The 240,046-nt window shown below is 47.3% G+C and overlaps 10 protein-coding genes and 1 pseudogene across 51 annotated transcripts; 6 read left to right on the forward strand and 5 right to left on the reverse strand.

The window, feature by feature from the left end:
* Positions 1-7,261: 7,261 nt before the first annotated feature.
* LHFPL4 (LHFPL tetraspan subfamily member 4) lies at positions 7,262-28,893 on the reverse strand (the record flags this gene model as incomplete). The annotated part of the gene is made up of 3 exons (XM_081106038.1): positions 7,262-10,742; positions 14,007-14,243; positions 28,488-28,893. The coding sequence occupies 3 exons, from the start codon at positions 28,891-28,893 to the stop codon at positions 10,642-10,644; spliced, it is 744 nt and encodes a 247-aa protein (XP_080962164.1). The 3' UTR covers positions 7,262-10,641.
* Positions 28,894-49,380: 20,487 nt separating this feature from the next.
* MTMR14 (myotubularin related protein 14) lies at positions 49,381-101,736 on the forward strand. 13 transcript variants are annotated; one of them, XM_081105687.1, is made up of 20 exons: positions 49,387-49,688; positions 50,524-50,672; positions 54,629-54,737; positions 60,156-60,231; positions 60,513-60,573; positions 62,459-62,581; positions 63,618-63,691; positions 68,428-68,498; positions 71,638-71,712; positions 76,456-76,522; positions 78,525-78,610; positions 78,874-78,950; positions 79,203-79,239; positions 82,243-82,313; positions 83,026-83,084; positions 83,259-83,397; positions 84,102-84,281; positions 88,416-88,448; positions 97,594-97,749; positions 101,137-101,736. In XM_081105687.1, exons 1-20 carry the CDS (start codon positions 49,527-49,529, stop codon positions 101,318-101,320), a joined length of 1,989 nt encoding a protein of 662 aa, XP_080961813.1. In that variant the 5' UTR covers positions 49,387-49,526; the 3' UTR covers positions 101,321-101,736. The 13 variants fall into 13 exon arrangements, with proteins under 13 accessions (XP_080961816.1, XP_080961817.1, XP_080961813.1 ...); XM_081105692.1 differs by lacking the exon at positions 88,416-88,448; XM_081105693.1 differs by lacking the exon at positions 88,416-88,448 and having other exon boundaries at positions 62,462-62,581.
* On the reverse strand, positions 69,358-70,566 carry LOC308529547 (DNA repair protein XRCC3-like; annotated as a pseudogene). The gene has a single exon. The product of its transcript is annotated as a DNA repair protein XRCC3-like (transcript).
* A 2,139-nt stretch (positions 101,737-103,875) lies between the features above and the next one.
* Positions 103,876-125,931, forward strand: CPNE9 (copine family member 9). Of its 12 annotated transcripts, none has more exons than XM_081105764.1 (20): positions 103,876-104,085; positions 104,588-104,628; positions 104,747-104,793; positions 104,899-105,002; positions 105,472-105,722; positions 106,093-106,169; positions 111,079-111,142; positions 111,258-111,361; positions 111,598-111,702; positions 113,103-113,144; positions 113,411-113,541; positions 113,653-113,706; positions 114,113-114,174; positions 114,931-114,977; positions 115,875-116,056; positions 116,333-116,460; positions 122,521-122,623; positions 123,267-123,324; positions 123,710-123,783; positions 125,521-125,931. In XM_081105764.1, the coding sequence occupies exons 10-20, from the start codon at positions 113,117-113,119 to the stop codon at positions 125,698-125,700; spliced, it is 1,047 nt and encodes a 348-aa protein (XP_080961890.1). In that variant the 5' UTR covers positions 103,876-104,085; positions 104,588-104,628; positions 104,747-104,793; positions 104,899-105,002; positions 105,472-105,722; positions 106,093-106,169; positions 111,079-111,142; positions 111,258-111,361; positions 111,598-111,702; positions 113,103-113,116; the 3' UTR covers positions 125,701-125,931. The 12 variants fall into 12 exon arrangements, with proteins under 12 accessions (XP_080961890.1, XP_080961898.1, XP_080961893.1 ...); XM_081105767.1 differs by having other exon boundaries at positions 103,881-104,085; positions 111,598-111,726; positions 113,466-113,541; XM_081105769.1 differs by having other exon boundaries at positions 103,881-104,085; positions 113,466-113,541.
* A 5,873-nt stretch (positions 125,932-131,804) lies between these two features.
* On the forward strand, positions 131,805-145,588 carry BRPF1 (bromodomain and PHD finger containing 1; the record flags this gene model as incomplete). Of its 10 annotated transcripts, none has more annotated exons than XM_081105706.1 (13): positions 131,805-132,403; positions 135,910-136,869; positions 137,557-137,719; positions 138,555-138,686; positions 139,078-139,224; positions 140,000-140,309; positions 141,059-141,379; positions 141,704-141,988; positions 142,486-142,633; positions 143,208-143,344; positions 143,447-143,565; positions 143,903-144,057; positions 144,719-145,588. In XM_081105706.1, 13 exons carry the CDS (start codon positions 131,805-131,807, stop codon positions 144,900-144,902), a joined length of 3,660 nt encoding a protein of 1,219 aa, XP_080961832.1. In that variant the 3' UTR covers positions 144,903-145,588. The 10 variants fall into 10 exon arrangements, with proteins under 10 accessions (XP_080961832.1, XP_080961834.1, XP_080961831.1 ...); XM_081105708.1 differs by having other exon boundaries at positions 139,078-139,206; XM_081105705.1 differs by having other exon boundaries at positions 141,056-141,379; positions 144,719-145,570.
* Positions 145,589-147,666: 2,078 nt separating this feature from the next.
* Positions 147,667-152,665, forward strand: OGG1 (8-oxoguanine DNA glycosylase; the record flags this gene model as incomplete). Of its 4 annotated transcripts, none has more annotated exons than XM_081105712.1 (7): positions 147,667-147,820; positions 148,162-148,409; positions 148,958-149,137; positions 150,977-151,158; positions 151,952-152,102; positions 152,240-152,289; positions 152,552-152,665. In XM_081105712.1, 7 exons carry the CDS (start codon positions 147,714-147,716, stop codon positions 152,633-152,635), a joined length of 1,002 nt encoding a protein of 333 aa, XP_080961838.1. The 4 variants fall into 4 exon arrangements, with proteins under 4 accessions (XP_080961838.1, XP_080961837.1, XP_080961839.1 ...); XM_081105713.1 differs by having other exon boundaries at positions 147,714-147,820; positions 148,162-148,450; positions 148,903-149,137; XM_081105711.1 differs by lacking the exon at positions 152,552-152,665 and having other exon boundaries at positions 152,240-152,388.
* Positions 151,284-164,713, reverse strand: CAMK1 (calcium/calmodulin dependent protein kinase I). The gene is made up of 12 exons (XM_081105710.1): positions 164,410-164,713; positions 161,822-161,936; positions 159,996-160,127; positions 157,819-157,893; positions 157,571-157,709; positions 156,637-156,763; positions 156,470-156,545; positions 155,686-155,798; positions 154,802-154,880; positions 154,618-154,705; positions 153,206-153,323; positions 151,284-153,099 (listed from the first exon to the last, which is right to left on the reverse strand). The coding sequence occupies exons 2-12, from the start codon at positions 161,902-161,904 to the stop codon at positions 153,017-153,019; spliced, it is 1,113 nt and encodes a 370-aa protein (XP_080961836.1). The 5' UTR covers positions 161,905-161,936; positions 164,410-164,713; the 3' UTR covers positions 151,284-153,016.
* Positions 164,714-177,532: 12,819 nt separating this feature from the next.
* Positions 177,533-188,166, reverse strand: TADA3 (transcriptional adaptor 3). Of its 4 annotated transcripts, none has more exons than XM_081105717.1 (9): positions 187,839-188,166; positions 186,734-186,966; positions 185,564-185,814; positions 185,341-185,446; positions 184,069-184,210; positions 183,874-183,977; positions 182,148-182,257; positions 180,229-180,414; positions 177,533-178,117 (listed from the first exon to the last, which is right to left on the reverse strand). In XM_081105717.1, the coding sequence occupies exons 2-9, from the start codon at positions 186,938-186,940 to the stop codon at positions 177,925-177,927; spliced, it is 1,299 nt and encodes a 432-aa protein (XP_080961843.1). In that variant the 5' UTR covers positions 186,941-186,966; positions 187,839-188,166; the 3' UTR covers positions 177,533-177,924. The 4 variants fall into 4 exon arrangements, with proteins under 4 accessions (XP_080961843.1, XP_080961841.1, XP_080961842.1 ...); XM_081105715.1 differs by having other exon boundaries at positions 187,661-188,133; XM_081105716.1 differs by having other exon boundaries at positions 187,242-188,126.
* Positions 188,167-188,211: 45 nt separating this feature from the next.
* Positions 188,212-199,551, forward strand: ARPC4 (actin related protein 2/3 complex subunit 4). The gene is made up of 6 exons (XM_081105720.1): positions 188,212-188,558; positions 191,082-191,200; positions 193,196-193,307; positions 194,650-194,745; positions 195,656-195,826; positions 198,665-199,551. Exons 1-6 carry the CDS (start codon positions 188,256-188,258, stop codon positions 198,668-198,670), a joined length of 807 nt encoding a protein of 268 aa, XP_080961846.1. The 5' UTR covers positions 188,212-188,255; the 3' UTR covers positions 198,671-199,551.
* A 2,826-nt stretch (positions 199,552-202,377) lies between these two features.
* Positions 202,378-225,630, forward strand: TTLL3 (tubulin tyrosine ligase like 3). Its single transcript, XM_081105719.1, is given in 15 exon segments — positions 202,378-202,807; positions 203,012-203,103; positions 205,033-205,201; positions 205,347-205,441; positions 206,497-206,625; positions 207,351-207,465; positions 208,391-208,489; positions 209,739-209,934; positions 213,452-213,600; positions 217,331-217,574; positions 218,352-218,787; positions 223,844-223,988; positions 224,923-225,149; positions 225,338-225,370; positions 225,372-225,630. Coding segments are annotated over 15 exon segments (2,637 nt in total). The 5' UTR covers positions 202,378-202,428; the 3' UTR covers positions 225,501-225,630.
* Positions 225,631-226,205: 575 nt separating this feature from the next.
* Positions 226,206-233,650, reverse strand: RPUSD3 (RNA pseudouridine synthase D3; the record flags this gene model as incomplete). 3 transcript variants are annotated; one of them, XM_081105722.1, is made up of 9 exons in its annotated part: positions 226,206-226,701; positions 227,509-227,648; positions 230,320-230,443; positions 230,661-230,745; positions 230,825-230,932; positions 231,636-231,735; positions 231,867-231,911; positions 233,084-233,223; positions 233,526-233,650. In XM_081105722.1, the coding sequence occupies 9 exons, from the start codon at positions 233,648-233,650 to the stop codon at positions 226,510-226,512; spliced, it is 1,059 nt and encodes a 352-aa protein (XP_080961848.1). In that variant the 3' UTR covers positions 226,206-226,509. The 3 variants fall into 3 exon arrangements, with proteins under 3 accessions (XP_080961848.1, XP_080961847.1, XP_080961849.1); XM_081105721.1 differs by having other exon boundaries at positions 226,298-226,701; positions 230,661-230,928; positions 233,526-233,627; XM_081105723.1 differs by lacking the exon at positions 233,526-233,650 and having other exon boundaries at positions 226,298-226,701; positions 230,825-230,928; positions 233,084-233,327.
* Between the last annotated feature and the right edge of the window lie 6,396 nt (positions 233,651-240,046).

Below are 240,046 nucleotides of genomic sequence, written 5' to 3' on the forward strand. Positions count from 1 at the left end.
ACAAATGGAATTTGAGAATTATAACATTTACATTAGCACCCAAAAGAAGTAAACAAATCTAACAAAATATGTACAAGAACTCTATGGGGGAAAACTACAAAACTGATGAAAGAAGAACTAAATAAACGGATATTCCATGGTCATGGATAGGAAGACTCATTGTTAGGATATCAGTCCAATGCAGTACTAAAAGAGAAGAGCAAAGTCAGGACTAACACTGTCTGACTTCAATAATTAATATAAAGCTACAGTAATCAAGACAATGTAGTATTGAAATAAGAACAGAAAGAGATCGATGGAACAGGATACAATGCCCAGAAATTGACTCATACAAACAGAGCTGATATTTCACAAGCGGAGGCAATACAGACATCCTTCACAAAATTTAACTCAAAATAGATCATAGACCTAAATGTAAAAAAACGAAACTATCAAACACCCAGAAAACAAGAAAATCTAAAAAAAACCTTGAGTTTGACAATGACTTTTTGGTTGCAACACTAAAGCCATCATCCATGAAAGATAATTGATAAGCTAGACTTGGTTAAAATTAACTTCTGCAAAAGACACTATCAAGAAAATGAGAAGATAAACCACAGACTAGAAGAAAATATTTGCAAAGATATATCTGATAAAGAACTCTTAAAACCCAACAATGAAACAATCTAAAGCAATCTACAGATTCAATGCAATCCTATCAAGATTTGTCATTTTCTTTACAGAAATAGAACAAAAGCTATATTATAGAGCTATAGTAATCAAAACAGTATGGCATTGGCTTAAAAACAGACACATAGATCAGTACAACAGAATAGAGAGCCCAGAAATAAACCCATGCGTACGTGGTCAATTAATTGGGGGAGGGAGGGAATGCTTCACGAATTTGTGTGTCATCCTTGCGCAGGGACCATGCTAATCTCTATCGTTCCAATCTTCTTATATAATAAAAGGCTAATGTGCCAATCAACTGGTGGAATAACCAGTCACTATGACACGCACTAGCCACCAAGGGACAGATGTTCAATGCAGGAGCTGCCCCCTGGTGGTCATTGTGCTCCCACAGGGGGAGCACTGCTCAGCCAGAAGCCCTGAGCCGGCTCATGACTGACAAGCGCAGTGGCAGTGGTGGGAGCCTCTCCCACCTCCATGGCTGCACTAAGGATGTCCAACTAATGGCTTAGGCCCGCTCCCCGGTTGGAGCGGGCCTAAGCCATCAGTCGCACATACCCCAAGGGCTCCCAGACTACCAGAGGGTGCAGGCTGGGCTGAGGGCCCATCACCTCTCCCTCCCCCACAAGTTCACAAATTTCGTGCCCTGGGCCTCTAGTTTTAATATATGTGCTGCCAAAGCAAAAACTTTGGTCAATTAATTTTTGACAAAAGTGCTAAGAGTATACAATGGTGGCTGGAAAAACTGGACTGCCACATGCAGAATAAGGCTGGGCCACTTATCTAACACCATATACAAAAATTAACTCAAAATGGATTAAGGACTGAAACCATAAAACTCCTAGAAGAAAACCTAGGTGGTAAGCTCTGTGACACCAGTCTTGGTGCTGATTTTGTGAATTTTTCATCAAAGGCAAAGGAAACAAAAGCAAAAATAAACAAGTGAGACTACATCAAACTAAAAAGCTGCACAGCAAATGAAACTCAACAAAATGAAAAGGCAACCTATGGAGTGGGAGAAAATGCTTGCAAATCATATATCTGATGATAAAGGGTTAATATCCAAAATATATAAAAACTCATACTACTCAGCAAAAAATTTTTCAATTTAAAATTGATAGAGGCTGAAGCCGGTTTGGCTCAGTGGATAGAAGGGTCCCGGGTTCGATCCCGGTCAGGGGCACATACCTGGGTTGCGGCTCAATCCCCAGTAGGGGGCGTGCAGGAGGCAGATGATCAACTGATGTTTCTATCACTCGCTCCCTTCCTCTCTGAAATCAATAAAAATAAAAATATTTTCTTAAAAAAATGACATTTTAGTTAATGATGGTCCACATATACAATGGTGGTTTCATAAGATTCTAATGAAGCTGAAAATTTTGTATTGCCTAGTGACATGGTGGCTGTCCTAACACTGTAAAGTAATGCAGTACTCATGCATCTGTGCTGGTGCAGGTGTTAACAAACCCACTGCACTGTCAATAGTGTAAAAGTATAGCACACACTATCCTATGTACAGTACATACTTGTTAATAATAATAAATGACTGTGGTACTGGCTTATGTATTTATTGTATGTTTATTGTTATTTTAGAGTGTACTCTTTCTACTTACAAAAATGAAGTTTGCCATAAAACATCATGCTGTGCTATACCACCAGCAGCCTCATACATCTAGTGTTCATTGCATCTTTTTATTGGATTTTCTGTTGTGCTTGATTTACTCTTGTGTCGTTTTGTGCAGTGACATGCTGTATAGGCTTGTAGCCTAGGAGCAATAGGCTACACCATATAGCCAGCGTGTGCTGTAGGCTATACCATCTAGGTTTGTGTAAGTGCACTCTGTGATGTTCGCACAATGACAAAACTGCTTAACTGCTGTCATGAAGTGGTGCGTGACTATAGATGACATTCTAGAAAATGCAAAACTATTGGGGCAGTAAAAGATTGCTTGCCAGGAGATGGAGAAAGGAAATGAATGGGCAGAGCACGGATTTTTCAGATAGTGAAACTGTTTTTGAATGATGCTGTAATGATACATGTCATTATACATTTGTCCAAATTGTGGATTTGGGGTGAAAATATGTGTCAATATAGGTTCATCAACTGTAGCAAATGTACCACTTCCATGGGGGAATTTTTTTTTAATCCTCACCCAAGGACATATTTCCATTGATTTTTAGATTAGAGTGTGGAAGGGAGATGGAGAGACAGAGAGAAACACATCAATTGGTTGCCTCCTGCATGCTCCCAGCCAGGGCCCAGGCCAGAGAGGAGCCTGCAACCAAGGTACATGCCCTTGACCGGAATCAAACCCGGGACCCTTTGGTCTGCAGGCCAACGCTCTATCCATTGAGCCAAACCGGCTAGGGGAATATTCATGGGGGTATATTAATAATATGGAAGACTGCACCTTTGAGGCAGGGAGACTATGGGAAATCTCTGTACTTTCTGCTCAATTTTGCTGTGAACCTAAAACTGCTCTATAAAAAAAAGTGACAAATATAGAAGACAGGCAAAAATAAAACAACGCAGCATGTGGATAAAAGATAAAAAAGCAAGGGAACAAATACCAAGAATTACAATTAAAGGAAATTCGAACTTAGGCTGTTACACAACTGCTGGGATTCGCTCCCGCTTACCGCTCCTCAGGGGGCCTCTAAGCCCCGCACATGTCCCTCCCCCATTCTGTGTCTCGCCCCCCCTTCCCCCCCACCCCCCCACCCCACCCCCCGCTGCACCCCGTGCCGTCTGCCCCTTGCTGCTCTGGACCAAATGAGTGGGTGCCATCTGCACAGCGATTCCCAGATCGCAGCGGATTCCCAATTGAATGACTCATAGTGAACACAAAGATCGGGTACTCTGGCACCAAGAGCACAAGAAGGATGAGGAGGAGGACTGAGAAGTCCAAGCAAAGCAACAGTGAACATAAAGATTCTGAAGAGGAACACAAAGAGAAGGGGGGAAAGCAAGCACAAAGGGAAGTTCTGAAAAACATCAAAACAGATAAAAATGAAAGGAGGAAAAGGTTAGAGCCTCCGGGGATACAAAAGTAAAGAAGGAAAATGGCTGCCCAGCCGGTGTGGTTCAGTGTTTGAGCGTCAACCTATGAACCAGGAGGTCCCGGTTCAATTCCCAGTCCGGGCATATGCCTGGGTTGCAGGGTTGATCCCCAGTGTGAGGGGTGCAGGAGGCAGCCCATCAATGATTCTCTCTCCCTCTCCCTTCTCTCTGAAATCAATAAAAGTATATTAAGAAAAATGGCTTCTCGAGGCCACTACAAATTAAAGATGAGCCTGAAGGTGACGGCTGCTTTGCACCTAAAGAGGATCTGAAGCCATTGAGGAGACCTCCACATGAGGAGGATGCTGATTATAAACCCAAGAAAAGTAAAACAGAATATCAAGAAAGAAGAAACAAAAACTAGAGGAAGAAGAGGATAGGGAATTGAAAAAAAAAACACACCCAAGAATAAAGTTAAAAAAGTTCCTGAGCCAGATAGCAAGAAAAAGAAGCTGAAGAGGAGAAGCAGCTGAAGTGGAAATGGTGGGAAGAAGAGCACTACCCAAGGGCACCAAGTGGAAATCCCTAGAGCATAAAGGTCCTCTATTTGCTCCACCAGACGAGCCTCTTCCAGAGAGAGTCCAGTTGTACTGCGATGGTCAAGTCATGAAGCTGAGCTCCAAAGCAGAAAAAGTCATTACGTTCTTTGCAGAAATGCTTGACCATGAATATACTACTAAAGAAATATTTAGGAAAATTTCTTAAAAGACTGGAGAAAGGAAATGACTAATGAGAAGAATGGTATTACTAGCCTAAGCAAATGTGACTTTTTACCCAGATGAGCCAGTATTTCGAAGCCCAGTCAGAAGCTTGGCAACAGATGAGCCAGGAAGGGAAACTGAAAACCGAAGAGGAGAATGAAATTACTGAAAGAATATGGCTTCTGTATTATGGTTAAACTCAGAGGATTGCTAACTTCAAGACAGAACCGCCTGGGCTTTTCCGTAGCCGTGGCAACCATCCCAAGTTGGGCATGCTGAAGAGGCAGATCATGCCCAAGGACATAATCATCACCTGCAGCAAAGATGCCCAGATTCCTTCTCCTTCTCACACTCTTCTGAATATGCTCTGCAACAGTGGCCTCCTTGTTCCCAAATCCAGTGGGCACTATTTTCAGACCCGAATTTTGACCTCTCTGCTCCACCTGATCAGTTGAGCTTCCCCTTTCCATAACAATACATTCTCACAGTTTTCTTGGCTCTTTCATTGTCATCTCCTTCTAATGGTGCCTTTTCCCCCTCCCCGCAAAATGTTATATCTGTGTCCCCATTGTCGTCTCCTTTTAGACATCCATTCCTCTGACCTTTATAGGCTGGTGTTTTCCAGCGTCCCATGGCCCCATGGCTTTTCACACTACCTCTGTGCTTTACATTCTAATCATTGCCTGAATGCTCATGTTGCTGGTCCAGATCTTTCTTTTGAGCTCTCACAGCCATATGTCAGCTAACTACTGGAAAACTGCACCAGGTTGCCCCACGTGTTTCTCACACTTAGCATGTCTCATTTTGCTCTCCTGCTGTACTGTTAACTGCCCTTCTGATGCCACTCTCTACTCCTTACCCTCACAATCAGTTACCAAGTGTCCTCAAGTCTCCTTCCTAAATATTGAATTCCTACCTCTCAGGGACACTGCCACCACCTTGCTTCAGGCCAGACTTCTGATTTCCCTTCCATTAAAATGTCTCCCTCTAATTCAGCCCCCCTAACACTGCAACCAGAGTGGTTTTTCTGAAATGCTAATCTAATTGTGTTCCTTTGCGGCTTAAAATCTTTCCATGGTTCCCCATTGCTCTCAGATCTGCAGCTTCATCATCATATGGCCTTTGTCTCCCCAGACTAATCGACTAATCCAGCGGTTCTCAACCTGTGGGTCGCGACCCCTTTGGGGGTCGAACGACCCTTTCACAGGGGTCACCTAAGACCATCGGAAAACACATATATAATTACATATTGTTTTTGTGATTAATCACTATACTTCAATTATGTTCAATTTGTAACAATGAAAATACATCCTGCATATCAGATATTTACATTACGATTCATACCAGTAGCAACATTACAGTTATGAAGTAGCAACGAAAATAATTTTATGGTTGGGGGTCACAACATGAGGAACTATATTTAAAGGTCCAGAAGGCTGAGAACCACTGGACTAATCTCTGGCCCTCCCTGCCTCAAACTTTACAGTCCAGCATTTAGTGCTCTGCACAGACCATTCTGTTTCTTACCTCGATCTCTTTCCTCAATATGCTTTCTTTCTTTTTCTTTTTCTTAAAGTAGCTATCATCAAGATAAAGAAGGATGGGCGGGGGGAAAGAAAAACAAAAAAATAGCTGTCATAGTTTTTATTTATTTTTAAGCCTTGCCTGAGGATATTTTTTCCTATTGATTTTTAGAGAGACTGGAAGGGAGGGAGGAGGGGGAGCGTTGGAGAGAGAGAGAAACATCAATGTGAGACACATCGATTGGTTGCCTCCCCCATGTGCTCCAATCATGGCTGGGAATCGAACCTGCAGCCAAGGTATGTGCCCTTGACCTCCTTGACTAGGAATCGAACCTGCAACCCCTTCAGTCCCTGGGCTGACGCTCTAACCACTATGTAAGACTGGGCAGGGCCTGCCTTCTTTCTTGAGTGGCTTTCCTGACCCATGCCTGCCTAAGCCCTATTTATCCTACAGTAAACCTCTCCCTAGCTCTACCCAGCCCTCCAAAAGCCAGTAAGGTGTCCCCACCCAGGGCACCCACAATTCCCTGCACCTCGCAAATTTTACATTTTTACCTGTCACTTCCCCAACCAGCTGGCCATTAAGTCAGGGTCTCTGTTTTTGTTCCTTCAGTGCTTAGTCTATACTGAGTGCCCACAGTTCCCAAGTGCAAAAATGGTAAGGTAGCTGCCATATGGGGCATGTTACAATGTGGCAGACACTACAGAGCAATCCACATGCATTCCCTCGTTGTTCCTTACAGCTTCCCCAAGATCACTGTTGTCACCCACATTGTTCAGTGGGAGTTAGAGAGGTGAAGGGGCTTGTCCCGGTCCACACAGGCAGAAAAGGGTGGAGTCTTGTTTGCTCCAAGTCCGAAGTCAAGTCTGTGCAACCAGGCATGTGCAGACTGCCAGTGCCCACTCCATCTGTTCTCTCCTTTCTCTGGGTAACAGAACCTCAATTTTATTTGGGGTGGCAATGGGCCCAGTTAATAGGCCACATTTCAGCTAGTGTGCTCTGTGACTCAGTCCTGTGAGATTTCCAGAAGTCTTCAAAGGAACTGCGGATCAAGGAGGCCAAGCAGCCATGTTGGGCCATGGAAGTGGCTCTGAGGAAGACGGAGCCTGGGTTTCTGATCACACCGCGGGCCACACTGGTCATGGTCTGGCTACCTCCGACTTCCTGTGATGGGAACAGAAACTATCCTGCTAAGCCACAACAGTAGAGCTCTGTTACTATGCAGCCAAACCCGACGCAGAGTGAGGCTGAATCCCACCCCTCTTGATCCCCTGGGGGCCGGTGCAGAGAAAGAGAAGCCAGCATGGGTGATGTAAAGTGTTTCTTTATTTGAACATCATTCCACCTGTACTGAAGCTCAAATCCAGCAGCAGCAGAAGGGGTCTGGACCGAAATAAGTGTTACCAAGTGGGACAATGAACAGTGAGGACACATTCAGACAAAACTTACTAATGGGGTGTAGACAACACCAAGCTATCCTAACATCACACAGCACAGGCCCTCTGAGGTCTGCTGGTCAGAGCTCCGGGAAGGACTGTGGCTCCCTTGTTCCTTTCTCAGGAAACTGCAATCCCACCCAAAGGCTAGCCCTGAGCCTGGCAGGGGCCTGTGGAAGTTTCTTATACTGGGAACATCCCAGCTTCTCCCAAGAGAGGGTCTCCCTTTCTCAGTCCACACTGGAAGCTGGAGAAGGGGCACTCCCCTGGGTCTAGGCAGGAATCTCAAACGAAGTCCAAGGAATTTCCCCACAGCCTTGTCTATAAGTTCCCAATGTCTTGGCTGCTCCAGGCGTGACAAGGATCTCGATTCTACCCATGCTCCTCACGCCCTCAGGAAATCAATGTTTTCCTCCATGGGTACTGGTCCCCAAAGAGGAGTTTTCACATCTCAGGGACCCAGAAGGATTTCATCAACCAGCGCTCTGAACCACGTCCAGGTTGTGGCCACGTTGGCCTGTCCTGAAAGAAGTCCCCAGCTCAGGGCAGAGAAAGCTGGGGAGTGCCAGACCCTCTGACCCAGTCACCTCAGAGACCTGCTCAAAGCTCAGCTTTCAGGGACCAAGAGTGTGAGAGACAGCTCTGCTTCCACCTCCTCCCAAAGGCTAAACCCCAGGGAGGCCATTCCACAGGCGTCCCCTGGCCATGATGGCTTCCCTGGGACCCTGGCTAAAGCACCTGTTACCCGTTCTGCTCCCACCTCTGCTGAAGCTTCGGGGACAGAGCTGTGGTTTGGTCCCCACTCTGACCTCTTTTTCTTCCAGTGTTATTTTGGTGTTCCTTCAACCCACCCAACACTGCTTTCCTAACCCCAAATTCCTCGGCCAGGGCAGCAGCTGGCTGAGCGGATGGTGACATGGAAACACTGTCAGACGGTCCCAAAGGGAACAAACCTCCCTCTTCTCTACCACTCACCCGCTCCAGTGGCGCTAACCTGCTCAGAAATCAGCTGGACTGTCCCCCTGATGTGAGGGCTGGCCACCTGGGCCCGTCCTTGGTCTCTGAGCGGGTGGGTTCTAACTTCTCCACAAGGCACACGGGTTGGTGGTCCCCGGGCAGTGCACACACAGAAGCAGCTGCTCCCTCTTCCTCAGCATCCTGTGGCCTTCATCCTCCTCCTCTCCTTTCCCTTCCATTGCTCCCTGCATCACAGTCTGGTCTCCCACCACTGTCTTGCCAACACCTCCTTCCCTATCTCTAATCCTCTTTCCAGTCCCCTACCCTCGCTCTCCCAGGTTCTCTGTCCCTCTGGGTCCCCCTTCTGTTCACTCCTCTCTCTCCATTTCTGGACCTCTCTGCACCCCTCTCTCCCTTGCTCTGTCTCTGCCTCTCCTTCTCCCTCCTGTCTCATTCTTTCTCCTACTCCTGTCTTCTCCCCATTCCTTGCTCGGGGCCCTCTCTCTGCAGCCTTCCAACACTGGGCTTTGGTTTGGATCTGCCCCCCACTCCCTCCCTCCCACAAGGCTTCCCTCCCCCGTCCCTTCCACCTGGGACCCTGGTGCCCAGCCCCACCTGCAGGCAGCCGCTGAGGAAGGTGCCAGTGGGGGCTGCAGTGCAGGGCTTGGTAGGAGCAGGAGAGAGGGGGCACAGTGCTGGGCAGAGCACTGGGGGAAGGTGTTTGCCCAGGGGGAGGTTCAGGACTTGGGGAGCTCCAGGTGTCAGGAATCCTACCAGGATCCAGCATCCGATCCCGGTTGGGTCCAGATGGGGGATTGGGACAGAGGATTCCTAGAGTCTGTCTTGGAAACCCTCCCTCTCAGGTCCAACTCCAGTGGAAATGAACACAGGTTGGCAAATACATGGCACTAACTGCTTTTCTCCCCTCCTTTGGCTGAGCCAACATAACAGAATGGTGGGTCGCAGGCTCCTCTCCAGTGGGCCCTGCAGCCAGAAGCAGGCACACTGGAAGGAGCCCACATGCCGCCTGGACGCGGGCCTGAAAGGGGCTGCCTCGCCCCCAGCCAGGTGACTCTCCCGCCAGGTCCATGCGGCCGTGAGGGAAGTCCAGAAACACCTGAAATCTCCCTCAGTTGCTTCTTGCCAAGCAGGAGGGAGATGCCCCCCATGGTGGGAGGAGAGGGGGAGAGAGGACTCCTCGTCTGCCCCCCCCCCACATACTTACACACACACACACACACACACACACACACACACACACACGCCTCGGCTCCAAGCACTGCCCATCAGGTGGCAGACCCTGGGCATATCGCAAGGCGAGAGGTGGGCAAAGAGGAGACGAGGTGGGGACAGGGTTACAAGGCCCGGGGATGGGGACAGGGGGTACCCTGTTCAGAGGTGACCTGCAAGTTCAAGTTATGCAGAAAAGTATCAAAGAGGCAAGACAGTGTCTGCCCTTAGCAAATGCCAGGGTCAGGCAGCACAAGAAGGGGCAGAGGGGCGGTACCTCCCCTGATGCCCCACGGTTAGGCCCCTCCCCAACCTCCAACCCTAACAACAGGGCCAAAGGGTCTGTGCTGTACAAAACAAGCTGGGGTCGAGGGTCCAGTCAGCAGCACGACGTCCCAGCAGAGAGGCCAGGCCAGCCCCAGGCAGAGCCACCCCTGGCCCTTGCTGCCTGGAGTCCTGGTGTCTCCAGTTCCCTCTGGGGCTGTGTGTCCTTTCTCAGACTCAGGGCTGGACAGGGCGCCAGTAGACAGGGAGGCCCTGTGTTCTCCCTCGGTGCAGCTCAGACTCCTTCAGGAGAGCTGGGAGCAGGCTGGTGGTGCCTGGAGCTCTGCAAAGATGTGATGGAACCATCATCCGCCAAAAAAAAGGAAGGAGCTCGGTTGCCCTGGGGCAGTGTCTTGAATAAGTTTCTGCAAGAGGCAGGGACCAGAGGAGGCAAAGATGCGACCAGGCAGTAGCTCCCAGACCAAGAGAGCCTGGGGCACTGGAATCCCAGGGCCTCCTTCCCCGGGAGACTACGGGCCCCCAGCCAGGTGGGAGCGGAGAGGAGACCCCAAGGGATGTCCGGCTCCCTTAGGTCAGTTGAGGGAGGGGCAGAATCAGGCCCCCCCCCCAGGCTGCGCCCAGCCTCCACCTCTCTTCAAAGTCTGGAGCTGGCAGGCGGGTAACAGATGAGAAGTCAGTCTGAGATTGGGGTCTTCCCTCAGAGCTTGAATGGAGGATGAGAGGGCAAGAGATGGGACACACTGAGGACAGGTCAATTCCTGGGCTGTGATCCTGGCCTTCAGGGTCCCTGTGAGTGAGCAACGGGGCAGGGGAGGACTCCCCAGCTGGAGACATCACCCCCTGGTCGCAACACGGAGCTTACTGTAGAGCTCACAAAATCTAAGAGAGAGAGAGAGAATTGGAGAAAGTCAGAGACCACCAGGGCATTGGGGATCCCCTTGGCCCATCCTCAGGGCAAAACTGGGCAGAGTGGTGCGGTGGGGGCCCAGGCTCTGAAATCCCACCGGGGCCTCGGACTAGCTGGATGGCCCTGAGCAGGCCAGTGGACCTCAATGAGTCCCAACTTCCTCATCTGCAAGACGGCAGAACAGCCTCCTTCACAAGGTGCTTCTGAGGGTCAGAAAGACATAAAGAGCCCCAGCCAAGGACTGCGCAGTGTTTGGCACATACTAAATGCTAGAAATTATAGCAATTTATTTTATTTTTTACTTCTGTCCCGAAAGTCTTTGGCTTAGAACTGAACTGTGAGGCTCAGTCATCTTGAGCTCTTCATGAGGATGGAGCTCTCTGGACGCTGATGTCACTTTTAACACTGAGCTATTAAGGTACCTGGGGATGGAGGAGAGGGCGCTGAGTCGGCCCACCTCACACCAGAAAGGACAGATGGCTGTCTTAGCCACGCACTTCTAGAAGCTGCCACCAGAGGGCAGGCCCTGACTTCATACCAAGGACACAGAAACCACAGGATATCAGGGTATCCAGGGGCAGGAGGCTCAGAGCTTAGGTTAGCAACTAGCAGCCCAGGGAGGGCTGAAAAGGGGGCAGGCAGTGGGGCAGAGCTTGGTCTTTGGACTTGGATCTGGGTTCAAATTCTGGCTCCACCACTTAGGTGGCTTTGAGCAAGTGACTGGACCTCTCATTTGTAAAACGGTGGTCATGATGCCCCCCTGACGGGGAGTGGGGCGGAGTGGCAGCTTTTACAGAGCGTTCACCACGTGCTCCGTTGCAGGCACAATCTTTCTTTCTTCCTCACAGGACAACCCGTATTACCATAAGTATATGTATGTTTAAACTATACAGTGGTACTTTCCACCACACTCGTTTTGTGGAATGCAGAAAGCTGAGGCTCATGGAGGTGAAGTCACTTCTTAGCTCAGCCTGCTTCCAATATAGATGATCTGCTTCCACAGCCTAAGGGTTCCACCACAAGGCCAAACTACCTCCCGCCAAATGAGATAGTCTTCACCACCATTAGCCCTATTTTATAGATGAGAAATTCCAAGAGATGAATATAATTAATGGAAAGTGCTAAACATAGGCCCAGCTCAGGCTAATAGCTCACGGAAGGGTGTGACTATGAAAATGACTACTATTTCTCACAGCAGAGAACGCACACCCAGACAGACGGGGGTCTGTCCCTCGAAGCACTGCAGTGTCTCCCCTTGCTCTGGGGGCAGGGCAGGCCCTTAGGTCAGAAGACCGGCCCTCCAGTGGAGAACAATCTGGCACTGTCATTTCAATGGTAAGTGTGCAATTTAACTTCTGGAAAGACACCAAGAAGACACTTGTGTATAAGAAGACACAGACAAAAATGTTCATTGTAGCATTGCCAGGAATAGTAAAAACCTGGAAGTCTCCCTAAGAGCCCCTAAAAGGAGAATGGTAAGAAAGTACAGTTCCTTTATTTCATATGATGATAAGCACTGGATAAACAGGGCAAGTTGATTCCCCATGAAATGAGAGACAGATCTTTACAACATGCTCCAGAGTGGAGCACAAAAATTGAGCTGAGGCGGGGGTTTGTTTAGGATGATACCTGTGCTATGTCATATTAGCACTTAACACTACTCTCTGTTTTGTAAAGGGACAGGTCAGGTTTGAAGACACACAGATAAGCATTGACAACAGTGACAACCCCTAAGGTTCTGGCCTTAGGTGTAAGTTGTTTCTTTGTTGTATTTTAGTGTTACCTGATATACATATCCTATATAATAAAACCCTGATCTGCAAATCGACCAAACGGTGGCATGACTGGTGGAATGACCAGTCGCTATGATGCTTACTGACCACCAGGAGGCAGACGCTCAGTGAAGGAGCTGCCCCATGGTGGTCAGTGCGCTCCCACAGGGGGAGCACTGCTCAGCCAGAAGCTGGGCTCACAGCTGGCGAGTGCAGTGGCAGTGGCAGTGACAGGAGCCTCTCCTGCCTCTCTGGCAGTGCTAAGGAGCAGCGAGCTCAGTGGTAAGGAACAGCGAGCAGGTGAGCGGTAAGGGGAGAAGGGTCCCGGACTGCAAGAGGGATCCTGGACTGCGAGAGGGATGTCTGACTGTGAGAGGGATGTCTGACTGACTGCCGGCAGTCGGGCATCTCCTGAGGGGTCCCAGACTACGAGAGGGTGCAGGCCAGGCTAGGGACACCCCCCTGCATGAATTTCATGCACCAGGCCTCTAATTGCAATATACTAGGTATAAAGCACTGTTCAAGAACTGTAACTCTACCAATAATGTGTATACACCTCCCTGTCCACATCTGCTCCTGGCTTCCCTCATCTGTTCTACCATTTATATTTCTCATTTCCTTGTTGTTTTTTTTAAAAAAAACACACACATACACCCATATCACCATAAATATTCTTATTTTAGCAACACTTAAGCCCCCTGCTCTAAAGTGGGGTTCTGCAGAAAGAACACCCAGCTTGCACACCTTCCTCTTGCTCATGGCGGTGTTTCTCCCTGGGGAAGGACAGGCAGCCCCGAAGCTCTGGGTGTGAATCACTGCTCACTGTGCCTGAGGACGCAGGGGAGGCAGCAAAGCCTGCTGCCCTGTGTTTGTGAGCAGAGGGATACTGGGAAAACCACTGAGCCTTTCAAAACCACTGAGCCGCTCCCACGTGAACCCAATTTTGTTGCTCTGTCTTCCTAGAACAGTGGCTCTCAACCTTGGCTGTGTTTAAACTATACATTGCTTAGTGGTGCTTGGTGTTTGAGCTCACTATAAATTTCACTGTGTCCTCTTCTGGAACTTTATTCTCCACCATCACCCCACCACCCCCCCTCAGTGGTATGTTTCCAGCGGGAACCCATTCTGTTACTATAAACTGAGGTTCATTCATTTTCAGTTATGAACTATTCCGTGGTGTGACTATATCACCATTTGTCTATCCAGCCTCCTGTCCATAGCCGTGTAGGTTGCTTTTAGTTGTCTGCTATTTTGAAACTGCTGCCAAGAGCATTCTTGCCCGTTTCTCACGGGTTTATCCCCACTGGCGGGTTTTGCTGGGTCCCAGGGGCGCAGCTGTTCGGATCTGAGACATAAAGCCACAGTTTTCAAGGTGATCGTACTGCCTGGCCCATGCCCAGTTTCGCATCGCTGTTAACCTTGACGCCGCCCCGCCCGCCCCTGCCCTCCGACGCGTGCACTCGCCTTTGTTGTCGGGCTTGAGCTCCTCCAGAAGCAAGTCTGTTTGCCGGTTGCCCAGCACGAAGGCGAGGAAGGAGAGGATGAGGGCGTTGAGGATGCCGATGATGGCCAGGATGTACGCCCAGCGCACCGAACAGTCCCCCAGGGAGTACTTGCCGGTCTTGGCCCCGCACATGTCCCGGATCGTCTCGGCGTCCCAGCCGTCGGGGAAGATCATGCAGCCCAGCACGAGGCACAGAGCTGAGGGGCGCGAGGCCCAGCCCCGCGGTCGGGAAGGAAGGCAGAAGGGGATGGTTACTCCTCAGAGCCCCAGCACCCCCGGGAGCCCTCCTCACTCTGCTCATCAACCCAAGAGCCTGCTAACCGGTTCCCGTGGGTTCCAGAAACTGCTGGGCCTGGAATGACCGACTGCCCAGGAGAGCAGACGCTTTCCGGAGCCTGTAATGTCCCCTCCTGCCCCCATCACACCAACTCCTTCCTGGAAATATGAGAAAAGAACCAACCACGGCCGCCTCCCTTAGCAGCTTGGCCACGCTTACCCTCTCCCATCCTCGTCACCACTGATTTATTTCGGTTGTTCATTCACATTTTACTGAGTGATATTTTCCTTTCCGTCACGATATGGAAGTACGTCCTCATTCACAGTTGAGCACTGTGCTCAGAGAACAGGCTGGGGTGAGAGCGATGGGGTTTGAGCTCAGTTCTTTCGCTTACTCAGGCCATGACTTTGGGGGTGCCTGCTGTTTGTCTGTGTGGTGGGAATCAGGGTGAATACTTACCTCCCAAGGTGGTTGTGAGGATTAAGTGAAGTCATGCTTGAAAGACACTTAGTACAGTGCCAGGCATTCACCCACTCAGGTAGTATCTATTGAAGGCCTACCTACTCTGTGCCAGGCACTGGACTAGGCAAGGGGCAGGGTACTTGGACTCTAGCCTCATGAGGCTTGCACTTTAGGTGGGGGATGAGGGGAGAGAGATCCATTAGATCAGGGGTCCTCAAACTCCGGCCCGCGGGCCACATGCAAATACAAATATTGTATTTGTTCCCGTTTTGTTTTTTTACTTCAAAATAAGATATGTGCAGTGTGCATAGGAATTTGTTCATAGTTTTTTTTTTTAACTATAGTCCGGCCCTCCGACGGTCTGAGGGACAGTGAACTGGCCTCCTGCTTAAAAAGTTTGAGGACCCCTGCATTAGAGAAAAGCCTTAAAGGGCTCAAATCCTGGCTCAGCTATTTCCTAGATGTGTGATCTCGAGCCAGTTCTGTCACCTTTGAGCTTCAGTTTTCTCATCTGTAAAATGGGGATAATGATGGCAATCAAGTAATCGTAAAGATTACAACAAGCAGTAAATGTGAAGTGCTTGACACAGTAAGTCCGGCATAAATGTTAGCTGTTATTATTAAAACTAATCATGATAATAATAATCATGCAAATAAGGAGGGGGCTTGGTTTCAGATGAGGGGAGAGGGGCAAGGCAAAGGGAAAAAAAAGCATTTGGCCCAGCCGGTGTGGCTCAGTGGTTGAGCATTGACCTATAAACCAGGAGGTCACAGTTAGATTCCCAGTCAGGGCACGTGCCCTGGTTGCAGGCTCAATCCCCAGTGAGGAGCATGCAAGAGGCAGCTGATCACTGATTCTCTCTCATCATTGATGTTTCTATCACTCTCTCCTCCCCTTCCTCTCTAAAAAAAAAAAAAAAGCAAAAAAAATTATATATATAAACATGAGTCAAAATGGGTCCCTGCTGATTCCTTGCTGGGCACCTGCTCCCTCTGAGTTTAGTGACCCACTTGGGTCAATCTCTTGGGCTCTTCCTAGTATTTATCCTAGTGAGTGGGACTCAAGTGTGAGCCAATCAGCACATTGTATTTCTCTGATAACTAATTGGCTCAGAGAGGGGCAAGTGCAGTTTGATGTTGCCATCTTCGTGTCTGATGGTACCGCCAGCGACAGGGTTACTGTGTATGAAACCCAAAGGTTCCGTGCTGGCCAACTGAGTGCTTAACCTGGGTTTTATTTTTATTTTATTTTTTTAAAATATATTTGTAATGATTTCAGAGAGGAAGGGAGAGGGAGAGATAGAAGCATCAATGATGAGAGAGAATCATTGATTGGCTGCATCCTGCATGCCCCCTACTGGGGATGGAGCCCACAACCCAGGCATGTGCCCTTGACGGGAATGGAACCCGGGACCCTTCAGTCTGCAGGCCGACGCTCTATCCACTGAGCCAAACCAACCAGGGCCTTAACCTGGGTTTTAGATGACAGCAATGACAAAGTGGAGGTGGGGGTCAGTTCTACCCTCTGTCCACGAGGCCCATCTAGTTCCCAGGATAGGGAGGGGCCCTAAGCTTTGACACCTTCCTCCTGAGACCCCAGACTCCTGCCTGACAGCGAAGTGGGGGCCCTCCTCCCTCCCCCCCCTTCTCGTTTGGCCTCCTCTGGCCTCCCCTCCCCTCCCTGTTGATAGTGTCCCCCTGCCCCTAGGTTGTTTCCCATGCTGAAGCAGGGCTCCAGCACAGCACTGTGACCACACATCCAGCAGGCTTCCTCCCCTCTGCAATGCTCCCCTCCTCCGACAGGGGGCTCAGCTCCAATGGAACACCGGGCCACCTAAGTGCTGGGAAGAGTTCCTGCCAAGGGGATGGCAAATGCAAAGTGCCCTGCGACAGAAATGAGCTGGGCGAGTTAAGGAATTCAACAAATTTGAAGACACCCATTAGACCAGCGGTTCTCAACCTGTGGGTCGCGACCCCTTTGGGGGTTGAACGACCCTTTCACAGGGGTCGCCTAAGACCATCGGAAAACACATATATAATTACATATTGTTTTTGTGATTGATCACTATGTTTTAATTATGTTCAATTTGTAACAATGAAAATATATCCTGCATATCAGATACATTACAATTCATAACAGTAGCAAAATTAGAGTTATGAAGTAGCAACGAAAATAATTTTATGGTTGGGGGTCACCACAACATGAGGAACTGTATTAAAGGGTCGCGGCATTAGGAAGGTTGAGAACCACTGCATTAGACACTCAAATGGAGAGGAAAGCTGTGGGGAGGGGGGGGGATCAGTGCTGGAGATGTAACCAGTGGCGCTGTAGGCGTGCAAATCCCTGGGATTGAACACAACGGAAACTCGAAGAGGAGTCTCAGAACTGAGCCCAGGGGTGCTCCAGTATTTACTGGGCGGCAACAGAGGAGGAGCCTATGGAGAAAGCTTGATGCATTGGTCTCCCCAGATGTCCCTGACACTTTGCAAAACCCTCTAGGTCCCTGTCAGAGAGGGGAGGAGAATCGAACTTCAGGGTGGAGAGATGAGAGAAAAGGAGCGGACTCAACGCAGCCCTTAGCCTGGTGCCTCCCACCCATCCACCCCCCCCACACACACTTACACACACACTCACACACACACACTCACACATACACACACACATACTCATATATGCACATACACACACATTCACACACACACACACTCACACATACACACACATATACTCATGCACACACATTCACACACACACATTCACACACTCACACATACACACACATACACACTCATACACACATTCACACACACATTCACACACACATACACACTCATACACACACACACTCACACACACACTCACACATATTCATACACGCACATACACACACATTCACACACACTCACACATACACACACACACTCACACATACACACTCATACACACACATACACATTCACACACACATTCACACACTCACACATACACACATACTCATACACACACACATTCACGCACACACATACACACACACATTCACACACTCACACATACTCATACACACATACACACACATTCACACACACTCACTCACACACACACATACACACACATTCACACACACACACACACACCCCAACCCCCAGCAAGAGGCAGGAATGAGGAAAGAGCCTGGGGAGAGGACAAACCCAGCCAGCCCCTCCTCCTTCTCTCCAGCCCGCCCCTCCTGGGGTTCCGTGTTTCCTCTCCCACCGGGAGCATTCCTCGTCTCCATGGAAACCGCTCAGCAGCCAAAGCTCCCGGCCTGCGACCGAGAACCTGCAATCCAGCGTTCAGCCCTCAAAGAGGTTTTCTCCCAGTGGCTCTGCGTCCCCCTGGCTCTCTGCTCACCATTGACCGTCTCTCTCTGTCTGTCTCTCTAATCGCATGTCCATTCCTTTCTCTCTCCACCCTTTGCGTCTTCCCTTACAGCCTCTCCACATCCCCCTCTTGGGCTAGTCTTTATGGTGCTCAAGGCTCAGTCTCCACTCGACCTTTGACCCTGGCTCTTCCCTCTTCGGTTTAGATCTCTCGGCATTTAACATTCACTCACCACTCCTCCTCCTCTCTTCCTTTTCTGGCTTCTCTTCCTTCCCTGTGTCTATACCTCTTGGCCCTTTCCTTTCTCTGGCTCTCCCCTTGCACATTCCACATACACATTCTGAGTGCCAGGCACTGTGCACCCTGGCAGGCATGGTTTCTGACCTCGGAAGCGGAGCTGTGTGGGGAGGAATGAAATCAAGTCCACACACACGGCTTGGAAGGAAACAGACTAGGAACTGAGACCCTGAGTAACAGGGTGCTCAGAGGGGCTGGCAGTGGAGTCTCTCCCCATCTCTCTTTCTCTGCTTCCTTGGCTCTGCAGGGTTTTAGGTGGTGGCTATGTGGCCCCAAAGGCTGCTCTGGGAATGAGAAACAATAGAAATCCAGCAAACGGAGGAAAGCAAACCAGATGGGCTGCTCTGGACCTCTGGGAAGAGAGGAAAAGACCATGAGGACAGCCTACACCAGGAAAAGAGGCTCAACCATCAGGAGGTGGAATGACTACGGGCAAGGCAGCCTTCAGCATCCCCATTTGCTGGATGAGGAAAGTGAGGCTGAGGGCTTTGGAGTCCGAGTTCAAGTCTCTTGAAAATAATCAGCTGGCTGAAGAGCTGGCTGCTTCAAGCAAGATACAGGCACCAGTGCAGGGCGCAGCATTCCTGATGCTTGGCCTGATCATCCTTCCTGGCGGGGACCATCCTGTGCATTGTGGGATATTTCACATCATCCCTGGCTTCTACCTGCCACACGTCAGTGCCATCACCACTCCCAGTCATAATAAAAATGTCTCTAGCCCAGCTGGTGTGGCTCAGTGGCTGAGCGTAGACCTATGAACCAAGAGGTGACAGTTCAATTCTCGGTCAAGGCACATGGAAAGGTCACGGGTTTAATTCTTGGTCAGGGCACATACCCAGGTAGTGGGTTCGATACCCAGTAATGGTGTGTACGGGAGGCAACTGATCAATGTTCCTCTCTCACATTGATGTTTCTCTCTCTCTTTCTGCCTCTCCCTTCTTCTCTCTGTAAGATCAATATAAACATATTCTAAATATATAGGATTAAATAATAATAATAATAATAATAATAATAATAATAATAATAAAAATGACAGAAGACTTCCCTAACCTGGTAAAAGAAATAGACATACAAGTCCAAGAAGCACAGAGTCCCAAACAAGATGAACTGATGAACTCAAAGAATGCCACACCAAGACACATCATAATAAAATGCAAAAGGTTAGAGACAAAGAGAGTAAAAACAGCAAGAGAAAAGCAGTAACTTCCAAAGACTGTCAACTGATTTCTCAACAGATATGTTGCACGCCAGATGGGATTGGCAAGAAATATTCAAAGTGATGAAAAGCAAGATTACTCTATCCTGAAAAGCTATCATTTAGAATTTAAGGACAGATAAAGAGCTTCCCTGACAAGAAAAAGTTAAAGGAGTTCATCACCACCAAAACAATATTATATGAAATGTTAGAGGGTTTTATTGAAGAAGAAGAAAAGAAGATAAAAAAATATGAACAATAAAATGGTAATAAATACATATCGATCAACAATTGAGTCTACAAACAAAATGACCAACAACAGAAACAGACTCATTCAAAGAACTTTTTGTTGATTGCCAGATGGGGGGCAGAGATGGGGGGATTAAGAAGTACAAATTGGTTGTTATAGAATAGTCATGGGGATGTGAATTACAGCATAGGGAATATAGTCAATAATATTCTGATAACTAGGCTGGGTGCAGGATTTATTGGGATGATCACATATTAAGTTATATAATGTCTAGTCACCAGGGTGTACAAAAATATTTTTTAAAAAGCCTTCTATACCCCCAAATATCCAGGTTTCAGTGACTTAATGTTCTACTTATAGAGAATAATTTCTTAGTCCAGCACTGGATTTTCCTTGTAGTTCTATTTTATTTTGTACAGTAAATACGTACAATTATAGTGGAAAATTTAAAAACACAGAAAAGCATCAAGAAGAAAAAAATCATTTGTAATTTCCCACTGAAAGTTAAATAATAATAATATTTGTGTATATAATCTTCCTATATAATATAACTTGTAAAGTAAAATGTTCCCATTTTACTTTAAAAATGAAAAAAAAGATGTACAACATCACTAATCATTAGGGAAATGTAAATCAAAACTACAATGAGATACCACTTCACACCCAGTATGATGGCTATAATAAAAACCTCAGCTAATAGCAAGGCTATGAGGAAACAGGAACCCTCATGCACGGCTGGTGGTAATGCACAATGGTGTGGTCACTTTGGAAAACAATGTGGCAGTTTTTCAAAATGATAACTAGCCCTAGCCTGTTACACTCAGCGGATAGATCATTGGCCCGAGGACTGAAGGGTCCCAGGTTTGATTCCAGTCAAGGGCGTGTACCTCGGTTGCAGGCTTGATCCCTGGCTCTGGTCAAGACAGTATGGGAGGCAACCAATCGATGTGTCTCTCTCACATCGATGTTTCTCTCTCTCTCTGATTCTCCCACTCCCTTCCACTCTCTTTAAAAATCAATGGGAAAATATCCTCAAGTGAGGATTAATAGCAACAACAAAAAATGTTAACTATAAGGTTGCCATTGAGCCACCCATTACACTCCTAGGTACATACCCAAGAGAAATGAAAACATGTGTCCATACAAAAACTTGTACACAAATGTTCATAGCATTATTCATAATAGCCAAAAGGTGGAAGCAACCCAGCTGATGACTTAGTAAACAAAATGTGATATATTTACAAAATGGAATATTAGTCACAAAAAGGAATAAAGTATGGATACATGCTACAACATGAGGAACCTCAAAAGCATTATACAAAGTGAAAGATGCCAGTCACAAAGACCACATATTATATGATTCCATTTATACTGGTATGAACTGTCCTGAATAGGCTAATATACAGAGACAGAAAGTAGATTAGTTGTTGCTTAGAGGCCGAGCAACCTAATGGAGAAATTGTTTAGGGAGCGATAGCTAAAGGACATGAGGCTTCTTCTTGAATTTATGAAAATATCCTAAAATTGATTGTGGTGATGGTTGCACAACTCTGTGAATATGCTAAAAAACAAAATAAAACACCCCACCCCACTGAATTATACCGTTATATGGGTGAATTGTATGGCATATGAGTTCTACCTCAATAAAGCTATTATCAAAGAAAGGGAGTGGACAGTTTAGTCTCTCTCTCTCTCTCTCTCTCTCTCTCTCTCTCTCTCTCTCTCTCTCTCTCTCCCTGTCTCTGTCTCTCCACTCATTCTGAAGTCTCCTGCCAACAAATGAGTGTGGCTAGATCCCTCCAGCTTCAGTCAACCTTCAGAAGACTGCAGCCCCCACTGAGGTCTTGGTTGCAACTTCATAAGAGACCTTGAGCCAGAATACTCACCTACATTGCTCCCAAATTCCTGTGACTCACAGAAACAGAAATTATAAATGCTTGTTGCTTTAAGCCCTTAAGTTCTGGGGTAATTTGTTAAACAACAATAGATAACTGATTTATGTTTCAAATTATTGTTTGCATTTGCTTGTATATTTATGGGATTTCTTGGAAAGGATTCTCAAGAACTGGTAACAATGATTACCTCTGGGAAGATCATTGAGGGATGAGGGCAAGGAGACTTACACCTGATTGTATACCTTTTTGCCTTTTGGATTTTGTATCATGTGCATTTATTAATTTTTCCAAAAAGTAAATAAATGTCTGGAAAATTTTTAAACAAAAAAAGTGAACAACTATCTGCTGCTTACAGATAAAGCCTAAACGTTTTACGGTGGCACAGAAAGCCTCCACACTCCGTCTCCCAGTTTCACCTCTCCTTGCCCTAATTGCTTGTAGTCCCCAAAACACAACAGGCTATTTCCTACATCCATGCCTTTGATCATGCTGTCTCTTCTGCCTGGTTGCCTTTCTCCTTCCCTCCCATCCTTTAAGACTCAGCACAAATGCTGTCACTTTTTGAAAGGCTTTCTTGGTTGTCCATAACTGTGTCAGAAGTCCCCTCTGTGCCCCCAGAATAGCCTATGCGTGATTCCAATCATTTCATGTGCCATACATAGGTGATGGTCTGTTTTCTTCTCTGCCTCTTTCATTAGACTGTGAGCTCTCTGGGAGTGAGGACCCTTAGTCAATATTCCCAGAGCTGAGCACAGTGCCAGACACACAGAGGAGGCTGGCAGTAAAGGAAGGATGTGAGGGGAGGGGAAGAGAGAGGGAAGGGAGGTGGGAGGAAGGAAAGAAGGGAGGGAGGGAGAGTTAAGGGAGGAAGAAAGAAAATGAGAGAGGGAGAGAGGAAGGGAGGAAAGAAATCCCCCAATGCGCTCAGCAGTGTTATACACATCAACGAAGACTTAACTGGATGAGTAAAATCCTAAACCAAACCTAAAACAACCAGCAAAAAATGGGGAGGAATGTGAATGCATATTCCTAGCTGTAGTGACAGAAGCTCCTGTCATGGCTGTTCCTGGCCCAGAGGCCCCCGCTGATTATGAACACACATCTGGAAGGCTGGACGATCTCACCTCGATCTCACCTCGGAATCACCAACCAGCCCCTGCTGCCACCTCCACCGTCAGTCTCCTCAACTCCCACTCCATCTCACACACTCTGTTCTCTGCTGTGACTCCTACTATGTGGCACATAGTAGGCATTCAATATTAAAGGAGTTGTGGTCAGAATCATCCCCCTTCTGTGGATAGAGGGTCTCACTTTGTGACCATGAAATTGTCTCTTTTCTCTGGGACTCAAGTTTGGTTTTTTTTATCTGTGAAGTGAAGGAGTTGGACAAGCTGACTGGTAAGACCCTTTCCAGCTGGTAGTTGATGACTTCTCAAGGCCTCTGACCATCAGTTCAAACTCTTCCACCGGAGCAGTAGGACCCCTCACCAACTGCTTTTCACTCGGACTATGTCACAGAAATAGCAATGGCCATGTATTGAGTGTTTATTGTACACCAGGAACCATACCCTGCATTTTACACCCATCATTGCATTTCTTTCTTTCTACCACCTTTGAGGTAGGTACAATAATAATCTCCATTTTACAGATAAGGACACAGATTCAGAGAGGAAAACCTACTTATCCAAGCCCACACAACTGGGAAGTGGCAGACGGGAATTTTAAGTCCTCTGTTTTTCAACCACTATCCCACACTGCCCCCTCAGACCCTCAACCAGGCTTCCAACCTGAGTGTCTACTCCAGCCAGCAACCTCTCCTTGGCTAACCTCACCCCACCCACAGGCAGGCACAGAGTACACAGAGCTCACAGCTGTAACTTGTAACCTTCGTATTCCCTTCCTGGGCTCCGGTTCTAGATCCTTTAGGACTTGTGTTAAGTCTCACCTCCGCCCTTCACTAGATGTGTGGCCTTTGGGCAAGCCATTTTAACAGGTGAAAATTAAATGACATAATGAATGTGAAAATGTCTAGCACAGAAGCTGGCACATTGTGTGTTCTAGGTAAATAGGGAAGACCAGGCCAAGAGGAGTATAGATGTCCCAAGAAGCCCTGAAAAGCTGACCCCTAACTCCACAGAGAGCCACCTGGGTCTTCCAGCCTCTCTACTTTGCATTCAACCCTTCTGGCAAATACATCCTGCCTCTATCCCCACCATTCATGATCCTTTATAAATCCTTGGGCTTTAGAGTCAGAAAAACTGAGTTATAATCCTGGCTCCACCACTTACCACTTGTGTGACCTTGGACAAGTGACTTCTTCCTCTTTGAGGCTCAGTGTTCTTATCTATAAAATATCAATAATTGCCCAGCTGGTGTGCTCAGTGGTTGAGCGTCGATCTGTGAACCGGGAGATCGTGGTTCGATTCCCAGTCAGGGCACATCCCTGGGTTGCAGGCTCAGTCCCCAGTAGGGGGCGTGCAGGAGGCAGCTGATTGATGATTCTCTCTCATCATTGATGCTTCTGTCTCTCTCCCTCTCCCTTCCTCTCTGAGATCAATAAAAAGATATCTTAAAAAATATACCAATAGCCGAAACCGGTTTGGCTCAGTGGATAGAGCGTTGGCCTGCGGACTGAAGGGTCCCAGGTTCGATTCCGGTCAAGGGCATGTACCTGGGTTGCGGGCATATCCCCAGTAGGAGATGTGCAGGAGGCAGCTGATCGATGTTTCTCTCTCATCGATGTTTCTAACTCTCTATCTCTCTCCCTTCCTCTCTGTAAGAAATCAATAAAATATATTTAAAAAAAAAATATACCAATAATGGCACCTATTCCATAGGATTGCTGTGAGGATTAGAAAATAGTATGCGTGTAAACGTTTAGCAAATGCTCAAGCATTTAGTAAAGGCTCAGAAAATATTAACAATTTTTCCTGAATAATAATAACAGTCATAGCTGCCTACTGATTAGAGTCCAAACTCCTTAATTCAGTATTGAGAGCCTTGCACCTTGTAGCCCTATTGCTCCTTCCTGGCCTCTCCTCCCTCCTGCTATTCCCCTATGTGGATGTCACGCTCAGTTCAGACGTGGCTTTCTTACCTCTGTGCCTCTGTCCATGATCTTCCTCTCCATTAAGAATGCTCTCCCAAACCTCACACCTGTCCACACCCTGTCCTGCTCGAGTCTCACCTTTCGAGTAAGCCCATAGCCTCCTCTATTGTCCTGAGTTTCCACTCTGTCTGCACTTGTCTTACCTAGAGTATCCCTCTTCCAGTGGTCACATGTGACTTCTCTTTGCAGGAACTGACCTTCCTCTACTACCAGCCCACGTGTTCTAGGGATTCATTAAGAGGTGGACACCTGACCAAAACTGAGCCAATAAGAATCAGCTCTGGAACTTTCGCTGGAACCATTGAGTAACAGGTGTTCTTTTTTAATAGGCATTGCTAAGCTATAGCAATGCAGTTTCAGAGCTGTTAGTAGCTGTATTTATCACCTTTAAGAGAGAAGCAGACTTGCCCTGGCTTGTTTGGCTCCGTGGATAGAGCGTCGGCCTGTGGACTGAAGGATCCCAGGTTCAATTCTGGTCAAGGGCACATACCTGCGTTGTGGGCTCAGTCCCCACTGGGGGGTGTGCAGGAGGCAGCCAATCAATGATTCTCTCTCATCATTGATGTTTCTATCTCTCTCCCTCTCCATTTCTCCCTGAAATCAATAAAAATATATATTTTTAAAAAATTTTTAAAGAGAAGCAGGCTTAAAAATAAGCCAATACAGAGGAACAAAGAAATGGAAAGAGACATATTATAATGGCATTATTTGATCATCTAGATCCATCCATGCTTGAAACCAGATACTCTTGACTTTTAAGTTACATGAATCAAAAACACTACCCTCTTTATTACTTAAAATTTTTAAAAATTATTTTATTTTTAGAGAGGAAGGAAGGGAGAGAAAGAAACATCTGTGCAAGAGATTGAACCTGCAACCTAGGCATGTGCCCTGACCAAGAATCGAACTTTCAACCTTCTGGTGCACAGGATGATGCTACAAACAACTGAGCCACACTGGTCAGGGATACTCTATATTATTTTTATTTATTTAAGCCAGTTTGAGTTGGGTTTCTGTCACTTGCTAGTGAAAGACCGCTGACCAATATAGTGATCTAACTAGATGATAACTTGAGAGCAGGAACTGCATTTTATAGCCTTATAAAATGCTCTCAAATCCTTGGGGACAGGGATGATCTTAGTGTCACAGCACATAGCATAAGGATGACCACAAAGCGGGTAAGGAATAAACTCAGAAATCTCTAACCAAAATGGAATCAACTGCTCAACTCTAATAACAGCCCTCAGGGGTGGGACAGTAGCACAAGAGAAAGAGCACTGGGCTAGGAGTCAAGACTAATTTACTCACTTACTGGCTGTGTGACTTTGGGTAAAACCATAATTTCCCTAGGCTCAGTCTCTTCTCTCTAAAATGGGGGCAGGAGGCCTGGCCAGCGTGGCTCAATGGTTGAGAGTAGATCTATGAACCAGGAAGTCACAGTTCGATTCCCGATCAAAGCACATGCCCAGGTTACGGGCTCGATCCCCAGTGTGGGGCATGCAGCAGGCAGCAGATCAATTATTCTCTCTCATCACTGGTGTCTCTCTCACTCTCTCCCTTCCTTTCTGAAATCAATAAAAATATGTTTAAAAATTAAAAAAAAATGGGGGGCAGGGGAAGGTGGTATTTGAAGGAGCTGATCTCTAAGATCCCTGAAACTCTATAATTACATAGAGGTTGTGGAACTGTTCACCCAGTCCCCAAGATTAAACCCACTTGGATTACAGAGAATTAAGAGGCCAAGAGGTCAGCAACCCATCTGCAAACTCCAAATTAAGGTTGAGGAATTGGGGGTTCCAACTGAGCATATATTCTTTCCTACTTGCCTTTGGAAGAAGAATAGAATTTAAATACATAAAATCATGTTCTGGGTACCACTGAGATATATGGAGAGATATGTCCCATATCCTAACAATTCCCCTTTCTTACCTGCTTAAAAAAAATCTAAGTTGAATGGATTGAAAAAGCCCAGAGGATATCCACATCTGAATAAGCACTAACTTGTTCAAAGTAGTTCTTTTGGGAGTTTGGGCAATTCTTCCAGTGGCCCAGTACCTCTTGCCTGCATCTGTAGAAGTCCCCTTGGAAAGCAAACCAGCCTCAAGATTTTGCCCTCACTCCTTGGCTTTCATCCCAAGTGACAACTGTCAATTTGATCACCCATCCTATTGTCCACACTTGTCCCTGAGTGACTTCCAGCCATTTCCAAAAATCATATTCCTCCTTTAAAAGATGGGAGTTTCCCCTCTCAATGTTGACCTTCAAGAGAATACATCCCATGCACCCAAGATAATTCCCTACAACGTTTTCAGCAGTGGAAAAATCGACAAGTGAGAAAGCACTTCCTCCAGGGGACTCTTTCGAAGGGGCCAACACTTGTTGAATGCTAGCCCTGGCTGGGTAGCTCAGTTGGTTAGAGTGTCATCCTGATATGCCAAGGTTGCAGGTTTGATCTTCAGTCAGGGCACACATAAGAAGCAACCAATGAATGCATAAAAATAAGTGAAAGAACAAATTGATGTTTCTCTCTCAAATCAATCAATAATAATTTAAAAAAAAACACTTGTTAAATGCTCTGAGGTGCTTATTTTGAAAAACTATCTCTGTTGCATGATCATCATATTTTCCCTTCTCCCTCTCACCCTGGAGGGCTCCAGATTTTTTCCTAGCCTTCATCAGCCCTCCTCCCCCATCTTCTGGCCCCACTTTTCCTAGCCCAACTCTCTTCCCTGCCTGCAATTAGGCAAATGCCCAAGTTGCTGAATCTTCAAAATCTGTCTTCGATCGAAAGGCGGGCAGGCGTGGGGGACTCTAATGGATCCTGAAAAACGGTCTCAGCAATTTTTATTCCCAAAGGCCCTTCTCCGATTCTTAGGGTAAGATGTCTGTCTTAGCCAAACATTTCAGAGGGTCCTAGGAATTCATTCCCATTTGGGCACAGCACCAGAACCCTCCTCCCTGCATTGAGTGAGAGTGGGGAATGGAGATCAGTCCTCCAGAAACCCATGTTGCCAGGTGCTGCCAACCACCCACACTTCAAACACTGAATAGACACTATGGGCAGCCTCCTCCTATATCTTAGCACAGCACTTTAAAGTTTACAAGATACTCATTTGTCCTTGGAATCCTCTCCACTGTCTTACAGATGAGAAAACTGAACCCCAGAGAATTAAAGTGAAAGATCCAAGTTTATGATGTCAGGAAGTTAAAGGTCAAAGTCAGATCTCTTGAGTCACCATCTCAAGTTTTTTTCAATACAACAAACATCATTCACACCTAGAGTCACTCCTCATTCTGGTCATTATTTCCCCTAAAACAGCCAACAGAGTGTCTCAGGGGCCCTCAGAGACTCTACCATAACTCTAACCCACCCATAAACGCAGTCCGCCCATATCCAACCCCACAGCCCCAAAGACCCATTTCTAAGGCGTCTCTCTCATAGAATTCTCCCCTCACGGCTGAGGGACAACCGAAGGTGTGTTTTTAGACGGAGGAGCAGAATCTGTCTCTGATTCCACCAAGAAAGGGTGCTAGAAGGAGGGAGCCGCTTCCCCCAGCTCCTGCTCTAGGGGTCCCGCCCCCGCCCCTCCCCTACCTGCCAAGAGCTGCATCCAGGCACAGATCTTGTAGACCGTGGCGGTGTTGCAGAAGAAGAACAGCGAAAAGCAGGTAATGCAGCCGAGGATCAGCACCATGGAGAGCAGCACGAAGAAGGCGGCCGCCTTGAAGGCGCCGGACGGGATGGTGCTGAAGTCAGTGAACGAGCCGCGGCAGGTGAGCTCGCGGCCCGTCAGCCCGCTGCCCACACAGTAGTGGAAGAGGCCGAAGTAGCCGGGTTTGGGGGTGCTCACGCTGTCGCCCACCCAGTAGGGCTGGATGAAGACCACCACGTTGATGATGGCGAAGCAGATGGTGAAGATGGCCCACAGCACGCCGATGGCCCGCGAATTCCGCATGTAGTGCTCGTGATAGAGCTTGGAGGCCTCCTGCGAGGGCAGCATGGTGCCCGGGGGCGGGGCCGGCGGCGGCGGCGGCTGGCGGGGGCCGCCGGCCCGGGACCGACCGCCGGGCTGCCGGGCGGGAGCTGGGGACGCACCGAGAAGCCGCCCTGAGAGCCGGGCCTGGGGCGGAGCCGGGAAGACCCCGGGGCCTGGAGAGGGGAAGCTAGCAGGGGGTCATGAGAGTGTTGGGTCGCTGTCTGTGGGTGACTTAGGAAGGGGCCATGTGAAAGTTGGGGCGCTGGGGCGAGTGAGGGGGCTGTGGTGAGCAGTGGGAGTTGGAATGGGGGGTTAGGAAGTGGTCATGGGGAGCTGGGGAAGGAGCTCGGGGGCTGGTGTTAGGGGAGCGGAGGGACCGTGCGGAGACGGATGGCGGCTGAGGGCTGGGGGCCGGTATTGGAGGATTGGCAGAGGGGCTGTATAGAGGGAGCTCGGAAGGGAGTTGGGGGGCTGGTATTAGGGACAGGAGGTCTGGTATTGGGTATCTGAGAAAGGGCTGCGGAGAGGGGAGTGGGAGCGTCTACTGTGGGGTAGGAAGGGGGTATTAGGGGCTTTCCTGGGGGGATTGGGAAGGTGATATGGGGGCTGGGACAGGGAGTGGGGGTTGGTATGAGGGTCTAAGAAAGAGAAGTAGGGGGATCAGGGTGAGGCTACATAGGAGTCGGGGGCTGGGACTGCAGGGTCTGGACCCGGGGTGGGGGGGTCCGAGGGGCTCCTCAGAAGCCAGGGCTGGATGTAGCTGGGAGGGAGCCTAGGACTGGCGCGCCAGGGCTGGGCAGAGAGGTTCGCCAGGCCCAGGGGACGAGGGACCGGGGTCGGCAGGCAGTCTGGGCTGGGAGGGGCGGGCAGATGTCCCCTGGGCGCCGGAGAGCAGCCGGGCCCGGGGAGGGCCGGGGGGGTGGGGGGGGGGCCGGCTGCCCCGCGCCCAGGCCGGACGCACACGGAGGCTGCGGCCGCGGGGAGGGGGTGCGGGGAGACCAACCTGGGCCCGGTCCGGGGCAGCGGGTCCGGGACTGGCACGACCTAGGCGCCGCGGCTCGGCTCTCCGGGCAGCGGCGGCCTCAGCCGAGGCGGCGGCCGCGGCGCGGCCTCCATCTTGCTCGGCTCTCCTGGGCGCGCTCCGGTGCCAAGGCGCGCGCTCCCGGGCCCAGGCGCGCCGAGCGGAGGCGCGCTCCCGCCGCGAGCGTGAGGAGCGGGGCGGAACCGGGTCGGGGTGGCGCGGTCCCGCAGCGCGCCCAGCCGGAGCAGTAAGTCCCCTGCACGGTAGGGCCCTCTGGTGTGGGGGACCCCCTTCTTCCAGCCTACATTGTGGGGCTGTGGGTCCCCGCAAAGTCCATGGGAATGGGGCGGGGCCGAACGCGGTGTTATTTGATAGGGTTTGAACTGATCTCTCTCTCCCCATTACCTTCCTTACAGCCTATCACAGCGCCTCAAGTTGCACTATTCGCTTCCAGTCCTTTGGGTCTTGTGGGCGTTGAAGGCTCCCAGAGTCTCCTAGGAAACTGCCAACACCTCTGGGAGAGGGAACCCCCAAACTGTTAGCGGCCCGTGCCTGCGGGGGGGTGGGGGGTTCACTGGCCGCCAGGCAAGGAACAGGCCCCACGGTGAGGGGACAGGGGAGGAGAGTGGGAACGTGTTTGTTACCTTCCTTACACCGTCCCCAGCGCCTGGCAGGAAGTGGGTACATCATTAAGAACAAAGCCAGGCTCAGAGGGAGGCCGAGCACACCCTGGGGGCACTCCTAGAAGGCCGCACGGGTCATTTCTTTCCCTGTAGGGAAATAGCTTTGGCTTAGGATCTGCCAAGGCGACCTGGGTTGGCGCTCAGACAAACCCTGACTCCTTACTACCTCTTTGACCTTGTGCTTGCGCTCTCTGAACCTCTGCTTCCCCATCTGTAAAGTGGACAGATTAAGCTTTGATTTTAAAAAGCTAAGATGAAAGTGGGCTTTGAAAAATAATCTTTACTAGTGGGTTCCAAATATTGGACCTCACACAGGGGTCCGTCTGATTAAATTTACTTCTATCTTGGGGTGAAAAATATGTAAGGTTGCCAATTGTCTTTTTTTTTTTCCAGGAGGGAAAGGGACCAGTTGTTGTTTAAAAAAAAAAAAAAGTCCCAAATAACTTACCTACATCCCCCCAAAAGAGAGCAGGGCTGATATCCTGGATTGTTCATACTGTAAAAGAATGCCTGAATAGGTGAGCTACTCCTAACATCTTGGAACTGAAAGACCAGAATTTGAGGCCCATCTCTGCCACTGATCAACAGTGTGACCCTGGTCAAGGATGCTACTCTTCAGAGCCCTACTTTCTTCATTTATAAAATGGAGAAAAAACATCCTTCCTACAGATGTTGTAAGAATTGAAAGAGATAATGGATGGGGAAAAAAGCTTTGTAAATTGAAAATGGCTTTATAAATGTAAGTGATTGTCATTAAATTTTAATAAGTGGCTTTTCCAAAGAGTAGAAATAGCAGTATTGGAAAGGCACTTGCTGAGCTGAGAGTAGCTGGGAAAGAAAGTCTCCTCATTTTAAAGACAAACTGTGGGGGCAGTTACAGAAAGAAAAACTTTTTAAAAATGTATTTTTATTGATTTCAGAAAGGAAGGGAGAGGGAGAGAGCGATAGAAACATCAATGATGAGAGAGAATCATTGATCAGCTGCACACCCCCTACTGGGGATCGAGTTGCAACCCAGGCATATGCCCTTGACCGGAATCCAACCAGGGACCCTTCAGTCCGTAGGCCTACGCTCTATCCACTGAGCCAAACCAGCTAGGGCCAGAAAGAAAATTTGAGAGCTTGTCATTGTCCTCAGGGAGTGGCCAGACCAGAATGGAACAGTTGTGGGATCAAGATGGGGACTATGGACCATAAGGTAAAGGTGATGCCGGACTGAGCACCTGGCTGAGAAGAGAGCCACCAGGACACTTCCAGCCAATATCCTACCAGAGAAAGATTTGTAACTTGCTGGGTACTCTTATGTCTAAGTTAAGTGTTCAGTTATGTTGAACAGTTAAGCGCTTAAAACATTCTAGGTCCCCTGATCTTTGCTTTACATGTATTGTTCATTTAATCTTCACAATAATCCTATGAGATTGAGTTATGGGCTGAATTGTGCCCTCCCCACCAATTCATATATTGAAGTCCTAACCTCTAGTACCTCACAAAGTGACTGCATTTGGAGATAGGGACTTTAAAGAGGTTATTAAGGTAAAATTAAGTCATATGGGTCAGCCCCAATGCAATATGACTGTCCTCATAAAAAGAGATTAGGACATATAGCTCACAGACCAAGGGACAACTATGGAGGACACAGTGAGAATGCAGCTATAGGAAAGAGGCCTCAGAAGAAACCAAACTTGACAGCAAACTTGATTTTGGACTTGATCGAGCTTCCAGAACTGTGAGAAAATTAATTTCTGTTGTTTAAGCCACCAATGTATAGTATTTTGTTATGGCAGCTCTAGGAAACTAATACAGGTAGGTACTGCTACATGGCCATTTTACAGAGGTTAAATGACTTGCCCAAAGTCACCCCTCTAGCAAGTGGAGGACCTGAGATTTATTTATCCCCAGGTAACCTGCCCCAGTGTGCCCACTCTTTTAAAAAAAATTTGATTTGAGAAAAAGAGAGATTGATTTATTGTTCTACTTGTTTATTCATTCATTGGTTGACTCTTTTTTTAAAAATCCTCACCTAAGTACATGCTTAAAGAGAGGAATGGGGAGAGAGAGAGACAGTGAGAGAAACATCAATATGAGAGAGAAACATCAATCGGCTGCTTTCCATACATGCCCCGACTGGGGATCAAACCCAAAACCTGGGTATGTGCCCTGATCAGGATTGAACCAGGACAACGCTCAACCAACTGAGCCACTCTGGCTGGGCCATTGGTTGACTCTAATATGTGCCCTGACTGGGGATCGAACCCACAACCTTGGTGTATTGGGACAATGCTCTAACCAACTGAGCTACCCAACCAGAGCCAAGAGTACCCATTCTTAACTACTGCACCATATAGGTCATTCCATAGAATGAATTCATTTCTCCTCAACTACTTTTGTTTCCTTTTTAAAATTCATATCATTTAGTTATGAGCACATGCACTGGCATCAGACATCTGGGCTTAAATCTCATTTCTGCTCACAATTGCTCTTAAGCCCATTTCCTCCTCTGTAAAGTGGGGATGATGGATAATGGTGGTACCTCACTCCCAGTGTTCAGGAAGGTTGAATGACATATTGTGCACATACGGTGCTGAGCACTTGGAAAACATTCAAAGCTATTTGCTGTTATCATTGCATTGCTAGAAAGTGCAAGTTTTGGGATTCAAACTCGAGACTGGTTTGGTCAGAGCTAGTGCACATAACCCTTACATGGAACTGTTCAAAGTTGATGAGTCTCTCTAGAGCAGCATGGGAACTGTGAAGTCAGACACATGGGTATTTGTATTCTGTAATACCCAATAACTGTGTGGCTTGAGTAAGTTTTTTAAATTCTCTGAACCTATAAAATTGAACTGACAACTCCTAACCTCACGTGGTTTAAATGAGGTAAAATCTGTGAGATTTTGGTCACATAGTAGATGCTCAGTAAAGATTAGTAGAAAGGATTTCATATTTTGTGGAAGGTTAGTTCTAAAGACAAATGCAATTGAAGACAAATAAGGTGTAAATTACTCTTTATTACCTGAATGTGTTCCTGCAGAAATTTAGAGAAGGCTGACAGTAGTAAAACCATGTTACAAGCCTTCAAGACACCGAAGGCATGAAGGTCCTTGAAAATGGCTATAAGAAAAAAAAAATACCCTTTAAAAAATTCCTTAATTGTCCATGAAGTACAATAATCAAGGTGCGTGGACACCAAACCACCCCATCCTGTAGTTCTTAGGTACTAACAGTTAAGAAAACAACGTTTAAGAAAACCGAGATAGCCCTGCTGGCTTGGCTCAGTGGATAGAGCGTCAGCCTGCGGACTGAAGGGCCCCGGCTTCAATTCCAGTCAAGGGCGCATGCCTGGGTCGCAGGCTCGATCCCCAGCAGGGGGTGTGCAGGAGGCAGCTGATCAATGATTCTCTCTCATCACTGATGTTTCTATCTCTCCCTTCCTCTCTGAAATCAATAAAAATATATTTAAAAAAATAAAGAAAACTGAGATAGGCTGAAGAAAGAAACAAAAGGAAAGTCCATTTTCAGATATGGAGCCATTCACACCATTCTGTCTTTAAAGTATTATTAATCCTTAAAAAGTTGGGGATGGATGAAAAATTCTAAAGAATCCATGTTCACCTGTATGTAGAATTTACTCTTATCTATAACGTCTTCAAAACGTTAACACAAAAATAGATTAATTTTTGCTTGTGATGATTAAAATAAATAACACTGTCACCTCTTTTTTTAAAAAATATATTTTATTGATTTTTTATAGAGAGGAAGGGAGAGAGATAGAGAGTCAGAAACATCGATCAGCTGCCTCCTGCACATCTCCTACTGGGGATATGCCCGCAACCCAGGTACATGCCCTTGACCGGAATCGAACCCGGGACCTCTCAGTCCGCAGGCCGACGCTCTATCCACTGAGCCAAACCGGTTTCGGCAACACTGTCACCTCTTAAGGAATCAATCATTACATATCCCTATGCCGCTGTAATGAAAAATCTGTGGGGCTTGCCCAGCATTCCTTTTCCTTTTCTTCTGGTAATAGTATCCCGCTTCTGTTAGGGAACTGCCCCTGCTCCCTCTCTGGGCAGGAGTGGATATGGGTCCCAGGCCCGCCAATCATACTGCCTGTCTTAACCAACTCTGGCTGCTATTTCACTACACCATAGACTGACTATGTGGCTTAAACAACAAACATTTCTTTCTCACAGTTCTGGAGACTGGAGCTCAGGGGCCTGTGTGGTGAGAGCTCTTTTCCTGATTTATAGTTGGCTACCTTCTGCTGTTCTCAGTGGCAGAGAGAGAGAGTGCTAGTCTTTCTCTCTTTCTAAGGACATCAGTCCCATTATGGAGGCTCTACCCTTATGATCTCATCTAAACCTAATTACCTCTCATTAATTAATTTTATTTTATTTGCATTTTTCTAATAACTAGGGATGTGAAACATCTTTTCATGTGCTTATTGATTGTATATCTTCTTTGGAGAAATGTCTATTCATGTTATTTTCTCATTTTTGGATTGGGTTGTTTGTTGTTGAGTTGTAGGAGTTTTTCTTCATATTTTCAGAATATTGATTACTTAACACATATGACTTGCAAATATTTTCTCGCATCCTATAGGTTGTGTTTTTGTTTGTTTGTTTGTTTTTGTTTTTACAGAGAGGAGGGGAGAGGGATAGAGAGTTAGAAACATCGATGAGAGAGAAACATTGATCAGTTGCCTCCTGCACACTCCCTACTGGGGATGTGCCCGCAACCAAGGTACATGCCGGAATCGAACCTGGGACCCTTCAGTCTGCAGGCCGACACTCTATCCACTGAGCCAAACTGGTTAGGGCTGTGCATTGTGTTTTAACTCTCTTGATAGTGTCCTTTGATGCATAAATGTTTTAAATGTTGATGAAGTCTAGTTTATCAATTTTTTTTCTTTCTTTGCCTGTGCTTTTGGTGTCATATCCAGCAAATTATTGCTAAACCCAATATCATGAAACCTTTTCCCAATGTTTTCTAAGAGTTTTATAGTTTTAGCTTTTACACTTATGTCTTTGATCCATTTGAATTAATTTTTCTGTAATGTCAGATTCCAACTTCATTCTTTGCATGTGGCTATCTATTGAAAAGACTGTCCTTTCCCTATTGAATGATTTTGGAACCCTTCTTGAAAATCATCTGACCATACATGTGAGGGTTTATTTTTAGGCTCTCTATTCTATTCCATTGGTCTGTCTGTCTGTCCTTATACCAGTACTATTGTTTTGAAGGAAGCAATTGTTTTAATCATATTAAATATTAACATGATAGATTATTGCTTGTATGCAGATGTCTCACTGTATTTTATTTATGTTTTGGGAAATTTGGAAAGGGCTTGGTGTTAACATGTCATGCATTATAATTTCTCCCATGTAAAATAATGGGAATCAGGCTTCTTCCAGTCTGTGTTTTCATACAGAATATCTGATTTCCAAAACAGATTAATGATGCTAACCAAGAGATTCTGTATTTTATTTCTACCCCTTATTGATTATTTCTACATGTTTAGACATTCACACTTAACATAAAGTCAAAAATAGCCGAAACCGGTTTGGCTCGGTGGATAGAGCGTCGGCCTGCGGACTGAAAGGTCCCAGGTTCGATTCCGGTCAAGGGCATGTACCTGGGTTGCGGGCATATCCCCAGTAGGAGATGTGCAGGAGGCAGCTGATCGATGTTTCTCTCTCATCGATGTTTCTAACTCTCTATCTCTCTCCCTTCCTCTCTGTAAAAAATCAATAAAATATATTTTAAATAAATAAATAAATAAATAAATAAATAAATAAATAAAGATCTTAGAATCAGTTTGTTGATATCAACCAAAATTCCTGCTGGAATTTTTAAATGGATTAGATTGAATCTATATATCTATTTGGGGAACACTGACATCTTAACAACATTGAATCTTCTAATCCATGAACAAAGTATATGATTTGTCTCTGTTATCTTTGATTTCTTTCACCAGTGTTTTGTTTTTAGCAAACAAATCTTGCACAACTTTTTTTATTTTTAATTTGATTTCAGAGAGGAAGGGAGAGAGAGAGATAGAAGCATCAATGATGAGAGAATCATTGATCAGCTGCCTTCTGCACGCCCCCTCGCTCTCCACCCCCCCCCCCCCAGGATTGAGCCCAAAGCCCTGACCGGGAATCGAACCCGGGACCCTTCAGTCCACACACCGATGCTCTATCTGCTGAGTCGCACTGGCTAGGGCTTTTAAAAAATAAAGAAAAATCTTAAACGAATAAGGAAAAAACAAAAAAACACATTTATTCTTGACTGCCATATGTTGGGTCTCTACATTATTGTTTTTAATCCTTTCAATGACCCAGTGACATATGTGGCAATGTCCCCATTTTATAAATGAGGAAACTGAGGCTTAGAGAACAAAGGTTGCTTTGCTCAGGGTCACAGAACCTGGAAACCCAGCATAGACATGTCTGCCTGGCTCCAAAGTCCATGTTTGGGCCATTCTTCCTCCTGTCTCCCCATCCCAGTTATTTGTAAAGATCAGGAATGTGATTTTCCATCTCGAAGGCAGAAATCAGAGTGGGGCTTGTTATTGAGTAATCCACCAGACAGCCCTTGATTAGCAATGGAAGTGAAATTCTACCAGACTTTGGGGATGCCATTTAGCAATATTAAATTTAGGGTGTAAATTAGTCTGACTGGAGAGTTCATTCCCTCCTGGTTCTGGCAGTTGTCATGAGAGAGATGTCTAGTGGGAATTCTGCCTCCTGGTTCAGATTTTCTGTAGACAAGATTCCAGAAGCCCAACTTTCCCACAGCATCTCAACTGCCCTGCCTTGGATTTGTTGTTTAGCCTCTCCATTCCCTGCAAGACCATGAACTGCAGCTCAAGGATCTCCCCACCTTGCTCAGCACTGACTCCCAGGCCCTCCCAGCGCTGCAGTGCCTGGCACGTAGTAGCGCTCCATACAAGTTCGTTTTGTTTTTTTTTTTAAATATATTTTATTGATTTTTTACAGAGAGGAAGGGAGAGAGTGATAGAGAGTTAGAAACCGATGAGAGAGAAACATCGATCAGTCGCCTCCTGCACATCTCCCACTGGGGATGTGCCCGCAACCCAGGTACATGCCCTTGACTGGAATCGAACCCGGGACCCTTCAGTCCACAGGCCAACGCTCTATCCACTGAGCCAAACCGGCTTCGGCACAAGTTCGTTTTATTAGTTGATTGATTAACACATAATTGAAAATGTGCCCTAGCCAGTTTGGCTCAGTGGATAGAGCAGCCGTGGGCAAACTACGGCCCGCAGGCCGGATCCGGCCCATTTGAAATGAATAAAACTATTGAAAAAAAGACCGTACCCTTTTATGTAATGATGTTTACTTTGAATTTATATTAGTTCACACAAACACTCCATACATGCTTTTGTTCCGGCCCTCCGGTCCAGTTTAAGAACCCACTGTGGCCCTCGAGTCAAAAAGTTTGCCCACCCCTGGGATAGAGTGTTGGCCTGTGGACTCAAGAGTCCTGGGTTCGCCGAGGCCGGTTTGGCTCAGAGGATAGAGCGTCCGCCTGCGGACTGAAGGGTCCCAGGTTCAATTCCGGTCAAGGGCATGTACCTGGGTTGCGGGCACATCCCCAGTGGGGGATGTGCAGGAGGCAGCTGATCGATGTTTCTCTCTCATCGATGTTTCTAGCTCTCTATCTCTCTCCCTTCCTCTCTGTGGAAAATCAATAAAATAAAATAAAAAATAAAAAAAAAGAGTCCTGGGTTCGATTCTAGTCAAGGGCACATACCCGGATTACGGGCTCGATCCCCAGTAGGGGGTGTGCAGGAGGCAGCTAGCCAATGATTCTCTCTCAACATTGATGTTTCTATCTCTCCCTCTCCCTTCCTCTCTGAAATCAATAAAAATATATTTTTTAAAAAAGAAAATGTAGCTGCCCCCAAATTAAGTTGAACTGTGTGTGCCAGGGTGTGCAAAATTCCCAATGGTCAGGTTAGCATCACCGAGGGAAACTGCCTCGATGGCACCTCCTGGTCTTTGAGGGTTTTCCAGGGACAGTCACTGGCAAATCACTCCGTAGCTCTTCCCGTTGTGAGGTTTAGCCTGGTCACTGTTCCCTTCTTCTAGGCTTCTGCCTTTCTTCTGAAGTATGGTAGCAATCATGTAGAAACTATAGTTTAACTCTAACCCTGTTGTTTGGCTTAACAATAGAAAAGTTATTTTGATTTTCTGAATTGTATAAATCATCCCATTTGATTGAATGACTATCCCATTGATTGTTATCTTACTGGTTATCGAAGCACATTTTTCTGTACCTGGGAAACAGGACAGCACAATTATCCTAAATTGTCTTAGTGGCCACAGGTGGTGCGTTCCAGCTGACTCAGTGGTCCCAAGACCAGGACAGCGCAATTACTCTAAATTACCTCGATGGCTAATGTATTTCTGTCAACTCAGTGATCCGGAGACCCGAAACTGTAGTTAACATGCTTAATTCTGCTTCTGTAATCTGCTTTTTTGTGAGCCAGGTGCCTCATTCCAAACCTTGAGATGTAATCGATACCTTGGTGATCTTTGCCTATATAAGTCTGGTTTTGCCACCATCTTACTGCTATGAGATTTGGGAATGGCCCCTCATAGTCCCGGATTGCAGTAAATGTGACTCTTTAATTCGACTTCTTGAGGCGTCCTTCTGTGATTCGCGGGGTACATTACAACACTTCCTTCCACCTTACTTGGGTGACCACAAAAGACTCCCAGATGCCAGTGCCTCTTCAAAAGCAAGAAAGAGGGGCCCTAATTTTTGGTCTATGTTTTAAAGAATTCCATATTCACAAACACACACATGAGATTTTGGTAGAGAACACACAGGCACTTCGTCATTTGGGATCCTGGTGCTCAGTACTGGCACTGTTCAACCCATAACCCTAAGCATCCACTCCCACAACTCAGAGCCATGTTTGTCCACACCTCTAAAGAAAAGACAGCTGATCTAGATAGTTTCAGTGGATTGTGTCACTGCTACTATCCGGACAGACAAGGGACTAGAGGGCGATACGAGCGGTAGAACCACTTGGATAAAAGAAAAGACAAATCAATGTACCTGTCAAACCCTTCTCCCTCAGATAACATGACTGCCATAGATTCTTGCACAACAAAGCATTGCTTCCTAGTAGTGCCAAGTGTACATGGTCTTGCTGCTGTCCAGGTTCTAACTCATGGTTCCAGAAGTGCCCAGAAATTAGCTCTATTTTCATAAGAGCCGCGCATGGTAACTGGGGGACATTTTGCAATATTGACAGTTTTATTACTTTGCTTGCATGTTTGCCTAGATGTAACATGAGTGATATGTGATGCCAGTTCTTTACATGGGCAATGAGATGGACACTGGTATTGCAAATGAACTTGCAAATGGTTTTACTTATATCAAAATATTTAATTAAATTTTCAAAAACTAATTTCAGGTCTACATAAATAATTTTGATTTTAGCCCTAACTGGTGTAGCTCAGTTGGTTAGGTGGTGCCCCATGCACTGAAAGGTTGCCAGTTCAATTTTCTATCAGGGCACATGCCCTGGGTTGCAAGCTTGATCCTTGTAGGGGGAGTGAATGAGGCAGTTATGGATGTTTCTCTCACATCAGTGTTTCTCTCTCTCCATCTCCCCTGCTCTCTCTCTAAAAAATCAATTTAAAAATCTTTAAAAATAATAATTTTGATTTTAAAATTTAACATTCACTTAGTATGATTACATCTTGCCTTCTAGCTTGAACAATTTTTCATATTTTAGGAGAAAAATAACTTTTGAGAAAACATACATGAACTATTTTTAAAATTTTAATAATGTACATTTGCTAAAATTACATTTTTTTTGGTAATTGCAGCTGAGATTATATAGGCTGTGTCAACCCAGGTGTTTATATTCTTTATTAATTTTTAAAAATTTTTTATTGATTTCAGAGAAGAAGGGAGAGGGAAAGAGAGATAGAAATATCAATGATGAGAGAGAATCATTGATTGACTGTCTCCTGCACTCCCCACACTAAGGATCATGTCCGCAACCTAGGCATGTGCCCAGGAACAGAATCGAACCCGGGACACTTCAGTCCGTAGGCCGACGCTTTATCCACTGAGCCAAACCGGCTAGGGCTAAAATTATATTTTGGATGAGAAAAACACTCAAATTTCATATAGTTTGAATATGATTTTTAACCTTGCAATCATTACTGTCAATAGGACACAGATTATGTGAAAAACGACTTTAACAAAGTAATTAGTAATATTTCTGAAAGGACAGCCAGAAAAATATATTTACTAGAGTAAATTCATAATTATTTCTAGATTATTTATCACTTTATTCTTCTTCAAAACATCATAAGTCTGTGAATAAGATTCACAGTTAGTTAAATTCAGTCATCTTTAATATTGTGTTACTTTCGGTCATACAAAAACGCGGCTTTCCACATTTTTCAATTTGGACATTGTACAGTGTTAATGTGGGAAGACAGAGGTCCTAGCAAGACAACTCTCTATACATAACCCTCTGTTTCTGAAAGTATTGCCCTCTCCAGTTTGGCTCAGTGGATAGAGCGTCCGCTCACAGACTGAAGGGTCTTGGGTTCGATTCCCAGTCAAGGGCATGAACCTCAGTTGCAGGCTTGATTCCCTGCCCCGCTCAGGGCCCTCGGGAGGCCACCAATTGATGTGTCTCTCTCACATTGAGATGTTTCTCTCTGTGTGTCTCTCCCTCTCCCTTTCACTCTCTCTAAAAATCAGTTTCTCTCTGGAAAATATCCCTGGGTGGGTATTAGCAGCAACAACAAAATATATGTAATTGATTTTTAGAGAGAGAGGAAGGGAGAGGGAGAAAAACATTGGCATGAGATTGGTTGCCTCCTTGCACGCCTCCTAAAGGGGTTTGAGCCCAAAATACTGGTATGTGCCCTGATGGGGAATTGAACTGAAAGGGCGAGGGCTACGCCCTCCATCTTACCCCGGATCCTCCATTTTTGGGCAGCCATGTGCTCGGCAAGGAGCTTCTTCCCGAAAGCCCAAGCCTCTGCTAGCCACACCTAGGATTTCTTTAAACTAACCAATGATAATCAAGGGAAGTGTGCACCGTAGATACGACCACATCCTGTGTAACAGGACACTGACTTGCACCTGGCCAATTGGCAGGGCCCACAGTCCTCTCTCCTCCCCTTACTCCAACCCCCCTATAAAACCCCTCTCCCCACAGAGCCCTCTCTCTCTCTGCCCCCTACCACTGTGTTGGCGAGTGTGGTTGGGGAGCCGAGCTAACTCGAATAAAGACTCTATCTGCTTTTGCATCGGACTCGGCTGGCTCCCTGGTGGTCTATTGGGGATCTTGAAATCTGGGCTTAACATTGAACCAGCAACCTTTTTTGTCACCAGAATGACGCCCAACCAACTGAGGACAATTTTCTTTAGATAAATACCCAGAAGTTGAATTATGGGATCATATGGCAGCTCTATTTTTAGTGTTTTTTTTTTTAAGGAGCCTCCATACTGTTTTACATAGTGGCTGCACTAATCTACAATTCCACCAGCAATATATGATTCCCTTTTCTCCACATCCTTGTCAGCACTTGTTATTTGTTGACTAATTGACGATAGCCATTCTGACAGGTGTGAGGTGACATCTCATTGTGGTCTTGATTTGCATTTCTCTGATGATTAGTGACGTTGAGCATCTTTTCATGTGTCTGTTGGCTCTCTGTATGTCCTCTTTCCAGAAATGTCTGTTCAGATCCGCTGCCCATTTATTTATGTATTTATTATTTATTTCCTCATCACCATTTAGCCCCTCTATGCCCTCTTCCAGCTCCCTGTCCTCCTTTACCCCCTCTCATCGCCACACTGTTGTCCCAGTCCATGAGTTCTCTCTTTTTTTCCTTTTTGCTCAATTCCTCCCTCTGCCTTTTTCACGTTTGATAATGGGTATTTTGGTGTGAAGCTGCATGAGGTCCTTATATATTTTAAATATTAACCTCTGATCTGATGTGTCATTTGGGAACATCTGAATAGCAGGTTTTCCTTTTGTTGATGGTTTTTATTATGCAATTTAAGTCATTGTCTTCTACATGAGTTTCTAGAGATACGGTCATCTACCTCCCCCAGTACAGCAAGGGAAATACCCTTACAAATGGAGATTTCCCTTACAAAGAGCTTCTGCCCTATCTACTGATCCTTAAAATTAACCAACTTAGAATAATCCTTCTGCCAAAATAGACATTTTGGAGTGACAAATTTTGTTCCCCTACAGCTCCTAAGCTATAAACCTGTACAAAATGATGCACACAGAATACTGTCGGCATTTGTAACACAGAATGTTTATGTAATGCATTGCACCGTATCACAAGAGCTACAAAGGCTATGCCACTAGGTGTCAAACGTTGTTGTTTTTTTTTTAAATTGATTTCAGAGAGGAGGAAAGAGGAAGAGAGAGAGAGAGAGAGAAATATCAATGATGAGAGAGAATCATTGATCGGCTGCCTCCTGCATGCTCCCCACTGGGGATCAAGCCCACCACCTGGGCATGTGCCCTGACCAGGAATCAAACTGTGACTTTCTGGTTCATGGTTTGATGCTCAACCTCTGAACTACACTGGCCTAGGGCAGGTGTCAAACATTTTTTAGCTCCATTTTAAATTTATGGTTGAAGTATGGTAGCAGTCATCTCAGGTAGAAACTGTAGTTTAACTTTAACCCTGCTGTTTGGCTTCTGTACTTATTTGCTTTGTTTAACAATAGAAAAGTTACTTTGATTTTCTGGATTGTATAAATCATCCCATTTGATTGAATGCCTTATTGATTGTAACATGACTATCCCATTGATTGTTATCTTACTGGTTTTAGAAAGCACATTCTTCTGTACCTGGGAAACAGGACAGCACAATTATCCTAAATTGTCTTAGTGGCCACAAATAATGTGTTCCAGTTGACTCAGTGGTCCCAAGACCAGGACAGTGCAATTACTCTAAATTGCCTCGAGGGCTCTAGATAATGTGTTCCTGTCAACCCAGAGGTCCCAGATAATGTTTCTGTCAACTCAGTGATTCGAAGACCCAAAACTATAATTAACATGCTTAATTCTGCTTCTGTAAACTGCTTTTTTTGCGAACCAGGTTCCTCGTTCCAAACCCTGGGATGTAATCAATACCTTTGTGATCTTGGCCTATATAAGTCTGGTGTTATGGCCATCTTGTTACTATGAGATTTGGGAAAGCGAAATGGCCCCTCATAGTCCCAGATTGCAATAAATGTGACTCTTTTTTTTTTTTAATATATTTTATTGATTTTTTACAGAGAGGAAGGGAGAGAGACAGAAAGTCAGAAACATTGATGAGAGAGAAACATCGATCAGCTGCCTCTTGCACATTCCCCACTGGGGACGTGCCCGCAACCCAGGTACATGCCCTTGACCGGAATCGAACCTGGGACCCTTCAGTCTGCAGGCCGACGCTCTATCCACTGAGCCAAACCGGTTTCGGCACTCTTTAATTTGACTTCTTGAGGCATCCTTCTGTGATTCTTGGGATACACTGCAACAATGGGACCGCCCTGGCTGGTTTGGCTCAGTAGATGGAGCTTCAGCCTGCGGACTGAGGGGTCCCAGGTTCGATTCTGGTCAAGGGCACATGCCCTGGTTGCAGGCTCGATCCCCAGTGGGGGATCGTGCAGGAGGCAGCCGATCAATGATTCTCTCTTATCATTGATGTTTCTATCTCTCCCTCTTCCTTCCTTTCTGAAATCAATAAAAATATATTTAAAAAGAAATAAATAAACTTATGGGACCATTGACTAAAACATTATGTCATAAACTATTAAATAGTTTGTATTACCTAAATTGTCTTCCTTAAGCAATTTTTAAAAATTGATTTTATTATTTTTAAAATTAATTAATTGTTTAATCCTCAACCGAGGATATTTTTCTATTGCTTCTTAGAGAGAGTGAAGTGGAAGAGAGAGGGAAAGACCGATAGAAACATCTATGTGAGAGAAACACATTGATTGGTTGCCTCCTGCACGAACCTCGACCAGTGCCCCCATAGGGGAGGAGCTTGCAACTGAGGTATGTGCCCTTGACCAGAATCGAACCCGGGACCCTTAGGTCTGCAGGCGGGCGCTCTATCCACTGACCCAAACCGGCTAGGGCTAAAAAATTGATTTTAGAGCCTGGCCCATGTTGCTCAGTGATTGAGTGCCAACCCATGAACCAGGAGGTCATGGTTCGATTCCCAGTCAGGGCACATGCCTGGGTTATGGGCTCCATCCCCAGTATGGGATATTAGAGAGAGGAAGGGAAAGGAAGAGAGAGAGAGAGAGAGAGAGAGAGAGAGAGAGGGAGAGAGAGAAATATCAATGAGAGAAGAAACATAGATTGGCTGTTGAGGAATCAAATAGCGACCTTTTGGTGCACAGGACTTTACTCAACCAACTGAGCCACATCGGCCAGGGCCTTAAGCATTTTTTAACAGTAGTAACCTGTCAGAGATAAATACTGAAGTATTTACAGATGAAATAATGAGATTTGATTTAAAATAATTCTACTGGATGGGGATTGATTAAACATAGGTTTGTTGTAGGTAGCAGAAACAGCACCAGGTATTAGACAGGTGGGGTTGAACTTGACCTGGGTTTAGCAACCTTGATACTTGAGTTTTGGCTAGGAAAGAATTCAGAACCAAGACTCAAACTATTCGAGGACATCTATCTATATATATAAAAGGCTAGGTGTCCGTCCTTCCGACCTGGAACCTGGATCCTTTGTCCTCTGGAATCAAAGAATGAATCCATGGACAGAAAGTGATATAGCAAAGGTGGGAATTTATTGAAGAACAAGTACAGACTCCCACATGGGAAGAGGGAAGAGTCCCACGGAATGGACTCCACCTAGGGAGAGGGAAAAGGGTCCCACTGAGTTCCTTTTCCCTGTGGTTTTTAAAGGCTGCAGTTTCTGTGTCCTGATATCCTCTCTGATTGGTCAATATTCCCCTCCAATTGGTTACTATAGTGATTCCTAAGGCTCTCCTCCCTCATAGTCCTTCCATTCCTCTGGGCTTTCTTCTTTTCCATCTGAATGAAGGGCTTCCTTCTCTTTATTTTGTAATTATAGACCTTACTTGGCTACTTCCAGTTCCCTTGTCTTATGTAAATGCAATTGTTGCTGCTCCCTTGCCTTATAAAGATGTAACTGCACCTGGCTTCCTTGTGTTATGGAAATGTACCTTCTCCCAGCCTGCCATCCCATGCTTTTCCATGGACCCCAATTCTAAAAAATCCCTAAGCCTGCCTATGTTCCCCAAAATTCCTGCTTCAGCTATGATGCGCACTGACCACCAGGGGGCAGATGCTCAACGCAGGAGCTGCCATGATATGCACCGTGGACCTGGCACCCACAAACCAACACGTGGCTTCCCCCAAGTGGGACACAGGCCCCTCCACCGCCCCAGAGTGACATCCCACCCAATTCCAGCCAGTGCAGCCAAGCCCCCATGGCACAAAATGAGGCCCACAGCCCAGCCCCAAAATGGTCGCTATGGGTGCTGGGTAATGACGTCACGTAGCAACGCCAGCTTCTTCACTCTAGTGACTAGCATCCTTGGAGTTTCTTCAGCCCAGGAACACGACTTGCTTTAGCTTGCTTTAGAGCCGGGTGCAAAGATTTTACAGTTTAACCAATTGTTTGTGAAGCGTGTTCCCGTGCCTCATCTCATTTGAGCCTCACAGAAGTCCTGGAGTAGGTAGATAGGAGACTCAGTAGAATCCTATTTTCTTTTCATTAGCAAGACGCGAATAGCGATATTAAAATATTTCTTCTAATTAATTGCCTTTCAAAGTGCACAAATTTGTGCACCGGGACACTAGTTTATTTATAAAATTACAGAGGTAGAAGAAGTAATTCATAGAAGAAAAGGGTTGAGGAAACAAGTTATAGAGGCACAGCAAGGGCCCTAGGAGCTTGGGAGTAAGGAAGGTAATGGTGAACCACCTATGGAAAGGGGGAGGGGAAGAGGGGATGGATGGGAAAGGCACTGGTGTGCTCCTGGGAGGGAGAGTGCTCAGGGGCCCTCTGTCCTAAGAGTTTTAAAGGTGGAGGCTTTAGGGGAGGTCCCAGGGGAAGATCTCAATAGAATATTCATCGGCTTTTCAGGTGTGTCCTTTTGAGAGGGTTTGAAATGCAGGCAGATAGGGCCGGGGTCCAGTGGAAAACAAAGACAGGGGCAAACACAGCAGTTTGAGCCAGCCTAACCACAGGAACCGACCAAGCAGAAATAATGTTTCTGGACTCAGAGCGGGAGGCATGGGAAACCAAGGGAGGGCCTGCAGTAAACAAGATGTACAAACACATAGAGACAGAAAAAGTTCAGGATAGGAACAGAGAAAGAACACACAGAAACAGGAAAAGTTTAGGTCCGTTGTTGGGCAAAAACAATTGATGGAGTCAATCAGGTGACGACACACATAGATATCGAAGCAGGCTTGTGGCAAATATGTACCCCTGGACTACAAGGCTTTAATGGGCAGCCCATTCTTGGGTCCCCCTCCCCTTGACAGAATCTGAATCTGAATCTGAATCTGAATCTGCTTGTAATAAATTTTCCACATCTTTGCTTAAATCTTCTGGTCTGTGTAGCTCATTCTTCAGCGTTGTGAGACTCAACCCTGGGAAAAACACCTTGGCTCATCGTTCTGGTTATCACTTTCAAGGACCGGGTCTCCACTGATTGGTTAACACCAGGGCAGGGGGGCATTATTCAATGCAGCTGGTCCTGAGGGCAGCCATGGCATTGCTTGTCTGGTTTTGCTGCTTTTCTGGGCGTGGAGCTACATACACCTGAGGCCTAAATGTTATCTCTAGGAAGGAAAGGTCAAGGGGGTCCAAATCACAGGACTAAGGATAAGCTAGGGGAGGAAAGGTCACCCCGGGGGCGAGTCCCACCCTACAATTGTCCTTTGCTGTAGGCACCTGGGCTTTCTGCCCTGTTAACCTTCTGTACTTGGCCCATCGTCCTTGTCCTGCTTATATCTGTCTAACTGCCTACCACAGATGGGCAGATGATAATTACTATTGAAACTGGCTGGTGGATACTTGAGGATTCATTATGCTATTTTCTCCACTTCTGTGAATGTTTGGAATATTCCATTGTGCATGAAAAAAGGGTTCTGCAGAAAACCTCACAGGGTGATCTGATCATAAATTGCTAACTGGGCAGATCATGATGGGCATATAACTTTTTAGTCAAAGATTTATTTTTGCTCTGGCTTTTGTGGCTCAGTTGGTTGGGCATTTTCCCATGCACAAAAATGGTTGCCGGTTCGATTCCTGGTCAAGGGCAAGTACCTCGGTTGCATGTTCAATCCCCAGTCCTGGTCAGGGTACTTGCAGGAGGCAACTATTAGGGTTACCGAAGGAGGTACACACGAGAACAAAAGTGGTAAAGAATTTTATAAATTTATTAGATCATCTGGAGACCAGATGGGCTGAGACCCAAAATAGTGCTAGCACCCAGGGTTGGGGGAGTCAGAGATTTTAAAGGACTCTAGGAGGGCTTTTTCAGCAGGGAATTCTCTGTTTGGGTCCAGATCCTGGGCAAGTCTGGAGGAGAAAGTTACTGGTTTTAGCAAATGGAGTGTGGTCTAAGTGAAAGGGAGTGTAGGTTGGAAAAGGATCTAAAGGTCAGTTTCCCAGGTGAGGGGATATAGATTCAATTATTTGATCAGACCTAACAGTAACCAATTTATGTGTCTCTCTCACATTGATGTTCATTTCTCTCTTTTGCCTTCCTTTCCACTCTAAAATCAACAGAAAAATATCTTCATCTTTGGGTGAGGATTAACTAAAATAAAATAAAATAAATAAGTAAAATAAGTTTAATCACCCTCTTAAGAGCACATAATCTTGTTAACTATCCTGTAATCTAATTCTAGCCCTGCTTTCTCCCGCCTTCAGGTAATCTTTCTTAAATTCAATCCTTAATTTCAAATTCATAAAAGAAACCACAAAACTCGATTTTCCAGAGTATTTGAGATCTTGCTTCCCGACAATTGCTGCCAGTTTGACTCAAATAAACTCTTATACTTTTTTTTTTTTTTTACAGGTTTGAACGTTCTCATCAAGACCATAATGAAGAAAAGAAGAATATGGACTTTTCAATCACAGACTTTCAAACCCAGGCCCTGGACGAGTGGCTCAGTGGTTAGAGCTTGGCGGATGTGCCAAGGTTGTGGGCTCCATCCTGGATCAGGGCACATACAAGAATCAACCAATGGATGCATAAATGAGTGGAACAATAAACCGATGTCTCTCTCTCTCTCTTCCCCCCTTCTCTAAAAATCAATAAAAAAATAATAATAATGTTAAGCCAGTTATGACTGCGGGGTTTCCTCATTAATGCTAGGGGCACTATAACATCACGGGGACGCTGTGAGGAGCGGTGCAAGCAGAGTGCCGTATGAAACACTGTTTATTGTTACTATTATTACTGTGGTTGCCAACACCAGTTTCCTCCTCTTCCTGTAAAAAGGTTCCTTTCACTCTGACTCTGCTCCTTTCCCGTGGTTCCTCCCTCCTCCTTCCCTCACTTCCCCCCCCCAGCCCCCGCCTCAATGGTTTAGCCCGGCTTCCCCAGGGGAAACTCCGAGGGGCGGAGCACCAGGTGTCTGCGAGCGGCTCGGCCCCCTCCCCCGAGACCACTTGGATCGCTCCGCGTCTGACCGGGGGCCGGTGGTCGAGGGGCGGGGCGCGGGTCCCGGCCTCCGATTGGTCAAAACAAGGTAAACATCCGGATGCGTGGGGCGGGGCCGGAAGTGGAAGCGGAAGGCGGCAGCTAAAGCGGTTCTGGAGGTTCGGGACTTGGAGCCGCTGCCTCCAGGTGCCATGGGCCGGGCTGAGGCGCGCTGAAGGGACGCGGGACGCTGCAGGGACTTGGGGCTGGGCCATGGCTGGCGCTCGGGGCGCCGCCGCCGCCGCCGCTTCGGCCGGGTCCTCGACTTCCTCGGGCACCCCGCCGCCGCAGGAGCCTGGGCTCGGGGAGCTGCTGGAGGAGTTCTCTAGGACTCAGTACCGGGCCAAAGACTGCAGCGGGACCGGCGGCTCGAGGGTGAGTTCGTAGGCGTCGTGAGCAGGAGCAGGTTCCTGGGTTGGAAAGTCAGGCGGAAAGGCTGAGGTTAGGGGTCCGAGGAAGGAGAGGTCCCAGGGCTTGGATCCGGAGAGTAAGGGTCGGTTTAAAAGCCGAGGAAGGAGGAACAGAGGTCAGTCTGTGGCAGGGAAGAAAGTCTTTTGGGTTTGAGACAAGGGTTTTGGTGGTCGAGGATCAGAGTGAGGAACTGAGGAGGGTTACTCCCCTGCACCTGGCAGGGACAACATATTTAAAAAGTCTAACCCCCAGGGTGGGATAAAAAAGAGTCTAGACTGTATTCCTCTGGTGCAAAGGTCAAAATGAAGGAGCTGGAGTGGTGGGGCTGAATGGAGTCAAGAGGTGAACCACGTTGCCTCCTTATGCTGCCTCCTCCACAGCCTGACGCTGAGTGCAGGCCCTTCCCTCTCCTTCCCCTATAGAGCAGGAGCACAGCCCACACTCTCTCTGGTCCTTTATCAGAAGCAGGCTTCAGTTCTTCTTTTTTCTACCCTGGGAATTCCCTTGGGTCTCATCGCCAGACCTGGATGAAAGCTGTAATCCTCTCCTTCAAATGCTTAACGGTTTAACTGAGGGGTTCAGTGTCCCTCCCATAGTATACCACACCACATTGGTTAATGAGCTACACCGTTAGGGCCTGTGACGCCCTCCCCCCCACCAGTAGGTCTTTTCCTAGCATTGAATAGTAATCACAGAGGCATATGTCATTCTCAGCGACCTCTCCAGGTCATAAACCACCTAATTCTCCCACTCAGAACCCCAGAATCTTCTTTATACTCAGGTCTCTTCCTCTGTGCAGGTTGAGCGCATCGAGAAGAGATGTCTGGAGCTGTTTGGCCGAGACTACTGTTACAGTGTGATCCAAAACGTGAATGGGGATATCTGCGGCCACTACCCCCAGCACATCGTGTTCCTGGAGTATGAAAGTTCTGAGAAGGAGAAAGACACGTGAGCATCATGTGACCAGGGTGGGCCTGTCTGGGGAGGCCTTGACAACTCATCCCCAGACTTGGGAACTCTGCAGCTGAGCAGAGCACTGGGCTGGTCAGACTTGCTTTCCCCAGGTGGTAAGCCTAATCCACGTCTTTGTTTACTTCATGGTTTGATAGGTAAGATTGGCAGGGCAGCATGGTGTAGAATGGTGGAATGGAGGTAGGGAGTCACAGCCCTGGACTTCGATTTCACTCCCACTCTACAGCAGCTAAATGTCCTAAGACTGTTGACTTCACACCTCATCTCTCTGAACCTGTGTCCTTTTTTAAGGGAATGTGGATGGGAGGTGTGCTGTATCAACATGCTTTATAAGCCTGACTGAGGTCCGGAGTCTGATTGCCTGAGTTTACATGCTGGCTGCCTTATTTGCTGGCTGTGCAACTAACTTGGGCAAGTTACTTACCTTGTTTGTCTGTTAGTTTTCTTACTGGTAAGTGTACCTCTTTAGAAAAGTGGCTAGTGCGCTCTCTGATGAAGAATGTGGTTATTATAAGCCTGGCATGTTTGTTGTGAGAATTAGAAATAAGGGCTACCATTTTTTTAGGGCCTATCAAGGTCTGAGTGCTTTCCTACGAGAGCAAACATAAAGCACCTGGCACAGGCTGCAAGCTGTAAGTGGTCAGTAAATGGTAGCAGTTGTTTGACAGTAAAAAATAATCACAGCATTTACACTCTAGGAAGTGCTTTATGCCAATCACAAAGTTTGTTCCCCTAGTCTCCCTGCTTGTTGCGAATGTTAAGGGAATTCTGGGAGCTGTTTTCAGCAATACTATGAAAGCCTGGCCCCATGATTGCAGCTGCAGTAGAGTCATGCTGCAAAGTGTAGCAGGCCATCCCATCCATCAGTGCACCCAGAACCTGGCTAGAGACTCTGAATCAGTCAAAATCACAGCATAACAAGGTGCTCCAGTGATTTATTTGCCATTAAGGTTTGAGAAATGCTACTGTAGGCCTACCAGCACTCTGGTGTGTGTTTGGGAAGACCCCATGGTGGGGATTTTTTTTCAGCTGGAATTGGAAGGATGAGTAAGGGTGCCCCTGAAATGTCCTTGGGGACCAGCTGGTACAGGGTCCTGCTCATCAGGCCAAGGAGAGTGGATTTGAGGGTGTTAGTGATTTTATTTCCTAGCATCCCCTGAACACTCATTACAATCACAGATTCTAGGACCCCTGAGTCAGATTTTCCAGAATCTACATTCTCAGATTGCTCCCTAGATCAGCCTTACATATGCTATAGCCTGAGAACCACTGCTGTGGGCCACCAGAAGTCAAAGAAGGCTTCAAGCAGAACAACCAGTTTGGAGGAGTTAAGGATAAGCTTTAGCTTTCTCATCTGTAAAATGGGATGTCCATAGGTGTACCATATCAGGAGCTTGTTGTGGTGGGGTTCATTGAGAAAAATGAGTGCATTAGAAAAACATTATATGTAGATCATAGAATTGTGTTGTAGCCTCTGTTGTACAACCTAAGAACTCCAGGGCTCTCCAAGCCTAAAGTTTCTGAAAAAGAGCTCTTTTCCTTTGCCCTCGCCCTCATTCCAGTGCTGACTGGTGGTTTTACAATGGCATTAAGGTACTAAGTTCAACTGTAGTCCAGATGGTGCTTTTCCAACTTGATTTTGTGAGTGAATCATTGAAGCTCTAGTTCCAGGGCAGAATCCGACTCAGTAGGTCTAGAGTGGGGCTGAGCTGCATTTTCTAACAAGCTCCAGGTAATACCAAACCAGCCTGTAGCAGCAGTTCTCTAGGAACTCTGCTTGGTTGCCTCACTGGAGCTTTTCTGGGAAGGAAATAAGTTTAGTGCTGATTCATTCTAGCCCTTAAAAAGAAGGAAATTAACGTTTGTCAAGTACCTGCTATTTGGCACATGTTAAGAGTTTCAGACACTAACTCAAGTCTTGAAGCCACCTAGTGAAGAGGATAGTATCACCTCCATTGTACAGAAGAGGAAATTTATTTTTATATTTGTAAAAAACATGTATTTTTATTGATTTCAGAGAGGGAGAGAGAGAGAGAGAGAATGTCAATGATAAGAGAATCATTGATTGGCTGCCTCCTGCAAGTCCCACGCTGGGGATCGAGCCTGAAACCTGGGCAGGTACCCTGACGGGGAATTGAACCGTGACCTTCTGGTTCATAGGTCAGTGCTCAACCACTGAGCCACGCTGGCTGGGCCAGAAGAGGAAATTTAAACCCGCAGACATAGTTAGCAGAGTGGAATTAAAAGCCAGGTCTTCTTCACACTGCTCTGTTCCCGTCTGTTTTTTTTTTTCTGCCATCATCAGGGCTTTCCCATCTTGTCTAGCAGAGTGTCACCTTTCAGGCCAGGGCTACTGTGGTACATTCCTTTACTTGGAGTTGTTACTGGAGTTTGTTTCTACTTTTCACTCCTTGCAAGGACTTGAAGTGATACTGAGTGGGTGATGCCTGTTGGTTGAAGAGAAGGGAATACATGCATGTTTAGGTGGGAAGTAGAAAATTTTGCTTCTTTACATATTTGGCTTTGGTGTTAATATGACACTAATTAGACTGAATTACACAGGGTAGAACTGGATTAAGGAAGTGGTTAAGTCCGCTTAACACATCTCCCCACTTTAGCCCATGATCTGGGAATAGAAGCCTGGGCAGGGATCTCTGAACAGCCAAGACATAATGTTTATCAGCAAGTGTTTGTTGAGCTATTGCCATGTGGCAGATCCAGGGGATCTATTTGAAGTCTTATCAGGTAGATGAAGTCCCTATCTGTAGGTCTAGTGGGTAACATAGACCAAAAAATAAGCAATGACAGTATAATGAGCCAGAATTAGGGAAGTACAGATGAGGCATTGGGGGGTAGTTCTGCACCCATTTCCATTGTGTGTATGGGGGTGGGGGGTTTCCTCACACCACCAATTCTCAAGACACCAGTTGGGTGTCCTACAGTTCAACTCAATAATGACTCTACCCAGAGATGTATCAGATTCCATAGGGTAAAGATTCAGTCCTGCAAAACAAACATAAATCCACAAGCCTACACTTACTTATTCAACTATGAGTCATGTGCCAAACAATTCAGTGCTTCGCACTGTAAGGTAAAGATGCTAAGGCCAAGAGAGAATAAAAATAAAAACAGGAACTTTGGAATAGAAACCAAGTTGGTTCTTTGAGTAGGGGAACCAAGAAAATAAGCCACCAACTAGCCTAACAAGTATAAATGTGCCTGCCTCTACATTGAAAGGCTGCACAGAGCCCCTAGGAGGGAAATGCTGGCATGCTCTCCACCCTGGTTTTGCGGAGAGTGTGCTCAGTGGAAGGACTCAATCTGGGAGAATCAAATGTATTTAGAGCACAGAGGGAGCTGCTGGTGTGAGCTAAGGGAGAGTCAGTGGGGGATCTACTGATTTCATACGATTTGAAAGGGGTGTGACTTGCTGTCACTCATTACTATACCTGACTCTTTCTAGAAGCTCCCTTACCAAATCAGTACAATAACTACTATACTTCTCAGTGCCAGAAATGGCTTCTCTTTCACTCTCTGTCCCAGAAAAAATGGCCCTGTGTTTTCCAGAGGGTCCCCAGAGCACCTGTTATCTTACTCTGGGAGGAAAAAACTAGTAATCAACATACAGTTTGTTGTGTATATTTCTGTATTTTATATACCATGTCTTCAGAGTAGCTGACTTCTTTTTTTCTCATTTTAAAGGTTCTGAAATCAGGATGACTTAAATTTTAATACCTATGATATAGCATTTTTTTCTTTTCCTGAAAAACATAATCCATGATCTGGAATTTAGGGATTAGAGCACTTACTAAATTTCAAATGAGTATTCACATACACATGCAGACCTAGCATGGGGTCTTTGTAAAAACAAGCGTACACATGCATGCCCCTTTAGAAACCAGCCTGACCTGCCTCTCTTGTCTGTGCGTTAGGTTTCAGAGCACTGTGCAGGTGAGCAAGTTGCAAGACCTTGTTAACCGCAGCAAGATGGCCAGGTGCAGAGGACGGTTTGTCTGCCCAGTGATCCTGTTCAAGGGCAAGGTAAGACCACGCCATAGCCTCACACTCCTTGAGACCCGCTTCTGGGGTAACTGGCTTAATGCAAAGTGTAGGATAATTTTGTTTTTGGCCTTTGCCAGCCGAGTATTGGTGGTTACTGGGTGCCTGGTGCCGGCCAGAGAAACAGGCCAATTCTGATAACCACCTTCAAGAATCAGTCTAGGGCCTGGCCAGTGTGGCTCAGTGATTGAGTGGCAACCTATGAACCAGGAGATCACCTTTGCTTGGGGCACATGCCCAGGTTGCTGACTCGATCCCCATTGTGGGGCATGAGGAGGTAGCTGATTGATGATTCTCTCTCATTGTTGATGTTTCTTTCTCTCTCTCTCTCTCTCTCTCTCTCTCTCTCTCTCTCTCTCTTTCTCTCTTTCCCTTCCTCTCTGAAATCAATAAAAATATATTTAAAAAATAAGTCTAGGTAGGGAAGGGGTAGTCACACCAGAGTACCTCCCCCTGTGTTCTGGAGCCAGACTGCCTAGGTTCAGACCTGTCTGTGCAAGGCCATTTTCTCCTCTATAAAATGGGAATAATAATCATGCCTACATCAAAGGTTTATGGAGTCGATTAGGTCAAGTCAGTTATTACATTATTGTTTATTCATTTTTTCAATCATATAATTCATTAAGTATTTATTAAATGTGTACTATATCCCATGCACTGTTTCAAGCCTTAAGTTACATCAGTATTAGACAAAATTCCTTACCCCCATGGAGCTTATATTCTAGTGACTATTGTTAATTTGACTCCCCAATACGTTCTCATTTCACCTTTTTATAATTCTTTGACATAATTGATATTCTCATATTGCAGATGAGACTCAAAGAGGTTAATAATTTCCCCAAGTTTACTTTATTTTATTTTATTTTATTTTTAAAATATATTTTATTGATTTTTTACAGAGAGGAAGGGAGAGACACAGAGAGCCAGAAACATCGATGAGAGAGAAACATCGATCAGCTGCCTCCTGCACATCCCCCACTGGGGATATGCCTGCAACCCAGGTACATGCCCTTGACCGGAATCGAACCCGGGACCCTTGAGTCCGCAGGCCGACACTCTATCCACTGAGCCAAACCGGTTTCGGCCCCAAGTTTACTTTAAACAACTAGAGAGCTGGTATTTGAACCTATCCCAAAACTTCTTCAGGCTACCACACTAATTTAGAGTCACAAGGTGTGGTGTAAGAGGAACTCACCAAAGAGGGGCAGCAGTGTGGACTGGCCGACTATGCCTCATTAAGGGAGGAGGACTTAGTTTGAGAGCATTGAAAGATAAGCAGAATAATAATTGGCAGGAGGAGTGGGAGGGTGTTCCAAGCAGGTGATATAGCACAGGAAAAGGCATGGAGGCAGGAACAAGAGAGGCCAGGAAACCTCCTGACTGGAATGGAAGGTATGTGTTGGAGCTGATTGAGTACAGGAGGCTGATGCTGATCAAGCTGTTTGCGTTGGCCTGGAGAGCCACTGTGATTCTTGAGCAAGTGCAGGACAAAAGTAGCATTTTGAGGAATATTAGTCCAGGAATAGTGAACTTAAAGTAGAGAGCCTAGAAGAGATGAGGGGAACAAGGATGCAGTCATTTAGCAGGTGTCTGAGTGCATGTGCCATAGCTTTCACCTCAGTAGCTTACAGACTCCAGCTGCAGTTACCCAGCATGAGTAGTCCAGGACCAGGGCAGGGCAGTGAGGAGGAGGGATGTTTCTGCCCCTTTGGGTCTTTCTTTTGCAAAATGGGAGAAGGGCAAATGTGAAAGGAGAGGTAAGAAGGGAGATTTAGCCAAGGGCTTCCTTAGAAAGTTTTCATGTTCCTGGGAGTTTCCAGAACTCTGTTTTATTTTAATATATTTTATTGATTTTTTATAGAGAGAAAGGGAGAGGGATAGAGAGTTAGAAACATCGATGAGAGAGAAACATCGATCAGCTGCCTCCCGCACACTCCCTACTGGGGATGTGCCTGCAACCAAGGTACATGCCCTTGACCAGAATCGAACCTGGGACCCCCCAAGTCCGCAGGCCGACGCTCTGTCCACTGAGCCAAACTGGTTAGGGCCAGAACTCTATTTTAAAGATCATTGGTCTACGGAGCATAGTGCTTGTTACTAGAAATTACACAGGATGTACTCAAACCACTGTTTCTCAAAGTGTGTTCCATAGAACAGTAGTTTAAGAATATATTTTTGAGCCCTGACAGGTTTGGCTCAGTGGATAGAGCATTGGCCTGCAGACTTGGGGGGTCCCAGGTTCGAGTCCAGTTAAGGGCATGTACCTTGGTTGTGGGCACATCCCCAGTTGGGAATGTGCAGGAGGCAGCTGATCGATGTTTCTCTCTCATTGATGTTTCCAACTCTCTATCCCTCTCCCTTCCTCTCTGTAAGAAATCAATAAGATATATTAAGAAAAGAATATATTTTTGAAAAGCATTCCCTGTCCAACAAGAATGAGCAATATTGCATACTAGGTTTGGCCTGACCCCCAAGCTCCAGATTCATAAGGTATGTTGATATGCAGACATTGACACAGTAAAGGCTCTGAGAAGTCTCGTAGGAGAGAGGCCTGTGTAGCTTTGTTAGGTTTGGTATTTCTCATTTGTCTGCAGACCATGAGTAAGGAACTTGCCTGAATGCATTTGGGAAATGCCACCCTGAACAGCTTAGTCTAGTGGGGTTGCTGAATAACAGATTGTAGCACTTAACAGACTAAACAGGCCTGTGAGAAAAGAGCCTAAGCCAACTGATTTCAGAGGGAAGGTGATGAGTTGGAGGGATTATTGAGGAGGCTTTGGCATTCTTAAATCTTTCTGAGGGCTTTTCCATTAATCCTGCTCTCTTCCTCTGCACCGTCCTTCTAAGCAGTGATACCATTTGATGCCCCTTAGCTTCCCCAACTCAGTGTTCACTTAATACCAACTTACGTGTGTTTTATTCTAGTTGTGTGTTTGCATGTCTGTCATTTCCCTCTCTCTGCTGTAATCCCTCTGAGGGCAGTGTTCTTGTCTTCCCAGCACCTGGCAAAGTGCCCTCCGGCTTGTACATACAGGCTCAACAGGAAGATGCTGCTCTTGGATGTAACAGTAGTGGGCCCTGTGCTAGCTTCTAGGCAGACAGAGGAGTAAGACAGTTCTTGTCCTCATGGAGCTCAGTGAGTGGGGAAGGAAGGCAAGTGAACAAGCAGTTGAGAGCGAGATTGGGAAAAGCACAGGAATGTCTTCTGTTGTGAAATGGGGATGTGGTCCTCAGAGAAGTGTGGCACTCATCAGGTGCTCGGTTACGAGGGCGGTGGTGGCAGTCTTTATTGCCAGCAGTACTTCAGGGGCAGCTACCTCTACCACGTTGGGGAAGGGGAGTATGTTAAGTGCTTGCTTCCTGCTTCCTTCAAATCTCAGTTCAGTGTGGCTAGTGCAACTGTGGAACTAAATCTTTAATTTATTTTATTTCTGATTTTTATTTCTGTTAATCCTCACCCGAGGATATTTTTCCATTGATTTTCATATATATATATATATATACACATATATATATATATATATATATATATATATATACATACATATACATATATATATATATGTATATATATATATATATATATATATATATATATATATATAATGATTTCAGAGAAGAAGGAGAGGGAGAGAGAGATAGAAACATCAGTGATAAGAGATTCATTGATTGGCTGCCTCCTGTATGCCCCCTACTGGGGATCGAGCCCGCAACCCGGGCATGTGCCCTTGACTGCAATCGAACCTGGGACTCTTCTGTCCGCAGGCCAATACTCTGTCCACTGATCCAAACCAGCTAGTGCTCCATTGATTTTTAGAGAGAGTGGAAGGGAGCGGGAGAGAGATATAGAGAGAAACATCTATGTGAGAGAAACACATTGATTTGGTTGCTTTCTGCACGCACCCCAGGTTAAATCCAGGTTGCTCTTCTATTACCTCCCCCTTCCCCAGGCTGCCACTACCTCAGAAAACAAGAAGTTCCCGCTTACACCCCTTTCCTGTAGGAGCACAGCCATTTCCTCCCATTAGCTTACAGGTAGAGAAGGTGAGGCATTGTTTTGTGGTCTTCCTGAGATCCACTTTACATTGAGAAATGGCTTCACCCTCTCTCTCTGTCACCTTGCAGCTTCCGTTCTCTAGTGTAATCACCCAGCCACCCTGACTGCCACCTCCAGTCTTTGGCTAAACTCTGGGCTGGCTTGCTTCCCCAGCCCCAGTATCTCCTCCCATTCCCCAACCCTACTAGATCTCCTGGAACACAGTTTAATTAAAGATGAAGCCTTAAAATTAGATGCATTGAAGTTCATGCCGGTTGGTGGTTTCTAGAATTCTAGCTCTCAAAATACTCCTTCGGTGATGAGGAAAAGAGTAAAAGAATATGTAAGCACATCTGTAGCTACATTTCCTTAATACTGACAAGAGAAAAGAAATAATATATTTAATTAAAAAAAGCCCCCAAGCTTTTCTCCCTTAATTGGCCCTCCTGCTTCAAAGGTATCCCACCCAGCACTAAACAGTTCCAGGTAATCATAAGCCCATAGGCGTTGGAGGTAGGTGGGTCTAGATCAGATCTCATTGTGTACCTTACGCATTACTTCACCCGCCTGTGCCTATGAAGCAGCAACAATGTCTGCCCCATCGACCTCAAGGGCTCATGAAAACAGTGAACAGATGGTATAACCACCAAATCTTACCCAAGTACATGTGTGACAACCTCTAAATCTATCAAATAGTAACATCCTGGTGCCACTCGTCTGGGGAGATACCCCCTTGACAGAGGCTGTAGATTAAATATAGGCCTCTTTCCAATTGACAGCTGTGGCCTTGATGCTGATAAGGTTTCAATGAGTGCTCCTGCACCCATTTTGCTGGAAGAATTAGAGGAGCCCAAGTGTTCTTTTGACTGCATACTTCAGAAAACTGACTGTTGATCAAAGTGTACTAACCTCCAGTTATAAGACAAAGAAGTTCTGTGTGGATCTAACATATAGCATGGTGATTATGGTTATACTTGAAAATTGCAGAGAAATGATTTTTATTTTTTAGAGAGAGAAACAATTTGTTCCACTTATTTATGCATTCATTAGTTGATTCTTGTACGTGCACTGACCGGGATCGAACCCACAACCTTGGTGTATCAGGATGAGCTACCCGGCCAGGGCTAAAGAGAGATGAGTTTAAATGTTTTTACCAGAAAAAAAGAAATGCTGATTATGTGACATTATGGAGGAGTTAACTAGCACTATCGTGGTAATGATTTTGCAGTATATGAGAGCATCAAATTAACATGTTGTATACCTTAAACTTACATAATGTCATGTCAGTTATATTTCAGTTAAGCTGGGAAAAACAAAAACACTCAGAAAACCATCTGACCCTGAAAATTCTGTTTCTCTCCCAGCACATTTGCAGGTCGGCCACGCTGGCTGGATGGGGGGAGCTGTATGGACGAACTGGCTACAACTATATTTTCTCAGGTGAATGTTAAGCTGTGTCCTCTGTGACTTAAGAACAAGAGCTCAGTCATAGAGAATAGCCACCCCTAGCCACAGTGGCATGTGGGAGCAAGCTGGGGAGAGACTAGGCCTTTTGTCACCCGAGGAGATGTTTGGGATAGAAGACCGCCAGTATATGGGGCATCTGGTGCTGAAAAGACACAAGGGCTACCAGTAGGGGTGGAGCGGTGGGGGGGCAGGCTGGTCAGGACTTCCCTGGGTGGAGCCACCGCCGCAGTGCTGACAGACTGTCTCTCTGGCAGGGGGTGCAGATGATGCCTGGGCGGATGCAGAGGACATCACGGAGGAGGACTGTGCTCTTCGGTCAGTGCCAGGTTGTTATGGGTCTGGGCTGGTGTTGGGGTCGGGTGTTGACCAGTGGTGGCCCTTTTCATACTGATTCAAATTCATCCCTGGTCCAGGTGAGTAGATTGGCTCCTTTCCTCCCACTGCTACGTCCATAATACAGGGTTGTTGAAGTCCATCCTGTGGCTTCACACCAAAGCAGACTTTATTGAATATATGAGCAGTCTCTTTTCACCCTGGCTCACATCAGGATCCCAGAGGTAATGTCCTAGTCCAGGCACCTGTGTGTGTGTCTTTAAGCCCTACAGCAGAGGTCCTCAAACTTTTTAAACAGGGGGCCAGTTCACTGTCCCTCAGACATTCCACACATGTGCACTGCGGGCCTGGGACGAGTCGGCTGCTAAGCAGGACAGGCAGCGGCGGCAAAAACACCCGGCAAGCCGGATAAATGTTTTCGGTGGGCCCGTGGGCCGTAGTTTGAGGACCCCTGCCCTACAGTTTCCAGGTTGTGGCCAGTGTGGTGACGGCCAACTTGCCGGCCAGCTGTCACACAGCACACTTGGTGCTGCGGCACAGGGCAAGAGAGATGTAGAGAGAAGCTCCCTAGCTTTTTGGCTGGTGGCATAAGAGTACTTGATATAAACAAGTATCTTAGGTCCTCGCCGGTTTAGGCCAGTGGATAGAGCGTTGGCCTGTGGACTTAGGGTCCCAAGTTCAATTCCAGTCAAGGGCACACAACTTGGTTCCAGGCTCCTCCCTGACCCAGGCCCTGGTTGGGGTGTGTGCAGACGGCAACCAATTGATGTGTTTCTTTCACATCGATATTTCTCTCTGTCTTTCCCTCTCTCTTCCACTCTCTAAAAATCAATGGAAAAATATCCTCGGGTGAGGATCAAAAACAAACAATCAGACAAACAAGTATCTTAGGCCTCCGTAAAGGCAGGAAATGGGCAGGTTCACATTGTTCGTACTTCTTTCCAAATGTTCTTAGAAAACAGCAGTATAGGATATTGTGGAAAAGGGCCTTCGCATGGTCTGCACCACATGGGAATTCCTTAACCGGTATCAAGTGTCTCTGGAATGCACATGAGCACCCTAGAAAGATCAGCTGCCCCACATCATGGCTCAGTCCCTGGAAGGCCTCACGCTGTGCTTGGGGTTCTGCCTGTGAGTCCGAGAGCAGTGGCCTGGCTTGTGCTCAGGAATGTTTGGCTCTTCCCCCGAGATCAGACAGGCCTTCTTCCACAGCATATACTTTTTGGTGAGGAGTCTGCTAGGGACAGCTAAGCAGTGAACATAAAAAAAAAAATTAATGGGGACTGTTTACTCATTCTACTTTTGCCTTAATCTGTATGACTGATCAAAAAGGAGATTAAGAAGATTCTATCTTTCTCCTGGCTTCATAGGCCTGCTAAGGAGAAGGCATTCACTTGCTAGTATCTCACAGTCAGTTGATAAGATAGCTTTAAAAAGTCCATCTGCCATCAAGAATTTCAGTCTCTTCCGATATGAGCAAGCCATGGCTAAAATGGTCATAAAGGTGAAGAGATATAAACTCTAGTGGAAGCTCAAATACTCTATCAGCCATCAGCTTGCTGCTTTTTAGAACTTGGAGATTATTTTGGGTCTTCTGGCTTAATGTCAAGCTGGGCCAAAAAGCCTTTCCCTGGTTCAGGGCTGCAAATTGCTTCTTTGAAATGCATCTCAGGGGAGGTAATCTCTTAGAAAGTCACCTTCTCCATACCTGTTCTAGTTTTCCTGTCTTCCCTTCCCTCCATTTTCTGGAGAAGGGAAACCATTTCTTGCCAGTAACATCTGTATTTCTTTGAACAAGCTCACCAACCCCCCGTTTTTTTCTGAATGTGTGTGCAGTGCAACTTCTCCCTCTGGCTCTCTGTTTCAGAAGTTCCGACACACATCTTTTTGATAAGGTCAGAGGCTATGACATCAAGCTGCTTCGGTACCTGTCAGTCAAATACATCTGTGACCTGATGGTAGAGAACAAGAAGGTGAAGTTTGGCATGAAGTAAGTACAGGGCACCCACTGTGAAATGGGCAGAGCGATGTGTTCACAGGCTTTCGGGTTGGTGGTAGTACCTAGCGGTTACTGAGGGCTCACCACATGTCAGGCCTTGTGCTAAGAGCTTTCTGTCATCCTTTCATTCTACCTTCACACAGCCCTGCAACAGGTTTAGTGTTGCCCATCTTGCAGGCAGGAAACTGAAGTGCAGAGAGGTTAAATAACTTGCTCAAGTTCGACCAGAGAGTAACGGAGGAGCCAGGAGTCTCTAACCTGTGCTCTGCTGCCTCCTCTGAGACACCCTTGAAGGTTTTCCTTTAGCTCCAAGTTCTACACCATCTCCAATATATCAGAGGCTCTTTTGTAGTGGAACAATAACAACAGAAATCAGTGTATATTCAATTTTACTTCGCATATGGACCAAAATCTTCATGTGATAAGGCAGAACTTGAAAAACTGGAACCCTTGTGAGAGTGATAAAATTGTAGATTTTCTGAAAATTTTTTAATAATATTGACTTTTAATTTTGAGGTTAACCTAGAAAAGAAGGCATACTAAGGTTAAGTTACAGTTCAGCTCTACAGATATCTGAATATCTCTTATCCCTCCTCTTCCATCTGTCAGGACAGTCCCAAGTCTTTACCCTTCAGATGCTGTTTGTTCTCCCTGTTTAGCAGTGTCCTCAGTGAGTATTGAGGTGAGAGCCCCCCAAAGTTATTTGGCTCTCATCTTACACCACCTTACAGGTTAAAGTGGCTGTGCTGTCTTCACTTGTGGGACTTAGGTGGAAGTTTGTTCTGCAAATTTAGGTTCTGGTTGTGGTTGCTGCAGTATTAGAGGGAGAGTAACCTCTCTCGCTTGATATGTTAGGGTAGGGGCAGCTACATTTCTTAATTGTTCAAAGTAAACACTGCTGAAGGAAATCATTGGTAACTCTGAAGAGTAGTTTGTTTAGCAAGAGGTTCATTTAAGTTCTTATAATACTCATTGGGGAATGGTGTCTGTGTTGTGATGTCATAACACATTATGTCCTGTCTTGTAGTGTAACATCCTCCGAGAAGGTGGACAAAGCCCAGCGCTATGCCGACTTCACTCTCCTCTCCATCCCGTATCCAGGTAGGGAGTCCTTTCAGGGTCTAGTCAAGTGACAGGCTTCCAAGGACCGGGGCTCTCGGAGGCCGTCTGTAGGCCTTTTCACTTTGTGTCCCAGAGCTTTCTGGGAGGATCCTGTCAGTCAGCATAGCACACCGTGGCTCCCATGCATAGGCGGTTACACTCAGGGTAGGGCACTGTCCTGGAAGAGGCTTTCCACTTGCAGAGGCCCAGAGATTGAGTTCTGGCTCAGGTGCTCAGCTACCATAACCTTGAGCGAGTTACTTCACTCTCTGAGCCTGAGGCTTTCTCAGGTGTCATTTGGAGCTCAGTGCGGCTTAACTCAGGGTTTTGTTGTGAAGATTAGATGAGATCATGTTTATCAATGTGCTCTGTGCGGGCAAGGTAGAAAATGACATTGTGAGTACTCAGGGTCACCAACAAATCATGCTAGTCTGGCCCCAGCGGATGTGACCCTTTTTGCAAGGCTCTTCTGGTAGTAGGGGAATATCATTGCTATACCCCCGGTTGCACGTAGTTGTACGTAGTTGGTGGTGGCCTCACCATGTTGCAGAGCACTTTGGTGTGCGTAGAGCTAGCTAGCTGCATTTGTCTCCGGCGCACAGACATGTGTGCGACCTGTGACGAGGGCAGTATTCTATGCACTGGATACTAAAGCTGTATTGGTCCAGTTGGCAACAGTTAAGCTAGCTGGCTATACCTGTTTGTTCAGCCAGGGAGTCCAAGAAGCCCCAACAGCAGTGTAAGACTGTCACCAAACAGCAGGAAGTATACTCTTTCTCCTTGAAACCTCTCTCCTGCTTCTCAGCACCAGCCTCTGCCTTTAGTCCTGTGCTGGACCTTGTCTTCTCATCTTGGAGCCACATAGCCAATAGCAAGGGCAGACCAGTGACAGCAGGTTGCTGTATAGCCAGGAGGCCTTCTCATTAGAACTACAAGTTCATCTAGTGCCTGGCAGGGAGAGTGAATCTTCATCAGTGTAAGTTCTTCATCAGTGACCCTGGATGGCCTGGTACTCTTACAACGGCTTCCACCGCAGTCTCTCCTCATTCTTCTCTGCCAGCATAGCATTTGGTGCCATGAAGAGCTGGGCTTGAGTCCCAGCTGTAGCACCGTGTATCCTTGAACAAGTCCCTTAGGCCTTCTGAGCATCTGTTTCATCCTCCATAAAATGAAGGTAATGGTGCTCATTTCAGGTTAAAGTGCCAGACCCATCCCTGACAGGAGCTTGGTAAACACCAGGCCAATGACGGGTACCTGGGAGGAAAGACTCAGAGCAGCTCCTCTTCCCTAAGAGCACTTTGGGCAAATGAGACCATGGCAGTAATGCCATGAGCTTGCCAGCAGCAGAGCTGCATCTGGGCAGGAGTGTGCCAACCAGATGTCCACTCAAGCTGTCAGGTAGAGCTTGGTTTCAGACCAGGCTCGTGACTCCCAGGAGATGTTGTGGGGGGACTTCACAGACTGAAGTTCTCTGCAGAACAGGAGATATCCACTTTGCCTGAGGAACCAGACATTGCTTTCTTTGCTTATGTTTAGGTTCTAAGTAGGACTTAATTACAAAAAATAGTTTTGCCAGAAGTTTGAGAACCACTACTTCAGAGCAATAGCACAATGTCCTTTCTGTGGTAGTTTAACAACTTGTTACAGGACTCCCAAAATGTTAGCACACTTTGACTCAGTTATTCATTAGGCCATAATCCTGCCAACTTGGGGATAAAGATGTTCATCACAGTGTCTGTTGATAACAGCAAAATGTGGGAAATATTTTCATTAATCAGAATAATGAATGAGTAAATGATGATACAGCCACTGATAGAATGGAATATTACATAGTCATAGAAAAATGCTTTAACTTTTTGACATGGAAGGCTGCTAAGCAGGATACAAGATTATATAAAGTAGTCCCCCCTTATTTGTGGTTTCATTTTCTGAAGTTTTGGTTATCCATGGCTAGCCACGGTCTGAAAATATTAAATGGAAAATTCCAGAAATAGACAGTTCATAAGTTTTAAATTGCATGCCATTCTGAGTAGTGTGATGAAATCTCACTGTCCCTCTCTGTCCTGCCCCAGATGTGAATCATCTCTTTGTCCAGCATATCCACAATATTTATGCATCTCAGCTATCAGATTAACTGTCATGGTAGCACAGTGCTTGTGTTCAAGTAACCCTTATTTTACTTAATTATGGCCCCTAAGCATAAGGGTAGTGATGTTGGCAATGCAGATATGCCAGAGAGAAGCTGTGAAGTGTGTGTATGTATAGTACATACACACTGTAGTACTATAGTACAATTTCAGCTATGTAAGGGGAAAGGTGCCTACACAATGTTTATATACTACATCTAAAAATGTTTATGTATTACATCTGATAGTTTATGTATTGAGAGGGATTAATAAAAATAAAGCCAAAAGGGACATACGTAATACTTTCAACAATAAAAATTGATTAAAAAAATAAATAAAGCCAAGGATGGGAGAGTTGCCATTGCACATGCAGAAAAGGGGACAGGAGAAGTTCTTTTTTAAAAATATATATATATTTTTATTGATTTCAGAGAGGAAGGGAGAGAGAGATAGATAGAAACATCAATGATGAAAGAGGATCATTGATCGGCTGCCTTCTGCACACCCCACACTGGGGATCGAGCCTGCAACCAGGCATGTGCTCTGACCGGGAATCAAACCGTGACCTCCTGGTTCATAGGTCGTCGCTCAACCACTGAGACATGCTGGCTGGAGAAGCACATTTAATTGCTATACTTATGTTCTTGAATTTCTTCACATGCCTGTATCACTTCATAAAAAGGAAAAGAAACAAAATTACCATTATGCAAACCAAGTCATAAAATATACTTTGCTGAGGTGGAGGAGACTCAGCTGAGCCCTCTAATGACTTTGAAACCCAGACAGGAACTGTGATGGTATCAATTCTAGTTCTGTCCAACCAACTTGAGCTTAGACTGGCCCTTGAAAATGGGAAGTGTTCTGGGAGCACTTCCTTCAGGGACCGAAATAGATGGGACGAAAACTCCCAGCACGAGTTTAATTTGTCTCCTCCTTGAGTGCAGCTGTTCTCACCCCACTTTTGGTCCCATTCCTCTTGCCTCTCAGTGTGTTCAGAAGCCTGTTCCGGTGATGGATGTTAGAAATTGCCCTGGGTACTGAGTCTATCTTAATTCTATTTTTTTCTCACAAAAAATTGCTTCTGCATCATAGGCCAGTCAGAGCTCCTTCAGAGCCTGCAGTGTTGATCTGAGCAGCTCAGGTTTAGGGAAAAAACACTTCACTGAGAGAGAATTATGTTTTCTAAACCTGGGCTCATAAGCTTAGGGCCCCCGTCTGATCTTTGCATTTCTTCTTTCTCCCAGTGAGGTACCCAGGAATAGGCTGGAGTATTAGAGCTGGGGATTGTTTCCTGACTTCTGAGTCAGTGAGGTTTGGGGGATTAGAGTGCAAAGTGTGTATGGGATGAGAGCCAAGTCTATAAACATGTGACCTTCATCTCCAAAGGAGCCTTTTCTTTCTTCCCTGGGTGACCTCTGACAGGAATTTGGCCCAAGAGTAGCTGGAGAGTTCCATGTTAATATTTTTGGCTTGTAGCCACTTCCACAGAATTTGAACAACTATTTTGCCTTTGGGGACCTCACCAAACAGACCTGTGGCCAAAGCCATGTGCCCTCCAAAGTTTGTGTTGGCCCTGCTTGAGGAACTGAGAGTAACTTCAGGAAGCTACTCTCAAGATGCCTTCTCCTATTCTTGTGGCTCGAAGCCACAGCAGCCCAAGGATGTCCCTGTGTTATGGGGTGAGAGCAAGCCGCATCCTTCCTGAGTCAGGCAGCTGACTGTAAGCTGGGGCTGGCACTTTGGGCTCTTGTTGCAGCAGCGGCATGATGTTAATGTGCTGCCATTTGAATGCCACTTGTACCAGAGCTATGCTAGGTGTTTTATATGTGTTATTTCACTTTATCCTTAACCATGTTACAAATGAGAAAATCAAGGCTTAGAGAATTTAAACAACTTGTTCGCCGTCCCAGAGCTAAGCCAAAAGCTGAGATTTAAAGCTGGGAATGTTGCCTAAGCCTTTTCTCTCAACTTTTCCTCTCTATATTCCTGAGGATTTGCCCTAGTGGAGTTTCTTATCATTTTTCTAGCAAATGATACAGAAAGCACATTTTGGCCAGGTTTGTTGGAGCTGGACTTGTCTCTCGACCACCCGTCACATTTCAGGCACTGTCTGTGCCCTTTCCAGTACATTAGTGTTTGGCCCTCACTGAAAGCCTGCGAGATTGGTGTCAGAGCGGAGGGAGAGTGATCGGTAACTACATAAGTTGCTGAGATGGTGCTGACAGGACTCAAATTGTAAACCATGCTTTTGTTTGCTGGCTGTTGACACTTCAGGGGCATGTAGGACAAGGGACCTGAAACGAGAAAGTTGTAACCAATAACTCCATCAGTGAGTACAGATGGAGAGAGATACGAAGAGGTATGCAGGCAGGTCATACATCCTTGGGAAGGCATGTAGCTGGAAACCAGACTAGCTCCGAGGCTTGCTCCCTGTCTCTCGCCTGCCCATTCCAGTTCCCTCCCCCTACCCCCACCCCCAGGTCAACGTTGGCTTCACCTGGGGCCTACCATGTGGAGAAGCTGGTGACCCCTCATTCCTGCAGCACTCAGGGGCATCTCAGGAGACTGGGCTAGAAAGAGTGGTGTTATAACTCTGCCCTTCTTTTCCAGGCTGTGAATTTTTCAAGGAATATAAGGATCGGGATTACATGGCTGAAGGGCTCATTTTTAACTGGAAGCAGGTATGAACAATAATATTTGTCAACTTGGGTCTTCCCCCCTCCCCTGCATTTGCAGTTGTTTGTTATTTCATTACAAAAATAAAGCCTCGCTTCCCGCTGTGAAGCCCTGCACCTCTGTGGAAAGGTTCCCCTGCGGGCGCCTTCTCTTCCACACCTGCCCCCCACCTCGCAGGGCACAGGACACGTAGGGAATGTGATGACATTTAAAATGGGTCATCCTGCCACAGAAAGGTGTCCAAACAGCGTGGTCCTGTCCCGGGGTGGCCACCCCCTTGCCCCCAGAATTGGCAGCGGCTGGGGTTGGGGTGCTGAGGGGGAGGGGTGGCAGGTCCCTGGCTGTTCGGTGGCCCCCTTTCTCTGGAGGTACAGGCGCTGCCTCCAGGGCTGGGACTGGGGAACAGGAGCGAGGGTCACTCACTCAGAACCTGGCTGGCCAAGAGCGAGTCACAGGGATAGGTCCCAGGGCATAGCTGTGCCCACTCACACGCCAGGCAGCACATGAGGTGCCTTGGCATGGAGCAGACGGGGTGGAGACAGACTCGGCTCTGCCCAGATGGAGGCCATGCCCTTGGGCTGGGCAGCCACAGCCCCTGGTGGCCCCTGGGCCCTGCGTCCCACCACCAGCTGATCAGAGCTGCCTGGTTTGCACCCAGAGGGGCAGGACCTGTGCTGACATGGGCCCTGCTTTCACGGGAAGCAAGGCCCTGGCCACAGCGAGGAGCTGGGCCTGTGTGGCCCTGCCAGGCATCCTGCCAGGTCCCGCCAGCACCCAGGACGGGCAGGGCCTGCCTCTAAGGGAGTCCCCTGTGCCCAGGACAGTTTTCCTGGCAGATGGGCCGACCTCTCGCAAGACGCCTGGCAGTCGACCCAGCAGGGGCTGGTGGCAGAGACAACACAAAAGTAAAAGACCCTTCCTAAACCCCCGCTTCGGAATGGGGCGGGCAAGAGCTACTCCTCGTGCAGGTCCTCCCTCTTGACCCACGCAGTGGGCCGTGCTCCTGGCCACCGGGGCAAGGAAGGCGCTGGCCCCAAGGGGCCCGAGCTGACCTCAGGACCTGGGAGGCTGAGGAGGCGGCTTTCCTGGTCAGCAGGACTGGGTCCCGGCTGTTCTCGCATGCCCTCTGTGCTGACTGTGTAGGAACAGGAGGAGGGGGGCAGATGAGGGGTGAAGACCACCCTCAGGGTGCGGCCCCTCGGGGTGCTACCGGTCGGCCACCAGCCTCATGAGCAGCTGGTCAGACCAGGTGATGCCGAGGGCCGGAGCCAGGTGCTCCCCCGGGGCCCCAGGCGTTTCACGTAGCTCCACGGCCTCCGTCACCTGGTTGACAGAGCATGGGGCCCTGGAAGGTGCAGCTCAGCCTGCGCAGCGTGGCCCCCAGCGCCTGCAGAGCCTGGGCCCCTCGATCTTGCAGTGGAACGGGGCCACACTGAGTTGATGACCACCAGGCGCGCTCTCCCCTGCGACAGCAGCAGGGGCACCTTCCTCCTCATGCACTCCAGCAGCGCGCCCACGTCAGGCATGTGCTCCATGAAGATGTGGTCACCAAAGTTTATCTTCTCCACCACGTTGCCCGGAGCATCTGTCCGCAGACGCCGCTGCTGCGCGATGAGCTGCTGCAGGCGCCTGTCAGGGAACGCATCCTCTGTGCACACATACCCGGCCCTGGCCATCAGGCCTTCCAGCTGCCCCTGGAGCTGCACAGCCAGGCAGAGCTGCAGCACCAGCTGGGTCTTCCCTGCCGAGCTGCTGCCAGCCAGCTCAGTGATGCTGCCCAGGGGCAGGCCTCCGCAGAGCAGCCCATCCAGCACTGGGCAGCCCAGGCTCAGGTGCTGGTGCTGCTCAGGGCAGCGCCCCTTCTGCCGGTGCAGGTCCCATGCTGTGCAGAGGCTGCCTCTCCACAGGTGCGAGCTGACGGTCCTCAGCAGGGCTGCACGTCGGGGCCGAGAGGCCGGTCAGCCACCGCAGGTCTGGTCCAGAAAAGTGCAAAACCGCCTTCGTGGATTTCAGTTGGGCTTTCTTCATTGCAGCGATAATTCTGGGATTCGGGTCCAACTGAGCCAAATCCATTTTTCAGGGTGTTAACCACAAAGACGAACAGTTTCCCAGGGACACAGATTCTATGCGTGAGCATCAGTCAGACCACCCAGTGGTCCCTTTGCTACAGGTCAGCCAGCCCAAGTTGGAGACAGCACTCGGCAGGGACCCCACAGGGCAAGGCTAAGGCAACACCTGTTGGAGCCACCGTCTGGTAACAGAAACTCAAATGGAGTGTCTTTTGTATCCTCCGCCTTAATTTCCCTTGAATGCATTTCCATGGGGAATCTGGCTGGGCAGCAAAGGACGTGTGGTGTCCTCACATGGCTGGACAGGGAGACGGTCTTCAGAGTCCTGGAGCCCTGAGGACAAGGACAGGCGGGAAGAGTGACCACCCCAAACATCGCCTCCAGGGCAAAGAGCACCTCTCACCCCACGGCTCCTGGACTGCTGCCATCACCCCAACCGGGGCTGGGCTGTGCCGCCTCCTCCAGACCCTTGCGTGAGAGCTCCACCATTCACCTTCAACTGGGTCTTATGTTTCTCTGTACAGGGAAACTATGGAGAACAGCTAACTGTCTTTTTGGAGAAAACAAGTAATTTTCTTCTCTTCCCTAAATGAGTCTCATTTTTTTCTCTCCTTCTTGTATGTACATGTTTACATTCACATCATATATACTTTCCTTTTCCCCTTTAATTTCTCCCTTTCTGTAAAGGTGTTTTCAGGGACAAAATAGGAAAAGTCCTTCCTCTTTGCTCTGCCATCTGTGTCAAGAGTGGGACCAGCATCTGTTCCTTCCCCAGTCGGTGGGAGCAGGCCACAAGAGCCTGCTGGAGGCTGAACATAGGTCGATCACATCTGTCTCATCGGTAAACAGTCGAGCTGCCAACCAAAAAGCTCCACTCAGCTGCAATATCCGGTCTCTTTCACTTTAAGCTCTTACTTCCAGGGTAGCACAGGCATCTGGCTCAGAGCGGGCAAACACTATGGAGGGACATCCTGGCTGCCTGTGGTAGCCACAGCTTCAGGGCCACAACTTGCCCTGTCACCAGGGCTTCTCCTGATGGCCAGTCCAAACCTCACGTGTCTTTTTCTGTCCGCAGGACTACGTCGATGCCCCATTGAGCATCCCCGAATTCCTGACTTGCTCTCTGAACATTGACTGGAGCCAGTATCAGGTGAGGGCCTGACTCGAGCAGGGCAGAACAAGGGAAGGGGCCAAGGGGACGCTTGGTGCCAGTCCCTCATGCAGATACCTGAAGGCTGGCTGGTGCCCTCTAACTTGAACTGCCTAGGAAAGGAGGAACTGCTCATCTCCTTACTCTCTCTCCAGATTTGCTCTTGGCCCAGAAAATCTAAGCTTTCTGAATGTGACTCACACATTTGTGTCCACCAGGGGGTTCTGTTCCAGAGGACCTCGTTGTGTCTGCTTTCCAGCTCTGGACTTCAGTAATTTTTTTCATTTTTCCTTTTAAATGTGTGTTCTGCCAGAGGAAGTGCAGAGCTGTCTGACCTCATTTGATTATAAAAACTTCAAAATTATTTCCATTGTGCTCCTTTCTGTAACCGGCTACCATGGAAGAGGCCCCGGTCTTACTGGCTGGATCCATCTGTCTACTGTGTTTTGTCTGTACAAGTCCAAAGGCGTCAGCAGTTCCTTGCCACTTGCTTCATCCAGGACAAGTAGCCTCGTTTTCCCTGTCTGTTCCCTCGGCCTGCTGACACACTGCCTTCAGGATTTGGCTCAGTGTCCATTCCAGGAGGACTTCCCTGATGTCCTCTCCCCCACACCTGGAGGGTCACATACCTGTATCCACATTCCCATTGACTCCTAGGCATAGTTATCATGGAATTTTCCACTGAACTGTGGTCACTGGTTTGGAGATCTGCTTCCCCATCTCCAGTAGACTGAGCTCCAGGAGGATGGGGAGCCACCTCCTGTGCATCCCCTGCACAGAACCTAGAGCTGGAAAGGCCGAGCCAGTGAACACCTCAGAAAGCTCCTGTCTCCCTCCTCTCTCCCTCCACCCCCAGGTCTGATGTTTCCCAACCAACCCTGAGGTCTCTCAGAGAGGCCAGCGCACCTCTTAGGCAGCTGTGTGCTCCCATATGATCTTGCACTGTTTTCCTGGTAGCAGGTGGTATGTCAAGGTAGAGGTTGTGCTTTTATCTTATACATCCAGCCCCTAATCACAAAGCAGATGTTCCATGATTTGAGTGAATGAGAGAGGTGTCAGGCCTTCTCTATGCAGGTGTTTCTACAAGGCCGTGTTAGGAACGACAACCAGTGTTGGTTGTGCCCCAGAAGCCTGGAGAAGGAACAGGTTGGGGGGCCCTGCTGCCTAGTCTCAAGTCCCAGACTACCTGGGCAGAGTGAGTGGCGAAAGGAACCTGCAGGCTTCCTTCTTAATTTATTATATGCAGAGGTCTCAAGTAGGCCCTACCCCAAGCCACACTTATTCTCCCTTCTGGCACATCTTTCTCCTTATGTGGGTACAAACTAGACCTGATAAACTGCTTTCTCATCAAGTAAGGTGCAACTGTAGGGGTTCGATATGTTGACACTGCCAAGGACGTTTGTTTCTCTAGAAAGGAGTCGTGTGTGTGTGAGGAGGAGTTCTGCTGAGTAGATAGAAGCCCTGGATCTAGGCCCCGCTTGCTCAGCCTTTCTCGCAAGGCTCTGTGGCCTTGAGCAAGTGTCCTCAGTTCTCTCTGACAGTGGAGTTAACCCCTATTTCAGCATTGTGGCGAGGTTCAAATATGATCACTGTGAGAGTGTCCTCTTAACTGAAATGCCAGACTGATTTTTGTGATAATAATTAAGAACTAGGCTACTTACTAGCTTGCTAGCTCAAGGGAGTGAACACTAATAACGTTCCAGGCACAAAAGTAGAAGGGCAGGGCTTCCTCTCAGGATTCCAGCCTCCCCAGTTGCTCAACTGGTTGGTTTCATGGGCTTCCTACCATCCTCCTCTTCAGCCAGGTGTGGTTTCTGGCCTTTCAGCCCCTTCACATGGGGGTCCAGGACTCCCCATTACTCCTCATCTCATTCATTATTCACTCATTAGCCCACTGCCCGGTTACCCAGGCCAGGCCTCTTGGTGATCTGCATCTGCATCACCTTTTGCAAGTATCCCTCTGGGCAGCCATCTCAAACTCAAGCTGGACAAACTGGCCACAGCCTACAGTGCTGCCACACCTTCCACCACTTACCTAGATGCTCAAACTTGAAAATTGGGTGCTTTTCTCCCCCCATGCCCATTGCCATATCCCATCAATTCTTAAATATCTGTTCCTGGTGAAACTCTCCAGTTCTTCTTGCCTCCCTCTCTTAGCCTAGTCCAGGCCACTGTCATCGCAGAGAATCTCATGTCTGAATGTGGGGCGCATTGAAGGTTAACTGGAAACAGTGAATGTAAAGCACTTGAATAGGACCTCACAGATAGCAATACTCAAATCACGGAGCAAGGTCTTCATAGTCATCCCCTGTCCTAAAACCCACCAATGATTTTATTTATTGATTGATTTCAGAGAGGAAGGGAGAGGTAGAAAGAGATAGAAACATCAATGATGAGAGAGAATCATTGATTGGCTGCTGCTTGCACACCCCACAATGGGGATCCAGCCCACAACCCGGGCATGTGCTCAACCACTGAGCCACGCAAGCCAGGCGCCCACCACTGACTTTAGTCCAGGACCCTTATGTGGCCCACCAGCTGCCGTGTCCCAGCCTTGTTCTTGTGGATGGCCATCCTCTCCTCCAGCCACACTGGCTTCTTTTAGCCCCTGAGGGAAGAGTCTTTCCAGGTTTGCACATGCTGTCCTCTCTGCCAGAAACAATCATCCGCTTTCCCTCTCCTCTTATATTCATGTCACCACCTCCAAAAAGTGCTCCCTAATGCTCCCCGTGGATCAGGCCAGACTCACCCCACCAACTACATGGTCCCACAGCATCCTAGAGGTCTTCTTTTCATCAGTCCACCTGCAGCAATTCACCTGCCTTCCCTCTCCTGCAGCCCCGTGAGGGCTGAGGTCATTGTTCACCATGGTGTCCCAGGGCCAGCCCCTTAGTGGTGTCCCCAAGTGGGAGAGCACTTGTGGCAATACATGTGTGGTCTTGCCGCTCTCCATGCGACCAGATTGAATCCACAGAGGTCTGCTTTTTCTTTCTGTGCCCTAAGACCCCTTCCAGTGTCTGCTTCTCAAGCTAGCCCCTGACCCTGAGTAGTCCCTAAAGCACTAAGCCTTGGAGATGCAGAGATGCCAAAATGGTCTCTGTCCTCGCTGGGCTCAATGTAGGAGAAGAGGCAACAAAATAACCATCACCTGCATAGTAGAGGCATTGACCAGTGGCCACAGAAGACGACTGTAGAGATGGTGAGCTTTCCAGTCATGGGGAAGAGTACTGCAGGCATCAAAACGTAAGATGTCTGGTGCTCACCTCCACTCAGAGACTGCATGGATCATGTCGGATAAGAGAGTCAGGTTGGCCTAGATTTTAGTGCATTTCCCAGGTCTTCCTCACATCCTGCAATCTCCTCAAACTTTTGTATCTTTGGTATTGTAGGAAAAGTCCCTGCAATGTAGCATGCGACTAAGAATGTGAACTTCGAAGTCTGGCAGGGCTGGGTTCATGCCCCAGCTCAGCTTAGCTCTGTGACCTTGAACCTCTACCAACCCATCGCCCCAGCCTGTGGTTCCTCTCCCAACACTGAGCTCATTGTGAATTTGCTGCCTCTCCCTGGTTGTCGGTGTCCCCTTTGAATAACCACCTGGTTCTGGTCCTTGTTCGGTCCTGCCCACTCCTTGCTGCTGCAGTCTTCCCCCAGCCCACCTGACTTCCCTGGGCTTTGTGCTACATAGCTCCTGCCTCCTGCTCCTGCTCTTCCTCACACTTCGAGAATTACAGCTCTGAGGGAATGTTGGCAGTGGTGTGTCTGACACGCTTGAGCCAGATGAGTGGAGACCCTGTGCTCCTGCGGGTAATGGCTTTATTAGTGCAGCACTGTCTCTGGAGCTGCTGAAAGTGGGTCAGAACTCGCCAGGGGCCCTGGGAGGGTCACGTAAATGAGCCTGTTTTAAATTCCTGGGAAAACCATTCCAATTACATGTGCCGTGTTCACCCTCCCCCCGGGAAGCACGCTCTCACTGGCATATTCGCCTTCTGCACAGCCTGGAACATGGATAAGTGGTTGTGTTGAGAGGCTTCCCCACCTGGGGGAAGAGGCTGCAAAACTGGGTCAAGCCCCTCCATGGAGTTCCAGATCAGAGTGGACTGTTTCTAAGAGCATCTGGTCTAGACCTCTTGGGCTAGAACAGAGGTCCCAGTCTCTTTACAGCTTTTGTCTGTTTTTCATCTCCCACCTCATGGGCTTCCTGTTTTTAAAAGATTCTGTCTGCCTAACAGACTGCATTTATTATTCATCAAAAGACAGGGTATGCAGTGAATAGCAGTAAAAGCAAATGAAACATGGTTGATGAGAAGCTTGATATTTTCCTTGGTTTCTGTGATGTGTTAGCAAATGAAGGAATGATTCTTTCTGTTTAGCAACAGTGGCCACCAGCTCAAGGCTCTTTGTTTCCTTCTGTTAGTTCCCTGGAGAGCCATGTGGGAGCCCAGGGCTTAGAGGAGGCCACTGGATGACTGCTGCTGTGGGTGTGGGGCTGTGGGCTGCCCAGGCCTCTGCATGGCTTCCCCTTCCTCACCGTCGTCAGTAAGGGGGACCCGTGGGGTGAGGGTGCAGGGAAAGGTGGAAGGAGTTCTCAGAATGGGGAATGAAGTCTGGTTATCGGGATTTGGGACCATGAGTATTTATTGCCCCAGAATAACTCTTAGCATTTTATTTTTTTTGAAAACTTCAAATTCTCAGTCTGTGTTAAATATCTATTCTTAGGCCCCTTTTATCTTTCTTCCCCTACAGAGCTGGGACCTGGTGCAACAAACACAAAACTACCTGAAACTGCTGCTTTCCATAATTAACAGCGACGGTGAGTCTGCCTCTGAGCCCTCCGCCATTGGATCCCCTGGCTGTTCCCAGGTCATGACATTGAGAATGTGTGTTTGCTGGGGCCACACAAGTATATTTTGCTCTATGATAGAAGGACTTGGGGATTCCCTTGTCCATTGGCAGCTTTATTCCATGTCCTTAAAACCCTAGAAAACAAAATTATGAACCACACACAGGATGTTTCTGCACTGCGCCGCCAGCTGACCTTTGAGCATCAGTGTTTGGTTGGGGGCCAGAATGGCCTCTTTTAATTCAGAAAGATGAGAGAAAATCAGTCCTGGCTTCTTATTGGGCACATGCAAAAGCCCTTAGAGGACCAGTCAACCTACCCTAGTTGGCTGTTTTGATTGGATGTCTCTGGAGCAGCTGACTCTTCTCAATATCAATCAAGAATTCTAAAAAAGGACACATATGTAATACCCTTTGTAATACTTTAAGCAATAAAAAAAAAAAATGGAAAAGAAAATATAATTGGCTCAGACCATGTTTGCAGAGGGGAAAAAAAAAAAAAAGAATTCTGGCCCTAGCTGGTTTGGCTCATTGTATAGAGCAGGGGTCCTCAAACTCCGGCCCGCGGGCCACATGCAAATACAAATATTGTATTTGTTCCCGTTTTTTTTGTTTGTTTTTTTTAAATATATTTTATTGATTTTTTACAGAGAGAAAGGGAGAGAGATAGAGAGCTAGAAACATCGATGAGAGAGAAACATCGATCAGCTGCCTCCTGCACACATCTCCTACTGGGGATGTGCCCGCAACCCTGGTACATGCCCTTGACCGGAACTGAACCTAGGACCCTTCAGTCCGCAGGCCGACGCTCTATCCACTGAGCCAAACCGGTTTTGGCCCGTTTTGTTTTTTTACTTCAAAATAAGATATGTGCAGTGTGCATAGGAATTTGTTCATAGTTTTTTTTTTAAACTATAGTCCGGCCCTCCAACGGTCTGAGGGACAGTGAACTGGCCCCCTGTTTAAAAAGTGTGAGGACTCCTGATATAGAGCATCGGCCTGTGGACTGAAGGGTGCTGGGTTCAATTCTGGTCAAGGACGCATGCCTGGGTTGCGAGCTTGATCCCCAGTGTGGGGTGTGCAGGAGGCAGCTGGTCCATGATTCTCTCACATCATTGATGTTTCTATCATTCTCTCCTTCTCCCTTCCTCTCTGAATTCAATAAAAATATATTTAAAAAATAATAGTAATTCTGTGGGTTTGCACTGGCTTGAACAAGTAGAAATATATCAGCTTACATAACCAACCAGGCCCAAGAGCAGAGCCAGGTGCCTAATACCACAGAGAACCTCTCTTTACTTTTCATACCCATTGGCTAATTAGCTTCATGGCCCACAACCATTCCAGACTTGTTTCCTGCCATTTTAACTTCCCCAGAAGAAAGAGACTGCTTCTGTCCCAAAGTGCATGCTCAGTGGCCCAGTTTGGGTCAAGTGCCCATCTCTGAACCAGTTACTGTGGCCAGTTTTGCAGGAGTCATTCCTGTCCCTGGAGCTAGGCAGTGGTTCTCTGTCTGGGGCTGTACTGCCCCTCAGGGTGGTTTTGGAAAGTTGGGTGTTTTAGGAACTAGGAAAGGGCCATTAGCATTTGGCGGGTGTTAGCCACGGATCCTAAAAGTTCTTGGGACATTGAATTGTTTTCCCCTAAAATATCTGTACTACCCTCCCTGAGAAATGCTGGGCGGTGACATGCAGGTCAGCCCCACCTAAATGACCTGGGCAGAGTGACTGTCCAGGCATCACTGCTCCCCTAAAAGTACCCTGAGAACCTGTAGCAGGAGAAAGAAGAGGTGTTGCAGACAGATGGGTGCCCACCACCCACCCCTTTGTGGGACTAGATCGGAGAATCCTGGGGAGGAAGAGGGAGACCATGGGTGGCCTGGTTCTCACGCCAGGCCAAGGGTGTGATACGTTTCCTTCTCATCAGCTATGTTTGCTTCTTTTCTGGGCCTCTGTTCTTTGGTTCCTGAGTAGATGACAGCGGGCTGCTGGTACACTGTATCTCAGGCTGGGATCGGACCCCCCTCTTCATCTCTCTTCTGCGCCTTTCCTTGTGGGCTGTGAGTATGGATGGGATGGGATGGGCTGGGCTGGGCAGGGAGCGTTTTGAGGCCCCTGCCACGATCTACCCTTTGGGAGTGTTAGGACTGTCTCAGGAAGTAGAGAAGATTTGGAGTAAGGCGTCATGATTAACCCTTTCTCTGGGGCTGTTGGCAGCCTTGTCACTGGGTTTGTAGTTGTGGTTCAGCCCCTGGAACAAGGAGGGGCCTTTGTCACGGGAAGGGATCTTTCTGATCTTGGCACGTCTCCCTGGTCTCTCCAGGATGGGCTCATCCACACGTCCCTGAAGCCTGCTGAGGTCCTCTACCTAACGGTGGCCTATGACTGGTTCCTCTTTGGGTAAGTCTTTGGGGAATGTCAGGTTTTGGGTGGGGACAGTGCCTTGAGAACTGTGCTTCTTTGTGTCCATGGGTGTGGTGGCTTCTGGGATAGTGTTGGAAGTGAGGACACTCCCACCCTCTTGAGAAAGACTGAAAGGTGCAGGTCAGTCCCACCTGAGGCTGGTGTCAAAGCCACAGTCCCTGTGATATGGGTCCCCCTTTGCCCTCCTGCCTCAGCACTGCTGTCTTTGACCTTGCCTTTTTGTTGCAGGCACATGTTGGTAGATCGGCTCAGCAAAGGAGAGGAGGTGGGTACTGCTGACAGTCTGCGAGCACAATCCAGGGCTCTGAGCGCTTGGGCTCTTTGACCCATAAGAGGGACAGGATGGCAGTCTGTTTGGTGTCCACACTTTAGGGGCAGTTGCTTTCCCACTGTGTGCTGGGATTCGGCAGCATGACAGGAAAGCATCGGCACAGTAGCCCCATTCTAAACTTCTGCACTGGGAGATACCCTTGCCCACACCCCCTGTGACCGGGTGGCAGCTCTTTCCCCCTTCCTTCTGCTGCACTCAGCTCTGTAACCAATTTACAAGTCGTTTTCTGTGCCCCCTCATCCTTCAGCTAAAACTCAGATGCTCTTCCCTATCCCCCACTCTCATCACTTTCACTCAGCAACTTTTAAGCCCCAGGGCCGTCCATGCCCTACTCCTCACCACCAGCCCAGCCCCAGACCAGGCGTGGCCAGCTGGGCTCCAGAGCCTGCTTCCTGTCTGAGGGGTCGTCCCTTTTTCCTCCTCATCTCTGCCCTCACCGTACCCCATCTGTTTTGCTGTTCTTCACAGTATTTGCCTTTTTGAGTATCATTGTTCTCCTCACACACAGATTTAGAGTCAGACCTGAGTTTGAATCCGAGTTGTCCCACTTATTTCCTGGGTGACCTTGGGTGATGTGAATAACCTTGAGTCTCTTGCAGTCGTCATGCTCCCTCACAAAGAGAATGAGTGCATATGCCCAGCGTGGGAGCCGTCACGCAGTGTTAGCTTTTTCTTCTGTCCCCTGTCCCTCCCTTAGAATTCTGAAGCATCTTTCTCACTCTCCTGAGGCTGCCTTCTTTTCCAGGCATCTTATCTTGTGCCTCCTTCTTTTGTTCCTTTCTCATAGCTGCTGCTTGCCCCTTCCTAATCTCTTCCTCCAAGCACTTATCGCATCTGCCAGGGCTGCAGAGCTCATAAGCCAGCTCCTGAGAGGCCTCTGTGAACTCTGTTAGAGGCATTGACTTTGGCATTGAAATCGGCAGGTAAAACCCCTCTGCAATCTTGTTTTAGACTCACTGGCACTCCAGGACATTCTGCCCTCCACGCCATCTCCTGCACCCCCAAAGCAGGCCAGATTCTGCCTTCAGAGACTCCACAGAAGATGGGGCTAAGGCCTGTGGGGTCTGGATTTAAATCCTGCCATGTCTCAGCATATACAAAAGGTCTTCTCAGCTGGGAGGGTTGGTCTTGAGGGTGTGGGCTTTTCTCTTACCCCCACCAGACACTCAAGCCATTGATACTTATCGCTGCAGCAGCCCCTCAAGATGAGGGGCTCTCCACGGCCTGGGGCCTCCTCTTCATCTTTTTGTGGGAGGATGAGGGAGATGGTGGGTGAGATGAGGGAAGGGGCAGCTGCTATCTTTGAGACAGAAAGATGCAGGGCAGCATTTTATATGTAACCGTTCGAATGTCTGCAGTTTTTATAATTCATAACCCTTGTTGAGGGTGCCTGGGAGGTGAGGTAAGAAGAGTTTCCATTTGTCCAGTAGGTTGCTCAGTAGGGGGCCGTTGTGCTGGGGGCAGGTGCTGGCGAGTTTGTGACAACCAGCCCATTGGTGTTGCCTGCGTGTTAACTCGGAGGGGTCCCCTCTGAGTCCCTGAGGGTCACACTCATCCCTGGCCAGTCTTCGCTAACTGAGGCCTCCCCTCTGCCCTTCCCCGCCCCATTCCCACCCTTCTGGCCAGGCCCATTCGTAACCTTACCCATCAATTATTTTAAGACACCTCTGTTTACTATGCAGCAACCAGGCAAACACAAATCCAGCTTGTATATTTGGCAGATTAGACTTGACATTATCTTTTAAAAAAATGAAGGAAGGCACTGATGCTTTAAAAAATAAAAACAAAAAACAGAGGCCTATTAAATAGCACTCTGTTCATCTCCCCTGTCTTTGAGATTTGCAGCACATTAGCATATTAAAGACTAAAAGTCTTTGGTGAAAACACCTATTTAATATTATGTAACACAACATTTTCATACTGACCTGATGTTCCCTCTTTTTTCTTTGAGAAGATCATATGGGGCTCTGGGATACCATGAGGGATACATGGACTACACTTTCCAGAATCACTGGGGAGTTTAAAAACGGCAAAGACTGCCTTGTGTGCATTTAATGGCGGTCCATCTGACTGCAGGGATGGCAAACCTTTTGAGCTCGGCGTGTCAGCATTTTGAAAAACCCTAACTTAACTCTGGTGCCGTGTCACATATAGAAATTTTTTGATATTTGCAACCATAGTAAAACAAAGACTTATATTTTTGATATTTATTTTATATATTTAAATGCCATTTAAGAAAAATCAACCAAAAAAATGAGTTCACGTGTCCCCTTGACACGCGTGTCATAGGTTTGCCATCACTGGACTAGGGTGATGGCTGGAAGAGAGAGGTCAGTGGGGATAGGTCAGCAGCCTTCTCCTGTCTGCCTGCCTCAGACGTAGACCTGCCCCTCACAACTCCTGAGCAGTATAGGCTCTGGGCTAGACAGTGGCTGTCTTTCACCCCTGGTTCTCCTGAATCACTATTTCTGGGCGTCCCCCCTACCAAATCTGATTCCTTTCCCTTCTGTTGTGTTCCTTAATTGGTGTTCATTTAATCTCCTTGACTCAAAGTAATCTGTCCCAGCTGTCCTCTGTTAGCCTTTCTCCCTGGGGTTCTTAGGGAGAGGCAGAGAGGGGAAGCTGCTGTGCTCTTCGTCCTTTTCAGTAGCTTGAGAACATGCATGTTGAATTTGAAGAGTATGAAAACCCATGGCTTACCATCTTGCAGTCCTGTCCTCCCTCACCCCAGCCTAAGTGCATTTGCCTAGCCTGCTAAGCCCTCTCTACCACCCGTACCTTTTAGAGACCAGAATATCCATCAGGGTCCCTAACAGGGCTGTCATCCAGCAGGGGGCTGACTAGGGGGGCTGGCTGCCCACTCCTGGGCATTCTGCCCCCTAGATTCTTCTCTGGAGAAGGCTGTGTTTTCATGGGTACTGCTTTTTGTTTCTTCAGATTTTTTTCTTCTGCTTCAATTTTTTGAAGCATATCATCTCTGAGGAGTTCTCTTCTCTGAAGACACAGAGGTAAGAAGCCTGCTCTCTCACACTGGGACCAGGGTACTCTGGAAAGGGCCCCTGCCCTGCTTCCCTGCATGCTTGGTAGCTGGCCTTTCCAGCCTTCTCTGTGAGGCCAGGGGAGGGATCCCTGGCGGAGAGGCTCTTCTGAGGTATAACTGAGGTCAGCCTGCACTTACACTGTCCGAAAGGCCTGGGGACAGACGAGTGGTTCTGAGAGCTCAGAGAACAAGGTGATTTGCTGTAGGAAAAGCCAGCCCAAAGACAGGAGGACTTCAACTGCCCACACCCAGCCAAAGCAGCCAGTTCTCCTGCCTGAGAGGACTGTTGCCTTCCCTGGGCTACTGCAAGGCATGTCTGTGCCACTCACTGTGCAACCCACTCACTGTGCAGCCCATCACTGCCCGCAGAGTCTGCTCCCAGCCTGGCAATTGCCTTAGGACCCCTGTGAGAGTTGGTGGCTTTTCTGAGTTCCCTTGCCTTCCAAATCCAAGCTCCCTGTGTGTTTGGCCAGACTTGAATTCTTAAGGGGCCAAACTGACAGGGAGGAGGTAGGCTTTGCCTGAAGTGGGTCTGGTATTTTGCAACACAGTAGGGAGACCTGACTCCATGAGTTGCCTTGGTGGGTTGGAGTTTCTTTCCCAGGTAGGCTGCATGTGGGGGAGGGGACAAAGGAGACCCCAGGCCAATCGGAATTCACCATTCTGCCTACTGTTTACAGGAGGAAAAGTTTGCCAGCCCGGGATTCAGGCTTCACCCTGGAAGATATCTGCATGCTGAGTGAGTCACAGGCCCCAGCGGATTTCCCTTCCTCTGTGCATCTTTCTCAGTATAGACCACACAGGAATTGTTTGTTCTAGAAACGACTTTCTCCAGTTATATGGTATGAAAGAAGTGGGGGACTTGTAGTGGGAGAAGATAATGTGGTGAACTGATGGCATTGGCGTCTTTCAGGACGAAAGGACCGTGGCAGCACCACCAGCCTTGGCAGTGACTTCTCTCTGGTCATGGAGAGCTCCCCAGGAGCCGCTGGGAGCTTCACCTATGAGGCCATAGAGCTGGTCCCTGCAGGAGCACAGACTCAAGCAGCTTGGTGAGGGGCCAGGCTGGAACTAAGCTTGCTCACAGCTGTGGCCCAGGGTCACCAGCTCCAGGGAGTCCCAGGAACAAAGGGGCCCATGACAGTAGGACTAAGAGCACAGCTCCATGCCCTGCTGTCTCTTCTGGGCCTTGGAGGCCAGCCATCTGGTTGGTGAGGGGCACTGCCTGTGGTGGCCCGGGAGCATAAAGGGAGAAGCGACGGGGCTGGGTGAGGGAAAGCTGAATGTTAAAGGACTCCCTGGAGGAGCTCCCTTGTATTATTTGCCTGGGAAGTGGGCGGGGGAGGGGGGGAGGAGTTTAGAAAAAAGAAGAAAACATGTGAGCACAAAATGATGATTGGGAATTGGGGAGTTGTTTGAGTCAACTCCTTTGAGAATCTGATGACTTTCTCCTTAGACAAATGGCTCAAAATTTTGTATAACATTTGGAGGGAGGGGCCTTTACTGAACTTAGTTAAGGATCTGTTTTGTAACATGTACTCTAAGGCCAGTTGGCATTAATTGGATGCCACAGTTCTTCTGTGATGACCCTGCTCTTGCTGCCCATGCCGAGCCTAAGGGAGTACTGATGTATGCCCACTCCCCTGTGGCATTTTCCCACTGGAAGGAAAGACTGGGCTCTGAAATTTGGTGAAAGTAGGCCAAGGGCTTGCCTAGGGCAGCCCCTTGGCCAACAGCCCTACTCTTTCCACTGCAGGAGGAAGAGCCACTCATCCTCTCCACAGAGTGTGCTCTGGAACCGGCCACAGCCCTCGGAGGACCGCCTGCCTTCCCATCAGGGGCTGATAGAAGCCAAGTCTTCCAGCTCCTCCTCCTCGAACCATTCTGACAACTTTTTCAGGATAGGTAGCAGTCCTTTGGAGGTCCCCAAAACCAGGTGAGGAGCTCCAGAGCCTCTAATGGAGGAGGTGGCTAGCCCTCCCCTGTTAATAAGGTTGGAGAGTAGGGTTCTAGCACCTGAGGTGGTGCCTTGGATGCAGTCTTAAGACAGGGTTCCTGGCATGCAGCCTGGTGGGCGATATACCTAGGAGGCTAGGGGGAATTGACAAGCTTGGAGACCAACTCACTGTCTGAAGGATGGGTTAATGTTTGGGTACAGAGCAAGAGCTGTTTTGCAGAGTGGCTTGAGACTCCTTTCCAGAACCCTGGCAGATGGGGAATTCAGAAGGTGTCGTGGTTGTGATGAGATGGGCAGAGAGTCGGGGCTGCCTTCACCTGTTGCCTCTGGCAGGTCTTGGCCTCCTACCCCACCCCCTTCCCTGTGGACCTCACATTCTCATAGAAGAGATGATCCTGAGTCTCCTCTGGCTCTCACATTCTGCCTGAGTTGGTAGAGCAATGAGGAGAACAGATCATAGGGAGCAGGCTAGACGTGCGAGGCTGGGGCGAACTTCAGGAGACTGCATACCTAGAATGGGAGCCGCTCAGCCATGATGGACAGGTGTGGCTGGATTTGCTGCAGGAATGATGTCTCCTAGATCAGATTAAAGCTGAGCATGGGCAGGGCTTAGGTTTGAGGGATGGTCTGACACTTGGGGAAAGCATTTCTGAGCTGACTCCATACCTCTTTTTCCATGCCATATCCCAGGGAAAGAATTCTGTGAATTGCTTTGTTTTCTAAAGCCTTAAGAATGTCTGACCCTTCTGGAGGAAACAAAGCAGTGTGGGACTTAGGAGGTCCTTAATAAATTCTAGGGAGAAATGGGCATTTCAGAAATAGCTTAAGTGTTGCCCTGTCAGTGTGGCTCAGTGGTTGAGTGTTGACCTATGAATCAGGAGGTCATGGTTTGATTCCTGGTCAGGACACATGCCCGGGTTGCAGGCTTAATCCCCAGTAGGGAGTGTGCAGGAGGCAGCCAATCAATGATTCTCATCATTGGTGTTTCTATCTTTCCCTCCCTTCCTCTCTGAAATAAATAAAAAATATGTATATTTACAAAAAGAAAAATCAATCACTAAATAAACTTTAGAAAATAAAAAATAACAAAGGAGAGTAAGCATTGAAGTCCACCCTGGATTGGAGCCTAATCTGCCTAGTTTAGGCCTGTGTATCAAGGAGGAAGTGAGCCCCAAAGTCACAAGCATATTTACAAGGAAAAACCCAAAACTTCTGGAATTCTCCTCATCACCATCCTCTGGTTTTTCTCTGTGGGCAAAAGCAGGCGATGGGGAAGAGCCCCTCCCCATGCAGGCAGAGCAGATGAGTAGTAGAGCTCCAGATGGCACTGTTCAGATGGGTCTTATGCACTCACCTCTGAAGGTGAGCCCTTCAGCTGGGAGCACTAACATGTCTGCCCGTGCTGTAGCTGAATCTAACAAACAGACCACAACCTCTCTGACCGCACGGGAGAGTTTGTGGAGGGTGCTGAGCAAGCGTACCTGTGCTTGTTCACACTCTCTATGTACACCCACTGCCCACCTTTGCCTGCATGCCCAGGCTTCCTGGGGCAGGTCCAGAGCTGCTGCAGCTCTGTGTGACCCTCCCTGTTTGGGACTGGAGTTCTTGCTCATCACCTCCACCTACTTTCTGTCCAGCAGCATTGCTGGACAGTTGGGAAGGGAACAGAAAGATTGCTCTCGACCTCTGAGGCCCTGCCCTGGTCTTTTTTTTTTTTTTTAAGAATATATATTTTTTAATTTCAGAGAGGAAGGGAGAGGGGGAGAGAGAGAGAAACATCAATGATGAGAATCATTGATTGGCTGCCTCCTGCACGCCCCCTACTGGGGATTGAGCCAGCAACCCAGGCATGTGCCCTTGCTTGGAATCAAACCCAGGACCCTTCAGTCCACAGGCCCACGCTCTATCCACTGAGCCAAACCAGCTAGGGCTCTGCCCTGGTCTTAACTGTCCAGCTGCTGGGGGCACCCCTGCTGGGGCAGCAATCCATCACCTCTTCCTACACTTAGCTTTTTATTTTTCCCTTCTTCCTGCCCATTGAGCCTACTTTCAAATTTTGGGATTGTTTCCCTGAGTCTCAATGGTGGTTCTCTGCTTGATTGGGTGACTCACTCAAATGGCCAGTCCAGGATAACAACCAAGGCCCCTCCCTCAGAGGCTGAGAAGGGTTGGAATGTCCTCTGGCTTCTCAGCCCTGTGTGCGAGGGCCTGGTTGAAGCTGGGACAGCTGGACCTAAGTGGGACAGAAAGGCGTGAGGTGGGCTGCTGTGAGGTGTTTGGTGACTCTGCTGGGCTATTCTGGGAATGCCCACTTGGAGTCTGCCTGGACTGACCAGGCAACAAGGTTCTGGATTTGATGCCTATTTGCCAGAGGTTTTGAAATACTAGATTATTCAGATTTGGAGCATTCTAATTATGTATCTCCATTAACATTAAAATTAATTTAGTCTCTTTTATCTTAAAGTGCCTGAGGGATTCTGTCATTAGCTACCCTGCCTCTCTTAGGTAACAACAGCCAATCAGCTTTTTAATGCAGTAGAGGAACTCTATGGAAAGAAACCCTTTAGTAAAGCTATCTGTGGCAGCCAAAATTCCTCTCATAATGTGAATTCTCTGGGTTTCGTGTGCCCCAAATTCCACAGTATCTCTTTTAAAGCAGGACTTCCCTATAAAAGGAATTGGTAACGCTTTGTTCAAAGTGAAGAAGTAGGTGTCAGGTTGGGAAGAAACTTCTGTGGGGGTACTTCGTACCCAGCCGTCACCCATACCCTTCATGAGGAATCCGTGGCCTTTTTGCATTATTAGCTGCCATTGCAACAGCTTCTCATTGAGCTCCGTTTTTGGACCATTGTTAAATCTCTCATTAGCTACAGGGCTGGGGGCTAGAGGCTGGGAAGAGGCAGTACCAGTGCTCCAAGCTCATATGCCACCCAAGCCACGGTTAGTAAGTGGCCCAGCTCCGTGTCACTTGGTCTCTGCTCCAGCGTTAGACATCGTTAGGGGTGCAGGGTTGCTAGCACAGCACTGCCCATGCCTGAGGAGGAATAGTGCTAGCACTGTGCCCAGCATGAAGCCAAGCAAAGCCTGAAGAGCATATAAACTGGGCTGAGAGTCACCCAGCAGCCTGGTTAAATAGCTAAGTAGTAACATAGGAACCAACTCTACCTCCCAGCTAGCTGCTTTTCCCCTATCCTCCACCACCTACTAACTGCTTATTATAAGCAGTGAGCTTTGTCCCAGGCTGTGTTTAATGAAGCAGAGAAACCAGATTGCTTTCTGCAATACATAGGGCTCCTATCCCATGTTTGATGCGTTTTTGCATGGGGCCACAGCTCCAGACCCAGGATGAGTGTGAGAAGCCTAAAGGCATTACCAGCTTGAGACCCTGAAGAGAAAACTTGGAGTTCTAAAAGACCTCTCTTTTGGACTGCTGCAGAAATTCAGAGGTCCCTGGTTGGGTCACATACATGTGTGTACATATGTGCTAATGGTTAAAGGCCCACATGGGAGAAAGTGATGTTCCTTTTTTTCAAATGTAAGAAATTCCATTTAGCCATCTCTAAAGCCAGTTTCTCTATGAATTCAGGCCCTTTTTGAATTGAAGGATTCTTCCCGTAAGGCCCAATTCCTGGAGGCATTCACTTGGGTAGAGGCTGTGAGATCATCATCTAGAGGCTTAGGCTTTGGTGGGGGGTTGGTATGTGGATTAGGTGACACCCAGCCCCCTCAAGTAAAATATTCATTCCCTGCATGACTTCAGACATGTCACTTGATGGTTTTGGGATTCTAATTTCTCATCAGAGACTTAGGCAACTCCTAGGTCCTTCCTTCCTAGCTATGTATTTTCAAGCCTTCATCATCATCCATCAACTCAGGTGCTTTCAGGTGTAACAGAAAAACCATCTCAAATGGGTTTAAACAGTAAAGAAAAATAACGGTTCATGTGGAGAAGCACAGTGGAAAAGGCAGTCTTTGGTTCTTTCCTCTTGCCTCCTTCTATATGGTATCTTTGTCTTCTATCCAACTTCACTAGTGGTGGCCACTCACTCCTGGGACACCCTGCTTCCTTTCTCACATCCAAGGATCACATACTGACCTCTTTTCTATCCACAGATCAGAAGCTCTATGCTTTAGTCCAGTTGGAAGGTACGTGTCCATCACTAAAGCAATCCCTGAGGTCCCTACCACCCATTCATTATCAGGAAGAAAAATCAGTGTATTATGGATCTAGCATTGGCTTTGGTCAGACCTGAGTTTCACTTCTAGCTTTGTGACTTGGAAAAATCACTTTCCTTCTGAGCTCAGGTTGTTGGGGTTTTTTTGGGTTTTTTTTTTGTTGTTGTTGTTGTTTTGCCAGTCCTTGGTATACATGGCTTCAGAGGAGAATAGGGAATTTTACATAAGTGAATTTTGGAAATAAATGAAAATTTTGCCAAACCTTGGCCTATTTCTATGTATTTTTGATGGCCAGGATCCTAAATGCATTACTGACTGCCCTGTCTTGTTTTTTTATTTTTCAGGTGTACAACCCAGTGATTATACATTTATATAAATTAAGTGGTAACCCCACTAAGTCTGACACCATATATAGTTATTATAATATTAATGACTATATTCCCTATGCTGTGCTTTACATCCCCATGACTGTTTTATAACTACCAATTTGTACTTCTCAATCCCTTCACCTTTTTCACCTATCTTCCTGTACCCCCTCCATCTGGCAACCATCAAAATGTTCCCTATATCTTTGAGTCTGTTTTTCGTCTGCTTCATTTATTTTGTTTTTTAGATTCGACATATAAGTGAAATTTTATGGCATTTGTCTTTGACTTCTTTCATTCAGCACAATACCCTCTAAGTCCATACATGTTATTGCTGATGGCTACATTTCATTCTTTTTTGACTGAGTCATATTTCATTGTACATATGCACCACTTCTTTTATTCATTTATCTATTGATGAACACTTAGGTTGCTTCCATATCGTGGCTGTTGTAAATAATGCTTCAATGAACCATATGCATGCGTATATTTTTTCAATGTAGTGTTTTGGGTTTCTTCAGATAAATACCCAGAAGTATAATTACTGAGTTCTTCTTTGTCTCTTGTTATAGCCTTTGATTAAAGTCTATTTTGTCTGGTATAAGTATTGCTACCCTAGCCTTTTGCTTGTTTCCATCTTTATAAAATATCTTTTCCATCCCTTTAAGTCTGTATATGTCTTTTGATCTGAAGTGAGTCTCTAATAGACGGCATATATAAGGGTCTAGTTTTGTTATCCATTCAGCCACTGTATGTCTTTTGACTGGAGTATTTAATCTATTTGCATTTAGAGTAATTGTTGATATGCACTTATTGCCATTTTTCTTCATATTGTTTATTTTCTTTTTTCTTTTTCTTTTTTCTTTTTTTTTTTTAATATATTTTATTGATTTTTCACAGAGAGGAAGGGAGAGAGACAGAGAGCCAGAAACATCGACGAGAGAGGAACATCGACCAGCTGCCTCCCGCACATCTCCCACTGGGGGATGTGCCCGCAACCCAGGCACATGCCCCCGACTGGAATCGAACCCGGGACCCCCCAGTCCGCAGGCCGACGCTCCATCCACCGAGCCAAACCGGCTTCGGCTATTTTCTTTTTTCTTAAAGAAGGCCCTTTAGCATTTCTTACACTGTTTTAGTGGTGATGACCTCCTTTAGTTTTTTCCTGTCTGGAAAGCTCTTTATCTGTCCTTTGATTCTAAATGATAATCTTGGTTGTAGGTTGTTGCTTTTCATCACTTAGAATATTTCATGCCAATCCCTTCTGGCCTGCAAAATTTTGTTGGAAATCAGCTGACAGTCTTATGGGCAATCCCTTGTAGGTAACTAACTGTTTTCTCTTAAGAGTCTCTGTCTTTAACCTTTTGCATTTTAATTATGATGTGTTTTTTAAAATATATTTTTATTGATTTCAGAGAGGAAGGGAGAGGGAGAGAGAGATAGAAACATCATTGATGAGAATCATTGATCAGCTGCCTCCTGCATGCCCCCTACTGGGAATCGAGCCTGCAACCCAGGCATGTGCCTTTAACTGGACTCGAACCCAGGACCCTTCAGTCCGCAGGCTGATGTTCTATCCACTGAGCCAAACCGGCTAGGGCAATTATGATGCGTCTTGATGTGGGCCTCTGGGTTCATATTGTTTGGGGCTCTCTGTGCTTCCTGGACTTATGTATCTTTTTCCTTGACCAGGTTAGGGAAATTTTCAGTCATTACTTCTTCAAGTAGGTTCTCAATTTCTCACTCTATGTCTTCTCTTTCCAGCACCCCCAAGATGAGAATGTTGGTACACTTGAAGTTGTCCCTTAACTCTCCTCATTTTTTGGATTCTTTTTTCTTTTTATTGTTCTGATTGGGTGTTTTCTGCTTCCTTGTCTTCTGAATCGCTGATTCGATCCTCTGCTTCATCTACTCTATTATTGATTTCCCTCTGATGAATTTTTCATTTCTGTTATTGTATTCATTTCTGACTGGTTCTTCTTTATGCTTCTATCTCCATTTTTATGGATCCTATCTCTTTATTGAAGTTCTTGCTAAGTTCTTCTACTCTTCCCTGAAGTTCATTGAACATCCTTATAACCGGAGAGGGTTTTTTTTGTTGTTTGTCTTTTGAATATGTTTTTATTTTAGAAAGAGAGAGGAAGGGAGAAGGAAAGAGAATGAAACATCTATGCGGGAGGGAGGCAACATCGCACACACTCCACCTGGGTTCAAACCCAGAACCTGAGCATGTGATGTGACCAGGAATTGAACTGGTGACCTTTCGGTGCATGGGACAACGCTCAGCCAACTGAGCCACACCAGCCAAGGCATAACCTGGGTTTTGAACTGTGCATCTGGTAGACTGCGTGCCTCCATTTTTAGATCTTTTTCTGGAGTTTTGCTCTGTTCTTTCATTTGGGACATGTTTCTTTGTCTCCTCATTTTGGCTGCCTCTCCATGTTTGTTTCTGTGTCTTAGGTAGAGCCGCTTCATCTCCCAGTTTGGTAGAGTGGCCTATGTAGTAGGTATCCTGTAGTGCCCCATGGTGTAGCCTCCCCAGTCACCCAAGCTGAGTGCTTCAAGTGCACCCCATGTGTGGACTGTAGTTGTAAGGTCAGTTTCTTTTTTTTCTTTTTTTAATTAAATATTTATTGTTCAGATTATTACAGTTGTTCCTCTTTTTTTCCCCCCATAGCTCTCCTCCACCCAGTTCCCACCCCACTCTCTGCCCTTACCCCTCCCACTGTCCTCATCCATAGGTGTACGATTTTTGTCCAGTCTCTTGCCTGTACCCCCACACCCCTTTCCCCCCAAGAATTGTCAGTCCACTCCCTTTCCATGCCCCTGGTTCTATTATATTCACCAGTTTACTCTGTTCATCAAGATTTTTTATTTACTTGATTTTTAGATTCACTTGTTGATAGATATGTATTTGCTGTTCATAATTTTTATCTTTACCTTTTTCTTCTTCCTCTTCTTAAAGAATACCTTTCAGCATTTCCTATAATGCTGGTTTGGTGGTGATGAACTCCTTTAGCTTTTTCTTATCTGTGAAGCTCTTTATCTGACCTTCAATTCTGAATGATAGCTTTGCTGGATAAAGTAATCTTGGTTGTAGGTCTTGCTATTCATCACTTTGAATATTTCTTGCCACTCTCTTCTGGCCTGCATGGTTTCTGTTGAGAAATCAGCTGACAGTCGTATGGGTACTCCCTTGTAGATAACTGACTGTCTTTCTCTTGCTGCTTTTAAGATTCTCTCTTTGTCTTTTGCTCTTGGCATTTTAATTATGATGTGTCTTGGTGTGGTCCTCTTTGGATTCCTTTTGTTTGGGGTTCTCTGCGCTTCCTGGACTTGTAAGTCTATTTCTTTTATCAGGTAGGGGAAGTTTTCTGTCATTATTTCTTCAAATAGGTTTTCAATATCTTGCCCTCTCTCTTCTTCTGGCACCCCTATAATTCGGATGTTGGTATGCTTGAAGTTGTCCCAGAGGCTCCTTACACTATCTTCATATTTTTGGATTCTTTTTTCTTTTTGCTTTTCCAGTTGGGTATTTTTTTGTTTCTCGTATTTCAAATCTTTGACTTGATTCTTGGGATCCGCTTGTCTGCTGTTGGATCTCTGTATATTATTCTTTATTTCAGTCAGTGTATGCTTAATTTCTAGTTGGTCTTTTTTCATATCCTCCAGGGCCTCACTAAATTTATCGGCGGTTTCTAGAAAATTCTTGAAAAACTTTATAACCGTGGTTTTGAACTCTATATCCAGTCGTTTGCTTTCCTCCATTTCTGTCAGTTGTGACCTGTTTCTTTGTCTCCACATTTTTTATGCTTCCCTGTGTTGGTAGAGTGGCTTTGTGTGCTAGGTGTCCTATAGGGCCCAGTGGCTTAGCCTTCCCAATTACCTGAGGAGGACACTCTTGGTGCACCCCTTTGTGGGCTTTGTGCACAGTCTTGTTGTAGTTAAGCCTTGATTGTTGTAGTTATCACTGGGAGGAATTGACCTCCAGGCCAATTGGCTGTGAGAATCAGCTGTCTGCAGTGGGAGAACTTCTGTGCTGAAGACACCCTTCTGGGGCAAGACTTGCTTCAGTGAGGCTTTGGTGCTCACTGAGTCTGCCCCCTGAGTGTGTCCCTTATGGATCCAAGGAGTTGTAATCTGGATGGTCCCACTCTGACCACAGGGTACACTGGCTCTTGGATTTAAGGAGGTGCTAATTTAGCCTCTGCCTGAGGCTACCCAGCAGGAGCTACAAAGAGATCTGCAGATTCCCTTTCCTTTTTGGGGGTTTGGAGGTGCCCAGATGAGGCCCAGCTGTGAAGCAATGCAAGCTGCTGTGGGGCCTTGGGCCTTCTCTTGGAAGTTCTGGATCTGTCTGGCCCAGCTGCAGTTTGTTAGGTAATTTTCAGATTGCAAAGGGCCAGGGTATTTATATGCAAAAACCTCTGCTGCAGCCTGGGTGGGGCGGGGGTCTCAGAGAATCAACAGGACAGAGCAAGCAGCTATGGCTGATCCTCAGCCCTGCCCTAAGGGGCCCCGCGTCTCAGTGTCCCCGTAATTGCTGCAAGCACCTCTGAGGGAAAGCCGCCCTCAAGTTCCGAGTTCTGCCCGCTGCCAGACAATCCAGTTTCTCCCCGTATGAGTCCTGGTCCCCAGAGACTTCCCGAAACTGGAGTTTAGAGCAGTCGGGAGCTTGTGATTCCCTCCCGATTGAAAAAGACAGCTGTGCCGAAACCGGTTTGGCTCAGTGGATAGAGCGTCGGCCTGCGGACTGAAAGGTCCCAGGTTCGATTCCGGTCAAGGGCATGTACCTGGGTTGCGGGCATATCCCCAATAGGAGATGTGCAGGAGGCAGCAGGTCGATGTTTCTCTCTCATCGATGTTTCTAACTCTCTATCTCTCTCCCTTCCTCTCTGTAAAAAATGAATAAAATATATTTAAAAAAAAGAAAAAAAGAAAAAGAAAAAGACAGCTGCGTCCTCGGGTGCCAGCCCCTTTCCACGCGCTCGAGCCTCTGTACCTCTGCACTTTACTTTCGCAGCTCCTCTGAGTCTCAGTATGCTTTTCTCTTTCCTTCTAGTTGTAGAATTTCCACTCAGCCAGCCTTCCTGTAGTTCTGGATGATGTCCGTTTTGTCTTTTCGTTATATTTTTGAAGTTGTTGTGGGAGGCAGCCATTTCCGGTGTTTACCTATGCCGCCATCTTGGTTTCTCCTGTAAGCTCAGTTTCTTGAATCCCATCTTTAAAGGGGGAGTAATGAACCTGGCCTCTAATTGTGTTTAAATGAGATAATAAATACCTGGCACATAGTAAATACTCATCTTTTCCACAAATGCTCAGTAAACTGTAGCTGTGATTAAGGATTCTGAGGAAGGGAGAGGGATCGAGAGTTAGAAACATCGATGAGAGAGAAACATTGATCAGCTGCCTCCTGCACACCCCCGACTGGGGATTTGCCTGCAACCAAGGTACATACATGCCCTTGGCTGGAAACGAACCCAGGACTTCAGTCCACACGCCAATGCTCTATCCACTGAGCCAGACTGGTCAGGGCTGTGATTAAGGATTTGTCCTTATTAGTTACATATCTGAGGGCCAGTGAGCCATGTCAGGGCAGTGGGCAGATAAAAGGCCAGGCCAGATATTTTTCTTGCTTTAGCTATGTGGGTTGCACCAGTTTGGCTTGTATGGGTATCCTTCTACCCACTTCTAAAAAGGACTGTCTAGAAAACACCTGCCTGGCCCTGGCCAGTGTGGCTCAGTTGGCTGGACAATCGTCCCATGCACCAAAACTTTGTTGCAGAGTTCGATCACTGGTCAGGGTAGGTATAGGAGGTGACCTATCAATGTTTCTCTCTCACATTGATGTTTTTCTCTTTCCCACACTCCCTTCCTCTCTAAAATCAGTAAAAACATATCTTTAGGTGAAGATCAAAAAATAAAATTTAAAAAGACACCTGCCCTAGTTGGCCCACAGCAAGTATCTAGCAGGAAGTCGGGGGAACATGAGAGTTGCAGTTTTCTTGGTGTTGTGAAGAGGGCCTAGGCCAGTAATGGCGAACCTTTTGAGCTCGGCGTGTCAGCATTTTGAAAAACCCTAACTTAACTCTGGTGCCGTGTCACATATAGAAATTTTTTTATATTTGCAACCATAGTAAAACAAAGACTTATATTTTTGATATTTATTTTATATATTTAAATGTCATTTAACAAAGAAAAATCAACCACAAAAATGAGTTTGCATATCACCTCTGACACGCGTGTCATAGGTTCGCCATCACTGGCCTAGGCCATATCCATCTTAGGGAGTGAAATGTCACTAAGAAGCCAACCTCCTGGGCCCTCTGAGTCAGAGGGATATGAACAGATGACCTTAGAAGCAACACTGGCTCCAGTTCTGCAGTTTGAGGTTAGCTTGGCCCCATGTTTCCTCCAGTTCTGTAGATAGATTAGAGGAGGTGGAGCTCAAACCTCTCTCTCTCTCCTCTCTCCCCTCTCTCTCTCTCTCCTGCTCTGAGCTTGAGAAAGGGTCTGGGGTCTTATTAAAAATGGTTGAGTTACTTTGTACTGAAGCTGACTTGGAAGTTTTCCTTTCATTAAGCAGGTTCAGGTGCTCCCTTCTGGTGACTCTTTCCTTTCATCTTTAGGTGTCCCCTCTAGCCAGCTAATCCATACTTGCATTTATAAGCACATCTCTGCTTAGCACAGTCCTTTGTTCTCAAACCCAGGAGCTGAACAGTTGCTTTGTGACCCTTTCTTTGACAAAAGCCTCAAGTAGGAGCCTGTTCTCACTCTTGAAAAAGATGCAGAAGATGGCTGCTTGCTGAGATGGCTTCATGTCCCCTGGGATCATGTACCCTGCTGCTATCTGCTAGCTATCCCATCTCACAGCTGCTCCTGGCTGCTCCAAGTGTCATTCTTGCCTGGGTGTGCTACCTGCTGGACACTGGGGAAGTAAAGGGAAGTGACTAGCCCCAAACCAGGAATCCCTGCAGGGAACCTCACTGCAACCACATTCTGTCTGTCCAATATTTTCCCATTGGTGGTTTGAGTCTCTGCTAGCCCTGGGTGAGTAAGGTTGAGGCATAAGAAACCGTGATCCTTGCCCCAGGAGTGCCTCTTTCTGCCAGCCTCTTCTACTCAGCATCCCTTTCAGTCCCTCAACACTCCGGTGTTTAGGAATTGTTCTCTCACAGCCACTAAAACTGGAAAAGAAACTACCCCAAAGTTTGAATAGTAGATGAGATTTGTGGAGCCAGGCTGATGTTAGCGGGGTTGTGCTGACGGAAGGCCTGACCTGGAGGAAGCCGAGGGCAGGCACCAGACTACGGCATGTGGCCTGTCCTCTCCTGTCTCTTTGATTTACAGACAGCCTGAATCCTACAGCCTGAGTTTCTAGTCTCCATCTAGAAACAAGAACGCCCTGCTTTGTTGGGCACTAGGATCTTCCACCAGGTACCAGACCACATCCTGTTCTCATCTCTAATGCTGCTGTCACACACCTTCCGGAGTTTAGCAGGAATGATGAATGTGGCAAGTCTCTGTGTTACAGGAGGTTCTGACTCGTGGTGACTTTAATGTAGAAAGCCATCTGTTTTCTCTGGTCTCAAGGTAGTTCTGTTGTAGGACAAATCTGTAATCAAACTTGGCTTTAAAAATCTTTTCTTGTACTGCCTAGCTGTGGGACCTTGGGCAAGTGCCTTCACCTGTCTGGGCTGACATTTCCCTGTCTCTAAAATGGGAATGGTTAGGTAGGTATGGGAGGTGATGGGGGACTGTCGCTCTTTACGTCAGCCAACTGTGTGGGCCAAGATCAATGAACGTTTTTCTCTGTTCCATACTCCCTACACCACTATTCATGCTTCTACTCTGATTCTGGGTCCCTATAGGAGCACCTTCTGCTATTCTTGAATTAAAGAATAAAGGGTCAAGCATCAAAGATGATGCATCTCTGGAGTCTGGGACATGGGGTAGCTGATGGAAGGGTTTCTTTGATATATCCCTCTCTTCCTTCCTCTTCTAATGGCTGCGCTGTTGCCCAGAGATGGCAGAGGGGTTGGCTCTGAGTGAGGAGGAGGTGGCACAGTAGATTCCCAATACCATTTTCCTCTCCCTGCACTTCACAAACTTCCATCTGAAACAGGCCTGATGAAGCTGTCAAGTTGCCTGCCTGATTCATCCCTTCCCTCTGGGCATAGCCAGTGAGTTAGCTGGGTGTGCTTGTGAATGCAAACTAGGGCTCCTGGAAGGCACTGCAGAGTGGGGCTAGGGCTCTTAATCTAGGTCACCACCCTCCCCTCTCCCCAAGAGGCTTTTCTCCCACGTCTCTGACAGGAGCTCAGTGTCCCTGGGCTCTGTGTAGCCTCCATTCTAATCTGTGTGCTGGGGAGTATGGGGCATCCAGCCTTGCTCCCCTCCTTTTGGTGCTGTGGATATTTCACTTGTTCTGTCAGACACCAGGGCAGGCTTTGGTTGATGGCTCACCTCTTGTCACCATGCTCTGCTCTTCTTTTGCTTCTGAAAGTCTTTGCATTAAGCATTATCTTCACAGCTGAGCCTGCCTTATGGTCTGTATTCTTCTTTCTTGGTCTATCCAGCTGTCTTTGCACTTTTGGAGAAAGTGGTTGACTTTACAGATGCTCCACCAACAGAACCTTGCGGCCATGGCCCAGGGCCACCGTAGCAACCAACCCCCACCCCTCCAGTGCTTCCCCTGTCAGGCATATGACTGACTGTGCATCATCTCCCCTTTCTCCTCTCTGCCCCAGATCAGTGGACCATTCCCTGCCCGGATCCTCTCTCTCCACAGACTTTGGCAGCTGGCAGATGGTAACAGGCTGTGGCAGTATTCAGGAACGGGCTGTCCTGCACCCAGACTCCTCTCTCCCTTTCAGCTTCCCGGAGGAGCTCCCTAACAGTTGTCTGTAAGTGTCTTGCTTGAGAAGGCAGGATGCTCCCCTGCCCATATCAAAAGCTGGTGAGCACACAACCATGCTGGTCAGGAATGAGGCAGCAGCCGGCCCCAGGGAGCTGGCTTGGGATCCCTGCCCCACCCCAGTGTCTTCGCTAAGTATACTTGCTGCTCATGGACTATTATGGGCTGCTCAGAAAGTGCGTTGGAGTGTGTGTTCACGCTCCCCAGCCTCTAACACCCATCCACGGGTGTCTTGGGGCACATCCTGAGGGAAAGCTGGCTGGACTGTAACTATAGAAGATTCTATTTCTGTCCAAGCTTTGCCTGACAGGAGAATCCTTTGAAAGCAGAACAGTGGGGAAGTGAAGGTAGGTGTATGGTGGAGACCAAAGCCAGAATGTTGCTGGGTTAGCTCTAAGGCTGTGCTCCTCCCCATTAGAACCAAGGGTTCCATGGCAATCCCTCCTCATTTTTGTCTTCTGCTTTTGCCTCTGGTCAGGAAAAATTAAAATCCCAAGCCTATAAAATCTTGCAAGCCTATAAAAGCGTACAAAATATTGGACTTCCAACTCCTATAAAGCATCCACTTGAGCAGCTGCCCTTGTGGCAGTACCTGCCCCCTGCCTGCCTTGCTGCTGTATAGATGTCAGGAGTGGGGAGGGCCTCTGGTGAGCTTGTTGGCCTGTACCTCAGCTGTGGCTGCCTGAGGGACCTCACCTCCCTACCACAGGGAATGAACTTGGGTTAGGGATTCATCGCCCACCAGAAATCCAGCTCATTCCCACGAGTGCTCACCCTGGGAGTTGAGAAGATCCCTGCTGAGGGCAGGCAAGGGCTGGACCTTGGTATCCAGGACGGCACTCACAGGCCCTGGCCTTGCAACTGGGGAGTAAGAGGCCACTAGTGCCTGGTATAGCCTCTAGCCATGCCCTTAAGCCAGAAACAAAGTCCCTATCTTTGATTTTTGAGATCAAAAAAGATAGTTGCACCTTTCTGTAGGGACTTTCTATTTGTCACACTGGCCTAAGAGTTATCTCTGGAGTAAATAGACATCTCTGCCCCTGCTTATAGCATCCCTCACTTACCTGGCATTAGCCACTGAAATAGGCAACTCTGGTCCCACATCCTACAATTTATACCTTAGGCAGCTCTCTGAGCTCATAGTTCAGAATTCTGGTTGGTTCTGGTGGTTCCCAGAGGAGGGCTAGGTTCTACATGATCTCATGGCCTCCAGGGGTGAAGTCACTCAGTATGTGCTTGGGCTTTATTATCAGGGAAATTTAGTCGGAATCTTAACTGCTCTGCTCACCAGCTATGTCTTGGGGTATCAGCCTTGACTTCTCTGAGCCTGTTAGCTCATCTCTTGAGAAAAGCTAATGGCACTATGGTAGCTCCAGTCCCTGCCTATCCATTGCCTACCATGTGTCCACAAGTGAATCATATATCCTGTCTGGACTCCAGTTTTGTTGTCTCTAAATAGATTGTGATCTCTCCCCCTCTGTCTCCCAGAAGTGCTCTCATAAGGACCTTTGGATGTTCCCTGTGAATACAAACCACTAATTGGACTTTCTCTAAGAAAAAGCTGAAGATGCACACATAAGCCTCTAGCCTGTATGAAACCTGAGAAAGTAAAAAAGATCTAGGGCCATGCATTTGCCCCAAATGTCAAGAAGTACTTGGGAGTTGTTCATGGTATTGCAGGAATCCAGTATCAGCTCCATTTTCTTAGTGCTGCTGTAAGAGCTACTTGACTTTGTTTCTCCCTAAAACAACCTCCTACTCCTCCTCCTCTTCCTCTTCCCTCTCCTCTTCTCCCTCCCCCTCCCCTTCCTCCCTCCTTTCCTTTCTTCCTTCCCTCCCTCCTCCACCTCCTTATTTCCCTCTCTCTCTCTCTCTCTCTCACACACACACACACACACACACACACACACACACACACTCTTCACTGCCACCAATCTACTTCCCTAGATCTGCTCTCCCCATACTTACCCAGGACTGTCATTTATTCTCACAACTCCATCTGTTCCCCAGGCCCTCGGGTGCAAATCATTTGGGCTTGGGAATTGTGGACATTTATGCTGCTTCTGACAAATTCCCAGGAGGGATTATCCAGAGATTGGTCTCTTTCAGGAAATTTTGGGGTAAGTTAGTCAGGGCTAGTCTTTGTGCTTAGATAGATGGGAACATGAGAGTTCATCGTATGTAGGTGTGTCACCTGTCTCCCTCCATTTGAGTTCCTGACCTTTTCTCTGATTCCATGTCCCTCCCACCTCTAGACTGCATGCCTTTTAGTCCAGGTATTGGATGTGCCTGGTACCTCAGGCCTCTTCTATTAAAGAATCCTTCAAGGCAGTGGTCACCAACCTTTTGGATCACACGGACCACCGGTGGCGGCCGCTGCTTCAAGGTGTCAGACAGTCTCATATGGAGCATTGATAAGTCTAAGTTTTCATGCACTTACCTCCTTTTTTTTTTTAATATATGTTATTGATTTTTTACAGAGAGGAAGGGAGAGAGATAGTTAGAAACATCGATGAGAGAGAAACATCGATCAGCTGCCTCCTGCACATCTACTGGGGATATGCCCGCAACCAAGGTACATGCCCTTGACTGGAATCGAACCTGGGACCCTTCAGTCCGCAGGCCGACGCTCTATCCACTGAGCCAAACCGGTTTCAGCAACTTACCTCCTTCTTGACTTGTAATTCCAGGCCAGTGAGAGAGGAGGGGTTTCCTATCTTCTGATCAGTGCCTGTAGAGGCCAGAGAAAGAAAAATACATGGAATCAAAACAGGAATTTTGCTGGAAAAGCCAGCACTCTCCTAGCTGTTTACCTGGGGTCACAGTGACTAAAAAAAGGTATAACTAGAACATTGGGGGCTTCCAGTGAGGACCCTGGCCTCGCCAGGGCACTGCCAAGAATTTTCTCCCAGGATGCTCCACGTCGTGTCCTGGCCTCAAGAAAGCTGAGGCCTTCGGTTAGCCAAGGCCTGGTGCCTGATACTAGGGTCTCTCCCTACAAAGAGAGGTAAGGCCTGTAACTCGGCTTGTTCCTACTAAGGAATAGAAGCCAACAGCTGTTGGAGCAAACTCCCTCCTGCTTGGCTTCTACCCTCCCTCATTATCACAGAGATGGTTGTTCCCCATAGGAAGTCAGGCCAGTGCCCCAATAAAAGGTGCTGCTGCTAGGTAGGAACAGTAACCTGAAAACGGAGAGGAATGGTTTAAGAGGGGAACAGGATCAAATGTTTGGGGCCTGAACCATAGGGTAGTGTGACCACAGGACAGACGTTCGTCTTGTGCTGATGAAGACAGAAGGATAAGCATTGTGACATGAGGATGAGGATGTTGGCTCCTGCCCCATGATGATGCATTTATTCTTTTCCCCTCTCCATAGGCTCGCAGCCCTGAGTGAACGGGAGACTCGCCTGCAGGAGGTGCGCTCAGCCTTCTTGGCTGCATACAGCAGCACAGTGGGGCTTCGGGCAGTAGCCCCCAGTCCTTCTGGTGCCATTGGGGGCCTGCTGGAGCAGTTTGTGCGTGGCGTCGGACTCCGGGGCACCAGCAGCAGCACCTTATGAAGCAGCCAGCCCACAACAGTTTCCTGCTTCTCTCTCACCTGAGCCCTGAGTGGAATCAAAGCCATGCCTGGCCAAAGGGTGCTTTTTTAAAAGTCGGGGGAAATGTCCTCACTCCCCCATCTGCATCATGCACATGGCAGCCCCAAAGCCAAGCACAGCCCAGGACAGGGTTCTCCAAACCTCAGCTTCCTAACTGGTGACCACCACCCCTCCTCTTGTCACTGTCTCCCACCCACTCTAATCATTGCCAGGATTCCCACCAACTCAGAACTGTGTGGGGTTCCCTGGGGCCTCGTGGAGGCCAAGACTTCACAGATGGCACCTCCCCCCTCTTCTATGTGTTTCCTGGGAAGGAGGGGCTCACCTGCACTGAGAATGGGCAATTTGACACAAAATAAAATCAAAGTCTTTTTGAACAGCAGCTCTTTTGGGCATTCTCATTTGGTTGCTATCTTTGTGAAGTTATTTGGAAGGTCTCACTGTCGTTCCTTGTGCTGGAAAAAGGGGTTTGGGGGCTATACCTCAACTCTTGAGCCATGATAGTCTCCTCAGTGAGATGGGGACATGTAGTCACAGACTGTTAAGGGGTTGAAGCAGTTGTCCTCAGGGCTGACTAGGCTCTAGTCACCTAGGGAATCTGTTTGTCTATGCAGATTCTTAGGGCTGCCTGAAATTTAGACTTGTGGTTGCTGACATTTTCATTTAGGTGGGAACAGGGTGGGGGTGTGTATGTTCATTTTAAATTCTGCAGGCAACACAGTCCTAGTGACCTGCAGCCTCTGCCTATAGTGGAAGGACTGGCTTCTAGGACTCTGGAGGCAGGAGTTGGTGTGGAGAGGATGGATCTGTGTGATCGCCACTCTCATCTACAGCAAGACCAAGAGGGCTGCATCCTCACAGATTGTCTGCATCTCTAACACCATGAATTCATGAGAGTTCAAAGACCTGGGTAGGGCTTTGCACAGTGCTGTTAATAGCCATTGTTTTACTGAGCTCTGGCTGCTGTTGTTTTTCTAATGGGATGGGTTATTTTATTTTTATTTTTTTATTAATCCTCACCCAAGGATATTTTTCCATTGATCTTTTTTTTTCTTTTTAAGATATATATATTTTTTAAAAAATATATATTTTATTGATTTTTTACAGAGAGGAAGGGAGAGAGAGAGTTAGAAACATCGATGAGAGAGAATCATCGATCAGCTGCCTCCTGCACATCTCCCACTGGGGATATGCCCGCAACCCAGGTACATGCCCTTGACCGGAATCGAACCTGGGACCTCTCAGTCCGCAGGCCGACGCTCTATCCACTGAGCCAAACCGGTTTCGGCTAAGATATATTTTTATTGATTTTTTTACAGAGAGGAAGGGAGAGGGATAGAGAGTTAGAAACATCGATGAGAGAGAAACATCGATCATCTGCCTCCTGCACACCCCTGCTGGGGATGTGCCCGCAACCAAGGTACATGCCCAAGGTACATGCCCTTGACTGCAATCGAACATGGGACCCTTGAGTCCGCAGGCCAACGCTCTAGCCACTGAGCCAAACCAGTCAGGGCTCCATTGATCTTTTGAGAGAAAGTAGAAGAGAGAGGGAAAGATAGAAACATCAATGTGCTCACATCGATTGGTTGCCTCCTCCCCCCCCCCCCCCACCAGGACCCGGGCCAGGGAAGGAGCCTGCAACCAAGGGATGTGCCCTTGACTGGAATCGAACCTGGGACCACTTGGTCCATAGGCTGACACTCTATGCACTGAGCCAAACCAGCTAGGATGAGCTCTCTTTTTTTTTTTTTAAATATATTTTTATTGATTTTTTACAGAGAGGAAGGGAGAGAGATAGTTAGAAACATGGATGAGAGAGAAACACCGATCAGCTGCCTCCTGCACATCTCCCACTGGGGATGCGCCCGCAACCAAGGTACATGCCCTTGACTGGAATCAAACCTGGGACCTTTCAGTCCGCAGGCCTACGCTCTATCCACTGAGCCAAATCGGTTACGGCGTAGGATGAGCTCTGACTCTTAATACAAGAGAGGTCATTGGTATGAGTGCTCAGAGGAAGCAAAACATTCTTGAGAATTTACTGTGTATAACACCTTGTGCCAAGTCCTTTTCATGGATTATCTCAATAAGATTTCACAACAGCCCCAAGTAGGTGCTATAATGGCCTTTCTACTAATGAGACTGAGCCACAGAGATGTTGAGTAACTTGCCCAAGGTCGCACAGCTAATGTGAACAAATGTGTGACTTTCTGTTCAGAGACCTAGGAGGGCGGCAGTGGGAGGGGGAGAAGCAGATTGTTGAGGGAGGGCTTAGGTAGAGGAAAGGTCCCAATAGCCCATCAGGCGCCCCAAACCCTTCAGCGCTGTGGATAGCTCTTCAGGAGGCATGGGATTTGCCCCAGAAAAATGCCCTGGAAGGATTCTCCCAAGGTGTGGGTTGGAGGGGATCTGGGTAAGGTTCCCGGACAGCCCGAGGCTGCTCCAATGGGGCGGGGCCCCCCGCAGGGCTGGGCGGGGCTGTGTTGCCTTCTGGAGTTGCTGCCCGCGGCCACAGTCCAGGCGTGAGCGGCGGGAGAGCGCACAGTGCTGGAGGGAGTGCAGCCGCCACCGCGGCAGCACAGGGGACGGCCCCGCCGCCGCCGGTACTCCTAGCCCTCCGCCGCTCCGGCCACCCGACCAGCTGAGAGACCAGCCATGTCTCTCAGCGGAGCCTCTGAACGCAGCGTCCCGGCTACCAAGATTGAGATTACCGTGTCCTGCCGGTGAGCTGGCCAGCTGGAGAGGGCGTAGGCACTGCCCAGCCCCAACCGGCTCCGGGGCTGGGGCGGACAGGGGCTAGACCCGGGGGGAAGAAGCATCTGGAGCAGGAAAATCGTGGATGCAGACTCCCTGTTAGGGGAGGGGGTTTCCTTGAACAGTCCCACCCGCAAAAAATGGGCTCACTTAGCCTGCGGGTTCAAGGGATGGGTCTCGGGGATCCAGTAGATTCTGGGCCCCAGGAGGACAAAGTTCGGGGGCTAACCCTCATTCCTGGGGACACCGTGGACACGGACCTGTCCAGCCCGCAGGAAAGCGGTCCTTGGGCTGAGATTTCCGGTGCTGTCCAGGGTGCTAACAACGCGGACCCAGGCTGGATATAGAAATGAGGAAGGGAGGTGCGATTTGAGCCCCATGCCTCCCCCGGGTGCCCAACTCAGGGCCGAGTAGAGGCGGTGGGCTTCAGAATGACCCCCCCTCTATCCGTCTGTCTGTCGCTTTCTCTAGGAACCTGCTGGACCTCGACACCTTCTCCAAGTCCGACCCCAGTAGGCGGCACCAGGGCGGGGTGGAGGGCAACTCGGTGTGCGGGCGCGACTGAGGAGCGGGGAGGGGGTGCAGACTGACCTGACGTCCTTCTCTCCCCGCCCCCACTCCCGCCTGCAGTGGTGGTGCTTTACACGCAGAGCCGGGCCAGCCAGGAGTGGAGGGAGGTGAGTCCGCGAGTCCTCTTTCAGCCCAGAGCTGCCCCCGGGAATCAAACCCCACCCCACTTTTCAGGCTCCACGCTGACTCTGAGCACCCCACCCCCTATCCAGTTCGGACGGACCGAGGTGATCGACAACACGCTGAACCCAGACTTCGTGCGCAAATTCGTCCTTGACTATTTCTTTGAAGAAAAGCAAAACCTGCGCTTCGATGTGTGAGCCCCGCCCAGAATTCTGGCTTGGACCGCCCCCCGACCTGAAATTCTGGCTGGCTACACCCCCACTTGGCATCCCGGGCTAGTTCCTTCCCAAGGCCCAGTTCGGTCCCGCTTAGAAGAGGGGGGTCCACTCTAATCTTAACTCCGCCCCACGTCGGCTTCGCCCTGCCCTTAGGTCACATCCAATCCAGTTCACTCCCCGAGCCCACAACTCTGCCCACAACTCTGCTCCCTAATTTGGCTCCACCTGCGTCTAGGTCCCGCCCCCCAACCCCCACCCCCGCCCCCGCCCACAGCAGGCCCTGATTTGGCCTCGCACAGGTCTGACCCTCTGCGACTCCGACTCCTACCCCAAAGGAGATCCCGGTTTAATTCTGACCGCAGTTTTAACCAGCACTTGAAACTCGACCCCCTTTCCAGGCTCTCCCCTACCGGCCCCGCCCGACGCTGCTCCTACTCTTTCCAGGTACAACGTCGACTCCAAAACCAACATCTCCAAACCGGTGAGCGAGCGTCCCCTCGCGGTCTGGGCACACGTGCGTCGCTCAGGGTGAAACGACCCTCTTTGGAACCCTCCTACCTCTTAACCCCGACTCTACCTTCTCTGGTCCGAACCCACCCTTCCCGGCCCTTCTCCGCTTCCTGCCTCGGCTTCCCACCTGTGCCTCCTACTCACGGCTCGTCTTTCTTCTCGGCCGCTGCTGGGTCCTGTAGAAGGTGAGGCTGAACCCGGCTGGGCGGAGTGGGGAGGGTGGAGGTGAGGGGTGGGATGGCAACATGGAGAACAGCTTAAAATGACCGGGCCAAGAAGGGGAGCTTGCTTAGGGAACACCCCCGCCCCCCACCCCCCGCCGCCCGCCCCCGCCCCCCACCCCCCGCCGCCCGCCCCCGCCCCCCACCCCCCGCCGCCCGCCCCCGCCCCCTGCTCTTTTAAAGCACCGGCTGGGCGGTGGTTCTTGCTATGTCCCGCCGCCTTGAAACACCCTGGTCGTTGTGGCTGGTCTGGTGTGGCCTCTTCTCCAGGGCTGGGCTGGGACTCTGCACCCCCAGCCTCTCCAGGCCTCGCTGACTCCGTGTCCCTGTGCAGGATTTCCTGGGACAAGCGTTCCTGGCCCTGGGAGAGGTGATTGGAGGCCAGGGTAGCCGCGTAGAGCGACCCCTCACGTAAGCAGAACTGGAAGGAGTGAGGGGGAAAGGGTGGGTGCCTCCAAATTCTCCTCCCAAAGATCCTGCTGACCTGGTCGTAGTCGAAGCTGGGATTCCCCCTGGTCAAGAGCCTTCAGTGGTTGGCATCACCCTCGCGGGGGAAGCTCTAATCTCCAGGATTGTGTTAAAGTCCACCTCAGGCCTGGCATGTCCTCTCTCTCCTCACTGGTTTTCTAAGTCTTTTCAACCTATAAGGTCCACTTCCAAGCTCTTCTCTCCCATGAGGTTTCCACTCACTACGTCAAGTCCTCTGGAATTTCCATTATGTTCTAAATATTTATTAGCATGTTTCATATGCCATTCCCCGTGCTAGATACCAGGGATATATCCATTTCACAAATATTACTGGGCATATACTCTGTCAGCCACTGTTTAAGGGGCTTAGGCTGTAATGTGGACAGAACAAAGGTTCCTGCCCTTGGGGAGCTTATACTAAGGAGTGGGGGTGAGACCTACAAAATAGACATAATAAGTAAATTACATAACATATTAGACAGTAAGTGCCATGGTAAAAAGCTAAGTAGAGCAGAAATAGGGGGATTGAAACAAAATGGTTCAGTGGGCCTCTTGGAGAGGTAACTTTGGAGCAATGACCTGAAGGAAGGAGGGGAGTGAGCCATGCAGATGTCTGGAGGAGGAATGTTCCAGGCAGAGGAAACTGCCAGTGCAAAAGCCTGATATGTTCAAAGAGCAGCAAGAAGCCAGTGTGGCTGGAGCCAGGGGAGCAAGGGGAAAGGAGGAAGTGATGTGGGAGAGTTACCTGTGAGGACCTTATAGCCATTGTAAGGATTTTAGCTTTTGCTCTGAGTTGGAAGTCACTGGAGAGTTCTAAGCAGAGAAGTGACATAATATGACAATGCTTTCAAAGTATGATGCTGGCTGCTGGGTTTAGAATAGATCTTGGTACAACAAAGGTAGAAGCAAGGAGTCAACTGGAAGGCTATTATAGTAGTCCAGGGAGGTAGCAGTGAAGGAGGGGAGAAGTGGTCAGATTCTGGATATACTGTGAAGGTGGAGCCAACAGTTTCTTGACAGATTGAATATGGATGTCAGAGGAAAAGAGGAGTCAAGGATGACACCAAAGCCTTTGACTTGAACAACAGGATGGACCGAGTTGTCATACACTGAGATGGTTAAAAAATAAAGTCAGGGAGAAGTAAGTTGGTGGGGAATTCTATCAGAAGTTCAGTCTGACTTGTTGAATTTCATAATTTTTATTAGACTTTCGAATGGAGATGTCAAGTAGACAATAAGATACATGAGTCTTGCCCTAGCTGGTTTTGCTCAATGGATAGAGCATTGGCTTTTCGACTGAAAGGTTCCAGGTTCGATTCCAGTCAAGGGCACATGCCCGGGTTGCCGGGTTGCGAGCTTGATCCCCAGTAGGGGGTGTGCAGTAGGCAGCCAATCAATGATTATCATTGATGTTTCTCCCTCTCCCTTCCTCTCTGAAAACAATAATAAAATTTTTTTTAAAAAGATACATGAGTCTTAGATGCTCTTTAAGGCCATAAGACTAGATAAGTGGAGAGAGAGAGGGTCAAAGACTGAGACTCCATGAGAGGGAACCAGAAAAGGAGACGAAGAAGAAGCATTAGGTGGTGTCCGGGAAGCAAAGTGAAGGCTGGGGCCAAGGAGGAAAGTGACTACCGTGTCAGAAACTCCTGCATGCTAAGTGAGGTGGGAATTAGGAACTTGCCAATGGGCTTAGCAAGACAGAGGTCACCGGTGACTCTGACAAGCATAGTTTTGAAGGAGAGAGAGTTGGAGAAATTTAGAAAAGAATGAAGAGAAGGGAGTCAAGGAATCTTTCAATGGGCTTTGCTGCAAAGAATAGAAGAGAAAAGGAGGGGTGGCTAGAGAGGAAAAGTGAGGTCAAGAATAGTTTTGTGCCTGGCCGGTGTGGCTCTGTGGTGAGCATCAACCCATGAACCAAGAGATCACTGGTTCGATTCCTGGTTAGGGCACATGCCCCACTTGCGGTGTGCAGGAAGCAGCTGATCAATGATGTTTTCTTCTCATCGATGTTTCTATCTCTCTATCCCTCTCCTTTCTTCTCTCTCTAAAAATCAATTTTGTAAAAAAAGAATAGTTTTGTAATTTTTTAACATGAGAAAAATTATACCACATTTGTATGTTAAAGGGAAAGACCCAGTGGAAACTGAAGTAATAAAATGAGGGGGAAATTGCTGGAGTGATGCCCTGTGTAGGTAGGCAAGAAGATGGGAATGTAGCACACAGTGGAGGGGTGAATAGACACATGCATAGTCATTTATAGCATTGGTAGGAAGATGGTTGTGTGGGTGAAGATACCGGAGGCAGAGGAGATGTGGTGGGTCTGTGGACATTCTCTTCTGGTTGCTTCAGTCTTGTCAGTGAAATAGGAAACAAGGTCATTGGCTGAGAGTGAGGATGGGAGAGGAGGCTTTTTGGGTTTGAGGAGAGTAAAGAAGGAGTGAAACGGCCACCTAGCAGAACTGAAGAGTAAAGGATCTTGGGACCTGTAGTCTGACTATAGACGGGCCCCCTTGAGGTTTGTGGTCATGCATTTATAATGAGACTAGCTGGCCAGTGTTGTTCAGTGATTGAGCATTGACCTATGAACCAGGAGATCACCGTTCAATTCCTGGTCAGGGCACATGCCCGAGTTGTGGGCTTGCTACCCAGTAGGGGGTGTGCAGGAGGCAGCTAATCGATGATTCTCTCTCATCATTGATGTTTCTATCTCTATCCTTCTCCCTTCCTCTCTGAAATCAATAAAAACATATTTTAAATATATATATAATAAAATAAGACCAATTAGAGCCCTGACTGGGATATCTCAGTTGATTACAGCAGCATCCCAATATGCCAAGGTTGTGGGTTTGATCCCAGTCAGGGCACATACAAGAATCAACCAATGCATGCATAAATAAATAGAAGAACAAGTCGATGTTTCTCTCTCTCTCAAATAAATAAATAAATTTTAAAATGAGATCAGTTAGCATGATTATATGTTTTCCTCTGGTCATATCAGTTGTATCGGTGCAGTATGGGTTGGGCAGAGAATTGGGTTTAACTAGAACAGTGGTTTCAACAAATAAGTATATTAAAGTGAGAAAAGGACAAGGGAAAAGGGTAGGATGCAAGGTAGTGACTATTATAATCACTGACTGGAATTTACACTGGGTGAGGAGGTGAGAGAGAACATCAAGAAGGTGAAAAGCGCCCTAACCGGTTTGGCTCAGTGGATAGAGCGTCGGCCTGCGGACTCAAGGGTCCCAGGTTCGATTCCAGTCAAGGGCATGTGCCTTGGTTGCGGGCACATACCCAGTGAGAAGTATGCAGGAGGCAACTGATTGATGTTTCTCTCTCATTGATGTTTCTAGCTCTCTATCCCTCTCCCTTTCTCTGTAAAAAAAAAAAAATCAATAAAATGTATTTAAAAAAAAAAAAAGAAGAAGAAGGTGAAAAGCAGTGAGAAGGCAGTGGGATCAGTGACTTTGTCCTGGATGTGCAGGTGAAGAATCCCTGTACTCATCACACTTGTCTTTTTAAAGTATAAAAGGTCAAAGATCGAAGAAGCCAAATAAATGGTTCAAAATTCTCATTTTAAAAATGGGAAAAATCACATAGCAAGTTGGTGCCAGGACTTGAATTCGGAACACTTCTGACCTAGCTTTCCTCTCCCATATTGGGATCCTTTTGAGGATCAGGGTTCATAGGTCCATGTAAACAAGGTTCCTGACTGTTTGGAGACCCAATGCAAGTTGGAGATAGATGTCCTGGTATGCAACCTTCATGCACATGGGTTAGGAGAGGGTAAGGCTTCCCTTGTCTTTTTTTGTTGTTGTTAATCCATTGATTTCTAAAGAGAGTGAAAGGGAGGGAGAGGGAGAGAGAGACATATCAATCGGTTGCCTCCTTCAGTACCCGACCTACCGGTGCTGGGGATCTAACCTACAACTGAGGTACAAATGCCCTTGCCTGGGAAATGAACCTACGACCCTTCGGCTGTGCACAGTCCGAAGCTCTAACCACTTGGAAACACCGGCCAGGGCGTCCCTTGTCTTTTTTTAAAAAAATATATTTTACTGATTCTTCACACAGAGGAAGGGAGAGGGACAGAGAGCCAGAAACATCGATGGGAGAGGAACATCGATCAGCTGTCTCCCGCACACCCCCCACAGGGGAAGTGCCCGCAACCAAGGTACATGCCCTCGACCAGAATCGAACCTGGGACCCCTCAGTCCGCAGGCTGACGCTCTATCCACTGAGCCAAACCGGTTAGGGATTTTTTTTTTAATATGTTTTTATTTATTTTAGAGAGAGGGGAAAGGAGAGGGATAGAGAGATGGAAATATCGATGAGAGAGAAACATCATCGATCTGCTGCTTCCTGCATGCCCTCAACTGGGATTGGTGCCCGGCAACCGGGCCTGTGCCCTGACTGGGAATCGAACCAGTGACCTCTTGCTTCATGGGTCACGGCTCAACTACTGAGCCATGCTGGCCAGGCTTCACTTGTCTTTTATATTTCACTCTTCACAGTCTTTGGAAAGCACAGCATCTTTGATCTGACAAATAGGCCCTTTACCCCAGGTTTGGATAGAAATTCCAGGACTTTTAAATCCTATGTCTTTCTCATTATACCATTATGAGATGCCCACCTAGGTTATATTAGCCCCAAACAAGACTATAGACCCCTCCCCAGTCAAAGTTAAGCCCTTCCCCACTAGGAGCCACTCAGGACAGAAGGGGACACACTCAGGGGACTGTCAGTAAATAGAAAAATGAATCCCTTGGCCCACCCACCCAATCCCAGATTGGCCACCCCAATCCTTGTTGCCTACTCTCCCCCCTCACAAAGAGGCTTTTTCTGCTTCCAGGGGTGTACCAGGAAAGAAGTGTGGGACCATATTGCTGACCGCAGAAGAGCTTAGCAATTGCCGGGTTAGTAAGGGCCACATGCTAGACCCAGAAGGCTTGCTTCTCTCCCCAAACTCCCTTTAGTGGACTGTCTGAGGCTATGGGACATTCGAGGTCAACGGCCCAACTTCATCCCTAGGACATTGCTACCATGCAGCTGTGTGCAAACAAGCTGGACAAGAAGGACTTCTTTGGGAAATCAGACCCCTTCCTTGTGTTCTACAGGAGCAATGAGGATGGCACGTGAGTCACTACTCTCCAGTGGCACCCAGCCTCTCCCGCTGTGACCATGGGCCCATTAGGGTTCTTAGGTTGGGCATCATAGGCTCCACCAGGACCTGAGTCCAGAATTCATTCAAGGAAGCACACAACATGTGCTTAACAAGTGGGAGAATCCCCAAAATCTCTAAGAGTATCAGGCCTTCTCTCTGGGCTCAGTCCTACCCAAAGGCAAGTTTTAATCTCTTGCTCCTCTCCAGGTTCACCATCTGCCACAAGACAGAGGTTGTGAAAAACACACTGAACCCTGTGTGGCAACCCTTCAGCATCCCAGTGCGGGCACTGTGCAACGGAGACTATGACAGGTCTGCTTCAGCATCCGCTAGGGAGTAAGAGGACAACGGCGTGAGAGTGGGGCCCCAGAATGATGTCAGAGAGTCATAATAGTGTTAGAGGATCCTGCTCAGTGAGACAGTTTTGGGCATGGAGATGATTGGATGGAGAAGCAAATGGATAGCCACATGGATGGATAAGTGAATGGATGGATGGATGGATGGATGGATGGATGGATGGATGGTTGGGCAAATGAACAAATGAGTGAGAAGATACATGGGGGGATCGTCAGATGTATGTATGTAGACTGGTGAATTGATGGGTGGGAATATGGATGGGTGTTATAAGAGGATTGATGGATGGGTAGAAGGGGAGATATATGAATGGGTAAGTAGACTGATGGCTGGATTAGTGGATGGACAGATTATGTATAGATGAGTAAATGGATAAATAGATGGATGGCTATATGAGAGATTGGTGGGGTGGATCTCTCATTGGTGGACTAGAGAGGCAGAGGGATGATTGGAAAAGCAGGAGGATAAATAAATGGAGTGATAGGTATATTGATGGGTGGACAGATGAATGGATAGTAGATGGATGGATAAATTAGTTGATGGATGAGTATAAAACAGATGGACAGGCTGACCATATAAACTAATAAATGGGCAGTATGAAGATAGGTGGGTGGAAAGATGGATGGGCACAGACATGGTTATAGATGAATGGAATATCGGATGAACAGATATCAGATGGTCAGATGTTTGGTTGGAGAGATGAATGGACAGGCAGATGGATGCTTGCATGCATCAGTGAGTCAGTGAATGGCTGCATGTATAGTTAGATGGATGGACAAAGATAGGAATTAATATGTAATTGGATTGGCGAATATATGGGTAAATGGGTGGCTAGATGGATAGATAGATGGTTGAATGGACTGCCACACAGATAGATGGACATATGGGGGTGACTTAGGCATAGCAGTTAAGAACAAGGTCTTTGGAACCAGGATGTCTGAGTTTAATCTCAGCTCAGTTATGATCCTTAGTCAAGCTACTATTTTGTTTTGTTTTTGTACTTCAGCTTCCTTATCCAAAAAGTAAGAATAATAGTACTTACTTTATAAGGTGGTTGATAAATGAGACAATCTGTGAAAGTTCTGGGAACAATGCTTGGAATATAGTAGGACGTGGTAAAGAATAGCAATAGTGGTACAAAGAGCAGCAGTAGTAATAGTAGTACTGGTAGTGGCAGTAGATAGTTGGGTATTGTGCATGGATTGATGAATGAATAGATAGAATAGATGGACAAATGGGAGGAACGTTGATGGAAGGACTGATGGGTAGATGGGAAGATAATTTGTGTATGGTAAAGGTGGGGGTGTCTCTAAGATTTGTCATACACATCCAGCCTATCTTTATCTTTTGCATTTCAGAACAGTGAAGATCGATGTGTATGACTGGGACCGGGATGGAAGGTAGAACTGCCTTCTCCTGTTCTTAACCCAAACAGTTCCCTATAATGTGTAGTACCTTCACTAGAACCCCCAAAGTGGCTTTGGGAACCAGGAAGGGTGATGATAGATACCAAGACCTTGGGTACAACTGATCCCCTCAGTTGTCTCTCTAGCACACGGTCTCTTCCCTTCTCTTCCCCTTAGCTTGGCCATTCTTCTGGCCCTAGCACCAGTGCCCTAGGCTCAAGTAGAGTAAGAGGATAGTGAGAATAAAAGTCTGTTTTTAGGCCTGGTTCCAAGCCAGCAGCAGCTGCTACTCACCCACCCCTGGCCTCATTGCAGCCATGACTTCATTGGTGAGTTCACCACCAGCTACCGGGAGCTGAGCAAGGCCCAGAACCAGTTTACAGTATATGAGGTGAGAACTCCAGCCCTGCCCAGGTTGCCCAGGTCATCCCTCATCCCAGTGTGATCAGTCTGTAGTTCCCTCCCTCGGTTTCCCACCATCACTGTTATCTTCCTCACTTAGGTACTTAACCCTCGGAAGAAATGTAAGAAGAAGAAATATGTCAACTCGGGAACTGTGAGTGCTCCCTGGAGCTTTGACCTTCCCTGGATCCTTCTGTGTCTATCTCCATTGACATAGCATGTTGGGGGTACCAAAAGGCTGTAGGTACACATTACTTGGATTAGTAATGTTAGGCACAAAGTGGCACCATTAAGTTTTTTCTCTTTTTTTCTCAACTGTGGAAAATTTTTGATCTTTACTCTTTTTGTAGAATATATTTTTTAAAAATCTAAATTGTATTTCCCAATTTAATATACCTTTGGAAATCCAAATATGTTTCTGACAGCTTCCTCTTTTTGCCCTTTCCGAAATTGGAGAAGGTGGGTCAGGGTGTGGCAGGGGTGGCATCATGGGTCTCTTTCCCTTCTGCCACGCCAACTGCCCTTTCCAAAGTAGCAGGGCTGCCTTTTCTATCCCACAGGTGACACTGCTCTCTTTCTCTGTGGACTCTGAATTCACTTTTGTGGATTACATCAAAGGAGGGTGAGTTACAGGCTAAGCTTTGGACTAAACAAGTTCCTCCCAGTTCTGAGCCTCAGTTTTTTTATTTATGAATTGTCAGGGTCCAATGAGATCATGAAAACAAACTTTAAAACACGTGGCATACTATAAAGCACTCTGTAAAACGCATAGTGTTCTCGAGGCTTCATCCCTGGCTCTCAGACTCCCTTGAAGTCATGGCTTAAATGAGGCCACGGATGAGCAGCACCTGGTGCTGGCTTAGAGCCAGTCCTAAGATTCCAGACCAGTGCTCTTCAAAGGTGGCCCCAGTAATCTGACTGGGACCTATACAAAGTTATGTCTAGGCAAGAGGGGAGAGGTCAAGAGAGAGGGCAAGCCCAAGCAGACTATAGGGACATTCTGCTTGGTTCAGTGGAGGCAGGCAGACCTGAGAAAGGTACTTTGCTTCTCTGATCCTTGCTTTTCTCCTATGTAAAATGGAGATGTTAATTACTACTTTCAGGCTATAGTAAGGGTTAAGTTAAATGACACGTAATACACTTTTCATACAGTAGGCATTTAATTCTGCTACCCAAAGTGTGCTCCATGGACCAGCAGCATCTGCATCACTTGGAAGTTTGTTAAAATATAGAATCTCAGGTTCCAATCAGAAAATCCAGAATAGAATATATATTTTAATATGATCCCCAGGTGGTTCATATGCACACTAGTGTTTGAGAAATCCTGGTATAATAAGTATTGGTCCCTCACTTCTCAATCCATCTATTTCCCTGACAGGACCCAGCTGAACTTCACAGTAGCCATTGACTTCACAGCTTCTAATGGTGAGGCATGGTTTGGGGAATGGGATGTGGAGGAAGTCCTTAGGATTGGTCTGGATTCCAAGCTAGGGATAAGAGTTCATGTACCCAGTAAGCCGAGGCTTGAGGCAACGCCCAGCGAGGCTGGTATTGGGCAGAAATGTTGGGGAGAGATTATTGGGCATAAGGGTGAGCAGAGGGTATAGGAAAATAAGTGTGTGAATGGATCAGGAAAGTTGAAAGGACAGATAGTTCAAGAGGTGGATGAGTAAATGAATGAATGGTAGAGAATAGGGGTATAAGGACAGATGGATAGAGGAATGGGTGGTGAGTGATGACTGGTTGGATAGACAGATGAACAGAGAGGGTAGATGTGTTCGTAAGAACAATAGGATGCATGGATGAGTGTGTGGGTGGGTAAATGGACAGATGTTTAAATTAGGAGCAACAATGGGTAAGTAGATGGGGAATGAATGAGTGGACAGGTGGATGGATCCATATGAGGATAGGCAAGTGAATAAATGGAATGGATGGTTGGACAGATGAATATGGCTGTATGGATGGATGGAAAAGAAATGGCAGGTGGACAAGTGGATGGATGGATGGATGGATGGATGGATGGATGGATGGATGGATAGTTGGATAAGAGAATGAAAAGGAAGATGGATATAGGTAGATAGATGGATTTATGCTAGTGGGTGAGTGAATGTGTGGATAGGTAGATAAATTGATGGATAAATGTAAGGGTTGGTGGGTGGACAGATGGACAAATGAATATATGGATGATTGGATAAAATAATAAGGGAATACATGGGTAAAGGGTGGATGAATGGATAGATGTATGGATGCATACCAGGATAGGCAGATGAATAGATGCATGAGAAAGGTGACTATAAGGCTGGGGCTCCTGTGTCCCTACAGGGAATCCCCTGCAGCCAACCTCCCTGCACTACATGAGTCCCTACCAGCTCAGCGCCTATGCCATGGCCCTCAAGGCAGTGGGAGAAATCATCCAGGACTATGACAGTGACAAGCTCTTCCCAGCCTACGGCTTTGGGGCCAAGCTGCCCCCAGAGGGACGGATCTCCCATCAGTTCCCCCTGGTATGGTATGGGCCAGAGCCTACACTCCATGCCCTGGCATCTGGTCCACCCAAGTTGACAAATTTCTTCTATTTACATTTCTTCTAAGGGTCATGGACCTGCAGAGGAGCAGGAAGCTATGATAGGGGAGAAGAGCAGGGAGGGGGAGCAGGGCTGGAGTTTGGTGGGCGGGGCATGAAAAGAGAGTGATGATAAAACGAAGGAGTGAGCTTGGATCAGAGCACTACTGGGTGTACCCTGCATGGGCCCAGCCCAGCAGGGCATCTTCCCTGACAGAACAACAATGATGAGGACCCCAACTGTGCGGGCATTGAGGGTGTGCTGGAGAGCTACTTCCAGAGCCTGCGCACAGTGCAGCTCTACGGGCCCACCTATTTTGCTCCTGTCATCAACCAGGTGGCCAGGTAAGATAACTTGATGGAGTCTGAGGAGAACAAGGGGACCCAGACAGGGGACTGACTTCCCAAGGATAGTTAGAACCATTCTTAGTGAACTTGGGCTTTGTGGGGAGGGTGAAAGTTTGTGTTAGCCAGCCCTTGGTATAAAGAGGTTATAAATGCCTTATTCTGGGTCAGAGAGGGTATCAGCAAACTACCCCAGCCCCACTCCCTGGGAACAACTGAAACATCAAGTCTGGGGGAGAGAAAGGCCTATAGCAAACAGTTAAGTTACAAGCTTTGGCATCAGATCTGGGAGTGATCCTGTTTCCACCACTCACTATGTGACTTATGCAATTTAGCCTCTCTAAGCCTCCATTATGGGTGTAATAATGGATAACAATAGCCCCTTCTTTATAGAGTTATTGAGAGGTTGCAATTAGATAACAATGTAAGAATTATTAGCACAGCCCTGACCGGTTTGGCTCAGTGGATAGAGTGTCGGCCTGCAGACTGAAGGGTCCCAGGTTCGATTCTGGACAAGGGCATGTACCTTGGTTGCGGGCACATCCCCAGTGGGGGTGTGCAGGAGGCAGCTAATTGATGTTTCTCTCTCATCGATGTTTCTAGCTCTCTATTCCTCTCCCTTCCTCTCTGTAAAAAATCAACAAAATATATTTTTTTTAAAAAAGAATTATTAGTACAAAGCCCTGGCTGGGTAGCTCAGTTGGTTAGAGCGTCATGCCAATACTCCAAGGTTGCAGGTTCAATTCCCGATCAGGGTACATACAAGAAGCAACCAATGAATGCATAATCATAAATTTAAAAAATTTCAATGATGGTAAAAAAAAAAAAAGATAAAATAATTATTAGTACAGTGTCTGACCATAGTAAGATAGTAAGTGCTCAATAAAAAACAGATTAAAAAACATAAGAGTGCCCTAGCTGGTTTGGCTTAGTGGATGGAGTGTTGGCCTGCGGACTGAAGGGTCCTGGGTTCGATTCCAGTCAGGGGCACATGTTGCAGGCTTGTTCCCCTGTGGGGGGCATGCAGGAGGCAGCCGATCGATGGTTCTCTCTCACCATTGATGTTTCTATCTCTCTCTCCCTCTCCCTTCCTCTTTGAAATCAATAAAAATATATTTTAAAAAATAAATTAATAAAAAATATAAGAGTATGCCCTGGCTGGTTTGGCTCAGTGCTTAGAGTATCCGCCCATGGACCGAAGGGTCGTGGGTTTGATTCCTGGGACGTACCTGGGTTGCAGGTTCATTCATTTCCCTGCCTGGTTCGGGCACATATGGGAAGCAACCAATTGATGTTTCTCTCTCACATCCATGTCTCTCTCTCTAAAATCAATAAAAACATATCCTCAGGTAAGGATTTAAAAAAACAAACAAAAATATGAGTAACCCCAATTTTTTAAACAGACTTTAAATATGTTTTTATTGATTTTTTAGAGAGAGAAGAAGGGAGAGGGAGAGGGAGAAGGAGAAAGATAGAAACATCAATGATAGAGAAACATTGATTGGCTGCTTCCTGCATGCCCCTACTGGGGATCTAGCCTGCTACCTGGGCGTATGCTGACAGGGAATCAAACCAGCAACCTCTTGGTGCATGGGTCGATGCTCAACCACAGAGCCACACAGGCCAGGCAGTAACTCCAAATTTTCAGAATAAAAATAAACAAAATAAAGTCCAGATCACATATCAAATTATTTTGTAAACGCAAATTAAAAAATGACAGAACTAAAACTAAACATGTATCAATAAACACAAGTTGGATAAGCTCACCTACTAAAGGAAAAATACTCTCTGATTAAATTTAAAAATAAGTCATACTAAATGTTGAATAGAAGAGACCCAACTAAAACTAAGTACCTCAGAAAGCTTGAAAGTAAAAATATGAAATAAAGAAACAAAACTGGCCCTGGCTGGTTTGGCTCAATGGATAGAGTGTTGGCCTGGGAACTAAGGGGTCCTGGGTTCAATTCCGGTCAGGGGCCCATGCCTGGGTTGCAGGCTTGATCCCCAGTGGGAGGTGTTCAGGAGGCAACCAATCAATGATTCTCTCTCATCATTGATGTTTCTATCTCTCTCTCCCTCTCCCGTCCTCTCTGAAATCAATAAAATATATATTATAAAAAAAAAGAAACAAAACTAATAAAAGTGGAAGGATTTCAGGGAGATTTATATGTCCATAGACTTCCTTTTTCCCTAGTAAAAATTTATTTTTTAATTCATAATAAGGATGATAGTAACATAACACATAACATTGCTATAGAAAATTTCAAGAATGGAGAAGTAAGAAATCACCCAGAATACTGCCCAACATATATATATGTATTTTGACAGTCTTTTCCTTATGCATCCATAATTGCAGTCAGATTACATATAATATTTCACTACTGATTTTTTTCACTTAATAGTAGAGCCTGAGCATATTCTTTAGTTGTTATTAAACAGACTTCTTAAATGTTATCTTGGACAAGGTCACTCATTCATTCATTCATTCATTCATTTAATAAACATTAAGAAGTCCTAACCGGTTTGGCTCAGTGGATAGAGTCGGCCCACAGACTGAAGGGTCCCAGGTTTGATTCTGGTCAAGGACACCTACCTCGGTTGTGGGTTTGATCCCTGGCCCTGGTCAGGCTGCGTGCAGAGGCAACCAATTGATGTGTCTCTCTCACATCAATTTTTCTCTCTCTCTATCTCTCCCCCTCCCTTCCACTCTCTCTAAAAATCAATGGAAAAATATGCTCGGGTGAGAATGAACAAATAAATAGATAAACATTAAGAAAAGGAGCAATGTAACATGAATGTGGAGTCAGACTCGCTCATACACACACTCTACCTCTTATAGCTGTAAGACGCTGGGCAAGGCTCTTAACCTCCCTGTGTCTGTTTCCTCAGTTGTACAATGGTGATAACAATATCCATATCACAGGGTTGTGAAGACTAACTAAGTTAACATCTGTCAAGCACTTAGAACAGTGCCTGCCACATCATAAGTACTATAGATGTTAGCTATTACTGTTACTATTATTATAGTTATTACTATTCAGAGGGCATCAGCTGTGAGCTCAGTTCTCTGCTGAGGCACTGGAGACTCACAGATGAATCAGATTTAATCTCTGCCCTTGGGAGTTCCCACCGTGGTGCAAGAGACAGAAATATAAATAAATCATTACCTTCTGTAGGCTAGAGCTTCCCAGACTTTTCCAGCAAGTCGCCTGTCAGCAAAGGCAAGTGACTGCTTCCCCCAGGGGAATCTGGGGGCACAGCTGAAAGCAGCCAGACTGAAAATGTCTTTGAAGTCCCCATATTTTATCTTAAAAATTCATACACATTTTACATTCTTCTCACACTCTGTCCATGTTTGCTTTAATTTAGAAAAAAAATGTTTTAAGTGTACATAGAGTCATCTAGCTTTATCCACATGATCATACAGTACAATGGATGGGACATGTATTCTGTTGCCTTGGGTCCCCCTAGGCACACAAACTGGTACCCAAATGGGTGTGAGAACAGCCCATTTCAGTGGGCGATATCCTAGAAGGCAGAGGGAGAGGAGGGGAGGGTATAACCTAGTCTGAGAAATGCAAGGCAGCCTTCTCATGAAGGGGGCTGCCACTCTGGGTCTAGAGGCAAGTAGAACTTTATCAGCGAATGGAGTAGAGTAGGTCTGACAGAAGGACCACATGTGAAAAGCACAGAGGTGTGCAGGGGCAAGCTCAGGAAGAGTGAACAGTATACTAGGGTCTGAATGTGCCATGTATGTGGGATGGAGGAGTATCCAAAGAACAGCCTGGGAATGGAGAGAGGGCATCAAGAGCTCAGGCTTTAGGCTCAGTTGGTCAAGCATGGAGTTGGACCATGGCCTCACCATCCCTTGGGGATGCTACTTAATGTCTCTGAACTTCAATTCTCTCATTTAAAAAATAGGAATAAAAATGTGCCTACCTTATAGAATGATTATAAGGATTAAATTACAAGTGTGCAGCTAAGGGTGTTTTTTAAAATATATTTTTATTGAAGGGAGAGGGAAAGAGAGATAGAAACATCAATGATGGAGAAAGAATCATTGACTGGCTGCCTCCTACACGGCTCCTACTGGGGGGCGAGCCTGCAACCCTCACATATGCCCTGACCAGGAATTGAACTGTGACCTCCTGGTTCATAGGTCGACACTCAACCACTGAACCATGATGGCCAGGCTGCACCTATGATTTTAATGATCATAGATGACTCTTCATTTTTTACCATCCAGTAGCCAAGTGGGGCACAGACTGGCCTCCCCAGCCAGTCACCCATCTCAGAGGTCTAAATGGCCTTGGTAATGCCAGGTATCTACAGAGATGTACCTCCCAAGCCCCCAAACCATTCCATGCCTCCCATTGCCCCTGGCTCACAAATCCCTTCATGTGTGGGCCTTCACCCACTGTGCCAGCCTCATCTCTCTCCTGTAGTCCTACGTATGCCACTAGAACAGATATCTTGGTTTGCACATGCAAACCCTCTCTCTGGAACACTTTTCCTTTTACCTTCCCTCCCTCCTCCCACTCCTCTCTTCTACCTCGGCAACATCTTCATCTGGCTAACTTGTACTCATTTTTGTCTTAGGTTAGATGTTATGTCCTCAAAGCCCTAACCTCAATGTATCATAATGGTGTAAGCATTCATCTCCCCAGGTCAATATCCTATCCTCTGCTGCATGCTTAGCACTGAGCTTGGAGCCTGACACACAGCCAGTGTGCAATGGTATTTGTAAAATCAGTGACAGGAAATGGTACCAGTCCAGGCCTATGAAGAGGCTGTGGCCAGAATTCAGAAAAGGGAACAGGGGCTGCTAAGGAAGATTATAACCCGATTAGGCACTGGGCAAACTGAGCCATAGCTATTTGAATTCTCCACCATGCTTTCCTCTGGTTTTTAGATATTAGGCTTAAATACCAGCACAGTCCAATAGAACTTTCTGTGATGATAGAAATGTTCTGTAACTGTGATGTCCAATGTGGTCACATATGGACACTGAACACTTGAAACATAGGGTGAATAAGGAACTAAATGTTTAATTCTATTTAACTTAATTCACTTACATTTCAATAGCCATATGTGGCTAGGAGTACTTTAATGGACAGTGTAGTTCCATCCTTTCCAGCATACACGGGGCTTGAGAATGGCTCTACTATGGCCTTTGTGCTCTCTCAAGACCTTGTTTTTCGAATGTGTAAGATAAGGGGACTGGACTCAATTACTTCTGAAGTCCTTTTCACATGGAAAAATCTTGGATTCAAAGATTAATGGTCAGAGGAGAAAAAGGAGTTCTGAGAACAGCAGTTATACTGACCGGGGACCCAGCAGCCCAGGAAATGGGCTATGTTCAGCAGAGGGGAGAAGGGAGTGAGGTGAAACAGGTGAGATGAGTGAAGAAAGGAGGCCTTCAGCCTTTGGTCATGCTCTTGTGTAAATACCAAAATCTTCCCAGGGGCAACAAAGTCCTGTGTGGTCTGGCTCCTGTCCCACCTCAGCCACATGGTCCCGTCTGTTTCCTTCACTTTCTAGGCTCCAGACAGGGTGGGCTTCCTTCAGTCCCATCACAGGACCTTTGTCCGTGCTATTCCTTCTACCTGGACTGATGCCCCCTTCATTTAACCTCTGCTTCGTTCTCAAACATTGTTTCCTTAAATAAGCCTTCGCTGATTTGGACTATGCCAGGAATCCCTACTATACACCCTCACAGCAGCGTCCTTTTCTAACACAGCACTCATAATAAGTGTAATTTTATACCTATTTCAGTGATTCTTGAATCAATATCTGCCTCGCATTGAGAGGGCTGGGATAGACTTGTTTTTTCTCGTGGTGTACCTTCAGTGCCTAACACAGAACCTACCATATTATGTGCTCCACAAATGTTACGGGCAGACAGTGGCAGGCATTCAGGTCTGGGGAAGGAGCATGAGCTTCAGAAGCCCCAATCCTTGCCTGGCACTTACACGCTGCCTGTGGAAGCTCTAGGAGTGGGGTGTTCTCATTGGTCTCTCTGGGCTTTCAGCTGGATTCTGTTCTTGGCCTCTCACCCAGGGCTGCAGCCAAAATCTCTGATGGTTCCCAGTACTATGTTCTGCTCATCATCACCGATGGAGTCATCTCTGACATGACACAGACCAAGGAAGCCATTGTCAGTGTGAGTCTGAGGAGGAGGACTTGGCAGGGAGGGGTCACTGTTAATAATTGTGAAGGGACTGAGATTTTAATTTAATATTTATTAAATTAAGTAATACTTGTCAAGAGGTTTAAAGCTAACAATTTAGCCTGCCAGTTTCATGAATGCTAGCAAAAGACACAAGACTTGTGGAACAGGGACAAAGAACTCTGTTATTCCCAGCAATAGCAGTAGCTCGAGTATCAGCATTTTCTCTTATTCTCTAAGCCCCAATTCCCACAAGATGATGTTAAGAGGGCCAGATGACACCTGCATCCAGTCAGCTGCATTATAGAACAGAAACCCTGGGCTTAGGAAACCCCTATGTTTTATGATGGGCAGTAATGTTTGGAAGACAGGCCTGGGTGCCTAGTTTCTCTACTTTGTTCCAGTGTGAGACATTTTATTATACTGGGCATTAAACAAAGGTGCCCTTGGCTCTAAAGAAAGACACTGTATCTTTAACATGCAGACATCCTTGCAAAAATAGTCTGGAACAAAGGAAATCAGTGCCTCTACTTGCAAGATGTGCAGAAATATAACACATGCACAAAAAATTGCTCTCAACAGTCACCTCCCTTATTATGGCTACTGACCCCAGACATTCATCCTCTTTCCCTCACAGGCCTCCTCACTGCCCATGTCTATCATTATTGTTGGTGTGGGACCAGCCATGTTTGAGGGTGAGTAGGATGGGGGTTGTCCCTGAGTGGGACCAATAATTGGGAAAAATAAAGGAGAAACTGGGCACCCAGGCCTGCCCCTCCACAAAAAATACGATGGATGCCTGTGTTGGACCTTGGCCAAGTCACAGACCTTTTCTGAACCTGTTTCCTCATCATAACCAAGGCTGTTGATCTGAATACTTCCCTCTTGGGTTTCCTGGGAGGATGGAATGTGTGGAAAGGCATAATAATAATAATGCCATAGCAATGCCTAATAATTGTAGGACTTTGACAATCATAAGGCATTCTCATGATGACTCTGAAGGGGAGCTAAGACGGAAGGGGCCACATGGGTTGGTTGGTGTGGGAGAGGTCAATCAGCTGAGGGGTGTCTTTTTTACAGCAATGGAAGAGTTGGATGGTGATGATGTACGTGTATCCTCTAGGGGCCGCTATGCTGAGCGAGACATCGTTCAGGTAGACCTGACCAGGGAGAGGAAGTCATGGAGCTGAAAGGCATGATGGGAAGGAGAGACTAAGTTGGCAGCCATTCTTTCTTCTGCCTTCTTAATCACCCACCTTTCACCCCTCACTCTTTTAGCCCTCCTGCTTTCACTGAACAAAATCTTGGTGAGAAACAGGCAGGTTGCTATAGCCATTATGGATCCATGGTGTAGATCCCCAAAGCCTCTGCCTTCTGATGGAGGCAGCCAATAATAATCACACAGCCGAATATCTCATTCGGTTGTGATAAGTGCTCCAGAGGAACAGCAAATGCCACTGTGAGAGTCTATAACAAGGACCTGTCTTAGGTAGGGTAGTCAGGGAAGGCTTCTTTGAGGAAATTACATTTGAGCTGAAACCTATAAGCATTACAGGCAGAGGAACAGCATGAAAGAAGGCCCTGAGGCTCAGAAGAATTGGTCCAATCATGGAAAAGGCAAGAAACCAGGGTAACAGGATCACAGTGAGTAAGAGAAAGGGGAAGCCAAGGCTATGCCGATCATGGTGAAGATTTGGGGTTTTGTTCTTTAAAAATAGGAAAGCTCTTGAATGATTTTATATAGGGAAGTGAGATGGTCAGACTTCCATTTTAAGAGGACCTCTGCTTCATGGAGAGTGGACTGTAGCAGGGCGAGAGAGAAGGGCGGTAGACCCATTAGTGAAGAAGCCTTTAAGAAGTAGAGGGAAGGCAATAGGGCTCTGGATGGGAATACAGTGGGGCCTTGACTTACGAGTTTAATTCGTTCCGAGACCGAGCTCGTTAAGGAGCTCATTAACTCAAATTACTCTGTCAACTCAATGCAAAAAATCGGCCGAGAGACAGCTGGTATCTCAAAAAACTCCTTAGTCAGGACACTCGTAAGTCGAGGCCCCACTGTAGAAGCAGTGAAGATAGAAGCAGGTTCAAACGATTATTTAAGAAAACGTTTACAACAGCTGACTATTTGATTAAATGGTGATGGTGAGTGAGTGGGGCTTCAGGATGATTCTCAGTTTTCTAGCTTGAGCAACTGGGTAATAGTCCCATTAACTGGGAAGGGAAAGCTGAAGGAGGAGCAGATTTGGCAGAAAGGATTAGAATTCAGTTGTGAACACATTGGATTTGAGGTATCTAAGACAACTGAATGGAGATATGATACAAGCAATTAAATACGTGGTTCTGAACATTTAAGAAGGGGCTAGGGATGAATATATAAATTTGGGAGTCATCAGGGAACAGTTTTTAAAGTGACGGGAGTGTATAAAATCACCTAGGAAGAGACTTGAGAGAGAAGGGACCAGGTTTAGAGATTAGCTAGAACTCAGAGGAATGGGGGGAGAGGGAAACTTATCCAGAAAGGCAGGAGAAAATCCAGCAATGTGGTGTGTCAAGAGTGGGATGTGTCCAGGAAGATCATAATCAAATGTAATGGAGAGAGAAGTGAAATGAGGACTGACAATTACTACCCATTGGACTGATTTGGGAACATGGGGCTATTGACAACAGTACCAAAAGCAGTTTCGGTAGATTGTGTGAAGTCAAACCGGAGTGAGTTGAGGATGAATAGAAGGTGAAAAAAAAAATGGGTGGAAAGAAAGCAATATCCCCCAGGTTAGACGGATATTTGGAAAGAGATGTTAGGGGTCAAAGAGGAAGCCTTTCTACTGCCCCTCTTCCCCACTCCCCTCCCTTGGCCACCACTCACACCTGATTGTCTGTGCCTGTCCTAGTTCGTCCCATTCCGAGACTATGTCGACCGATCAGGGAACCATGTGCTGAGCATGGCCCGACTAGCCAAGGATGTGCTGGCGGAGATCCCGGAGCAGCTGCTGTCCTATATGCGCACCAGGGACATCCAGCCTCGCCCCCCACCGCCTCCCAACCCCAGTCCGACTCCAGCCCCAGAGTAGCCCTAAGGAGCCTATTTATCCAATGCCTGCAATCTGCCCACCTGCCCACCCACCCACTGCTTCTGCTGAAAGCCAGAGGCACCTAGAGCCCTGGAACCCATTGGGAGGCCAGTTTGGAGGATCAGTGCTGGCTGGTCAAGTCCTCCACTCCCTCACCCACAGAAGGGCCTTGCACTGTCACCACCTCCCTGCCTTCATGCCAATAATAAAGCTGATAATAATAATTACTCTACCTCTGTCTCATGGGTCTTGGGGAGGGAGATTAGGGGACCCAGGGCCTTGGCACCGCACCAAAAGGAGGGAACAAAGATTGCTTCAGCTAGGGTTTATTCCCATCTGAATACACAATCATCCAATCATTTCTTCAGACATTCCTGAAACACTTTCAGAAGGGATAAAACTGTGTATATGTTTTTGCTGACAGAGGAGACAGGCCATAGCGTTCATCAGACTATTTTTTAAAAAATATATTTCTTTATTGATTTTTAAAAATATTATATATTTTATTGATTTTTTACAGAGAGGAAGGGAGAGGGATAGAGTTAGAAACATGGATGAGAGAGAAACATCGATCAGCTGCCTCCTGCACACCTCCTTTTGGGGATGTGCCTGCAACCAAGGTACATGCACTTGACCGGAATCGAACCTGGGACCTTTCAGTCCGCAGGCTGACGCTCTATCCACTGAGCCAAACCGGTTAGGGCCTTTATTAATTTTTTTAAATTTTGTTTTATTGCTTAAAATATTACAAAGAGTAGTACATATGTCTCCTCTTTTTTTCTTCCCCTTGACCTTCCCCCAGCCTCCCCTACCCCCCAGTGTCTTGTGTTCGTTGGTTATGCTTATATGCATGCATACAAGTCCTTTGGTTGATCTCTCACCCCCCTCCCCTACAACCCTCCCCGGCCTTCCTGCTGTAGTTTGGCAGTCTGTTCGATGCTGCTCTGCCTCTGTATCTATTTTTGTTCATCAGTTTATAATGGTCTTTATTATCCATAAATGAGTGAGATCATGTGGTATTTTTCTTTCATTGACTGGCTTATTTCACTTAGCATAATGTCTTTATTGATTTTTAAGAGAGGAAGGGAGAAGGAGAGAGAGATAGAAACATCAGTGATGAGAGAGGATCACTGATTGGCTGCCTTCTGCACGGCCCCTACTGGGGATGGAGCCCACAACCGAGGCATGTGCCCTTGGCCTGAATCAAACCTGGGACCCTTCAGTTCGCAGACTGACGCTCTATCCACTGAGCCAAACTGGCCAGGGCTCATCAGACTCTTTAAGGGGTTCCTAAATTCAAAAGAGATCAGAATTTTTTGTTTGTTTGTTTGTTTTGTTAATCCTCACCCACGGATATTTTTTCCATTGATTTTTAGAGAGAGTGGAAGGGAGGGGGAGAGACAGAGAAAAACATCCATGTGAAAGAGATACACTGACTGGTTGCCTCCCACACACACTCCAAACCAGGGCTAGGGGTTGAGCCTGCAACCTATGTACCTGCCCTTGATCAGACTAGAACCCAGGACCCTTCAGTACTCCGACCGTTGCTCTAATCACTGAGTGACTGACTAGAACAAAAGAGGTCAGCTTTAAAATGACTATATTGCCCTGACTGGTTTGGCTCAGTGGATAGAGCGTCGGCCTTCGGACTGAGGGGTCCTGGGTTCGATTCCGGCCAAGGGCATGTGCCTTGGCTGCGGGCACATCTCCAGTGGGGGGTGTGCAGGAGGCAGCTGATCGATGTTTCTTGCTCATCGGTGTTTCTAACGCTCTATCCCTCTCCCTTCCTCTCTGTAAAAAATCAATAAAATATATTAAAATGACTATATTAACTCTGTTTTCATCCATTTAGTCTGAGTTTTCTGAATGAGGATAATAAAAACAGCTAATATTTTGAGTATTCATTACATATCACACACTATACTAGGTGATTTATAAGCATCATCTATTTAATCCTCACAACAACCCTGTGAGGTAGGACTATATTTTCTCTCCATTTAACAAATGAGGAAACTGAGGTTCAGAGTGATTAAGTCACTTATTGAACTCTTCAGTTTGACTCCAGATCCCAAGATCTTAACCAGCAAACATCTTCCTGGAGTGTCGATTTTATTAAGATGGTTTGGTGTTTTTTTTTTGGAAAACACTGTATACAAAAACATACATTATAGTGGGTCGAATGCAAGGTTTGAAATAACATAAAATAGAAGTTTCCAGATCCTTTGGGCTTTGCCCCCAAACCCTGAAAGACTCTTTCACTCTCCTCTTTGATGGCAAAACTGGAGGCTTAGTGATAAGCATGTTTAACAAATGGACTCTCCCTAGCACCAAAGTTCTCCAAAGCCCCCAAGAACTATCAATAAAGCTTTGGAGCTGCGTTTTACAAGAAATTTGAGGTAGGAAGAATTTAACAACTTGCCCTAGTTCATGTAGCTACTAAGTGGCCTAGCCACATTAAAACCAGCTGTCTGTGTTTTTAAAATTTATTGATGAGCCCTGGCCGGTTTGGCTCAGTGGCTAGAGTGTCCGCCTGCAGACTGAAGGGTCCTGGGTTCGATCCCGGTCAAGGGCACATGCCTGGGTTGGGGGCTCCATCCCGGGTGGGGGGCATGCAGGAGGCAGCCAATCAATGATTCTCTTTCATCATTGATGTTTCTATCTCTCCCTTCCTCTCTAAAATAAATATAAAAAAATAAAATTTATTGATGAAAGAAACATTGACCTGTGGTCCCACACACCTATGCATTCATTGGTTGATTCCTGCACGTGCCCTGACCTGGACAGAACCAGCAACCCAGGTGCATCTGAACGATGCTCCAACCGAGTTATCCTGGCAGAGCCCAGTTCTGAGATCATCTCCCACCTGGCAAACCGTAGCCCTGATACATTTCTCCGCCAACCCACAGCGTTCCAGGTATCCGAATCCCATTTTACCGTAGACAAGCCCTTTCACGCCCCAACAGCCCTCTGCACCTCCCCAAATCCGGTCCCTTCTTTCGGATCCACACCTTACCTCCAGTCTTGCTCCATTACCTTTCCCAAACTCCTTCCCTTTCCTTCAGCCACGCCCCGATACCGCCTTTTCCGTCTAGTTCCGCCCCTTTACCTTTCCCAAGTCCCGCCCTTCCTTGAAGCCTCGCTTCGTTTTCCCCAGGTCTATCCTTTCTTCCAATCCCAGCTCCACCTTCCACACCCATCCGAAGCCCCGCCCTTAGTTTCCTGAGGCCCCACTCCGGTTTAGCCTCACTCTTTGCCCGGGTTCAGTCCCTATTCTCCCAGCCAGGAGGTATTTTACATGTGACCCCGCCCCTCTAAAGCCCGCCTCCTCCAAAGCCCGCCCCACAGGCTGGTTTATTCTCCTCCAGCCCCGCCCCTACCATAAATCCGGGTCTTCCTTAGGCTCAAGCCCACGTCCCTCTTGCTCCTTGCCCTGCCCCCCCCAGCCCCGCCCCATGGCTCTGGCCCCGCCTCGCAGCCTTCCTGGAGACCAAGGCCAGGACTTCATCGCAGCCGCGGCGCCAGCGTCGGGGAGGGACAAGGGAGGGAGGAGACTGAGGGGGAAGGGAGAAGGGCGGGCTCCTCCAGTCCAGCTCCGCGCTCAACGTTCGGGGCCGCAGATTCGCCACACATGGCCCCACCACTCCGGATCCTGAGTACCGCGACTAAACTCAACTCTAAGATGGAGGTGCTAGAGAAGCCCTGTGGGATGTTCAGGGGGCCCTTACGAGTTCCAGAGCATGGTCTCTGGAGCCTCGGTTGGCGGGCGGAGATTTGTGGCGAAAGTGCAGTTCGGCAGCGCCGCGGCACTACGTTTACCCTGCGCAGACGCCGTCGCCGCCGCTGCTGCCGCCGCCGCTGTCCCTGCCTTTGCCGCCACCGTCTCTGCTGCCGCCGTCCCCGCGCTGCCTCCGGGAGCCTCCATTGTTCCAGCGGCGCCGGGTCCCGAGACCGGGCAATTTAGGGGCTCTCGAAACAGGAGACAGCCGACAGAGTTGAGACACCGGGGCTCCGGCGGAACCGGGAGCGGCGGGGGTCAGCGCGGGAATCCCGGGGAGCCGGGGCCAGAGCGTGGGACGGCAAGGGGCCGGGGTGGCGAGGTCTGAAGTCTCCGGAATTGGGGCTCTCCCTCCCCGGCCCGTCTTTCCCCGCCAAGTGGGGTTGGAGCCCCGGCGGACGGCCCCGGCGATGAGCCCGGACTCGAGGTGGCCGGTGAGTGCGGGCCTGGGACCAGGGCGAGAGTGGCTAGCGGGGAAGGAGTTGAGTACTTTTGTGGGGCGCGCACTGAGCAGTCTTGCCCAGGTGCCCCTCGGGCCGCTCCAGCCCCCTCCAGGCGGGAGAACTGACAGTGCCTTCGCTTCCAGCGGAAATCCCGGGCAACAGTGTATCCTTCGTGGCTACCAGGGTCAACTTCAGGAGGGGAGCCTTGTTTAACTTGTTACACTTCGACAAAAGAGAAACCTCGCCTCATCCGGGTAGGGCTGCGGGGATGCACCGCCTGGGCTGGGCCTGATCCCTTCGGCTCCCGCCCCCAACTTCCTCTAGCCCCCTGAGTTACGCCGCCACCCCCCTGGGCCCACAGCCTTTCAGATCTAAGTTTTTGGCTCCCTCCCCTGTGCCTCTGCCACTTACTCCCAGCGGGACATCAGCCCGGGTCTCTGTGCTACTTCGGAAGCTGGGGAGCCAGGGCAGCAGAGCTGCAGTGTTCACCAGGGACCCATCACTGAAAGAGGAGAGCTTATTTGTGCTTCTAATTGGTCTGTATTTAAAGACACAGAAGCAGGTAGGAAGTAGAAGGGAGCTGGAGTTTAACTAATAGTTTTACTGACATGGAAGTTGGGTGCTTTGACAAAGAGAGGCTGAAGCAGCCCACTTGCTTGGTTAAGTTGCAGGAGAATAGAGGCCTAGAGGGGTCCTTGTTTGTCAGGGAGCTCAGGGTGGCACTACCTGGAATGGTGCCAAGCCCCTAGCTGAATTGTTAAACTCAACTAAGCCTGGAGAAACTGGGGCAGTCTCTGACTAAGCTGGGCTTCCTGGGGGCTGGTGCCATCTGCTGTCTCCATTCACCCAGGAACACTGGAGAGGAGAATGGGAGGGCCCTGAGGACCAGCATGGAGTTGACTGTGCCTGGATTGTCTTGTTCCTGTTTGTACCCTTAGGACTTGGTACAGCTGCCAGGGCCAGGACATAGACTTCCCCTAAAGACCTCAGAAATGAACTAATTCTTTCTATAATCCAGTGATTCTGCTGGATACCAGGACTAAATCATTGCTACCCATTCAAGCTACTACATGGGCTAACACTAGCCTTCATCCATCTCTCTCAACTCCAAATCTGCTGATCCCTCATTCCTGTATTCATTCAACAAGTTATTCATTCATTTGCCAAAAACTGAATGTCCAGTGCATTCCAAGTACTGGGGATATAAAGGTGGGTAGGCTCTGGTGTCTGCAGTGCATAGCTCCCAGTCTAGTGGGAGGAGACAAAGAGGTGAAAATGGAATGCTATGAAAGCAGAGTTCCCCATAGGAGAGACAAAGACATAACAGAAGTGACATTTAATCTGGGTTTTGAAGAATGAGTAGGAGCTCACCAATCAGAAAGGATGGAAGGCATTCTAATAGAGATCGTCTTGCAGTAAGGAGAGGTTATAACTTTCAGGAAATGGCAAGTTGCCTTGGATAGACAGAAACACAGCTGCAACTGGTGAAAAGACGAGTCTGGAAAGGAGGACTAGGGCCAAACAATGAAAGGAGCACTTGAATGTCAACATAGGGAATTTGGATATTATCCTGAAGTAAGTAGGGAATACCAGAAAGCTTTTAATCATAGATTGAAATGACTGTTGCTACTTGGTAAAAACATCACTCTGGCCACATTATGCAATATTATGCTAGAAGAGTTGAGGCATAGGACAGAATAACCAGGCAAGAGGTGATGAGGCCCATACTGTGGCCATGATGTGGAGAAGATGGTATTTGCATATGCTGTAGAGGTGGGCTGGCCAGGATCCTTGAAGAGAGGAAGGGCTGGAGGGAGTGGGGGGAGTGGTCATAAACTCTTCCCCAGGCCTATGCTAACTTATCTGTAAATTCTAGATGTGACAGCATGGGGGTGGACTTTGATGTGAAGACTTTCTGCCACAACTTGCGGGCAACTAAGCCACCATATGAGTGCCCCGTGGAGACTTGCCGCAAGGTCTACAAGAGTTACAGTGGTATTGAGTACCACTTGTACCATTATGACCACGACAACCCACCACCCCCGCAGCAGACTCCTCTCCGTAAGCACAAGAAGAAGGGGCGCCAGTCACGCCCAGCCAACAAGCAGTCACCCAGCCCCTCAGAGGTATCACAGTCACCCAGCCGTGAGGTGATGAGCTATGCACAGGCCCAGCGCATGGTGGAGGTAGACCTGCACGGCCGCGTCCATCGCATCAGCATCTTTGACAACCTAGATGTGGTGTCAGAGGATGAGGAGGCCCCCGAGGAGGCCCCGGAGAATGGCAGCAACAAAGAGAACACTGAGACGCCGGCTGTGACTCCCAAGTCAGGCAAGCATAAGAACAAGGAGAAGCGCAAGGATTCCAACCATCACCACCACCATAATGCTTCTGCCAGCGCCACTCCCAAGTTGCCAGAGGTTGTATACCGGGAGCTGGAGCAAGACACCCCTGATGCCCCACCCCGGCCAACTTCCTATTACCGGTAAGGCCACCTCTGCCTCCTAACTCTGGAACACTGGTCAAGCAGGGCTCGGGAGCCGGAGAGCAGTGACAGGCAGCAGACAGGAGAATAGCAGGGATAAAGGATAGCAGGAGCACACTCTTAGGGCAGTAAGAGGAACAGTACTCCAGCTAATGATGGTGGCACTTACTATAACTACTCCTTCATGTTATTCTCATAACCCACTTAGGTAGGTATTGTTCTCATTCCACAGATGAGGAAACTACAGAAAGGGGGCTAGACTTACCAAAAGTCAAAGGCCAGTAGGTAGCTGAACCAGTATTCAAACCCAGGTTCTTTTGACGCCAAAGCTGCACTATTTCCACTGTTTCCTTCTCTGGTTTCTGAGCCTCTCCATGCCCTCACTGTGTGACTCTGGGAAAGGCTTCTGGCTCTGGTATTCTAGTGACCCCATCTGTAGAGCTGGTTTAATATTCCTCTGCTGGCTTAAAGGTAAAAGACTGGGACACTGATTTCATAAGGTCCTAAAAGCAATTTGTAAATCTGCAGGGGTAATTTTCCCATTGTTCTGTTATTTAGCATGCCCATCCTTTAGCATGCCTAAGCGGTGTTTCCATCAACTATATTTTGTAATCCTCCAATGGCCTTTTTATTTATCTCTTGGTACCCCACTTCCTTCCAAAAGTTTGTCACAGTGGCTCTCTTTTGTTTTTTTCACAGTGGCTCTTAAAGTCACAGGCATAGGCTAAATTCCTTGTAAAAATGAAGGGGTGGGGCAATGTGGTCATAAAATTATATACAGAAAGCCTAGCTGAAGGACGGTACAAAAACCAAGTGTAAAAGTTACCTCTGAGAGTAGGCATCCAAGGCAAAAAAGGCATTCTGATGAGTTAGTTAAGGAGCAATCTTTGGTGTCAACTAATCAGAAGGCCTGATCTCTGAGAAGGATTTATAAAGGTTTTTATATGAAAAGTTTTTACCAAAAGTGCCATTCATATGATGATATACTAATGTCATAAAAGGCAAATCTCATAAAAGCAAATCTGTGGGAACCCAAGTAATTTGGCTCAGTGTGTCACTTTTTTCTCTCGCCTGTTCTTGTGTTAGCCAGTCTCCTTCCTTTCTATCCAGCCCAGCTTCACCTCCTTCTGACTTTCCACTGTCTTTTCTGTTAGACTGTCATGTCCATCCCCAACACAGAGGCCCCTCAGGGCCTGCCCTCCCTCCTAATGGCTCCCTCCTAATGGCGCTCTTTGCTCTGATAGGCAGCTTAGCCCAGCTCATTCTGCTCCTTTTCTTCCTCCTTCCACTCTTACCTCCTGGGGATCAGGTCTGTTCTCTATCAGTTGGAGGTATGTTGCATGTAATTTATTACTACTGTTAGCAAAACGGCCCTAGTTTGGGAAATTATTTGCTTTCCATGTAAATTTGGGAAGAATTGAGATAATCTAATAACACCACTTTCTCTTGCTTGCATCTGAGTGCTTTCTTGAGGGGGAGTAGGAGGGTGGAGTGTCAGCTGGTGAGCCAGGAATTCTACATGACATGCAACCTACCTTATCTGTGCTGTAGCCTGTAATCTGGGTGCACTGTGGAAGTGTGTTATGCACCATCAGGTAATGTCTTGGCAGAGGAAAGTTTTGGAGCTGTTTTCAAGGTCTGGAAGGGGCCATATGGTTCACACTATCTCTGAGCCACACCCTTTTTCAAGGATGAGGGCATTGTAGTCACCTTTGGGAAGAGGTAAGGGCTAAGGAATAAGTTGCTTCCTATAGACATAGCATTTAAGTCTCTCTCTTCCCTTCCACCCCCAAAATACCTTTCAAATGAACAACACTGGGAACCTGTTTCTGTGTGGTAAATCAAACATGGTTCTTGCCTCTATCCTATGGAGAAGTTCAACACATAAACAGCTATAATCGAAGCAAGGTGGTTGGTCAGGGTTATACAAAAGCTAATGATAAACCTAACATTTATTGAGTACTTACTGCATGCCAGGTACTGTTCCTAAGTACTTCACTTGTATTAACTTACTTAATGCTTACAATAGCTATATGAAATAAGTCCATATTAACATCACCACTTTAAGATGAAGAAACCTAGGCCCAGGGAGGCTAGCTCACTTGTCTGCTATCATATAAAGATGGCTCCAGCCCGGTGGGCATGGTTCTGTGGTTGAGTGTTGACCTATGAACCAGGAGGTCACCGTTTGATTCCTGGTCAGGGCACATGCCCAGATTGATCCCCAGTGGGGGTTATGCAAGAGGCAGCTGATCAATGCTGCTTCGCTCATTGATGTTTCTCTCTCTCCTCCCCTCCTTCTCTCTTCCTCCCTGAAATCAATAAAAATATATTTTTAAAAATAAAATAACATGGCTCCAGAGCCTGTTTGCCTGGCCTGCTCTAGCACCAGAGCCCCATTTCCCTTGTGGAGAGAAGAGGTGCAGCTTGCTGTGTGCCACTTGATTTAGCCCATTTAATTTTGTAATTCCATTTAATCCTGACAGCATCTTTGGGAGTAATTATTATTATCTTAATTCTATCATCAATAAAACAGGTTCAGAAAAGAGCAGTGATGCCCTGAAGGTCACAAAGTAGCAGAGCCAGATTTTTATTTTTATTTTTTTCAGAGCCAGGATTTAAATTAAGGTTTGTTAGAAGCCAACGCCCCATTCATCCTATTGTAGCTCCTGATAGCTTTACAATACTAGAGTCCAGGTGATCCAGAGCATGGTAAGGGTGTGGGGAGCCCAATGAGTGCCCCAGGGTGGAGTCTGAATCCTAGCTTTGCCACTTCCTGGTTGTGTGACCTTTCTGTGTTGGGCAATTAATTAACTTCTCAAAGCTTGAATTTCCTCATCTGCAAAATAAGGGCAATAAGAACATTGACCCTATGGCTGTGGTGAAAATAAATGTGGTAATTTAGCACAATACCTGGCTCCTAGTATATCTTAACTATTCTGATTGTTATCTCCCAATGCTATCCAGAGAACAAAGACAGTACCTATAGTTTGAGGGAGCCCTGAGCTGGTGCTGGCAACAGCTGACAAGACCCACAGCAGCTCCATTCAGGACACTGCCAGCTGGTGCTAAAACAACTTACATATAATTTGCAAGTGACACCTGAGGAACTTCCTTCCACTGACTCTTTGTACTATCATCCAGATGGGTCCTAGCTGCCCCATTTTTCTTCCCTTTAGGAATCTGGTTGAGTCTCTGCACCCCAAGGGAGGCTGTGTAGGACATGAGGTTTGGAGTTGGCAGGCCTAATGCCACTTCCCAGCTTTACCACTTTCTCACAAGAGAGCTAGGGCAGGTGCAGTAACCTCAAAACTATGCTTCCTTTTTTGCAAAACAGGAATGATTACAGGACCTATAGTGCTTGGGGTTAAGGTAAGGATGGTATGAGACAACATATGTGAAGGTACAGGCCTGGCCTAGAGTAAATATTTGGCAAATGTAACACACTATCTTTAAGGGAGGAAAAACTCAACTATATGATGCTGAGCTGCCTGTGTGCACTGCAGGTACATTGAGAAGTCAGCAGAGGAGCTGGATGAGGAGGTAGAGTATGACATGGATGAAGAGGACTACATCTGGCTGGATATCATGAACGAACGACGAAAGACAGAGGGTGTGAGTCCCATCCCGCAGGAGATCTTTGAGTACTTAATGGACCGGCTGGAGAAGGAGTCCTACTTTGAGAGCCACAATAAAGGCGACCCCAATGCACTAGTGGATGAGGATGCTGTGTGCTGTATCTGCAATGATGGTGAATGCCAGAACAGCAATGTCATCCTCTTTTGTGACATGTGCAACCTGGCTGTGCACCAGGAGTGCTATGGCGTCCCCTATATCCCTGAGGGCCAGTGGCTGTGCCGCCGCTGTCTACAATCACCCTCACGTGCTGTGGACTGTGCCCTGTGCCCCAATAAGGGTGGTGCCTTTAAGCAGACAGATGATGGGCGCTGGGCCCATGTGGTGTGTGCCCTGTGGATCCCTGAGGTCTGCTTTGCCAACACAGTCTTCCTGGAGCCAATCGACAGCATCGAGCACATCCCGCCAGCTCGCTGGAAGCTCACCTGCTACATTTGCAAACAGCGGGGCTCAGGGGCCTGCATTCAGTGCCACAAAGCCAACTGCTACACAGCCTTCCACGTGACATGTGCCCAGCAGGCCGGCCTTTACATGAAGATGGAGCCTGTGCGGGAGACAGGTGCCAATGGCACCTCCTTTAGCGTCCGCAAAACAGCCTACTGTGACATCCATACACCCCCAGGTTCAGCTCGCCGGCTGCCTGCCCTGTCCCACAGTGAGGGTGAAGAGGAGGAGGATGAGGAGGAGGATGAGGGTAAGAGTTGGAGTTCAGAGAAGGTTAAGAAGGCCAAGGCCAAGTCCCGGATCAAGATGAAAAAGGCACGAAAGATCTTGGCAGAGAAGAGGGCAGCAGCACCTGTGGTTTCAGTGCCCTGCATTCCACCACACAGGTATGTGGGGAGCAGTGGACAGGTTGGGAAGAACAAACCCTCCTGGAGACTGAAAGCCCCCTGAGTGAAGTGACAGGGTTGGGCTATCTTCTTCCTATCAGAAGCTATGTAGAAGTTTAAAAAAAAATCCCAATGAGATTAGCTATAGCAAGTCACCTGACTCTTACATTAGGAGCCAGAAACTTTCCAGTTTTATCTGGCAGACCTAACATATATTTTCAACTGCCCTTCACTTTGATGGTGTGGTTTAAGTTAGGAAGAAAGAGAATGTAATAGCTACCAGCCACAGAAGAAGAAATAGTCTGACTCTGAAAGGAGAACTGGAATGAAAAGGGGGGAAGGAAATGCTTAAGGAGTCACAAAGTAATTACTGCCACTGTGAATCCAAATGAGGGCTGTGATCAGTTATTTTTAACTCTTACTTTACCTAGTCAATTTCCTATGCTGTACCTTGTAACGCTCAGTGTGAGTTGGGTATCCCAGGGTCAAATAGAGCAATCTTAGGAGCAAAACTCCCTGACCCCCTGGTATTAGTATTAGTGCTGGGAGCTTGGCTTTCTGTCTGCTGAGGTGCCATTGATGGCACTGTTTGCTCTTTGCCTTAAGCCCAATGTCACAAACTTTTTGACGATAGACTAGCTAGACACCCTTGTTTTACGTAAGAAAATTTGTTATCCTGCTTCCTAGGCTCAGTAAAATTACCAACCGCCTCACAATCCAAAGGAAGAGCCAGTTCATGCAGAGGCTGCACAGCTACTGGACACTGAAGCGGCAGTCACGGAACGGGGTCCCGCTGTTACGTCGCCTGCAGACACATTTGCAGTCTCAGAGGAACTGTGACCAAGTTGGGGTACTGTGTCATATTCCCTGTGGGCTCTGGGAACTAATACCAGGAGATAAGGATCAAGATTTGTAACTATATGTCCTAACCAGTTTGGATCAGTGGATAGAGCATCGGCCTGCGGACTGAAGGGTCCCAGGTTTGATTCCAATCAAGGGCACATGCCTAGGTTGTGAGCTTGAGTCCCAGTAGGGGGCGTGCAGGAGGCAGCCAATCAGTGATTCTCTTTCATCATTGATGTTTCTATCTATCCCACTCCCTTTCTCTCTGAAATCAATTATATATATATATATATACATATATATATATATATATATATATATATGTGTGTGTGTGTGTGTGTGTGTGTGTTTGTGTGTGTGTATATATATATGTGTGTGTATATATATATGTATATATATATACACACACACATATACATATATATATAAAAAGATTTGTAACTATAGCATCCAGTGTCTGAGAGCTTAGACTGTTCCTTTTTTAAGCTAGCATTCAAACCAGGCTCAGGAAGAAATTTTTTTCTTGAGATGAGGGATGGAAGGGAATGGCAGGGGCATGCTTCCTGGGGAGAACCAGGAAGAAATTCTTACAAATTATCCACTTTTAGAAGGGTACTGTTCCTATGTGTTTATTCATTTACTCAACAAGTGTATACCAAGCATTGGCACAGGAGACACCTAGGTTGAGGAGCTCCCACTTGAGCTGGCACACCTGCCAGTAAGTTCCTGTGCCCCCTCCTTTGGCTTTACCTGCCCTTAGCCCCAGTTTTCTGGGCTATCCTCTCCTCTGCCCTTTCCTCTGACTCCCTCATCATCTTCTGACTCCCTTTTTGCTTCTACAGAGAGATTCTGAGGATAAGAACTGGGCCCTCAAAGAACAGCTCAAGTCCTGGCAGCGGCTCCGGCATGACCTAGAGAGAGCTCGGCTGCTGGTAGAGCTGATTCGCAAGCGGGAGAAACTCAAAAGGGAGACGGTGAGTGCTCCTGGGCCAGCTCTGTTTTCCAGAGGAGAAAACATATGTGGGAGAAGGAAAAGCATGTGTTGTCTAGCCAGCAAGTAATAGGGTTGATGCTCAGTGTGCTCTCGGGCTCACCAGAAACAGAATGTCAGAGGAGAGAATGAATGGAACTCTTAATTATGTGATACAAGTAGCTAGTGCTGTAAGTTAAATCAAGGAAGGGAAAGGCCAGAGTAGTTGGGGAGTTTCACTGGGTGGGGCGTTGTAGAACATAGACCTGAGTGAGTACACCCAGCTGTTGGGGGTGGGAAGGAAGGCGAATTCCCAAACCAGCTTTGACCATCTCCTCAGACCTCTACCAAGGGACTGGCCTGAGCCTGGCTGATTGGGCCTTTATGTGTGTCAGATCAAGGTCCAGCAGATTGCCATGGAGATGCAGCTGACCCCTTTTCTCATCCTCCTTCGCAAAACCTTGGAGCAGCTCCAAGAGAAGGACACAGGCAACATCTTCAGCGAGCCGGTCCCTCTGTCTGAGGTAACCGAATTGGACGAAGTAAGAATCCCTTCCCCTCACTCCACCTTCTTTCTGTTCCTCTCTCAGTTGGACCCCTGCTGCAGGTCTGGGCCAGGGACTAGGAGGGGACCTTGAAGAAAGGGGCTTGGTGGCTCTGGGGCTCCAGGATGAACTGGAGCCACATGCATCACATGGACTCTGTCTTGTCCCTTTCATACTACAAGTGCCCAGAATGGGAGGCAATCTGCACTCCCCAGAGGCAGGGACTGAGTCTGCCAAATGAATAACCACAGGGCAGGAAGACACTTTCTGGGTGCTGACCCCTAGAACAGAGACTTTAGAAGGCTCAGCACCTAAAGAACCAGCTCTGAAGCCCTAGGTTCTGATTGGCAGACTATTCTTTCTAAAAGGTATAAAATGAGAGGCCTAAGGCAGCAGCCTCCTTATAAGTCTTAATGATAAGCAAAAAAGAGCTATAGGAATGCAGGCTCGTATTACTTCCAGAGGACTCCCCTAGCTATTTTCTTGTTGAAGCCTCATACGGCTGTAGGAGGTGGATTTGGCAGTAATTTTATCACTTTTCCAGGCCAGGAAAAGACGGTCCAGAGAGGTTAAGAGACTTGCCAAGATCACACAGCTTGTGACTGGTAAAGTCAAGACTGAATCCAGCTCTCTTTTCCCCTGAGCTATACGCCTACCTCTAACTGGTGGGAGGAGGTTACTGGATGCATTTCAAGGGGTAGTATTAGGGGCAGGGGTTCAGGGGGAATGAGAAGCATATCTCCACTTAGCTACACCTACCCTGTTCTCCCAGGTACCTGACTACCTAGACCACATCAAAAAGCCCATGGATTTTTTCACCATGAAGCAGAACTTGGAGGCTTATCGCTACCTGAACTTTGATGATTTTGAGGAGGACTTCAACCTCATCGTCAGCAACTGCCTCAAGTATAACGCCAAGGACACCATCTTCTACCGGGCAGCGGTGCGGCTCCGTGAGCAGGGTGGTGCTGTGCTCCGCCAGGCCCGGCGCCAGGCAGAAAAAATGGGCATTGACTTTGAGACGGGCATGCATATCCCCCACAACCTGGCTGGAGACGAGGCCCCACACCACACTGAAGATGGTGGGTGATGAGTCACACACACATAAGAGGCCAATGCTAGGGATGAACAGCTTTCCAAAAGTCCCCTCCTGGGAGCAGGCAGTGTAGGTGGGAAGCACTTAGGCTGAGCAGTGACAAGCTATCCCCAGGAAGCCAGGCTGGTGAATGGACAGCAATGCCTGTCAGTTCACATCTTGGTTCTGCTATTTTATGGCTGTTCCTGGCCAGCAGCTGAGGGGAGAAGGGTTTCTTTTTCTTTTCTTTTTAAAATATATTTCTTTATTGATTTCAGAGAGGAAGGGAGAATGAGAGAGAGATAGAAACATCAATGATGAGAAACACTGATCGGCTGCCTCCTGCACGCCCCCCACCGGGGATCAAGCCCGCAACCCAGGCATGTGCCCTTGGCTGGAGTCGAACCTGGGACCCTTCAGTCCGCAGGCTAATATCCACTGAGTCAAGCCTAGGGCTCTTTTCTTTTTATTAATATATTTTTATTGATTTCAGAGAGAAAGGGAGAGGTAGAGAGAGAGAGAGAAACATCAATGATGAGAGAATCATTGATCGGCTGCCTCCTGCACGCCTCACACTGGGGACTGAGCCCGCAACCAGGCATGTGCCCTAACCAGGAATGGAACCGTGACCTCCTGATTCAACCATCTAGTGACACCGACCGGGCAAGAGTGGGTTTCTTACTGCCTGTCCAGATTTAAGGGGGCCAAAAAGCTGCTCTGAATCTGACCTTTTCCCCCTATCCCCACTCCTAGCAGCAGAGGAGGAGCGGCTGGTCCTGTTGGAGAACCAGAAGCACCTGCCAGTGGAAGAGCAGCTGAAGTTGTTGCTGGAACGGTTGGATGAAGTGAATTCCAGCAAGCAGAGTGTGGGCCGCTCACGGCGCGCAAAGATGATCAAGAAAGAGATGACAGCGCTTCGGCGGAAGCTGGCCCACCAGCGGGAAACTGGAAGGGATGGGCCTGAGCGCCATGGCCCTTCCAGCCGGGGCAGCCTGACACCTCACCCAGCAGCCTGTGACAAGGATGGGCAGACAGACAGTGCCGCTGAGGAGAGCAGCAGCCAGGAGACAAGCAAAGGTCTGAACCCCATAACAAGGTGGACCCCAAAGCAAATTAGACTTTGACTCTGCAGCACACACTCAGCCCCTGCCATCCCCAAGGCAGAGGTCTTTCCTGCACAGCTAGCTGTACTTTCTCCCTCATTCCCCAATCAGGGGCCTCTTAGCTGTATCTCTGGCTATTTGTATAAGAGACACTGTTCCCAATTCCATGACCCTCAAATCATTTCCCCAACAATAGCTGGAGTATTGGACTTATACACCCAGGGCATACCCTGGATGACATCTGCCCTTCCCACATCAGGCCCCTCACCAACTTTCCTTCTCTCTTTCTCTGCTCCAGGCCTGGGTCCCAACATGTCCTCAACCCCCGCACATGAGGTGGGCAGGAGAACCTCAGTTCTGTTCTCCAAAAAGAACCCGAAGACAGCTGGACCGCCCAAGAGGCCGGGCCGGCCCCCCAAAAACCGGGAGAGCCAGATGACCCCCAGCCACGGAGGCAGTCCTGTGGGGCCCCCTCAGCTTCCCATCATGGGCTCCCTGCGTCAGCGCAAGCGGGGTAGGAGCCCCCGGCCCAGTTCCAGCTCAGACAGCGACAGTGATAAATCCACAGAAGACCCCCCAATGGGTGAGCCTCACCACCCAGTACCCCAAGAGAGTGAGCAAAGCTACCATCTTTCCCAACATAACTTCCACCTATCCCTTCATTTTCCCATAATATCTCAGAGCTAGAAGGGCCCTTAGGAATCATTTAATTCAATCCCCTCATTTTACAGACTGGGAAACTGAAACCCAAAGACACTGATCCAGCTAGATTCCCATCCAAGCCCCCCTCCATTGTATCACTTCACCTTTTCTCTTCTCATCCTCCTTGGTGATCTCCTGCCCTTTAAGCCATTTGTGTCCTAAGGTCTATAACTGCTGAGGGAAGTGTAAGGGGTGGGGCAGGGCTGTGGCCAGCTGTGGTGGACACCACCCAGAGCTAGCTCTGCTGGCCAAGGTTGGAGGAATATTCCAGCACAGAAAGGGAAGCCAAGGCTCTTAAGTACCTCTTACCCCCATGTCATCTCTGATCTACATCTTCCTGACCGATTCCTTCCCTCCTCCCCTTCCCCCCCAACCAAGACTTACCAGCCAATGGCTTCAGCAGTGGAAACCAGCCAGTCAAGAAGAGTTTCTTGGTATATCGTAATGACTGCAGCCTTCCCCGGAGCAGCTCAGACTCTGAGTCCAGCAGCAGTAGCAGCAGCAGTGCTGCCTCAGATCGGACCAGGTACCAGCCCTCCAGATCAAGGCCTGCCTCTGGGATGCCCTTCTGGGTTTCCCTGTGGGAAGTGGGGTGGCAGCCATCTCAGCCTAGATTAAGATGGCTCAAATCCAAGGTTCTCTGCAAAATAAATGAAATAGATGAGCGTATCACCATAATGGAATGGAGGGAACCATACAGGGTTCAGCTGATGTTTTAGAGCAGAGGGCATAAACTCTTGCTTTGTGGCCTGGATTTGGCCTACAGACATATTTTGTTTGGCCAGCATGGTGTGTTTTTAAAAATGAATTCAGAAGTACCACATAAAATTCCCAGTTTCTGTGTTCTTTTTAAAAACTAGGTCTGGCAAATCTGGCCAGTATTGCTTTTAGACAGGGTATACATTCATCATCACCACTGCCAAACCCAGCCCACATCAGTCAAATCACTGCCAAGTCACTGAGAGCATTTGGATTTGAAAATCTTTAAGTAGTTTCTGCTTTCCAAAAATCTTAGACGCTGGGGGTTTAAAGAAGAAAGGACACCCACCATGCCATTCTCCACTCTTCTTTGAGCTGAGCTCCCTTTGTTTTGTCTACAGCACAACACCCTCAAAACAAGGCAGGGGCAAGCCCTCCTTCTCTCGGGGCACATTCCCAGAGGACAGCAGTGAAGATACCTCAGGCACTGAGAATGAGGCCTACTCCGTGGGCACTGGCCGCGGCGTGGGCCACAGCAGTAAGTACCCTCGCCCAAGGCCAGGGATGCTGGGGCCCCAGTGTCCGGGCCTTACCAGCCCCCTGTCTGCTGATCTGCCCCCTCTCTCCCATTCCTGTGAAGTGGTAAGGAAGAGTCTGGGCCGGGGAGCTGGCTGGCTGTCAGAGGATGAGGACTCCCCGCTGGATGCTCTGGACCTTGTGTGGGCCAAGTGCCGAGGGTATCCATCGTACCCAGCTCTGGTAGGCTTCTCCTCTTTTTTGTCATAACCCTTGCCTGTCAACCCCAGAATGCAGACTTACAATTAGTAGACTTTTTCTACTCTCTGCTGAGCTGCAGAGTACAAGGGTCTTTGGCAGGTAGAGAATTAGAGGTCCCTGATTAGTTTCTCCAGCTTTCCCTTTTCCTTCCCATGACTCCTTGGGCTCTGAAGTAATTCAGCATAGGAAGAAGGTCAGCATTGCAGTAGCATGATAATCTTTCCATGTCTCTACTTCAAAGGAGTCTCCAAATTCTTAGGTAGAGTAAGCCTTGGGGAAGAGGGGACAGAACCAAACCAAGGTCTTACTATTCCTTCAGATCATTGATCCAAAGATGCCCCGGGAAGGTATGTTCCACCATGGGGTTCCCATTCCTGTGCCCCCACTAGAGGTGCTGAAACTTGGGGAGCAGATGACCCAGGAAGCCCGAGAGCATCTCTACCTCGTCCTCTTCTTTGACAACAAGCGAACCTGGTAAGGGAGGAGGGGAGCATGTGGTGACTCACAGCCACAAGTACAACCCTGGAAATGGGGGCAGACTGTGAGGAAATTCCAGCAACAGACAGGCTGGGCTGTCACCAATCAGTGGGGGAGGGACTTAGGCCTTTAAGAAAAAGTCTGAGCAACTGATTGGGCACAGCTGACAAACAGCTGTGACTAGAAAACAAAGAACCATCAGTGACTGTGCCAAATATGGGAGTGGCTCCCCACCCAGATCGAGCTGATTTCTATGCTTAGTTTTCCCACCTCTGCCTCCATGGTGACAAGATTAGGATAAAGCAGGCATAAAGTCAGACTCTGAATCCCTCTTCTGTCTCGTTTACATAATGTAATCTTTTTGTTAACTATACGCAGAGGATGTTTAATACCAGTAAAGTCTGCCTGGAGCCTGTGGGACAGGGTACTATTTCAGGTTAGGTCAGGGCTCCTTTTTGCACCCATAAATACCTTGTGGTTATGGCTCAGTGTGACAGTTGACTGGGCTCTTTTATCACTGTGAACAGTTATTTGAGGGCAGGGAACCCCAGTGCCCACCAGAGCCTCGTTCTCAGGAGGTGTTTTTAAATGAGTGAAGAAGGCTGGTGCTTATTGCTCTCCCAGAGATGACTTAATTGATCCTCACTTCGTCTTGTAGGCAATGGCTGCCTAGGACTAAGCTGGTTCCTCTGGGTGTGAACCAGGACCTCGACAAGGAGAAGATGCTAGAGGGCCGCAAGTCTAACATCCGCAAATCAGTGCAGATTGCCTACCATAGGGCTCTGCAACACCGCAGCAAGGTCCAGGGCGAGCAGAGCAGCGAGACCAGTGATAGTGACTGATACTGCCCTGCACAGCCCAATCTACGGTGCCCTGCCACCTCTCTCCCCTTTGCTCACTGTCCTGGAGTGGCACCGGCCTCTGCACTGACTCATTCCTGGTCTTGGGGCCAGTCTCAGGGGAAGCTGGGTGGGGGAGGTCCCTCCTGCCCTGAGTGCAGCTGGACTGTACAGAACACTCCGAGGGCCCATGGTAGCTCTGTGCAAAGAGAGGGGAGGTCCCACAGGCCAGAAAGCTCCAGAGACCTCACAGCATTGCAGTGCAGGGTGGTGGGCCAAGGTTAGGACACTGCATAAAACAGGCCATCCCATCACCTCTGCCTGCTCATGCCAGGAGAATCCATAACTGCCTAGTGGCCTGAGGCCTGTGCAGGTGATATGGTGAATGGGCATCCGCCCTGCCTAACAGTGGGATTGATGTCTGTCCAGCCTGGAAGAGGGGCACTAGGTGACCCCCTCCCCTGCTTTTGTAAATACTGTAATTAGTGGAGAATTTAAATTATTCTCATTTGTAACTGCGTTTCCGGTCGCGCCAGAGTCATTTGGTACTAAAAAGACTGGGGCCTGTCCCCTCTCCCCTCCTTCCCATAGATTCCCCACCTTTCAAACTGGTTTGTATTTATTTCAAAAGAAGAAAATATATTGATTCTTAGAAAATAAATTGTTTGGAATTCTTGGTTCTTGCCTTCTGCCAGGGCAAAGGGAGTTTCTGTTCCCCAGGGATGGCAAATAATTGGGCCCAAGTGTTGCTGGCTGCTCTGCATATTGCATTTGTAAGACAACAGCAAAGATAATATGACAGCTCTCATTTCCCATGCACTTACTGAGTGTCAGTACCCGTGCTAGCTCCTTTAGATACGGTTTCATGTAATCCTTTCATTAACTATAGGAACGGTTAGTAATAGGATGGTTATTTCTACAAAGACATAGATTTTGAAAAATTAAGTAACTTGCCTAAGTTCTCACTAGGAAGTTGCCAGAAAGCTCCAGAGACCTCACAGCAGTGTAGTGCAGGGCGGGTGGGCCAAGGTTAGCACCCTGCATAAACAGGCCAGGAGAAGCCATACTGCCTGGTGGCCTGAGGCCTGTGCAGGTGGTAAGGTGAACGGGTATCCACCTCCCAGTGGGAATGACGCTGTCCCACTAGCATCTGAACTCAGGTCTGTTGTCTGCAATTTAACCAGTACGTGCAACTGCTAGAGGAAGAGTCAGCTGCGCGTTCTTTCATGAAGGTCGGATGTTTAAAGTTCTTCAACGGTAGGATTGTCCAAGTGTTTCAGTGCCACTAGAGCTGTGACTTTCCCCTTCTTAACTGGGGACAGAGCGGCACTATAGACTGTTGCTGTTCTTCATTCATTCCCAACCCTGGCTCCTTTTCTGATTCAGACATTTTTTGAAGGAATGTCTTCCAAGTGCTAGGCACCTGTGGGCTGGTGTGCCAATGGATGAAACAGTCACAGGAAGCAGCTGCGGAGGGTTTTGGAGCTACTGAGTGGATGTGCGACAACAGCATGTCTGATGATACCGAGTTGCTGGTGCTCCCTGCGAGGTAATGGGGGTGGGGCACAAAGAAATCAGCGGTAAATCTCGCCCTTCAGGAATCTGCGGTCTAATCATCGATCACCAAAAATCACTATGCTACGAGGAAAAAAAAAAAGTCGCCGGATAAAAGCACAGGTCTAGCTTTTTGTGACTTTCTCCAGAAGGGAAGAAATTACATCTTTCCTGGGCTCAGCCAGCCAGCCGGCCCTGGCAACTGGGCTAGGCAGACAGGCTGCCCCGCGGCCACACGCTGGCGCTTGAACTTTGAGTCGCCTTTCCCAGCCCCTGAGAAGCCCCGACACAGGCCGCATTGGATGCGGCAGTGTGAGATGGGGGAGGACGGAAGGAAAGTCCTCCCGAGGAGAGAGCAGCAGCGGAGGCAGGGACAGGAGGCCGATCTGGAGTCAGGCCTCGGAGTGGTCTGTGAGGAGGCCTAAGACCGGCGGGCGCCGAGACATTTCCTCAGGAGACAGGCGCTGTGGAGACTCCCCACAGGGCTCGGTGGGCTGGCGCTGTGTTCGGGTCCGGGTCCGGGTCCGATTCTCAGTGAAGAGGAGCTCATCGGAGGACCTCGGTAAGCGAAAAGCAGACTAGAGAGGCGCGGTGGAGAAAGGCTCTCTGAAGATGGCGGGGGCCGGCAAGCCTGACGACAGCCAGTGAGGACCGGGGGCCTGAGGGCCCCGGCCGGTGGGGACACGCTGGCCCGCCTAATGCGGAGGAAAGGGCCAGTGGCGGGGCCGGCGGCGAGCCCAGCGCGCGCTAACCGCTGAGAGGCCTCGGGAAGGCCCGCCCAGCGCCGCCACGCCCGTTCTCATTGGTGCCTCGTATTTCCCCGCGGATTGGCTACCTCTAAAACGGACTTGCGCCCTACTTCCGGTGAGGCTTCTCAGGAAAGGCCGGAAGGGTGCGCTTGCGCTTGAGTCCCAGAACTACTGCCGCTTCGGGGTACAATGGTGAGCGCGCTGGGCGTGGCGGGCGGAAGGTTTAGGGCAGAAGGTGGGACAGAGTGGAGGGGGCGGGACTTTGGCGGGTGGTAAGGGGCGGGGCCTTCGAGGAGTGGTAGAAGGAAACTGGGCGGACCTTATACAAACATTGAGAGGCGAGGATTTCGTGGAGTTGGGCGAGGCCTTCGGTGAGGGAGGCCTTTGGTTTGTGGTCTCTTAGTGGGCGTGGTCTGCTGGTAGCGAGTAGGTCTGGTTCTGAGTGGGCGGAGCCATTATGGGGCGGAGCCTGATACAGAAATATTAGCCTGCTCACTTTTGCCTGGTTAGCATGGGGCATCGCACTCTGTCCTCCGTCCCGGCCCTCTGGGCCTCCATCCCATGTCCACGCTCGGAGCTGCGCCTGGACTTGGTTCTAGCTTCTGGACAATCCTTCCGGTGAGTGACCTTAGCCTGAAGTGCAAAGTTGGGTGTGATGGAAGAAACCTCAATGTATCAATGTATGAAACAGGAAATTGAGGCAGGGGTGGAGAGCCTGTTACCTTTTTTTTTTTTTTTTTTTTAATAGCCGGTGATTGTTGTAAGGGTGGGAAAATAGTTGGACATAATAAGCCTGTGCAGTGTTGCGAGGATCAAATTATATAATTGATGTAAAATAAAGCACTTTTACTTTACAAATGATAAATCAGTTTTATGTATGGAAAGGTTGTAGGATGGGAGGGCCCCAAAGGTTGCAAGAAGGGAAACTGAGTGCTAGGGCTCTGTGCCTGGGGTCTCAGGTGGAAGGAGCAAAACCCTGCGCACTGGAGTGGCGTGCTGGCAGACCAGGTATGGACACTGACCCAGACCGAGGAGCAGCTCTACTGCACCGTGTACCGAGGGGAAAGGGGCCAGGCTGGCAGGCCCACACCAGGAGAGCTAAAGGTCCTGCGCCAGTACTTCCAGCTGGATGTCAGCCTGGCTCAATTGTATCGCCATTGGAGTTCCAAGGACCCCCACTTCCAAAAAGTAGCTCAGAAATTCCAAGGTGAGTATAGAGCCTGGGACAGGGTTTGGGTTGGGGTCATTGTAGTTTGGTTAGGTTACTCAGTTTCACCATCTGTAAAGTGGGGATTATATCTACCTCATAGGATTTTATGAGGATTAAATGAGCTAATACACGTAAAGTGTTTAGAATAGTGCCTGACATCATAGTAGTTATTATTATTGTTATGATTATCCTGCTGATCACCATCATGGAGTGACAAGGATATTGAGCCAAATTCTGGCTGTGTGACCTAGGGCAGGGGACATCATTCATTCTGTAAACATTACAGAGCATCTGCTATGTGACTGCGGATATAGCAGTGAACAAAGTGGACACAAATCCCACCCTCACAGTGCTAACATTGTGGCTTGTCTGTGGAATGGGATGATGACCCAGACCTCGCAAGATGCTATGAGGAATGATGTTGCTTTCTCTAACAACTTTGTCCCTCATTCCCCTGGGAGCCTACATGCCTAGAATCTGAGGGTGAGAGGAGGCCACTCCTGACAACAGGTGCTTCTCTTACCCCCTGCCTTTCCGATCTTCAGGTGTTCGACTCCTACAACAGGATCCCATCGAGTGCCTTTTCTCCTTCATCTGTTCCTCCAACAACAACATTGCTCGCATCACTGGCATGGTGGAGCGGCTCTGCCAAGCCTTCGGACCTCGGCTCATCCAGCTCGATGACGTCACCTACCATGGCTTCCCCAGCCTGCAGGCCCTGGCTGGTGAGTCGGTGGGTGCCTGCCCCAATGCTTACTAACAGCTTTCAGAGTCTGTTCAGTTCTCCCCTGGTCCCCATCTCCCATCTCAAAGCTTCTTGCCTTCCCAAAGACTGTCCTCATCCAGAATCACCCTGCCTGGTCCGATCAGCCCCAGACATACCTCACCCTCCCTATCTGTCCCTGAAATGTCAGCACCTCACTACTCTGTTTTTTGCCCCATGGTTTCAATGCCTCATCAGAAAAACATCCATATGCAGTGTGTAATAGGTTGGGGTTAAATACATATGCTTTTTTATTTTATTTTTTTAAGAGAAAGTTTATTTAGAAAGTCACAGAGGTAGAAGTGAGCTGTAAAAGAAATGGGATCAGGAAACAAGTTACAGAGGCACAAGAAGGACCCTCGGAGCTTAGGAGAAAGAGAGAGGCAAGGAAAATGCACGTTGGCAGAAGTGGTGAGGAAAGGCACCGGCGTGCTCCATAGAGAGAAACCTCTACACACATGTTCTGGAAAGAGAGTGCCTTAGTCTGAATCCCAACTCTGGCACTTATTTAGCCTCTCCTCTGTTTCTTCATCTGTGGAATGTGATAATAACTTATCAGAGTTGTCACAAGAGTTGAGTAAAAGAATACACATACTGCACCTAGTACATTGTTTGGCCTATGGGAAATACGCAGAAAATTCAAGTTGCTATCTGTATAGTGATCCAACAATTTTGTATCCAGGAACACACATTCTTTACAGCAGTCCTGTGAGGCAAGTTTTATAGAGATAAGTATCTCTATTGGCAAAAGTGAGGACCAAGTTAGGGGAAGTGCTTGGGGAATGTATAGTAAGGAGACAGCCTGCCTGAAAAGAAAAAAAAAAAAATGTTTTTGGTGCTTAGAAACCCAGTCTTGTACCTTAGCTTCCAGCTTAGTATTCATAAGAACTCAAGAAATTCATTCACCTCTTCAGGCTTCTCTTAACTTGTTTGTAGGAAGGGGATAACAGTTCCTATCTAGAAGGGTGAGAGGGAATAAAGCAATCATGAAGTGGGTTTAGAGCACATGAGTTGGTGTTTCAGATCCAGGTGCAGATCCCATCTCCACCGTGTCCTTTCTTCAAGTTACTTAACCTTTTCTAAGTCATCATTTTGAAATAGGAAAAACATCTGTGAAATAGGAAAAACAGCCCAGCCAGTGTTGCTCAGTGGTTGGGTGTTGACCCTATGAATCAGGAGGTCAGGGTTTGATTCCTGGTCAGGGCACATGCTCAGGTTGTGGGCTCGATCCCCAGTAGGGGTCATGCAGGAGGCAGCCGATCAATGATTCTCTCTTATCATTGATGTTTCTATCTCTCTCTCCCTCTCCCTTCCTCTCTGAAATCAATAAAAATATATTTTTTTTAAATAGGAAAAAATACAGTACTATTATCAGGGTCCTTGAGAAAAATGAGTGTGATAATGTATCCAAAGCACTTTGTCCATATTCGGTAACCAGCACTTGATCATAGAAGCTCTTGCTATTATTATGACTATTATTTTAGATCATGGGTGTGAACAGCCCTTTGGAAAGGTTAAGAAATTCAATTGGGGAGTTCCTCCAGGGCAGCAAGCCCTTCTGCGTCCCTGCTCCAGTGTCCAACACATAATAGGTGTTCAGAAAACATTTGTACAGGGGTAGAACCCAGACCTTAACCCTGTCCTTTGCACATGCAAGTATCCCAGGGTCTCCCAGAGGGTGGTGAGGTGGGAGAGGGGTGCTTAGGAAAGCATTCCTGTGGGGTGGAGGGCTCACACTAGCCTGAGGACATAAAAGCATTTGAGGATGCCTGACCCTGCTCCTTTCCCCACCCTCCTACAGGACCAGAGGTGGAGGCTAAGCTCAGGAAGCTGGGCCTTGGGTACCGTGCCCGCTATGTGAATGCCAGTGCCCGAGCCATCCTTGAAGAACAGGGGGGGTTGCCCTGGCTGCAGCAGCTGCGCAAGGCCTCCTACGAAGAGGCCCACAAGGCCCTCTGCACCCTGCCTGGAGTGGGCACCAAGGTGAGGCCTCAAAGCAGGTCGGAGCTACCCTCAGACCACTCATGTAGAGAGTAACAGAGCAGGAGACAAGGCAGGCCTGCGAGCTGGGTGCAGGCTCAGCTTCTGGAGGTAGAGCAGGAAGGAGAAACGATACAAGCAGATACTTTATTAGAGAAAATGCAAAAAGGGTATGAAGGACATTACCCTCTGAATGCATTTGTAGAAAGGCCATTTGTTCAGGTGCACATATACACTGCTATATATATACACAGAAATTTCCTGAAGGAATCACAGGGAACTTAATAGTGGTTACCTTTGGGAAGACACATAGGAAGGTATTTCTACTTTTATTCTTCTTGTGAATTATATGTACTTATAAAATTTTTTCTTTAATGTCAACAAGAGGATTGTGAATCCGACATTTATTGTGTTCTTCTGTAAACTTCTCTGCAGTTTTGTTTAAAGAACTTTTTTTTTAATGGACTCTGAACTTCACTCTAACATTAAGTCCTTGTTTTGCTTCTTCCTAGCCATGTAACTTGAGCCAAGTCACTTTACCTTTCAGAACCTCAGTTATCTGCAAAATGAATATAGTACCAGCTTCTTTTCAGGTTATGAGAACTTGGCCTACGTTGATATCCATGCAGTAGCACTCTCATCACATCTGTATTTAAAATTATTAATAGTTGGTATGTAATGATTGAGAATATAGAATAATAATAACCTCAGAGTGGAGGAGGAAGTGTAGCTGGCTTTGGGGCTAGAAGCAGGATGCTGCCTGAATCCTGCCATTCCTCCTCTTTTTCCGTCAAAGGTGGCCGACTGCATCTGCTTGATGGCCCTAGACAAGCCCCAGGCCGTGCCCGTGGATGTCCACGTGTGGCAGATTGCCCAGCGTGACTACAGTTGGCACCCCACAACAACCCAAGGCAAGGGTCCAAGCCCCCAGGCCAACAAGGAACTAGGTAAGGAGAGAGGGAGATGCCAGGGCTGGCAGTAGGCTGAGGTGGTAGAAACTTCTCACCTCTCTCCCTAATACCCCACCACTGTGGATGGGGAGTGGAAGGGGCCAATTTGTTTTGCCTCATTATCTCTGATTTAGGAAACTTTTTCCGGAGCTTGTGGGGACCTTATGCTGGCTGGGCCCAAGCAGTGAGTATACCTAGGCTTCCTCTCCTCCAGCCTAGACCCCATAGGACTTCTCCCCAAGCCCTGACCCGGGGACTCTTCTACTGCCTCTGCCCTAGGTGACCCTAAAGGATTCTCTACCCTCCATCCCCAGCCCTGACTCTAGTGGATTTGTGTTGCCCTGGACCTGCTCCCCAGTAATTCCCTTTCTCCCCACACTACCACCAGCCTACCAGCCCTAAACCCAGTGTACCCTGTCCCACACAGACTCTTCCCTCTGCCCCAGGTGCTGTTCAGTGCTGACCTACGCCAGCCCCACCAAGAGCCACCAGCAAAGCGTAGAAAGAGATCCACAGGGCCCGAAGTCTAGGTGGGGGGCACAGGACAACGGAATTCTCCCAATACCTTTTCCCTCCATTCCCCATACTCTCCTCCATCCAGACTCATGTGGGGAAGGGGGCTCCATGCAACTACCTCAGGGGCCAGACACCCTCAAACCAAGCAGTTTGCATAACAGTGTGGGGTGGGGGCGTTATCTGGGGAGACAAAGCTACCTTTGGTTTTATCCTCTTCCCTTTATTACAAGAAGGAACAATAAAATAGAAACATTTGTATGGAAAATGCAGTGGGGGGGTGGTAGGAAAAGGGGTGGGGTTGGGTGGAACAGGGTAACCCCAGTTGAAGGAGAGAAGGGGAGCAGTCTGCCCCCAATCTCTCACACACAGGGGATCCTGACCCTGGATCCAGGGACCTAGAGCTGGGGGGACAGCCTGGGGGACATTTCCGGGCCTGGCTCCACACAGCAGTCTCGACAGCAGCAGCCAGCCACTGGCCCTACATGGGGAGAGAACAGACTTGGCTGTAGAAGCAGACCCTCCACTCCAGCCTGGGTGCCTCTTCATGGACCACCCATACCCTTCCACAGAGTCCTGGTCCTCACCCCCAGCTGCTGGTGTCAGCAGCTCCCCGTGGCTCGCCGTCGGTCCCTGCCCCTCCTGGCTGGTGCCCAGCTGTAGCTTCCTCATGTGCCGCACCACAGCCGTGGCATTGAAGGCTTGCTGTGGGAAGAGGGGGGAGAAGGGACTTTTGAGAGAATGGGAGATCATGGGGCAGGGTCTGGTGGTGGGATTCTTACAGTGGTTCTGTTATTTTCAGGTGTTATTGATTGATCCCCTAAAACCACCTGAAATATCTGCAAGCCTTTATTAAATTATATTCAGCCATATTACGTATTTACACACACATATACACACATATATAAAAAGTATATAAACAGATATGTAACTTTTATATATAATTCATTCACATAATAACAAACACAATATAGCATCTTTCAGGCATCGTTCTAAACACTTTACATAGTAATTCATTTAATATTCATGGAAATCTTTGAGGTGAGCACTGTTAGTGTCATCATTGTCAAAGGAGGAAACTGAGGCACAGAGAGGTTAAGTAACTTTCCCAGGTGTGTATATATCATTACTTAACACATCCCCTGAGATGTCTCCATAAAACTCTCAAATTCACCATGTCCAAAACCAAAGTAATCCCCTAAGACAAGTATCAGGCCAGCCCTTGACATCTCTCACATCAATATCCATTCTACCATCACTTCTTGTCAATCCCACCTCCTAATTGACTCCTGGACCAACCACTGTTCTCTGTTCCTGTTGCCTCTGCTCTGGTCCAGCCCTCACTGTCTCCGGCCTGCCTCTCTGCCACATCCTCCTAAGGGGTCTCCAAGCCTTCTCTCTGTGCCTCTCTCTGCATCCTGAGAGCCCTTTCTAAAGGGCAAATTCCTGCTGAAAATCCTTCTAGGGCTCCTCACCATCATTAGGATCAAGTCAGTGTTCCACTGTGGCATTTGAGACCCTAAGCAGCCTGGGCCCCACATCCCAGAAGCCCTCACTGCCCCCAAAGCCCTTCCAGTACAGCCACGCTTAGCACTGGCACTTCCTTGAATGTCTGCACTTTCGCTTGTTCTTGGCCCTTTGTACATTGGTTCCCTCTGCCTTAGACATTATTCTACTATGCCTAGCCAATTCCTACTCAGCTGTAGGTCTATAAGGCCATCACCACCTTTTTATGCCCTTCCAGGACCCTATAGGTTGGATTAGATGTCTCCTTAAGAATTATATACTGTTCTCCCTCTAGACTTGGAGGTCAGGGACCCTCACCGGAATAGAGTAGGTGTTGGGGAACATTGAATGAATGAAAGGTTCTTTGGTAAGCATCCTTGAGCAGTTACTGTGTACCCGACTTGGTGCTAGGTGTTGTGCAAGCTGAGGCATGGTTGCGGGTGGGGAGGAATCCTGGGGAAGCTGGGACACAGGACTAGGAAAGTGGGCTCACCTTCCACTTGCTCTTGGCAAAGTTCTTCTTGATCTGCTCACTCACTGACTGGTGAATATTCTTATCTAGAGCCGTATCGCCTGCAATCCTAGGGTAAGGGTATGTGGAGGATTATCTGTGAAGGCAGAGGCAGGCCTGGGGGCTCCAGGCCCTACCCCAGTTCACAGCTCATGGAAGCTCTCACCATGGGTGCTGCAAGGCCTGCTCACAGGTGAACCTCTTCTCTGGATCCTTCTCCATCAAGTGCCTGATGAAATCTTTGGCTGAACCCCCAAGACAAAAGTAAAGACAGAAAGAGCATGGTAGTGCCTGGGGACACCACCAAAACAGAGCCCACCCCCTCAGGTCTGGCCTGGTATCCAAGCAAGATGAGCTGCCAGATTTGTTCATGCACTGTCTCACCCCACCTGTTCTCCTTCTCTAAGCCAGGGGTCCTCAAACTTTTTAAACAGGGAGCCAGTTCACTGTCCCTCAGACCGTCGGAGGGCCAGACAATAGTTTAAAAAAAAACTATGAACAAATTCCTATGCACACTGCACATATCTTATTTTGAAGTAAAAAAACAAAACGGGAACAAATACAATATTTGTATTTGCATGTGGCCCGCGGGCCGTAGTTTGAGGACCCCTGCTCTAAGCCCTCCACACACCCCAGGATTCCAGCTCTCTCCTTTTTCCCTTAAGAAAAACTTGTTCTTAGAAGATTCTACTCAGTGTATTCACACTGATGTGTAAATGATTGATAATGGTTTCACAGGTTTGCCTCCTACTAGGAGGCACAAAAGGACAGATGAAAACATTTATGTGGTGTTTTAGGCATTAGGATGTCAGTGGGGGAGAGGGACGGGGGAATATTTTCAAAAATACTATGTTTGAAGACTGAATGAATGAATGCCTATAGGTTTCTCAGATCACGGCCAGGCAGAGGGAAGAGCCTGGGGAGATTGTCTCAAAGACAGCTCTTAGTCTGGGGCCCATCTGACTTAAGGAAGGCAGTGAGGAGACCCCAAAGCAGATGAGGAAGGCACCAGAGGCAGGGCCCAGGAGAAGAAGGCAAAGCCCCAAATACCAGAGTCAGAGATGTCGTCCCAGTAAGGAGAGTCAAACTCGTACTCGGCCTTCAAAATCTGTTCAAAGAGTTTGGCATCATTCTCGTCATAGAAGGGGGGGTAACCGCAGAGCCTGGGCAGGGAGAAACTCATCCTCATTTTCCATTTTCAGTGTACCCACTGGCTCCTGGATGGAGCTTCAGGGCAGTCCCAGGGGTTAGGCAAGACCCACAGGAAGGAGTTCCCCCTTTTACAAAGGGGGCTGAGGGAATCTACCTCTCTCTGCCTTGTTCACCCCTGTCCAGTTCTACTTTCTATTCCTTAACATGCCACCATCTTTCCTTCCTCAGGGCCTTTATACTTGATATTCGTGTCTGGCTCACTCACTTCACTCAGGATGCCACTCAAATGTCACCTTAGAGAGGCCTTCCCTGACCTTTTCATCTAAAATGGCATCCATTGCCCTCTCCCTACCCTGCTTCACTTTTCTTTATAGCACTTTTACCACCTGACTTTTTATGGATTTATCAACTTGTTGTTTACTTGTTTATTTACTTGTCTCTCTGCCCCATTAGAGTGTCTGCCCCCTGAGGGCAGGCACTTTGCTTGTTTTGTTCTCTGCTAAACACCCAGTGCTTGGTGCAATGTCTGAAACATAGTATCTATTGAATGAAGTAATATTAGTCATTAATTGGTAGACAAAAATGTGGAGGGCAGGAAGGAAGAAATTGCAGAGAGGAAGAGAGCAGTAGGGGAGAAGAGAACTCTGGAGCCATACACCCCAATGACCAAGACCCCACTCACAGGATATAGGCAATGACTCCAATGGACCAGCAATCCACTGCCTTGCTGTAGGGTTTCTGGGCCAGGACCTCAGGGGCTATGGAGGGAAGAGGACATGGTGACAAATCTCTGCCCTGCAGCTCCTGGTTCCTCCCCTGCCCATGGTCCCAGCCCAGGGCCCTCCGCACCCACGTATCCCGGAGTCCCGCAGGCCGTGGAGAGTACACTGCCAGGGTCCTCCATCTTGGAGAGGCCAAAGTCAGAGATCATAATCTTGGAGTCTTCATCCAGGTTGTAGTACAGCAGATTCTCTGGCTTAGAGGACAGGAGGGAGGGGAAGGGGCAGTCAGAATTGGCCAAGTACTCCCTGCGAAACAATGGACCCCCAAAAGCCTCTATGGCTTCACAGCTGCTATCTTAGTTGGAGACACAAGAAACTCAAGGAGGTTCTCAAGGAGATTAAACGTTCTAGAAAGGACAAGGACCATGAAGATGTGGGAGGGAATTTTCCTGTAAACCTCAGGTATTTACTGTGAAGCCCTAAAGAAATAATATTTGAGCACCTACTGTTGGCCAGATCTTGTGCTAATGCTTGATTTCATTGCATCCTTACCACATCGCTATCAGGCCAGTCTGAATAATCCCACCTTACAGATGAGGAAACCGATGCCTTGAGAGGAAAAGTGACTTTCCTGAGAACATACAGTTAGGGAGTAACAGGGCCAGGATTCAAACTAGATCTGGCCTTCTAGACTGGAATGAGACGTACTACCCAATGTGAACCTCATCATAATCTCTGAGAATTAGGATTTCGGGGGTTTCTAGATTTTTTTCATTATGTTTTGCTCTCCCATCCAAGTTTTCTATAAAGAGCAAGTGGGAATTTTATTATAAGAAAAAGACACAAGCCATTATTTGGATAAAATGACAGTAGAGTTCACCTTTGTGTCCATTTGAGTGTCTGAACTGGAATGGGAGGAGGCAGTTTAGGGCTTACAAGGTCCATTTTGCAGATGGGAAGCCAAGGTTCAGAAAAGGGGTGAGAGTTACCCAAGGTCTCACAGTGAGTGTGCAGAGCCCCCACCCCTGGGTGTCCCAGCTCATCATACCCTCACACCTCACCTTGAGGTCCCGGTGTACAATGCCCAGGTCATGCAGGTATTTGACAGCATCCAGCACTTGGAATATAAGACGGCTGGCGTCCCGCTCTGTGTAAAAGCCTTTTTCCACAATGCGGTCAAACAGCTCCCCTCCTGACACCCTGCAGCAGGGAACAGGGCAGTCTGGCCAAGAAAGCAGGAGAAGCAGGGAGGCTAGGAAGGGGGCAGCAGAAAGAGGTGTGATGAAGGGTTAGAGTCGAGGCCACTCACAGCTGCATGATGAGATAGAGGTGGCCCCCACTCTCATAGATGTCATCCAGGGCAACAATGTTGGGGTGCTTGATCCTGCATAGAGAAATGAGGTGGGTCAGAGCTGAGGACAGCTCAGCCACCTTCCCACCTTCACCTTGAAGGACCACCGCCTGAAATCTGAGTAGGATAAACCAAGGATCTGGATCCCAAAGGGAAAAGCTGATTTACCACAATGGGTTATAATGTATTAGAAGGCAGGAGAGCATAGTGATAAACACTAGACTCTGGCATTGGACAGACTTGGGCCCAAACCTGCCTCTACTACATGCTATTTGGGGACAAGTCTTTTCACCTGACAGTGCTGATCATCACATGATTTTTAAAATTTTTCTGTGTTGGTAAGTCTGTCAGTTTACACGACACCAGGGGCTTTATCTTGCTCACCACTGTACCTCCTGCACCTGGTGCAGATTAAGTGCTCAGGAACATTCACTGAATTGAGTGTAACCTCTCTGAGCTTCAGTTTCTTATCTATATACTAGATGCATGAAATTCGTGCAAGAGTAGACCTTTGCAGTCCTGGCTGCCTCAGTCCTCACAGCCCCGGCTTCGTCTGGAAGGTCATCTGGGTGGTCGTTCCGCTGTTCGGTTGATCTGTATATTACACTTTTATTATCTATATATATAGAAACCTAAGCAACCCTTATGACCGAACGACTGGTCGCTATGATGCACACTGACCACCAGGGGGAAGACGCTCAATGCAGGAGCTGCCCCCTGGTGGTTCATGCACTCCCACAGCCAACCTCCCTTGGCCAGCTAACCTCCCATGGTCCCTCCCCCTTGGCTGGCCAACTTCCTGCGGTCCCTCCCCCTGGTCAGGCCCCAGGCTGGGACCGAGGAACTGGGGGTGAGTGGCGGCAGACAGCCAACCTCCCATGGTCCCTCCCCCTGTCCCTCTTCACAGTCAGCAGGCCCTGGTGGTGGTGTGGCGGTGAGGGAAGGAGGAGGGGGGGAGGCGGGGAACTGTGTGGTGGCAGGGCACCAGCGGTGGTGTCAGTGTCCAGCATCCATTCCTTCCACACCTGGCCTGGCAACTGTTGCCTCCTCCCCCAACCCCGTCCAGCCCCTGATCCTAGGGACCCCACCCATGCACAAATTTCATGCACCAGGCCTCTAGTTATAGATATAAAAGCCTAAGCGACCATTACAACTGAATGACTGGTCGTTATAATGCGCACTGACCACCAGAGGGCAGATGCTCAATGCAGGAACTGCCCCCTGGTGGTCAGTGCGTTCCCACAGCCAACCTCCCGCAGTCCCTCCCCCTGGCCAGCTGGCCCTGATCGGGACTGGATGAGAAGGCCCTGTTTGGCCCAGATCGCTGGCCAGGCCAAGGGACCCCACCTGTGCACAAATTCGTGCACCAGGCCTCTAGTCTATAATATGAAGCCAATGATAGTACTTCCTTCAAAGACTTAGGGTGAGGATCACATGAGATAATGCAGGTAATATAAATAAGATGCTTGGCATAGTGCCTGGCACATAGTAAATGCTTTAAAAAATATACCAGTGATGGTGATTGAGCTTGGTGGAAGACTTGTTGTGTGACCTTGGACAAGTCCTTTGCCTTCTCTGGGCCTGTTCCCTTACCCCTATCACCAATAGTAGAAATGATCATTTTGTCCCTGCACAGGGTGGTTGGAAAGCTCAAGGAAGAAATTGGAAGTGAAGATTCTTTTAAGTCTTTTAGTGAGGCAGCAAGTTTCATATCAGCATGAGCAATTCATAGACCAGGTGTTGTTGATTTAGAAGGTCAGCACACAGGCATATTTGACCTTTTTGAATAATGGCTTTTTATGTTGGAGAACTTGGGGTAGGTCTAGCGATAACACCAGTTGAGATACGTGGGTTCAAGCCCTGCATAGAGTTGACCTTTAGATCTGATTGAACAGATTAAACCTCTGTAAATAAGCAAGGACATCTCAATCTCATCTGTCATGTTAGCTATTGTGCCAGGCACTTGAAATAAAGGACCACTTATGCTGTCCACAACCTTGACAAGTGGAGATCATTACCCCATTTTATAAATGAGTAATTTGAGGCTCAGAGAGGTTTAATGCTTTGCCCAAAGCAGGGGTCAGATGGAGATGGAAAGGGTCAATCTGGGCAGGGACAGGCTATGGCTCACGCACTTGTGCAGCACAGCAATCTCATTTTCCATGCTGCCCTCCTTGCCCTCCAGAGCCTTCTTGGCGATGCATTTGATGGCCACCAGCTTCTGAGTCCTTCTGTCTTCTGCCAGGATTACCTCTGAGAAGGCCCCACTGCAGGGAAAGGTATTCATGAGACAGGAACCTGGAACCCCAGTTTCCCTCCAGTCTTTCCTCCATTTTCTATGGGTTTTGTGACCACCTCTGGACCAAGGAGGTGGGATGAGACTCCCCCATCACTCATCTGTCCTCTAGTGCCAATCGGAGTAGTCTGTGCCCTGGCCACGGTAATTGGGTCATGTGATGCAAGCCAGGTTATTGGCACTTTGAGAATGTGGTACTCTTTCCTGCTAAGCTGGTAGAATATAAGTCTGGGAATAATGGTAGTCATCTTCTCAACCTGCCTGAGAATGAAGCCAGCACAAAGGAAATCAGAGCTGAGAAATAGTCCAAGACAATTTCCTGATAACATAGTGTGAGCCCTGGATCCAGCCATGCCTGGGCTTTTTTATTATGTGCATGATTGATTCCTTTTTCTGCTAAAGCCAATGTGAGTCATGGCTAATTTAACACCCTTTAGAACCTTAAAAAAGCATCTGCATTACCTGGAAACTGTTTATAAATGCAGAATCTCTGCTCCCACCCCAGACCTACTAAATCAGAATCTGCATTTTAATATGATGCTTAGTGATTTGTATGTTCACTGAAGTTTGAGAAGCAATACTTTACAACAGGCTCCTAGAAAGAAAGAAACTCAGTTGCACTGGAGTTCACTGATTAAGGAGGGTTTACTAGAGTATTTTTTCTACAACGTTTTGAATAATAGGTCATAAGTCAAATAAAAGCATCTCCCATGGTGAAATCTCAATCATCAGGTAGCTAGTGACTGTGATAGTCTCATTGCTGGTTTCCAGCCCTGTTCCTCTCCAACTAACTCTCCATACTGTGGTCAGAGTGAGCATCTTGAATTGCAAACCTGTCAAAAAGTCTTAAATGTCTTCCTGTGGCCTGTGGGATAAAGTCCAGCCTCCATAGTTTGGCTTTCAAAGCCATGTATGACCTGTTCCCTTCTCTTCTCCAGCCTTTTCCACTCTTCCCCAGTCTCTGATGATAAGCTCCACCTGACTCTACTCCTTTCCACACAAAACATGCCTCTGAGCCTTTGCTTATGCTATTCCTTCTGCTTGGAATGTCTTTCTCTTTCTCGGACGAGTACACTCCTACCCATCTTTCAATACCCAGCTCTAATGCCCTCTTCTCCAGAAAGTATTTCCCCAGGCAGAAGCCACTGCTCTCTCTGGGCTCTACAGAGTCCTCATTCTCTTCTTTAATTGGAGCCCAGCATGCACCCTGTTGGCATTTTCCATGTGTCTGTCTCCCTCACATGTTTGAGAACAACTTGAGGGCAGACACTAGGTTTGAGTTATTTCTGGACTCCCGGCACGGAGAACAGAGCCATGCCCAGCTGTAGTTGCCAGACATAGGCCAGAACTCCCAGCCCTTGGCAGCAAGTTGAATAAACTGGCTCCTTCATTCTCCCCTACTTCCTTCTCTCCATGGGAACCCAGAGCTATGGGAAGAGAAGTTCCTGTTCTATCTACTGCTGGCCAGAAATGAAAAGCCAGTATCAGCCATGGCAAGGCTGCTATAGGGCTGGGCTGTAGGAAACAGGAAGTAGTGATCAACTGACCAGAGGAGGCACCACCCTGGACTCAGCCTTCCCAGCAACTAGGCCAAAAGTGAAGACCTTCCCAACCCCACCCCTCAGCTCAGGGACAGCCCCCATTCTCTCCTGCCCTGAGACTCACGTTCCCAGAACATCACGGAAGTCGTAAATGTCCCTAATGTTCTCCGCCTGCTTCCAGTTGGGGCCTTCCACTGCCCCCGGCATGGCCCACTGTCCCCCGGCCACAGCCAGGGCTCCTAGAAAGGGGAATGGACGGAAAAGACTCAATAAGGCCCACACTTCTATGTACTGGGAACCCCATTCTGTCATTCAGGCTGCATCTATTCATTCTTTGATTCATTTATATGACAAAATCATTTAACAAACATTCATTCATTCACCAGTCATTTATTCATTTAGAAAACCCTTATGCCTAGAGGAAAATCCTTCATGGTGGTAGCAAAATTCTTTATTCAACAAAGTCATTCACTCATTCATTCATTTATTCAGCTCACCTCCCAGTTCCTCCCTCTCCAAATCCAAACACCCCATGAGACCCCGGCCTCCCAAAGGACAGCAGAGGCCTCAGAACAGCTTGTAGAGGCACAAAACCCGGGAGGAACCCCCTATCCCCAGAACCAGAATGTCCCAGCCCCACCCTTGGAATTGCTGGGGTGTCTCCTCTCCCTCCTCCTTCTCCCCACTCAGCCTCTCGGAAATCAGGCTTCCGGCAGCCAGGGCTTTCAACAATATCTCAGCCACAGTTTTAAATAGCTCCTTCTGCATAGTTACCATGGCAACAGCAGCCACAGCTGGAACTTGCCAGGATTCCTATTTCCCCCTTCCCACCTGACTCCCTATCTGGGTCTTAACAGCTCGAGAAATGGTCTCACCCAGCCTGTCCCCTCCTCACTTCACCTGACCGTGATCCAGCCTATACCTTATTCTGCTGAGATCCTGTCTGCAGGAGAGGATGGGAGTTATTTCTCCATTTATCAGATGGCGAATGTGGAGACAGAGGTCCAGTTTCCCAAATGAACCCCTGCTGGGGCCCAACTAAGTTTGCTGAGGGCAAAGGCCTTAGAGGGGTCCTTCTTGGATTGGAAGGCCTGACCTCAGCTGGTCCTTCCAATATGCAGCCAGACTGGGCCCATTCAGCGAACATAACTTCTCAATCCTATCCCAGGCCCACAAAGGAAGAAGATGAAACAGTCTAGCATGCTGGAACCTCAGGGAAGGCACTTTCCTTCTCTCTGCAGGAGAATGTGGGGAAGGTGCCCTGACTACAGTCTCTGGTGTGAGATCCCACTCCTCTGATAGGACCTCCTTCCCAGGGGGGCCTGGCCAGCCACATCTTCAGAAAATGAGACTTGATGGTAAGCTCTAAAGCAGTGGTTCTCAACCTTCCTAATGCTGCGACCCTTTAATACAGTTCCTCATGTTGTGGTGACCCCCAACCATAAAATTATTTTCGTTGCTACTTCATAACTGTAATTTTGCTACTGTTATGAATCGTAATGTAAATATCTGATATGCAGGATGTATTTTCATTGTTACAAATTGAACATAATTAAAGCATAGTGATTAATCACAAAAACAATATGTAATTATATGTGTTTTCCGATGGTCTTAGGCGACCCCTGTGAAAGGGTCATTCGACCCCCAAAGAGGTCGCGACCCACAGGTTGAGAGCCGCTGCTCTAGAGGCAGAGTTTTATTATTTATTTATTTATTTATTTATTTATTTATTTGAGGCAAAGTTTTAAAACCCACCTGGAGGCTAGCACATACAACCCTCACCGTTTCAAACATGTCCTTGTACCCAGACATACCACACCAAGCCCCACCCACATCTCTAAACCCAAACACCTGCCCACAGATCCAGCACACTCCATACCCAGATACCCTGACACCTGATAATATATGCACACCCAGACATCAGCACATATATCCAAACACATGATCCCCCAGACATCCTCACGCCTAAACATCCCTCCCACAGGTCCCTCTCACACCTTGACACACATCTGTATGTACCTAGACCAGATGATACCCAAAAAAAGAACACACTCACCCATCACCTGTATACCCGACATCCCAGATTCACTCATATCCGTCACTCTCCAGTTCCAATATACTCTAAGCTCCAATACTAGAAACTGAACACCAACAACTTACTTACCTTCAAACGTCCTCAGCACACAATCATATACCCCACCCTCCACTTTTACTACCTTTTGAGATACCAGCATGCACAACACCTGGACACATATCTGCAACAGAAACACTGATTACCAAACATCCCCACCCATAAGGACACACACCAACACACTGCAACACTGCATCTGATCCACATGCCTGTGCTAAGACATTAGCACACCCCAACACAGCCCCTCACATCTCTACCTCCAAATGCCCAGTCCTTGCACATTCAGGCCCAGCTGCTTGTGTACACACACACACACACACACACACACACACACATACACTCCGCCCCACCTTCCTCTATTATCCATTCAGTTCTCCACCGGCCCTCCTGGCACCTGCTGGTCCTAGGGCAGAGGTAGTGGGGAAAAGGCCCACCCAGCCCTGCCCATCCAGAATCCAGCCAGCCTCGACACCCCCCTCTCCTCCCTGGGGGAAGGCATCCAGCGGCTGCAGGGTCCGGCCGCCCCTCCTAGACGCCCAAGGTTAAAGGCGGGACGCCCCCGGTGCCCTCCCCTCCAGTACCTGCAGATGCCCCGCCTCGGGGCTGGCTGCGAGGCCCAAGGTGGCTGGCGCTGAGCTCCCGCCAAGGTCCGCAGTCGCTGAGCGCCTGGCCCGCCCGCCTGTTCTCTCGCTGGGACTCGGCTTGGGCTCAGCTGGCTCCCTCCGCCCGCCTGCGGCTCTGATGTCAGTGGAGGAGGAGCCTGCGGCGGAGGGACCAGGGACTAAGAAGCGAGACTCGGCTCTGGGGCTGGGGAAGGGGCACGGGGGGCGGGCGTGGGGGGGGGAGCCGAGGGGATCCCTAATACAAGGCAGATCCTCTGCTGGACTCTGCCCGCCCTTCGTCCCCGGTAGGACCCCCATTTCACAGAGGGGTCAACGGAGGCCCAAAGAGATGCAGGGTTCAAAATCAGCAGGTGGTCAGAGGCGAAGCCGGGTTCAAACCCAGATCTGCCTAATGCCAGAGGCTGGCCAGTTTCACCCTGTCGCCTCATAGAGTTTCAGACCAGTCTGGGAGCTCCCGTAGGACTCTGTGGCTCCGTTTTCCCTCCCCTCTCTACCAACCCGCCCCTCCACTGGTGCCCAGAAGGGAATTAGGCCCCTCACAAAGGCTCAGGAGACTGAGGGTGCGGGAATGGGGCAATAGGGAAAGATTAGGCAATGAAGAGAATCGAGACAGTGCTGGGTGGAACCCCAATTTATAAATGGAAAAAACAAAACACGAGGTCCCTCAGTGAGGCAGAGCTGATGCCCCAATTCCCTACACCTGGGTGTGGTGCCCAGAGGGACTGGGGCTAGGGAGGAAAGGGGGAGGAGAGAGAGTTAAATCGGGATCCAGAAGGAGGCTAGCCAAAGAGAACCAAAGTGCCACGTGACTGGGCAGGCGCCAGGGGCTGATGGTTGGAGGGAAGCGGGGCACGAAACCGCTCCTGGGCGGCAGGCAGGCGGCCAAGGGACCTGACCGAGGTCCTCTTGCGCAAGGCCTTCCTTGGGAAGAAATTTGGTGCGGAGGGAGGAAGGGGGAGCAACTCACAGGAAGCGGGGGTAGAGCTGGACTGTGACCAGCCAGGGAAGGCACATTGCTTTGGATCCCCACTCACCTTAATCACGTGCCAGTGCCTCTCCCCTTTCCTGAATTTTCCTGCATTGTCCAGCTGGAGATGAGGAGAAGATAATGCTTACCCTAACTCAGTTTCAACTGGCTTTCCTTCTTTATTCACAGGACTGTGTCAGAGGGTGGTCAATCTATTATGACCAATGTACAGAGAAAGATAGCTAAGATTTCGAAAAAGTCTTTAGAGATTGACTAATCTGAGTCTCACTTTACCTCTCTGAGCCTCAGCTTCTTCATCTGGAATATGGGAATATTGATAACTGTTCAGTTTTCCTGAGAATTCTAAGATAATGGATGTGAAGTGCCTGTAGGGATTCAAAATATGAGAGCTATATTTAACTGTAAACTGAAGCTCAGAGAAGGGACCTGCTTTGTCCAGGGACAAGAGGCTAAGGGGCAATTTCCCTCCCTCAAATCTCAGTATCTCTGACTATCTAGTCCAGTGGTCAGCAAACTGCAGCCCCTTGAGTGTGGCTCTTCCACAAAATACCACATGCGGGCCTGCACGTACAGTGCGATTGAAACTTCGTGGCCACACTCAAGGGGCCAAAGAGCCGCATGTGGCTCACGAGCCGCAGTTTCCCGACCACTGGTCTAGTCCATGGAAAAATATACTTCATGCCCAGGACTGAGCTCCTCATCTCCCCTCCCTATGCCCACCCCAAATACACACTGAGCTAAGGTCGTCTCACCACAAATTTCTGTTTTCTCTTTAACATTCCCAAGGTGATAAGGTGGCCTCTAACCTTCTGAAGACTTGTATACTTATTATGCTCTATTATACATTTTGTCTACTTTTAAGCATGTCTCAGGGCACTTATGCTTTCCTTTTTCTAGCAAAGACATTCTGTCTTTTTAAAAAAAGATTTAAAAATTGACTTTAGAGAGAGAGCTAACAATGTGAGAAACATTGGTTGGCTACCTCCCATACACACCCCAACTGGGGATCAAACCCCCAACCTGAGTATGTGCTCTGACTGGGAATTGAACCCACTGCCTTTTGGTGTACAGTACAATGCTTCAACCAACTGAGCCACACCGGCCAGGGCAGTCTTTTTTTCTTTTAAAAAATATTTATACTATACAAGTAATATATGATCATTCAAGAAAATTACATAAACTACTAAAAACATACACAAGACTATTTTTGCTACTGATCAGATTCCTTCACTTGCCAAGTTACATTCCCAACCTAAGCCAGTTTCATCAAAGAGGACCCTATGGCTCACAATAGCTGACAAGATGGAAGGAAAAACACCAGGCTTTAAGGTCTTAGAGTCTGGAACTGGAGACATGGTAGTCGTAGAATTTGCTTTCTCTCATCTCTCCTTGTCTCGATGTCTCTTTGCACAGTTTTCCTTTCTTCTGCAGCGTGATCTGTACCTGGCGGGAAACATGGTGTGGGGCAGCCCCAGCTTTCCAACTGAACCCAGCAGACGGAGAGCTGTATACTCAGGGGAGGACTCTCTGATGGGTTCTGCTGGAGTGACATGCCTACCTCTTGGCCCCAAAAACTTGCCAGTGAGTGAGATACTATATTGGGCAAATGTACTATCATGGCAGCCACACCAGAGTCACCAGGAATGAAGAGGGGTATCTTGCCCAAAGGAAATAGGGGTGCTGGGCAGGTGTGAATAACAAATTCATCCCAGCTCTGTTCACATCAATCAGAAATAACCAGTGTTAATATTTTGTGGTACATATTATTTCGTACGTTTGGGGATGCATATACACATACACATTACTTCCTACAGACCCCACCCTCACAACGAGCATATTTCAAGATACTAAAACAAAAAGTGACTCAAGGCAGGGCAAATTTATGAAGAGAAAAAGGAAATAATCCTCTTCTCTCCTTTGTTGTTAAAAAGATGACAAAGAATTTATCTCCCTCAGTTCTTGAACCTGACAGAAAATAAGCCATTGGAGGAGTGAAAATGGGAGAAATCACAGGGAAAAGATGGACAGGTTTATAAAACATTAAAATATTCTTTTGCCCGGTTGGCATGGCTCAGTGGTTGAGCGTTGACCTATGAACCAAGAGGTCATGGTTTGAATCCCAGTCAGGGCACATGCCCTGGTTGCAGAGTGTGTAGGAGGCAGCCGATTAATGATTCTCTCTCTCTCTCTCTCTCTCTCTCTCTCTCTCTCTCTCTCTCTCTCTCTCCCCCCCCCCTTCATCTCTGAAATCAATACAAATGTATATATTTTTTTAAAAAGATAAAACATTTTTTTAATTTCTGTTGCTGGAAACAAACCAAAAAACCCAGACCCTACTCCCAAATCATAGCCAACAGTAAAAGGCAAATTTCAGACTGGGAAATGTTTTATAGACAATGGGTTAATATTTCTGTTAAGTAAAGAACACATAAAATTGGTAACAAACAGATCAAGAACCCAATAAATAGTCAAAAGAAACAGATGAAACAATAAACAAGGAACAATTTCTACCTCACAAGTAATTAGAGTACAAACTAAAAGAGCTCATAGCCTTTCAAACTTGAAGTTTAAAAAACTGGTAACACTAAAGCCTGCTTTTATTGTGAGCAATGGATACTTCTACATTTCTAGTGGGAAAATGAACTGTTAAAAATATTTTATAAAGCAAATTTAATGGGGAGGGGTTAGGGGGAGCTGGTTGGGGAGGGTGGAGGAATTGAGAAAAAACTTATGGACACAGACAACAGTGTGGTGATTGCAGAGGGGGAGGAAGAAGGTGGAAGAGGGTATCCGGGGATAAATGATGATGGATGGAGACTTGACTTGGCGGGGGGTGGGGTGAACACACAATATAGTGTACAGATGGTGTGTTGTAGAATTGTGCATCTGAAACCTGTGTAATTGTGTTAACCAGTATCACCTCAATAAATTAAATAAAAAGGAACAAAAAAGCAATTTGGCAATATGCATCAAAGGCTTAAATAATGTCCAGGCCTTTTTGAGCCAGGAATTCCTCTCTGGGAATCAATTTCAAGAAAACAATTCTGAATTAGAACAAAGCTATCTGCTTCAAGATGTTTAAAGAAATATTTTTGGGGTGTGTACCAATTTGGTGTTCAATTATTTAAATTATATTTAAACAACAACAACAAAGAAATAGAATGGATTTGAATGTCATCTCACATCTTTTTTCTCCTTCTATTGAAACAGTGATGGCGCATTAAAAGACATTTGAAGTCAAACAGACCTGGTTTCAAACTCCACTTCCACCCCATACCTGCTGTGGGATCTTGGGTAAATCATTTCACTGTTCTGAGCCTGTTTCTTCACCTATAACATGGCATAATCATACTGATAAACATATCTACTTTGTAGCACTATTTTGAAAATTAGACAACTTGGAAAGTGCCTTTCACCTAGTAGGCTTGTTCCTTTGCTGTCACTTGTGTTCCCAGGACATTCCTGGTGCAAAGTAGATGCTCAGTAAGAAATGGGTCAGAGGAATTCTCTTCTCCTTTTCTATACATCAGCTATCTCAGGATAACTGCTTGTAATATTATTTCTTCTTCCATTCTTGAAGCCCCCCATGTTGTAATCAAGCTCCAAATTTGGAGTTTTCCTTCTGCCTTCAAGGTGTCCACTCCTACTTCTTACCCTGTCAGGAGCAGCCCATCTTGAGAGACTCAGAGATCCTTCCAATATTTACCAGATCTCCCTGATCTCTCTTGGCTAATACAGGCATATTTTAGAGCAATGATTCTTGTGTTTTTGTCTGATTCTCAACCCATAGTACAGTGGAACCTCGTTTCTCAAACTTAATTCATTCCGGAAGGCTGTTCGAAAACCGAATTGTTTTTTTCCATTAGAAATAATGTAAATTGGGATCTCCTCCCCCTCTCTTTCCCCTCTCCTCCCCCTCTCTTCCCCCTCTCCTCCCTCTCTCTTCCCCCTCTCCTCCCCCTAAAAAAAAAAGAAATAATGTAAATTGGATTAATCCATTCCAAACCCCCAAATGATTCCATGTTTTAAACTTTCTTATATACAGTACATGTATATTATACTGTCTAATCTATAAACACTTTAAAAACAAAAAGGACATGAAATGTAAATGAAAATTTAACAAAAAGGAAAGGAAATGTACAGTAAAAAATGAAAATTTAACAATAACTATAAGCAGCAACAAAAGCAGAAAAACATTAAAATGTTCATAGCACAATATCCTGAGATTTTAATAGTAGTAAGCTGACTCATATTTGTGCATTCTCTCATTTGTTTGTCACCTGAGAGAAATGTGATTGATCATGCAGGTATCAGCATAAAAAGGTTTTCAGGCTGAAAAGCGAATTGTTCAGAAATGAGGCTCCACTGTACCTTTAATTTTGTATGTGGTAGTGCTGGCAGGCCCAGAGAGGGACGGTAAGAATAGGGCTTCTAGAGTCTAAGACTTGGCTTACAAAACTGGTTCACCACCAGTTATCTGATCTGTCCCTTCCCCTTCCTGTATCCTAGTTTCCTCATCTGTAAAATAAGGGTAATAGTATTACCTGTTCTTACATAGGGTTGTTGAGAGGACCAAATGAGAGAATTCACAGAAAGGGCTTAGAACCATCCTAGCTTGGTCCCTTGCAGAATCATTCTCCCAGAGTTGTGTTTTAACAACATGCTCTGAGTTTTCATCAAAGGTTGTGAGAAGAAGTCACACATCAAACTCAATTTCTATTTGCTGTCAGATTTATGGAGAATATTATCAATATATGACTTCAGTTGAGAAATTTCTCCAGCACAAGAAATTATTGGAATTTTTGCCAGGAAAACTGGGAGATGCCCTTTCCTTTGATATCAAACATTCTGAGGCTGATTCATCCTATTTCCATTTTGGCTTGGTTTCCAGGAAGCTTAGAGCTAAATCTGATGTTTAGTAATCCCAATGGGCTTAACTTCATATTGGTATTTTATGAAATTTATTGTACACATTCTTAATTTTAAGCTTTCTCAACTTCCTTTGAGAGAGGGAGAGAGAGAGAAAGAAAAGAAGAAAAAAGAAAGGGAAAGAAAAAAGGAAGGGAAGGAAGTAGGTATAGTTTGAAAAGTGTGCTTCGCGTTGCCACATGCTCACTGTATCAGATAGAATATAGGTTTAGTTTCCCTAACAGACACCCAAAATAACTGTGGCTTAAATAAAATGAAAGTGGATAACAATCAGGCCATAAGCAGTTCCAGGCTGGGATGATGACTACAAGATAAGAGGTATCCTGGATTCTTATCTTTCTTAAAAATATATTTTTATTGCCGAAACCGGTTTGGCTCAGTGGATAGAGCGTCAGCCTGCGGACTGAAAGGTCCCAGGTTCGATTCCAGTCAAGGGCATGTACCTGGGTTGCGGGCATATCCTCAGTAGGAGATGTGCAGGAGGCAGCTGATGGATGTTTCTCTCTCATCGATGTTTCTAACTCTCTATCTCTTTCCCTTCCTCTCTGTAAAAAATTAATAAAATATATTAAAAAAAATATATATATATATATTTTTATTGATTTTGGAGAGGAAGGGAGTGAGAGAGAAAGAACATCAATGATGAGAGTATCATTGATTGGTTGCCTCCTATGTGCCCCACACTGGGGATTGAGCTGCAACTCCGGCATGTGCCCTGGGAATTGAACTGTGACCTCCTGGTTCATAGGTCAATGCTCAACCACTGAGCCATGCCAGCCAGGCATTGCTTCTTGTTGCTTCACTGTTTCTAGGGTTTTGTCTTTGACCACATATTTCAAGATGGCTTCCTACCATGTTTCATGCCAGCCAGGGGCAAATGGGACCGTGGAGGGCACACCTGGGGCACATAATCTCATAGTTACACACATCTCTTTTTCTTACATCCTATTGGTCAGAACTTAGTCACATGATCACACCCAAGTGCAAGGGAAGCTGGGATATTTAGTTTTTCAGAGGCATATGTCCAACTAAAAATCAGATTTTGAAGAACATCTACCAGTTTCTGCCACATCCGCTGTCTCAGATGTATTTCTTTGCACATAATTATACTCCTGTCTGCCCCAATTTCACTTTTAATCCCTCTAGTCAGTCCAGCCTCCATGCTGCTATCAGAAGTGCTTTCGGATTGAGAGTGCTATTATGGCATTCCCCTGCTCACAAACCTCCCCTGGCTCCCTACTACCCAGAAAAGTGATTCTCGAACATTAATATGCATCAGGAATCACCTGGAGGACATATGAAAGCAGAGAGGACTGGCATAAGAAAATACGAAATGCTGCCATTTGCAATAACATGGATGGACCCTGAGAATATTACTCTAAGTGAAATAAGTCAGGCAGAAAAAGCTAAGAATCATATGATTTCATGCATATGTGGGATATAAAACTAAAACTGGTGGTTACAAACAGCAGTGTGGTGGTTGCCAGAGAGAAGCGGGTGGGAGGGTGGGGGGTAAAGGGGACCTAATATATGGTGACAGAAGATGATATGACTTTGTTGTTGTTTTTTTGTTTTGTTTTTTAAATATATTTTATTGATTTTTTACAGAGAGGAAGGGAGAGAGATAGAGACTTAGAAACACCGATGGGAGAGAAACATCGATCAGCTGCCTCCTGCACATCTCCCACTGGGGATGTGCCCGCAACCCAGGTACATGCCCTTGACCGGAATCAAACCTGGGACCCCTCAGTCCGCAGGCCGACGCTCTATCCACTGAGCCAAACCGGTTTCGGCTAAGATGATGATGATATGACTTTGAGTGGTGGGCACACAGTGCAAGATGCAGATCTTGTAACAGAAATGCACACCTGAAACCTATGTGACCCTATCAACCAGTGTCACCCCAATAAGAAAAAACGAAAAGAAAAAATAAGCATACAAAAAACAGAGAAGGCTGAGCCACAGAATTTCTGATTCATTAGGTATGAGACCTGAGAATCTGTGTTTATTAGGTTCACAGGTGATGCTGATGCTACTGGTCCAGAGACTACATTTTGAGAAACACTGACCTCAAAAATAAAGCCAATGATTCTTGCCCTAGCCTGTGTGGCTCAGTTGGTTGAGCATTGTCCCATGCACCAAAAGGTTACTGGTTTGATTCCTGGTCAAGGCACATGCCCAGGTTTCGTTTCAGGCTCAATTCCCAGTGGGGGCATGCCAGAGGCAGCCCATGGTTGTTTCTCTCTCACATCAATGTTTCTCTCTCCCTCTCCCTTCCTAATATATAAATAAATAAATAAATAAATAAATAAATAAATAAATAAATAAATATTGTATATATATATATATATATATATATATATATATATATATATACATACCCATGCTTCTTTTTTTAAAAAAAAATATTTTATTAATGTTTTACAGAGAGGAAGGGAGAGGGATAGAGAGTTAGAAACATCAATGAGAGAAACACCGATCAGCTGCCTCCTGCACACTCCCCACTGGGGATGTGCCTGCAACCAAGGTACATGCCCTTGACCAGAATCGAACCTGGGACCCTTGAGTCCGCAGGCCAACACTCTATCCACTGAGCCAAACCGGTTAAGACACTGCCCATGCTTCTTAATCTGCCATTCACAACCTGTTCCAGCCTGGTCTCAACCTAGTTTCTAGCTTCATTTCTTATCCTTCCCCTCCCCCTCTACCCAGAGCTCCAGCCACACTGAAGTTTTCATCTCTCTAAGCAGGCCGGCTGTTCACACCTCTATGCCTTGCTGTTTCTTTTGTCTGGAATGTCTGCTGCCCCAGCACCTTCCTTTTCACATCCTCCCTGATGCCTTTGATGACCCTGCAGACTTTGTACATTCTTCTATTATTGCCTTGTGTTTTTGTCTGCCCAGATGTCTTCCCGTATCTGGAGCCTTAGTCACCTACATAGCTCTCAGCCATAGCAACAGGGTCACTGAGTGAGGAAACAAGAGTATGAATGTGAAAGTGAAGGTGAGTATGTGGAGTGACTAAATGAACTAGGAGAGTGAAGAGATGAAATGATGAGCTAATATACAAAGAAATGAGTCATGGTTCATTTGTGCTTGGTTCTCTCCATTGAGTCCTAAGCCCCAGATAAAGGCATTTACTCTCTGACCAGGTTTCCACAAAATTCCAAGTCCTAGCCATCTCTTCCTTCTTGGCAGGAATCACCTGGGACCCCAAACCCACTGAGTTCGTCCTCCGGAGTGTGCAGGGGCTGGGGATCCACACTGGGTCACGCTCCAGCTCAGGGCTTAACTGCCCCCAATCATGCTTGTTTTCACTCACCATGGTGTTTCTGAATGTCAGTTGTAAGACATTTGGAACTCTGGAGAAGAATACTAGGTGGATGCCTTTGAGGGCCAAAGCTTTTTGACCAAACTAGTGATCAGATGTCAGGATTGTTTCAAATTTAAATTGGAGCCTTGATATGCTGGAACTAATCTCCCCCCGCTCCTCATAGGGAGACAGCTTCCTCTGAACCCCATAAAGGAGGCCCCCTCTGACTCCAACAGACATGGATATGGCTATAACAAGGGACCCCCTGTCCCACTGTGGTTGTCAGCTTTGTCAGGGATGGTGCAAGCTGGGGCTGGTAACTTCCTGCATCAAGGCTATTAGCTTCAGAAGGCATCGCACCTCTTTGAGCCTCAGTGTCCTCTTCTGTAGGGTGAGATATCACTACTCCCCTAGGTGTGTGGAGAACATCAAATATGACATGGGCCCTAGCTGGTTTGGCTCAGTGACTAGAATATCAACCGGGTTTGATTCTGGTCAAGGGCATGGATCCCAGGCCCTGGTTGGGGTGTATGTGGGAGGAGACCATTCGAGATGTCTCTCTCACATCGATGTTTCTCTCCCCTCCCCCCTCCCCCTCTCCTCCTCCTCCTCCTCCTCCTCCTCCTCCTCCTCCTCCTCCTCCTCCTTCTTCTTCTTCTTCTTCTTCTTCTTCTTCTTTCTCTCTCTCTCTCTCTCTCTCTCTCTCTCTCTCTCTCTCTCTCTCTCTCTCCTCTCTCCCTCGCCCCCCTCTACTGTCTCTAAAAATTCAATGGAAAAAATATCCTCAGGTGAGGATTAACAACAACAACAACAAACTAGGACACTAAGAGACACATTAGCCTAGGCCTACGCAGAGTCAGGATCATCAATATCTTGTCCCACTGGAAGGCCTTCAGGGGCCATAATATGCATGGAGTTGTCATCTCCTATGATCACAATGTCTTCTTCCAGAATACCTCCTGAAGGCTCTTGAAGAAGTGTCACTCCTTTCAGAAATATGTTCAGGATGGCTGGCGCCATTTTGGGTCTCAGCCCATCTGGCTTTCCAGATGACTTAATAAATTCATAATTCTTTAAAAAATATTTTTATTGATTTCAAAGAGGAAGGGAGAAGGAGAGAAACATGAATGAGAGAGAATCATTGATTGGCTGCCTCCTGCATGCCCCCTACTGGGGATCGAGCATGTGCAACACCCCCCCTCCAGCCCCCCATGTGCCGTTGGCCAGAATCAAACCTGGAATCCCTCAGTCAGTAGGCCGATGCTCTATCCACTGAGCCAAACCAGCTAGGGCTCATAATTCTAAAAAAAATAAATATGTTCAGGGTGGCTTACTGATTTTTATTTTTTTAAATTTTTATTTATTGATTTGAGAGAGAGAGATAGGAAGAGAGAAACATTCATTTGTTGTCCCACTTATTTATGCATTCATTGGTTGATTCTTGTTAATACCCTGACCAGAGATCAAACCCACAACCTTGGCGTACCAGGACAATGCTCTAACCAACTGACTTACCCGGCCAGGGCCTTTCTTTCTCTTTTTTCCTCCCCCCCCCCCCTTTTTTTGTGTTAAATCATAGATTTGCGTGTAAACAGATAATGCACCATGAACATTCCTCTCTGTTAATGAAAACCTTTTGGTGTTGGGGGTCTATGTTTTCAAACTTTTTAAGGAGCTTGTTGAGGTCTGCAAAAGCTTGTGCTAAACCCCTCATTGTGAATTTTCTTGGGGGTTCTTTTTATGGGACAACTGTCATATATGTAGTATGTTATTGGCTGAAAAATCATTATGCAGTGTATGACTATATAGTATTTACTTTCCCCTTCTAACAATTCTACCTAATCTGGGGGCCTCAGATTCCATCCTACCTCCTCTGTAAAACTGTCAGTGTTCCTGTAATTCTACCAATGATGCCTACCATTCTTATGATCTGCCTAATGAACATGGAAATGAGATGTTAATTAAGAACAGGGGGTCTGCAAGCAGGGATGCCATGGTTGCACATATTGTGCACTGCCCAAGCCTAGGAGTACCATTCACATTCTCTACAGCCTTGTAGGGAAGTGAGGCCCCAACGAGTTGTGTAATAAAGTCTGCAAGTCAGATGGACTGAGTTTGAATCTTGGCTCAACCACTTATCAATTGTTTGACTAAGCAAGATACGTAACCTCCTAAAACTCAGTTTCATCTGAGAATGGATGTTGTTAGTACCTACCAAATGGGGTAGTTGAGAAGATTCAGTAGTTTAATGAGTTTAAAATAGTGTGTGGTACAGAGCTAATATTTTCTCTCTGAGAAGGCTATAAACATGGGGACAATGAGTCACTGAAAAACTGCAGCAGCTATTGGTAGGCCTCGCAGTTAGTGGAAGTCAGGGCCTCTTGCTGTCCTCTCTCTTAGGACTGTACTCCATCCTTTTTGCCAAAACTCACTTTTATTAGTCAGGTCTTTTTTAGTCAACAAATGACAAAACTCCAAAGCTAACTAGCTTGAGTTAAAGGAAGCATCTGTGGGCTGATGTAATTGGAGGATCCAATGGAGAATCCAGGGCTCTAGTTACATCATGTAGACCCTGTCTCTTTCTCCATCTCCTGGCTCTGCTCCTCTGAGTTAGCTTTATTCTCAGGCAGGTTCTTTCATGTGACAGGAAAGTGAGTGACCAGGTGGTTCAACCTTAACATTCTATGGCTTTTAATACAAAAAGAAGAGAAAGCCTCTTCTCTCATCATCCATAGAGCAATCTTATGGAAGGCCTTTGATTGGCCCTGCTGGGGTCCCGTGCCCATTCTTTGGGCCAATCATTGTGGCTAAAGGGGTGGGGTGCTATGATTGGCTAAGCTGGGGTCATGTGTCCACCCTAATTTGACAGTCCAGCAAGAGCCACATGGAATGGCTTCAGTACATAGCTGCTGAGTATACAAGAATGCCGTCTGCACGCCCCCTTCGGAGACAGCTCAAAACCTGGGCATGTGCCCTGACTGGAAATCAAATCAGCAACCTTTCTGTGCATAGGACGAGACCCAACTGAGCCACACCAGTCAGGGCCTCCCATTTTTATCTTTATAGCTCAGTTCATTTCTTCAGGGAATCTTCTCTCTTTCTCTCCCATGTGGATCTTAACCTTCCCATAGTAAACTGCATATTCACAATTTGAGGCAGGGATAAGGGCCTATTTATTCATCTGTATTCCCCAGGCTTAGCTTCCTGCCTAGGCTGTGGAAGAGACACTGTTGGTGGCCTATCCAACATCCATTTCCCTTTCCTACTCAGATCTTTGATGGATTCCACCCTCTCTTCCCATTGTCTTGGGCTTAGAGGGAAAGCAGATACTCACTAGTTTAAACTCATTAGTCACCCCTTGCCACAATGGTTGGTTCAGGAATGGGTTATGTGAAGCTTAATTTGGACAAGACACAGGATGGTCTGGAAAGGCTTCTTGCTCTTTTGGTAGGCCCTGGAAGCCAGCTCCTTCCTGCCCCCTCTTGTGCTGACTGTAAATGAGGAAGCATTTGGCCTCTGTCCATTGCTACTGGCTGCCACTAAACAGCTGGAGGGGAACATACTTTAGGTGAAAGCTGACAGCAGAGAGGACAGTGTGGAGATACTGGAACCTTGTTGAACTGCTGGATTGGCCAACCCTGGAACCCACTCTGCCTCAGGACCATCAAGCCCCTAGCTAACATATTTCCTTGTTGTTAATCCACTTTGAGCTGGGCGTGTTGCAGCCACAAGTATCCTCAGAATGTACTTCCTGAATGCATTCATGGGCTAGTGGCCCATGAGCAGGACCCACCAAGCATGCTCTCTTAAACCTTTGCCACCCCACAATAACAGACATTCATATATTCTGGATGCTTTTTAAAAAAACCACAGCAGTCACTTTATTCTTAAATTTGCACTTTACAAAACCACAAAGGAGAAGTCCTTGAGGGAGAGACAGGTAGGGGGTGGGGGGCTGGGGGATGGTAAAGAGGGGGGAGAGGAAGGCCCAGAAATGTCTCCCTCATCTGGGACCAAGCAGAGACTTGGCTCCAGGCCAGCCCAGCAGGGACTCCTGTGACCTGGCTGAACAGAGCTAGGCCAAAGGACTTCAGGGAAAGGCCACAGTCCTCTAGAGACTGTTGCCATATGACATTTGACAAGTCAGCCACAGGCTGAGGCTTCCAGCCGCCCAAAGAAGGAAATGGGCCTCCCTCCCCTTCCTCCTCCAGCCAGGGGAAGTCAGCCTGAGGTGGGGGTGAGGGCTACCCATCTAGTAGCTTTAGGATGCTCTCTCGCTCTTTCAGAGTCTTCCAGGCCTGGTCCTTCTCCTTCTTGGTGGGGGTCCGCTTCTTTTGCCGGGCAGCCATGATCTTGCGGAAGGCATCCATGACCTCATTGTCTGCCATCCGGACTCGCTGCCTCAGCTCCTGCCGGCTCACCTCCTCCTTTGCTAGTCTGTGAAGACAGCCAGCCAGGTGTCATGGGAAGCCCACATCCAGAGTGGGGCCTCTCCCTCTTCCAGACTGAGTCCACCCACCATCCCAGGCTGACACTCCTATGGACTATTCAGACCAAAAAAGCAGAGTTCCTGAACCATACTTACATGGTACCATGTGCTAGGTAGACACTAGCTTAAGCTCTTCAAAACTATTAGCTCAGTTAATCCTCGTAACAACAATGTGAGGTAGGAACCATTAATTATTCCTATGTTACCAGTGACGAAACTGAGGCTCAAGAAGGTTAATAAATGTCCCAAGATCCTACAATCAGTGAGTAAGAGATCTGAATTAAGGCAGGCAGGCTTCAAACAATCTTTTAAAGGTGTTCTGTTGCCAGCAGAATACCTGCTTACTCCAGCATCCAAATTCCAGAGCAACCTAAGGATCCAGGTAGCCTAAGGTCTACAGGAGGCAGGTGAGATGCCAAACTAACCTCTCTGAATAAAATCCAACTTATGAATCCCATTAATAGTGAAGCTGGGATGTTACTTAGAGATCTGATCTACTCCAACCTGGTAATTTTCCAGAAGGAGAGCTGCTGCTCAGGGCAGGAGATGCCTTAAAGCCCTGCAGCTGGTGCAAAGCAGGGCTGAGGGCTGCACTCTGGCTTTCTGATAGCCCCAAATTAGTTCTTTCACTGCCCATTACTTCTGTATCTGCACATCTCTGCTTCTCTCTCCCGACACCCTCCCATCCTTGTATCTCTTTCATCTGTATTTTTCTTTTCTTGCCCTAGAGAGGGAACTAGAAAGAGGCTCTGGATTCAGCCTTGGGCTCAAGTCACATCTGACTCTTTATGGGCTGTGTGACCTTCAGCAGGGCACTCGTTTTATTAGGCCTTTATTTCCTCATTTGGTAAACAGAAAATACCACCTGCCCCTGGGCTATAGTCGACATTAAAGAGGAGGTTGTACATAAACCCCTATCCTTAAACATCCTAGCAGCTTGTCAGCAGCTACCACTCCTTGTAATGGTGCACATCTTTACCAATCATCCACTTGGAGATTGCGAGCCCTTTGCTCTGCCTCTCTTGATGCCCCCAGCACATCTGAGAGAGGCAGAGTTGGCCAAAGGAATGAGTATGCCCTGCACTGTTGGGCCTTTGTGAGAAAGAGTTAGCACCTGCCTGTGACAAGCAGGGAGACTTTAGTTGAGCTGCTTTCTCTATCTCCCCAATAAAAGGGCAGCACTACCATCATCTCCTTCCAGATGTCACCTATACCCTTGTTGTGACCAATTCAGGGCAAAAGATGAGAGTTAATATAAAACGAATAACATTGTGACCAATTCCTTAAAGAACTGGTCCTAAATAACTGGGTAATTTCAGATTAAAAAAACAAATCATGCCTGGCCATTGTGGCTCTGGTTGAGCATCGAATGAGGCGGCACATGCCCAGGTTGAGGGCTTGGTCTCCAATAGACGGTGTGCAGGAGATAGCCTATCAATGATTCTCTCCCATCTTTGATGTTTCTCTCTCTCTCCCTTCCTCTCTCTGAAATAAAAATCACACAACAATGTGAATATAGTTAACACCACTGAACTGTACACTTAAAAATGGGTATAGAGTCAATTTTATATTACATATGTTTTTTTTAAAATATATTTCTTTATTGATTTCAGAGAGGAAGGGAGAGGGAGAGAGAGATAGAAACATCAATGATGAGAGAGAATCATTGATCGGCTGCCTCCTGTACGCCCCCGACTGGGGATCAAACCCAACCCGGGCATATGCCCTTGGCCGGAATCGAACCTGGGACCCTTCAGTCCGCAGGCCAACGCTCTATCCACTGAGCCAAACCGGCTAGGGCTATATTACATATTTTTCACCACAATTATAAGTATATGAATAAATCATAGAAGCCTGAGCCCTAGTCTGCAGGATGAGAATCTATTTGAGACATAACTTGCGGGTTGGTGCCTGATATTAAAAATATTTTCAAGGCTCTTCAGGTGATTTAGAGGCCCTGCTAGGTTTGGAAGCCTGTTGTAAAGCCCCCACAAGGTGACAAGCAGTGGCCAAGGCCTTGTTGGCCAACCCCTGGCCCATGCATCCCATCCACACTCACCTCAGCAGGTCATGTTTCTTGGTGCGGTTGTGGGCACTGAGTGCCTTCAGCTCGGCCTGCCGTTTGCGCAGCTCGGCGAGGACCTCATCCTCCGAGTCCTCTGCAGGGCGGTCCTCAGACTCCAGCAGGCCCTGGGCGATCAGCTCCTCCTTGATGCGGCTCTCCAAGGACTTGGTATGTGGCACGCTGCAGGGAAAGGCAGCCCTCAGCTCAAGGGCCAGTTTGCAAGGGGGACCCCTTGGAGGTATCCACGGTTAGTGAACACCTCCTTCTCTTTGGGCACCCCCTTTTTATCTATGTAGATATAAAAATATAAAGACAAGCAAATCTTGTCTTGTTTCAAACACAAGTAACATATCCATTGCCCCCCCCCCAAAAAAAGAATTTTAATTTTTATAATGTCAAAAACCCAAAGAGAAACATTATTATTTTGTTACATTAACATTATTTTGCTGTTATTAAGATGCTACATATAATATACATATTTTGTTATGTTATTTTATACACACACAGTACTCCTTCCTTATCAGGGAGGGATACCTTCTAAGACCCCCAGTGGCTCCCTGAAACCATGCATAGTACAGAACCCTATAATATACTGTTTTTCTACATATACATACTTATGATAATGTTTAGTTTAAAAATTAGGCACAGTAAGAGATTAACAACATGCCCAGCCAGCGTGGTTCAGTGGTTGAGCATTGACCTATGAACCAGGAGGTCACGGTTTGATTCCCGGTCAGGGTGCCGGGTTGCGGGCTTGATCCCCAGTGTGGGGCGTGCAGAGGCAGCCAATCAATGATTCTCCCTCATCATTGATGTTTCTATCTCTCTCTCCCTCTCCCTTCCTCTCTGAAGTCAATAAAGTATATTTTTTAAAAAGAGGTTAACAATAACTAATAATAAAATAGAACAATTATAACAATTTACTGTAATGAAAGTTATTTGAATGTGGTCTCTGATAACCAATTGATAACTGAGATAGCTACTAAGTGACTAATGGGTAGATAGAGGACATAGTGTGGATATGCTGGACAAAGGAATGACTCACATCCCAGGTGGGATGGAGCAGATGGCATGAGATTTCATCATGCTACTCAGGACAGCACAAAATTTAACACTTACAAATTGTTTATTTCTGGAATTTTCCATTTAATATTTTTGGACCACAGGGAACAGAAAACTGGGGGAAGCAAAACAGCAGACAAGGGGGAGACTGCTGTGAATATATATATATATATTTTCCAGATTTTAAAAATGTATTTTTTTGTTGACTTCAGAGAAGAAGGGAGAGGGAGGGAGGGAGAGATAGAAACATCACCCTACTGGGGATTAAGCCCACAACCCAGGCATGTGCCTTGACCAGGAATCGAACCCGTGACCTCCTAATTCATAGGTTAACACTCAACCACTGAGCAACACCGGCCAGGCTATTCCAGATTTTGTTATATATTATTTCCAGTCTTTTATTATAGATCATTTGTGTTTTTCCCTATGTACACACATTTAAATATATCTTAAATAAAAAAGGACCACACTGTCTGTACTGTGCTACAAGTGACATTTTCCCCACTTAGTACTGTACTGTTTACATCTTTTCATGTCAATTAATTGTATTTCTCTTATATGATTAATAGTTGCAAGTTATTTTATCATATAGAGTTATGACAATTTAGCCAACCACTGACCTTCAGTTGGACATTTAGGTTGTTTGCAGTAAGAACAGTGCTCTGATTAACAACCTTGTACCAAGTCTGTGCATGCAGAAATGCTGGGCCAGCATGCATATTTGAAACTTTTACTGGCTTTCTCAAACTGCCCTCGGCCTCTCTATTAATTAAGAATTCCCCATGTCAGGATGAACAAAAGTCAACAGAAACAGGAGCCAGACTATGAGGTGTGGATAAGATGCCACTTACCTGAAAGGCTTGTTCTGATTTCGGGGAGAGGTGCTTGCCCCGTCGGCCCCTGATTCTTTCCCAGACATGTCAGGAATAGGGGAGTCCTCCATAGGGGAAATAATATTTTCCTAGAAGACCACATAAATGAAGTAGAAGGAGAAAGAGCTATAGTATTTCTGTTTTCCTGCTCCCCTCTGACTACATGAAGAGTCTTCACAGACGAAAAATATCCTTTTATTTTTCTGATCCCATCCAGCCCAGGAAGCCTTTCCAGCCTCTAAAAAGCTTTGATCATTTTAGAAATCCCCTTTTTTTTGTATTGATTCCAATAGAGGGGAGCACAGAAGAGCAAAGATAGCACTCAATGACAGAGATAGCAGCTAAGGTTTGTTAAATGTTTGCAATGCACCAGGCACTGTGCTAAGCACATTGTTGCAGAGGCTGCTAGCTGTCCAAAAGCCAATTCTTTTTAGAAAATTATATTTTTATTGATTTCAGAGAGAAAAAGAGATAAAAACATCAATGATGAGAATCATTGATCAGTTGCTTCCTGCATGCCCCACACTGGGGATGAGTCTGCAACATGGGCATGTGCCCTGACTGGGAATCGAACTGTGATCTCCTGGTTCATAGGTGGACACTCAACCACTGAGCCACACTGGCTGGGTTTATAGCTGCCCACATACACACTACTTCCCAGCCTTCCTTGAAGTCAGGTGTAGTCACGTGACAAATTCTTTCCAGTGGAAAGTGATCAGGAGAGACAAAAGCTACAGCCAGTCATAGCCCATTAGTCTTCTTTCACACACCCCTCCTGGCTCTTTTTCTGTGGGCTTCGACTGCCAATCACACCCAGAGTAACCTTGTGCAGACTGCATGTTTAAGATGGCAAAGTCACCACAGCTGGTGTCCTTGTCTGATGGTGTGGGACAGAGACCCCCCTCCTCCCCTCAGCCAACCTGAAGCATGTGCCTGAGACTGTTACATGAGAGAGAAATACATTATTGTGTTTGGGCCAGAGAGGAGACCAAGGCTCAGTGAGGGGAAGGCATGTGCCTAAGGTCAGACAGAGAGCATAAAGAAAAGGGTTCCTGAACCTGGAGTTTGAGTCCTGCTTCTTTGTAATAGCTGTGTGGCCTCAAGCAAACAGTTCCTTTTTTTTGAGCCTCAATCTTCTTGTGTGTAACATGAGGCTAACCACTGTGCTTGCCTCCAACGAGAGGGTGTGTGGAAAGTCACTTGCACAGGGCTCAGCCCTTAGCCAACACTCAAGTAACTGTGAAGCAGTGGCTACCTTTGGGGAGGTTAGAGACTGGGAAGGGCTTCTAGGATGCTGGTAATGTTTTATCATACAAGTGCTCATTTGTGAAAAGTTACAAAGCTATACATTTAAGACCTATGTACTTTTCTAAATGTATAATATACTTCAGTAAAAATGAAATAAGCCTGGCTGGTGTGGCTCAGTTGGTTGGTGCATCGTTCCATACACCAGAAGGTGGCGGGTTCAATACCTGGTTAGGGCACATACCCAAATTGCAAGTTTGGTCCCCAGTTGGAGTGTGTGTGGGAGGCAAACAGTTGATATTTCTCTCACATTGATTCTCTCTCCCTCCCTCTCCATCCCTCCCTCTCTTCTCCCCTCCTTCCCTCTCTCTCTCACTCTGAGATTTTTAAAAGAAAAGAATGAAAGAAAACATTAAAATAGAAAGTAAATGTGGTTGCTGTTTTGGGTTGGGGTGCTCACCTCCACCAAGGCCTGCAGGAGGCGCTGTGTCAGGGCACCAAATGGGCATCCATCTTCAGGCTGCTCATGCTGGGCCTCAGACTTTTTCAGCAGGGCATCCACATCTGAAGCAGGCAGAGAAGTGGTGGGTAACTGGGCTGAAGTTCTGGGAACTCAAGTCCTAGCCTGGGGTAGGCAGCGAGGTGAGGGGCCTACCTTTAGTGTCCAGTTCGGTCAGTGGCCCCATAAGGCCTTTCTTCTTGTCAGCCACAGCTGCTGCCCGGGCCCCGTCCTTCTGCTCCTCCAGCAGGTCCTCCTGTGCCCAGCGTTGGGAGTAGTGCTTTCCCAGGGGCGGGATCTGTAGGAGAGACTTTAGGGCAGCCGTGGGCAAACTACGGCCCATGGGCTGGATCCGGCCAGTTTGAAATGAATAAAACTATTGAAAAAAAAGACCGTACCCTTTTATGTAATGATGTTTACTTTGAATTTATATTAGTTCATACAAACACTCCATCCATGCTTTTGTTCCGGCCCTCCGGTCCAGTTTAAGAACCCATTGTGGCCCTCGAGTCAAAAAGTTTGCCCACCCCTGCTTTAGGGTCAGGAGAAGGAATTCTCTTGTATTGCTTGAATTTATTACTGCCTATATGGATTACTTTTTCAAATACATTTTTAAAAAATTCAGGCAAGTGACGTGACATAGGCAGATCAAAGTCCTGTGGCAGCCCTCAAAAGAGACCAACTTTCTGCTGGGAAATCTGCAAAGGAGTTTTGGTGAAGGTAACACGAAGTCAGGGTTTGAACAGTGAATCAGTGTGCCAAGAGGAGGAGAGCACGTGCAGAGGCTCAGAGCCCAGCAAGGATCCTGTGGGGTCAGGAGTAAGGGTAAGGTGCTTGGTGGGGCTGGTGGATGCAGCAATGAAGAGGGAGCATGGCCAGGAAACTGGAGAGGGGCGCTGCGGCTGTGCCACCACAGACTGAGACACGTGGACTCGATCCTGTGGGTAACGAGAGCCAGAAGACTGGGAGCAGGGTTGTGTCACATCTGAGCATGACAGTGGACCTATGGGAGAGTTCCCCCAACACGTCTATTTTCTACACTTCCTTTAATGGGATCTGTTTTATTTTCATCATCAAAAAATAAACTTTTACATTTTAAAGAAAAAAAGGCCCCTTTGGAGGCAGGAAGTATTAAGAATCTGTTTGGGTGAAAGCTGATGGAAGTCTTGAACCAAAACAGAGGGGATGGAGATGTGCAAACAAGAGAAAGCCTCACTGAATTCGATAGTAACCATCTGGATGGGATAGAAGGGAGACAATGCAGGGAGAAAGATGAGAGATTGGATGTCTGAGTGGGATAATGGGGCAGACAGGAGACGGGGCAGGGTAGGGAAAGGAAGATGATATATGGCTTTGGGAGCTTTAATGCTGAGGCACCTCTGAGCCCTCTTGTTTTCTACCTTGTCTGTTGAGGCTCAGGGTTTCTACCTTGTAATGTTCAGCCTCATCTTCTGGGGGTTTCAGCAGCTCCTCTAGCGTGCGCACCTCCTCATTAGTGATGTCAGCACAGTAGGGCTCCACTGAAGCCCAGAACCTGCAGGGAGAAACAGATCCTCAGTGGGCACCCATGCCCCACAAGCCTCAGCCCAGGGCTTCCCCACATCTCCACTTCCCGAGTCCCAATGCCCCTCTATGTTCTCTGGCCCAGAACCTGTTGGGGGCATCATTCTTGGGGATCCGTGGCACATCAATTGGGTCATCAGTGAATTCATATTCCTGGATCTTGGGCTGAAGGTTTTTGGATTTGGGTCGCCCGGGGCCAGGGCCCGGTCCATGTCCTGCCTTCCCTTCCAGTTTCTGCTTCTTGGGCTTCCCATGTTTGGGGGGAGCCCCAAGCTCATGGTCTCGACCCAGCTTCAGGAATCGTCGGTCACCTTTCTTATCCTGCCAGTCAGTGAGGATCTGCAATTCAGAGACTGACACTGAGGGGGAGAAGGGAAGACACAGGACAACTCTTTTTCCGGTAAAGAACTAGGATCTAGAACTTGAGGAGACACCAAGATCTTTCCCCATCCCCCTTTTATTTAGTAAACTCCTATTCATCCCTCAAACTTTTCTGTACCTCTCTCAGGATTTTATTCATATACTTATCATTCCATTCATTTGTCTGTACTCTGATGCACTTCTGTAGTACTTAGCAGAAAGGCCAAAAAAACAACCCCAGTACATGTTAGCTCTGGGAAAATATGCTGGTGGTAACTTTTCGGTGAAAACAAGTAAGCCTCCCAGCAAACCTTCACTTATAACATTAGGCTGAGCCTTTGCAAAAAAAAAAAAAATCTCTCTTAATCCTCACAAAAACTCTGAGATAGGAGCTATTTTTCAGCTCGGTTTACAAATAGAGAACTGATGCTCAGAAATAGAATGTAACTTTCCCAAAGTCATAGAGCTGAAAACAGCAACACTAGCAAGTGCTTAGGCCAAGATTCAAAAGCAGGTTTCCTCATTCCGTGGTTAAGGGTACTAGCGGTACCCCTAACCATAACACATCACCTGGTACTTGTCTGCACCCACCCTCCTTTTAGTTGGCAAACTCCCTAAAGCCAGAATTGTCCTAATTACCTCTCTCTAATGATTTGCATAGTACCCACAACATAATGGAGGGTGAGGTGTGTGTGTGTGTCAATAAATGCTTGAATTAAAAATTTTGCAATTTATGAGGATTACCCACGTTCCTGCATATCACACAAGCCCATTTTGGGTCTCTCCCTCCCCCTCCAACCTCCTGTGCCCCAGGCTTTAGCAGATGGGGCTAACTGAATGACCCACCCATAACTTGTCACAGTCCATCCCTGGTGATGTCCCCGCTGTAGGGTATCACCTGGGTTTCAGCCTCCAACACTCGCAGGCGCCGGCTGGCAGAGGAAAGCAGGGTCTCAAGTTCCAGCTGCAGTGTGTCCAGCTCCTCAATGCCGATGCCATCGTCCTCAGAGCGGGCCAGCACTGCCGTGTAGCGTGGACAAACTTTCAGGTGGTCCACAGACTTGAAGTCATGGAACTGCAAGGGGCAGTCCTTCAGTTCACTCATGGCCTAGGATACAGGACCCTAGGGAGCTGGAGAGGAGAGGGCCATTGATGGTAGATGGAACAGCACAAGAAAAGCCCAAGGGCTCTCTCCATCATGTGCGAGCGCCAAGGAGAAAACCAGGCTTCAGTACCCTTTTGACAGATTGATAGCACAGTTTCTACTCACAGAGCACCTACTGCGCACCAAGCACAGGGCATTTTACCAGCTTCTCATTGAATTCCAACTCCTTGAACAGGAACCATGTGATCTCCATTTTACAAATAAGGAAACTGAGACTCTGTAAGGGGGGTTACAAACTTACCAAAAGGCAATTTGAATGCAGGTGGTTGTGCATCTGTGCGCCTCACCACCATGATGTGCTATGCCCTGTCTTTCTGATGCTCTTCCCTTTTGTTCTACTCCTCCTGGGTTCTGCTATCTAAGCCTCTGAGTTCCAAGCATCCCATTCTCACAATGTGTTCATTCGCCTCCCAGCCTCGTCTTGTCTCGCCCATCCCCACCTTTGCCCCTCCCTGATAATGGTTAAGAATGTGGCTGGTAAGCCAGACATACCAGGGTACAAGCCCAGGCTTTACCATTCTCTATTTATGTGACTGATAATGTTATTTAACCTTCCTGAGTCTCGGTTTTTCCATCTGTAAAATGGGGACGAAAGAAGTCTGGGTCTGTTTCCTTTTAAGAAGTCTGAATCTGTAAAATGGGGATAACAACAGTACCTACCTCCCCGGGACGTTCTGAGGATTAAGAGATGATGCTCGTCAAGAGCCCAGTTCAGTGACTGGCACAGAAATGGGACTGCTTAAAGGCTGGCGCCCCCCCACCTTGGGTCGCCCCAATACCCCGCCTTCAGGGTCCCCGTCCTCTCGGGACCCCCTAACGCGGCCCCCGCCCCCTCCACCTCCTCACCCCAGCCACCTACGACCACCGGGTCGCGACAGGGGGCGGGGAGTTCCGGTTGGTGTATCCACCACCCGGAACTGGCTGAGAGCGGGCCCTGCAGTTGACGCGGGGCGGAGACACGGAAGGGCGAGCCCTCGGTGGCCAGCGGGGGAGGACTTGCTGGCCGCCCGCGAGCCCACTGCCAGGGTGAGGGGTGCGCCTCGGGTCTACCCTAGGGATCAGCCGGGCTGGAGGGCGGGGCTCGGCGGCCGGGTTTTCAGTCTGACGGTTAGTCCCGCCGAGCCCCTGGGGCCGGCGGTAGGAGGGGCCGGAGAAAGGATGGGGGCGCAGAACCGGAAGGAACGAAGGTCTCCTCCGCCTCGCTTAGTCCAAATATGGTGCCCAACCTGCGGCCGGGCCGCACCATTGCATAACTATGGGGAAAGAAAGCGGAAAAGAAGCCAAGCAGGTCAGAGTCAAAAGCGAGAGCTTCATGAAGAGCGGAAGAAGCATGAGTATCTATGTGAACTTCAAGAGTCTAAAAAAAGCAAGACAGCACCAGCGGGAAAAATTCCAAAGGACCAAGTGTCCCGAGGCTTCCCTTCCCGCGCCCGGAGCAGCGATGGTACCGCCCGGAAGTCTGGGCGGAGACTGCGGCTGCGCCGCTGTGAAAGGGCAGGCGTCGCGGGCCGGGCCACTTCCGTACTTCCGCTTCCCGGCCCAGCCAGCGCCCGCGATGGTGAGAGTGCCGGGCCGGGGACCCTCCCGCGTCCCCGCGCTTCGCCCCTCTCTTCTCCCTTAGCACTGTGGGTTTGGGGGGGATACGGCTTCGTGGCCGAGGGGCCCGGGCCAAGGGATGCTGGGGGTTTAGGGGCACGACGAGGCTGGGAGGAGGGGGGCGGGGTAGGGGCCGAATGAGGAAGGGGCCAGCGGGTGACGCCCTGGTGAGCAGCAGCCCGGTGGCACCCTGGTCTGGCCCTCGGGGCAGGTGGAGAATACTCCTGATGCTTGAGGGAGCCGGAAGTGGCGCTTCCTAGACTCGTGGTAGGGCCTCCCCGCACATAGTAGGCCTGAGCCCGTTGTAGGCGCTGAGGCTAGTGTAGTAGGGCCACTTCCCCACCCAGAATAGAAGAACTTCACTAAATGCGCCGCTCTGCTCCCTCCTGCCTGCTTGGCCCCACAGTTTCCCAAGGGAAGCGTCCAGACTTCGGTATCCCATTCTTTTCCTTGCCCCTGCCTTGCGCCTACCGTGCTGAACGATGTCTTGTGCTGCCTCCACCCAGTTCCCTTCCTGGTCAGAACTTCACTGTGTTAGCCTCACTGCGGGATGTAATGTGTAAGATCTGGTACTGCCGATCCCTTCCTCCCTGGAGATCCTCCCGTTTGATAAATGTTCCCGGAAGTTAAGTGATAAATATCTCGCCTCCTGGCTTTCATGGCCTTGTGTTTCATGGTGACTCCTGAATCTGCCTTCCTCAATTCTCCCAAAGGTTTGCCTGGGTATCTTGAAGACACCTTGACATTAGGCCTCCAGAGCAAAACTCCGCTTCTCTCCTAAAATTGCTTGTCCTCCTATGCTCCTAATACTGGCCATACCTCTCGATTTTTTTAAAAAAATCAAGTTTATTGAGGTATTATATGAGACTGTTTTAATGGTGAAAGGGCAGGCATCACGGGTTTGGTCATTTAAAATTTTTATTGCTAAGTAGTATTTCATTGTGTTGATGGACCATAGTTTTTTTGGGAGGTATTTAATTTCATAATTATTTACATCTTTGTCAGTCTAATCCCTGTGATACTCGCTGCTTGTCCTCTTCCACAGCCCCAGTCCAGGCTCTCATCAGCACTCTTTGAATAACCCTCTCTGCCTTCTGTCTCACTTCCCCTCCAATCCATTCTGCACAGAGCCTCCATGTAGTTGTGTAACTTCCTCTCAGAATTCCCCAGTAGTTTCTTACCACCATAAAAGAAAAGCCAAACTCAGAAGCCTGGCATTTGAGATTCTCCATGAATCTCCAGGCTATCATTGCAGCCTCACTTACTGACTCTGAAATACTTTCCACTATACAGCAACATTGTATTCATTACTATTTCTGAAACTCTTAATGCCCCGTTGTGTTATCCTAACTTTGCTTAAGTTATTTCATTCATTCATTTATTGTACAGGAAATGAATAAGGCACTATATACAGGGTGGGGCAAAAAATAGGTTTATGGTTCATGTGGAAAACAATACATTAATAAATAATAATACAAGAACAGACTTTTGTATACTCGCATTGTAAACCTACTTTTGTCCCACCTTGTATGTTAGGTACTGAGCTAGGTGTAGGGTATGTAGATTTGAATAAAATGGACATGGTTTATTGATCATGAGGCTTACAGTCTAGAGAAGGAGAGATCACTTTACTAAAGACGTATGAAGAATGTATTATTGTAAATTTTAAGAAATGCTTTGAAGGGCAAGTCAAGAAAGAGTTCTCTGAGGAAGAGGCCTCCTCTGAGTAAACCACCATCTGAAGGATGACTTAAGTAAAGAGAGGTTAGAAAAGCCTGCAGATAGATAGTTCAGCATGTGTGAAACCCTGAGGTAAGAAATCAGCTTGGCTAATACCAGTATAAGGAAATGAAGAGAAGCCAATGTAGCTAGAAGCTGATCCTGTGGGGATGCCCTTGTTTTTCTCATTGTAAAATCTAATCCTTTTCCATCTTCAAATCAAAGCCAATTTCTTCTATAAATATAAATCTAGGTATGCCACAGTTATCCTTTATATCATGGTCTTTCCTCCCCATTGAGCTATTTAAGGGTAGAGATAGTCTTAATCATCTTAAATCTTCAGCACCTAGCTCAGTGCTTGGCACATAGTAGACATCCATATGTTGGTTCAAAAGATAATTGAGGACAGTCACTCACCTGCATGCCTCTATACCAGAGCTTCTCAACCTCAGCACTATATGGGCCTGAATAATTCTTTGTTGTGCATTGTAGAACGTTCAATAGTATGCCTGGCCTCTTACCTGCTCAGTGCCAGTAGCGCCCCATCCCAAGTAGTGCCAATGAATAATGTCTCAACATTGCTGAGTGCCCCTGGCAGGCAGAATGGTCCCCTGTTGAGATCTGCTCAGGAAATTAGAATGGTAGGCACCTTTACTTTGCTGTCTGAGAGCCCGGCTCAGTACTCTCTGGCTCCTGAGTAGCCAAAGCAGGGGGCCAGTGGGTCTGTGAGACAGATTCTGATCCTCCCTTGGGGTTTTTCCCACAGACTGCCACTCTCCGTCCCTACCTGAGTGCCGTGCGGGCCACATTGCAGGCTGCCCTCTGCCTGGAGAATTTCTCCTCCCAGGTTGTGGAACGACACAACAAACCGGAGGTTGAAGTCAGGTAGGGAAGAAAAAGGTCATGGTGGGGGTGATGGGTGCAGCCTCAGAGATGGCTAGAATGTGCCATGAACTTCCATTCTGGAGTTGTCAGGACAACAACAGTTCACATATTTTATCTTGCTGCCAGATGAACAGTGATTCCTAATTTGGAGTTCAGAAAACAGGGTCAGTGGGTTAGCAGGACAAAACCCAGGGGAGAAGCTAGTCTGGTGCAAAGATTGCTTGACACAGGTATGACTTCTCAGAGTAGAGCTGTTCAGGAAGTATCTCCTGTGGTATTATTGAGCCCAAGGGTAGTTTAAGGGAGGATGGAGAATTTAGTTATCTGAGATGCTATCTCCATTCTTTTCTAATTTAAACATCAAGGATGATTTTTTTCTCTCCCAATCAACCTGGACTCTTTCTTTTTTTTAAAAATATATTTTATTGATTTTTTACAGAGAGGAAGGGAGAGAGATAGAGAGCTAGAAACATCGATGAGAGAGAAACATCGATCAGCTGCCTCCTGCACACTCCCCACTGGAGATATGCCCGCAACCAAGGCACATGCCCTTGACCGGAATCAAACCCGGGACCCTTCAGTCCGCAGGCCAACGCTCTATCCACTGAGCCAAACCGGTTTTGGCAACCTGGACTCTTTCATCTCCTACTCCAAATATTCTGCATTTTGGGTTGTATTATCTTATCTAGTTTATGTTTGTTTGTTTTTTATATTTTATTGATTTTTTACAGAGAGGAAGGGAGAGAGATAGAGAGTCAGAAACATCGATGAGAGAGAAAAACATCGACCAGCCGCCTCCTGCACATCCCCCACTGGGGATGTGCCTGCAACCCAGGCACACGCCCTTGACCGGAATCGAACCTGGGACCTTTCAGTCCGCAGGCCGATGCTCTATCCACTGAGCCAAACCGGTTTCGGCAACCTGGACTCTTTCATCTCCTACTCCAAATATTCTGCATTTTGGGTTGTATTATCTTATCTAGTTTATGTTTTGTAAGCAAGTTGTTCTTTTAACCTTTAAAGTTTAATCTGGAACATATGTATAACTGAGAGACATGGTGTTACCACACTATATTGATGTGATTTAAATTTTAAAAAATTGACAAGATGTTAGCATGTGCCATGTTATGTTACTTAACACATATGGTTTCTAATAGGCATTAAAAAAAATTTTTTTTATAGATTTCAGAGAAGAAGGGAGAGGGAGAGAGAGATAGAAATATTAATGATGAGAGAGAATCATTGATCGGCTGCCTTCTGCATGCCCCACACTGGAGATCGAGCCCAAAACCTAGGGATGTGCCCTGACTGAGAATTGAACTGTGACCTGGTTCATGGGACAACACTCAACCACTGACCCACACCAGCCAGGCTCTAATAGGCATTTTAATGTGACAACAGCTCACAGACACTACCACTACAGTTGATTACCATTACATACATCTAGGGATGCAGAGGCATGAAAATGGGAACTGAGCTAAGAGGGGTCTTACTGCTGAATAAATGAATCATTAGGGATTGATAATTAAGATGCCAGACTAAGTTTGTCCTTTTCTCCAAGGCATCCTCTCTCTCATTCCTTAAATGGTATGTGGGTTTGCCTATATTAAAATAAGAGCTGTCATTTGTAAAGCTCCTCCTACATCTTCCTGGCATGCTATTGGACACTTGACCCCTTTTTATCGCTCTCAGTCCTTGCCAGTGAAATAGGAATCAGTCATTTTACAGATGAGAAAATTGAGATTCCAGTGGGGTAACTTGCCCAGGAAAGATAACAGAGGCGGCGGGATTTCAGAACCTCTTCGCCCTGACTCCAGAGCCTGTGCTCTTTCCATTGAGAAGACGCTCCCTGGCCCCCATCTTGGAGCAGCCCTGCTTGTGGGTCTCCTGTTCCTTGGACTCTGGGCTGAGGAAGTGATTCTAGGACCTGTGTGGGGTCTCCCTGAGCATTCTGTTCCTCTCTAGTACAGAGCCTTTGTGACATTGTGTTTTTAGGAGTAGCAAAGAGCTCCTGTTACAACCTGTGACCATCAGCAGGAATGAGAAGGAAAAGGTTCTGATTGAGGGCTCCATCAACTCTGTGCGGGTCAGCATTGCTGTGAAACAGGTGAGCTCGCTGTGGAGCCCCTGCCGCTCCTCGAGGCCAGGGATCCCCACTGAGATCTGGGTGGATGGAAACGACCATATACCCAGGAAATGATTTGCCAAACTCAGCAGGTCGGTAGAATAAAGAGCAAGCAACTCTTATCTCCTAGGCCAGTGATGGCGAACCTTTTGAGCTCGGCGTGTCAGCATTTTGAAAAACCCTAACTTAACTCTGGGGCCGTGTCACATATAGAAATTTTTTGATATTTGCAACCATAGTAAAACAAAGACTTATATTTTTGATATTTATTTTATATATTTAAATGCCATTTAACAAAGAAAAATCAACCAAAAAAAATGAGTTCGCGTGTCATCTTTGACACGCGTGTCATCGGTTCACCATCACTGGCCTAGGCCTTTCCTGGATTAGAAGTCAGGAAATGTAGCAGCCAGGGCCATGGGCCAGTTAGTATTAGCTCACAGAACCATTCCTAAGGAGTGAAGAATAAGTCCAGTTCAGGAAAATAAATAGTAACAGTACCAGTACCAGTCATAAACTCTGAAAGTAAGGTTTAGGGTAAAAAACAAAGTGCAATTTTATTTCCTCAGATGTTTTACAAATGTCTGACCTTCCCAGCACCCCCATAATTTTTGCCATATCTGTGTACCATCTTGACAGCTATATACTCAGTAGGTTTCTTTAAATTGACTTAGTTTCGTTAATGGAAGCTATGTCATAAGTGGAAGAACAATATCACTTGCCAGATGGAGGGAACTCTAAAAAATAAACGTAATGAAAACAAACAATGATTCTGTTGCCTACAGGAAGCCCTACCTCTGGGGTCTGCTCTCTGTTAATAAAGGACATTACAAAGTGTTGGGAACTGTTCAGGGCATACTATTACCCAGCTGCAAAATTACTTCTTAGAAATATTTAGAAATACTTAAGTTCAGGGAGAAACTGGGAATCGTTTCATGTTCAGTCTCTGATAAGCCAGATGAAATATATCACAGACTGGGAAATGTAGCACTAGTGAAATGAGAAAGAGAAAGGCATCTTTGAATATAGATGAGGACTCTGGAAGAAGTGGGTAGAAGACTCAGGTTTGCCAAAATTCCCTCTCTGGAATGGACAAAGATGAGATCATGATAATGCCCTGTTGGAGCGCATCTAATATTATAGACCCTCCTTTCAATTGGCAACCAAGTGTCCCATGATTCAAAGTTCAGGCAGAGTGCTCCCAGTCCCAAACCTGTCTGGCTTCAGTGAGCCTTGGGGGAATTGGGTCAGAAGCCCAGGCTACAGGTTTCTGTTGGTTTATGGTATCAGCTTTAGGGAAACTTGTCTGCTTTGCTCTCAATAGGCTGATGAGATTGAGAAGATTTTATGCCACAAGTTCATGCGCTTTATGATGATGCGAGCAGAGAATTTCTTTATCCTTCGAAGGAAACCAGTGGAGGTAAGACTGTGATTAACATGTTCATGATGTCCAGGATTCTATCACTGAGTCCACTGTCACTGGCATGGGATTGTTTCTAGAACCAGGATTGCTACTTCTCTAACTGTAGGGCATCCAACCACTGTTTGAATTGAGAATGTAGCAGCAAAAAGGACACAGTGAGTTAAATCCTTTCTAAGCTCTGCTGCTAGCTGATTTCATAGTCTTTCAAGGATACAGTTGACTTTGGGTCCTTTCTAAGCTCTGCCGCTAGCTGATTTCATAGTTTTTCAAGGATACAATTGACTGGGTCAGTTGTTGCTGACTTTGTACTTCAGTCCTCTCCACAGACTCCCTGTCATATTGACTTAAAATGTCCCCAATGACTGAGCAACACCACCCACACAGGGCAGCATGCAGCATCACCAGATACATTAGACATGTTGGACAAGCTAGTCCTCATTCTGAGCTAAAATCTTCTGGTCCTAGCCCTAACCTCTGAGCCCACGCAGGATAAGTAAAATTACTCTTCCACACACAGCCTATCTGACAGTTAAAGGCTCTATCCCATCTGTCTCCCACAGCATCTCTTCAGACTAAGGGTTCCCTGTTTGATTTGATTCTTCTATGACAAAATTTCAAGTCTCTTCACTTTCCCTTGACTCATTCTGAATGCTACTATTTGTGCCACAGATAGTCTTCCTGAGATGTCTGATATGCACAAAATCCTCAACTGGGTTCAGTTCCTTGGATCCAACATAGACACCCCACCAGAGCAGGTGGGCTGCTGACTGAAAGGTGTGTAGCTTGAGAGAAGATTGCAATCAGCTGGAAGCATGTGACTGAGTGAATCCAGAGGACATGGCCAGCTAAGTTCCCTCTGGGATGCTAATCTCCTGTTTTTTCTCTTCCTGCTGTCTTCCTTTCCTAGGGTTATGACATCAGTTTTCTGATCACCAACTTCCACACAGAGCAGATGTATAAACACAAGTTGGTGGACTTTGTGATCCACTTCATGGAGGAGATCGACAAAGAGATCAGTGAGATGAAGCTGTCGGTCAACGCCCGTGCCCGTATTGTAGCTGAGGAGTTCCTTAAGAATGTAAGTAGGGGCTTTCCTAGTTTCCTTCCAGAGACAGGAGCAGCCATGGGTCCTGCTAAGAATTTAGCATCTGGCAGGAAAGTGGTGCCAGTGTGTATTTTCGGAGGCCTCTAGGATCTCTGGTGGGTGCCAAATCAGCCAGGTGCCTTGAGGCTGGAGAACATGAGCTTCATCTTTCAGAGGTGCAGGGCATTTTCCATAAGTGGGTGTCTAGGGCAGCCGTGGGCAAACTACGGCCCGCGGGCCGGATCTGGCCCGTTTGAAATGAATAAAACTAAAAAAAAAAAAAAAAAGACCGTACCCTTTTATGTAATGATGTTTACTTTGAATTTATATTAGTTCACACAAACACTCAATCCATGCTTTTCTTCTGGCCCTCTGGTCCAGTTTAAGAACCCATTGTGGCCCTCGAGTCAAAAAGTTTGCCCACCCCTGGTCTAGGGGATACCTCTCTCCTAGTCTTCTATTGGGTCTTAGATGCAAAATTCTGTACCTCAAAATGTACAGAGTCCTTCTCTATATTTAGTGCAAGCCCCAAGTGAGGCATGTTAAATCCACATGTGGATTTTCTAGGAATGTAGGACAATTAATCATAGTTTAATTCCACTCCTCAGACAGACTTAAATATTTTCCTTCAGCGTCTGTTTCTCAGGCTTCAAGCTACGATTTCTTCAAGCTGTTTTCCATCACTTTCCTGGCCTAAGTCCTCTGGATCTTTTTTCAACTGTTTGTGCCTTCCTAACTGAGAGGACTGCAGTCCTCTGAAGAGGAGGAATTGTAAACATTGATGAACTGATGACACAGTTGTTCTTGTTTAGATATTCAGGACATGCCGCCTTCTTTTTCTTTTTCTTCTTCCAAACAATCTTTGGTTTGTTGACATGTTCCATTCAGAGTTGACAGTGATCCCTAGATGGTAGATTTATGTTTATTCTTACCAGTGCATACAGACCCAGCCCAGAAGGAGCTCAGATTCCTAAAAATGGAAATTACACCCGCTTCCCCTGGGCTTTAATTATGTTGAGGGCAGCCAGCATACAAAGTAGCTTTACTGTGCGCACAGGGTAAGTGTGCTTATTCAGATCACAAGGCTATGAAGTTAGACCACCTGGGTGTGAGTCTAGGCTCCATGCCTGCTTGGGCATGGACTGACCCTCTTAACTAAGCTTGTTTCCTCAGCAGCAAAATGAGGAGACTGAGTAATTAATATGAACCTTTCATTGTGGTTGAACAGTGAGGAAATATATGTAAAGCATATCACTTGGCAGATAGTAAGTGTTGTATATATTGTAGTACCAAAGTACCTATGGCCAAGGCACTAGGAGGCCTTTGCATTCAACTGTGAAGAAAAATAGTTCTTGCCCCAATTTAATACTTAACTCATTCATGCACTAATCACTCTTATGATAATTATGTTTTTATAGTTATGCAGCTAAAAAGCAATTGACATGCCTTACTTAATACCTTAAACAATCTTTGCCCGGCCATAGAGGCTCAGTTGGTTTAGCATTGTCCCATGCACCACAAGGTTGCCAGTTCGATTCCCAGTCAGGGCACATGCTAGGGTTGTGGACTTGATACCCAGTAGGGGGCGTACAGGAGGCAGGCAATCAGTGTTTCTCATATCAATGTTTCTCTCTCTACATTTAAAAAAACACAATCTTTGAGGCAGGTGTTAATCCCCATTTTACAGATTAGTAAACTGGAGCTCCAGAAGTTAAGTCACCTTCCCAAGGTCCCTCAGTATGTGGGAGAACCAGGACTAGGAGCTAAGTTTCAGACTCAGAGATCCTGGAATAGTACTTTGGCATCTGGCAGGGGTCACATATTCAGGTGGGCAGGTAATGTATGTGAGTAAAGTGGATTGTGTAGGGACCTAGTGAACTCATGCCTCACCTGAAGAGGATCACCACCATACAGCTTCATCTTACAGCTTTCAAAAGAATCCCAAAGTCTTGCCTGGTTAGCATGGCTCAGTGATTGAGCATCAACCTATGAACCAGGAGGTCACGGTTCGATTCCCAGTCAGGGCACATGCCCAGACTGCAGGCTTGATCCCTAGTGTGGGGCATGCAGGAAGCAGCTGATCCATAATTCTCTCTCATCATTGATGTTTCTGTTTATCTCTCCCTCCCCTTTCCTCTCTGAAATCAATAAAAGAATATTTTAAAAAATAATAAAAGGGACTCTTTCCCCCTCCCCATGTGGGAATCTGTACTTGTTCTTTAATAAATTTCCACCAAAAAAATTTTAAAAAATTTAAAAATTTAGAAAAGAATCCCAAAGTCTGGATTAGTATCCAGAGTCTCCCTTATTTTCAAGGTTGGCAACTAATTCATATTCCTTTAAACACTGTATGGGCTCATTTGGGGGCTTGGCTATTCATTCATTGGTCTATAACCTCTGGTCTGTAAAATGTCCAGGGCTGTTCTTGGCACCATGAGGGATACTTGATGGCAGAAAACTTGTCAAGGGCCTGTCCTAGGTTGGAGGACCACACAGAGCTCGAGCCCTCTGAGTCCCCAAGCCCTTGCATCTCTAAAGAAGCAAGTTGCTATGACAGTGCTTTATAGCAGCCTCTGTGACATGGCTAAGAGGAGCTATGGAAAAGCCCATACCACCTTTCATTTCTCTGCCTTGTCTAGTGCTAGGTTTGGGCCAGTGTCCCAAAGATCACTGGGAAAAGCATGCCCACAGGGATGTCCTAGGACCTAATCCTGCCCCCTCAGAGGTCTGAACACAGTGGCAGCTCTCAGATCGGCCCCCTCAGCCCCCCTCAGCAGGCCTACTGGAATACAGCAGTAACCATCATTCACCATTTCTTTGTTCTCTTGACAGTTTTAAACATCTGACTGGATCTCGTGGCCTTCCCCCTCAGAATCTCCTGTGTCTCTGCAAAGGCGTCCTGGAGTCACTTGTCAGAGCGACAGCAGAAGCAGAGGAGGGGACCTGGGTTGGGGTGGGCATTAAATGCGGGAGGGGGGGTGGTGCGCTTGCTAGCTGGTGACAAAGCAGCAGTGAACTTGCCCCAAGGCCACACGTGCCTGGTCAGGCTGGCTTCTGATGTTCAGTCCCCTGGGCGGACGGATTTTTTTTTTAGTGTCTTGAAATTTAAACTCTGTGCTTGTAGGAGACTGTAACCTTTTTGTCTTTTTTTTTTTTTTTTTTTTAAAACAAAACCTCCACCTCCAGTGGCTGTGACTGGTCCCAGTGATTGTACCTTATTGGTCGCTGTGGGTCTGGGCGGGCCTGGAGCCAAAAGGCGACTACTGTTCCTCCCCCAAGTCACCCCATGTGGGGAGGGAGGGAGGTTTCAGACTCCAGTTCCTCTCCCTTGCCCTCTTATTCTCAAGCCTCCTTGAGCCCAGTAGAAGCAGTGGCCAGCTTCCTGAGCTCTGCCTAAAAATCGCCACTCAGCACTGGTTGGGGACAAGGGCTGAACCAGTGGCCACCAGCCACGCCTAGGAGCTGGAACCAGAAAGCCAGGCAACCTCTGGTCACAGGGGCCACTTCCAGGCCTGCCAGCTGAGAGGGGTCACTGTTTTGCCTTGTCTGTCAGTGCAGTGCCTGTGCTGAGGTGGAGAGGTGAGTCCTATCAGATTCCTGGCTGGGCCTTCCCACCTGCTCTGGCTTCTCTGCTCCCATGCTCGCTGTACCTTTTCTTATTCTGATGGGTCCCCCCGCCCCTGATTAAACTCTCTTCTTGCCCCTTTGGGGCTGCATGAGGTATGTTCTCTGTCTGCATATGTGGAAAGAGGGGAGGTTGGGCTTTTTCTTTCCAAAGACCATGTGACTGGTACTTGGGCCTGGGGTCACCACCAGAAGCAATCTTACGGTTCCTGACATCCCTGCCTAGGGCCCTAATCCAGAGACTTCCATTGCAATCTAGGCACCACCCATTTTAAAAACTGTTACCCTTACCTATGAAGAGCTTTGGTCCTTTTTGCCTAATGAGCTCATTTGGGCTAAACCAACCTCGGAGAGTCAGTGATCCCATTTTATAGCTAAGGAAACAGGTTCCATAAGATGTAGTAGCTTGCCCCAAATTTAGCCAGTGAGCAAGAGGGTAGATTTCAAATCCAAGACTTATGCCTCTACCAATGCTAAGACAGTACTCAGTAGCCATGTGTGGTTATTTAAATTACTCAAACTAAATAAGGTTTAAAATTTACTCACACGGTCCCACCAGCAACATTACAAGTGCTCACTAGCTACCAGTGACTAATGCCTATCATGTCAGATGGTACATATGTAGAGCATTTCCATGATCACAGAAAGCTCTTGGACAGTGCTAGACTTGGTGAATCCTCCCAAGTAAACAAGACTGCTTGTATTTGAGTCCCAACTCTTAAATATATTTTATTGATTTTTTAGAGAGGAAAGGAGAGATTAGATAGAAGCATCCATGAGAGAGAGACATCAATCAGCTACATCCTGCACATACACACACACCATGCCCCCACACACACGGGGTGGAGCCTGCAACACGGGCATGTGCCCTGACTGGGAATTGAACTGGGGGCCTCTTGGTTCCTGGCTTGGCGCTCAACTGCTGAGCTACATCAGCCCAGCATGAGTACAAACTCTTGCTGAATTTGAGTAAATTATAAAGTGGAGATAGTTAATGTAAACAATCTCACATAGTTTCTGCTATACCAGTACTAAGTAAACAATAGCTGATCTTTCCACCAGCCCACTATGCAAGCTGATAACTTTCCTCATCTAGTCATGGGCGATGACATTATCCCTGTCTTGGAGAGATTTGGGGGACTAGTAAAAGCCAGGTGTGTGAATAGATGTGCTGAAGTGTATCATATTCACTATAAGTCTTGGGGCCCACAGGGCATATATTTATGGAGGAGGATGCCGGGAAGAGTTTCAGAAGGGTTGGCCTTTGAGCTGAGCTTTCAAAAGTGTTCTAGATGGCCAACGGGTCTCTTGAAGTAGAGGACAAGGTGATGTTAAAGGGAGAAAGGGCTGGGGGCAACTCGGATAGCTATCATCCCCTTTATGACTTATCTCTGTGACCTCTTCTTCTGCCTTGCAGAATGAGGTGTGCCCTACTCTGGGGCACATGACTGTTCTAGCTTTGCAGTGAACATTAAAGGTGATCACAGTGAAGATATCCACTATAGAATATGGCAGCTGCTCACTCAGCCCTCACAGGACGGCATTGCCTGGGTGAGCCAGCCAAAACTCTCTTGTCATAGATCCATCTCCTCTGATCTGGATCCCCTAAAACCAAAGTTGCTCCCTGATGAGAACAGACTGGGTGGTTTCCAATCAGCTGGCCCTCTCCTGGGGACACGTCTTTTGGGAAGCCCAGTCACCAGCCAGTGGGGGGTTGGGAAGGGTGATCTGCGGGGATGGGGTTGGCTGGACACCTAGGTGGAGGACCCACCTTCACTGAATGGGCAGATCTAGCCAGAGACAACACAAAGCTGGATTTTTGGACCAGGTACTCTACCCTGGAGTTTGCTTAAATGGGCACTGCTAGAGTTTACCTCTCAAACTACCCATATTTCCATGACCAAAAGACAACCAGTTTGATAACATGGGGTCATGATGTTAACTGTTTGTGTTTAAGAGTGGGGCCTTGGAGTCAGCTCTGGGCTCCACTGCTGGCTCTGTGATGAGGCAAGTTCTGTAACATCTTGGAGTCTCATTTATCTCACCTGTGACTTGAGGGATACTACTTTGCCACACCCCCAAAAGGATTGCTTAGTCTTGTCTTGAGAGCTGTGCATAAATCCAGTTACATTTTTTTCTGCAGTTGACAAAGATGGTCTGTTTTTGTATTTCCAAGTTATTGTGGGGTGGGGGAAGGGAGAAGTGCGTTCTGTGCTGGATCATTGTTTCCTGCATATAGGGTCTTTCAAATCTGTCCCCAAGGACCTGCTCCTAGCCCCATCTGTCAGGCCCTGCAGATGCAATCCCGCCTCACCAGGCTCCAGCCACACTGGCATCCTTTTAGTTCCCCAGAAAGGTTCTTACCCTCCTCAGGGCTGTTGCTGAGACTTGCCTCTCCCTGGAATGCTGTTTCTCCCCTCTTCCCTGGCCAACTCCTGACCTTTGCATTTTGTAAGGTGTTGGCTTCAATGTCACCTCTTCAGAGAACATCCTTGACTGCCTTATCTAAAATATGCCACTTTCCTGGCTGTAGTTCATTGCCCGTACCATACTTACAGCTGTTATATACCTTTGTTGCTTACTTTTTGTTTTCTCTCCACTGGGCTCTAAACTCCATGAGGTCAGGGATCACCTAGGTCCTAGCCCATTGCCTAGGACGTGGTCCTCTATAAATACTGTGAAATGACTGGAGCCCCAGGAAATGCTCAATGAGAAACCATGGCACTGGTAGTAATTGGCAACCCGGTACTGTGCGCTTCCGCCATCAGTGCTCTCATCAAGGGTGTGGGGTAGGTGAAGTTCAGAGTTCGCCTGCGGGAACCAGCCAACCGCGGCTTGATTGTGGTAAAGGGATGGTTTCCAAGGCGACAATAAACAGAGGGCGGAGCCTCGAACCCTAGGACCCTGCTCTGCAATCCCGCGAGAGGCAGCAGTGCGGGGCGCAGGGAGGGCGTGCGAGCGCGGTAAGGCGCATGCAGGGCCCCTGCTTGGCGCTGATCCGGAGCGCGGGGGACCTGAGGGTCAGACACCCGTGCTCCACCACCTGGTACCGCCTGGAGGGCGGCCCGGTATGCAACTGGCCGCAGAAGCCGCAGCCGCCTGAGCCACGCACCAGTCACCCCGTCCCGTGGCCCTGGGCACGCCGCTCGGAGTTTCGGCCTCTAGAGACGCTGCCATGGCCCAGGCCCGCCTGCGCCTGGTCCGACGGGGCTCGTGCTGGTAGCAAAAGCCTGGCCGGCAGCCACGCCATCCAGTCGCTCGCCCATGGCACTCATGCCCAGGGCACCGCAGATCTACACCCCCTCGGGCGCCCGCACACCCGAACCCTTGATGATGCCCCGCTGCAGGACGGTGAGGCCCATTTCGGTCAGCCCATCCTGGCCCGAGGCAGTAGTGACGAGGAAGAGAGGACTGGGTGGAGGGAATGGGGGTCGGGAGCAGAGCGATAGAGGGTGGGCATCCGGGTGAAGGGCGGAGAAAGATAAGGAGCAGGGGCATGGGCATGGGGGGCCAGAGAGATGCTAGGCTGAGCCCCCTCTACTCATCTTTCCGCAGGTTCCCTGGTCCTCTGGCCAGGATTGTCCAAGGACTCTCCGCACATGGGCCGGCTCAGAAACGCCAAGATCCATGTGGAGAGAGCTGTCAAGGTCAGAGGGGGCTAGGGAAGGAGGGGCGGTTCTAGAATGGCACAGTCTGCCTCCCTGAACTAATTTATTCCATCCTTAAAAAACAAACTCCTTGATTCCACACCCATCTTCAAATACCTCCCTATTTTTTAAAAGTTTAGCTTTATTGTTGGAAGTATTACAGATGCCCTCCTTGTCCCCTTTGACCCCTTCTAGCCCACACCTGCAAATACTTCCCTATTTAAAAAAATTTTTTAATGTATTTTTATTGATTTCAGAGAGGAGGGGGGAGAGAGGAACATCAATGATGAGAGACTCATTGATTGGCTGCCTCCTGCACATCTCCTGGGGATGGAGCCCACAACCCGGGCATGTGCCCTTGACCGGAATCAAACCCGGGACCCTTCAGTCCACAGTCGGACAGACACTCTGTCCACTGAGCCAAACCAGCTGGGGCCCTCCCTATTTTTGATACCCCTTCATTTAGCAGACTTGTCTACTTCTTTACCCAGCATTCGCCCCTCAGCTCCTACCTCTGTTTCTGTCCCTTCTCCACTTCCTTGGGAGAACTAGGGAAGTCCCAGGAGCAGCCCCTTTTCTGTCCCAATCTTGGTTGGGCACCTGTGTCATTGCACCGCTGCCCCACACACCCTTTCCTCTCGGCTCTCTGCTCACATCTAGTTTTCCTTCCTCCCTCCCTGGCTGCTGCTTTGAAGGTACCTGGGACTTTAGTGGTTCCCTGGATCCCTCACTACACCTGTCTCCTTGGCTGTGAGTCCAGACAGGGTGCTGTGCTCCCTGCATGCCCTTTCCTGCCCAGCCTATGCTCTAACTGTACACTTGGCAGATCCAGCCGCTTACTGGACATCTCCATCCAGAGAACTTACTATCATTTCCATGTCCCAAACCATACTCTTGATTTTCCTGCCTAACCCAGTCATCGTTTGTCTCTGGTCTTCCCCATCTCCTAGTTGTTCAAGCTAGAAATCTGATCTTTATGTTCACTCACCCACACATCTACTCCCATCAGCAAAACCAGTCACCTGTATTTCCAGAACAAATCCCAATTCTATGACCTTCCCTTCTCCATTGTAGCCACCCTCATTCTAGTTATCGTGATTTCTCTCCCACACAAACCACAACAGCCCTCTAACTGGCCTCCCTACTTCCACCCTTGTCTCCTCCATCTAGTCTCCAGGCAGCAGCCAGCCAAACTTTTACAGCCTCCAGTCACAGCACTCCCTCTCTTAGCCTTCAGTGCTGCACACTGCTGTTGATATAAAATTCAAGACCATGTCCAAGGCCTGCAGGACCTTCCACAGTTTAGCCATGACCTCCCGGCTCAGGAGCTCTCCCCTCATTTCCACTCTAACCCTGGTCCCCTTCCAACTCCTTTAGACCTCCCTCCAGCCTCAAGACCTCTGCACACGCTTTTTCCTTTGTCCAAACTGCCATTTGTCCAGCTCTTAATTCGTGGCTCCTTCTCCACATCCTCTGACTGTATGTATTTCTAGTTTCTCTGAATCCCCATTAAGTGTCCAGTTTTTGGAGTCAGCCTACCTGGATTTAAATCCCTGCTTTTTCACTTAACCACTGTGTGGCCAAGCTATTCAACCTCTCTATGCCTCTGTTTCATAATCAGTTAAATGGGGATAATAACATCTGTTAAAAATACATGTTATTATTAATAATATATATATATATATATATATATGTACACACACACACACACACATATATATGCTTAGCACATATAGGTGTTTAATAAATATCAACTATTATCATAACTTTGTAGTCAAAATTATGCCAGCTTCTGATACAACCATATTTATTTACCTACTTGCTTATAATCTGTTTCCACTACTAGAATAACAAAATTCTGTTCACCATTCCCTATGTCTGGCACATAGGCAGTACTTACTGAGCAAGTATCCTTCTCTCACCTTACAGCAGAAGAAGATCTTTATGATCCAAGGCCACTACCCGGTGATCCGGTCCCTCTTGCGCCGCAGGGGCTGGGTGGAGAAGAAGATGGTCCATTCGTTGGGCACCACCCTGCTGTCACCCCAGAAGCATCTGAATAGCTCAGTGACGGGTGATAGCGACATCACTGAGGATGGTGAGCAGTTCCCTCCATTTCCACAAGCTGCCTCTCTCAAGTGGCTTTCCTTTGGTTTCCACTGTCCCAGGGTTGAGGCTTTGGTATGGGCCTATGGGGCAGGGACAGGGGCCTCACCAGGCCTGGGCTCTCTCTGCATTTGCAGACGATCAAGATGAGGACGAGGTGTTCCAGCTACCACAACTCTTCGATGATGATGTACTGGAATTGGATAACCTAGATGGGACACATGCTGTGATGGTGAGGGCCTAAGGGGCTGGCAGGGGTCTGCTTAGTTGGAGGGAGAGCATTAGAGTCCAGCTGGATGACCCTAGACAAGTCCTTTCCTTCTCCGAGCCTCAGTTTCCCCATAGGCAATAAAACCTAAGTGCTTCTCTAAAGCTTGGATGGGCCATCAGAATGGTGAGGGACACAGTGGTGCTCAGACAAGGCTAGCCTGGGATCAGAACTCGGCCAGGTTGTATCAGAAGCTGGCACAAACTCCATGCCTAGGAATTCCCCCTTCCAACTAAAAGCCACATAGTTCATCGCCTTCCTCTGCCCTTGGCAAGCGAAGGCTGGAAGGAAGGGCTTAGAAAGCTTGGAAAGAGGCTGATATGATGTGTAGGATTTGTGTGTGGAGGTGAGGACACTCGGCTTCGAGTCTTTCCACCACCACTTACTAAGTTGAATGATACCAAATTGCCAATTTTGTGTGTCAGGAAAGGTTGAGTGTTCTGTTTCATATGGCTCAACCTTGGCAGCCCTTGGACAAGCACTTACCCTTCCTGTGCCTCAGTTTCCTCATTTGTGAAATGGGGACCACAGTAACATCTGCCTCATAGGGGTTTGGTGAGGATTAAATGAGATGACATGGAAAGTATTGAGAACACGGTCTAGCATGTGGTCTTAGTGCTTATTAATAATCCTACCTCCCAGAGTTGTAGGAAAGATAGAGAGATGTAGAGCCTTTCTCACGTGCTATGTGCCCATCAGCTTAGAGTCACTGTCCTGTCTGAGCGAATCATTGATGGCCATGGGCCAGAACAAGGCATGGTATTCAGCTGTATGGCTTAGTCACTACCTAGAGGCATTTGGCCCCAGAATTTGCAAGCCTGTCTGCTCCCTGCTCACCAAGTATGTGCCCTGGAGGAAGAGCTGTTTTTATTTTATTTTACACAAAGATGATATGTGGGCTAGAGGCCACCTTGGAAGTATCCGCTCTCTCCATTCACTCACCCTGCTCAACAGGGCAGGAAGAAGCCTCCTCCAGCCTTGTGCTGCCCACACCAGCCTCCCATGTCTCCTCTCCCCAGTCCCGCATGGTTCGGAATGAGATCCCCTACTTCATCTGGACCACTCGGCGGGATGTGCTGGACTGTCGCTTCCTCTCCAAGGACCAAATGATAAACCACTATGCCCGGGCTGGCTCATTTACCACAAAGGTGGGCTCCCCAGGACAGCAGGCATTACAGTTTCCAACCCCCAGCCCTTGGGCTAGCACCCCAGTTCCCTGCTCTCCTTGTCAGTAAGAGAGTTCCCAGGAGGAGTTTGGTATATAATTCAGCAGGATTTGGAGTTGGACAGTCCTGAGTTCAAATCCAACCCCTGCAGCATGTCTGGCACATGTAGACATTGACTAAAATAGGATTCAAACGGGATCTGGAGCCAGAACAAACACCAAATCCAATGACTGAGCAAGAGTCTTGGTCCTTATCTCCTGAGCAGAGGATATCTGGCTGATGAATCCATTCTATCTTACCTGGGTGTATTAACAAGTGACTTCACCTCTCTGAGCCTCAGTTTCCTCATCTTTAAATGAGAATACCAGTAAAACTATCTTCTAGGATTGTGGCAAGAATGAAGTCTTTATAATTGCACCAGTTAGTGTATTTTTTGGTGTGGATTGGGAAGGGATTCCTAGAGGAAGCAGGTCATTAAGAATGTGAAAGGGTGGGTAAGAGCGATGTGGGGCATTCTCGGCAGAGGGACTGTGTGGGCAAATATACGGAGATAAATATGAGCGAGTCAGGCCTAGCAAGTGGGCAGAGGCTCTGAGAATATCCAGGTAGAGTCTGCCTGAACTGTCTGGGCATGTGCCGAGGCCGGGAGCTCCTGTGAGGTTCTCTGGGCAAGTCCCATCCTGCCCCCTCAGCAGCTAATTCCATAGGTGGGTCTATGTCTCAATCTCCGGAATTTGCCATGGTTTGATGAGGCTGATGCTGACTCCTTCTTCCCACGCTGCTACCACCTGGGGGTTGAGGAAGACAAAAAGGCCTTCATAGGTAAGGAGATGCCCAGCCCTGTGCCTGGACCCGTCCAGCTGAAGGATGAAGGCTAAAGCCCTGGCTGGTGTTGGAGAGCAAAGGGCTTCTTTCTTCATTCTCTTGTCCACCCCAACAGAATTCTTTCTCCATCCCCAATCCTTATCTTTCCCTAATGTGCCTCCCTTAATGAGCCTCCTAGCTTGGTCAGCCCAGACCTCCAGAAGATCTTAGTTAGCTTAGCTTATATTCTGGAGCAGGTTCTAAAAGTTGGTCGATAGGCTGAGTTTGGGTTCCAGGCCTGTGTCAAATTCCACTGGCTAGATTGGGTTCTTAATCCAGAAAAGGCTCTAGACTTTGGACTTCTAAGGCAGAATAGTTTCCAACTCCAGAACATGTTCTAAATTCAGGTCAGAGTAGATGGTACGTTTAAATTAGTCTCCAGACCTGAAATAGGTTTTGGGCCAAGATTTGGTTCTCAGACTAGAATAAATATCAAGAGTCTATCAGGAACAGAAGAGAAAAATTAGACAACAGGTCTAGGTGAGATTCTTTATATATCTCTATTTATCTATATCATTGATTTTAGAGAAGGTGGGGGGTGGGGAGAGAGAGGGGGAGAAAGAGAGAATCATTGATCGGCTGTATCCTGCATGCCCCTGACTGGGAATCAAACTGTGACCCCCTGGTTCATAGGTCGATGCTCAACCACTGAGCCATGCCGACTGGGCATAGGTTAAGATTCTTAAGGCAGAATATGGGGCAAGTCAGGTCAGATTCTGGGTCTGGTTCTATAGTTGAAATAGGAGCTAGGTTCTAAACCAGGTTCTAGAGTCGGAAAGTAGTCAGATTTGGATCCAAAATGGGGCAGTTCATGATCAGGTTCCAGAACCAGAACGGGCCTGGAGCCTAGGGCTGAGCAGAGTATCTCCTGCCCTGGGAGCAGAGGACTTCTGGTTGACAGCTGCCCGCAACGTTCTCAAGCTGGTGGTAAAGTCCGAATGGAAGTCATGTTCTATCCAGGCAAAAGAGGAAGAGGCCCCAGGTAAATACTGTGTGGTTCCCTCCACTCCCTCACCCATTTATCCTCCCACACATCCACCCATCAATTCATTATTTATCCACACATTATCTATATAAATTATCTATATTATCCACATCCATCTGCCCATCCACTGCCCCTTCCCACCAATCCATCCATACATCTACCCACCATCTGTCCTACCATCCATCTACTCATCTATCTACCTACTCACCCACACACCCACCGATCTCACATTCACCTACCCATGCATTCATTCATCCATCTATCTCTCCCCACACTGTTTATCTACTCATTCACCTACCTTCTCTCAGCAGCACATTTCCTATCCATCTCTCCTCCACCTTCCTACCTTTTCTTCCACAGATCCACCTGCCCATCTATCCACCAGCTTTTCCATCCTCCTATCCACCACCTGTCTGTCCTCCAGTCCATCACTCATCCATTCTTCTGTCCCGACCGTACCCACCTCTCTTTCTATCCATTTGTTAAGTGATCCACTGCCTCATTCAGCCCTCCCATGGACCTGGCATGTGGCCAGCTCTCCAGAAATGACAGACGAAGAGGACAGATAGAGTCCTGTCTTGGGACAGGGTCTCTGTGGGGAAGCAAGCAGTGAAACCGTGTAGTTTTTTCATGTGGTCTGAGGACCCCTAGTGCCTTGTGGAGGTTGACATAGAGAATGCCACATTCCATGTTGACTCCACCTATTACTCACCTTTCTCTCTCTGGACTTAGCTCCTACCCATACTGTAATCCAGGACCTTTCAGCCAAGGATTCAGGGTCATAAGGGGCAGGTCTACTGGGAGGTGGGAAATCCCTGTCTCTTCCAGAGGGAGGCCTTCCCATTGCAGTTCCCTAGATGTGTCAGGTGCCAAGAAGACTGTTGTATGCCAGGATCAGGGGCACAAAGGCTACAGGTGTGTCAGAGGTCCCACAAGCAGAGAGGGTGCATGTGTTTGGAGCTATAGGTGCTGAGAGGCCCTGGGGACTGTTAGGGTGGACCCTCAAGTGAGTGACAGGTCCTGGGACAGTGGGGACCAAGGGTGAGTACTAGGGTCTCAGGTGAATTTAGAATAAAGCCTCTGGTAAGTGGCAGGTCCCAGGGCAGTAAGAGATGTAGGTGTGTGCTGGGCCTCAGGTGTATTTAGGATGAATCCTCCAGTAAGTGACAGGCATTGGAGCTGTGGGTGCCATGGCATGTGTCAGGTTACCTGTCAGAGAGTGACAGGCCCCTCCCTACCTCTGCAGCAGGCAAGCAGCCCAAGAAACTGGAGAAAAAGCCAGTGATGCTGACTCCAGAGTTTGTGGATGAGGCGCTCTGCGCCTGCGAGGAGCACCTTAACAACCTGGCCCACCTGGACATTGACCGGGACCTGGAGGCCCCGCTGTTCCTCAGCCCTGAGGGCTGGTCCCTCTTCCTACAGCGCTACTACCAAGTGGTCCAGTGAGTACCTCTGCACCAGGGCGTGGGACATGGCCGTGCCCCTTGCTGTGGGGGTTCTCCCTGTTCTGAGCTAGCTCAGTCAGAGACAAATTCTCTCTTTCTAGTGTAGCCCTGCACCTCCTCCCTAAGCCTCCCCCTTTTGTTCTCCCTGTACTTTCCTGCTCACGAGCTCTTAAGGGCTCCCACTACCTCCATGATGGGGTAGAAAGCATTCTTCCTGGATCTTGGCATAGCATAGTCACAAAGATCATGGCCTCAATTCAAGTCCTAACTTTGTACTTTTAAGCTCTGTGACCTTGGGAATGTCACTAATCTTTTTGAGCTTTTTCTCAAATACAAAATAGTTAATATCTTCCCCAAAGGTAGGACTCAACAGGATCATTTGTATCATGTGCTCAGCATGGACTCAGTATTCACTCACCAAGTAAGAATCTATTCAGTCATTTAGATTTTATCCTAGAGGCCAGTGTTCCCCCAAGTGTGTTACATAGGATGCTAATTCTACAGAATGTGAATTGATTTTGTTGGGGTGGGAGGGAAGGGAAGGGCTTTTGTGGTCAATCATATTTGGAAAACATTGGGTTAAACAAAGTTAACTAAAACAATTTTCCTTGGTGCAGGGCCTTTCAGAACATATCGGTGGTATATACCTCAGAGAGAGAGTGCAATACAGCAGGTCCTCAAATAACTTTGTTTTGTTATAATGTTGATGAGATGCTATAGAACTTAACTTTTGTTTATATAAATTAGCCTATGGTAGTGGACAGCAAGCTGCGGCTCTTGAGCCACACGCGGCTCTTTGGCCCCTTGAGTGTGGCTCTTCCACAAAATACCGACTTCTGTGCATGGACCATGAAGTTTCAATCGCACTGCATGTGTGCGCCCGCAGGTGGTATTTTGTGCCTATGGTAAAATTGGTTTTGTTCTATGTCATTTCACTTAGTTGCAGAATTTATTGACAATATTAAGGGCTTACTGTATATTCTGTACTTATATGACCCTAGTGGCGTGCCCCCGCCCCCCCCCCCCCCAAGCATCCTGAGGGGTTGTGTTTTCAGAACCCACTTGGGGAAAGAGTTCTTTTTGTTGTTGTTAATCTTTACCCAAGGATGTTATTTCCATTGATTTTCTTTTTTTTTTAGAGAGTGGAAGGGAGGGAAGGAGGGGAAGAGAGAGAGACACATTGATTGGTTGCCTTCTGCACCTGCCCAACTGGGGCTGGGGATCGAACCTGGAACCCAGTGCATGCCCTTGACCAGGAATCAAGCCCGAGACTCTTCAGTGTTTGGGCTGATGCTCTAACCACCAAGCCACCAGCCGGGGTGGAAAAGGGTTCTTGGGCAGAGGAAAGGAGTGTCGAGATGAGGCTGGAGCTGTTGTGGGGAGATTCTGTTCAGTAGAGGAGTGCAGGAGAGACAGGAGGGAGAAGTGTCCTGCGGGCAGGAGAACACTCAGCTTGTGTGCCAAGTATTGTGCCAGGCTCCAGAAATGACACATAGTCCCTTCCCTCAAGGAACACAAACTCAAATGGGAGTGATGAGGGCCTCAGCTGGGGTGGGACTAATAGAACAGGATGATTTGATAGAGGAGACTGAAGAACTAATAAATGAACTTTGAATAAATGACATACTGAGCAAACCCACGTCATTGATAATTCATGTGTATCTTCTTTAAATGTCAGAAAATGAAGTTGATCCTATACCTTCACCTTAGCTACCAGAACATGTAAAGTCACCCTTCTTAAACTAAGAATTATCGAGACTGCGTTAGAACATTACGTGAAAATAATTTGAGTCTTATTTATTTCCGGGTATAGGACAAGTTCAAAGAGGGCTGTAGGAAGCTCTCAAAATTCAGAATTTCATAAAATATTGCATCATATAACATAGTGTTGAGTTGTTCAGTACAGACAGTTAGCATACATTAATTCATTCAATATTAACTGTTACGTTTCTCAACTCACCCCCTCCCCCATACTCTCTTCAATCTCCTCCCAGCCTCCTTTTCCTCTAGTAATCACCATGCTGTTGTCTGTGTTTCTAAACTTTTAAAACAAATCCATGACTCAGCAGCCAGGCTTTTATTAGGTTGACTTTCCACAAACACACTGGTTGTTTTTCGTTTTGCTAAATATAAAATCATATTGTCATGTTGAACATACCTTTTCAAAGTACACGTGCCCCTGCCGTTCTCATGTGACAGAGTTACTATGAGATGCCCATGGAAAAGTTTCCAGTAGGCATTCTAGAGCCGGAGGGGTCAGGACTTAGATGTGACTGAGAGGCCCTGCTATGCCCTTTCCATCTGGCTGTCCCTGTTGCTGGCACTGCCCCAGTGGTTGCTGCTGCCTCCCTATTGAAAGCTGAGTTCTCCATGGCTAGAGACATGCAGGAGGCCAAGGTGTTAAAGAGGCTTCCTTCCACCTCAGAAGAGAAGAAATGGGAGAGTTTGGGCAAGGCAGCCATCTGGGGTATTTTGTGACTTGGTTTATTTTAGGACATTTTGTGTCCCGTAGGGCAGCAGTGTTCGCCAACCTTTCAGGCCTCACGGACCACCGGTTGGCGACCGCTGCTGTAGGGAACAGGGTCTCTCTTTGTTCGCGAACCCCAATCTGTGCAGACCAGTTACGGAGGCAAGCTCCTGCCAAAGTACTTGCTTATCCAACCATTCATTCATTTAGCACACTTTTAGGGAGTGCTGGTATACTGCTTGGAGATAGGAACGCAACAGAGAATAGCAGCTACACAAATGTTCCTGCTCTTATGGAGCTTACATTCCATTGAGGGGAGACAGATGTAACCGATAAGCGTAGATGTCAGGTGGTAGGTGATAGGAAGAGAAGAGAAATAGAGCAAGGAGATGTGTGAGACAGATGTGCCTGAAAAGAACTAAACTAGGAAGGGATTCACCTATCAACCAGTGTTAGGTCCAGATTAGAAGGGGAATGAACCCTCAAAAGCACTTGTGATGGAGGAATCAGGCAGGATGGTGTTTGTGTCCTGGTTCAACTTCTAAATTCAATTTGTGACCTTGGGCAAGTCTCTTAACTCTCCAGGCTTCAATTTACACTGCTCTAAAATGGGACCAGTAATACCTTCCTGGCAAGGCCACAGAGAGGACTAGAGATAATGTATGTAAAGCCCTTCACTACAAATCTGGCACATAGTGGAGCCTCACCATTAAATGCCGTATGATTAAATTTTGCCAAAGGCAACTTCAATGTAATGGAAAGGGAGGCGGCAGAAAATGGAGTTTTTGGAGTGGGTGTGGAGTGTAGTAAGTGGTGCCTTTTCCCATTCCAGGAGTCTGGGATGATGCCCTGGGTAGATAAGAATTTGGGGGGCAGCTTGAGGGTGGGTATGGAGGTTTGGAAGAGACCTATCTGGATCTTTAGGGAGGGAAGGGCACGACCAAGGCTGGTAGGACCATGGCCAGGGGAGCTTGTGTCTCCCTTTGCCTTGTCCACCAGGCTGTCCCTGGGTCCAGCCCTGCCCAAGACCCATTATCTCCCCAACAGCGAGGGGGCAGAACTCAGGCACCTGAAGGCTCAGGTCCAGCGCTGTGAGGACATCTTGCAGCAGCTGCGAGCCTTGGTGCCCCAGATAGACATGGAAGGAGATCGCAACGTCTGGATCGTGAAGCCAGGAGCCAAGTCCCGTGGCCGAGGTGGGTGTCAGCCCCTGCTTCCTGCACCAGCACCCTACAGCCTACCTCACCATCTAGAGCAGCAGTCACCAACCTTTCGGACCTCACAGACGACCCGCGGTCCACGGACCACCGGTTGGCGACCGCTGATCTAGAGGCCAGGCTGTCAATAGTGCCGACTCTATTGGAGTCAAGCTGCCTATATTTGAATCCCAGCTCTGCTATCAGTATGCTGTCTGATCTTGAGCAAGTTATATCACCTCTCTGAACCTCAGTTCTGTCACCTATGAGAGATCATAAGACTTCCTATGAGGCAAAAATTACAAGATGGTGCGTCTAAAGTTCAGCATGATGCTTGGCACAGAGTGATCATCCCATAAAGGTTGGTTGCTGTGACGATGCAGCTTCTCTCCTGCCCTCAGAGTTGGGATGATGCTCTATGTAGGTCTGTTGATACTCAGGTGCTTGTCATCTAAGGGCTCTTGGATTTGGCCTCCCTTGTAAGGTATATAGCATAGTGGTTAAGGGTATGGATACTAGGAGCCAGGATGTCTGGGTTCAAACCCAAGCTCTACCTCCTGCTGTTTGTAAAGTTCTGGCCAAGTTAGTTAACCTCTTGTGCCTCATTTTCACCATTGGTAAAATGAAGTCAATAATACCTACCTGAGAGGATGAGGTAAGTAGAATATATGTAAAGTACTTAGATCCTGTGCGTTTACATCGTAACTGCTACATGAGTGCTATTATTCTGGCTGCTCAGCCCACTGTGAATGGAATCTGAACAGGAGAGCCAGCACGCTGGAGTTGTGCCTTTGCCCAGCCTTTGAACACTGGTTAAAAACTTCTGAGATGTAGAAAACAGACTTTTGGCAGATCCCTCCAAATACTGCCTGTGGATGAATTTTTCTTTTTCGACCTTGGAAATAGTTTAGTTTTTTAAAAATATATTTTATTAATTTTTTACAGAGAGGAAGGGGGAGAGATAGAGAGTTAGAAACATCGATGAGAGAGAAACATCAATCAGCTGCCTCCTGCACACTCTCTACTGGGGATATGCCCACAACCAAGGTACACGCCCTTGACCGGAATCGAACCTGGGACCCTTGAGTCCACAGGCCGACGCTCTATCTACTGAGCCAAACCGGTTAGGGCTACCTTGGAAATAGTTTTGTTTTTTTCTAAGTATAAAAATACATGTTACTATGTTTAAGAAATTAGACAATACAGAAAAGTAGAAAGACAAAATCAAAAGCCACCCTTGATTTCACTAAGATAACTACTGTTAACTTTTGGGGTGGTGTTCCCCCCCCCCCCATACTTCCTTCTATGCATTTGGAGAGAGAGATTTATTTTATTTTTAAACAAAAACATACTATTCATTTTTCCATATCTTTCTTTTTTTTTTTTCTTTTTTTTTAAAATATATTTTACTGATTTTTCACAGAGAGGAAGAGAGAGAGACAGAGAGCTAGATGAGAGAGAAACATCGACCAGCCGCCTCCTGCACATCTCCCACTGGGGATGTGCCCGCAACCAAGGTACATGCCCTTGACCGGAATCGAACCCGGGACCTTTCAGTCCGCAGGCCGACGCTCTATCCACTGAGCCAAACCGGTTTTGGCCATTTTTCCATATCTTTCAATATGAATTAGTATTACTCATTTATTCTTTGCATATTTCTTCTTAACAGTAGATCTTGGAGACCACCCTATTTCAGAACATCTAAATCTGCCTTTCTTTTAAATTTAGCTTATTGTTATGGATACTTTTAAAAGACACAAACTAGCAAGAATAGCACAATGAATCCCCATGTACCTAGCACCAAATTTAAAAATTCTCCATTCTTAGAAAAACTTAATTGAAATGTATATATAACATCCCTCATTGAAAAGGGTTCACATTGTGAGGATACAAGTCAATGAATTGTTGCAGTTGAGGAAAGAGCACCCAGATCATGAAATAAAGCATTACCTGGCCCTGGCCAGGTAGATGAGTTGGTTAGAGCGTCATTCCTATACGTCAAGGTTTTGGGCTCGATTCCCCCATCAGGGCACGTACAAGAAACAATCAATGAATGCATAAATAAGTGGAAAAGGAAATTGATGTTTCTCTTTCTTCTGTCCTCCCTCTCTGGAAGGAAGGAAACATTTGCACCCAAGAAAGACCACACCCATAATTCCTCTCAGTCTCTACCTCCCCACAATGGTGATCCCTATTAATCTTTTTTACACAAGGCATTGTGTTTTGGGGAGTCTTGGTTATCAGTCTAGCCATTTGAGAAAGGATCTGGCTTGGGAACCAGCCACAGATTATTCTGTGTCATTGGCAGGAGATCTGGCTGTTAGGGGGCCTAACAATGAAGGAATGGGATTGATTTGTGTGTGTATGTGTGTATGTGGTTTGCAATGCAATTCTGATATTTATCGGCATTAAAATGATGCATTATAAGCTAAGATACTTAACTTCACTAGTTATAAAAGAGGTACAATTAAAATAAGATACCATTTTCTACCCAGGAAAATGGCAAAAATAAGTGTTAGGTAGGATGCAGGCAAATACAGTATCATACGCTCTTGCTTGGAGTGCAGATCAGTGTAACATCTTTGGCAAAATAAAATGGAAAAATGCACATACCTTAGAACCAGCAAATCTATGGCTAGAAATTCATTCTACAGGTGACTAATAATAATGGTTTGAGTTAACAGTTACTGAATGCTCACTGTGTGACAAGCACTATTCTATATCCGTAACACAATTAAATGTATAGAATCCTGTGAAACTGAGGCACACATACTAGTAGACTCTCCCACCACCTGGAAGGATACCCATAGGACCCGAAAGCTGCAGTTGGCTGCCCCTGGGGAAGGAGATGCATTCTTAATTGTATACCCTTTTGTACTGTCTACTTTGTTTCTCATTTTATATTGTTAATTAAATTGAAAAAACTAATCAAAGTCATATATGCCCATGGTGTGTGTGTGTGTGTGTGTGTGTGTATTTGTTTATTTCTTTTTTGTTAATCCTCACCCGAGGATATTTTTCCATTGGTTCTTTTTTTTTTTTTTTTTTTTTTTAGAGACAGTGGAAGGGAAGGAGGAAAAAGAGAGAGAGAGAGAGAGAGAGAGAGAGAGAGAGAGAGAGAGAGAGGAACACATTGATTGGTTGTTTCCTGCACATGCCCCCATAGGGGCCAGGGTTCGAACCTGCAACCCTCCTGTGCACAGGCTGATGTTCTAACCACTGAGCAACATTTCCCAGGGCTGTGCATGGTTTTTCAAAAGCACAGTGTTGTCTGAAATTTTATTCATGTATATATCCCTTTGCATTCAAACAAAACTGATTTTTTAACGGGTTTTTAGAGAGAGAGGAAAGGAGAGGGAGAGAAACATCTATGTGAGAGTGAAGCATCAGTTGGCTGCCTTCTGCATGCTCCCTACTCGGAATTGAGCCTCCAACCCGGGCATGTACCCTGGCTGGAAATCAAACCGGCAACCTTTTGGTGCATGGGATGACTCCCAACCAACTGAGCCACACCAACCAGAGTGAAACTGATTAATTTTAAAATATTTAAGCCCTTAGCAGATTTTCAACTTTCCCAAAGGTAAAAGGGTCTGATTGAGGCAGGCAGCCTTACCCACTTGTCTCTGTCTTTTCTGTGGGGATGAGAGCTTATGGTGAGCTATCTATGGTCTCCAGCTCTTCTCCCAACCAGAGCCTGCCCTGGTCCCTGACCACTCCATTTCTCCCTTAGGCATCATGTGCATGGACCACCTGGAGGAGATTCTGAAACTGGTAGACGGCAACCCCATGTTGATGAAGGATGGCAAGTGGGTTGTGCAGAAGTATATCGAGCGGCCCCTGCTCATCTTTGGCACCAAGTTTGACCTGAGACAGTGGTTCCTGGTGACTGACTGGAACCCACTTACCGTGTGGTTCTACCACGACAGCTACATCCGCTTTTCCACGCAGCCCTTCTCTCTGAAGAACCTGGACAAGTGAGCCCCACCACTCATTTCCCATGAGCTCCCAGTCTAGTTGGGAAGCTGGCAAGAAACAGGCAATTCCAGTGTAATGCTGGGCTCCAAACACAGACTCTGCGGGCAGGCAGACCCTCCGTCCATCCCGCCATCCATCCCACCATCCTTCCACCCATCGATACTTACTGAGCGTGTACCCTGTGCCATTCTCTGTTCCAGGCGCTTGGAACACAGTGGTGAACAAAACAAGAGCCTAGCTCTCCTGAGTTCACAGTCTAATGGGAGAAACAGACAAGCAATGAACATAATAAGTAAAGTCATCTAATAGGCTAAAAGGTGATATGAAAAATAAAAAGAAATGGAGAGCAGCGTAAAGAGTGGTCGGGAGAAATCTGAGAGGAAAAAAGCAAGTTGCAGCATTAACTTGTGGGGTGAGAGGAAACATCTCACAGCTAGTCAGTGGTGAAGATAGGACTTGAGCACATGTCTTAGTGACTACAAGGCCCATACTCTTAAGCACCTTCTTATCTCCCAGGCACTGGGGAGGGTTAACTGACACTGGCCCAAAGCACTTAATATTGTGTTCTCTATAGTTAGTGCCCTCAGAAGAGGTCCTGAGAAGTAAAATTGGTTATGGGCCCCGAGCCTTCATGCTTGCCCTCCCCAGCAGGAACCCATCTCAAGTTGAGTGGTCCACAGTAGTCCCGGGCTGGGTCTAAGGTTTGCCTGCCCTCCCCAGGTTTGGGCGGGAGGGGCAAAGGGGCTCAGACCTCAGCTTTCTCTTCTCTGCCCCAGCTCAGTGCACCTGTGCAATAACTCCATCCAGAGGCACCTGGAGAATTCGTGCCATCGGCACCCGCTGCTGCCCTCAAACAACATGTGGTCGAGCCAGAAGTTCCAGGCCTACCTGCAGGACATGGGGGCCCCAAATGCCTGGTCCAGTGTCATCGTGCCTGGCATGAAGGCTGCAGTGATCCATGCTCTGCAGACTTCCCAGGACACTGTGCAGTATCGGAAGTCTAGCTTTGAGCTTTATGGCGCTGACTTTGTGTTTGGTGAAAACTTCCAGCCCTGGTTGATTGAGATCAATGCCAGCCCCACCATGGCGCCCTCCACGTCTGTCACCGCCCAGCTGTGCGCCGGTGTACAAGCCGACACCCTGCGTGTGGTCATTGACCGGCGGCTGGACCGAAACTGTGACACGGGAGCCTTTGAGCTCATCTACAAGCAGGTGAGGCGTCCGGGCCCAGGCACAACCCCAGGGAATCTTCATCCCTTCCAGATAGCCCCATAGTAATGCAAGTGGACAGACCCAGGTCAAGTCCTGGTCCTGCCCAGTCACTTAGTACATCTGCTTCCTCATCTGTGAGATGGAGATGCTACTACCATCTTTTTCGCAGGGTGTGGGAGGATGAAATGAGTTAATTTGTATGAGTAATATTTCCACAGAAGCGTATAGCATGGTATTCCTGAACCTCCCTGGTTTCAAATCTCTGCTCAATAACTACAAGCTCTGTCACTTTGAACAACTTCTTAATCTCTAGGGGGTAAGGGGCTTGAGTTTCCTCATCTGTAAAGCATTAATGAAAACGGTACCTCCCTCATAAGGTTGTGAGAATTAAATGAGTTAAAAGCACATTAGAATAGTGCCTGGCACATAGTAAATACTACAGAGGTTTTAGTTATTGTTATTACCTAACTAGAGGCCCGGTGCACGAAATTTGTGCATGGGTGTGGGGGAGTCCCCTCAGTCCAGCCTGCACCCTCTCCAATCCTGAACCCCTTGGGGGATGTCTGACTGCTGGTTCGTCCACACAGCCTGCTGCTCAGTCGTTTGGTCGTCCCTCACTAACCCCGCTGCCAGCCTGGTCGCCCCACGCAGCCTGTTTGATCATCCGTTTGGTTGTTTCCGTTGCTACGGTTGCTTAGGCTTTTATATATATAGATAACGTTGTTAGGCATTTCATTATAAATGGCATCACCTGTAAAAGGCCTGGATGTACAGAGAGTAAGTTAGTGGAAACTGCTGCTGCTGTTGTTATAGACACTCCTGCCCAAAAAGGAGGGTTAGGGTGGGAAGTACACAGGAATCATTGGTCCATAGAAATTCTGAAATCCAGTCCTAACATATATTTCTAGTTTTTCTCTTAGGAACCACTGTTACTTCCTAGGAGTTCTCCATGGCTCTTGCTTCCATTCATTGGGATCTCAGTTCAGCCCAGAATCACCCTTCCTTTTCCATGAACATTCTCAATAGTTCCTAGACTGTTACCTGCTCATAGAAATTTGGGGTTACAAAAGCCTCTTTTCATTCTTTCATATTGCATCTGTCACTTCTAGTCCAGGTTGATATTTAAAAGCCTTGTGTGTTTCTGTTTCTTTCTTAATTTTTATTTATTGATTTGAGAGAGAGGGGAAAAGAGAGAGAGAAACATTAATTTGTTGTTCCACTTATTTATATATTCATTGTTTGATTCTTGTATGTGCCCTGACTGGGGATCAAACTCAGAACCCTAGCGTATCGGTGCTCTAACCAACTGAGCTTCCCGACCAGAGCCATGTGTTTCTTATATATCAATTTCTAATCCATTATATTACACAAAAGCCATGTCCACAAACATCAGAGCTCTTCTCTATTCTGTGAGACCGCTGTAGCACAACAGCCTCAAGATTGTAGAAGCCCTGCTGTCGCAGACCTCTGCCAACTCAAAATGTTTGAGACTGAAACACACCAGTAAGACCTAAGGTGTGCCTATCAGGCATGACTTAGATCTCTCTGAAATTTGCTTGTGGTTTTTAAAAATGAGATGTAATTGACATATAACATTAATTTCAGGTGTACAACATAATGATTTGATATTTGTATATATTGTGAAATGATCACCACAGTAAGTCTAGGTAACATCCATCACCACATGTAGTTAACAAAATTTTTTTCTTGTGATGATAACTTTTAAGGTCTAATGTCTTAGCAACTTTCAAATCTACAACACAGTATTAACAACTGTATCACCATGCTGTACATTACATCCCCAGGACTGACTTATTTTATAACTAGAAATTGAAACCTTTTGACCACATTCACCCATTTCACTCACTCACTCATCCTCCTGCCTCTGGCAAACACTAATCTGCTCTCTGTTTCTATGAGTTCAGTTGTTTTGTTTAATTTTAGTTTGTTTTTTTAAGATTCCACATATAACTGAGAATATATGGTATGTGTCTTTCTGTGTCTGACTTTACTTATTACAATGCCCTCAAGGTCCATCCATGTTGTCACAAGTGACAAGATTTCCTCCTTTTGGGGGCTGAATAATATGCCGTTTTGTGTGTGTGTATATATCATTTTTATTCTCCATTTATCTGTCAGTGGACGCCTAGCTTGTTTCCATGACTTGATTTTGTAAATAATGCTGCCATGAACATGAGGGGTACATATATTTTTTCAAGTTAGCATTTTTGCTCCCTTTAACTTCTTGATTTTTTTTTTAAGAGAGAGAGGAAGTGGGGGGGGAATAAAAACATCGATGAGAGAGAAAGATCGGTCAGCTGCCTCTTGCATGCCCCCCACTCGGGGGTGAGCCCGAATTGAACTGGCAACCTCTTGGTGCACAGGATGATGCTCAACCAACTGAGCCACACTGGCAAGTCTGGATATTAACTTCTTATCAGGTATTTGATTTGCAAATATTCTATCCCATTTGGTTGGCCTTTTCATTTTTTTTCTTTTATTGGCCTTTTCATTTTGTTGATGGTTTCCTTTGCTGTGACGTTTTTTAGTTTGATGTAGTCCCACTTGTTTATTTTTGCTTCTGTTGCCTTTGCTTTTAGTATCAAATCCAAAAAATCATCATGACCGATGTCAAGGAGTACATGTTCTCTTCCAGGAATTTATTCTTATAGGAATTCAAGGTTTCAGGTCTTATGTTTAAGTCTTTAATCCATTTTGAGTTGATTTTTGTATATGGTGTAAGATAGGGTTCCAGTTTCATTCTTTTGCATGTGACTGCCCAGTTTTCCCAAAACCATTTATTGAAGAGACTGTCCTTTCCCCATTTGTATATTCTTGTCATAAATTATTGTGTGGGGTTAATTCTGGGCTTTCTACTCTGTTCCATTGGTCACTATGTGTCGATTTTTATGGCAATAGCATACTGTTTTGATTACTATAGCTTTGTAAGAAGTTTGAAATCAGGAAGCGTGATGCCCGCAGCTTTGTTCTTTATCAAGATTGCTTTGGTTAATTGGGGTCTTCTGTGTCTCCATACAAATTTTAGGAGTGGTTTTCCTATTTCGCTGAAAAATATCATTGGTGTTTTGATAGGGATTGCACTGACTCTGTACATTGCTTTGAGTAGTATGGACACTTTAACAATATTAATTCTTCTACTCCACAAACACAAAATATCTTTCCATTTATTTGTGTCTTCAATTTCTTCAATTAGTTTTTAGTGTACATGTCTTTCACCTTTTTGCCTTCTTGATTAAATTTATTGCTAGGTATTCTTTTTATATTCTTTAATCTCTTTTATTTTTATTTTATTTTTTTAAATATATATTTTTATTAATTTCAGAGAGGAAGGGAGAGGGAGAGAGAGATAGAAACATCAATGATGAGAGATCATTGACCATCTGCCTCTTGCACGCCCCCCACTGGGGATCAAGCCCGCAACCCAGGCATGTGCCCTTTACTGGAATCGAACCCCGGACCCTTCAGTCCACAGGCCAACACTCCATCCACTGAGCCAAACTGGCTAGGGCCTTTAATCTCTTTTAATCTAGAACAGCCCCACTGCTCCCGCCTGCCCCTCTAGTTGAACTAGGATCTTTTGAGGGGACCAGGATATTGTTTTGTAGAACTGTCCCACATTCTGGGTTTATCTGATTGTTTCTTTGGGGTGGTTTTTAACTGTCCATCTGTTATCTGAATGTCCTGTAAAGTAGAAGTTAGGTCAAACAGCTTGATGAGGTTCAGGTTAGAAGTTGGCAAGACCATCTGAGAGGTGATGCTGGGTACTTCATTCAGTGTCACAAGGCACACTGACAGTGTCTTGCGATTAGTGATGCTAAGTCTGACCATGGGGTTAAGGTGGTGGCTACCAGATCTCTCTGTTGTAAGCTGTATCTTCCCCTTTGCAATGATCAGTTACTTTGTAAGGTGATACTTTGGTCCTGTGCAAATGACACATTTTCCTGTCATCCTTTTCACCTACTTGTTTTGATATCCAGTTTTAATTCTTGCCTTTTGTATTAGTTACAAAATGGTAAGTTTCTAATTCTCTCTTTCCTTCTACATTTATTAACTAAGATTCCTCTTTCAAGATGAACTTTTCCTCAACCGCTGAGCTTTCCGGGAGCTGTGAGACCTGGATTTTGAATAAGCTCCAAATGACCCTGTTTAGATAGATTCTAATCAGGATCCTTTGAGGACACAGAAAACACCTCAACCTAGCTCTGGGTTAAAAGAAGGGTTCTTAGCAAGACACAGGGAGCTCTCCTGGAGCCCAGCTGCAGGAAGTACAGCTTGGCTTTTCTTTTTTTAATAAATGTATTTTTATTAATTTCAGAAAGGGAGAAAGAGATAGAAACATCAATGATGAGAGAGAATTATTGATCGGCTGCCTACTGCACACCCCCAACTGGGGATGGAGCCCGCAATCTGGGCATGGGCCCTGACGGGGAATCAAACCGTGACCTCCTGGTTCATAGAGCTCAACCACTGAGCCACATCAGCTGGGCCAGCTTGGCTTTATAGGAACTGAAATTGCTCAGGAGCAACTTCTCTGCCTCCCTCTGCATATTTGCTACTTCATCCCCTCCACAGAATGCTTTCTTTAAAGCTCTTAGTTTCTGCTTCCACAAAGCTTGGGTTCAGGTGAGGCTCTGGGCAGGTTAAAGCCTCTTATCAGTCTGGGTGTCATAACTCAAATTCTCTCTGCAGAGAAGCCAGCGCACTTCAGGAAGCTTTCCGTCAGCAGTGGTCTGTGGAGTAGAGCCACACATATTCCAGCAGGAGCCAGGGCAGCTTACGAGGGCAAGGAAGTAGAGAAGAGGCATGGCTGAGATTCCCCCACTCCTCTGGGTTACTAATTCCAGGGTCTCGGCGACTCTCTAGGGACCGATTCAGACCCCTTAGAGGACAGAGACAGGCTTCCTGCTTCTCAGCCCAGCGGTGTCTCCTGGCTAGGTGCCCGAGAAACTCATTCCATCCATCTCTGCCCTGAGTCCTGCTGAGCCTAGGCTTCCAGCAGCACTGAGTAGGCCTCGTCTCCTCTTCTTCCTCACAGCCTGCTGTGGAGGTGCCTCAGTATGTGGGTATCCGGCTCCTCGTAGAGGGCTCCACCATCAAGAAGCCCATGGCGCTGTGTCACCAGCGGACAGGAGTCCACACAGCGCTCCCTCACCTGCTGACCCGGCAAGGGTCTGGGGAAGGCAAGGACTCGGGGACCCTTAGCCACATACCACTTCCTAGGAAAGGTCCTGGGGCCAGGAACCTGGGGCACATCCAGAAGCCAGACTCCACTGCCACCACATCCGCTGCTGGGAAGGGGAAGAAAGGCAAGGCAAAAAGTGCTACAGCTCTGGTCCACTCCAGTATCCAGAAGTGGGACCCAGCCTGCACAAGGATGGGCTGCATTTTCACCATCACCTTTGCTAGTGGGGAGAGGCAACCCCACTCCTTGAACAGATTGCTATTGAGTCCGAAGAACCTCCAGACCCTGGGGAAGACCGTTCCCCCCAAACACCCCAGGCAATTTCTTCCTGCTCTTCAAGGACTTCCTGACCACCTGAATTTGCCCCCTACCCAGAACCTCACCAAAGAGCCACCCAGTAACGAGTAAAAGCCACCACTTACAAAGTATTTTTTTAAAATATACAACTGAGTATTGTCCCCTCCAAAAGAGTTACCTTGTGAGGCAGTTATTTCAAAGATGCCAGAACTCAACTGCAGGTAGATCTCTCCCCAGCACCCAAGTTTTTCCTGCCAGTATTGTGCCTTTGCCTCTGGGGGAAAGGAATGGCATTTGCACAGCACTGAACAGTTGACACTGTGTCGCTACCCAACCAGCTCCTTTAGTCCTCACAACCTAGCGAGGATTGGTGCTATTGTCCCCACTTTCCAGCCAAGGTATCAGGAAGTTTAAGGAAGTTGCCCAAGGTTGCACAGCTCAGAAGGGGCAGAGATGGGATGCAGACCCAGGTCTGTTGGAGTCCAAACCATGGCCTCTGGGAGGGCTCCCATCTGCCTTCATCTGCCCCAGCCTTCATCTCTCCCCACCTCCCCTGCCCTACACGCACACTTTGAGGGGTAGCTGGTCAGACTTGGGCCCTCCTCAGGCCTTCACAGCGCCTCTTGCTCCCACAGCCCCTTACCACTTCCCCAGCCTCCACAACAAGGTGCAGCTGCCTTCTCTCCATGTGCGCCGACCCCAGGGGCAGGTCCTGAGACTGCAGCACAACAAGCTGATGGGCTCTAAGGCCCTGTTGACCACAGGCAAGCCCTTGATGATTCTACCTACCGCCAAGATTTTTATACCCCTCCCACCTAACCCCGAACTCAAGCAGGCACCCATCATCCTGAAACCAAGAAAGGTGGGCTCAAATGATGACTTGCTCCCTGGTGGGCAATGCTGAGTGCTGGGGTCAGGGCTTGAGGGCACAGGCAGAGGGCAGCTCCCAGGCTGGCTGGAACCCCAAGGGGAGGGCTTGTTTCCCTTAGAATTTCCTTCCTGGACAAATTCCTGATCATCTCTTCCCCTTCTCCCCTCTTTTGCACCGAGGCTGTTGCTTCTAAGCGCGTTCATGGTCCTCATCGTGGAGGTGCCTTGCGGCCTCTACCCTTTGAAGTTGGAAAGCTTCCTAGCACACATAGGAGTAACAAGGCCAAAGGCGACTTCAAGGCCAGACTCTGTGACAGACACAAGACAGAAGCATACCCCATGAAGGTGCTGAACCTTCCGGGCCCCCTGCCTCTGATCAATGCACACCAGGGGTTGTGGGGTATGGGGGATGTGAAGCTAGAGAAGCCCTTGCTTCAGGCCTCACAGTCCCTATGCCGGATGCCGCACCAAATAAAAAGGAGCAAGTAAAGTATTGTTGGCTTGGCTCCATTTCTATGGAGGGTGAGGAGAGGATAGTGGGGGGCTCTGTACCCCAAAGCCACAAGAGTTAGAGGTCATCAGCAACTCCTCCAGGAAGCAAGGCCCCGAGTTCCCACAGAGTGGCAGACATGGTGCTTCCTGCTCAGGAACTCTCTGATCTTTGGGTGGTTAAGTCTTACTTTACAGATGAAACTGAGTCTGAATGAGGAGACATGGCTTTCCCAAGATCATGGGGGCAGTGGGAAGAAGTTGGGACACACTGCCAGAATGGCTGACCACGGGGAGTCCCCCAAACCCCCAAGACCAAAGGAGGGGCTGGGCTGGCATCTAATGCACACAGATTTACAACGTGAGACATAGCGGGAAGGGTGGACCTTGCCTGAACCCCAGCCCTTCTCCAGAGATAGTGGGTCTGTCCCTTCCTCACAAGGGGCCAAGGTCACCTAAAAGGAAGATATCCAACAAGCCATGTCCATCTGAAAAGTTAGGTATTTCTTAGTCGAAATGTATTGAATGGTACCCCCCACCCCAAGATATGTCTACCTAGAACCTGCTAATAATTTTATTTGGTAAAAGGTCAACAGAAAGCATGGTCGATTGTAAACATCTACTTTTTCAGCAAATCCTCAAAACCATACTATGAGTTAGGTACGTTTATTATCTCAAATCCAGAGAGGTGAAGTTATTTGTCCAACATTACACAGCAAGTGCCTGGCCAGGGTGTGATCTTAGGTTAGTCCAACCACAGAGCCCTAAACCATGACCTTACCGCATGCTGCACACTGAGCTCATTCTCCTCCAGCCTGCAGTCCCCCGACACCCACCACTTTTCAGTAGGAACAGAAAGAGAACTATTGTTGGCAGAGCCCTAGGCTCTGTAGGGTCCTGGAGAAATAAGAGGGCAAAGGTGCCAAAAGCTCTATGGGGGCATCCCTGGGCCTGGTGCCTGGGAGGTGGAGACAGTGCAGGTGGAGGTGCAAGGGCATCTGGGCCGCCTGGGCCGGCGTCAGGTGGAGGCGTCTGAGGAGGGCCTCATCCAGGACCTGCAGTGGGAGAGGATGTCAGCATTCAGCCAGGTCAGTTCCAACCAGCTCTAACCAAAATGGGAGTTGGCCAAGTACTTCCTCCTCCCCTCCATGTCAGTAGTTATTAATTTCCTTTCTACGTGTGCACATGTGAACACTCATGCACGCTCACTATGGCAGGCACTGGCTAGGGGTTCATCAGATCAGTTTTTGCCTGAGCATAGAGCTAAACTACATTTCCCAGCCCCTCTTGCAGTTTGGTGAGGACATGTGATTGAGTTCTAGCCAATGGAATGGGAGTGTTCGTATGTATGCCGTTTCCAGACCTGGCCCATGAAAATCTCCCACATGAACCTGCACTGTCCCCACTTACCTGCTGGCTAGATAGCAACAGCCTGGGTCTGAGTGACTCCTTGGAGCAAAGCCCACCTCTGTCCCATCCCCCATTCATTGGATTTAACATGGAGGGAAACTAATGTGTTAAAGACTGTCTAGTATTTTGGGGCTAGCCTGTTAGAACTGATAGTTACCTAATACACAACCTCCTTTATCCCTTTTACCAAAGAGACTCAAAGAACAGCAGCCGTAGAAGGGCCTTTAGAAATCAGCTAGTTCAGCTTTCTTGGTGAACAGATGGGACAGATGAGGCCCAAGACGGGGGGTGTCACTTGCTCAGGGCCATACAGCAAGACAGGACTACAGTAGCTTTGGAAGCCAAGAGGGACTGCCTCCCAGTGCCCAGCTGCAGAGGTAAGGTCTGGAGATCTGCCCACCCTCGTCCCCCAGCCCACCCCCAGAGGGCAGAAGACAGGTCAGCTTGGGCACCTGTTTTGGGGGCTTGGTGCTCTCCGCTGGCAGTAGGAAGCGTTGGCCCAGGGCAGTGCCCACGCGGGCTGAATACCTGTGGTCCCCGAGCACAGGGCAGAGCTGTAGTACCATGTGTACCTGTAGCTGACTGGGGAACACTAGGAGATAGGAGAGAGACCAGACGGTTAGCAGCTGCTCTCTGTCCTACCCAATATCGTCTGTTCCCATTTCTTCCAGGGAAACACCATCCCCATTCTCAGGTCAGGTGGTTTTCGTGAGGCTGATGCTACTGCCCGGGCCTCCAGAGCAGGGCACATGACCAGGTCACAGCTGTCAATCCACCTGGCCTGTGAGATTCACCCATGAAGAGAGGCAACCCTGAATTCATTGTTGAAGCTACTGAGTATAAAGCATGTTCTTTCCTGCTGGGGTGCTGAACTGGTGCGGTGTAAGCCTGGAGCTGCTGGAACCCTGGCCATCTCCACCTTCACCAGGGGAGAGCCTGTAGGTGAAAGAAGCCAACGTATGGGAGGAAGAAGAAGTGGAGAAACAGCTTCCTGATGACATCCTCTGAGCCTCTGGTCCAGCCAAATTATGTGATCCAATCAATTCTTTTTTGTCTTAAACCAATCTGAACTAGCTTTTGGGAAACTTACAACCAAAAGTACCTTGACAAATACAGAAGTGAGGGGGCTATATGCTAGATATGGTACAAAATGTTTCACATATATAAACTTATTTGTCATGACAACCCTGTAAGTGGGTCATATTATCATCTTGGAAAACCAAAGCTCAAAAAGAAGTGACTTGCCTACCACCATAAACTAGGATTTAAACCCGGGAGCTGTACTCTGCTTCTATGTCTGGTAATAATCTAAAAACCCTCTTGCTATAAACCACCTAGAAATCCCAGGAAGATATAACAACAATCTTTTAAAGACACAACTGGGTATACAGGCAAGTAAGGTCCTCAAGACCAGTGGTTCCCAAACTTATTTGGCCTACCGCCCCCTTTCCAGAAAAAATACTACTCAGCGCCCCCTGGAAATTAATTTTTTAAAAATTTTAATAGCAATTAAACAGAAAGATATATGTATTAATGTTTCTACCTTTTTCGTAAAATATAGTAAAGAAAGGTGTAAATTAGAAACATTGAAGTTTGAAATTATGAAACTATTTATTGAACTCAGAATAGAAAGGTAATACAAAAAAAGTTAAAACAAATGCACCTGTGGCCATCACCGCCCCCCTGGATCGCTGCAGCGCCCACCAGGGGGCGGTAGCGCCCACTTTGGGAATCACTGCTCAAGACCAAAACACAAAAAGGAAAACAAATCCAGAACACACAAGAGCCCACAGTTCACCTATTCTCGGAGTGCTGCCAATCCTGATCTCCAGGGGGTCTGGGTTCAAGTAGCTACCCCAGAGGCCAGGGATGAGCCCTTGCTGCCCCAATGAAAATGGTGGACCAGGAGAAAAAGCCAGCCACCAACGGAGGCAGATGATTACCTTAGGACTGGATAAGAGGAATGAACCATTCCCCTGAAAATTCATAGCCATGAGCCTGTTCTCACACAGGTTTGGGGTTCTATTACTACTCGAATGATCTGTGAACTTGCAACTGAAACTAATATTTACGGAGATCCTAAAGTAGTGATAGTCCTGAGGCATTCAGCAGAAGCAAAGGCAGAACCTCTCCCAAAGGGCCCACATCCAATGAGGCAATAAAGAGTTTCCAGAGTGCAGCAGAGATAAAGAAATAAAAAATATGGAAGAAAAGTTAATAGGGATAGAATGAGAAGGTCAGACATGTCTACGGTATTAGGCATTGATACCACAGAGGCCCAGCTGAACCTAATCCACCAAGTGAGAGAGTCGGTGGGAAACACAACAGAATTAGACCCTCAAGAATTTCAGACAGTGGAATTATAGAAACACAATTGTTTAAAATGATTAAAGACTAAAAAAAAAAAAAAAGAAAGAACAAATAATACAGGTAAAAAAGCATGACATGTTTTTTAAAAGGCCATTTGTATTTATAAAAGAACCAAACGGAACTTCTAGAAGTGAAAAATATAGTCAATGGATAGGTTAAATTTGCAGGTTAGATCCAATTAAAGAAAAATTACTCAACTGGAAGATAGATCTAAAGAAATTACCCAGGCCCTGGCCATGTAGCTCAGTTGGTTAGAGCGTCGTCCCAATCCACCAAGGTTGAGGGTTCAATCCCAATCAATGCACATACAGGAATCAGCCAAAGTGGAACAACAGATGGGTGTTTCTCTCTCTCCCTTCCTTCCTCTCTCTCTCTCAAATCAAAAGTAAAGAAATTACCCAGAGTGCAGCAGAGATAAAGAAACAAAAAAATATGAAAGAAAAGTTCATAGGGAATAGAATGAGAAGGTCAGACATGTCTACGGTATTAGGCATTGAAAAGGAAGAGAATAGAGAGAATGCAAGAGGCACAACATTTAGAAAGAGAACTTTCCAGGACTGATGAAATACATTAATCTTCAGATTCAGGAAGCACAGTGAATCCCAAGCAACATAAATAAAAATAAACCCCCACACCTAGATTTATCATAGGGAAATTACAGAACACTAAAGACAAAGAGAAGATCCTGAGATCAATAAGAGAAAAAGTTGATGAGCTACAAAGGAATGATCATTAGATTGACAATGGAAGACAAGCTGGGCCTGGTCACATATACCTTTGGGGTCCATCAGATGCTCCCCAGGCTGCTCCTAACACTACCACCTTCCACCCCTCCCTCACCTCCCCAGCCAAATGCAGTTCTAAAATCTGGCTGGCTGGGGCTCTAGACCCACCTGTTACTGGTTGCAGCTGGACCAGAGCACAGCCAGGGCCTGTGGCCACCACACGGAAGTGGCTTAGGGTCCTCTTGACACCTTCCAGGATGTCCTTTCGGGACGGGGACTTCACTGGAACTACCTGTGGTATCAACCCCCGAGAATGAACAAGTTCACACACACCCAGGAGCTATACCTAAACCCACCCTGCTACTCAGGACAGGAAGTATAGGCAGTGGTCACGTGCCTGTTTTGGGAGACAGGAGAGCCAGCTACCTGAAGTCCATACCCTTAACTCCCCTGTAAGAGTAATATGTCTGGAGAGTCTCCTCCTCTTCCCCACCCAGAGCCTGACTCACTGAACCAACGCCATCAACGTATTCCAGTTTCAGAGCTGCTTGGATCTTCCCCTCAGAAGTAGCGGGGATCCCATCAGTGACAGCCCTGGGAAGAGGCAGGAGGCGGTCACAGAGCGGCGTGGCGGGACCTCCCCACGGCCGCGGGGCCTCCCAGCACCTCTCACCAGTAGGTGGCCGTGGGTCTCTGGGCTCTTCGTGAGCAGGCGAAGAACTTCTGGAGGCGGCTTGCTGTCTGGGGACAAGTGGAGAGGAGCACAAGCCCAGAGGCCTCCCTGACGGAAGGGGACAGACAAGTCATGAGAGTTAAAGTCCCTTGGGCTCACTCACAAAAAAAGGAGACACACTGACCTGTTTAGGCCAAACAGTAATACCAGATTACAACCCAGACCTCCTCCTGAGAAACAGGGCTCCCTGGTGCTTGAGAAGGCTATGCAGCTCAATGTGTGTCTCACTCCGCCTTGGATCCCAGGAGCTCAGAGTTAAGTGTCACAACAATTACCACCAATTGCGGAGTGTCCACCATGTGCCAAGCCCTACACTACTAACTTTATATATATATTATCTCTGAAATAATTAAATTCCCCACACACAAGCCAAGGAGTTTGTGATTTCTTCTCAAGTACCATCTCTAATTGATGGCAGTCAGACGAAAGAATACCGACGATCAGTTCATGGCAATGCCTGCCCATGAGTATGGACTTGGAAAAGTGTCTGCATACTGAACATGGCTCTCACTAGTATTAGCTCTACGTAATGATTAAGGAAACTGAGGCTCAGTGAGGTTTCATGCTTTGCCTAAGATGCCAGTTTGTGCTTGAGGATTTGAACCCAGATCGGTCTGCTCCCTCCTGCACCTTGTATTCTATCTCTATGATCCCAAACCAGCCATGGAAACGCCTCGGCTTCTTTCCAAGCAACTGTTCCCTAACCCTAGATGGATGCCTATCCTACCGTCCAATCACCCCCACCACTTACTTCCCAGATGCTCGGACAACCTGGAGCTCCTGCTCCCCAAGCCCCAGGGACTGGCTCAGCTCTGGCAGCACTGAGAACAATGTCAGCTCTCCTGGTTTTCCTGGGAAAAAAAGAAAGAAACAATACAAGTTGCACCAGAGGCAACTCTATCCCATCATCCCCTTCTCTTCACTATTCCCTCCTTAGAGACATCAAACCCCCTTTCAGTGCATCTCCTTCCCCTGCTCATACCTGTCACTGGGAGACCCTGCGGCTTGTTCAGCGTCACTAGTGGTCCTAAGACAGACATACAGGAACATCATTGACAGAAAAAGCAGCAGTTAGAGTTTACAAAGCACTTTCTCAATTCATCTTTTTTTATTTTTATTATTGACACTGTTACTGATGTCCCATTTTTCCACTCCCTTTGCCCCCCTCCACCCAGCACCGACCCCCCTTCCCTCTGCCTCAATTCATCTTATCATGAGGCCCCACCACAACTCTCAGACATGTTATCAAACACACCCTAAACTAAACTTCTTCCTGTCCCTCACGTATGGGAAGCTCCTGCCACCTCAGGGCCTTTGCATTTGCTGTTTCTTCTGTCCCAGATTTTCATGTCTGTCTCCTTCATATCATCCTGGCTCAGATGTCACCAGCAGAGAGGCCTAATTCTGCAATCTAATGTCGGCCCCACTCCTACAGTCCCTCACCATCATACCACTGTTTTATTCATAGCACTGATCAGTAGTAACTACCTTGTTCATTTGTTTAATCCATTTCTCCCACTAAAATATTGGCTCGCTGAGTGCAGGAGCCATATTTCTCTTGTATAGCCATGCCTGGTGTCTAGAACATAGCCTATGCTCAATAAATAGTTAAGAGAAGCATTAAATAGCTGAATGAAGACTGCGGCTCATTGTTACTTTCCCAGAACCACACAGCAAGCTGATTACAGGGCCTCGATCCGACTCCAGCGCCTGTGTTCTGTCCATCAATAAGCAATTTATTACAGCAATTCCCATTCTGAAGTGCCTAATGTGTTTAACACTCTCTAGCTCTTCCCACCTTCCCACCCCATACCCCATAATGCCCAGGCTCAGAGAGATTATGTGGCTCATTCCTGCCCATGACTCTTATACAGCGGTTCTCAACCTGTGGGTCGCGACCCCTTTGGCAGTCAAACGACCCTTTCACAGGGGTCGCCTAAAACCATCCTGCATATCAGATATTGACATTACGATTCATAACAGTAGCAACATTACAGTTATGAAGTAGCAACGAAAATAATTTTATGGTTGGGTCATAACATGAGGAACTGTATTTAAAGGGCCCGAAGGTTGAGAACCACTGCTCTAATAGGCTTGGACCCCAAAGGCTTTTAATGGGGAGCCCATCCAGTTGGCCAGAAGGCTGGGGGCAGCACGCTCCCCTCCCGGCCTCTGTGCAGCTGTCTCGCTCACGCTCACCTTTCTGGTCCACCACAGATGCCTTCAGCACATCGACCAGCTCCTCCCGACTGAGGTTCTCTGGCTGCAGCAGTCCTGGGAAGGACTGGTTTCCCAGGGACCCTGATCGCTTGCTGGAGCCTCGAGGTTGCAGCTGACGCCTGGAAAAGGTGGAGTAAGCCACAGGGGAGTGTGTTTACCGAGGTGCCGCCCATTCTTAAATCCTAAATCCTAACAAACGCCTCAGAATGCCTGGGCGGAGGTCTCCGAAAATTCAGGTTCGACTGGCCCCATTTTACAGAGGAGAAGACTGAGGCTCAGAGAGGACTAGTGACGAATGTGCCATCACACAGCAGAACCACATTGGAACCCATAGCTTCCTAACTCCAGATCCCGCACGCACCTTCCCCTAGCCCCACCCTCCCACCCCCACGGAAGTGTGTATGGGGGTGTGTGCAATCACCGGGCCTCGGTGCCAAAGCCTGCGACCTTGCGAGCTGAGCTGACCCCAGGCCCCCGCCACCAGCCACCCCAGACCTGGCCCAACACCCCGTAGCCACCCATTTCCCCTGAGAAATCAGTGCGCATGTGTCCAGAGGGCAGCCCACGCCCCACGCTAGCCCACAGCACGCTGATTGGTCAGATCAACTGTCAATCGGAAAAGCCAGAAGGCGGGGCTTGAGAGCGGTGAGAAGGCGGAAGTTCGCCTTCGCCTGGAAGGAAGTGCTTCTCGGGAGCCGGAGGCACAGAGTAGAGAAGGGGTTTGTCAGGGTCGCAGAGCCTCTCTACGACAAAACGGGCCAAAGGTTGACGGAAAGAGGCCGCAAGCTAACCTGGCTAGGTAAGGGAAGCCTGCACGGCCGCCTTGCAAACTCAGAGGCCTATAGGAACCACAAAGGATGGTCTGAAATTAAAACGTTGGGAACTGAAAGCAGTTTACGGTGGGTAGTCATGTTCTAGGCCAGTATCTTACCTGGAAAAGGCCCATCTTTATCATAACGGAGACTGTCTGTTGTCCCTTTGCACCTGTGATACATATCGTTGGAATGTCAAATTTTCCAGACCCCTCAAAGCACGGGCACCAGTCTGCAGAGACCACAGATTGCCTTGTTGTTATTGAGTTAGTTTGTTGACTGTTAACTCTCCTGCACCCACCTAAGTAAAAAGTGTGTCTATCATCTTACTTTTTATCCGATCCCAGAGTTTCCCCTCCCCCCTCCGCCCCACTTTGCTTTCTCCCACCTCCCTAAAGTATCACCAATGGGTTTCATGTAACCCATTTGATTGTAATGTATAAAACAAGGTGCAGCCCTAGCGGGTTTGGCTCAGTGGATAGAGCATCTGCCTGCGGACTAGAGGGTCCCAGGTTCCATTCCGGCCAAGGGCATATGCCCAGGTTTCGGGCTCGATCCCCCCCCCCCCCCCAAGTAGGGTGCGTGCAGGAGAGAGCCAATCAATGATTCTCATCATTGATGTTTCTATCTCTCTATCTCTCCCTTCCTCTCAGAAATCAATAAAAATATATATATTAACACACACACACACACACACACACACACACACAGTGCATAACTGCCATTCTCCAGAGCATTATCTCAATCCATTGAGATTTTGTTTCCCGGCATTTGTCGACAGTTTGGCTCAAATAAACCCACAAAAATTCTTCACGGGTTTGAATATTTCTTAATGTTGACAGGGAACCTGAGACACAGAGCAGAGAAGAAATTCATCAGGGTCAGAGAGGCTATCTCAGGACAAAACTGAACGAAAGTTAAGGTTTTCTAATTACCATTTTAATTCTAGAAGTCTTCTGATTTCAAAAAGCCACTGTCTTAAGGCGAGTTGGGGGTAGGGGTGAGGGGAATCCAGTAAACTGCTTGGAAGAACAGCCTGGTGCACAAACCAAAAGGAGAGAAAGTCCAGAGGCAGGGGATTCACTAAAGCATTATTTATCAAAGCAAAAACAAAACAAGCCTCAAAACTGGAAACATAAATTGTCCTGTGATTAGCTCTGTATGGGAAATAAATCTAATACATTACTTACTCAACATTTAAAAAAAATATTTTTTTATTGATTTCAGAAGGGAAGGGAGAGCGAGAGAGATAGAAACATCAAAAATGAGAATCACAGATTGGCTGCCTCCTGCACGCCCCGCACTGGGGATCGAGCCCACAACCCGGACATGTGCCCTTGACCAGAATCTAACCCAGAACCCTTCAGTCTGTAGGCCAACACTATCCACTGAGCCAAACTGGCTAGGCCTTTTCAACATCTTTTTCATGCTAACTCTATTCCAGGCCCTGGCAACTGGGGAACACAGATCAGCAAGACCCAGGCACTACTCACAGGAAGTTCAACCAAGTGGATACAGTTCAAATCACAGCATCACAACACACCTTGATAAACCCTGTGCAGATTTAGCGAGGAGTGAGGAACCAGGTGAAATCAGAAAAGGTGTCCAAGCCTGGGTTATGATTGGCAGGTGTGAAGAACTTATAGAAATTCACCAGGAAGCAGAAGTAGGGAACAACAAGAGAAATGAACTAAGTAAAAAACAAACAAAATGGATTCTTTTCTGTAGTTACAACTATGGAAAAGTCACATGCAACCTGTGTGTTGTTTTATTTATTTACTAAGAGCACTATAACTTTTAATTCATTGTTTGCATTAACAAAAGACTTCAAATTAAACCTAAATCCATCAACAGAGGGATGGCTAAGTCAATTGTAGCACATCCAGACCGTGCAGCCATTAAGGAATGTATAGGTCTATATGTGCTGGTATGACTCAATCTCCAGAGAATATTAAGTAAAAAGAACAAAGTGAAGGGCAGTGTGACTAGAATATGCATGCACTGTGTGTGTGCGTGTGTGTGTGTGTGTGTGTGTGTGTGTATATATATATATATAGTCATGTTCCACATAATGACATTTCAGTCAACTACGGACCACATGTGATGGTGGTCACATAAAATTATAATAGAGCCCTGGCCAGTGTTGCTCATTGGTTAGGCTTCCTCCTATGCACAAAAGGGTCGTTGGTTCTATTTAGGTCAGGCACATGCCTGGGTTGCAGGCTCAATCCCTGGTAGGAGGTGTTCCCACCTGATTGATGTTTCACTCTCACATCAGTGTTTCTCTTTTTCTCCCTCTCCCTGTATCTCTAAAAAGTTTTAAAAATATCTTTAAAAAAAAACCTCTCACATCGATGTTTCTCTCCCTCTAAAAAAATCATTTAAAATATTTTTACAAAAGATTATAATGGAGTTGAAATATTACTATCACCTAGTGAGGTTGAAGCTGTTACACTGTCATAGCACAATGCTTAACTCACATGTTTGTGGTGATACTGGTGTAGACAAACCTTTCATAGAAAAGTATAGTGTATACAATTCTGTACAGTATATAATACTTAAAAATAGTAATAAATAGCTATGGGACTGGTTTATGTATTCACTATACTATATTTTTATCATTACTTTAGAGTGTACTCTTTCTACTCATTAAAAAAAAAGTTTGCCATAAAGCAGTATGCCATGTTATACTCGCAGCAGGATCATACATCTCATACTTACTGCATCAGTGAATTACATAATTTTCTTTTGTGCTTGATTTAATCTCATGTTGTTTTGTACAGTAACATGCTCTACAGCAGTGGTTCTCAACCTTCCTAATGCCGCGACCCTTTAATACAGTTCCTAATGTTGTGGTGACCCCCAATTTCATTGTTACAAATTGAACATAATTAAAGCATAGTGATTAATCACAAAAACAATATGTAATTATATATGTGTTTTCCAATGGTCTTAAGCGACCCCTGTGAAAGGGTCTTTCGACCCCCCAAAGGGGTCGCAACCCACAGGTTGAGAACCGCTGCTCTACAGGATTGTTGCCTAGGTGTGTAGCAGGCCAACCATTTAGGTTTGTGTAAGTGCACTCTATAATGTTCACACAACAATGAAATTGTCTAACGCTGCATTCCCCAGAACTATCCCCATCATTATGGGGTGCATGACTGTATATGTGTGTGCAATTTATGTATATTTGTTTTATTTATATACTCCTGGATTTCTGAAAGTGATAGGGAGAAGGGCATATAATAAGAATAGGACCACAGTTGTTTAATGATTATTCACTTTACTAACTATAGGTAAGAGGTTTAAACATTTTTTAAAGTATGTTTTTATTGATTTGAGAGAGAGGAAGGGAGAGGGAGAAAGAGAGAGAAACATCCATGCAACACTGATTGGCTGCTCTAGCACGCCCCCTGCTGGGGATCGAGCCTATAACCCCGGGTGTGTGCCCCGACTGAGAATTGGACTTCTTGGTGCATGGGTCATGCTCTACCACAGAGCCACACCTGCTGGTCGGGCTATAACAGGTTTTCTTACAGACCCTGGGAAACTGGAGAATCTGATGCAAGAAGAAAAACAAGGCTGTAAAAAGATACAATGCCTTGGAGCCTGGATAGGTCCATTACTCAAAAAATTCAAGGACAGGAAACACTTTGATTTGGTTGCTGTGCCTGGACCTTGACCCCCTCCGGGAATTCGCCTGAGGAATGCTGACCATTCTCCAGTCCCAGGAACAGGCTGAACTGGTTTTTAACAGTAAATTAACTACCTTGTTATCGGACTTCAAGATCCTGGAAGGAGACACAGGGACCATGGACCCTGCAGCCCTTATCCTGTCCCCCTTCCCCTTTGCACATAGCCCATCTTTCTTATCCATATATTGTCAGCCAACTAGTAGATGTTAGAGCAGAATTTTCAGGATGACCTGCTGCTCTCTCCATAGTGCTGGCATAATTGGATTAATGCTCATGTAATTCAACCTTGTCAATGCTTAATTTGGCTCAAGTAGTGACAGGTAGCCCCGGACCTGTTTTGTGTCCGGTTTCAAAAGGACACACAAAAACAAGATGGTGGTTACTTCCTGAGAAGGAATCATAGGTGAGAAGATGAATAAATATGTTTTCCCTTAGGAGCTGCTTAAATCTTTTATCTCATTGATATATTTCATTTATATATACACACATACCTAGTATAAATATCTAAATCAAGCATAAAAGACTAAAATTCATAAAATTTTTAAAATAATAAAAAATTTCAGACTCTGCTTCCGGTCGCTGCGTCGGCCAGGCGGGGGAGGTGAGCTAGCTCAAATAAAGGACCCTCTGCTTTTGCATCGGGAAAAAAAAAAAATTCAAAACTAAAATTTGATAGAACTAAATTTTTAAAAGACGGTATGATTCTATTTACGTGACATTTTAGAACAGGCAAACTATTTTGGCAGAAAACCAAGTGGATGCCAAGGGCTTGGGGTGGGTGGGGGAATAGGATTGACTAGAAAGGAGCCTAAAGGAGCTTTTTGGCATGCTGGAAGTGGTGGCTACATACTGAATCAATTTGCCCAAAGTTAATTGAACTATTAGTATATACCTTAAAAGGGTAAATTTTATTATATGTAAGTTATACCTCAAGGACTTTTTCTAATTCAAATATTTAAATAGCCAGTTCTTTAGATGTGGGCAAATATAGACAGGACTGGCAAGAACTTTGGCAATAATGCAAGTGGTGTGGTTTTATCTTGTTTGGGACTTGGATATTACTGTGCTTTGTCATAGGTCCCATGGTATTTTTTTATTTATTACTAGAGGCCCAATGCACAAATTCATGCACAGGTGTGGTCTGCCAGACAGCCCCGATTAGGGTGATCTGGCTAGGCAGACCTGGGTAAGGGCTACAGGGGGTTGGCGGGACAGCCCTGCCTCTGGCCCGCGCTCGTGGAGGGGCCCTGGGCGGTTGGTGGTCCAGGCCCGCCCTCTGGTCAAACTCAGGTCGAGAGGACAACTTGCATATTACCTTTTTATTATATAGGATTGATTTCAGAGAGGAAGGGAGAGGGAGTGAGAGAGATAGAAACATCAATGACGAGAGAGAATATTGATCGGCTGCCTCCTGCACTCCACCTATTGGGGACTTGAGCCCACAATTTGGGCATGTGCCCTTGACTGGAATTAAACCCGGGACCCTTCAATCCACAGGCCAACGCTCTATCCACTGAGCCAAACTGGCTAGGGCAAGTCCCATGGTATTTTAAATTTTTATTTATTGGTTATATAGAAAGAGAGGAAAGGAGAGAGAGAGAAACATCAATTTGTTGTTCCACTTATTTATGCATTCATAGATTGATTCTTGTATGTGCCCTGACTGGGGATCGAACCCCCAACCATGGTGTATGGGGATGATGCTCTAACCAACTGAGCTACCCAGTCAGGGTAGGCCCCACGGTATTTTAGGATCCTTCTTTGGAAAGGCCGCCTGTGCCAGCTTGAGCAAGATGGAAAGACTAAGGCTGAGTCGCCGGGACGCAGCCTACTCTAACTGCAGCGGACCTCCTCCACTGGCCCCGAGGGGACCATGCCTCTACTTGGACTGGCTGCTGGCCCTGTTGAGACTTGAGCTCCCACATTCTTTCAAATTTTCCCTCCACGTGCCCCAGACTCATCAAGGCCTGTCTTCTCCTATTCACTGCCCACTGCTGGTGTGACTCCATTAATCTCCACGCTCCTTGAAGAAAAGGAAGACCTAAGTTTTCCTGGGCTGGGAGGGCTCAGTGTCAAGAGTCAGTCACTCAATGCTCCTTTGTGAAGCTCTGAATCTCAGAAGGAGGGGGAGTGGAGACAGAGTCCAAGCCTCTTCCACCCCCAGCCCAACTCGGTGTATGACTGACTTTACAGCAGGAACAGGTAGGCTGCAGACTCAGCCAAGGGTGACCAGAAACAGCTTCTGTGCTAATACAAACAATGTGCCTCCATGTGAGAAGGCCCACCCCATGGAGCCAGGATGGCACTGAGCCAAGCCCCCCGGCCATAACTGCAAAAAGAGCAGGAAAGCCCAGAAGAGAAAGTGTTCTGCTGGCTCTGGCAGCTCCTCCCACACATGCTGCAGGGTATGGGTCAGCTGCCAGCATTAACTCTCC

Source organism: Myotis nattereri, assembly GCF_964212035.1.
Source record: "Myotis nattereri genome assembly, chromosome: 14".
Classification (NCBI taxonomy): Eukaryota; Metazoa; Chordata; class Mammalia; order Chiroptera; family Vespertilionidae; genus Myotis; species Myotis nattereri.

What these genes read in the sequence shown, in the direction of transcription:
- MTMR14 (XM_081105687.1), top strand. Translation starts at nt 49,527, where the DNA reads ATGGCTGGCGCTCGGGGCGCCGCCGCCGCCGCCGCTTCGGCCGGGTCC. An exon ending in TTCCATAATTAACAGCGACG is followed by an intron (nt 76,523 to 78,524) that starts GTGAGTCTGCCT and finishes GTTCCTGAGTAG; the next exon opens with ATGACAGCGGGCTGCTGGTA. An exon ending in TGCGCCTTTCCTTGTGGGCT is followed by an intron (nt 78,611 to 78,873) that starts GTGAGTATGGAT and finishes TGGTCTCTCCAG; the next exon opens with GATGGGCTCATCCACACGTC.
- CPNE9 (XM_081105762.1), top strand. Translation starts at nt 104,018, where the DNA reads ATGTCTCTCAGCGGAGCCTCTGAACGCAGCGTCCCGGCTACCAAGATT. An exon ending in GCTTCAGCATCCGCTAGGGA is followed by an intron (nt 111,727 to 113,102) that starts GTAAGAGGACAA and finishes TTTGCATTTCAG; the next exon opens with AACAGTGAAGATCGATGTGT. An exon ending in CTGAGCGAGACATCGTTCAG is followed by an intron (nt 123,784 to 125,520) that starts GTAGACCTGACC and finishes TGCCTGTCCTAG; the next exon opens with TTCGTCCCATTCCGAGACTA.
- CAMK1 (XM_081105710.1), bottom strand. Translation starts at nt 161,904, where the DNA reads ATGCCGGGGGCAGTGGAAGGCCCCAACTGGAAGCAGGCGGAGAACATT. An exon ending in TTGTACACCGGGACCTCAAG is followed by an intron (nt 156,764 to 157,570) that starts GTGAGGTGTGAG and finishes CTGTCCTCTAAG; the next exon opens with CCAGAGAATCTGCTGTACTA. An exon ending in GGACGACATCTCTGACTCTG is followed by an intron (nt 154,881 to 155,685) that starts GTATTTGGGGCT and finishes TTGGGGGTTCAG; the next exon opens with CCAAAGATTTCATCAGGCAC.
- TADA3 (XM_081105717.1), bottom strand. Translation starts at nt 186,940, where the DNA reads ATGAGTGAACTGAAGGACTGCCCCTTGCAGTTCCATGACTTCAAGTCT. An exon ending in TCCTGCAGGCCTTGGTGGAG is followed by an intron (nt 182,258 to 183,873) that starts GTGAGCACCCCA and finishes GTGGTCTTCTAG; the next exon opens with GAAAATATTATTTCCCCTAT. An exon ending in AATCAGAACAAGCCTTTCAG is followed by an intron (nt 180,415 to 182,147) that starts GTAAGTGGCATC and finishes CTTTCCCTGCAG; the next exon opens with CGTGCCACATACCAAGTCCT.
- ARPC4 (XM_081105720.1), top strand. Translation starts at nt 188,256, where the DNA reads ATGGGGAAAGAAAGCGGAAAAGAAGCCAAGCAGGTCAGAGTCAAAAGC. An exon ending in CCCAGCCAGCGCCCGCGATG is followed by an intron (nt 188,559 to 191,081) that starts GTGAGAGTGCCG and finishes TTTTTCCCACAG; the next exon opens with ACTGCCACTCTCCGTCCCTA. An exon ending in TCAGCATTGCTGTGAAACAG is followed by an intron (nt 193,308 to 194,649) that starts GTGAGCTCGCTG and finishes TGCTCTCAATAG; the next exon opens with GCTGATGAGATTGAGAAGAT.